Consider the following 270,618-nt stretch of genomic DNA (forward strand, 5'->3'; position numbering starts at 1 on the left):
TCAAGGAGGCAGAACCTGAGAATAATAGGAGTTAAAGAGGGTGCTGAACACGGCTTTCAAATGCGTGATTTTATCACTAATCTACTTAAAGATGTTTTCAAACTGCCAGAAAAACCATAGATAGATATGGCTCATCGAGTGGGTCGCTTCCAAAAACATGTTAGTACTTCGCCAAGGCAAATTATCGTAAAGTTCCTAGACATTTCAACTTTAGAAAATCTATTAAAGAAGATACCCTATGGAGAAAATCTTACATTCGCTGATAATATCGTAAGATTCTACAGGGATTATCCTCGGGAAATTCTGGCAAAAAGACGCGAGTTTAAAAGGGCAAGCAGTATTTTATATGGACATTCTGAAGTTCGTTATGGCGTGATCTATCCAGCGAAAATGCTAATTTCGTTTAACGGCAAGCAACACTCATTCACAGACCCGGACTCTGCTTGCAAATATGCCCAGGAGATTTTAAACAAAATTCAAGGAGGAACAGAATAATAGCCATTTTATCTGTGGAACTTGTTTTTTCTGTTTCAATTAAGACACTAGAACTGTTCAGACGGTTACCAGGCAGGCTTATCTGGCAAGAATGTGTTTTTCAATAACAGAGGCCGAATTAAATTTCTGAACTGAAAGCTGATGCGCACAGATGGAAGCTCAAGGTCGCAGGCTCGTTGCCATGTCCTGCAGCCCTGAGAACTATGAGACTGTCCCCTTTTGAAATGGCCATGATATGATGCATCTGTCCCACACTATATGACCTATTATTTACACATATAACATATAACTAACTAACTAATTAACTACTTACGCGCTAATAAACTCAACTAACGTTAAAGGCGTAATGTACTATACTAACATGACTAACTATATAGCAGGAAGGATGGGGGAGGTTAGACATATATTTTAAATACTATTTATGAATTAACTAACATACAGGTTAATGAAAAGTGTAATTATTGACGAGGTACTTTAACCCATAATTACTTTTATTTTAGTCCAAATCTTCTAGCTTCTCTTTTATTCTATTTTAAACTGTTTAGCTATTAATTGACCTGATATGATCATTTTGGTTACAACTAGAGGGAACCGACTAACGTTGGGTCACACTTTATTAGGGGGGTAAGGCCCAGTGCATAATCTCATCGACGGAGGTCAATTTAAAAACAATCCTAGCTACCATTGGTGGCTTTTTTGTAAGATATCGCTTTTTTGATAACTTACACTCACTTTTTTTGTTTATTCACAATTATGTGTTGTATAACTTAACAATGTTTATGTACACTTTATTTTATGTTTTTCTCTTTCCCTTAATTATGTTTAATAGTGTCAGGAGATGTAAAACTACTGCAGAAATTATGAAGGACAACTCTGGAATCGGGATTCCGAGGTACTTGGCTGCATCACATGAATCATACAGTCTGGTAATAATAGCCAATGCAAGATAATAGTCGAATAAATATCGGAGGTCTCACTTTCTGTAGTTGGAACATCAGAGGTGCGAACGAGCCAATTAAGAGGGGTAAAATTCTGGCACAATTAAAATCATTAAATATGGATATTGCTTTCCTACAAGAGACACATTTGAAACAACAAACTCAGATCAGATTAAGGGCAAATTGGATAGGTCAAACCTATTACTCCTCATTCACCTCTAAATCAAGAGGCACGGCCATTATAATTCGGAAGGGTATACCTTTTAAATTAAAGAAATCCATATCTGATAAAGAGGGAAGATACGTTATAATCACGGGAGAAATTTACAATACACCATTAACTATGATAAATATTTACGCGCCTAATTTTGATAACCCACAATTTTTTAAGAAAATAATAGATTTAATCGCAGAGCATAATTATCAAAATATAATAATGGGGGGAGATTTTAACTGTGTTATAGACTCATACTTAGATAAATCAATAAAGGTAGGGAAGCTTCTTGTTAAAACTAAGACCTGTGAATTTTTAGATACATATAAAAAATAACAACATAGCTGATGTTTGGAGAATAGCAAATCCAAGTGGTAGGGAATATTCATTTTACTCATCAGTTCATAAAACTTATTCATGAATTGACTATTTCTTATTGGACACAAAATTAATCCCGTATACGAATAAACCATCATATCATAATAGTATTATTTCTGATCATTCACCATTGACTTTTATACTTAAAATTGAGGGAATGCCGGGTATAAAACCTTTTTGGAGATTCAACGCACGCATATTAAATAACCCGCAGGGCTATGAGTATATAAAAGAACAAACAAAATTTGTTTTCAAAATAAATGACATGCCGGGTATTTCTGCACCGCTATTATGGGAAACCTTCAAGGCATATATTCGCGGCGTCATAATCTCTTACCAAAGTTTTCAAAATAAGGAAAATAAAAGAGAACTTCAGCAGATAGAACAGGAAATAAAATTACTAGAACTGGACAATGCAACTGACCCAACCATAGATAAACATAATAAGATAACTTTATTGAAATATAAAATCAATAGAATACTATCGGCAAGAGTAATAAGATTATTCCAAATTACAAAACAAGCCCACTTCGAATTTGGGGATAAGCCACATAAATTACTTGCGAGGCAACTGAAGCAACAAGAAAAGGAAAAAACTATCACTAAAATTAAATCGGATAAGGGTGAGTTTCTAACACTGCCAAAGGATATTAATAAGAGGTTTGCCCAATTTTATCATAATTTATATACATCTAATATAAATACAGATGTTAGTAAAATTACAAATTTTTTAGATAATTGCAATCTCCCAAAATTGGATAGTTTAGAACAAGAGCAATTAGGAGGACGGATTACTAGTGAAGAAATAAAACAAATAATAAACTCACTGAAAAATGGGAAGACCCCAGGACCAGATGGTTTTAATAATGAATTTTATAAAAGATTTCAGGAGTCAATTGTACCAAGATTATTCAATTTATACATGCAGGCTTATACCGAAAATAAACTACCAGAAACCCTAGCAGAAGCAACAATAACGTTTATACCAAAAAAAGATAAAGATTTAGATGAACCGGGTTCTTATAGAGCTATTAATAATAATAATAATGGATGGGATTTATATAGCGCCTTTCTAATACTCAAGGCACTTTACATCGCATTATTCATTCACTCCTCAGTCATACTCGGTGGTGGTGAGCTACTTCTGTAGCCACAGCTGCCCTGGGGCAAACTGACGGAAGCGTGGCTGCCAATCTGCGCCTACGGCCCCTCCGACCACCACCAATCACTCATACACATTCACACACATTCACACACAGGCAAAGGTGGGTGAAGTGTCTTGCCCAAGGACACAACGACAGTATGCACTCCAAGCGGGATTCGAACCGGCTACCTTCCGATCGCCAGCCGAACACTTAGCCCATTGTGCCATCTGTCGTCCTATTTCACTTCTAAATACGGATCAGAAAATTTTAGCAAAGATTCTAGCTAGAAGACTAAATAATTATATTAACAATTTAATAAATACGGATCAAACGGGATTTATACCCAAAAGACAATCATTTAATAATTTGAGAAGGCTTTTCAATATAATGTACTCTCACAATGAGGACAATGAAGATATTTCAGTTGTTACGCTGGATGCAGAGAAGGCATTTGATCAGGTAGACTAAGGACTCAAAGAATAAAATTTCATTATATGCTGATGATATCCTTTTATATATTATTAATACACAAACGAGTATACCCACCTTATTAACACTAATTGAGGAATTCGGCTCTTTTTCAGGATATAGAATAAATTGGAATAAAAGCGAAATGATGTCTTTAAAACCACAGGATTCGAGACACTTACTAAAATTACTAAAATTCCCCCTTCAAAATTGCAACAGAAAAATTCAAGTATCTGGGTATTCAAATTACGAGAAGACACAAATCATTATTTAGTGCCAATTTTATGCCACTATTAAATAAACTGAATGATATGATTAAATTTTGGAAAACCGCTCTCATTGATAGGTAGAATTAACGCTATAAAAATGACTTTCTTACCACAATTAATATATTTGTTTCAAGCGATCCCAATATATATTCCAAAATACTTTTTCAAAAAACTAGATTCTACTATCACTAATTTTATATGGGATTACAGAGCACACAGAATTCAACGAAAGCATTTGTGTAAACCTAAAGAAGTTGGGGGTTTATCATTACCTAACTTTATGTATTACTACTGGGCAGTGCATATTAAGAACATAATGTACTGGTTGGATAGTTCAGCAGTTGGAGTGGATAAGAATGGAGAAAGAGGAGTGCTATCCGCACGATATAGGAACGATCTTGCTCTCACCGATAAAATTGAATAGTATAATATATAAGAAGAACCCAATTATTCACAATACAATAAGAATTTGGAAACAAATAAAAGTATCCTTGAAATTAAATAATCTATCAGTACTAACCCCACTATTGAACAACCCCGCATTCAAACCATCTCTCATCGACAAAACATATCAACAATGGGATAGACTGGGGATTAGGAAAGTAGGGGATATGTATGAATTGGGCAAACTGTTATAATTTCAACATTTAAAATTAAAATTTAAACTGAAGGATAATCAATATTTTAAATATATACAGATATGTGACTTTATGAAGAAATATACACATAGATTTCAAACTATATTTTTAGACCCTTTAGAAGAAGCAATGAATATTAAGGCTGATTCACAAAAACTAATATCATACTTTTATAATAATATATTAAATAGAGAATTACCCTCAACAGAAGCACTAAGAGAAGATTGGGAACATGAGCTAATGATAAAGATCTCGAAGGATAGATGGGAAAAGTATCTGATGAACACACATAATTGTTCTATTAATGCAAGACATAATTTAATTCAATTCAAATTATTACATAGACTATATTATTCAAAAACGAGGTTGAATAAATTTTATCCAAACGTCTCTCCCAGATGCGATAAATGTTTGTTTCAAAACGCTAATATAACACATTCATTTGTAGGATGTACAAAGTTGAATAAATCTTGGAGCGATATATTTGATATATTTACAAAGCTTTTCAAGTCAAGAATAGAACCTAAAATGGAATGGATTATTTTTGGAATAATAGTAGAAGATATCAATTTAAATAATGACCAAAACTTTTTTTTAATTATGGGTTAATAATTGAAAGAAATTGATACTTAAATTTTGGAAAAATACAACCATACCAACTGTTAAAATGTGGATTAGGAATATGATGGACATAGCACGCCTTGAAGAAATGAGACTCCGACTAATAGATAAATATGACCAATTCTTAAGGAGTTGGTCTCCTTTCATCGACTTTTTGGAATCATGTGATGCAGCGGTACCGTAAAGATTGCTGATTTCAGTTCATGCCGCGGATAGATCTACATCTCCGAATAAAGATTTGAAAATTTCTCTTTTAAGGGGCCTTCTCTCCTATTTCTACTTTCCACTTTTTCTTTTTTTTATATACACACTTCACGTTTTTCTATTCTCTACCATCTATTTTTCCTCTTTTTCCCCTTTCTATTGTTTTCTTTTTCTTGTCTTGCTTACTTCCTTCTCAAAACATAAAACTAGAGGTTGTACATAGAATGGATTACGGTATGACATAGTTGGCACCTAAAATTAGGTTCCACTGTACTGTTTTGTACTGTATTAACTTCTAATAAAATAAAAAAATAAAAAAATAAAAAAACAAAGAAAATGGGTGCAGGAATAGGCCATTCGGCCCTTCGAGCCTGTACCGCCATTCAATGTGATCATGGCTGATCATCCAACTCAGTATCCTGTACCTGCCTTCTTTCCATACCCCCTGATCCCTTTAGCCACAAGGGCCACATCTAACTCCCTCTTAAATATAGCCAATGAACTGGCCTCAATTACATTCTGTGGCAGAGAATTCCAGAGATTCACCACTCTGTGTGAGAAATGTTTTTCTCATCTCAGTCCTAAAAGATTTCCCCCTTATCCTTAAACTGTGACCCCTTGTTCTGGACTTCCCCAACATCGGAAACAATCATCCTGCATCTAGCCTGTCCAACCCCTTAAGAATGTTGTAAGTTTCTATAAGATCCCCCCTCAATCTTCTATATTCTAGCGAGTACAAGCCGAGTCTATCCAGTCTTTCTTCATATGACTTCTTAACAATCCTTCTTACCAATTAACTGCTCAGTAACTGTGAGGGGGCATAGCCGCTTGTCCTGTCAAGGGGGGGTGTTGCGGTAATCAAGGATGGCATACATCTGGTCATGGCCGCTGCGTTTGGCTTCCCTCATGTTAGTTTTTATAGTTTGCACACAGAGCTCTATCTGCCCATTGCTCTGTGGATATATGGGACTTGAGGTGACATGGGCAAATTTCCAGTCATCCTGGAACCTGCGAAACTCAGCACAGTCAAATTGTCTCGCGTTGTCTGTCATCACCAAGTCAGGAATGCCATTCCGTGCAAACATGCCCGTTATCTCACGTATCACCGAATGTGACGTAATCTGTCAGTTGCGCTATTTCTGGGTACTTGGAGTAATAATCCACTACAAGCAAATGATCAACATCTTCCAGATGGAAGATGTCTGCGTCGACCTTTGACCAAGGTCGGCTGGGGATGAAGTGTGGTTGGAGCGGCTCGCTTGTTTGTGCATTCCTGGTCGCCTGGCATATCGAGCAAGTTCCCACTGTGTCCTCAATCTGTGCATTCATTCCAGGCCACACAAATAAATTGCGGGCTCCTTGTTTCAGTTTCACTACTCCCAGATGAGATTCATGTAGCGCGTTCAGCATCTGCCTTCGCATGCTTTGGGGGACTACGATTCGGTTTTCCCTCAAAACTAATCCATCGACTTCAACCAGCTCGTCATGGTATGTATGAAATGGAGTCAATTCCAAGGGCAGATCACGCCTGTTACTAGGCCAACCCTTTCTCATATGCTCGCACAACAATGTGATAGGGTTCGATCTTTTTTTTGTTTCAGCTTTGAACTGCGCAAGGCACTCGTCTGACATGTGTAGGATGGCTTCTACAGCATGTATCACGTTCGGCAGTGCGGTGTGCTCTTCCGCAGGCGTGTTTGCACTGGGCAACCGGCTGAGGGCGTCGGGGATAAACATTTCACGTCCCAGCTTCCACTGTATTTCCAGGTCGTACCGTAGCAGGTGCATTCGCATGCGCTGGAGTCTGGGGCTTAATTTGTGTAGTGGCTTGGGGAGCAAGCCTCCTAACGGCTTGTGGTGACCGACAATGAAGTCATGAAACTTTCTGCATGCGTACAATATAGAGCACCATCTCCCTCCCCTCGCTGGAGGACGCTCCCCGCCGGAAGCTGTCACCATCCCCTGATGCAGTACATTTGGCCCACAACACCCATAATAGACCAATAAAATATACTCGGCCCACAATGCCCTACTAGCCCTCTGGAAACAAGTCCCTCCGCCCACAACATCTGTACCAGCCCAAGAAAAGTCCTTAATACCAGTACTAGCCCTCTGAAAATCAATCCCCACCACCGCCTGAGGCCCTCCCCCTTCTCCAGCTGCAGGTCACTGCCCCCCCCCCCCCCCTCTGCTGTTGCCACTGTAGGCAGTGGCAGCGGCATGCCACGGCAGCGGCAGGCCACGGCAGCGGTCCCCCACCCCAATGGCCCCTGACAGGCCCCTTCTGAAGCTGGCCCCATCCCCAGCTGCAGTCCATTCGGCCCACAACACCTATACTAGCCTAATAAAATTTGTTCGGCCCACAATGCCCTACTAGCCCTCTGGAAGCAAGTCCCTCCGGCCCACAACACCTGTACTAGCCCATGAAAAGTCCTTCCGGCCCATAATATCCATATTAGCCTTCTGGAAACCAGTCCCTTTGGACCACAACACCCGTACTGGCCCTCCAGAAAGCCCCCCCCCCCCCCCACCAGCCACTGCCTGAAGCCCTCTCCTGGCTGCAGGATGTCCCCCCCCCCCACTAGCCCCCGGCAGCTCCCTGTTGAAGCCATCCACCTCCACCAGCTGCAGGACAGTCCCCCCCACTCCACGGGCACCTGACAGTCCCTGCCTGAAGCCGCCCCTCCCGCCCCGGCTGCAGGACACACTTCCCCCCCCCCCTCCCCCATCGGCCTCTGACAGACCCCGCACGAAGCCGTTCACCTCCCCCACTGTAGAACGCTTCCCCCCGCCCCGGACAGCCCCCTCCTGAAACCGCCCCCCTCCCCCACTGTAGAACGCTCACCCCCCCCCCCCACCGGCCCCTGCCTGAATCCATCCCATCCCCAGCTGCAGGATGTTCCCTACCGGTCCCCGCCTGAACCCTGGTGGGCAGCAGCAGTGGTAAGCCATGACAGCGGTAGCTAGCAGCAGTGGTAGGACATGGCAGCGGCAGTGGTAGGCCATGGCAGTGGTAAGCTACGGCAGTGATAGGCCACATCCTGCAGCTGGGAATGGGGGCGGTTAGGGGCTATAGGTGAGTGGTGGAATATTGCGTCAGGGGAATGGGTTGCGTTGGGGGACCGGGTGAGCGGTGGAATATTGCGTTGGGGAATGGATTGCATTGAGGGACCAGGCCTCCCATGTGACTGGAACCCAACAGGTCCCACTTAGTCTAGTTTGTAAATTAAAAGCCAAGCTTGTACAGAATGTGATCTACGGCTTGAATATTAAGTGATAAAAATGAAGGATGATAACATGAATAATTTTATCACCACCACCTCTAGTTTAGCTTACAAGCTAGTTTACACCTTAACCTCCTTGTTATTAATTGGATCATGTCTCTGTCTAGAAGTCATCAGACCTTTGATCCTGTTGACGATGAAAATAAAATGGGTTTCATGGGACAACTGAATTGATTCCTAAATATTGGGTGAATATAAAAGGACTAGCTTAATTTGTTAGATTTCACTCTGGAATCACAGTCTCCAAGAATTTATAGACTTAAAGAGGCATAGAGTCAAATAGAGTCAAATAGCATGGAAACAGGCCTTTCGACCCAACAGAATGCCCATTCTGATCAAGATCTATACTAGTCCCACCTGCTCGTGTTTGGCCCATATCCTTCTAAACATTCAAATTTATGTTGTGAAATTTCCCTGAGTTACCTGCACTCCACTGGCATTATTTCATTGGAAAGGCTGAGAAAATCCAACGTTAGTGGAGTTATCACATCTTTCTGGTAACATTTGCTGAATGGGGATAGCTCCAGGTAATTTCCCAGCTTTGAAAAGACCATTCTAGTTACTTATCTGGACATGGAAGTCAGAACTGGACTTGGTAACCTAAGATAGACAAAAATGCTGGAGAAACTCAGTGGGTGAGGCAGCATCTATGGAGCGAAGGAATAGGCGACGTTTTGTGTCTAGACCCTTCTTCAGACTGATGTGAGAGGGGGGTCGAGAAAAAGAAAAGAATGGGGAGGCAGAGACAGAGGCTGTGGGAGAGCTGGGAAGAGGAGGGCAAGGACTACCTGAAATTTGAGAAGTCAATGTTCATACCACTGGGGTGTAAACTTCCCAAGCAAAATATGATGTGCTGCTCCTCCAATTTGTGGTGGAACTCACTCTGGCCATGGAGGAGGCCGAGGACAGAAGGGTTGGATTCGGAATGGGAAGGGGAGCTGAAGTGCGGAGCCAGGGGGAGATCAGGTTGGTTATTGCAAACTGAGCGGAGGTGTTTTTGGCGAAGCCTGCGCTTGGTCTCACCTATGTAGAGCAGTTTACACCTGGATCAGCGGATGCAATAGATGAGGTTGGAGGAGGTGCAGGTAACAACTGCTTTTAGATTTCCAGCAGTATTTACATGAGGCGATTATATTTATGGTAGAATTTTTACTATCAAGTGTCATTTCAATCATTGATTGACTTAAATTCAACCTGACATTTAACATTTAAGTAGGTTTTAGATGGGCAGACACAAAATGCGGGAGTAACTCAGCGGGGCAGGCAGCGTCACTGGAGAGAAGGAATGGGTGACGTTTTGGGTCGAGATCCTTCTTCAGACTGGCACATGCATTTGAAGGGAATAGAGAGATATGGATTACTTGCAGGCAGATGAGATCAGTTCAGCCAGGCAGTGGTGGACCTACATTTTTGGGGCCCTGAAGCTTGAACTGTTATCGGGCCCCTTCACAATCAGCAATGAGGTCTGGGTAACCACTGTTATCTTCTTCAGTGGGGTTGTTCCACGACAGATCACCACAAATTTTAATTTCTGTCATAAATGTTAATAGTTTTAAATTATTTATAATTATTATATTAAATATATTTCAAATTAAATCCTTAATTTGAACGTTTTTTTGTTTATGGCTAACCTATATACTTTAATATCCTTTTAATTTTTATTTTAACTATTATTTTGTATTGAATAACACTATATTATTAATATTATTCTTTTTATACCCCTCTCATATTGTAGACCCAAATTGTTTTAGCAATGTGGACTAAACATGATATTCACTTCAAGAAAAAAAGTAGGAAGTATTGTCCGGATACCAGGAGGCTGGCTAGGCCCCCGGATGTCCAGGGGCAGTGCCCCAGTGGTGGTTCAGGGCTGTCTGAATGCCCCCTGAAGCTCCTACATTTTCAATAAATTGAAAGTGATTCTCAAGCTTTCTGCTGGTAGTTTACATAACAGAAGCTTAGAATTTTTCTAGCACATAAGCAGTAAAATAACCCCCAAAAGATATATATCTCATGAAATAGACAATAGGAGTAGGCCTTTCGGCCTTTCGAGCCAGCACCGCCATTCACTGTGATCATGGCTGATCATCCACAATCAGTACCCCATTCCTGCCTTCTCTCCACTATCCCTTGACTCTGCTATCTTTAAGAGCTCTCTCTCTCTTGAAAACCTCCAGAGAATTGGACTCCACTGCCTTCTGAGACAGAAAATTCCACAGATTCACTACTCCCTGTGTGAAAAAAATATTTCCTCATCTCCATTTCAAATGGCGCACTCCTTTTTCTTAAGTCCCTGGTTCTGGACTCTCCCAGCATTGGAAACTTGGTTCTTGCCTCTACCATGTCCAAACCCTTGATAATCAAGTTCAAGTTCAAGTGAATTTATTGTCATGTGTCCCTGATAGGACAATGAAATTCTTGCTTTGCTTCAGCACAACAGAACATAGTAGGCATTGACTACAAAACAGATCAGTGTCCATATACCATTATATAAATATATACACACATGAATAAATAAACTGATAAAGTGCAAATAACAGATAATGGGTTATTAATGTTCAGAGTTTTGTCCGAGCCAGGTTTAATAGCCTGATGGCTGTGGGGAAGTAGCTATTCCTGAACCTGGTCGTTACAGTCTTCAGGCTCATGTACTTTCTACCTGAAGGTAGCAGGGAGATGAATGTGTGGCCAGGATGGTGTGGGTCTTTGATGATACTGCCAGCCTTTTTGAGGCAGCTACTGCGATAAATCCCCTCGATTAAAGGAAGGTCAGAGCCGATGATGGGCTGGGCAGTGTTTACTACTTTGTGTAATCTTTTCCTCTCCAGGGCGCTCAAGTTGCCGAACTAAGCCATGATGCAACCGGTCAGCATGCTCTCTACTGTGCACCTGTAGAAGTTAGAGAGAGTCCTCCTTGACAAACCGACTCTCCGTAATCTTCTCATGAAGTAGAGGCGCTGATGTGCTTTCTTGATAATTGCATCAGTGTTCTCGGACCAGGAAAGATCTTCAGAGATGTGCACGCCCAGGAATTTGAAGCTCTTGACCCTTTCAACCATCGACCCGTTGATATAAACGGGACTGTGGATCCCCATTCTACTCCTTCCAAAGTCCACAATCATTTCCTTGGTTTTGCTGGTGTTGTGGGCCAGGTTATTGTGCTGGCACCATATGGACAGTTACTCGATCTCTCTTCTATACTCTGACTCATCCCCATCAGTGATACGTCCCACATCAGCGAACTTGATGATGGAGTTCGCACTATGACCAGCTACGCTGTCATGAGTATGGAGTGAGTACAGCAGGGGGCTGAGCACGCAGCCTTGAGGTGCTCCCGTGCTGATTGTTATCGAGTCTGACACATTTTATGTTTCAATAAATGACCTCATAGAGCTAAAATAAATCTTTACAAAAAATGTTACTTGAAATGTCTCTTTGCCTGGCACAGAAATGAGAAAAAAAATTTCATCCAGTGTGGAATTCTCTGCCACAGAAGGCAGTGGTCTCGTCTCCTTCAGCAGCTCCTCGGTCTCCCTTCCTGAGGTCAGTCACCCACCCACTCACTCACTTTATTCAGACAATAAATAAATAAATGAACTGTGCAAAATAAAATTCATCCGACATTTTCGGAGGCTATACAAACATTCAAGACTGTTTACATACATTGCTCAAATTTCACAAATGTATCCCCCCCCCCCCCCTCCCCCCCCCCCTTGCCTGGCGTGGACTCCCTTCCCTTATTTTGAGGGGCGTCTCCACCACACCCTGCCCCCCATGTCCAGCAACGATGGACCTTAGACTGTGGTTCTCCCCCACCAAGCCTTTGCGTTGGCTGCACCAAGCTTCACTGCGTCCCTCAGCACTTACTCCTGCAGTCTGCAGTGGGCCAGTCGGCAACATTTCCCAACGGACATCTCAGGGAAGTTCAACAAAGCTCGGGCAGACTAAAGAGCGTCTTTCACCGAGTTGATGATCTTCCAGCAGCACTCGATGTCAGTCTCTGAATGTATACAATGTGTACAAAATACGTTTAACACTCATATACTGAGTATAAACACAAAATCTTCTATCCAATCACAGGCTGGGGCTCAGCAGCTTTTTAGACTTGATCTCTTCAGAGAAGCCACAAACATAGAAACACCTGGTATTTATTGCACAAACCTAGTCTCAATGCAATCAAAGTGTCACAAAAAGCAGAGGTTACTTAGAGCTTCTCTAGAAATCCAGGATCGAAGGCACCAGCTAGGTCACTTGGGCCTCTTGCACCTGGTGTATTATCATATTATCACCTCAGCAAAGCAGCTTTACCTCCACACAGACAATGTCAGCTCTTTGTAAAGCACCATCAGCTTTTTCCCAAAGCTCTTAAAGAAGAATGTTAAAAAAAAAATTTTTTGTATGTAAAAAAGCAAGGAAAATGCCCAAAAGCCACTTGAATTTTCCAAATTGAAAAACAGCCAGATTTCTGGAATTTGGCGCAAAAAAGCCAATCGCGGGGAGCGGCGCAGCCAGGCGCACTGCCCGAGGGAGCTGGTGGGAGGGGAGGGGAGGGGAGGGGAGCTCGCACCCCACCTGTGGAGGCCGTAGCCCCTCCCTGCAGGAGCAGGAGAGAGGCGGTGAAACAAAAAAATTGGAGTTCCAATTTAAATCAGAAGAATATCTGGACTAAAGTCACTTCTAGGGCCCCTCGGGATTAGGAGCACCGAAACTTAAGCTTCATTAGTTTCACAGTAGATCCGCCTCTGGTACCGACCTAGACGGGTGCACTGACCCCGGACTCACCGGGAGCTCTGGGGAGGGGTCTGAATATGTTGTGTCGGGGGGGGGCGGGGTCCGGTCAGAGCCCTTGCTGGATCATGGTCTTAACTAGGCACCAGGACCTGATCGGGGGCATATGGGGGAGAGGGGGGACGTAAGTCTGTCAGTGGGGGAAGGTGGGGACCCTGATCCACTGCCTGTTTCCTGCTGTTGTTATCATACTAATTGTCCCCATCCTCCCCTTTTATCATTAGTGAATGGACTTTATTCGGGTCAACTTGCCAGTCCACGCACCTAGCTGTCTCTGCTTGCTGGAGTCTGGCCAACTCACAAACAGTGTCCTCCGCCCAGTTTTTCCATCCCCCTGCATATTTTTGATAGAGTCAGTGAGTGCTCCTTTAATTTATCATTTTCTTCTTTTAGGTTTGGCATTTCCTATCAGAGCAGACCTTGTCACTGCCCCCTCCCCAAGCCAAACATAAGCGCTCCCTTGTCTGCAATGTTTCTGTGCTACTAGCGTCAGGTGGTGCGGGTTTCGGCCCAAAATGTTACCTATTTCCTTCGCTCCATAGATGCTGCCTCACCCGCTGAATTTCTCCAGCATTTTTGTCTACCTTTGATTTCCCAGTAGCTGCAGCTTCTTCTTAAACAACTATTGCTGTGTTTTGTTTGCCAACACAGCCTTTCCCATAGAATGGCCTGGAAAAGGCTGTGTTCCCAGGTAATGAGCACAGATGCGAGGAGATAACGCGTCTGAAAACTTATTTTCGAGAGTGTATGTAAAGTAGGGCCGCTAACTTAGTTGATATCTCCATTTCACATTTTAGCTCAAATTATCAATTACACTACACTGGCTGTCAAGTGTTTAGAAACATTTTGAGGTCACAAATGTCACATTTGAAACAAAATTTACTTTCGAAAAGGTTCCATTGGGAAAATAAGCATACATTCTAAGTTACTCCAGCATTTTGAGCCTATCTTTGGTTTAAACCATCATCTGCAGTTCCTTCCTACTTATCACTTTTGGCAGTTGTTCACTTTGCATAAGTCATCTTATGTTTGGACTTATGGTGATGTTTACAGTATGTTCATCTTGTGCAACAAACAGAAAATTAATCTTTTATCTCCCCTCCATCGGAAATGAAATTAATGCCACGTGGTCATTTCATTAAGACTTGGAACAGAGGAGTAGTAGAAATATCCTACACGGCTGCCAATTTAATTAGTAATTAAGATTTGAGACGTGTGTGCAATGCTTTCAGAGCAGTGATTCTTCTTTCCAAATGTCTATTCAGAAACACAACAGCTGTCATCTCAGTATTCTTTGCAATCACATTAATTTGCTCTGAGATCAACTAAATTAAATTGAGTATTATTTTTATTCCTTGGGTGATTACACCTACAATATGGCATTTACTTCCGCACTATAACTAACAGTCTAGGAGCAAGCCTATTCTCTCATTGGAGGAAATAACTAATCTTTGTTATTGGAAGAGGCCATTATTTTTACCATTGTAAACTGGATTCTGCAACACACCTCTAATACAGTATGTAAATGTTCATACCGTTAACCAACCGAGAGGAATTTCCTAAATATATCTCCTAAATGAAAGAGTATTCAGGAGACATAAGCATCCAGAAATATTTGCTTCATGCTTTAACAAGAATGGAAGTTAAAACCATCATTTTATTTAGTCTAAACCACTGGAGATTACAGCATGGAATTTCTTTAGAGTTCCCAATTGCAGCAATTTCACCAAGGGTTACAGAAATTCATTAAATATATAAATCGAATGTCTGCATCCAACTCAACTCTCAGTTAACGGAATGAAGTAAAAGAATTGCTTCCTAACTTCCCTATTAAATGCCCTAGCTTCTGATTTTAATAATAATAATAATAATAATAATAATAATAATATATTTTATTGTCATTGCACATCAGTGCAACGAGATTTAGTATGCAGCTTCCAACCGATGTAAAAGAAAAGTAAAATTAATAAATAAGCTGTGTGACGTGACCATCCGAGGGAGACAGTCCAGGGGGATGGGGGGACACTCAGCAGGGCCGGTTCAGAGCCGCCATAGCTCTGGGAATAAAGCTGTTTCTGAGTCTGGAGGTTCGGGCGTAGAAGGCCTTGTAACGTCTGCCGGAGGGAAGTAGTTCGAACAGTCCGTTACAAGGGTGTGAGGAGTCTTTATGGATGCTGACGGCCTTCCTGGGCACCGTGTGTGGTAGATGCCCTCCAAGGCTGGTAGCTGTGTCCCAATAATCCTCTGCGCTCTGTGGACGACGCGCTGAAGAGCTCTCCTCTCCGCCACCGTGCAGCTGAGATACCACACAGAGATGCCATACTTTAATATGCTCTCTGTGGTGCAGCGGTAGAACGTTGTCAGCAGCTGTTGAGGCAGATCAGTCTTTTTTAATGTACTCAGGAAGAACAGTCGTTGCTGTGCCTTCTTGACCAGCGCAGCGGTGTTGGTGGACCATGTGAGGTCCTCTGAAATGTGAGTGCCCAGAAACTTAAAGCTGGACACTCTCTCCACACTTTCCCCGTAAATGGAGATTGCAGCTATGCTTAGACTCCATAATACGTTTAATACGTCTATGCCTAGACTCCATAATGAATATACCTTATATTTTATGGATATTAAAATATTCCTTTGGTGCAAACATCATTTATTTAAAACATTGTATCCTTAAAGCTATTGTGCACCATATCCATATTAGCTGCATCACACTCATGTTAATCCTCCCAGCCTATTGCATCACTTTTAATCTTTTCATCATATATACTATACATGTTGAGTTAGCTTCTTATGCAAACAACAGCTGCATTTATTCAGTATAGAAGATGTTTGTTGAGATAGCATCTCAGGAGAAAAGGAACTGGTGAAGTTTTGGGTCGAGACCCTTGTTCAGATTCCAGAGAGTCTGAAGAAGGGTCTCAACACGAAACATCACCTATTCCTTTTCTAAGGAAGATGCTGTCTGACCCACTTTACTCCAGCTTTTTGTGTCTATCTTTGGTTTAAACCATCATCTGCAGTTCCTTCCTGCACGTGTTTCTTTTATTTTTTCAAATAAAGGCTAAAATGTTGCTGAATTAAAGTTACATATTTCCCTTCATTAATTAGCTGCAGCCATTCCTAAATTAGAGCTTTTGTTTGCATTGAGCATTAGCTACCGTTTAAAATTAAGATTCCAACAGGCTACTTTGTTCAAAGAATGAGTGATTATGCAAAAATAATCATGTAAATGCCATCCCAGAGATGTATTTATTTCATTCAAATTAAATCAGCAATTCAAATCTGGTTTGACTTGTGCTTTCTTTGTTCTTTTGTCCTGTGTGCTGTTCTTTCCCCCTGACATTTCAGTATTGCATCTAAATCAAAATGTCAGGAATCATGTCAGATCCTTTGAGTTCTTTAAACCTCTGAGGTGCATTGGACATTAGAATATAGTCAAAGAGCAGGAGGTTTAAAGAGCAGAAACCTGGGATAAGGATGCTCTGATATGATTTCTGACATTTCCAATCTGATATATAGATTTTCAAATGTCATAGTCCCTGAAGGTATTCTCACTTTCAAAATAAAATACAATGTGAAACATTGGGTAATGACTACTTTTGAATTTGTCATTGTGTTGTAATACAAAGAAGTTTTTAAGTACTAGGTAAGCCCATTTGTTTCTTGCAACCTCCTGAAATCAATACATTCAACATCTCAAAGGCCTTAATAATTGTCTGATCCATTATGTGAAGAGCAAAAACTCATACTTATGAAAAATACCCTGATCTCATGAGTGTCTGCACACAGAGAAAAATACCTTTTATTCATCTTATATATTTTTTTTATTTTAATTGTCCAGTCTTGAAGAAACTATATTGAAATGAAAACAAAACAAATACTAAATTAAATTTAAAAACATCTTATTTTAAATCTATTGGCAGTGGAGGTTTTGTATCAAGCAGATAAACTTGTTCAAATGTAAAAACAAGGAACCACAGATGCTGGTTTACAAAAAAATAGACACAAAATGCTGGAGTAACTTAGCGGGTCAAGCACCATCATTGAAAAGCAAGGATGGGTGACGTTTCAGATAGGAACCCTTCTTCAGACTATTCCGTTACTCTGAAGATAGACTCAAAATGCTGGAGTAACTGAGCAGGACAGGCAGCATCTCTGGAGTGAAGGAATGGGTGATGTTTCGGGCCGAGACTTTCTTTAGACTCAGGTTCAGGAGATTTCGGGTCACGACCCTTCTTCAGACTGATTCTCTGGAGAGAAATAAGGGTACCGTTTCTGGTCGAGACCCTTCTGCAGACTTGGAGCCAGTCTGAAGAAGGGTCTTGGCACAAAATCCCCTGATTGTCAGTCTAAAAAGGGTCTAGGCCTGAAACATCACTCATTCCTACTCTCCAGAGATGCTGCCTGTCCCGCTGAGTTACTCCAGGGTTTTGTGTCTATATTTGCTGTAAACCAGCATCTGCAATTCCTTCCTACACAATTAGATAGCCATCATGGCTATCTGAATATTGAAACTTGAAAATTTAAAGGCAAATAGACTACAGGTTGTGACAAAGTCTTGGAGTGTAAAACCAAATAATTTAGGCCACTAAACTTCAACAAGCATTGGGTACCGAGCATTGTTTGCAGTCAGTAGGATGGAAACATGCCAGTTTGTAGCATAGCATAAAACAGCAGTGCTGTTTTGTTAGCATATCTGCTTAGATTACAAGACAGCGAGACAAACACTAAGCTTTACAAAGCTTTTAAAGGAGCGGCGCAGCGGTAAAATTGCTGCCTTACAGGACCAGAGACCCAGGTTCGATCCCGATCATGGGTGCTGTCTGTATAGAGAACATATGTTCTCCATGTGAGCACTTGAGGTTTCTACAGGTTTTTCGGTTTCCTCCCACATTCCAAAGATATGCAGGTTTGTAGGTTAATTGACTTCTGTAAATTGCCCCTGGTGTGAAGGACATAGAATGGTTATTGATGGTTGGCGTGGACTCAGTGGGCTGCAGGGCCTGTTTCCACACTGTATCTCTAAACTAAAATAAATTTGTGTTCACGCTAATGGGAGATTATTTTTCATGATTGCTAAAATATCAAATTTCTGGATGTATGATAGTATTGCAAATCAATGTTAGGCATCATTTCCTCTGGCATAAACACACAATATACTGCAGGTGAGCAGGAAGGCAGAGCTAGAGGATACATTAATTATTAGCAACCATCAACAAAACTAATAATTCAAGAATACCACACCCATAATGCTGCAAACACAAGGAAGTACACAAAATATACACAAAATCATTTATTTTTTGCCTTTGCAAATAGAAATCTGGTTTGAAACCAAAATGAAATTAATGCTTTATTGGCACAGTGAATGCTTCTTTGCATAGATCACACATGCATAAGATGCCATATTTTTGCGCCATTTGCAAAACATCCAAAGTCCGGTCCATGCACATGATGGACAGGAGTGGCTCCCGACCCAGGTTATCCCCATGCTGTCACTTAACATAGAAACATAGAAACATAGAAAATAGGTGCAGGATGAGGCCATTCGGCCCTTCGAGTCAGTACCACCTTTCATTGTGATCATGGCTGATCGTCCCCAATCAATAACCCATGCCTGCCTTCTCCACATATCCCTTGATTCCACTAGCCCCTAGAGCTCTATCTAACTCTCTCTTAAATCCATCCAGTGATTTGGCCTCCACTGCCCTCTGTGGCAGGGAATTCCACAAATTCACAACTCTCTAGGTTAAAACGTTTTTTCTCACCTCAGTCTTAAATGGCCTCCCCTTTATTCTAAGACTGTGACCCCTGGTTCTGGGCTCGCCCAACATTCATCCAGTGCTTCCAAGATGGTGTCCTTTACATAGGTGAGAGCAAGCTAGACCAGGAGAACATTTAGTTGAGCATGTGCTCGGTCTGTCAAGGCCTGCTGGATCTCCCAGTTGCGAACTTCCCCATTCCCAGACTGACCTTTCTGGCTTGGACCCCCGCCATTGTCAGAGTAAGGCCGCACACAAAATGGCTCTTCATATTCCTCATATTTTAATGTCCGCTTCCAAATGGCCTGTTTCCACAGTGTATCTCTAAACTTCAATGAAAACATCAGATCGGCACCAGTGAACCCTGCCCTTGTAGCGACACCTGTTGGCGCATGCAGGTATCGAACCCACCGTTCGGAAGCCGTGGTCACGTGACTCGGTAGGGGCTGCTGTTTTCGAGCTGTTTCGCTTTCACGCCACAGTTGTGTCTGACCACCGTTGTGGTCAGATGTGTTTGTGAGGACGTGTAAACCAAAGAGTTATTTCTGAAATATATATAAGTTCACAAAAACTTGGTTGCCGTTCTTACATCGTATATTTTTCTGAGACCTGGACTACATAAACAGGCACCTCAAGGTACTAGAGAAGTACAACCAAGGTCGGTCTCCACTCTCAGGTCAACTTACTCGCCGTTATTTATTTTTAGACAGTTCCATTGAACTACCATGCCATTCATATGTCAAATCAGACCCCTGAAACCGATTCTCACTTCACAGCATTGTTATGACTTCTCCAAGTATACGGACGTCATTTACTATGAAAGGTTCCCTGCTGTGAAGAAATAACACTACTTTGACAAGTTACCTTGGCTTTAAACTTGCAAGCTGAGAATGAATGCCCTTTTATTCTAACAGGAAAACATCTGTTGCATGCACACCAAGGATGATCATGTTTCACATTATCAGATCGTTTTCACATTCAACCTCTCAGAAGGGTTTCTGAATATCTTTGGTTTCCAGAAAAGAACTTATGTTGGTGACATTGTATGTCCTTCTTATGCTAGAGAAAGGACTAGTTTAGTTTAGTTTTGAGATGCAGGGCCGAAACAGGCACTTTGATCCACCGAGACTGCGTCAACCAATGATCTCAGCACACTAACGCTATCCTACACACACTCTGGGAACAATTTACAATTTTATCAAGCCAATTAGCCTACAAACCTGTATATCTTTGGAATGTAGGAGGAAACTAGAGTTCCCGGAGAAAACCCATGCAGTTCACAGGGAGAACGTACAAACTCTGTACCAATAGCACCTGTTGTCAGCATCGAACCCTGGTCTCTGCCGCTATAAGCCCTATAAGACAGGAACTCTGCCGCTAGGCCATCATGCCACCTCAACAAAGGTGTTGCATCTTGACCCAATTCAGTGGCATCTTGTGCTATTTCTTTCACAGATTAACTTCTGGAACACTCATTATCACCTAACATTTCAATGTTCTCTTGAACTGTATATCTCTCATAGAAAATAAGTGGTTTCTGGGTGCTAATTCTATCTCCTGTTTTAGTGAGCATTTCCTGCGTTGTTACAATATCCAATTTGTTAATGAGAGAAATAAATCATGTTGTTTCAAACATCTCTGTGAATTGAATTCTAATTTATTTTTGTTTCAACTGCTTCTCGTCTGCTGACCCCTCTAGATTTTGTTGAGCTATGTTCAATTATATTTTGAGTCTTCAGTTCAGTTTAGTTTATTCACTCATTTAGTTTGTTCCACTATACAGAGGTACCTTGAAAAACTTTTGTTGCGTGCTAAACAGTCAGCAGAAAGACAATACATGATTGCAATTGATCCATTTACAGTGTACAGACACATGATAAGGGAATAACGTTTAGAGTCTTGCATGCTCAGTTCTGTCTACATTTCTGCAGATTAGCATTGTTTGCTAATCATTGCCTCAATCTTTAATTTGAACACCCACATAACCCTTGATATTCGGGGAAAGATACTAGCATGGAGGTTGGCTGAATGTCAGAAGGCAACGATTGGGACTTTTTCTGTTTATACTATTCTTATAACAAATGTAAAGCACTTTGGCCAACGAGAGTTGTTTTTTTAAATGTGCTATATAAATAAATGTGACGACTTGACTTTTCTGGTTAGCTACCAATGACTAATGGTGTTCCACAGGGGTCGGTGCTGAGGCAGCTATTCTTCACATGGTATATCAATGTTTGGATGAGGGTAACAGAAGGCTTTGTGGCCAGGTTTGCAGATTATACAAAGGGGGCGGTAATGTGGAAAAAGCTGTGACTCTGCAGATGGACTTGGACGGGTTGGGAGAGTGGGGAAAAAAAATGTCAGATGGAATATTCCGCAGCAAAGTGAGCAGTCATGCACCTTGGTAGTAGGAATATAAGCATAGACTATTTTCTAAATGGGGAGAGGATTCAAAAACCGGAGGTGCAAAGGGACTTAGTACTGGTACAGGATTCCCAAGAGGTTAATTTGCAAGTTGAATTGGTGGTAAGGAAGGCAAATACAATGTTAGCATTTATTTTGAGAGGACCAGAGGAGGTTTACGAGAATGATTGGGTTAACGTATGATGAGCGTTTGCGACATTGGGCCTGTACTTGCTGGAGTTTAGAAGGATGAGGGGGTTCATCATTGAAGCTTACCTAACAACAATAGGCCTGGATAGAGTGGATATGAAGTGGATGATTCACTAAGGGGCAGAAAATGCTAGTGGGAATTGTGTACAGGCCACCTAACAGTAGTAGTGGAGTTGGGGATGGCATCAATCAGGAAATTAAAAATGCGTGCAACAAAGGTAAAACAGTTATAATGGGTGACTTCAATCTACATATAGATTGGGTGAATCAAATTGGCACGGGTGCTGAGGAAGAGGAATTCTTGGAATGTATGCGGGATAATTTTCTAAACTAACATGTAGAGGAACCAACGAGAGAGCAGGCTATTCTAGACTGGGTATTGAGTAATGAGGAAGGGTTAGTTAGCAGTCTTGTTGTGCGTGGCCCCTTGGGCAAGAGTGACCATAATATGGTTGAGTTCTTCATTAGGATGGAGAGTGACATCGTTAATTCAGAAACAAGGGTCCTGAACTTAAAGAAAGGTAACTTTGAGGGTATGGGACGTGAATTGGCCAAGATAGCCTGGCGATTGATTCTTAATGGGTTGACGGTGGATATGCAATGGAAGGCATTTAAAGACTGCATGGATGAACTACAACAATTGTTCATCCCAGTTTGGCAAAAAAATAAATCAGGGAAGGTAGTGCATCCGTGGATAACAAGGGAAATTAGGGATAGTATCAAAACAAAAGATGAAGCGTACAAATTAGCCGTAAAAAGCAGCCTACCAGAGGACTGGGAGAAATTCAGAGACCAGCAGAGGAGGACAAAGGGCTTAATTAGGAAAGGGATAATAGATTATGAAAGAAAACTGGCAGGGAACATAAAAACTGACTGCAAAAGCTTTTATAGATATGTGAAGAGAAAAAGATTAGTTAAAACAAATGTAGGTCCCTTGCAGTCAGAAACGGGTGAATTGATCATGGGGAACAAGGACATGGCAGACCAATTGAATAACTACTTTGGTTCTGTCTTCACTAAGGAAGACATAAATAATCTACTGGAAATAGCAGGGGACCGGGGGTCAAATGAGATGGAGGAACTGAGTGAAATCCAGGTTAGCCGGGAAATGGTGTTAGGTAAATTGAATGGATTAAAGGCCGATAAATCCCCAGGGCCAGATAGGCTGCATCCTAGAGTACTTAAGGAAGTAGCCCCAGAAATAGTGGATGCATTAGTGATAATATTTCAAAACTCTTTAGATTCTGGAGTAGTTCCTGAGGATTGGAGGGTAGCTAATGTAACACCACTTTTTAAAAAGGGAGGGAGAGAGAAAACGGGGAATTACAGACCAGTTAGTCTAACGTCGGTAGTGGGGAAACTGCTAGAATCAGTTATTAAAGATGGGATAGCAGCACATTTGGAAAGTGGTGAAATCATTGGACAAAGTCAGCATGGATTTATGAAGGGAAAATCATGTCTGACGAATCTTATAGAATTTTTCGAGGATGTAACTAGTAGAGTGGATAAGGGAGAACCAGTGGATGTGTTATATCTGGACTTTCAGAAGGCTTTCGACAAGGTCCCACATAAGAGATTAGTATACAAACTTAAAGCACACGGTATTGGGGGTTCAGTATTGATGTGGATAGAGAACTGGCTGGCAGACAGGAAGCAAAGAGTAGGAGTAAACGGGTCCTTTTCACAATGGCAGGCAGTGACTAGTGGGGTACCGCAAGGCTCAGTTCTGGGACCCCAGCTATTTACGATATATATTAATGATTTGGACGAGGGAATTGAATGCAACATCTCCAAGTTTGCGGATGACACGAAGCTGGGGGGCAGTGTTAGCTGTGAGGAGGATGCTAGGAGGCTGCAAGGTGACTTGGATATGCTGGGTGAGTGGGCAAATGCATGGCAGATGCAGTATAATGTGGATAAATGTGAGGTTATCCACTTTGGTGGCAAAAACAGGAAAGTAGATTATTATCTGAATGGTGGCCGATTAGGAAAGGGGGAGGTGCAACGAGACTTGGGTGTCATGGTACACCAGTCATTAAAAGTAGGCAAGGTACACAAAATTGCTGGGGAAACTCAGCGGGTGCAGCAGCATCTATGGAGCGAAGGAAATAGGCCACAAAATTGTTGGGGAAACTCAGCGGGTGCAGCAGCATCTATGGAGCGAAGGAAATAGGCTGTATAGGTTAAAAGTAGGCATGCAGGTGCAGCAGGCAGTGAAGAAGGCGAATGGTATGTTAGTATTCATAGCAAAAGGATTTGAGTATAGGAGCAGGGAGGTTCTACTGCAGTTGTACAGGGTCTTGGTGAGACCACACCTGGAGTATTGCGTACAGTTTTGGTCTCCTAATCTGAGGAAAGACATTCTTGCCATAGAGGGAGTACAGAGAAGGTTCACCAGACTGATTCCTGGGATGTCAGGACTTTCATATGAAGAAAGACTGGATAGACTCGGTTTGTACTCGCTAGAATTTAGAAGATTGAGGGGGGATCTTATAGAAACGTACAAAATTCTTAAGGGGTTGGACAGGCTAGATGCAGGAAGATTGCTCCCGATGTTGGGGAAGTCCAGAACAAGGGGTCACAGTTTAAGGATAAAGGGGAAATCTTTTAGGACCGAGATGAGGAAAACTTTTTTCACACAGAGAGTGGTGAATCTGTGGAATTCTCTCCCGCAGAAGGTAGTTGAGGCCAGTTCATTGGCTATATTTAAGAGGGAGTTAGATGTGGCCCTTGTGGCTAAAGGGATCAGGGGGTATGGAGAGAAGGCAGGTACAGGATACTGAGTTGGATGATCAGCCATGATCATATTGAATGGCGGTGCAGGCTCGAAGGGCCGAATGACCTACTCCTGCACCTATTTTCTATGTTTCTATGTTTCTATTCCATTAGTGGGAGGGTCTAGAACCAGGGCACAGCTTCAGAATAAGGTGATGTACTTTTATAATGGAGTTGAGGAACAATTTCTTTAACCAGAGGGTGGTGAATCTGTGGAATTCATTGCCACAGATGGTTGTCAAGGCCAAGCATTGGATACTTTTGAGGCAGGGGTTGATAGGTTATTGATTTTAAGGGTGTCAAAGGTTACGGGGAAAAGGCAAGAGAATGGGGTTGAGTGGGAAAAGTTATCTTCCTGCCCAAATGATCTCTTGATTGTTCAGAGCTGTGACCTGAAGGTTCTTTTTTCAGTACATTTAGCTATTGGTACATCATCTGGACAATAAAGACAAAAATCAAAGCCTTGCAAGATCTTGTCTATCACAATGAACGATTTTCAGTGATTATTTCACATCATTCACATGAATAAATCATTAATCATCCAAATTGCAGCTTTTTTTATCCACATTGAAATATGCATATGCAGGAGACATCAAGCTAGTTTGGTGAAAACATTGGCTCCTGCTAATTCTGCATATGTATCCTGTGAAGAAGCAAATGGATACTATTCATTGACAATTGCTTGATCCAACGTCACCTTGCAATCACGACGTATTAAAATACACTTGACTATTTGAGGTGCCGCAGGTAAAGCTGCTGATATTGACATTGAACAGTAATGGGCCTGTAGCACAGGCGATTTTTTCGGCGACTGTCATAGTCGTAGCAGGGCGCCGAAAACTGGCAACTATGGACACCCATGACAATGTCTACAACAGTCGACGTCAAGCTGCGGCAAGCTACCGACAACCGACGACCCATTAGGATGTCCACCTATGACCACACCTACGACAACCTATGTCCACCCGCGACAAGCTACGACAAGGTAAGACAATTCAGTCGCTAGTACCTGGTTGGTATAGGTTGACGTAGGTAGTCGCCAAAGAATACAGTGGTCAGCACTAGCTACAATCTACGTCATCCTGGCGACAACCTACGTCATCCTGGTGACAACCTACGACAGCACCTACGTCATGAGAAGTCAAGCTGAGCTCATTGGCATTAAGCCAACTGTCGCTGACTGTCACCGAAAAGTTTTGAACATTTCAAAATCCGGCGGCAACCAGAAAAACGCTACGATTCTTTGGGCGACTGAGGAGACTACTCACAACCATACAGGTTGGTGACCATGTGGCGACAGCCTAGTCGCCTGTAGGCGTCTAAAAAATTGCCTAAATGGGACAGGGGCATAAGAGTTCACTGCCTGCCTCTACTTCGGCTTTCTCCCCTGATAGGCATCCGGGTTAACACATTTTCCCCAGAGTTGCAGGCAGCAAGCATTGCTGAGAATGGTGTGCTGCAACTCGGAAGGGCATACCAGGAATACAGTAACCCACCGGGTGTGCAGACAGCAGACACCTAGGCATGGACGCTGCAACCGGTTAGTTACAGAACAACACAGGCACAGCAACACCATTTGCTTGTCAGGTCCGCAACTTAACCCATCAAATGATGAGAGTAAAATATGATATCATTATACCAATTGTCTCATGACAACAAAGAGCACAAATCCATTACAGTGGACATGAAACAATACAATTTCACCCTTTTGGTACAACTTAACATCCCAATAAGATCAAGACCACAGACACCTCCTTCCACTTGGTCGGACAATACAGAGGAACAATTCACATCCACCTGATAAGACAAAGACACAGTGACCTCCATGCCGAGCCCTAATACCGGCTAAATAGTGTAGGGGGATTAAAACTTGCGCACGAGGTGCTTAAAAACTCGGAAAGTGCACTCTCCTGATGTGATAAATTGCTCACACTCTGACATAATTCAGAAGATTTCCTTTTACTTCATTTTACTTTTTGAAACATAGAAAAATAGGTGCAGTAGTAGTCCATTCGGCCCTTCGAGCCAGCACCACCATTCAATATGATCATGGCTCAACATCTAAAATCAATACCTGTTCCTGCATTTTTCCCATATCTCCTGATTCCTTTAGCCCTAAGAGCTAAATCTAACTCTTTCTTGAAAACATCCAGCGAATTGGCATCCACTGCCTTCTGTGGCAGAGAATTCCACAAAAACTCTCTGGGTGAAAATGTTTTTCCTCATCTCAGTCCTAAATGGCCTACCCCTTATTCTTAAACTGTGACCCCTGATTCTGGTCTCCCCTACCATCGGGAACATTTTCCCTGCATCTAGTCTGTCCAATCCTGTAAGAATTTATATTTTTCTATAAGATCCCCTCTAATTCTTCTAAATTCCAGTGAATACAAGTCCAGTCGACCCATGCTTTCACCGTATGTCAGTCCCGCCATCCCGGGAATTAACCTGGTGAACCTACGCTGCACTCCCTCAGTAGCAAGAATGTCCTTCCTCAAATTAGGAGATCAAAATTGCACACAATACTCCAGGTGTGGTCTTACCAGGGCCCTGTACAACTGTAGTAGTACCTCCTTGCTCCTAAACTGAAATCCTCTCGCAATGAAGGTCAACATGCCATTTGCTTTCTTCACTGCCTGCTGTACCTGCATGCTTACTTTCAGTGACTGATGTACAAGGTGTACAAGCACACCTTTTCCTTTTCTCCACCTCATTGCACAGGTTAACGTTGACAGTGGACTGGTTTTAAACCTAGATTGATACAAGTATGGACATAATAACCTGTACTCGCTGGATGGAATATCCTGGCACATTGCTGCATATTTTCTTACAGGAATGCAAAGAGAAATGGGATCCGGGGAGTTTAAAGGCAGTGCCGGAAACAAAATCTAAACAATTTGAATACTGAATTATTGGAGTTTTACTATACTACATTAAATTAAACATGTTCCACTTTTTACTATTGTAAAAGATTTGCTGACAGACCCAGAGATTCTGAACTTCTGTAAGTGTATAAAAGAGCTGATCTGCACTCCCATTTATTTCGTGCAGCTGTTTTTTCATTATTACACGCAATTCCCAGTGTGTTACATTCTCCAGAAATCATTTCCCTCTTTTCTTCTCTCTGGAGATGCTGCCTGTCCCTCTGAGTTACTCCAGCATTTTGTGTTCCTCTTTTCTATGTATATTAAAAGGTTCAATGTAACAAGCTTCAGTCTGAGCGTCAAAACTATCTGATCCTGGCTCAGAGTGCCTGGACCTACCTGATCTCCCAGTTGCCAAACATTTTAATTCCCCTTCCGATTCCCAAACTGATCTTTCTGTCCTGGGCCTCCTCCATTGTCAGAGTGAGGCCAAATGCAAATTGGTGGAACAGCACCTCATATTTTGCTTGGCCAGCTTACAACCCGGCAGTAACAATATTAATTTGTGAAACTTCACGTAGCCCTGCAATCCCTCTCTCTCCGTCCCTCCCCCCAACAAAGTCGCACTAGTTTAAAAATTGTCTTGTTGAGTCTGCTGGTGGATGTCAAGCAGCAGTGGCTGGTGCACTCTATAACATTGGAGCCCGTTTCCTTCCACGTGGGCGATCCGGTCGTGCAGCCTGATGGGCCCCTGTCGTCCGTGGATGCTACATTCTCGCGGATACTGGCCGACTTCCCTGAAATCCTTGACCTGCAGTTCCACTCCTCTGCCCTGAAACATGGGGTGGAGCTTCACATTCCCACTACCGGCCCGCCCCTGCACGCCCGTCTTCCACCGGACAAACTCCGTCTAGGTCTGGAGGAGTTCTGCCTTATGGAGTCGCTGGGTATCGCCGCTCAGACAGCCCGTGGGCGTCCCCACTACATATGGTCCCCAAGGCGGACGGTGGCTGGTGCCCTTGCGAAGACTATCATCGGCTTAATTATGCCACCATCGCTGACAGGTACCCGGTCCCACACATTCAAGATTTCAGTGCGCACCTCGCCGGGGCTGCGGTGTTCTCCAAGGTCGACCTGGTGCGTGGATACAATCAAATTCCCATCCACCATGACGACGTGCCCAAGACAGCCATCATAACACCATTCAGCCTTTTTGAGTTCCTGCGCATGCCCTTCGGGCTTAAGAACGCTGCGCAGGCCTTTCAGTGGCTTATGGACTGCGTGTGCCTGGAATTTGAGTTTGTGTACCTCGATGACATTTGGGTAGGAAGCCGCTCGCGGCAGGAGCATTGTACCCATCTCCGCCAGCTATGCCAGTGTCTCAGCGATCATAGGCTGGCCATCAATGTAGCCAAATGCCATTTCGGGGTGACGTCAATTGATTTCCTGGGCCACCACGTAACTCCGCAGGGTGCAGTGCCACTCCCGGCCAAGGTAGACGCTGTGCACCACGTCCAGCCACCGTGAGGGGCCTCCAGGAATTTGTCGAGATGGTGGCCTTCTACTACCGTTTTGTACCGTCCGCGGCCAGGATCATGCGCCCGCTGTTTCACCTCCTGGCGGGCAAACGGAAGGAGGTCGAATGGACTGACGAAGCGGTGACGGCGTTCCACCAGGCCCAGGAGGCCCTGGCTAGGGCCACGATGCTCGTGCACCCACGGGCGAATGCACGAATTGGGCTGATGGTCGACGCATCCAAGGTAGCGGTTGGTGTGGTGCAAGAGCAGCTGATAGACGGGTTTGGCGGCCTCTGGCCTTCTTCAGCAGGCACCCCAGCGGCACAAAGCAGCACTACAGTGCCTTCGACCGCGAGCTCCTCGCCCTTTACCTCAGCGTGCGCCACTTCCATTATTTTTTGGAGGGGCTGACATTTACAACTTACATGGACCACAAGGACACATGGACCTTTGTGTTCGCCAAGGTTTCCAACCCGTGGTCCGCTTGTCAGCAGCGGCAGTTGCCGTTCGTCTCGCAATACACTACCTCCATTTATTTAATCGAGGGCAAAGACAACAGAGTATCTGACACCTTGTCTCAACCCGCTGTCAACGCCGTTTTGCAGGTGTGCGATGGCATTGACGACTCAGCCCTGGCTACTGCCCAGCTGACGGATGATGAGATGTTCGCCTATCGTACCGCAGTTTCAGGCCTGCGGTTGGAGGACGTTCCATGTGGCCCCATTGGTGCGAGGCTGCCCATCGTCCCCGTCGCCTGGTGGCACAGAGTGTCCGAGGTGCTCCATGGGCTAGCCCACCCTTCCATTCAGGCGACGACGGCCCTCGTGGCTTCCCGTTTCATATGGATTGGGTTGCGCAAACAGGTTGGACCCTTCCACCTCCATCTCGTGCCAAACTGCCAAGGTACAGCGGCATGTGCGGGCACCGGTCCAGGAGTTCCACGTCCCACGCCAGCGGTTTGACCGTATCCACGTGGACATCGTGGGGCCGCTGCCGCCTTCACGGGGCTTCACCCTCCTCCTGACCATGGTCAATCATTTCACGTGGTGGCCGGAAGCAGTTCCATTGTCGGACACCTCTGCGGCCACTTGTGCCTGTGCTTTGGCGGCACACTGGATTGCCCGATTCGGAGTGCTGCTGGACATTACGTCCAACCGGAGGCCTCAGTTCACATCTGAACTGTGGTTGGCCATGGCCCGCCTCGTCGTGGTTAACCTGCACCGCACCACGGCGTATCATCCGCAGGCGAATGGCCTGGTGGGGTGTTTCCACCGGCAACTCAAGGATGCCCTGAAGGCTCCTCTCAAGGACCCAGACTTGGTCGACACATTGCCGTGGGTTTTGATGGGTGTCCGCACCGTGCCCAAAGAGGACTTGACCGCCTCCTCAGCTGAGTTGGTGTATGGGGCCCCGCTAACAGTGCCCAGTGAGTTCATAGCATCAGCACAGGGCCAGGCGGAGCAGCCATCAGCCGCCCTGCAAAGGTGAGACACGGTGGGCAAGCTGGCACCTGTGCCGACGTCTCGCCATGGTTCATGTAGGCTGCACGTTCCTTCCGCTCTCCAGGACTGCCTGTTTGTTTTCCTGCATCAGGCCGCGCACCCGACGCCTCTTCAGCGGCCATACGAAGGACCATTCAAGGTCCTCGAGCGTGGCCCTTCCAGATTCGTTTTGGACATGGGGGGTCATCGTGAGACGGTCTCCGTTGCACATGTGGACATCAGCCAGCCGGTGCTACTTGCGCGGCCTCACCCTCGGGGTCGCCCTCCGTTCCGGCCTCTTCCACAAGCGCCCGCGCCGCCACCTTCACCTGGCAGTGTATCTCCAGTTCCTGTGCCTGCCGGGGTGCGCACACGGGCTGGTCGTATCGTACGTCCCCTGTCCGTTTCGTGCTTCCGGGTCTTGGGGGGGTGGGGGCCTGTGGCGGTTCCAGGGAAGTAGGCTACTCTCTGGTTCACCTTCCTCGGCACTTAATGGACTGGTCCGGGGGCGGGGCCCAGCTACGAGTATGAGAGGTGGCAGTTGGAGTGGCAGTTGGTCTTCAGTCTCCCACTGAAGCAGAGAATAGTGTGCTGTACTAATTAAAGCCTTTACAGAATTCACTTGGCTCCTCACCTTCATTCCGGGCTTTCCACGCACCCGCTACAATGGAAAGTATTGGAGGGTTGGAACCTAAGGAACACCCACATATATGGAGGTGTGCTGAGTGCAAATGAGTAAATAATGTTTCTTGGTTATTCAGAGCTAGGAAGCAATTCACTCCAATGTACAGGTTTTCTGCAGCTTGCAAGTGCCCAACATGTACAGCCCCTACACATGTGCAAGTGTTTGGGGGACCAGCAAGATGGATAATCCAACTGCTGTGGGACTGTGGACATCTTCTGCCATGTGTGAACATGGTTCCTGACTCAATTTCTGACTTGAGAACAGTTTGGTTTATGAACAATCCCCAGGTACAGGACACGGCCACAACCTGGAGGAGACGTGGTGACTTGCTTCATGAATACACGACTCTCTTAAAAAGATTAAAAATAATTCACACATAAATAGATTATTGCACGTATGTGTTGGATGGCAATATTTTTTCTAATGTTCGTATATATAACAGTGAGCCAAGCTGAATTTCGCAAAATCTTAAAACTGTGAGAAGTTGAACTGACTCTACATCGAACAGATGTAGATGTGGCCCTTGTGGCTAAAGGGGGTATGGAGAGAAGGCAGGTACAGGATACTGAGTTGGATGATCAGCCATGATCATATTGAATGGCGGTGCAGGCTCGAAGGGCCGAATGGCCTACTCCTGCACCTATTTGCTATGTTTCTATGAACATATTCTCAGGCTGTACAAATACATAGATCATTCTGTTTAATCCAAGATTTATTTAAACAATTAAACAACAGATACAAAACTCTTGGCTCATCTAAACATTATGATTGCTTTAACATCTACAGCTGGCTCACTGCAGCTAACCAAATGTATGGGAAAGAATTGTGTTGAAAATACATTAAAATCAATCGGAAGAAGGGCCTATTCCTTCGCTCCATAGATGCTGCCTCATCCGTTTCTCCAGCATTTTTGTCTACCTTCGATATTTCCATCACCTGCAGTTCTTTCTTAAAATAGTAAGAAGTATTCTGAAGCTCTTTTTATGACTTTGCTCTCATTTTATTCCCAAAGTGCTTTCAATGTGCTGCTTGGCCGGCTTGGTTTCTTCAAATTGAAACCTGAATCATGAGTTCAACTGGCTGTGCAACCTCTCTGGTTCAATGTTCACACATGCACACAAAGTTGGCAAAAACATTCTGGAATCTTGGCTAGATTTTCCTTCCCTTAATTTCGACTTTTAAACGTGAGACTAGACTAAGTGGGACCCGTTGGGTCCCATTGTCACATGGGAGGCCTGGTCCCCCAACGTAATATTCCACCACTCACCCATAGCCCCCAACTGCGCAGGTGCAGCTGACAGGTTCCAGTTGTGGTGCCCCTGATCCCCCCCTCCTCCCCGCAGCCGTGAGTAAGTGAACTGTGTGTCCAGCAGCTGTGAGTGAGTGAACTGTGAGTCCAGGAGCCATGAGTGAGTGAGTGGGCTGTGAGTCCATCAACCGTGAGTGAGTGAGTGGACTGTGAGTCCATCAGCCGTGAGTGAGTGAGTGGACTGTGAGTCCAGCAGCCTTGTGTGAGTGAACTGTGAGTCCATTAGCCATGAGTGAGTGAACTGTGAGTCCAGCAGCCATGAGTGAGTGAACTGTGAGTCCAGCAGCAGTGAGTATGTGGACTGAGTCCAGCAGCCGTGAGTGAGAGGTCTGTGAGTCCGGCAGCCATGAGTGTGTGAACTGTGAGTCAGGCAGCTGTCAGTGAAAGGACTGAGTCCGGCAGCCATGATTGAGTGAACTGTGAGTCCAGCAGCCGTGAGTGAGTGGACGGTGAGTCCAGCAGCTGTGAGTGAGTGATCTGTGAGTCCTCCAGCCGTGAGTGAGTGAACTGTGTCAAAGAATCCTTTCGGCCCATAATGTCCATACCAGCCCTCTGGAAACCAGTTCCTTCAGCCCACAACACCCATACTGGCCCTCCAGCAATCCCCCACCCCTCACTGGCCACTGTCTGAAGCCGTCCCCCTCCCCCGGCTGCAGCACGCTCCCCCTTCCCCCACCGCCTCCCGACAGCCTCGCTGGTAGCCATGCCCCTCCCCAGGCTGCAGGACGCTCCCCCCACCGGCCCCCGACAGCCGTTGCCTAAAGCTGACCCCCTCCCCAGGCTGCTGCACGCAACAAGAGACGCAACAAAAAAGAATGGACTGAATAAATCTCATCTTTAACGTTTAAATTATTGTTATATTTTAAAAGTTATTCATATTTTATGCTTTAATAAATCCCCTTTCCACTTGCTGTGCCCATCAGCTGCACCTGCGCAATAATACCTGCGTGTTCTACGTCACATTGGGAACCCAATGGGAGGGAATTGCTGCACCGCCAGATTGCCGCAAAGAGTGGACGGTGGGAGGGGTTTGAGGGGGCATGGAGTGAGTGTGTGAGGGGGAAGGGCAAAGGGTAGATCGGGGAGTGAGGGCAGGAGGGGGGATCAAGGGCGTCACAACGGGGCCTGCACCTGCGCCTGCGCAGTTGGGGACTATGCATGAGTGGTGGATTTTTGGAATTGGTGGAAAGGTGGAATATTGCGTTGGGGGACCAGACCTCCTGTGTGAGAATGGGACCCAATGAGTCCCACTTAGTCTAGTGTTTCTATAAGATCCTCTCTCATCCTTCTAAATTCTAGTGAATACAAGCCCAGTCGCTCCATTCTTTTATCATATGACAGTCCAGCCATCCTGCGAATTAACCTTGTGAACCTACGCTACACTCCCTCCACAGCAAGGATGTCCTTCCTTTAATTAGGAGACCAAAATTGCAGACAATACTACAGGTATGGTTTCACAAGGGCCCTGTACAACTGCAGAAGGACATCTTTGCTCCTATACTTAACTCCTCTTGTTATGATCGCCAACATGCCTTCCTCATATGCTTTCCTCACTGCCTACCAAAGTTGGTGCCATTTTCAAGTCCTAGTTGTAAGTGCAGATAATCTTAAACTGACCATGAAGGCCCAACGTCCCAGCACATTGTGTGGTCAGCTTGGCCAAGAGTTTTTATTTTTGGCCTTCACCGTTTCTCCACCATTCTGTGCAGCTGCAGGTTGCATCTGGTCCATGCATTCGGTCTCTTGCAGTGTTACTTCAGCCTACTGCAGGGCCTCCAACTGCCCACTGCCTCCCACAGCTGGTCCGCTGACCAGCCCTCTGTTCCGCCGTCGACTGCTTCCTCTCCGGTCCTCGAAACGAGTCGAGGCTGGGCTTGGCAGCTTCCCTCTCGTCCAGGTTCCCAGTTCTGTGGTCGGCGAGCCTGGCCTGATGTTGGGGTATGGCTACAACTCACCAGGATCCTTTCATTGTTGATTAGGAAGTTAGAGCATTTAAACCCAGCAGTGATGAAGGATCAGCAATATATTTTCAATCAGTATGGCTTGTAACTTGGAAAGAAAACTGCACGTGGTGGTGCCTGCTGCCTCTTTAATTCTTAGGGGTGGAAGTAATAGTTTTAGAAGATGTTAGAATAGCCTGGGTGAGTAACTGGAGTGTATCTTGTACTCTTGGGTTGTGTCTTGTGAACTGTAGTAAGGTCATGGAGAGTCAAAATGTGTGCTTTGTGCTGCACGATACCAGACTCTGACCTGCTCTTTTTACTGCAATAGTTATTTGGCTGGTAAAATTGAGCTTCAGGTCAATTGTGACCCTCAGCATGTTAAATGGTGAGGCACTCAGCGATGGTATTATCATTGAATGTTGAGATAAGATAGTTTATTCTCTTGTTGACTATTGTCAGGTATTTTAGTTGCATGGATGTCATTTGCCACTGATCAGCCCATGCCTGAATGCAGTCTGGGCCTTGCTGCATGTAGTCCATTCACTGAGGAGTTGCAGATGAAATCCAACATCGTGCAATAATGAATAAACAGAGAATAAACACTTATAATAGAGGAAGGTTATTAATAAAGCATACTTGGGCTGAGGATATTGCCCCAAGACATTTTGCAAAATGTCCTGCACTGGACAATACATCTCCAACCATTTCATCTGTCTCCATTTGTGCAAGCTATGACTTCATACAGTGGGGTGTTTCCCCTTTCATGTTGATAATCAGTTTCATCTGGGTCCTTGATAGCACAGTCAGGCAAAATATGTCAAAGACAGTCTCTTAGCTCTGGAATTCAGCTCTTTCAAACCTGATATATGGTGAGCTCTGGAACCAAACTGTCCTGATGAAGATTCATGCCTCCAGCATGTACTATTAAAGAATATTTGTGGAAAATATTTTGATTTGATATTTCTTCACATTCTTGGATTGTTTATTTTACATTTTAATTTTACTTTCTGCACAATCATTTATATATGATTTATGTTATGTTTTTTTTAATTTCTTGCACCATTAGTGAGGGTTTTTTATTCTACATGGCTAATTATACTGCCTGCTCTCTGGCCTATTGCTGGACTTTTCATTTGCTGATGGAAATTACTTATTGATATCAGAAAAGCCAAAGTACGTTTGCAAAGGCTTGTTAAATGTACATTAAAGTATCCTAAAAGGAGTGTAGATATGTAGCTATTAATTTATTTTGTTTTAAATATATTGATTATTTCCAATTCTGCTGACAAGTTAGGAATGTTACAATAGTTACTAAAGGTTGTAATTTATATATGTCGCTAATTATAGCAATAAACAAATTCTATTCAGTATTTTGCAATTTAATTTAAATTGCTCTTTAAATTCACAGCACTGAATTCTTAAAACTATTTATATTCCTCTTTATTAGTGAAAATGCACTAAGAACAGTCTTTACAGGTGAAAATACTGATGACGTTCTTTATGTCATACATTTTGAGTTACAACTTGGAAACTGGTGAAATTTTTGACCTGGGAACCTTTGATCGCTTTGCTGAGGGAGAATTCTGCGAAATCATAACATTGACACTTTACGAACATTTATCACTGAATCACTTCCAAGAAACACCTCTACCACTCGCCAAGTGGAATATTCAGTCCGATATGTTTTTCATTGTTTACTGCGGAGCTTTGACTGAAAATGGAGCTGATGTCTCATGTTAACAATGTAATATTCACTGGGTCCAAGGGTTACAATATTTTCATGAGTTTCTGTTTAGTATCAGTTACTCAGCCTATGTACTTTTCACTCATAATAAAACGTATAATAGGTCCTATTATTTTATTTTAACGTCTTTAAAACATTCCTTATTATTAATTCTTTATTAGTCTAATGTTTATATCAGTCATTTCATTTGCGGATTAAATAATCTGGATTTTGATTTTTACAAGCTAAATTCTTTTTCTGTTTTGTCTCCTAACTAAATCATCTTGGTCTGATTATAAACCAAGTTTTCAAGATTCCTTCATGTTTATATAAAACTTTAAAGCATTTTCTAAAGATACAATGAATTTTCCAGAAAAAGTTTTAGAGATATGCACATTGTTAACTTCCAAACTAATTTCCTTTTGAAAATGTAAAATATGAAAAAAGTTTCTCATCATAGAATTATTATACATTAGCATCACAGGTTTATTGAAAATTATAGTGTTGAACCAGAGGTTTATTGAGCTTTATAAGCTCTTTAGAGCTTTATAGTGTTGAACCAAGGAACTGCAGATACTGGTTTACAAAATAGGTCACAAAGTACTGGAGTAACTCAATGGGTCAAGCAAGGAGAACATGGATAGTTGACGGTTTGGGTCGGGACCCTTCTTCAGACTGATTGTAAGGGTGGTAGAGGGAAGAGATAGCTAGAAGAGAGGAGGGTGAGGACAAGCAAGTAACAGGGTTTAGTTTAGTTTAGTTTAGGGATACAGTACCGAAACAAGCCCTTCGACCCACCGTGTCCACAACGACTAGTGATCCCCATTCACTAACACTACCATACACACACTAGGGACAATTTATAATTTCACCAAACTAATTAACCTACAAACCTGTACATCTTTGGAGTGCAGGGGGAAACCGGAGCACCCAGAGAAATCCCACATAGGTCACGGGGAGAATGTACAAACTCCATACAGACAGCACCTATGGTCAGCATCGAACTAGGGTCAGAACCACTGCGCCACTGCACGCCCTCAGCTAGCATTTTATCTTTGCCTTATAGTTTTCCAAAATACTAGCTCATCAGAAGACTCTCATAATTTAATATCATGAGTGACTGGGAGAGGGTTCAACTGAGAAGGTGAAGATACCAGAGAGAAGAAAAATAATGCTATAATTATATGTGTTTTATTGGTCATCCGGTGAAAAAGAACAGATAAGCAAAGTTTATATTTTGGAACATTCTAAAAATAGGCATTGAGAGTTAGGTAAAAATGACAGTAATGTAGGGGGATTGGCTATTTTCCTTCATATAAACTGAGAATCAAGGGATTTGGAAATAGTTCAGAGAAATGTTGCAGAGGGAGATAGCCATGATCTAAATGAATGGCAGTGCAGGCTTGAAGGTCCAGCTGACTATTCCTGGGTGTTTTTTCTCCCCGTCCCTGTTTCTAAAGAAGAACCAAATTACTGCAGATGGACAAAATCTGAAAGACAGAAACTCAACAGGTCAGTCAACATATGTGAAGAGAAAATCAGCAACAATAGAATAGATTCAGATGAAAAAAATAGTTTGAAAAGTCACCATCGTATAACCATATAACCATGTAACAATTACAGCACGGAAACAGGCCATCTCGGCCCTACAAGTCCGTGCCGAACAACTTTTTTCCCTTAGTCCCACCTGCCTGCACTCATACCATAACCCTCCATTCCCTTCTCATCCATATGCCTATCCAATTTATTTTTAAATGATACCAACGAACCTGCCACCACCACTTCCACTGGAAGCTCATTCCACACCGCTACCACTCTCTGAGTAAAGAAGTTCCCCCTCATGTTACCCCTAAACTTCTGTCCCTTAATTCAGAAGTCATGTCCTCTTGTTTGAATCTTCCCTATTCTCAAAGGGAAAAGCTTGATCACATCAACTCTGTCTATCCCTCTCATCATTTTAAAGACCTCTGTCAAGTCCCCCCTTAACCTTCTGCGCTCCAGAGAATAAAGACCTAACTTATTCAACCTATCTCTGTAACTTAGTTGTTGAAACCCAGGCAACATTCTAGTAAATCTCCTCTGTACTCTCTCTTTATTTTGTTGACATCCTTCCTATAATTGGGCGACCAAAATTGTACACCATACTCCAGATTTGGTCTCACCAATGCCTTGTACAATTTTAACATTACATCCCAGCTTCTATACTCAATGCTCTGATTTATAAATGCTAGCATACCAAAAGCTTTCTTTACCACCCTATCTATATGAGATTCCACCTTCAAGGAACTATGCACGGTTATTCCCAGATCCCTCTGTTCAACTGTATTCTTCAATTCCCTACCATTTATCATGTACGTCCTATTTTGATTTCTTGATTCTTTGATTCTTGGATCATAAGGATCAAGATCCAAAATATATTTTTTTCATTAGGTTCTCCAGCCAGTATGTAAGGATTTAATGATTGCACAAAGATTCAATATTAAACCATGCAATTTAGCCATAATTATTTCTGTTTACATTTGTTAAAATAATTGAATTAAACAAATAAATCAATCAATGAGGATAGATAAATCATCCACTATGATAGTCCTCAACACTCGTGCCCATAAAGGTGTGTTCACAGCCTTTTATATACTTCATACACCCGTGACTGTGCCAACTTGCAACCTTGTAACCTGGTGCCAAGACAAATTCTCCCTCAATATCTGCAAGAAAGAGGAGATTATGACTGACTTCAGGAAGTGAAGCAATACTCCCATCCTCGTATATACACAGATACATTGTGCCGAAGTAGAGATGGTCGATCTTGATTTTAATCATGTATAGTCTTGTGGCGGCAGCATAAACAGGGCCACTCATGCTCGAACCCTCGTCAGGAGATACGAGGGCGGGCACGTGACGTCATGGGCTAGAGGGAGTGTCCTGATACAAAAGCTCTCTCACCACGAGACCTGATTATACAACTGTCAGCTGAGCATGAGGGAACAACCTCGCTCAGCTGCAACAACATTGTATTATAGTTAGTGCACCAACTACCACTGAATAAATGATTCTTTAAACCGGCCTGACGACTCATCTTTATTCGCCACGTATGGTGCCGCTACACTGGTGACCCCCGACTGTCCGAATTGAAATTTGGACTGCTGAAGCACGCAGCCTCGGGAGACATGATGTCTGCAGCCGGCTGCCCAGCCCTGCAGAACGATGCTGCAACCAACCCGGCCCTGCAGTAAGGTATGCCGCCTCTTCCCCACCAGCTGCTGCTCAACGGAGCTGAGAATCCGTCGCTGCTGCCGCTCTCCCGCTCCCCGCAACGGGGTAGGCCGCCTTGTGCGATGGCCGCCGTGCTCCCCCGCATGACCTGCCCGGAGCCGACCACTGGAGCGGAGAGGCCTTATCAGCCGCCGCTGCTCCACCAGCTGCTGCAGGAGCTGCGAGCTTAGCAGCCTCCTGCCCCACAGCAACACCGACGCACGCCCGACGGCCCGGGGAGCAGAGAGAGAGAGAGTACCTGCCGCTCTCCCGCTCCTGACAACAGGCTAGGCCCACACCCTGCACCGCACCGGGCCTCCCCGCAGACACGGCTGCAGACCCTGCCCCGACCTCACCTCACCTGCACCGCATCGGGCCTCACCGTGGACACGGCTGCAGACCCGGCACCGCAACAGGCCTCGTCGCGGCCACGGCTCCACGCCTTGCACCTCACCGGCAGACCCGGCACCGCAACAGGCCGGCCGCTGCCCAGGGCCTAGCCACTCGATAGCTCGGGCTTACCTGGGGCGCCTGCCGAAGACGCCCTTTCTTCACCTCACCGGCATGGACACTGAAGATCCCTGGGCGTTGGCTGCCTGTCCGGCCCAGGGATTCAATCGCTGGCGAAGTCCGTTTCAGCCGGCCGGCAAAATGGCCACCACGGCTGCCAGAAACAGGCGGCCGCACGACTACAAACATGGCCGCCGCGGCCGGCCGGAAAAGAAACACAAACTTACCGTCCACAGCGCCACTTTCCGGCCGGATGCCGTCACTGCAGCACGACCACCGGCAACAGCGCCACCGACAGGTCAGCCGCCGTCGCTGCAGCCTCACCGCCATCACAGCGCCACCTTCCAGCCGGATGCCGTCACTGCAGCCTGACTACCGGCAACAGCGCCACTGTCAGGACGACTGCCGTCACTGCAGCCTGACTACCGGCCACAGCGCCATCTTCCGGTTGGATGCCATCACTGCAACACTATTCTGCACTATGGACAATTTGAACTTTGGACGCTCATGGCACTGTAATTTTTCTTGTTGCTGTTCATTTTGTGTTAACTGTTTTTCCACGCCCGGTTCAGGAATTGTTTTGTTTATTTTATCTCCGGCGGCTTCTGCACGGGTCCCCCCGCACCCCTCGGTACCTCGGGATCACCCACGCAGAGCGTCACTGCGCCCGTGGAGCCTCCGTCCCGACTCTCGCCCGGGGTGTCCCCGACCCACGTGTAGGAGCCGCCCTCGACCATTATTTTCCTTCCTTGTTGCCGACGTCTCCCAGTCGTTGCTAGGGGACGTATTTCTCAGGACTCTCTCCCTTCGCTGGTCGAGGAGATACGGCTGTGTCTCTTCCGACCGGCGGCTTCTGCATCGGTCCTCTCGCACCACTTGGTACCTCGGGATCGCCCACGCAGAGCGTCGACTGCGCCCGTGGAACCTCCATCCCAACACTCGCCCGGGGTGTCCCCGACACACATGCAGGAGCCGCCCTCGACCATTTTATTCCTTCCTCCGGTTCTGGGAGGGGTCCTGTGGCGGCAGCCTAAACAGGGCCACTCATGCTCGAACCATCATCAGGAGATACGAGGGCGGGCACGTGACGTCATGGGCTAGAGGGAGTGTCCTGATACAAAAGCTCTCTCACCACGAGACCTGATTAGACAACTGGCAGCTGAGCACGAGGGAACAACCTCGCTCAGCTGCAACAACATTGTATTATAGTTAGCGCACCAACTACCACCGAATAAATGATTCTTTAAACCGGCCTGACGACTCATCTTTATTCGCCACGTATGGTGCCGCTACAGTCTTTTCTTTGACTATAATATTGTGATAACACACAATAAAAGGCTTGTCATTGTACCTTGTGACAATATTCGTCAACTAAACTAGACTTTGTTTTCTCCTTAAAGTACATGGTGCACCATTTTATATGATAATTAACAGCTTCATTAATTGGCATCCTTCATTAGATAGATTCCAGCTTTTTATTTTGTGCAATGAAGTCAAATTTACAAAGAGACAAGACTTAACTTGACACACTCGGGATTAAAAATTCAGTAACTGGCCCACGACAACAATTCATGGGCATTTTTGAAGAAAAACCAAACAGTCATAAATGGTGCTCAATGTGAAAAAGTGCAGAATCTTTAACAGAGTTGGAGTGTTTGACAGCTACTATGTGAGAAAAACAGGCTTCCAAGGCCAAATTATGTAAATGGCAATAAAGTCCATAGCATGGGAATCAAACCTATTAAAGAAAAATATATAAGCACCTAACTTTAAATACAGGTAGACGTTGCAGCTTTCAACAGGTCAGGCATACTGAAGGCAAGTTTACAACTTCATGTTATCATTTAAACATTTCTGAAATGCTTTTTAAAATTTTCTTCTGTAAAATAAAAGACTGGAAACAGCATAACCAGTTAAAATAAATGATTAGAAGTTTATGGAATTTCAGGCTTTATGATAGGATAGGATACCAATACCATAAACAAAGCATTAGATGTGTGGTTGGCAGTTCAACTGACCACATGTATTGTTCTTGTCACCACATTATGTTCATCCATGCCTGCACACTGCAATGCAGTAGGGCAGAACATGTGGGAGGTTAGATCCAGATACATCTGACTTCTTGCTCTATCTCTGGATTACCACTGAGTCCAGTGGATATACATGACATAATGAGCCATAGGATCAGATGTACTTTGCATTTGGCTCCTCAGTTTTAGGACAATGCTGATAAGTGCCAGGTTACTACAAGCAACCAAAGTGCTACACCATTCCAATACAATAGTAAGATTAAACGAGAACTTACCAGTTTGAAGTTTGATCTTTATTTGATGAGGAGTTACGATGAGGGATTTCGTGAAGACCCCACCAGCACGCATGCGCGACATACTTCAAAGCAGCAGTGTGGAATCACAGAAACAACACAATTATTGAAATAAACATAGTAAAGATAAGGAGAACTAAGTTACCAGTTGATCTCTATAATTGAGGGTGGGAGCGAAGAGCACATAATCCCTCATCGTAACTCCTCATAAAATAAAGATCAAACTTCAAACTGGTAAGTTCTCATTTAATCTTACTATTTTACTTCATAGTCACGTGAGTGACTACGTGAAGATTTTAAAGCTCTGTGATTTCAAACCGTGCAACAGTTCATACTTCACTTGCTGCCGAAGTCATCCAAGGGAGGAAGTATGTTATCGTAATCAAACATGAATCTGTTTATAAAACAATAATGGTATTTATTTGAAAACAATAACAAAGAAAATAATGCTCCCCCGGGCTTAAATTATATATTTGCAGAGTCTAAAATTCTCTCTGCAAATAAAACAGGTTTTGCTAATGGCTTGTTGTAGAACGTTTGAAAAGTTCTTTCCATGGACCACCCGCTGTTGCCAGGATGTGGTCTAATGGCACGTCCATTCTTTTAGCCACCGACGTGGATGCTGCCCTGGTGGAGTGAGATGTGTAAATATCAATATCCACTCCAGCAGCTCCCAGTACCTGTTTGAGCCATCTAGAGATGGTTTGACTCGACACCCGACCATGTGGCTTTTTGTGGCTGACCCATAGTGCTTTTTCTCTCCCTCGGGAATCTTTGGTTGTGTTGATGTATAGTAGAAGGTGAGCCATGACACATAAACGGGGGTCAGGTGGGTACGCCCGGAATTCCATAATGAGTCCTGAAGTTCCTGGTCTGCTCTGTTTTACCAGCTCCTGAATGGTGAATGTTATTTGGTCTGATGTTATGACCATATTGTCCAGTCTGAGTAGGTAAAGGGACTGGACCCTTTGTGCTGAGACTAAAGCCATCAGCATGGTCGTTTTCAGGGTTAGCTGTTCCAGAGTGAGGGATCTGGCTGGTGGCCATCCCCTTAGGTATGTCAGGACAAAGTTGACATCCCAGATCTTGGTGTACCTAGGTCTAGGGGGGTTTGAATTGAAGATCCCTCTCATTAATTTGGCCACCAGCAGATGAGAACCTATGGCCTGTTGTCCTGGTGCCTGTCTTAGGTAGGCTGACAGTGCACTTCTAGCACAATTGTGCTATAGCTCAGACCTTCATCATGGTGAAGGCTGGCCAGGAACTCCAGTACATTTGTTATGGTGGTTGATCTGTAGGTTGTCCCTGTTCTCGAGCAGTATGTTTCCCATTTTCTTATACTCGAGAGGTATTGTTTCTTGGTGGAAAGTCGGTGAGATGCTGTCATCGTGTCTATGGTCCTGTTTGACAATCCCAGGTCCAGCAAAGGTCTTTTTAGAATCTGCAACCCAGTAGGTTTATTCTGTCATGGCATGGATGACTTTCGCCTGATACAGGGGGGATCAGTGGATCTGGTCCGCTGGGAATGGTCATGGGTGTTTCAACGACCCTGTCAAGGATCACTGGGAACCATGGCTGTGTAGGCCAGTCGGTACTACCAAAATGCCTGAAGCAGAGTCCATCTGTATTTTGCGTAGTACCCGACTGATGAGGCAGAAGGGGGGAAAGGCATAGAAAAAATAGTTCCCCCAGTTCAGCGTGAATGCATCCATCGTCGCTGCCTCAGGGTCTGGTTCCCAAGCAACATACATCGGTACCTGGTGATTCAGTCGGGATGCAAAGAGATCGATATCTGGTGTTCCATATTGCTTTGTAATTTCAGCAAATACTTTCGGGTTTAACATCCATTCCGTGTTATCATTGAACTTGCGTGACCTGGTGTCTGCCACTGTATTTAGCTTACCTGGTAGGTAAGTTGCTGATAGCCAAATATGTTTGTCGACACACCATTGCCAGATTGTGTTGACCAAATTATCGATTTTATCCCGCCCATATGGTTAATATAGGCCACCACTGTGGTATTGTCAATCTGCAAACGAACATGCAAATGGTGCATAATTGAACAATATGCTTTTAAACCATAGAACCAAGAAACCAAGAACGCACCCAACATTTCCAAATAGTTTATGCCCAGTGTCTGTAGTAGTGATGATTCTAGATTAGTCCATCTACCACCTGTACTGGATATGGTATTAGTTGCTCCCCAGCCTTGAGCACTGGCATCTGTTTGTATTGTTAATGTTGGGTTATTGATAATGATGGGACTGGAACTATGCCAAATGTTCTCTTTCCACCATTGTAACTCTGATATTGCTTCAATGGGCAATTTCATGGTTCGGTCAAAGTGAACTGCATGTTGTTTTAACGCTTGCACCTTTGCTCTTTGTAAGTTTTGATAATGCAAAGGCCCAAGCTGGGTAGCTGGAAATGCTGCTACCAATTTCCCAATTACTCTTGCCACTTGTCGAATGGTTGGTCGATTGTTAACCATTAATTTGTTACAGGTTTGTGCCAATTCTGCTGATTTTTCTTTTGGCAACGTTACAGACATGTGGACTGAGTTGATTGTGAATCCCAGAGAGTCCATAGTCGTGGATGGCGTCAACTTAGATTTATCTGGATGTATGACAAAGCCCAAGGTTTCAAATAAATGTTTAGTAGCTAATACTGCTGAATTAGCTAATTCCATGGTTTTGCCTATTATCAAAATATCATCAAGATATTCCATGACAATATGTTTTTGTTTTCTTAATATTGCCAAGGCTGGTTTTAATATTTTGGTAAACAATCTTGAGGCTGATGTTAGTACATTAGGCAACGATTTGTACGGCCATAGTTGCCCCATCCAGGTAAAAATTTAGGTATCTACGATGATCCTTATGAATGGGTACTGAATAGTATGCATCTTTTAAGTCGATGCTCGCCATAAAGTATCCTTTGGAAATCAATTGTTTGGCAGTCACAAATGTTTCCATTTTAAAGTGTATATACCTAACGAAAGTATTCAATGTGGTTAAGTCAATGATGATGCGACATCCACCATCTTTTTTGGTTTTAGTAAATATATTTGATACAAATTCCAAAGGTTCATGTTTAGATTTCTCTATGATACCCTTTGTATGTAACCTCACCAGTTCTGCTTGTCCCTCCCGTTTTTCTTTTAGTGAGAGGGTAAAACCCCTTTGGGGTGCATGCTGAACTGGTGGCATGTTTTCTTGAATGAATTCAATTTTATATCCTTGAATACTATTAAGTATATAACTATCAAGTGTGATAGTCCTCCATGCTTCCATAAACAGGTGTAGTCTCCCCCCTGTTAGCACAATCCCCCCACCTCTTATGTACTGGTAGGCCCCAGACCCACCTACCTCCATTGTTATTGGTGGTGTATTCATTTCTTCGGTTTCTGGTTCCTTGTCTGTCGGGGTGGTGCTGTTGGGGGGTGGCGCATTTTCCATGGGGCCCGCTCTGGGCCCTGTCCTAAAAAAGACTTCCGGGGATGGTATGCGGGCCCCGAGCTTTCACCAGTACCATGAAGTAGATGCCTACGGGTGGATGCGAAGGGGTACTGCCGTCTGGGTTGCGTGGTTTTGCTCGTTCCGGGTCCTGCCCTCATGAGGCCAAATGCCTTGGATTCTTTGTCCAAATCTTTGACTTGCTTTGGCAAGTCCTTGCCAAATAGCAGGATCTGTGGTTCTGAGGTCGGCGTTCTACACAGTCCTGCGAATTTTGGATTGAGGGCAGGTCTTATGGCCTCCTTCTGGAGGCTGTTAATCTCATACTGTGTGTTGCACAGTAGAGCTAGGGTGTCTTGTTGGTTTGTTGTCATGTCTACCCCGTCCACGGAACGAGCATACGAGGTGATAGCCGATGTCAGGAGCTTCAATATCTTTTGCAGTTTTAATTCTTGGGTTCTGATACCCTGCCCAATGTACCCCCAGATTTGACTATTGACGGCAGGCACATTGAGCGAAATGCAATTTTCAGGAGGCGTGTAGAGGTCCAACGCCTCATTGACTACCTGTTCTTACAGTGGTTTAAATGACAGGTAGTCAATGCTGGCCGCCTATTTAGGCTGTAACGGCCGTCCCGCTCGCGGTGTTGCTGCGTAGCAGTTCACTACTCCCAGCAGCTCTTCCTGATCCTGTACCCCAAGCATACTCCCGGTTTCGTCAGCCAGTGACCCCTGTTCTTGACCAGCCCAGTCCTGGTCGCCAACGCTCCCCTCTGCTGAGGGAGATGCGATGGCCAGAGCTTGATAGTGCACTGGAGCGGGAGTGCTCCCTTGGCGAGCTTGCCCCATCTCCCGGAGCAAGTCTCGCTGGAGCATTTGCTCCATGAGCCTTTCCATCCGGCTCAAACGGCCACCTTTGCCGCTCTCGGGCGGTGACTCTTCCGCACCGGACTCGTCTGAGTAAACCGGACGGTCCGACTAACGTTTTCCCTTACCTCCAGCCCCCTGCTGTTGTTCGGGTTGTGCTAGCGGCGCTGGGCTCGGCTCGGAAATGCTGTCGGTGACTGTGCACCGCAGCGTGTGCGGGGTACGACCTTCCTTGGTTGTTTTCCCTTGTTCATGATCCTGTGTGAGTAAACCAGAACAAGGGTTCGAAAAAACACGACCTCAGAGTAAGTTTACTTACCTGGAGGTCCCGTTTTTAAACTTGTTGCAGGGAGAGCTCGTACTCCCGTTCGTCGGTGTTGCACTGCGTGAGACGCTATGTCGCGCATTCGTGCTGGCGGGGTCTTCACGTAGTCACTCACGTGACTCCGAAGTAAAATTTACATTCTCAACCATTTGAATGGGTTCACCAATCTATATAATTAAAAGCCTCATCTTGACCATTTCCTGTTTATGCTGTGCTATGATTTTAGAAAAAAACGCTACCACATACGGCTGTGATTTTTAGGCCATCCTACTCAGATTCTCCCTCCGCTCATCAGGCCCCGAGGATTTTTCCCATCAATAAAAAATAAAAGAGTTATTAATGTTTAAAAAATCTTGAGATTCTTTCTCCTGTCAATCACCGCGATGAAGGCCACGCCCCTTCTGGGGTTGGGGGGAGGAACTATAAAACACATAAGTCTGGACGTGGCTCAGTCTGTCTGCAAGATGGTGAGGCCACGAATCTCAGTCTGAGTTGGGAATCTATACAACACTGAGTATCTACTGATCTGTGAGTGCCCTTTATGTGGTTTTAAAAGTGGTTTTAAATGTGGTTTTAAGAGTGTTTTTAAGAGTGGTTTTAAGGGTGGTTTTAAGGAGGTGGTTTTAAGGAGGTTGTTTTAAAGAGGTGGTTTTAAGGGTGGTTTTAAGGATGTGGTTTTATGTAAGTAAGTGAGTAAATTTTATTTATATAGCACGTTTAAATCAACTCGCGTTGAAACCAAAGTGCTTTACATAGAAGAAATAATTAAGTTTCCATACATCCATAGAAAAAAAAAAAAAAAGTGGTTTTAAGGATGTGGTTTTAAGAATGTGGTTTTAAGGGTGTGGTTTTAAGGGTGTGGTTTTGAGGATGTGGTTTTAAAAGTGGTTTTAAGGATGTGGTTTTAGATGCGTTTTTAAAAGTGGTTCTAAGGGTGTGCTTTTAAAAGTGGTTCTAAGGGTGTGCTTTTAAAAGTAGTTCTAAGGGTGTGGTTTTAAAAGTGGTTTTAAGGATGTGGTTTTAAAAGTGGCTTAATAAATGCTTTATTAGACCAGAGTGTGCTTACTGCAAAAGTCCCGCTCTTTCCGTGACATAGTGGACAGGTTGCGCTGAACAACACGTAATTTCCGGTGAGTGCAGAGGTCGTGCTGAATGCTGAAGTGTTGCTGACTGCGGAAGGCCCAGAGTGGAAATGCCATGCTGAGCCGTTTGAGTATTCAAAAACGTTTTCTGCCATATATATGGTGTGGGTGCGTGTGTCTGTGTGGTGCTTGTGTCTGTGTCTGTGTCTGTGACTGTCTGTGTGTGACTGTCTGTGTGTGACTGTCTGTGTGTGACTGTGAGTGTGTGACTGTGAGTGTGTGACTGTGAGTGTGATGGTGAGTGAGTGTGTGTGTGAGTGTCTGTGTGTGAGTGTCTGTGTGTGAGTGAGGTGGGGGAGTGAGTGTGAGAGGTGGAGGGTGTGAGTATTCAACAAATAACAAATAGTACAAATAATATAGTCTTTTGTAGTTCAGAGGTTAATCGCTGTGTTTAATAGCCTGGTGGCTGTCAGCAAGAAGCTGTTCCTGAAAGAGTGCGTGTGCATGTGAGTGCGTGTGTGTGAGTGTGTGTGAGTGTATGTGTGTGTGTGAGTGTATGTGAGTGCACTCTACTTGAAATGCTGTGGAATTGGATTTGCTGGTCTGCACTCTGCTTGAAGTGATGTGAGATTGGACTTGCTGCCTGCCCTCTGTTTGGAGTGCTGTGAGGTTGGACTTGCTATCTGCACTCTGCTTGGAGTGATATGAGATTGAACTTGCTGCCTGCACTCTCCTTGGAGTGATATGAGGTTGGACTTGTTGCCTGCACTCTCCTTGGAGTGCTGTGAAGTTGGACTTGCTGCCGCACTCTGCTTGGAGTGCTGTGAAGTTGGACTTGCTGCTGCACCCGCTCGCTGCCATGGCTGTCCTTCACCGCACACGGTGTCTGAGATGGGCTGGCAAAATCATTAAGGACCCCTCACACCCCAACCATGGACTGTTTGCCCTCCTCCCATCAGGGAGGCGGTACAGGAGCCTCGGGTCTCGCACCAGCAGTCTAAGGAACAGCTTCTTCCCCAACACCATTACCCTGCTGAACTCACAGGCCTGGTGCTAGCCCCCCACCACTCCGCTTCAAGTGCTGTGAGATTGGATTTGCAGGCTTGCACTGAATTATGACTTTTGAGGTAAATTCTCAGATTTCCTTTGTCAAAATTTGACCGCTCAATCTCTCTATAATTTAAAAAAAAATTATCAACAGCAAAGAGCCATCAAGAGGCAGTGAGCAGCAGAACACAACAAGAGTCACAACAAGAAATAACAAGAAATATTATCTTAACATTTAAATTGTTGTTATATTTTAAGATTCATTCACATTTTAAACTTTAATAAATCCTTTTTCCACTTGCAATGCCTGTGTGTTCTTCATCACAATGGGAACCTAATATGCAGGAATGGTTGCGCTGTCAGTGAGCCACTAAGAGTGCATGGGGGGAGGTTGAGGGGAGATGGACTGAATTCGTGGGGGGGGAGGAGAATGGCAAGGAACAGAGTGGGGGGATGAAGGGAGGAGGGGTGACTGAGTGAACTGCAAACATACCAGCCTTGAGTGACTACACTGCCAGCCCACCAGCCATGAGTAAGTAAACTGCCAGTTCACCTGCTGTAAGTGTCTGAAGTGCCAGCCCACTAGCCATGATTTAGTGAACTGCCAGCCCACCAGCCATGATTCACTGAACTGGAAGACCAAGAATACATTCAGTCCCAATGTCCATACTAACCCTCTGTAAACCAGTCCCTACAGCGCACCACCCATACTAGTGCTCCACGATCCACGCAAGGATAGACTTTCCTCCTTCATTGCTGTGATCTGTAAAAAGAGATCAAAATGTCTAAAATTGATTGTCCACCATCTCCCCCTTCTCTCTCACAGAGTCTGCCACCTATTTTTGGCAGAATTTCTGACAGTTTCTCAGATGCCAGCCCACCAGGCCTGAGTTACTGAGCTGCCAGCCCGCCAGGCCTGAGTTACTGAGCTGCCAGGCCTGAGTGGCTGTGCGGCCTGGCCCCAGTGACTGTGCTGCCTGGCCCCAGTGACTGAGCTGCCAGCCCAAGAATCCATTCAGCCCACTATGTCCATACTAACCCTCTGGAAACCAGTCCCTTCAGCCCACAACACCCATGCTATTGCTCCAGAGATCCACGCAAAGACTTTCCTCCTTCATTGCTGTGATCTGCAAAAAAAGATGAAAATGTCATGAATTGATTGTCCACCCTCTCACCCTTCTCTCTCACAGAGTCTGTCACCTGTTTTCGGCAGAATTTCTGACAGTTTCTCAGCTGCCAGCCCACCAGGCCTGAGTTACTGAGCTGCCAGCCCACCAGGCTGAGTTACTAAACTGCCAGGCCTGAGTGACTGAGCTGCCAGTCCTGAGTGACTGAGCCCCCCCCCCCCCACCCCCATCCCACTGGCCAGCAATATTGGAATTGGTGGAGAGGTGGAATATTGCGTTGGGAGACCAGCCCCCCCCCCCCCTATGAAGCTGGTCTCACTCAGTCTAGTTTTAAGTAAAAAGGCAAACTAAAAAGGCAGCTACGCTCCGCACCAGCCCCATCTGAAACCGTCCCTGTCCCCCAGCTACAGAATGCTCCCGCCGTCCCCATCCACAGCTGCAGAACGCTCCACCCCCCCCCCCCCCCATCTGGCAGTGGCAGGCCACGGCAGCAGCAGAGGTAGGCAGCGGAAGGCCATGGCAGCGGTAGACCACGGTAGCGCTCCCCCGCTGCCCGCCAGCCCCTGACAGGCCCCGCCTGAAGCCGGCCCCCTCCCCGGCTACAGGACGGTATCCCCTCCCCCACAGCCCCCGCCTGGTCGTGCTACTCCCCTGGTTGCATGACGCCACCAGCCCCGACAGCCCCCACCTGAAGCCGCCCCCCCCCCCAGCTGCTGAACGCAACAACAGATGCAACAAGGGTGAATGGACTGAATAAATCTCATCTTTAACATTTAAATTGTTGTTATATTTTAAGAGTTATTCCCATTTTAAGCTTTAACAAATCTTTTTTCTACTTGCCACGTCAGTCAGCTGCGCCTACGCAGATTACTGTGCGTAAATGTGTGCGTGTTCTATGTCACAATGGGAACCCAATGGGCGGGAATGGCTCTGCCGCCGGAGAGCCGCTAAGAGTGGATGGGGGGGGAGTTGAGTGGGGATGAGTGAGTGCATGGGGGGCAAGGGGCGGAGTTGGAGGGGCGGTGAGGGAATGAGAGAACATGCAGACTCCACACAGACAGCACCATGTGGCAACATGAGAACAAGTAAGGATTAATGAGAACCAGCAGGTGAAAGATCTTTAGCCATCTGCTCTTCCCAAGCTGGAAAAGGGAAGGGGCAGGATAAAGCCTGGCAGTAACAGGTGGATACAAATCTAGGTGGGGCACAGGGAAGAGACAGAGAGATGGAGTGGGGGCTGGGGGAGGGGGAGGGAAAAAGGAGGGGCCCCACAGTGTACCAACATTTCAATATTGTGTAAAATAAATCATCAATCTATTTACATCATGCAACTAATCTCTACTTTGGTCAATGTGCAATTATTGAAAGTAATTATTCATAATAAGATTAGTTATTGTGCCTATATGGTTAGTTACAAACAGTAAAATAAAAAAAGAGTAAAAAACAATGATGATTTTGTTCCAATTGCTTTTTCTTTAATGCAGTATTACTTTTCAAATGAGTAATTTCAAAATTAACCATCTTGTAATAGATATGATAAATCACATTAGATAGATGCATCTTATAAATCAATAAAGCAAATCAATAAGTTCAAGCAAAGGGATTATGTTAAAAAGTGAAATGAGACCTCAATGGAAAATCGATCAATTTATTTTAAGACATAATAATGTCTTCTACCAAGACCGCTGCCTCTGCAACTCATAGTTCACTCAATCCTTCCTACCGAAACCACCTCCTCCCCAGGGTAAGTTCATAAGTTCATAGGTGATAGGAGCAGAATTAAGCCATTTGGCCCATCAAATCTACTCCACCGGTCAACCATGGCTGATCTATCCTTGCCTCTTAACCCCATTCTTCTGCCTTCTCCCCATAACCCCTGACACCCGTACTAATCAATAATCTATCTACCTCTGCCTTAAAAATATCCACTGACGACCCCCACAGCCTTCTGTGCCAATGAATTCCACAGAAATTCCTCCTTACCTCCTTCCCAAAGGAACGTCCTTTAATTCTGAGGCTAGGACCTCTGGTCCTGGACTCTCCCACTTGTGGAAACATCCTCTCCACATCCACTCTATCAGGCCTATCACTATTCGGTAAGTTTCAATGAGGTCCCCCCTCATTCTTCTAGACTCCAGTGAGTGGAGACTCAGTGTTGTCAAATGCTCATCATCATAACCCACTCATTCCTGAGATCATTCTCATAAACCTCCTCTAGACCATCTTCAGCTCCAGCACATCCTTCCTCATATATGGGGCCCAAATTTGTTCACAATACTCCACGTGCAGTCAGACCAGCACCTTATAGAGCCTCAGCATTACATTCCTGTTTTTTTTTAAATCTAGTCCTCTCAAAATAAATGCTAGCATTGGGTTGTTTTCCGTACTACTGATTGGACTTGCAAACTTCCCCAGCAACTGCAGGAGATATCATACCTATCCCTATACCACCGCCCTCACATCCATCCAGAGACCCCAGCTGAGTTAGCAGTTCACGTGCACCTCTTCTAACCTCATATACTGCATCTGGTGATCCAAAAGTGGCCTCTCGTGCATCATCAAGACCAAGCACAGACTCGGCATCCATTTCGCTGAACACTTGCACTCGGACCGTCAAAGCTTACCAGATCACCTGGTTGCTAACCATTTTATCTCGTCTTCCCATTCCCATATTGACCTTTCTGACCTGGCCTCCTCCATTGCCAGTGTGAGGCCACATGCAAACTGAAGGATCGGCACCATATATTCTGCTTGAGTAGCTTACAATTCAACAGTATGAACATTGAATTCTTCACTTTAGGTCAACTCTAACAACTTCCCTCCCCCCTCCCCTTTCTCCCCTACATTCTATTTTCTACCCCTCTCCTCCACTGTGCCCCAACTGGACGCACCAATTTAACCCCCTCCCTCTCCTCCTTCCTTTCTCTGGCTTTACACCTGTCTTTTTATCTCTGGCCTTTGTTCCAACCACAGATAGACACTAAATGCTGGTAGCTCAGCGGGTCAGGCAGCATTTCTGGAGAAAAGAAACGCTTCTGCAGACCCTCTATATGGCTATCAACACCCCCCCCCCACCCCCCCTTGCCAGTATTCACCTATTACCTGCTACACTTTAACCAGTCCTTCCTCTCTTTCAGCTTCTCCCCCCCCCCCACCATGTATATTCAGTCTGAAGAAAGGTCGCAACCAAAAAAACGTTATCCATCCATATTCTCCAGAGATACTGCCTGACCTGCTGAGTAACTTTGTGTCTTCTTTTGCTGACCAGCATCTGCAGTCCCTTGTTTCTTCAAGTTTGTGATGAGTCAGCCATTCTAAGGGTGAAATTGGTATTACTTTAGGGAAATAAATAGTGCAATCAGAAAGTGAAATGCTTTGCTAATAATCGTTCAACTTTTCTTGATGGACTCTGGAGCAACATCTGCAAATTCAGCTGACACGAAAGCTTGGATCTAGCTTATGTTGACTTAGTGATCACATGATCCCAACCAAAGGGTCTACAACAGAGCCAATGTCTATGAAGATTGCCTTGTTTGACAAACTAAACAAGGCAATGTCCCTTTTTCCAATCTTTCCCACTTCAATGCCTCATCTCATTTTCAACCAAAGTGAGAGTGGATCAAATTAAAACTAATGGGAACTCAGCCAGTAGAGACTGCACTCCAGAACTAAGGTCATCTCAACCTCAGCAGATGAGCTACAGTCCACTCAAATCCCTCATTGATTTGTTCAATGAAGCATACGTGAGAATGAGTCATACACTCAACATCCACAAGACAATTCCACTGTACAACGCTGCTGCCCAACAATAAAAGCTAACAGCAAGAGCATGGAAAAAGTTGAGCAATTCTTATGTCTTGAAAGTCATCTCGCAATGAAGCAGGCATCAACGGTAAAGTTCAACATCACCCTCAAAGCCCTTTGGTCAATCGAGTAAAATGGATTAAAAAAATGAAGACCTGAAAATTTGTACAAAACTCATGATCTACTGAGCACCAGAAATTCCTGCCCTGTAATATTCTTCTGAGACCTGGACTACCTACAGCAAATTCCTCAAGGCACCAGCACATTGATTCAGCCAACCTCTCCAAACCTACTATAAGGATAAGTGAACCAATGTGAATGTCCTGACCCAGGCCAACACAGTGCATTGATTTCCTATTGATGCTCACAGCTCTGGTTCAAATGGCTCACACCATACTCCTTCTGTTCAAAGCTCTGTCACATGAAGAGGTTACCAGGGGTGCATGAAGGAAAATAAATATCAAGGAGTGTTTAAAACCTCTTTGAAAACAGCAACATCCTCACCAATTCCAGGAATCCCTGGTCCCTTGTCACTCAAAGTGGCGAAGGAGCTGTCAAGATGGAATTGAATACCTTATGTCCTGGCATCATGAGCACACCAAAGCCTGTATGAACAACAAGCCTGATCTGTGCCAGTGCAGGATTGAGTTGTGCTGTTCGATAGGGTGCAGAGTGCTGGTTTAATATAATGGACAGGGAAAGATACTAAACCATATCACAATGGAGAGGCAATGAGTTGAGGGAGTTAAATACTTAAGAGGTCAAATTGGAAATGTTCCAACAATTGCAAGGACCATATTGTGGAAACTAGCAACAGCAACGGTGGAGATGCTGAATAAAATGTACAATAACATGTGAAAATTCAGAGCTTCATGAACCATTGAATTTATGATATCACTGCATAAGCAGAGAAATAGGCTAAGAGCAGATGAACATTTGTATTTTATATTCTCCTAAGCATTCTGAGATGGAAAGGGATAATTAAGAGCTTATTGATTACATTCTAAATGGAAAGGATATATTAGATGATTCCTGGTCAGGGAGCCTGACTTTAGGAACCATTAGGGATTGTTACATTGCTGGGCACCGTTTATTAAATTCCAAATTGCAATAAGGAGAAATTCTAGCTCTACTTTCCTCCAAAAACTGATGTAAAGGCATTGAAAGTGGAATAGGAGATTACAAAGATCTTGCTAGGGATCAGACACTTAAGTTAGAAGGGGAGTTTGGACCATTTTCTTATGTTGAATGCTAAGAGCTGACAAGAAGTTTTTAAAGAAGATGAGAGATTTTGCAGGAGTTGATGAGAATTTTTTTTTTTTTTGTGTATTCATCAATAACCAAAGTGTAGAAATTTAAAATAAAGGGTAAAAGTTCAGGAAAGAAGAAAAAAAAGTAGAAGAAAGCACCATAAAAGGGATGGGTTACTTCTTTCCTTCTCTCCAGAGATGCTGCCTGACCTGCTGAGTTACTCCAGCACTCTGTGTCTACCTTCGATTTAAACCAGCATCTGCAGTTCTTTCCCTCAGTAAAAGGGTTTACGTCCTCGTTATATTGGTGGAAGAGTTCGGAAGTAGAACTATTGGTCGGCATTGAAAAACATGGAAAGTGGTTCCAATAAAGAAAGAACAGTCTTTTGAGGAAAATTCCTTGCCTTTTTTATTCATGTATGAACTTGAAATTTGAAACGTATGATTGTGACCACCACCAGGATACTAGTCATTGACTTGCGTGACATGTTTCATATGGTGGACCTTTTGGCTGTGACTCTCCTCAGAGTTATTATACAATGGATTCACAAAATGCAATCAAAAACACCCTATACTTTAGATAATGCAAAATCTTTAAAACGTGTTCTCGTTCAACCCATGCTCAGGCAATAAAGAATAAAATATGGTCTTGCTCCCTTTCAATAGAGAGCATTAATAATGTTTCAATACCTGAGGGCCTTTAGCTATAGGGGGAGGTTGACAGGACTTGAGGTTCTGAGCTATAGGGAGCTGTTGAGTAGTCTTGGACTCTAATAGAAACATAGAAACATAGAAATTAGGTGCAGGAGTAGGCCATTCGGCCCTTCGAGCCTGCACCGCCATTCAATATGATCATGGCTGATCATCCAACTCAGTATCCCGTACCTGCCTTCTCTCCATACCCTCTGATCCCCTTAGCCACAAGGGCCACATCTAACTCCCTCTTAAATATAGCCAATGAACTGGCCTCGACTACCTTCTGTGGCAGGGAGTTCCAGAGATTCACCATAACAGGGCAATCCCAGAGAACATGATCTCATGAACAATGATCTGCCTTTAAATTTCCACATTTTCTCCAACAAACTGGAGAGTTCCCACCGTAATGGGATTTCTGAGTGGGCGTAATAAAATACTGTATCAGGCTTTTCCAACTAAACTCCCTCCAGTTTTGTGAGCTGGTACACTTCCATTGATACCTCCATATTGCTGTCCATTCTTCATCGGATACGATTATCACTCCTTCCTTCTCCCATTTCATTTTAATATATAAGGTTGAGTGTGATTTAAGATTCAGTAACCCTTTATACATGCATGAAATAATTTTACTACCAGTATTTGAGTTATACACTTTCCTAAATAATCCCATCAAACCTATACTCGACTACGTTTTATTTTTAATATTTTTATTAACATAGTTCTGCATCTGTAAGTATCGATAGAACTCTTGTTTTTCTAACAGGAATTTTTCTTTAAGCATTTCAAATCTTAACAGTGTTCCTTCTTTCATAGTGTTACAAAGAGCAGTTATGCCTTTAACTGTCCACTCTATAAACCTATCTAATTTATTAGGAGTAAAGTCTGTGTCATATGCGCACCATTTAAGAATTGTAATGTCTTCCTCTAAATTATACTCTGTTATAACTGTTTTCCATATTTTAAGAGTCAATTTTACCCTAGGATTTTCAATAGCATTTATATAGTCTTGCAGGTTGCTGTCAGCTATGATCGCTTGTACAAGAATGACGAGTGTTCTCTCTTCAATATTTTTCCATTGGGTATCATATGATGGGTTGCACCAGCATATCATAGGTCTTAACTGTACTGCCTGATAATGGTCTTTGAGAGAGGGTTGACCCCCCCCCCCCCCCTTTTCTTTTGTTAGCTGTAAAGTTTTGAGACGGATCCTAGGTATTTTACCATGCCATATATATCTTAACAATATTTTGTCCCATTCATTAAATTGTTTTTGATTAATCTCTATTTGTAGGGTCTGAAATAAATATAACAAACTTGGCAAAATGTTCATTTTAATAGATTAAATTCTCGAGCTGAGACTTAAGAAAGGAATTAGGTTCCATCGAGCTATATCCTCCTTAATTTTTTGGTGTATAGGTGAATAGCTGCATTCTGATAATTCTGTAAGATCCCTTGGTATAATGATGCCCAAATATTTGAGATGTTCTGCTTGCCATGCCAGAGGGTACCTACTTCTGACTTCTCCTGATGGGCTGTAGTTGTATGTAAGCAGTTGTGTTTTACCTATATTAATCTTGTATCCTGATAGTTGACCGTATTGTTCGAGTGATTGCATCAATTTATTTAGAGTGCTTGTTGGTTGCCCCAAATAAATCAAAATGTCATCCGCATAACAGGCCAATTTATGTTCAGTCCCTTGAATAGTAATACCTTTTATTTCTTCATTTTGTCTTATATATTGAGCTAGTGGTTCCAAATATAATGGAAAAATGGTGACCACGCACATCCCTGTCTTGAACCCCTTTTTAAAGAAAAACTCTTTGATAAATATCCGTTAACTTTAATTCTAGCTGTGGGCTTATTATATAGTACCTGTATGGTTTTAATAATAGTGTCATGCAGGCCAAATCTATATAGAACTCAATAAAGAAAGTTCCAGTTCACAGAGTCAAATGCCTTTTCACCGTCCACACTTATCACTATTGCTCCAATTTTTTTTTTAATGTAGTCCACAATATGTAGTGTCCGTCGTATATTATCCTGTGTTTGACATTGCTGAATAAACCCTGTCTGGTCATTTTGTATTAATTTGGGCAAGAACTGTTCTAACCGTTTGGCCATGATAGAAGTGAATAATTTATAATCTACATTAAGAACTGATATCGGTCTAAATGACCCACACTCTGTTTTATCTTTACCTTCTTTTGGTATAGCAGAGATAATTGCCTCCCTTCAGCTCGGCGGTGTTTGTGCCTTTTTTTAAACCAAGTTTAATGTACGGAGTATAATAGGTGTTAATTCCTCTTTAAATTCCTTGTACCATTCTGCCGTATAACCATCAGATCCTGGTGACTTGCTCAGCTTGAGCCTACTAATTGCAATTTTTAATTCACCCTCTGTTATGTCTCCAGTCATTATCTTGTTTTGTTCTTCATTTAAGATAGGCAAATCCAAGGAATTCAAAAATGTGTCTGCTTGAGTTTGGCTACCTCCTGGAACTTCAGAATTTAGTTCTGTAGAATACTTCAAAGCTTACCAGAATTTCGCTTAATTTACTTTTCAATATTTTTGTTCACAGGTCTCTGATTCTGTGAACTGGATTTTCAGCTATCTTTTTTTTCAGTTTCCACACCAATACTTTCGTAGATTTAGAATCACTTTCATAGTGCCTCTGTTTAAGGAACATTAACTTTTTCTTGATTTCTTGTGCAGCCAGATTGTTGATTTCATTTCTAGCATTTGTAATTTCCTCCAATGTAGTCCGCGCCGGCGTCAATTTGTGTTTCCTTTCTAGTTCCTTCAGCTTGTTTTGTAAATCCTCAAATGTTTTATTCCTTATTTTTTTCTTATATGAAGATATTGCTATAATTTTTCCTCTTAGAACAGCCTTCAAAGCATCCCACAAAATAAGGGGCGAGACCTCTCCGTTATCATTGAGTTCTAAATAGAGACTTATCTCCTTTTTAATTTGTTCCTTAAAATTAAGATCATTGTGTGGGCTCGAGTTCAGTTTCCATGTAGCATTTTTTGGATGTAAATCAACAGATAGGTAAATAGGTGCATGGTCACTTAAATCTATTGTTCCAATTCCACAGGTGTGTATTTTATCTTTATCCTTTCCAAATGTTATAAACTAGTCTATTCTTGTGTATAGAGAGTGTGGGGCCGAGTAATATGTGTAATCTCTACTATTAGGGAAAAGGTCCCACCATATATCAATTAACCAGACCTCTTTAAAAAGAGTTTTGACTTGCTTATGTAAAGACTTTGTATCAATAGTTTATCTACTGGACGAGTCCAGCTCTGGTTGTAAAGGTATATTTAGGTCTCCCCCACAAATAAGAAGGGCTTCCGTTTCCATTATCATGATATTAATAATTCTCTAGAAGAAATTAAAATCACTTCCAGGAGGTGCTATATGCATTCAGCAACGTAACTTGATTCCCATCTATATTCCCCCTTACTAAAATAAATCTACCCTCCTTATCACTCATTTCAAATAATTTCTCACAATTTAACTTGCTTGAGATGAGAGTAGCAACTCCTCTTCTACGTCCCGATATATATGAGGAGAAAAAGTGGTTAGTGAAACCCATTCTTTTAAGTTTTTTGTATTTTCTTTGTCATTTAGATAGGTTTCCTGTAAGTATACTATATGGGCTTCATTCTTTCCTCATTTTAGTTAGAATTTTGCTGCGTTTAATTGGGTTTAACAGTCCATTCACATTAAAAGAAATGAATTTTACCTTGCCATTAGCCATTTGTATTTAACTTTCTATGTAGCAGTAACATGGTGAAATTAGGAATAACAAATCTACTCCCTGAACAGACAAAAACAAAAGTGCATATGAAAAAACAAAGGCGTGATTCCAAGGTAGGGATCTCCTGTGGATGACCCTGGGCTAGGCTTGAGGAAAAGCCTAGTTGTGGGGGAGAGCCTCACTCATCTGTGAGCTGAGGGCCCCCACTGCAGCATCCAAAAAGAAAAAAAACTCCGTCCATAAGGCAGAACACACTACCCTTTGCATTCCTCCCCTGTATTTATCTTCATTTAAATAGGGGAAAACAGTTGAACGTAACAAATGAAATAAAGCACCGTCGACTTTTAAGTTCTATTCATCTCACCTACATTTTGAAAGTTATCCATAACTTAAAGCTCTTCTGAAGATGAGGGCTGTCTTCTGAAGACCCGTAGTCTCTCCACGATGTCCTTCTCCCGCTCCTCCGCCGTCCCCTGCGGTCTTGATCTTCCCACCATCTCCCACGCAGTGCAGGACAGTTGCTCAGCCAGGCTCTCTTTCGGTGTGGTCACTCTGACGGGCAGTCCTCTGTTTCTCATGTCAGTGGTCGCCTCATCCACCGTCTGGTACAGCCGTGTCTCATCATCATAAAATAGTCGTAACTTGGCGGGGAACGGAGTTTGGAAGCGGATCTTGTTCTGCTTTAACACCCGTTTCGCCACAGAATATTCTTTTCACTTCTGTAACACTGCTGGGGTGTAGTCTTGATCGAAGTATATTAGTCTCCCATTCAAAAACACTTGTTTCTAACCCCAGGCCTTGCGCAAAATCTCCTCTTTCATTTTGTAGTGGAGAAATCTGATTATTATGGATCGTGGTTTATCTCTTTGGTCTCCGGGGGGTTTCGGGGCGAGCGATCGGTGTGCTCTCCCGATGTGAAACTCCGTGGTGGGTGGATGGTCAAGTCTGTCCCGCAGTAGCTTATCCACAAAGTCCACCAAGGACGACCCCTCAGCTCCTTCGGGAACATTATATATCCGTATATTCTCCCGTCTGGATCGCCCTTCTAGGTCGTGTAGCTTGTTTTCTTGCTGGTTTATCACTTTTATCATGTTAGCTAGCACCTGCTCCACGTTTAGCACACGGTCTTCCACCCTTTCAAGCCGTGTCTCCGCCACCGCTATTTTTGATTAACATTGGTGAGTTCGCCCTTGATATCAATTAGCTGTTCTTTTGTGTCTTTGCGAAAGTTCCGTATCTGCTCCAAAACAGTGGCTAAAATTAGCTCTACGTCTTTCTGGTGCGGGTTGTTGCTAGCTTCGCCCTCTTGTATCTTTGTAGGTGAGGGTCCGTGTTTTCTTCGTTTTCAGGTTGTTCAGCGGCTCTTTTCTTGTTTGCATCTCATACTTGCCCCTTTCATCAGGTCAGTTATTCTCAATAAATGTTATATTTGACAAATTAACTGGGCTAAATAAGTATTTTTCAGACGAGCTGCTATCTTATGCTGCTATTCAGGATGGTGTTTAGTCTGGAATCATTTTTTTGTTTCTACATGCTGAAGAAGGCGTGCTTGCCTTCATCAGTCTGGGCATCGAATACAAGATTTGGACATGGCATTGCAGCTATAAAAGATGTTGGTGAAACGACACTTGGAGTGTTGTGTGCAGTTCTAGTTGCAAGAGGAAGGGTATTATTAAGTTGGAAAGGGTGCTGAGAAGATTCACCAGGATGTTACCTGGACTGGTAGGCTTGACTAGTAAGGGGACTCGAAATAAACTGAGGCTTTTTTTCCCCCTGGAGTATGGAAAGTTGAGAGTGGACCTTTTGGAGGTATATAAAATCATAGATTAGGTAAATGGTCGGTCTTTCTCCCAGGGTAGGGGATTCTAAAACTAGAGGGACTTGAAGGACAACTTTTTCAAGGGGATGGGTAAGTGAAATGAGGAGGCTGAAGAAGTGGTAGTCATGGGTAAAATTACATTTCTAATATATTTGGATAGATGGATGAATAGGGTTAGGTTAGAGGCATATGAACCAAATGCAGATAAAGAAGACAGCCCCAGGTAAGATTGGACGAGTTGGGCCAATAGACCAGTTTCCGTGCTGTCTAACTCTATGACTCTTTCATAATTTCCAGGGAACTTCTGTGAAAAATAATATACCTCCTCTAAAGATTCCCATTTTCATTATAGCCCTTACAAATGACTAGGAGAAACCCTTTCCCCTACCCAATTGTATTTTATCCAATGAAGGCATTATTCACTGTTATCTGTAGTTTCTCTCAGTGGTATCCTCTGCGGTGGCACTCTAGCTACTGCCAGAAGGAAAGTTGCAGGTGGATATTTTATCAAGGCTGTGAATAGAGTACAGGAAATCTAAAACATTCATAAAATAGGAACAAACTACTGGCTAACATTGTGTAGATTCACTGTCATGCTTTCAATCCTTTTGATGAAGAATAATTGCAAATCAGTGAAGACTTTCATAGTAACACCAGTGCTGACTGGCAATAAGGCAAGTCTTATGAACTTAGAATGTCACACTGGTGTCAAAAAACAGTCTTCAAACATAAAGCTCTTCTAAAACAACTTCAAAAAGCATGTTCTGCATGAACGCAAGTACAAAAAAGGGTTCAGATCCAAAATGTCACCCGTCCTTTACCTCCAGAGATGTTGCCTGACCCGCTGACCTACTCCAGCACTTTGTGTCGATATCTTTGGTATAATACAGCTTTTGCAGTTCCTTGTTTGTATATGTAATTGTGCTGATGAGTTTTCCCAGACAACTTTATTCAACTCATTTTTCCATATTGCTTTCCCTCTTCGTCTTCCACACTGGTGTGTGCCCAAAGGGAATCACATACATTCAGGAGTCAATTTGAATCTATATGGGAGCTGGATAACGTTAGCCCCCGCTCCGTCACACCACCCTGCATCCACCCAAGATTGATCACCTACTTAAACATATATATATATATATATAGGTGCAGGAGGAGGCCATTCGGCCCTTCGAGCCAGCACCATCATTCATTGTGATCATGGCTGATCGTCCCCAATCAATAACCCGCGCCTGCCTTCTCCCCATATCCCTTGACTCCACTAGCCCCTAGAGCTCTATCTAACTCTCTCTTAAATCCATCCAGTGATTTGGCCTCCACTGCCCTCTGTGGCAGGGAATTCCACAAATTCACAACTCTCTGGGTCAAAACGTTTTTTCTCACCTCAGTCTTAAATGGCTTACCCTTTATTCTCAGACTGTGGCCCCTGGTACTAGACTCGGCCAACATTAGGAACATTTTCCCTGCATCAAACCTGTCCAGTCCTTTCATCAATTTATATGTTTCTATAAGATCCCTCCTCATCCTTCTAAACTCCAGTGAATACAAGCCTTGTCTTTTCAATCTTTCCCCATATGACAGTCCCACCATCCCAGGGATCAATCTCGTGAACCTACGCTGCACTGCCTCAATCACAAGGATGCCCTTCCTCAAATTAGGAGACCAAAACTGTACACAATACTCCAGATGTGGTCTTACCAGAGCCCTATACAACTGCAGAAGAACCTCTTTATTCCTAAACTGAAATCCTCCTGTTATGAAGGCCAACATTCCATTAGCTTTCTTCACTGCCTGCTGTACCTGCACGCCAACTTTTAGTCACTGGTGTACAAGGACACCCAGATCTCGCAGCACCTCCCCCTTACCTAACCTAAAGGGCCTGCCCCACTTACGTGTCCGATTACACAACCTCGTCATCGCGTTGAGGTGTAGGGCATCGTGTGGTCTCGCGGGGCTGGTCCCACTGAGAAGCGCGGAGGGGTATGTAGTTGTGCGCGACATCACGCAGGGCTCCGAAATTTTTGTAGCAAACAAAATCTTCGCACACCAATGGCCTGTCGCGTAACTGACGGTCAAAGTGGGACAGTCAGCAGCAGAAGCAGGCAAACGATCGCCGAACTCGGCCTGGGACTCACAGCCGTTGCGGTCCGGATCCGCCCCCACTTCTACTCCCAGAGCGGGGCCAAGAAAATTTTAAGATAGACACAAAATGCTGGAGTAACTCAGCGGGACCAGCGGCATCTCTGGAGAGAAGCAATGGGTGACGTTTCGGGTCAAGACACTTCTTTCAGACTGAAGAAGGGTATTGACATGAAACATCATCCATTGCTTCTCTCCAGAGATGCGGTCAGTCCCGCTGAGTTACTTCAGCATTTTGTGTCCATCTTCAAATGACGTCACGCGCTCCAGACGGCTGTGCAGTTGAATGAAGTCGCACGCGACCTTCGCGGGACCGTCGCGGCTCAACGCGACCACGAGGTCGCGTAATTAGTGTGCCAAGGACACGTAAATGGGACAGGGGCTTAACCCCATTGAGATAATAATCTGCCCCCTTGTTTTTGCCACCAAAGTGGATAATCTCACATTTATCTATATTATACTGTCCCCCTTCTCTTGACCACAACTCTCCAGTCTTCCCCCCACCTGACCTAATTGACCCCTGGCTTTCTATTACCAATTATCAATCTCTCAAGTGTAGGCAGGATCTACACATGTTAGTTTACACTGAAGATAGACACAAAATGCTGGAGTAACTCAGCGGGACAGGCAACATCTCTGGAGAGAAGGAATGGGTGACATTTCTGAAGATGGGTCCCAACCCAAAACGTCATGCCTGCCTATGTTCTTATCCTCCCCATGAAGTTTACACTTACCACATCTGCCCCTGCTAGACTCCATCTCATTGCAGCCCCTGGGTCTCCCTCCACCACCTCATTGGCACTTTCCCTCGTCCTTCCTTGTGTCAGCCTGTAGTCTGTGACCAGGAAACCAATGTCAATAAAAATCTATCAGGTAATGTGGTGAAGCTTGTTGTCCTGAATATTAATTAACATGCCTCATCCTATTCCATCTCACACTTATTATCCAAGCGTTTAACCGATTAACCTTCACACTTACTCCTTTGATTGGTGGAGCGGATAGCTGCTCCTATTTTATGCTGATGCAACATGCTCAGAATAAGCTGGTACCTTAAAAGAGGACATTTCTGTGCAGAGCATCACCACGTGAGTAGCCTGTGCAAAACAAATGTATTTCACTTGTTATTGTCAAATTCAGGTAAACCTGATCTGATAAAAATAACTTGTTTCTTTAATAGTGGCAGTATCAATTTTGATGCTTATTATTTATCCATTATGAAGACTCCCTAAATGCCTTCAAATAGCAAAGTATGATGTTTTGTGTTACAACATAAAGGTTAGAAGTTATCCCTTTGAGTATCTGTCCTTCAGTTACTAATTTAATTTAATTCTCTTGATGATACTTGTGGTTATTAACTTTAGCTTAATGTGTCTGACCTACTTCTAGCTGCAGATGGCAAGATTTATCATTTAATATGTGTTTTATAAGTGCCTACAGTAATTTTTTATCACAGAAGTCTTAATGGGTAAAGTTTGAAATTTCAAAGTCTGAAAATGTTTGAATAAATATACTTCAAATATTACTGCAAATAAGCATTCAAAATTAGATTAATTCTCAAGCCAATTCTACTGATAGATCACATAACAGCCCTGAGCAGAATTTACACACTGGATGTTGTCTCAAGAGTGCTGCCATGACACAAATGTGGTGCTACATATTATAGGGCTAATTTCGACTATAGTTAGCGTTGCAACTTCACAGGCTGAAAGCTGCGAACAGATCCAAAACCTGTTATTATTGTTATGTTTATAGCCCCAATTTTATTCATAAAATAGAAAAGAAATTATAATCAGTGCTAACACAAAAAATCCCACTTAAATTTAGCCTGTTACAATGAAATATGATTAATGTTTATTGAAGACACAAGGAGGTGCTGGATTCATGAGCAAAACACAAAGTGGTGGAGCAACTCAGTGAGTCAGGCAACATCTGTGGAGGGAATGGAGTGCAACATTTCAGGTCAGGACCCTTTTTTAGACTGACTGTAGTGGGGGAGGGGGGGGGCAGTTGGAAAACGGTTTATTAAGTGTTAATGATTGCTTTGGTCTGCTTTAATTTTGATAATCTGAAAGTCTCTGGCCACATGAGATCCTGCAACATAAAAGCACCACCAGGCTGGCAAACTCATCAGGTGATGTTGCAAGATGGCTGGTAAAGGAGGTGAATACATTAATCCTGTAAACATGCGTAAAATAGCTCTGTTAATGTCTCTCTCCTTCATAAGCTCAGAAATAATGATGGCAGGCTGTTTCATAATTCCTTTGATAATAATTTAGTTTATGCCTGCATTCAATAATATTGGCCAATATCTGGAGATAATAGACAATAGACAATAGGTGCAGGAGTAGGCCATTCGGCCCTTCGAGCCAGCACTGCTATTCAATGTGATCATGGCTGATCATCCCCAATCAGTATCCCGTTCCTGCCTTCTCCCCATATCCCCTGACTCCGCTATTTTTAAGAGCCCTACCTAGCTCTCTCTTGAAAGCATCCAGAGAACCCGCCTCCATTGCCCTCTGAGGCAGAGAATTCCACAGACTCACCACTCTCTGTGAGAAAATGTGTTTCCTCGTCTCCGTTCTAAATGGCTTATTCCTTATTCTTGAACTGTGGCCCCTGGTTCTGGACTACCCCAACATCGGGAACAGGTTTTCTCCTGGACTTGTCTCATCGTACCTGCATTCGAATCCTCTCCATTCCTGAGTCATCTGACAGATTAGTTAGCCAGTATGGACTCGGCAGGCAACCCTGGTCAGGCCGACCAGAGATTGGGTGCCCCCAATCCCAAGATTGAGGATTTGTTGGCTCGTTTACGCAGGGCTGCTCAACACCAAGGCTCAATTCTCGGTGCCCATGAGGCTCGAATAGACCAACTTACTGGTCGAATAGACATAGACCAACTTACTAATACCGTCCAGCAGTTAACAACCGGTGTCTACCAGCTCCTGTTAAACATCGCACTGCCGCCAGATCCTCCCGACTCCGCTGCTGCCTCTCCACCTCCGTTCACTACAGCCTTATCCAGTCCGTTAAGGAACCAGTTCTTCCCACCCCGCAGGTGATCCAACTGCCTGCGGGTCCTTTTTGTCCCAGTGCTCCTTGGTTTTTGAGCTACAACCATCCTGCTTCAGGTCAAAACGCTCCAAGGTTGCCTATGCCATCGCCCTGCTGTCGAGATGTGCTTCAACCTGGGTACAGCTGCCTGGGAGAGACAGCTAGATTTCTGTCACAACTTTACCCATTTTTCAGCTGAGCTGGTAAGGATTTTCGACCACCCTTTATTTGGAAGAGAGGCAGCCCAGAGGATGCTGCATCTCCACCAGGGGGCACGCTCTGTTGCTGATTAAGCATTTGACTTTCGGACCACCGCTATAGAGTGGTTGGTGTGATACCGCTCTGCTAAATCTTCATTCATGGCCTGAATGATAACCTGAAGGATGAGATGGCCTCTTGGGACCTCCCCTCTGATCTGGACTCGCTGATTGATGTAACCATCCGGTTAGATAACCGGCTGCGAGAGCGAAAGCGAGCTAAGTTATCAACAGCTCTTTACCAGTCACCTCCTCTCATCGTAGTGAGATTATTGTTCCACTTCCCTCTGAAGCAAGACGCCACACACATCCTGGCCCTGATCCAGTGGAGGGGAACCTATGCAGATCGGCCGAGAATGAGTGAGGCCGAGCGCCTGAGATACATACGGGGGAGTTGTCTCTACTGTGGAGGTCCTGGACATTTCATCGCTGCTTCTCCAGTAAAAGCAACGCTCCCCAGCAAGAGAGGGATTATAGGTGAGCAAGGTTTATTTCCTTCCTCTTGCCACTAGACTCACTCCTGTCACTATACTCATTGGAAACAAGTTGTGGAAATCTCGATGATCTCATTGACTCAGGGGCAGATGATAGCTTCACTGAGATCACTCTAACTCTGAAATTCCAGATTCCCACTGTCCAGGTAGAAGAGCCCTTCGAAGCCAGTGCACTTGATGGTAGTATTGGTATGGCTTCATTTACTATTTCCCCCTAGAATTTTGTGTTAATAGTAACCACCGGGTGAGCATTCAGTTGCTGTTACTTAACTCACCTCATGTTCCAGTTGTTCTGGGTCGGCCTTGGCTGACAACTCACAACACCACTGTTAACTGTTTAAGAAGGAACTGCAGATGCTGGAAAATCGAAGGTACACAAAAATGCTGGAGAAACTCAGCGGGTGCAGCAGCATCTATGGAGCGAAGGAAATAGGCAACGTTTCGGGCCGACAGCACGGCGATGGCATAGGCAACCTTGGAGCGTTTTGACCTGAAGCAGGATGGTTGTAGCTCAAAAACCAAGGAGCACCTTTTGTGTACCCACTGATAACTGGTCCACTGGCAAGATCTCCACTTGGGGGAAACATTGTCACGTTAATTGTCTTCGCTCCGCTTGTCTTCCACTCACCTCTGTGTCTGTTACTCCTAGTAACTATCCTGACCTGTCCAAGGTAACATCCGAGTATCGTGACATAGAAACATAGAAAATAGGTGCAGGAGGAGGTAATTTGGCCCTTCGAGCCAGCACGGCCATTCATTGTGATCATGGCTGATCGTCCCCAATCAATAACCCGTGCCTGCCTTCTCCCCATATCCCTTGATTCCACTAGCCCCTAGAGCTCTATCTAACTCTCTCTTGGCCTCCACTGACCTCTGTGGCAGGGAATTCCACAAATTCACAACTCTTTGGGTAAAAATGTTTTTTCTCACCTCAGTCTTAAATGGCTTCCCCTTTATTCTAGGACTGTGGCCCCTGGTTCTGGACTCACCCAACATTGGGAACATTTTTCTTGCATCTAGCTTGTCCAGTCCTTTTATAATTTTATATGTTTCTATAGGATACCCTCTCATCCTTCTAAACTCCAGTGAATACAAGCCTAGTCTTTTCACTCTTTCCTCATATGATAGTCCCGCCATCACAGGAATCAATCTCGTGAACCTATGCTGCACTGCCTCAATCACAAGGATGTCTGTCCTCAAATAAGGAGATTAAAACTGTGCACAATACTCCAGATGAGGTCTTACCAAAGCCCTATACAACTGCAGAAGAACCTCTCCGATACTGAAATCCTCTTGTTATGAAGGCCAACATTCCATTAGCTCTCTTCACTGCCTGCTGTGCCTACACGCCAACTTTCAGTGACTGGTGTACAAGGACGCCCAGGTCTCGCTGCACCTAACCTAACCTAACTCCATTGAGATAATAATCTGCCCCCCTGTTTTTGCCGCCAAAGTAGATAACCACACATTTATCTATATACTGCATCTCCCACGCATCTGCCCACTCACTCAACCTATACCAGGTCACCTTGCAACCTCCTAACATCTTCTTCACAGTTCACACTGCCACCCAGCTTTGTGTCATCCGCAAACTTGCTTGCGTTGCTCCTAATTCCCTCTTCCAAATCATTAATAGATATGGTAAATAGTTGCGGCCCCAACACCGAGCATTGCGGCACTCCACTCGCACTGCCTGCCATTCAGAAAAGGACCCGTACACTCCTACTCTTTGCTTCCTGTCTACCAACCAATTTTCTATCCATGTCAACATCCTACCCCCAATACCATGTGCTCTAATTTTAGTCATCAGTCTCTCGTGCGGGACCTTATCAAAGGTTAGGTGAAAGTCTAGATGTGTGTGTGTGTGTGTGTGTGTGTGTGTGTGTGTGTGTGTGTGTGTGTGTGTGTGTGTGTGTGTGTGTGTGTGTGTGTGTGGGTGTGGGTGTGGGTGTGGGTGTGGGTGTGGGTGTGGGTGTGGGTGTGGGTGTGGGTGTGGGTGTGGGTGTGGGGGTGTTTGGACTTTCTGCCTGAACTCTGCTTGGTGTGCTGTGAGTTTGGATTTGCGGCCTGCACTCTGCTTCAAGTGCTGTGAGTGGATTTGCAGGCCTGCACTGAATGATGACTGAGGTTAATTCTCAGATTTCCTTTGTTAAAATGTGACCGCACAATCTCCATATATTAAAATTGTGGGTTTTTTTACAGCAAGAGGCAGTGAGCAGCAGAACACAACAAGAGACACATCAAGAAAGAACTGAATAAATCTCCTCTTGAACATTTAAATTTATATGTTAAGAGTCATTCACATTTTAAACTTTAATATACACCTTTTGCACTTGTTTGCCTGTGTGTTCTTCATCACAATGGGAACCTAATAGGCAGGAATGGCTGCGCTGTCGGAGAGCCACTAAGTGTGCATGGGGGGAGGTTGAGGGGAGATGGACTGAATGCGTGGGGGGAGGGGAATGGCAAGGAGCAGATTGGGGGTTGAAGGGAGGAGGGGTGACTGAGTGAACTGCCCCACCAGCCGTGAGTGACTGGACTGCCAGCCCACCAGCCATGAGTAAGTGAACTGCCAACCCTCCAGCTGTAAGTGACTGAAGTGCCAGCCCACCAGCCATGGATCATTGAACTGCAAGTCCAAGAATCCATTCAGTCCACAATGTCCATACTAGCCCTCTGGAAACCAGTCCCTTCAGTGTACAACACCCATACTAGCGCTCATGAGATCCATGCAAGGGTAGACTTTCCTCCTTCATTGCTGTGATCTGTAAAAAAAGATGAAAATGTCTAAAATTGATTGTCCACCCTCTCCCCCTTCTCTCTCAGTTTTTGGTAGAATTTCTGGCAGTTTCTCAGCTGCCAGCCCGCCAGGCCTGAGTTACTCAGCTATCAGCCTGCCATGCCTGAGTGGCTGAGCTTCCAGGCCTGAGTGACTGAGCTGCCTGGCCTCAGTGACTGAGCTGCCAAGTCTGAGGGACTGAGCTGCCAGCCCATGAATCCATTTTTGTAATTAGCTACAATTCGGTAATGAACTAATTATATGCTTTAATCTCAGGTCATCCAAGTAATATGTTTCATATTTGTGTCAGAATGCTTCAATCTATAACTGAAAATTGCATTCTGTTCTCTTAATTTTTAAGGAAGTTATGTGCTTTTGACTGTCCTTGATCACAGCTTTTGTGTTGTCAATGGAAAAGCAATAGGGAACAAGATGCTAATTTCCGAGTCTGAAAATGGCCATATATTTTTTAATACTGAGATATGAAAGTGAATTAGGAGTCAAATTAAACTAATTTTTATGCTTTACCTGATGAGATAAATTGCAGACATGATTTTTTAAATCTCAAAATTTTGTTACATTGCTAGATTGCAGGGTGAGCAGAGTGCGGGGTGAGCAGAACGCAGGATGAGCAGAGTGCGGGGTAACCACAATCCCTACCACAGCCACCACTCCTCCCCTCACCGCCCACACACCCCTCCCTCTTTCCCCCCCATCCACACACTCCTGTCCCTCCCCCACATACCACCCTCCTAACCCACACCTCCCCACACCCCCCCTCCCCATATGTAGCCGGGGGAGGGTGAGGGTTTCAGGTGGGGGCCAGTGGGCCTTCTGGAGGGTTAGAACGTGTGTTGTGGGCTGAAGGGACTGGTTTCCGTAGGGATAGCATGGACATTATGGGCAGAATGGACTTTTCTTGGGCTAATCCTGCAACTGGGGACAGGGACGACTTCAGGTTGTGGTTGGTGGGAGCATTCTGTATCCAGCGAGGGGGACGGCTTCAGGCAGGGGGCGGTGTGGGGGGGAACACTACCGTGGCCTACCGCTGCCATGGCCTGCTGCTGCCGTGGCCTACTGCTTGGGGGTGTGTGCAAGGGGATGGTCGTGTGGGATGGGGGTGTTGGCGGTGGGTGTGTGACCCGCCATAGCCCACCCCCGGCCCCACCAGAGCCCAGCCCCAGCACCGCCCGGCCCTGCCAGCATCCAGCCCCGGCCTCACCAGCGCCCGGCCGCACCAGCGCCCGGCCCCACCAGCGCCCGGCCCCATCAGCGCCCGGCCCCACCAGCGCCCGGCCCCACCAGCGCCCGGCCCCACCAGCGCCCGGCCCCACCAGCGCCCGGCCCCACCAGCGCCCGGCTCCACCAGCGCCCGGCTCCTTCAATCCCCCCAAACTCTCTCCTCACTTCCCCAGGATCTCGAGGTTGCAGCATTCACCCTCGCAGTCGGCCAGGCTCTGGACGCTCCGCACTCCGGCCACTCTGCACACCAGCCACTCCCCACCACGGCCTTTCCACACTCAGCACTCCGGCCTATCCGCACTATGTACTCCGGTCGCTCCGCACTCCAGCCGCTCCGCATTCCCTTCAGCCACGGTGATGCACAAACTCTGCTCTCTCCGCTCCTGCAGCTTTATTGTGACAGAGGAGCCGGCCAATCAGTGCTGCGATGGTGCGCCAGAAGAAGCGTCGCCGTCCTGGCCTGGGCGTCGCCGTCCCAGATGACTGATAGGAGAGGAGATCAATGTCCTGACAGGAGAGATCAATTTGCGCATGCGCGGTTTTTAAGATTTTTAAATCTCAATAACTTTTACAAGATCCCACTGATTGGAACAAAACTTTTTGCACTCGCAGCACAGAACGTTGAATAACCTGGTGAAAAATCGTAGTGCTATCGCGTACCGTTTTTGCGCAAATAGAAAAACCCCGCAAACCGGAAGAGCACAAGATCAGAGTTTTGGCTATGTATGTATGTATGTATGTATGTATGTATGTATGTATGTATGTATGTATGTATGTATGTATAGATAGATAGATGATCTGTTGCTTCATGATCATATTTGTTTGTGCTAGATTATTATTCCAGATTTATTAAATTAATAGAATTTATATTTTCACTTGCTTCACTGGGAATTGTTCATATCACCAGGATCAATAGCTTAGTCTGGTAAATTAACTGTTTTGCCATAACAGTTCGTGCAGACTTTTTAACATTTTTCTTTAGAAAAACTTGCATACAAATAATTTTGGGAAGACCATTGTTATATTGGCATTTACACATAACATAGAATCTAGTACAGCACAAGAAAAGACCCTTTGGTCTGCCATGTCTGTGCAAAGAATAAAGCCAATCTAACTAATTCCATCTGCCTGCACATTTTCAGTATTCCTCTAGCCCCTTTCAGTTCATGAATCTGTCTAAATTCCTCTTAAATATTTCCATCATATCTGCTTCTATCGCCTTCTCTGGCAAAATGGTATAAGCTATTTCCACTCTGCATAAAAACTTGCCTCACAGATCTGCTTTAAGCCTTCACCACTAACCTTAACCCTATCCGATCTTGCATTTCACACGCCCACAGGTGGAGGACTCCCACTATCTGCCCGATCTATGCCACTCACAATTTTATATATTCCTCTCAATCATGAGCTATTATTCTCTCTGTACATTTTGGGGAAATCATTTTTTAAATGATTGTTGCATTAAAGAGACACAAGGAACTGAAAATATTAGAATCTTGAGTAAAACACAAAGAGCACAAACAGGAAGAATTCCAGCGGATCAGTCAATGTCTGTGAAGGGAATGGACATACAACATTTTCGGTCGGGACACTTCAAAAGCATCTTGTTTGGAGAGTACAAACAGGCCCTTTGGTCTGGCCAGCATGAACTCGGTGGTGCAAAGGGCTCTTTTTATTTTTTTATTTTTTTTAAATTATTAGTTCTTTTCATAAACAAAACAAAAAAATAATGATAAACATAACAATGATATTGATACATAGGGATCAGGATTACATTAATAACAGGTATAACCTAAATATGAGTCCAGTGCCAAAATACACATTGAGTATAGACCTCCCGGTCTCTATGTAAATATAGTTAAGGGTTTAAAAGAGAACTTGTATATATATGTTTTTTAAAAGATTTTTAAAAAAAAAAAGAAGAAAAAAACAGAAGAAGGGAAAAACAGAATCTGGGCTGCAAAGAATTTCAACAATTTAAGTCCCTGTTTGTCAAGTCCGTTCCACCGTATAAAGGTAATATAATTATTATAACAGTTGGAGAGGGGACAATTTATGTTGTGTGAAAATGTTGAATAAAGCTTCCCCAAGTCCTATCAAATTTAACCAAGGGTTCAACAATGTCACTCCTATTTTTTTCTAAATTTAAACATGATATCGTTTCAGAGTAGGAAGCTGTTTAGCAGTCTGGTTGTCCGGGCTTTGATGCTACGGTATCTCTTTCCTGATGGCAGGAGATCCAGATGTGTGTGGATGTGTCCTTTGCTATGCTCAGTGCTTTTTTCAGGCAGCGGCTCTGGAACAGTTCTTGTACCGAGGGTAGCGAGACGCCAATGATCCTCTCTGCTCCCCTCACTACCCTCTGCAGAGACTTCCTGTCTGAGCTGTTACAGTTGGAGTACCACGTGTTCATGCGGTACGTGAGTACAGACTCCACCGTGCCCCTGTAAAAAGTCCTGAGGATGTTGGTGGGGAGTGAGACCTGTTTAAGTTTCCTCAGGTAGTGCAGTCGCTGATGGGCCCATTTGACAATCCCAGTGTTGTTCCTGGACCAGGAGAGACTGTCTGTGATTTGCATTCCGAGGAACTTTATGCTCTCCACTCTCTCCACCGTGGTGCCACTGATGTTGAGGGGTGTGTGTTTGGGCTGCGACCTCCTGAAGTCGACAATCATCTCCTTTGTTTTGTCTACGTTTAATTCTAAATTGTTGTTGCCACACCAGTCCACCAGTTGTTTCACTTCCTCCCTGTACATTTTCTCTATATGACCCTGAATCCCTTTGCTCTAACTGATGTATGAGCAGGGGAAAAGTAGAGAACCTTCCTTGTCGCTGTTAATCAGACAGCAAATTAAATCATTCCCATAAAAATAAATTTGCACAATTTGTCAATCATTCAGAAAACTATTTCTATACTTTTGTATCAAAACAAACTTGTTTGTGTTTTTTTTCTGAAGCTACTTTTTAACCCCAATATAGAAAGAAAGGTACCCAAACCTGAGAAATTTGGCAAGACTATGTTCTCATGGGCGCCTACTTTCCTGCATTGACTTTGGCTTGAATCTGAAATCTCACCTGATTAATTCAATTAAGAGAGAATTTGCAGGAGTTATCTGCCTGGATATCAACACAGTGAATATATGCAGGTAAGAGAGCAGAGTTTAAAGATTGGAATTTTGTATTTCATCGTGTACTTTGGTTTAATGGGTCAATATGGGATATTTGACCCATCTATAGGTCAGATGGCTTGGCAGGCTAGGTTTGCAGTCGTGTAGGGAACACTCTGGCCCAAAAAGCCAGCTAGATTCAATCCATAAATCAGGAAATCTAACACCAGTGAAATTGTTTATTTTATTCCAACAAAACATGTATTTATAAAAAATATATAGAATAGAAAACAAAAATTGCATGGCTTTCTTTACACCTATACTGGTTGTCAGTTGATACATTTAAAGTGTTATTGCATCTACACATTTGTAGTGTTAGCACGTACAAGGCACCACTGCTATACATGTGGTCTCTGTACACACTTCAAGCATTTAAGTGACACAATGTCTGATGGCGCCTCGACCTTAGACTACTGACCTACCCTAAAAAACCTTTGCAAAGGCTGCACTAAGCTTCAGTGCTTGTACTACATACTTCTACTGCATCACAGCTTGGTTTGGCAACAGCTTCATCCAAGACGACAAGAAATTGCAGCAAATCGTGGATGCAACTCAGATCATCACACAAACCGACCTCCCTCTCATTGACTTCATTTATACCTCACGCTGCCTCGGCAAGGCCAGCAGCATAATCAAGGACTAGTCACTCCCTGGGCACCCTCTTCTCAAGAGAGTTCAAGAGAGTTTTATTGTCATGTGTCCCTGATAGGACAATGAAATTCTTGTACACCAGAACATAGTATGCACGAATACAGAACAGATCAGTGTGTCCATATATCATTGTATAATTATATGCACACATGAATAAATAAACCGATAAAGTGCAAATAAACAGATAATGGGCTATTAATGTTCAGTGTTTTGTCCGAGCCGAGTTTAATAGGCTGATGGCTCCCTTCTCCCAACAGCCAAAGGTATAGAACATCTATAGATATCTGGAATTCTCTGCCACAGAAGGTAGTTGAGGCCAGTTCATTGGCTGTATTTAAGAGGGAGTTAGATGTGGCCCTTGTGGCTCAAATGATCAGGGGGTATGGAGAGAGGGCAGGTACAGAACTGGGATGAAACTGAGTTGGATGATCAGCCATGATCATATTGAATGGCGGTGTAGGCTCAAAGGGCCAAATGGCCTACTCCTGCACCTATTTTCTGTTTCTATTTTCTATGATTCAGGGACAGTTTCATCCCAGTTGTTATCAGGCAACTGAACTATCCTATCAGTAACTAGAGAGCAGTCCTGAACGACTATCTACCTCATTGGGCACCCTTGGACTATTTTTGATCTAATCATATATCATCTTTCTGCTGACTGATTAGCATGCAACAAAATATTTTCACTGCACTTTGGCACACGTGACAATAAATTAAACTCAGGAATGTTGCCAAGCAATATTGTTCCCTCACCAATACTTCATTGTACTGGAAAACCAAAGAGCATCTTTCACCACATTGAGGATCTGATTGATGTTTGTCTCAGTGGCAACCTCTGGGATCAACCCATAGATGGAGCCCTTCGGTGGAGCTCAGATGGAGCCCTAGAGCAGCTGTTTGGGATTAACTTTGACATTGATCCTTGCAACCTTATGCAAACCGTTGCAAATCTACAGTCCATTAAGAGGTGATCAATCATCTGATTCTCGTCGCAGCCATCCCGAGGGCAGAGTGTATTGCGGTGGAGACAGCAGCCTGTAGAAAGCATTTGCACCCTTTCACACCAGCCAAGGGATGTCTTGTTTCTTGTTATGGAGTTGTGGTGATGAGGCATTCTGCCAATTCGGACTAAATCAAAGATTACTAGTATCGTGAAAACATTTCAAATGCCAATAACCCTTCTAGCAGCAGGTTGGCTGCAGCCCTTACACTTTAAACTCTGAAGCTGGTGGGTGTGAAGAGGTTTGCGAGTTGTACAAACACTAATTTAATATTTAAACACAGTTTAATATTAGTACAAAAGCGATGGCTGTCAAGTGAAGTCTAGCTGTGTCGTCTGCTGGACCCCGTCACCTGACCACCCAGATTGGTGTTGATTGGTCGGCCCAGATCACGCCAGTTCCCACCAGATCTCCAGCTCAACAAACGAAGGTTCGAGACCAAAGTTGCTCGGCTACAAGATTGCGCCATTGGTGAGATCAAACTAGATTGTGCTTTTGGAATTATACCCAATTTAAACCTCCACTCACCATGAATCCACATGCTCAGCCATGCTAAAATTCTCCGGAGCCTGCACGACTTACATTTTGCTTGAATATGTTGGCCTTCATAACGAGAGGATTTGTACAGTTGTACAGGGCCCTGGTGAGACCACATCTGGAGTATTGTGTGCAGTTTTGATCTCCTAATTTGAGGAAGGACATCCTTGTTATTGAGGCAGTGCAGCATAGGTTCACAAGGTTAATCCCAGGGATGGCGGGACAGTCATGAGGAAAGATTGGAAAGACTGTGATTTAGAAGGATGAGAGGATATCTTATAGAAACGTATAAAATTATAAAAGGACTGGACAAGCTAAATGCAGGAAAAAAGTTCCCAATGGCAAAGAGAGTCCAGAACCAGGAGCCACAGTCTAAGAATAAAGGGTGGGCCATTTAAAACTGAGATGAGAAAAAAATTTTCACCCAGAGAGTTGTGAATTTATGGAATTCTCTGCCACAGAAGGCAGTCGAGACCAATAGATAGATAGATAAATACTTTATCATCAATACACTGAATGAATCTAAAAGAGAGTTAGATAGAGCTCTAGGGGCTAGCGGAATCAAGGGATATGGGAAGAAGGCAGGCACGGATTACTGATTGTGGAGGATCAGCCATGATGACAATGAATGGCAGTGCAGGCTCGAAGGACCAAATGGCCTCCTCCTGCACCTATTTTCTATGACTCGATGGCTCTATTTAGAGCCTATCATCTTTAGAATATGTCACGGCCACCCTTCAAAACAGTACAGTAACTGGCAGTGAGGTACAAGCAGCAGCAAATAACAAAAATAAATGTCTTATGAATTCCCCATTAGTTGAAGTTGTAAATTAAACATTTAGAGCTAACACATTTGTTTCTGATGAGGTTTCTTTTTGTTACTAAGGAAGACAGATGTTTATGCTCAGACTGGAAGGGGATGGTTACGAGTCTTGTGATATATTGCTTTAGCATATTCTCTGTACTATCTAAGGAAAGAACGTTTAGGTAACAGATGAGTCACAGTAAACATTAGGTTCCGGACTACATATGAGCAACAGCATGTACTATCAGATGCCATAATATTTTAAACCGCAGGTAACAAACTGCTCAGTGCCTTTTGATTACAATAATCACTTAATGTTACTATGGGTAGTTAAAAATAAGCGCATCCGGCATAGATCCACTCAAGTAACGCAGATTTGGAATTAATAACATATTTTGACTGCAGCAATAACAAAAGGAGAAAATGTGAATAATAAAGATGTCTATCACCTACTCCACCTACATCAACCGACTCCAACTGGTCCAGAACGCAGCCGCCCGACTCATCACCCACACCAAATCCTGGCATCACATCATTCCAGTCCTCAAAAAACTTCACTGGCTTCCCATCTCCCACCGGATCACCTACAAAATCCTGGTCCTCACCTACAAAGCCCTCCACCATCTGGCCCCCCCATATCTCACTGACCTCCTCTCCCTCTACCAACCCTCACGGTCCCTCAGATCCACATCAGCTGGTCTCCTCTCCATCCACAAGTCCATCCTCCGCAGTTTTGGGGACAGAGCCTTCTCCAGGGCAGCTCCCAGGCTCTGGAACTCCCTCCCCGAACTGATCCGCAATTCCGTGTCCCTCACCATCTTCCAGTCCCGCCTCAAGACCCATCTCTTCACCTCTGCCTATCCTTAGCCCGTCCCTGTCCCTTTTCATCTGTGCATTAATTGCCTCATACTGTGTTTTGTATTGAATTCTGTCTTTACTTTATGTACTAGTCATGTCTCTACTATTTATTTCATTCCCCTTACATGTTTTTCCTCTACATGCTCAATTTTTGTAAGGTGTCCTTGAGACTCTTGAAAGGCGCCCATAAATAAAATGTATTATTATTATTATTATCAAAAGTGAAATTCCACTACCACCCTAAATTTATTAGATGGACAATTAACAAGGCAAATGAGCCGATATGAAGCATTTCAATGGTTTTCCCTGGGACAGCAAAAATCAAGTTGAAAAAAGGTAATAAGGAATTTAATTAACCATTTACTGAAATTCCTAAATTTCACAAGGCTTTTTAGTCACAAAAAAATGATTTTGTAAACAAATAATGCAAAACTTTCAGTATTCACCATCATTCCACTTTGAAACTGACGATATAATTTTGAGATTTCCACGCATGTAGTTTTTCCACCCAAAAATCCCAAAGTTGTTGTCAATAGTACAATATCCATTACAAGATACTTTATTTTCTTGCCTTAGCCATTGTTTTTTTTTTAGTTTTTTTTTAAAAATATTTTATTTTATTAGAAGTAAGTACAGTCATATGACACCAAAGTGCCTAATATATATTTTCACAATACATTTTATGTACAACTTCTTTTTTTTTTTTTGTTACATTGAAAAAAGATTAGAATAAGAAAAAGAAGTTAGATAGTAAAGGATAGAAAGATGTGAAATATATAGTGTGTGAAAAAAGAAAACGAGTGAATGAAGAAAGTTGAGAGAGAAAATAGAGAAAATTAAATTAAATTAAAAAAAAGAAAAGGAGATCATTATTTATAATCTTGACCAACCCTCGTCCACAGTCCTGAAAGTTATTTTTACAATTGTGTTGCACCATATGATTCCAAAAAAACGACGAATGGAGACCAACTCATTATGAATTGGTCTGATTTATCCATTAGGAGGAATCGCATTTCCTCAAGATGAGCGGTGTCCAACATACTTGCAATCCACATTTTAAGCGTTGGTATTGATGTACACTTCCAAAATTTAAGTATTAATTTTTTTGCTATTATTAAACCATAGTTAAGGAATAGATTTTGAGATGTGTTCAATTTATTCCCATCTTCCATTACACCAAATATAATCGTTTCAGTATTAGGTTCCATTCTTGTCTTGAATAATTTTGTAAATATTTCAAAAATATCATTCCAAAATCTATAAAGTTTTATGCAGGAAACTAAAGAGTGTGTTATAGTTGCCTTTTGGGCTAGACATTTATCACAAGTGGCGGATATATATGTAAACAAGGACAATCATTAACTCACACTATAGGAGTACATGCTGAGGAACACACTGAAGCTTGTTGCAGCCAATGCAAAGCCTCTGCGGAGGAAGACCACAGTCTACGGTGGCTGGATATTCAGGGACTGAGCCAAGTGCAGTCACTCTTCGAACAAGGGAAGAGATATCACCTCATGGGGCACATGTGTGCTAGTTGTGTAGTTTGTAAAGAAAAAAAGGATGTGCTGTAGCGGCACCTGCTGGTGCTTGCAGGTAGTCGAACACTTCGATTGGGTTCCTCGGGCACGTGACTCTGTGTGGGGTTGCGTTTTCGCACTTTTTCTGGGCTCTGCCCCTTCAGTCAATCGAGACCACCGTTGTGGCTGGATCTGTGTTATTGGTGTTTGTGAGACTCATCGCATGTTCAATCGTTTTCGATTAAAACTCGATTTAAAACATCAACATTTAAAACGGTCTCCATCTGCCGAATTGATGACCCCGACGTGATCGTCAGCATTCTTCCCCCGATCGGCCGTGATACCCGTGCTGGTAAGAAGGGCCCTGTCCTCTCGGCCGTTAATGGGAGCGACATTCGAACGTACGGTATGCGGACCCTTGCCCTCACTTTCGACTCCCGCTCGTACAAGTGGAAGTTTAACGTCGTGAAGTTTAACGCAGGGCGGCTCCCCGACACGGGGTCGTACACCACATCCCCACCGAGGACGCCCCAGTGCATGCTTGGACGCACCGCCTGCCACCGGACAAGCTGCGCATCACCCAGGATGAATTCCAACTGATGGAAGACATGGTCATTGTCCGCCGCTCCATATGGTCCCGAAAGCATCTGGGGGGTGGAGACCGTGTGGTGATTACAGGCGCCTCGATGCTGTGACCATGGCGGACCGTTACCCGGTGTCTCATATACAGGATTTCTCCGTGCACCTCAAGGGCGCCACTTTCTTCTCAAATGTGGACCTGGTCCAGCGTCGTAACCAAATCCTCGTCCGCCCCGATGACATTCCCAAGACCACCACCATTACCCCGTTCGAATGACTTTGTGTGCCTTTCAGCCTGAAGAACGCCGCTCAGGAGTTCCAGCGGCTCATGGACCAAGTCGGACAGGGCCTGCCTTTTGTCTTCATTTATTTGGATGTCATTTTGGTTGCCAGCGCTTTGCAGGCGGAGCATGTCACCCACCTCCGTCTTTTGTTCTAGCGTCTCCGCGAAAACGGCCTGGTAATTAAACCCGCGAAGTGTCTGTTAGGCTTGGGCTCCAATTTCGTTTCTGGGACACTGGGTTACCCCACAGGGTGCTGTGTCGCTCCCTACGAAGGTCAAGGCCATGCGGCCGTTTCCACGGCCACTCACTTTCAAGGGGCTGCAGGAGTTTGTCGGTATGGTGAATTTTTATCAACGTTTTGTGCCGGCGGCTGCTGCCGTAATGCGCCCCGTTCCAGTGCCTGGCGGGTAAACTGCGGGACCTGGTGTGGTCCGCCGAGGCGAACGAATGTTCCAGGGTTCCATGCTGGTGCACCCGCGGATGTCCGCCCCCACAGCGCTCACCGTTGACGCATCGGATGCTGCTGTTGGTGCAGTTTGTGGACAACCGCTGGCAGCCTCTGGCGTTTTTCAGTCGGCAGCTCCAGAGTGCAAATACAGCGCTTTCGACTGAGATCTTGTGCTCTACCTGGCCGTCAGACACTTCAGGTATTTCCTCGAGGGCCGTGCTTTATGGTGGGATCTTGGTGAGGGGTCGCTGGTTGACAGCCATCTTGTTAGCGTCTTGCCCTTCAAAACGCCATCTTGAGAAGGTGGCCATGGCCCACTTTTGGCCCATTCTCCCCTCTAAACCTGCCATGTCCACGTACCTGTCCAAGCGTCTAAGGTTCCAACCCTTTGCCCACCAGTGGCCGATCAATGTGTGCAGGAAGGGACTGCGGATGCTGCTTTAAACTGTAGTTAGACACAATGTGCTGGAGTAACTCAGCGGGACGGGCAGCATCTCTGGCGAGAAGGAATAGGGACCTTTCGGGATCAGCAGAGGGGTCTAGAAGCACAGGGACACGGTCCCCTAAAAGCGGCGTTGCAGGTAGATGGGGTGAGTTGTGGAGGGAACTAGCAGCACAGGTACACAGTTAGAAACAATAGGTGTAGGAGTAGGCCATACGGCCCTTCGAGCCAACAGCGCCATTCAATATGATCATGGCTGATCATCCACAATCAGTACCCTGTTCCTGCTTTCTCCCCATATCCCTTGATTCCAGTAGTCCGAAGAGCTTAATCTAACTAAATCTAATTCCATCGAGTGGCGCCACTGTTGTGACTGCCTCGCCAGCAGTCTGTTCGTCCATTTCTCTGCTTTATTATTTTAAGTATGTCTTGTTTTAAGAATGTTTGTTTTAATGTTTTCTGGTACGCCTTATGTGGGGGTTGGGGGATCGGGAGAAGCTTTTTCCAGTCACTTTCCTCGACAGAGATATGATTTTTCTCTGGGTCACATTTCCCCCCCCACCCCTGCGGCCTAACAACGTGGAGTGGTGCAGCCTTTCCTGGAGACCGGCCCGGAGTTTCAAGCCACGTTGCAGACCTACCATCGCGGATCCTGGGATCCTTTGCCAAGGAACGCCAGTGAAGGATCTCAGACGGCAGGGCCTGTGGACTTTAACACCGTGAAGCCCGTGGTCTCGGTAAGAAGAGGTCGACCCGGGAGAATGGAAGAGTGTTCCGATCCGTCCCGACGCCGGAGATTCCATCATCCCGACGAGAGGGTTTGAACAGCAGACCGTTGGTAACAGCAAGTGCGGCGGGTTCAACAGCCCCAATCACGGGTGAACAAAGGAGGAAGATGACTTAACTTCCATCACAGTGAGGAACGTTGATTCCACTGTTGTGGTTGTTTATGATAAACTTTATTTTATGCGCTGTGTGTATTTTTGTTTTTTACTTAGTATGGCTGTATGGTAACTCAAATATCACTGTACCTTAATTGGAGCATGTGACAATAAATGTGAACTTAAACTTGAACTAACTCTCTGTTGAAAGCATCCAGTGAATTGGCCTCCACTACCTTCTGTGGCAGAGAATTCCAGGTTCACTGCGAGGGGTAGGCTATTCGGCCCTTCGAGCCAGCACCGCCATTCATTTTGATCATGACTGATCATCCACAATCAGCACCCCATTCCTGCCTTCTCACCATATCCCCTGACGCTGCTATCTTTAAGAGCTCTATCTAACTCTCCTTAAAATCATCGATAGAATTGGCCTCCACTGCCTTCTGCTCAGAGAATTCCACAGATTCACAAAGCTCTGGGTGAAAAAGTTTTTCCTCATCTCCGTTCTAAATGGCCTACCACTTATTCTTAAACTGGCCCATGGTTCTGGTCTCCCCCAACATTAGGAACATGTTTCCTGCCTCTACCGTGTCCAATCCCTTAATATTATTCTATGTTTCAATAAGATTCCCTCTCATCCTTCTAAATTCCAGAGTATACAAGCCCAGCCGTTCCATCCTATCAACATATGACAGTCTGCCAGCCTGTGAATTAACCTCGTGAACCTATGCTGCACTCCCTCAAAAGCAAGAATGTACTTCCTCAAATTTGGAGACCAAAACTGCACACAATACTCCAGGTGTGGTCTCACTAGGGTCCTATACAACTGCAGAAGGACCTCTGTGCTTCTATACTCAACGCCTCGTTTGAAAGGCCAACATGTCATTCGCTTTCTTCACTGCCTGCTGTACCTGCGATGTAAAGTGCCTTGAGTATTAGAAAGGCGCTATATAAATCCCATCCATTATTATTATTATTACTTTCATTGACTGATGAACAAGGACCCCCAGATACTATTATATTTCCCCTTTTCCCAACTTGACACCATTTAATTAGTAATCTGCCTTTCTGCTTTAGCCACCAAAGTAGATAACCTCACATTTATCCACATTAAACTGCATGTGCCATGCATCTGCCCCCTCACCCAACCTGTCCAAGACACCATGCATCCTCATAATATCCTCCTCACAGTTCTCACTGCCATCCAGCTTTGTGTCATCTACAAATTTGATAATGTTACTTTTAATCCCTTCATCTAAATGATCAATGTATGTTGTAAACAGCTGCGGTCCCAGCACCGAGCCTTGCGGTACCCCACCAGTTACTATTCTGAAAGGGACGCGTTAATCCCTGCTCTTTGTTTCCTGTAAGGCAACCAGTTTTCTATCCCTGTCAGTACCCTATCCCCAATACCATGTGCTCTAATTTTGTCCACTAATCTCCTATGAGGGACCTTATCAAATGTTTTCTGAAAGTCTGGGTACACTACATCCACTGGCTCTCTCTTGTCCACTTTCCAAATTACATCCCCCAAAAAATCCAGAATATTAGTCAAGCATGCTTTCCCCTTCGTAAATCCATGTTGACTCGGACCGATCCTGTTACTGCTATCCAAATGTGCCGCTATTTCATCTTTTATTATTGACACCAGCATCTTCCCACCACCGATGTCAGGCTAACTGGTCTAAAATTCCCTGTTTTCTCTCTCCCGCATTTCTTTAAAAAGTGGGATAACTTTAGCTACCCTCCAATCCACAGGAACTGATCCTGAATCTATAGAAAATTGGAAATTAATCACCAATGCGTCCACGATTTTTAGAGCCACTTCCTTAAATACCCTGGTATGCAGACCATCAGGCCCTGGGGATTTAATTAGCCTTCAGTCTACAAAACCCATTTCCTGCCTAATGTGAATTTTCTTCAGTTCCTCCGTCACCCTAGAACTAGTTAATCAGGTAGATTGTGTGTTCCTTAGTGAAGATGGTTTCAAAATACCTGTTCAACTCATCTGCCATTTCCTTGTTCCCTATAATAATTTTTTTCCTCTTCACATACCTAAATATGCTTTTACTATCGTCCTTCATATTCTTAGATAGCTTACCTTCGTACCTCATCTTTTCTCCTCGCACTGCCTTGTTAGTTATCTTCTGTTGCTCTGTAAAATTTGCCAAATCCTCTGGCTTCCCACTCATCTTTGCCATGTTATAATTCTTCTCTTTTGTTTTTATACTGTTCTTGACTTCCCTTGTCAGCCACGGTCGTCCCTTACTCCCCTTGGAATCTTTCTACCTCTTTGGAATGAGCTGATCCTGCACCTTTTGTATTATTCCCAGAAATACCTGCCATTGTTGCATTGAGTGAAAACATGACAAAGGGAATGGAGTTCAAGGAAAATGTAGAACAGATCATTGTTGGATAGATCAATGGGAGGCCACCATCGACTCGTCAAAAAGGCCCAACAGAGGATGTACTTCCTGTGGCAGCTGAGAAAGCACAATCTGCCATAGGCAATGATGGTCCATTTTTATATTGCCATCGTAGAGTCTGTCTTCACCTTCTCCATCGTGGCCTGTGCATCCGCTGGTGCTCCCGCAGCCCCCGTGCGCTCTTGAAACGCTTGCCGCTGTGGGTGCGGCCGCTCACCAGCATGGACCCGCTGGTGCTGCCGCAACCCCTGTAAGCTGTCAAACGCCTCACCGCAGTACGGGCAGTCATAGGGCTGGCCACTGGTGTGCACGCGCTGGTGAGACAGGGCATGGGAAGCTATGGCAAAGTGCTCTCCACACACTGGGCTGGGGAAGGGACGGTCGCCAGCGTGCATCTGCAAGTGGGACAGCAGCTTGGTCGACCGTGTGAAGCCCTTACCGCACTGGGCGCAGGTGTAGGGGCGCTCGCCGGTGTGGGTGCGTTGGTGCCCCAGCAGGCTGTTGGAGCGGGTGAAGCCCTTGCCGCAGTTGCTGCAGGTGTAGGGCCGCTCTCCAGTGTGTAGGCGCCTGTGCACTTTCAGATCCGTGGACGACTTGAAGCCTTTGCCGCAGTCGGAGCAGGTGAAGGGCCGCTCACTGTTGTGCACCTGCTGGTGCGCCCGCAGCCCCGAAAACCAGGCAAAGCACTTGCCACAGGTGGTGCAGCCATAGGGCTTCTCGCCGGTATGCACCCGTCGGTGGATCTTCAGCTCATTCGTCGTCTTGAAGCTCTTGCCACAGTCGGAGCAGGTGAAGGGCCTCTCGCCGGAGTGCACACGGTTGTGCCGCAGCAGGTTGTTGTAGCGGGTGAAGTTCTTGCCGCACTCTGAGCAGTCGAAGGGGCGTTCTCCCGTGTGCACTCGCCGGTGGACCTCCAGGTGGCTCGGGTATGGCCAGGCCATGCCACACACGTCGCACTCATAACTTTTCTCCATGTTGTGCCCCGTCATGTGGTCCTCTACCGAAGCTCAGCCCGCAACCGAGCAGATGGGAGAGGGGCTCACTGGCACCCTGGCTGCCTTCAATGGCCGCTCAAGATCCCGTCTCTCCGTCCACAGCAACAGCTCCTAAACCCTGCAGGAGGGGAACACAGAGTGTCAACAAGCTGGGAAACAGGACATTACTACCACGTGAACATTACTAGTGGTTGAAGGGGCGGATGGGAAGGAGAGTGAGAGGGGAGGGAGGGGGTGGAGGAGGCACTAGAGAATAGTTGCAGGTGTATGCCATTCAGCCCTTCAAGCTAGCACTGCCATTCAACGTGATAATGGCTGATCATCCCCAATCAGTATCCTTCCCCTCATATCCCTTGACCCCACTATCTTTAAGAACCCTATCTAGCTCTCTTTTGAAAGTATCCAGAGAACCGGCCTCCACCGCCCTCTGAGGCAGAGAATTCCATAGGCTCACAACTCTCTGTGAGAAAAAGTGTTTCCTTGTCTCCGTTCTAACTGGCTTACCCCTTATCCTTAAACTGTGGCCCCTCATTCTGGACTCCCCCAACATCGGGAACATGTTTATTGCCTCTCGCGTGTCCAAACCCTTAATAATCTTATATGTTTCAACATGATCCCCTCTCTTCCTTCTAAACTCCAGAGTATACATGCACAGCCACTCCATTCTCTCAGCATATCACTGTCCCACCATCCTGGGATTTAACCTTGTAAACCTACGCTGCACTCCCTCAATAGCAAGAATGTCCTTCCTCAAATTAGGGGACCAAAAGTGCACATAATACTCCAGCTATGGTCTCACTAGGGCCCTGTACAACTGCAGAAGGACCTCTTTGCTCCTATACTCCTCTTGTTATATTCAACTCCTCTGTTAATGGCACCCAACGTGCCATTCGCTTTCTTCACTGTCTGCTGTACCTGCATGCTTACTTTCATTGACTGATGAATAAGGACCCCCAGATCCCGTTGTACTTCCCCTTTTCCCAACTTGACACCATTTAGATAGTAATCTGCCTTCCTGTTTTTGCTGCCAACGTGGATAACCTCATAATTATCCACATTAAACTGCATCTGTCATGTATCTGCCCACTCAACCAACCAGTCCGTCACCCTGCATTCTCATAGCATCCTCCTCACTGTTCACATTGCCACCCAGCTTTGTGTCAACTGCAAATTTGCTAATGTTACTTTGAATCCCTTCATCTAAATCATTGATGTATATTGTAGATTAAAACTTACCATATTATGGTCACTGCCTCCTAATGGCTCCTTAACCTCGTTCCCTTATCAAATCAGGTTCTTTACACAACACTATATTTCACCACTAACTTCCATCCGGCACTAAAATACACCTGGACCATTTCCGACATTTCCCTACCATTTCTTGACCTCACTATCTCCATCGCAGGCAATAGACTACTGACCGGCATCCACTATAAACCGACTGACTCCCATGCCTATCTGCAGTACACTTCTTCCCACCCTGCTTACTGTAAGGACTCCATCCCCTACTCCCAATTCCTCCGTCTACGCTGCATCTGCACCGAGGATGAGGTGTTCCAGGGCATCGGAGATGTCCTCATTCTTCAGGGAACGAGGGTTCCCCTCTTCTACCATAGATGAGGCTCTCACCAAGATCTCTTCTATACCCCGTGACTCTGCTATCACTCCCCCATACCCCCATCGTAACAAGGGCAGAGTCCCCCTTGTCCTCACCTTCCACCCTACCAGCCATCACATACAACAAATAATCTTCCGACATTTTCGCCACCTCCAACGTGATCCCACCACTTGCCACATCTTCACATCTCCTCCCGTCTGCTTTCCACAGACAGCTCCTTCCGTAACTCCCTGGTCAATTTGTCCCTTCCCACCCGAATCACCCCCTCTCTGGGCACTTTCCCTGGCAACCGCAAGAAATGCTACACTTGTCGCTTCACCTCCCGCCTTGACTCCATTCAAGGACCCAAGTAGTCTTTCCAGGTGCGGCAGAGGTTCACCTGCACCTCCTCCAACCTCATCTATTGCATCCGCTGCTCTAGATGTCAGCTGCTCTACATCGGTGAGACCAAGTGTAGGCTTGGCAATCGCTTCGCCGAACACCTCCGCTCGGTTCGCAATAACCAACCTGATCTCCCGGTGGCTCAGCACTTCAACTCCCCCAACCATTCCGAATCCGACCTTTCTGTCCTGAGCCTCCTCCATGGCTAGAGTGAGGACCACCTTAAATTGGAGGAGCAGCACCTCATATTTCGCTTGGGCAGTCTGCACCCCAGCGGTATGAACATTGACCTCTAATTTCAGGTATTCCTTACTTTCTCCTCCCCTTCTCAGCTCTCCCTCAGCCCACTGTCTCCACCTCTTCCTTCCTTTCTCCCCCCCCCCCCACCCCCACCCTCATATCAGTCTGAAGAAGGGTTTCAACCCAAAACATTGCCATTTCCTTCACTTCATAGATGCTGCCTCACCCGCTGAGTTTCTCCAGCATTTTTGTCGACACTAAATTCAGAATTGCCTTCTCCCTGGTCGGCTCCAGTACAAGCTTCTCTAAGAAACCATCACGGAGGCACTCCACAAACTTCCTTTCTTGGGGTCCAGTACTAACCTGATTTTCCCAGTCTACCTGCATGTTGAAATCTCCAATAACAACCATAGCATTACCTTTACTCAGAGCTGCCAAGTTTTGTCAGAGCATTTGTTTTCTAGTACCTGAAAATCAGTATTTTGCTGAGGAAATCAGTATTTTTACGCTGTGCCATTTTTTTTTGTGCGGTCATACCCATGTAAGAGTACAAGAATGTAAAACTTTGCTACCAATTTACATGTCTTCCACACACCTTACTTGACAGTGCATTCATTGCCATCTCTTTGTATACTACTGTTGAACGTCTGCTTCCAGTTTTTAGCATTAGATGATGATGTAGAAGTCATTTTGGAAGCATCCCTCTCCCTCCCTCACTTTCTCTCTCCTTCCTCTCTCCTTCCTCTCTTTCCCTCCCTCTCGCCCTCCCTCCCTCTCTCTCTCCCTCCCTGCCTCTATCCCCCACCCTCTTTCTCTCCCTCCCTCCACTTTCCCTCCCACCCTCCCTCTCCTCCTTTCTTTCTCTACCTCTCTCCCTCCCTCCTTCTCCCTCTCTCCCTCCCCTCTCCATCCTCTCCCTCTCTCCATCCCTCCCTTTCTCCCCCTTGAGCCCACCCACCGTTCTGTAAAATCAAGGCCAATCCCAATGTAACTGTAATCCCACTGGTAACCTTTCACCACTAGGCTTATGCAGAATTCTACCACTGCCTGAAAAGTAACCAATGGCTCAACTTCCACTGAGAAAGAGAATTCCAAAGACTCATTGTTATATGAGAATTTTCCTGAACAGTCTGTGACCCATAGCGCAGTGGCCATAGTGCTATGTGTAAAGCCCATCGCGCTATGTTTAAAACCCATAGCACTCCAACCGGTAGTGCTATATTTAAAACCCACAGCACTTTGCTTAAATTCCTATACGTTAAACTGACAGCGCTCTGTTTAAACCTGGAGCGGGACAGGCAGCGACTCTGGAGAGAAGGAATGGATGATGTTCCTGGTCGAGACCCTTCTTCAGACTGATCTGAACTCCCTATTTAAATTCCATGTTTAACAATACAAAACCAGACATCCGTATTCAAATTGCATTTCCGTACAAGATATGGAAAATCTGTACTACTTGGCAGCTCTGTTTACTACATGCCAATTTTAACTCCTGATTCAACTTGCACCCAATATCCATGTTTACTGTTTGGGGGCGTGGAGATAAGTCCCATTAGGGTCTTTTTACCCTTACAATTCCTTAGTTCTATTCATACTGACTTCACATATCCTGTTTCAATGTCATCCCTTGCTGGATTTCATTCCTCACCAACAGAGCTACCCCACCCCCTCTGCCTACCTGTCTGTCTTTTCGATAGGTATATCCTTGAATATTCAGTTCCCTGGCTCTCTTGCAGCCATGTCTGTAATTCCCACATCATAATTGCCAATTTCTCAGAGCCTCAAGCTCGTCCAATTTATTTCTTATACTTCACGCATTCACATTCAACACTTTGACCTCAGAATTCACCTCCCCTCTTGCACCACTCGCAATTGGCCCTGACCTTACTCTCTTTTTATCCCTTCTCGAACTTTCCTTCCCATTAATTCGAAAGTATTTTGTAACTTTTCCTGTACTCACTTCAACCTTCAACTCCATCTTTATACTCCCAATTTGTCAATCGCTCCCCCCACTATTTAGTTTAAACCCACACGTGTAGCCCTAGCAAACCTGCCTGCCAGAAGGGAGGGAGGAAGGGAGGGAGGAAAGGAGGGGAGGAAAGGAGGGGAGAGATGGTGAGGAGGCAAGGGGGGTGGAGGGGAGAGGGGGATGAGGATGGCGGAAGTGAGGGGAGGGGAGTACTAGAGTAACTCAGCGGGTCGAGCAGCCTCTGCGGGGAACGGGGATAGGTGCCCGGTGGCCTCCCGCCACCAGGGGGCGCTACATGCGGAGGACCAGAGACGCTGCACCGCGGCCTCCCACAACCAGGAGTGCGGTGTATCTGGAGGACTAGAGACGCTGCACCCAGCCCTTCAACAGACAGGGGTTGCTGCAGACAGAGAAACAAAGACGGTGAGCCGCGCCCTCCCGCCGCTAGGTCGGCGCTGCAGGCGGAGGACCAGAGTGCGCCAAGACATGACCCCCTGCCGCACGCCTCAGGTTGCCGGCCGCAGGATCGCCCTCGGGAAGAGAGGAGGGAGTGGGGAAAGGACGCTGGGCCGAGCGGCGGCGGCTGTTCCCACCTGAGCTCCGGGCACTGAGAGGACGCTTCTTCCTATCGATCGCCACCAAACATCCTATCGGATCTTTGATCGCCACAGCTAACCGGCCCTCCTCACGTGACCGGCGACCTCCAGGTCCCGCGCCCAACCTCCCCCCACTGACGGGCAGCGTCAGCGGCCAATAGGAGCAGGTCTACTCACCCCGGGCTGACGTCACAAAGAACCTTCCTTGCGTCCCCGCCGCATGTGACCGCATCCTATAGGTTGATCCGCAACCCCGCCCCTCGGACAGACAGCGCCCTCCGCCAATCGGAGCCGCCCATCCCGCACGTAGCCAATTGGCTTAAGACCATCGCACACTATTTAAAATGGCAATGTAGACAAAAATGTTGGAGAAACTCAGCGGATGAAGCAGCATCTATCAAAGATCCTATAGCGGAGCTGTAAGATCTTTGGCATCTATGTCTGAGTTTGGCCCCGCTTCAAACTCAAGCATTTCTCCAGCATTTTTGTTTACCGCTCTATAGATGCTGCCTCACCCGCATTCACATTCCCGTACAGATGGTGTGATATAGCCATATAACCATATAACAATTACAGCACGGAAACAGGCCATCTCGACCCCTCTAGTCCGTGCCGAACACACAATCTCCCCCAGTCCCATATACCTGCGCTCAGACCATAACCCTCCATTCCTTTCCCATCCATATAACTATCCAATTTATTTTTAAATGATAAAAACGAACCTGCCTCCACCACCTTCACTGGAAGCTCATTCCACACATAGGTGAGACCAAAGATTATAGAGGAGCAACAGAGGTGAACAAGATACTTAGTTGAGGTGAATAATATTATGAGAATAGGACCTTGCTTAATAAAGAGTGTAAGAAGGAACTGCAAATGGTTTAAACTGAAGAAGGATACTAAAAGCTGGAATAACTCAACAGGCAGCATTTCTGGAGAGAAAGAATAGGTGATGTTTCGGGTCGAGACCTTCAGACTGAAGAGGTTGAAAACCAGCAACAAAACACAATGACGAGATGTGTGTTATCCAAATAAAGGCAGTAATCAGAATCATGTGTTCATCTTTATTGACGTATCACCATAATAAATATTACAGAAAAAAGAATTCATGTGGTGGCACGGTGGCACATCGGTGTCTTGCAGCACCCAGATTTGATCCTGACTACGGTTGCTGTCTGTACAGTATTTGTACATTCTCCTTATGACCACATGATTTTCTGTGGAAATTCCGGTTTCTCCCACATCTGAAAGAAGTGCAGGTTTGTAGGTTAATTGGCTTCTGTAAATTGTCCCTGGCATGTAGGATATGATAGATAGGTGTATGATAGATTGCGGTCGGTGTCGACTTTGTGGGCCGTAGGGTCTGTTTCCATATATATATCTTAATTTCATTGAACCATATACAGTTGAATTTGTGGCATTATTTTCTTCTTGTGTCTAAGGGTAAGGTTCATTGATTTATTTGTATAGATCAGTGATGAAAGTCTGACTCCTCTTGCCTTGTTTCTATGTTTTTGTTTCTCTATATATGCATAACAGCATGAATTATAATCTGATTTTCATACAGGAATATACTAAGGTCATTCATGTGCTGCACCTGTTGATCAGAGCCTGGCTCTACTGTGGAATGTAATTAGGAAAGTAATTTAGCCTAACATTCACACCAATTTGAAGCATAAATGTTGCATCAAGTGTAAGTAAAAAGTATGCACCAGATTCCACAATTTCAAACTGAAAAATGCAAAAGCTTCCTACCTACCTTGAATCTTGAAGAGCAAAGTATGGAGAAAAGAAGGAACTGCCCAAGATCCAAACTGCCCACCTCCTCATCTGTGAAGCACGGTGGTGGGGGTGTTATGACCTGGGATTGTATGGCTGCTGAAAGTACTGGCTCACTTGTATTCGTTGATGACAGTAGCATAATGAATTCTGAAGTGTATAGACACATCCTATCTTCGCAAGTTAAAACAATGCCTCAAAACTCTTTGACCGGCAGTTCATTCTACAGCAAGGAAGAAGGCAACAAAAAAGTTTTTCAAAGCTAAAAAATGGTCAATTCTTGAGTGGCCAAGTCAATCACCCGATCTGAACCCAATTGAGCATGCCTTTTATATGCTGAAGAGAAACCTAAAGGGGACTAGCCCCCAAAAGAAGCAGAAGCTAAAGATGGCTGCAATACAGGCCTGGCAGAGCATCATCAGAGAAGACACCCAGCAACTGGTGATGTCCATGAATCGCAGACTTCAAACAGTCATTGCATGCAAAGGATATGCAACAAAATACTAAACATGACTATTTTCATTTACATGACATTGCTGTGTCCCAAACATGTTGGTGCCCTGAAATGGGGGGACTATGTCTAAAGACAGCTATAATTTCTACATGATGAAACCAAAATGTATAAAACTGGCCTTTATTAAAATCTGACAATGTGCACTTTAACCACATGTGATTTTTTTTCTATTACAAATCTCAAATTGTGGAGTACAGAGGCAAATAAATAAATGATGGGTCTTTGGCCCAAACATTATGGAGGGCGTTGTACCTTTTACCTGAGGGGAGAGGGAGCGGCCAGTGTGCGACTTGTCCTTGATTAGGCCTTGCCGAGGCAGCGTGAGGTATAAATTGAGTCAAAGGAAGGGAGGTGGTTTGAGTGATGGTCTGGGCTGCTTCCACAATTTGCTGCAATTTCTTGCCATCTTGGATAGAGCTGTTCCCAAACCAAGCTGTGATGCATCCCAAACACAGATTTCATTAGTAAAATCTTCCCTGTAAGAAATGCACTATGGTAGGAAATTAATTAAATAATCCTAGGAGCATTGTTAGGCCATTCGCCCGTCGAGTCTACTCCGCCATTCAATAATGGCTGATCTATTTTTCCCTCTCAACACTATTCTGCCTTCTACCCATAATGCCCCTGTCCCACTTGGAAACCTGAACAGAAACCTCTGGAGACTTTGCGCCCCACCCAAGGTTTCCGTACGGTTCCCTGAGGTTGCAGGTGGTTGCCGGAGGTTGCAGGTAGTGGAAACAGGTAGGGAGATTGACAAAAACCTCCGGGAACTGCACGGAAACCTTGGGTGGGGCGCAAAGTCTCCAGAGGTATCCGTTCAGGTTTCCTAAGTGGGACAGGGGGATAACACTTGACACCCGTACTAAGCAAGAAACTGGCAATCTCGACTTTACAATACCCTTGGCCTCCGTGGCAATGAATTTCACAGATTCACCACCTTCTGACCAAAGAAATTCCTCCTCTACTCCTTTCTATAAGTACGTCCTTTAATTCTGAGGCTGTGCCCTCAGGTCCAAGACTCTCCCACTAGTGGAAACTAGTCCAAGATGGCTGTCGGATGGGAGAGTGTACGCTGGCGCGGTTTGGCTGCCGCTACTCTCTCTTCACATTGTGTTTTTGATTTTTTGTCTTTGGATCGAATTCTGTCTTTAATTTGTGTATTGGTGATGTCTTTATTATTTATTTTATTCCGATTATATGTTTTTTTACTCTTGTTAATTTCTGTAAGGTGTCCTTGAGACTTTTGAAAGGCGCCCACAAATAAAATGTATTATTATTAATATTATCCTCTCCACATCCACTCTATCCAATCCTTTCACTATTAGGTTGTTCAGTTTAGATTATTGTCGCGCGTACTGAGGTACACTGAAAAGGTTTTGTTGCCTGCTAACCAGTCAGCAGAAAGACAAAACATGCTTACAATTGTGCCATTTACAGTGTATAGATCCATGATTAGGTAATAAAGTTTAGTGCAAGATAAACCCAGCAAAGTCCGACCAAGGATAGTCCTAGGGATCACCAACGAGGTAGATAGTAGTTCAGCACTGCTCGCTGGTAAGATAATTCAGTTGGGAAGAAACTGTCCCTGAATCTATGCGTTTTCACTCTTCTATAGCTTTAGCCTAATGGAAGAGGGGAGAAGAGGGAGTGGCCAGGGATTTGTCCTTGATTATGCTGCTGGCCTTGTCGAGGCAGCGTGAGGTATAAATGGTAACTTTCAATGAGGTCCAATGAGTACAACCCTAGGCCCATCAAACGCTCATCATACATAAACCCAATGATTTCCGGTATTATTCTCGTGAACCTCCTCTGGACCCTCTCCAATGCCAGCAGCTCCCTATTCGGATATGGGTCCCAAAACTGCTCTCGATACTCCAAATGCGGTCTGTCTAGTCAGCATTACATCCCTGTTTTTATATTCTGGTCCTCTCTAAATAAATGCTAGCATTGCATTTGCCTTCGTTACTACTGATTCAACTTGCTAATTAAACTTTTGTGAATCTTGCACCAGCATTCCCAAGTCCCTTTGCACCTCTAGTTTCTGAATCCTCTCCCCATTTTGAAAATAGTTTATGCCTTTATTACTACTACTAAAATGTATGGCCGCACACTTTGCTATGCTGTATTCCATCTGCCACTTCTTTGCCCACTCTTCCTACATGTCCAAGTCCTTCTACAGTATCCCTGCTTTCTTTTCACGACTTACCCCTCCACATATCATCTGCAAATGTCCTTATATTATTTGTTTCCTTGTAATTTGTAACCCAAAAGCTAAAATGTAGCCAGAAAGGATAGTTAATACTTTGTCAATATGGAAGTTTGACAGAATGGGTACCATATTCTTTCGTACTCAATATTTTTACGTCTCTTCAGCGATCATTCAAGCTTGGAGTTCGGTATTTCGAAAAACGCAAGGAATCATGGGATTTGTCAAAGGTCATTCGAGAAACAAAAGCAAACGGGGGTGTAACGGCGAGATAGAGAGGGGGCAGATGCGAGTGGGAGACAGCAAGAGATTGGACCGGAGGAGAGATGGTGAAAGGTGGGGGTGAGAGACGGGGGGGTGAAAGACGTGTGTGTTTGTGTTTTGCTCACAGATATGTTTAGTTTAACACTCCGCGGGGAGTGCCGGGGTTTGCACGTTGGTTGCAGAGGTGGCAATGTCCCCTAGTCCCTCCCTCCAGTCCGGGGCGAGGGGATGGGGGGGGTCGGACACATTGCCCACCTCTGCAACCAACGTGCTACGGGAAATGGGGGGGTGGGGGGGTGGATGGATTGTCCTCACGCCGGGGAGTTCTTGTGGAGACGGGGTGTCCGGGACCAGCAGTGAAGCCACAATAGCGAGTTCCTCTCTCCCCATCCCTTTCCACGCCACCTCGTCTTTAGCCGCGGACAGGCGTCGCTCTGTAGGAAGGGACTGCAGATGCTGGTTTACACCTAAGATAGACACAACATGCCGGTGTAACTCAGCAGGCCAGGCAGCATCTTTGGAGAAAAGGAATAGGTCACATTTTGGGTCGAGATCCTTCTCCAGAGATATTGCCTGACCCGCTGAGTTACTGCAGCATTTTGTGTTTATCCCCGTTGATGACTGGTACTTGGCTTTCGCCGGCACCGAGGGGGTTAACCTTCAGCCACTGGATAAGATGAGAGGTGCAGTTGATGGTCCCTGGCTCGTCGGGGTTGGGTTCCTCAGGAGTTGGAGCAGAGTTGAGCTGGAGTCAGCGCTTCTTATCCGCGCTGGCTGTAAGCCTGGGGCCGCCACTGCTCCGAACCGGTGTGCCGTCAGTCCAACATCACCCCAGACATCTCCGGCCGGACAGGGAATGGACACTAGGTAGGGGACAGGGACGGTAGTGAGACTCCGCTCACAAATCTGCCTCCTGGGGTTATGCAGGAGAGGGTTGCATGGTTCGCCCCTGTATAATAACCCTGTATAACCCAGGAGGGCAGCCCGAGTGAGATTGGAACCCATACACGCAGGCTGAGGGGGACCAGACTGTGATTCATTAGACTGTCACTGCTGAGATTTCTGCATGGACCAGTGGAGAAGGGAGAACTAGTGTCGCTAACTCCAGTAGCAATTCAACAGCGCATGCAGCACCGGAGACTCGGTTCGATCCTGACCACGGATGTAACGTAGGTCTGTATACAAGCAGCAGCTCAGCTGCCGAGAATGTTTATCATCAGTGGCCTATGACCTGGGCATGCACAGTCAGAATACCGAACTTGCTTATTCTCTTATGGGGGCGAGGGGGGGGAGGCATTAATTGAAATCAAGTAGAAATGATTATGTTTCAAGTTTAAGACTAGCAGTCAGAATACTGAGGAAACTTGTAATCTGAATAAAATGTTAAGGGTGGATTGATGGCATTGCTGAGTCAGCAAAGCAGTTGGGCTGTCTACCCAAACCATCACCCAAACCATTGTAAGAAGAAAGGAACTGCACATGCTGGTTCACCCTGAAGATAGACACAAAACGCTGGAGTAACTCAGCGGGTCAGGCACCATTCCTGGAGAGAAGGAATAGGTGGCGTTTCGGGTCAAGAACCTTCATTAGACTGGTTTGAATTTGAGCTGGCCCTAAGGATGAACGGAAGAGCAAGACCCAAACCCAACAGTCAGAATATTGAAGCCAAATAATCTTGCAAATGCATGCATTTGTTTCCAATTTCAATGTCTATTCTTCCTGTTTTCTTTAAAGTATTTGAAGGGCTTTGATGAAGTCGCATTTGTAATATTGTGTGCAGTTCTGGTTGCCCCGTCACAGGAAGGATGTGGAGACCTTGGAGAGAGTGCAAAAGAGGTTTTCCAGAATGCTGCCTGGATTAAAGGGTATTAGATATAAGGAGAGGCTGGGCAAACTTAGATTGTGTTCTTTGGAGTGCCAGAGGCTGAGGGGAAGTATATAAAATTATGAAAGGCAAGGACAGAGTAGACAGTCAGAATTTTTTCCCAGGATGTAAATGTCAAAGGCTAACGGACATAGATTTTAGGTGATGAGATCAAAATGTAAAGGGGATGTGCAAGGCATTTTTTATCCACAGATAGTGGCGGGTACCCGTGATGCACTGTCGAGGGTGGTGGTAGAGATAGATACAATAGTGATGTTTACAGTAAGAGGCTTTTAGATAGGTGTATGTGCATGGAATGGAGTGATATGGATCATGAATGGAGGGATATGCAAGCGGAGGACATTAGTTTAACCTGACATCAAGTACAGGACAAGCATGTGGGCCAAAAGTCCTGTTCCTTTGCTGTACTATTCTATGAAGTGGTGAATACTTTAGTGAAACAAATCTAAAACATTTTTTAAAAATTAACTACGAAAGAGAACATTTATTATTTTGCTTTTTTTATGGCCAAAAATAACAAATTTTGTTATAATACAGCTATTCCTGCGTTTAAAAATTCCTGTTCACTTTAAATCTGTTTAGTAATGTAAATGGAACACACACTCTCTCCCAGCTAATCTCCAGAGTATATTTCTACAGAGTATATTTCTACAGTATATTTATCTTGTTTGTCGAAGAAGTCAGCGTTAATCTCTACCTTCCATCCCCTACTCGTGTTTGGAACCAGTTAAGATGTCTAATTCCTTGAAGTCATCTTTTGTCAGCTGCATGGGCTGGGCTCTTGTTAATCCATGCATTGTAACATACAATGTGTGGTTGTTTATAGCAATTATTGGATTTGTTAACAATCTCCCTATTGACACTTCCCAGGCTGGCTCATCTCCTTTCAAGATAATTCATCCATATACAGGTCAATTTGCATTGAAAATCAATCCTTATCATCCTGCTTCTGACTAGAATTCAGCTAGAATTCCCTTCCAGGCCAAGCAAGGTACAAATTCTAAATCATGACATATATAGGTCATAAAGAAACCTCACAATTAAGAAGCAAAATAAGTAGTACAGAGCTTTTTTTGTAACTCACTTAATCATTTGGAAGAGTGATATATTGGTTTTGTTTTAGCAACTGTCAGTTTGGCGTTTACCTATCTAATAACCTCTGACAATTCTGTGTCAACAAAGAATAACAAGGAGCAATCTAGCTCATCCAAAAGCTTCAAAGATTCTATGAAATATTTTGTATTTAATTTGTTTTAATTAACTTCAGTTTGACTCAGCTAGATATCCTCCTGCTACAGAGCACATCGAAAAGTACAGCACGGAAACAAGCCCTTCGGCCTAAATTTTCTGTGCCGGACATGGTGCCCAGCCAAAGTAATCTCTGTTTGTACATGATCCATGATCCATATATCTCCATTCCCTGCATATCCTTGTGCCCATTTAAAAGCCTCTTAAACACCACAATCGTACCTGCCTCCACCTTCACACTACGCAAAACTTTCCGCACACTCACCATCTTGCAAAACAACTTGCCCCGCACATCTTCTTTAAACTTTGCCCCTTTCATATTAAAACTATGCCTGATAGTCTTTGACATTTCCACCCTGGGAAAAAGGTTCTGACTGTCTACCCTATCTATGCCTCTCCTCATAATTTTATGTTTCTTTCAGGTCTCCCCTCAATCTCCAGCATCTCAGAAAATACAATCCACGTTGATCAGCCATGATCACAATGAATGGTGGTTCTGGCTCGAAGGGTCAAATGGCCTCCTCCCGTACCTATTTTCTATATTTCTATGTCTGTCCAACATTTCCTTAAAGCTAATACCCTCTAATCCAGGCAGCATTCTGCATCCTCTCCAAAGCCTTCACATCCTTCCTGTAATGGGGCTACCAGACAATATTCCAAATGCAACCAAGCAAAGTCCTATATAGCTACATCATGACTTTCTGACTCTTGTACTCAATGCCCCGAACAATGAAGGTAGGCAATGAGAACCCAATGGGCCGGAATGGCTGCGCCGCCGGAGAGCCGCTAAGAGTGGAAGGAGTGGGGTTGTGGGGCGATGGAGTGAGTGCATGGGGGGGTTGGGCAAGAGGCCGAGTGGGGGGGGGGCGGGTGAGGGGAGGAGGGGGGGAATCAGGGGTGTCTCAACCGGAACCCGTCAGCTGCGCCTGCGCAGTTAGGGGCTATGGGTGAGTGGTGGAATATTGCATTGGGGAAATGGGTTACTTTGGGGGACCAGGCCTCCCATATGACTGGGAACCAATGGGTCCCACTTAGTCTAGTATCTGTTAAAAGTCCTCATTAAACTCTTCTTAATGCATTTCCTTCCCTCTCAAGGTAAGCTGCATATCGACTCTCTTCTTGAAGAATGCTTGGTTGCTTTTGTTGGTAGGAGCAAAGATAAGGCCTTGTGTATTTGGGCACATATTTTCTCATATCTAATCTCATCCATCTGATCTCTCTAACAGTCCAAATGGGATGGCAAACTGCAAATTCTTTCATTATCTAACTATCATTCCCCTCACTCCCTCACACACACGCCCTGTTAGTCCTTTGCACCATATGTTTCTCATTCTCATTCTCTTCCATTTCCGTACAGTACGGCTATGCTTTTAATTCCTGGATGTAGACAGAACAACAATGAAGGAATTTGTATCTGGTACTGCTCTATGAGCCTGATGATCCTGCCCTTCTTGATGAAAGAGGTTGTGCATTTGAGAGATCCTGTCAGAAACTTTGGCAAGAAACAGCAATGCATTTTGTAAATGATACACAATGCAGCCTCAGTACGCTGGGAGTTAACGTTTAGGGACTGCATGGTTTACAAATTAATTGGCTATTTTCTGGCATCAAGCTTCCTGTCTTTTGTTCGAGCTTTATTCAAGTGGAGAGTATTTCATTATGCTCCCGACGTGCTTTGTATACAGTGGATCAATACTGGGACTACAACCATCTAAAATATAAATAAACATTTCGGTGGTAGGATGCAAATATACAGTAGATACATTTGCAAAGACAAAAAGGTGGGAAAGTAAGTTATGACAAAATTACAATCTGTTTTTTTTTTTTAAATGCTATGAATGGATAAAAAAATACCAATCAAGTATAATGCGGGGAAATGTGCTTAGTGACCTGCAAAACAACTACTATTGGCCTTTCCCACTACAATGCCTCTCAACAGCAATGGGTGCAGTTTCCATATAAATGCTGATAAACTGCCAAGTTTACCTCAACACTCGATCCATCCTCCAAGTCTGAACTACAGATTTCTTGACATCCAAGACCAGATAAACTATTAATACCATCAGCTCTGTTAAGAAGGTCAAATCCATCATTTTTGGTTGCTGTTCCCTAACCACTAACACGCATCTCTCTTCCTTGTAACTGCCTGAAACTGAATCAGACTGTCGGGTGTCATGTTCTCTTACAGCCCTATATATGGCAGATGTAACTTTGCTCCTCTATTACTGACCTTATGATCATCAATGAATTGCTGTACTGTTGCCAGCAAAATCTTCTTGTACCAAGTGCATTCCTAAGTTCTGGAATGTGTAAAACCTTTTAGTCTCTCCACTTCATTTTCTATTCTGAAGCTCTCCTGAAAACATTTGCTCTTATACATCATTATTCTACTTGGCATCAGTATTTTTAATACTCCTACAAAGCATTTTTCAAATTATAGGTTCATCGAAGTAGGTAGCACAGAAACAGGCTCTTCATGCCCATATTAATCTTTTTATCTATCTAAATTTGCCATTTGCCCATATTAGTCATACATTCTTATATTATTACCTGTGCATTCTTATATATTTTTTAAATAAACCAAGGGAAAAAGATTCTGACTATCTATAGTATCTATCACCCTCATACTTTTATATACCTCTATCAAATCACCCTTCAATCTCCTCTATTCCAAGGGAAATAAGTACAAATTCGCCCCACAACTGAAGTCCTCCATTCTAATCAGTTGAATCTGATCTTCATTTTCTCCAGCACAACGTTGTCCTTCCTGTAGTGTGGCAACCAGAACTGCACACAATGCTGGGATCACTCAACAAGTCAGGCAGCATTTCTGTTTTTATTCCTGATTTCTACTATCTACAGCTCTTTTAATTGTCAAGCTTTTTAAAATGACTTGCCACTGTAAGGATTCTCTATTGATTGTGGATGATCAGCCATGATCACATTGAATGGCGGTGCTGGCATGACGGGCCGTATGGCCTACTCCTGCACCTACTGTCTATTAAAAAGTTATTCCTGTGGGTGTTCTGCTCCTATTCATCCTTCATTGATCAGTGACAGCTTCCCATTTCTAATGTTTCCCATTTTGAAACATTCTGCTATGAAACACTTACTAGCTGTGGGGCTCCTGGGCCTGTCCCTTAGTGTCTCCATGCTCTTGTGCTTTGGGGCTGCTGCTGATTTGGCTGCATTAATAGTTATCTCTACCTCTTTCTCTGTAGCTAATGAGGTAACATGAACCGGTGGATGAAAACATACTCGTTAACACCTCTGCACTATTAAAAACAACCAAAGCTGCCATGGGAGGCTCTATAATTCCCCATTATGTAACAATAATTATTCAGTCTTATCTCAGGGAAGGTAGTCAAATTATATCCAGTAGTCTCTTGTCATTGCAGCGTGGCAGGAACACACTTTCTGCCCTCTATCATTGAATCCATCTGTACCAAATGAAAATAAACAGAAGGGATAGAAAAGCTTCCAAAATGTTTATATTTTCAATCAAACAATAGATTTTCAGGCCTTTTCAAATTTCAATTGTTTTTTCTGGTGGGTGCAGGTGAGAATTGGTGGGTGGAATTAAAAGGAATTCAGATAAAGAATTCTGTTGAAATTTTTTTAACCAAAATTACTATTCCTGTCATTGCTTTGGCTTCTCTCTTTCTCCTTATCTTTCCTTCTCAACTCAATGTGTTTCTATGTCCTCTTCATACAAATGGAGAGAAGGCAGGTACAGGATTCTGAGTTGGTTGATCAGCCATGATCATATTGAATGGCGGTTCAGGCCCGAAGGGCCGAATGGCCTACTCCTGCACCTAATTTCTATGTTTCTATATCTATGTTTCTAAATATTAAACTTCTTAATCTATGTTGTGTCTGCTTCTCCAGTCAGATTGTCTGATTGTGGAGACATTTATTGTGAGCACATTAATGTTACATCTATTATTTTACTTATAATATTTCCAGACTCCTTTTCAGGACGTTCTCCATGCTTAAAATATTCAATCGGGAAATCGGTCCTTTTCCATGAATAAAACATGATATCGTATTTATCTCATTAAAAGCAAGATATTACTTGTCTTCACTACCATACATTGCCACTGAAATAATATTTATCTGTTTTACAGTTGCAGTTTCATGGCATTATTTTCCCCCCAGAACATTTCCATATATCCTAGCTAAACGTCACCAAACATTGGACTGTGCTTGTAATGGATGGAGTGGGTAACTATTCACTTGCTTAATTGGCACCATATGCCATTACATATTTTAGGCCAAACCATCTGTAGAAGTAGAAGCTAAACTGGGGCTGGAACAATGCTTCCTGTTTCCAGCAATGCCTCCGTTGCAATATAATGTGTGACATGTAGTTGAACTTGTGCTGATTCAACTAAACAGAAGAAAAACTCCAGGGACAGATATAATAAAGAGCAGTCAGCAAATATTAGAAAAGCAACAGATATTATTAACTAATTTTACCACATTCTTTGAAAAAGTAATGGAAAACGTAGCGAGTTAATATGCTCCTGGACATTTAAGACCTCTGTAAGGTTTTGTCCAAAGGACTCACTAGTAAGATAAGCAAATGTGCAGAGAGGACAAAATGTGTAGGAAAGAGCTGCAGATGCTGGTTTAAATGGAAGGTAGACACAAAATGGTGGAGGAACTCAGCGGAACAGGCAGCATTTCTGGAGATAAGAAATGGGTGATCTTTCAGGACGAGACCCTTCTTCAGACTGATGTCAGGGGAGTGGGCGGGACAGATATAGAATGTAGTCAGAGACAGTAAGACTAGGAGAACTGGGAAAGGGAGGGGATGAGGAGAGAGGGAAAGCAAGGCTATTTGAAGCTAGAGAAGTCAATGTTCATACCGCTGGGATGTAAGCTGCCCAAACAAAATATGGGGTGCTGCTCCTCCAATTTGCACTGGGCCTCACTCTTGACAATGGAGGAGCCCCAGGCCAGAAAGGTCAGATTGGGAATGGGAGGGGGAGTTAAAGTGCTGAGCAACCGAGAGATCAGAGAGGTTAAGGCGGACTGAGTGGAGATGTTCAGTGAAACGATCGCTGAGCCTGCGCTTGATCTCGCCGATGTACAGGAGTTGACATCTGGAACAGCGGATGCAGTAGATGAGGTTGGAGGAGGTGCAAGTGAACCTCTACCTCACCTGAAAAGATTGTCGGGATCCGTAGATGGAGTCGACAGGGGAGGTAAAGGGGCAGTGTTGCATCTCTTGTGGTTGCAGGGTACCTGAGGAGGGGGTGGTTTGGGTGGGAAGAGAGGAGTTAACCATGGAGTTGCGGAGGGTACGATGTGGGGAAAGCGCAAAGAGGTGGAGATGCGAAGATGTGGCCAGTAGTGGGATCCTGTTGGAGGTGGTGAAAATGTTGGAGGATTATATGTTGTATGCGACGGCTGATGGGGTGGAAGGTGAGGACAAGGGGGACAATCGTCCTTGTTACGATTCATAGAAACATAGAAACATAGAAAGTAGGTGCGAGAGTAGACCACCAGGTCCGTCGAGCCCGCACCGCCATTCGCTCATGGCTGAACACTAAACAGACACACTTACCCACAAACAGTAGACACAAGACACAGAACACAAGACACTACCCTCCCCTTTATACCGCTATCACCCCTCTCCACCCCAAGAACCTCGTGATCTCCTGGGGGAGGCAAAAAACCGGATAAAAACCCAGGTCCAATTCGGGAAAAAAATCCGGGAAATTCCTCTCCGACCCCAATCCAGGCGATCGACACTTGTCCAGGAGATCACTCAGATCTTACTATACTAACCATACCTAGGTCCATATCCCTGCCCTCTCCCCGTAGCCCCTTATCCCCTTGGCAGCTAAAAAACCATCTATTTTAGTCTTAAATATATTTAAAGTTTCTGCTTCCACTGCTCCCTGGGGCAGTGAATTCCATAAATTAACCACCCTCTGGGTGAAGAAGTTCTTCCTCATCTCAGTTTTAAAAGAGCCCCCCCTTATTCTGCAACTATGTCCTCTAGTTCTAGTTTCCCCGATCATTGGGAACATGGAGGATTCGGGGGAGGGGAAGCAAGAGCAGAGCTGTGGGATATCGAGGAGACCCTAGTGAGAGCCTCATCAATAATGGAAGAGGGCAACTCCCATGTCCTAAAAAAATGAGGTCATCTCTGATGTCCTGGTATGGAAAACCTCATCCTGGGCGCAGATACAGCATAGACGGAGGAATTGGGAGTAGGGAATAGAGTCTTTATAGGAAGCAGGGTGGGAAGAAGTGTAGTCTAGATAGCTATGGGAGTCAGTGGGTTTGTAATAGATGTCGGTCAATAGTCTGTCTCCTGTGATGGAGATGGTGAGATCCAGAATGCGCTCAAATTCACTTGGACCATCTCCGACATCTTCTTTCCGTTTCTGGATCTCAACGTCTCCATCACAGGAGACAGACTTTTGACCAACATCTACTACAAACCCACTGACTCCCATAGCTATCGATACTACACTTCTCCCCCCTCCCCTGCTGTATCCGCTGTTCCAGATGTCAACTCCTGTACATCGGCGAGACCAAGCGCAGGCTCAGCAATAATTTCGCTGAACACCTCCACTCAGTCCGCTTTAACCTACCTGATCTCCTGGTTGCTCAGCACTTTGACTCCCGCTTCCATTCCCAATCTAATCTTTATGGCCTGGGCCTTCTCCATTGTCAGAGTGGGGCCCAGCACAAATTGGAGGAACAGCACCTCATGTTTTGCTTGGGTAGCTTACACCCCAGCAGTATGAACATTGACTTCTCTAACTTCAAATAGCCCTTGCTTTCCCTCTCTATCCCCTCCACTTCCCAGTTCTCTCATCAGTCTTACTGTCTCCGACTACATTCTATCTCTGTCCCGCCCACTCCCCTGACATGTCTGAAGAAGGGTCTCGACCCAAAACGTCACCCATTCCTTTTCTTCAGAAATGCTGCCTGCCCGCTGAGTTACTCCAGCATTTTGTGTGCAGAGGGGAGTCAGGTAGCATCAAAGACTACAATCTTGCGAGAAAGTAGAGATGATCATCAGAATTAAAGCAATTTCACAGACGTAGCTTTTCAGGTTTGGTGCAAAAATCACCAACATTACATGAATAATGTGTTGTTTTGAAAAGGTTCTTTGACCTGAAACATTAGCTTTGTTTCTTGATGCACAGATGCTGCCTTACAGTATGTGTTTCCAGCATTCTGTTTTTTTATGTCAATATCAGATCACTGTTGTCAGAGTCATATAACACAGAAATGGACCCTTTGACCCATGATGTCCATATTTTGCCCAACTACAGCAATACCATTTGCCTGCATTAGAATCATATCCTCATTGCCTTGCCTAATCATTCTGTCAGAGTGACAACCCTGTGCTACTATCCTGTGCCTCTTATTACCCAACCCACCTTTGGGTCCAATTAGCCAGCTTGCTTTCGATCTCATGTGTTTTAACTGTCAAGTCCAGCTTACCATGTGAGTTGGTGTCAGATGTTTGTCAGAGTCATAGAACCCTTTTTTACATATTCTGACACATTTTACCCCTCCACACAGTGATCAGGTTCACAAGATTTGATCCTATATTTCACGTTATTGGTGAATTAAAAAAAAAAAAAAGACAAAACGGCCTTTTTGACCGCCTTTCACACAGATTCTTCAACCAGCTTCGACTGATGTCACAATGAGGTGGATGGGCACTATGGACTGGGTCAGCGCCCGTTTCACACACGCCCGTCTAGAGGGATAAGGGCTAGTAGGCAGTAGCTTGGATGGCATTTCTTTGTCGGCATGGAGGAGTTGGACCAAGAGGCCTGTTTCAGTACTCTATGACTATCACAAACTGAAAGGAACATTATTCTTATCCAGCAGATGGCGATGTTGGCCTGTTTTCTAAATTGCACATGTTAGAAATTGGAACCACTACAACTGAGGTCGGGCCACCAATGATGGAGATAATTTCAGGGATGATCGAGATGTTAAGAGTAGCGAAAGCCATTTGAAAATGTTCTAAGTTGGGAGAAGTTACAAGGAAGAGATGAGGCCATGAAATAATTTGAAAGCAAGGATTACAATTTAATACCGAGGCATTATTTAACTAAGAACCAAGATTCAAAATTCAAGAGAGTTTATGTGTCCCTGATAGGGCAATGAAATTCTTGCTTTGCTTCAACACAACAGAACATAGTAGGCATGACTACAGAACAGATCAGAGTGTCCATATACCATTATATAAATATATACACACATGAATAAATAAACTGATAAAGTGCAAATAACAGATAATGGGCTATTAATGTTCAGAGTTTTGTCCGAGCCAAGTTCAATAGCCTGATGGCTGTGGGGAAGTAGCTATTCCTGAACCTGGTCGTTGCAGTCTTCAGGCTCCTGTACCTTCTACCTGAAGGTAGTGGGGAAAAGAGTGTGTGGCCAGGATGGTGTATGTCCTTGATGAAACTGCCAGCCTTTTTGAGGCAGCGACTGGGATAGATCCCCTCGATGGAAGGGAGGTCAGAGCCGATGATGGACTAGTGTTTAATACTTTTTGTAGTATTTTCCTCTCCAGGGCGCTCAAGTTGCCGAACCAAGCCACGATGCAACCGGTCAGCATGCTCTCGACTGTGCACCTGTAGAAGTTAGAGAGAGTCCTCCATGACAAACCGACTCTCCGTAATCTTCTCAGGAAGTAGAGGCGCTGATGTGCGTTCTTAATAATTGCATCAGTGTTCTCGGACCAGGAAAGATCTTCAGAGATGTGCACGCCCAGGAATTTGAAGCTCTTGACCCTTTCAACCATCGACCCGTTGATATAAACGGGACTGTGGGTCCCCATCCTACTCCTTCCAAAGTCCACAATCAGTTCCTTGGTTTTGCTGGTGTTGAGGGCCAGGTTATTGTGCTGCCACCATATGGACAGTCGCTCGATCTCTCTTCTATACTCTGACTCATCCCCATCAGTGATACGTCCCACAACAGTGGTGTCATCAGCGAACTTGATGATGGAGTTCGCACTATGACCGGCTACGCAGTCATGAGTATAGAGCGAGTACAGCAGGGGGCTGAGCACGCAACCAAAGGGGATCAAGTGCAAAGTGTAATACTAATAGAGAAAGGGAAACTGAATCCTGGTCATCTGATGCAACTGTTTTTATATTTTTCTCACAAAACATACTGCGTAACTCAATATATTCCAGTAACAAGGCAAAACATGCGATAAGGTATACAGCATAATCTCAAATTTACAGATGGTAGAATAAGGAATATAGGCCAGGAATGCCTCGAGGTAACAAGCACTTTGACAGCAGATACAATCTGGTAATATTAGGGAGATGGAATTTGTCAGTCTTGGTGATTGCACAAATGTACGTGAGAATATCAATACTGGGTCAAATATGACAGCAAGAATGTAAACAGTCTTGTTCTGTTCCATATAGATGCTAGGGGAAAAAATATAGTCAGTGTTGAGGAGGTGGACATTGTGACAGGTCCAATGATGTCTTAGATGATATCTAGTGGGGAAAAACAAATCAGCTCATCCAGTCGTAAATGTCAGATAAGAAATCTTAGTGGTTGTAGCATCGAAGTGTAAATGGTAAAATGGAGCTGGCTATCTTGATCATACATGGATGAGTAATTGATGAGCTGTTGAATGACGTTGCTGATGAGGAGATATAGTTGGGGGGGTGGGGAGGGTTATAGGTAGAACCAGAAAATATATATTTTGAAAAGACAAGAGAAGATAACCCATTGCAGGTGATTAGCTGATGAGAGGTTAGAATAGAAAATAAGAGAATATCAGGCTGCGACAGGCTCAGAACTTGAGGGAGACATTGTGCTAATGATGAAGAAGACTCTTGGAACAGAATGTTTACAGTAATCAAGACTATTTGATCATATGAATAGTAAGTGCTCTTAACTAGAATTAATTCCTTCACTGTATCTCCATCCTTGGACCCTGGATGGTACTGGGATGGTATGTACTGCTGTGATAGTAAGTGCAAGGTCCAGCATATCTAATATGCCCACCTGCCAGATACTGCTCTCATCCACACATATGCTCCAGTTTAGAGAACCCTGATGTCGAGCTTTTTGATGTTGATTTCATTGTGCTGCTATTCTCATAAGAAACAACATTCCATTTGTAATCCTAGTCTGTTGTTCGTGGATTTCTTTTAACATTGCAACCATGCACAATCAGACTGAGGTAGCCTTGAAACAGAACATCCTTCATTAAATATCATAACTCCCAAATATATTGTAGTGGCAATATATCATGGTTTTACTATAATACACTATTTCCCAAGATCTGATGAACACTGGAAAGGAAAGCATTGATTTTTGCTCATGTGGAGATTAATTGATTTTTAAATTCTCCTTTTCGAATTGCCTCATGGCCTTACCTCTCACCACATCACTAATCTATAGCAGCCCTGCAACTGTCTGAGATATAGGTGTTCCTTCAATTCTGAGTTCCAGAACACCTACTACTTCAATCACTCCATCTATTGCAGCTTTCAGCTACCAAGATAAGCTGTGGAATGTGAAAAAAATGCAAATGCAAATGAAACAATTAAAAAATATTCAAGAAGTAAAAGAATATACTGTAAATATTCAGCGGACCAGGCAGGATCTCAGGAGAACCCAAAAGAACATTTCAGTTTAACAACCTTTTATTGTGACAGGTCATCAATTTGAAATATTTTCTGTTTCTCTCTGCCTGTCCTTCAAAACAATTTAGCATTCACCATTTTTATTTCATAAGGTTTGGAATTTTCTTTGAAATCTCTATGCTTCACCATCTCTCCTTTTTCCCTGAAGATGCTCCAGAAAATCCAAGCTTGACTGTCAGCTCTGAAGTCTCATTTTACTACATCAAACCCAGCACACATGCAAGATCTGCTGTTCTAACGGAAGAGATTGTGTCCAGTTATGGTAAAATGGAGTATGTAGGCAGACAACATACATGTTTTGAAAGCAGGACTCTGAAGACAACAGAAAACAGCAGTGAGAAAATCGCCATTGAAATGACAAGATGGTAATTGTGATTGATAGTGGATCAAAGGAAGGTATCATTATTAATTCAAGTGGTAATGGATAGAAGATGAACTGAAAAGACAGCAGTGCATTGAAGAACACCAGCCGCTATATGGATGGCTAGGAGTATAGCGGCAGCTGGAATTGGATTAGAAACAATGAATTTATTGGCTTGACAGAAAAGTAGAGAAAAAATACAAAAGTATTACCCTAGAATAAGGAATAGTGCAGAAGAATGACGGATTGAATTTGGGGGAGTGATGGAGAAAGGAGATGTCACTATGAATGAGTCTTGCATTGTGTGTGACATTGGTTCTAAAGTAGAATTTGAAAGATCAGACATGAAAGTGTAACACTTTCAGGCAAACCTAATGGAAGTAAACTGAAGGAAGGAACTGCAAACACTGGTTTACCCCGAAGCGACACTAAATGCTGGAGTAACTGAACGGGACAAGCAGCATCTCTGGAGTGAAGTAATGGGTGACGTTTCAGGTCGAGACCCTTCTTCAGACTGCAAGTCAGGGGAGAGGGAGACAGAGATATGGAAGGGCAAGGTGTGAAAATGAGAGATCAAAGGGACAATGGTCAAGGAAAATGTAGAATGGATCATTGTTAGGTGACAACGAGGCATGCAATCAGTAAAATTTAATCAGGACCGTGAAAGTAGTCACAGAATTAGGATGGGGGAGGGATGAAGAGAGACGGAAAGCAAGGTTTACTTGAAGTTAGAGAAGTCAATATTCGTACCGCTGGGTTGTAAGCTGCCCAAGTGAAATATGAGGTGCTATTCGTCCAATTTGCATTGGACCTCACTCTGACAGTGGAGGAGGATCAGGCCAGAAATGTCAGTATGGGAATGTGAGGGAGTTACAGAGAATAGGGGAGCCAGTCTTGATGTAGATTGAAATATGAGCATGTGAGTTTTGGAATGGGTTGTAAGCTGCCAAGGCAGAACCTGAGAAAAGCGCTGAAGCCTGGGATGGGAGAAAGGAGAAATAATCTTTGGGATTTTTATGATCGGTTAGGTAGAACTGACTTGAGGATGAAAGTAAAGACATGGGGAGTGGAAGGTATGCTGAGGTGTTACAGAGTACAAACTACCACGAGTAAACAGCAATTCCAGGGGTTCCAGACCGCGCCGTCACCAAGAGTTTGCAAGTGTTTTTTTTTTACATTTTGAACTTGGTTAAATCGGTACTTATATGTTGATTTGTACTGTCTAATATTTGAAGGAAAGAGTTCTGAAAGTGTTTTTGTTCAGTAATATTGCCTCATGTGTTATATTCTACACTGGGATTTCTTAATATCAGTGATTTAAGATATATAGAAATGTGCAATACTATTGGGTAAAGCTTTGATATGGACCCCTGATTTAATTATTGACACAATTAATGCACTCAGATTTGCATACAGTTATGGCAGCAGTTGAAGAAGGGTCCCAACCCGAAACATCACCTATCCATGTTCTCTGGAAATGCTGCACGACTGGCTGAGTTACTCCAGCACTTTGTGCCAATTTCTGCTTTTACATTTATACTTACTTGGTGGCAAGATCTAAAATGTATTCAGAGGATAAATGAGCATTAGTAATGTCACTGTTTTGATATCAATCCAAGTAGTAGCTTACAGCCTACAGTATTTACTTATTTAGATGCTCATTCCAGGGACTCTATTTCTATTACATAATCCAGGTATTCATTTAATGTACTCTTTGCAGTTTGTGTGAAGATTTTTCTGAAAACCATCCCAAATTTGTTCCTTTTTATTAATTTGAACATTCTCTCCCCGTTTAATAATATTCCAGATAAACATTTTTTCAGGCTGGATTCCACATGAAGTTCAATAATTTCAGACAATCAATATTTTTAGCATTCGTTTTTTTACATAGAAACATAGAAAATAGGTGCAGGAGTAGGCCATTCAATATGATCATGGCTGATCATCCAACTCAGTATCCTTCTTTACTTAGTACTCAGTATTTACTTCTGATAATTTTTTTCCCTTCCTGTTCACATGTCCCAGGACTGACCTTTTGTTTCTTAATTTACACCGTTATCACTCCATCCGGCACTATTTTCCCTTTTTGGCACCAAATATTAGGATGCAAGCCATGGAATGTCTATACCTCTCTATTGCATTCCATCAACAATTTAATTTGACATTGAAGTTAATAGAATTTCACTAAAGACTGCTACAGTTTAATTATTAATTCATCTGGTGCATTATTTTGGTTGTGTAGTTTAATAATTACCTTTCTTGATTAGAACAAAGCTACAGTTGTTGGAAAGCCGAAACAAAAGTTGAAAATGCTGTTAGAAGTTTTCCCTTCTATATTAGTTCAGAAAATATAAATAGGGTAAGTCTGAAGTTCTCAAAAAGGAGGCAACAACTAAGCTGTAAAACATACTTTACCATGGTTATTCATTGGAAAAAATGTCTTTGGTTAAAAAAAAAAAAAAATCAAATTTGTGCAATACTTAGTTAATATCTCTCATTTTTAATTTAAACCTTAAAGAGAATTATGTCACTATATATATTTGTTATCCTTAGCCTTATTTCAAAGTTACTGTTGCACATACAAAACAATGCCATGAGTAAAGCTTAATACAACAATATTGTTCACTAAAGTAACTAAGTATTCCTACCTGGTTAAAATTTTTATTGCAGTCAATAGAAGTACATTAAGAGTAATGTGTAGGAAAGAACTGCAGATGCTGGTTTAAATCGAAGATAGGCACAAAATGCTGGAGTAACTAGGCGGGACAGGCAGCATCTATAGATAGAAGGAATGGGTGAGGTTTCGGGTCGAGACCCTTCTGCAGACTGATATCAGGGGAGTGGGTGGGGCAGAGATAGAACATCGGCGAGACCAAGCACAGGCTCGGCGATCATTTCGCTGAACACCTCGCACAGTCCGCCTTAACCTACCTGATCTCCCGGTTGCTCAGCATTTTAACTCAGTCTCCCATTCCCAATCTGACATTTCTGTCCTGGGCCTCCTCCATTGTCAGAGCGAGGCCCAGTGCAAATTGGAGGAACAGCACCTCATATTTTGCTTGGGTAGCTTGCACCCTAGCGGTATGAAAATTGACTTCTCTCACCAAATAGCCCTTGCTTTCCCTCTCTCTCCATCCTCTACCCGTTCCCAGTTCTCCCACCAGTCTTAGTCTCTGACTACATTCTATCTCTGTCCTGCCCACTCCCCTGACATCAGTCTGAAGAAGGGTCTCGACCCGAAATGTCACCCATTCCTTCTCTTCAGAGATGCTGCCTGTCCCGCTGAGTTACTCCAGCATTTTGTGTCCACATTAGGAGTAATATAGTGATATGTCAGTGTTCACAACTGGGTGTTCTGATAGCAGTTGCTAAGTTACAATGACGACAGTTTCTTCATTAATCCAAATTTTATTGAACTCAGCTCTGGAGGACATAGATTCTAAAATCATGACTCAGAAGTATGTTGAATGATGAACTGAGAGTTTCATAATACTAGACTGTTCTGTACATTGTAGGTGATCAATACATCTAATTAAACAAGTCAGTCGTCATTCAGCACTTTCCCAGGTTAGAATTGTCAGTGAACACGTTAGCAGGAATGTTCATTGTAACATAAATCAGCTTTTTTTGGATCCAGTTTCTTGTGCCCGAGGGTCCTTGGCCACACATATCTCATCGAAAAATGATAGCATCTCTTTGGTTGTCAAGTTTGCTGCCTTCATTATCAAGCTTTCTCCATCATCTGTTAAAAGATGAAAACATCACTTTTATAAATTAAATTAGTAGTAGTTACTGAACTCTAAAATAAACAAGCCAAACAATAAGAGGCCCTTGTTCTTTCTGGACATTGATAAAAGTAACATAAATTGTTCATAAGTGTGGAAACTAAATTTATATATCACCATATATTTTGGAATGAAACTGACTCTAAAATGGAAGATAAAATTCATGTAAAATATGCAATAACTTTGAATGTACCCTTAAGCTAGGAAAGATGGGTTTTAAGAAAATCCAATTTTCAGTTCCAATTATATCCTATGAAGTAGCTCCAACCAGAGATGGCTGCTGAAAATAACTATAGTGTCAGAAATAAATGGAATACAGGATGCACCCAGTGGTTCCGATAAAGTTGTTTTTAAATTTAGCAATACGAGCCACGGACACAAATATACTTGGAGCAGCTGATTTTCTTTCTATGGGAATAGTTCAACAGTTTCCAATGCCCAGAAGATTCAGTGAAAAAAGTGACATATTTATTTAAACAGTGTTAAATTGGGAAACGTTGATGTGCATTCCAATCACTGAAAACAAACATACAAGTACAACAAACAGTTGAGAAGACAAACTACTTCACAGCAAGAGCATATGGGTAAAGGACCAGGGATGTCTTGCCACCATTATTCAGGTCTTAATTACAATTACTATAGTAGGTACAGTTTTTGTTCCCCTCTTCCAAGAAAAAATATATTCTACTTCAGGGAATACAATATCCCCTCGTTATAACAGACCATGGGGGGGGGGGGGGGATGGTCCATTATTGCTAATTGCCCACTATAACCGAATAAGATGTTATCATTGTGTAAATGGTGGAAACAAACAACTGCAGTTGCTGATTAATACATAAAAGGACGTAAAATGCTGGAGTAAGTCTGGAAAACATGGAAGGGTGATGTTTTGAGTTGAGAACCTTCTTCAGACTCTCAGTCCGGAACTGGGCCTGGAATCCAGGTGAGTTGACAGACCCAGCCTGCTGGCGGACAGGGGAGAGGCGTGGATTAACGGAGTCACTGGTCCGTGGCACACGGGCGGCCAGAGTGTAGATAAGGGGCGATGGGAAGTGTGGTCTGGAAGCGGCTGAGGAAGCTGTGTGGGCCAGTGGTGGCGGCATGACCCGGGGACAGTGTGGGCAGCCATCAACAGGTCAGTTTGCGATAACCAAAATCTGTTATAAAGAGGTCCATTAAAATGAGGGTTTAGTGTCTACTACATTGACCGAATACCAAGAAGACTGCAGATGTCGCTTTTACATGTCCATTTGTTTGTCTTCTTTCTCTGCCCTCATGAATCTATCAACCATGTTCCTGGAATGATGAAACTGTCGAGGAGAAGTAAATTTGACTAGATTTGTATGCATTCGAAGAATGAGAGCCAATCTAATTGCAGCATTCAAAATTCTAAGAAGAAATTGACAAGTTGATGAAAAAAAACACTTAACTAAATGTCACACCAGTAGCACTTGGTTTTTCACTGTTTCTACAGAGAGTTTAAGAGGCCAAATCACTGAATATATGCAAGAAGATGTGTAAATTCTAGTTGCAAATTATATCGTGCTACGTTGAGAAAGTAAACGGTACTGAGGAAGATAATTGGCCACGATCATATTAAATAGACAATAGGCACAGGATTAGGCCCTTCGGCCCTTCAAGGCAGCACCACCATTCAATGTGATCATGGCTGATCATCCACAATCAGTACCCCGTTCCTGCCTTCTCCCCATATCCCCTGACCGCTATCTTCAAGAGCCCTATCTAGCTCTCTCTTGAAAGTATCCAGAGAACCGGCCTCCACCGCCCTCTGAGGCAGAGAATTCCACAGTCTCACAACACTGTGTGTGAAAAGAGACAAAATGCTGGAGAAACTCAGCGGGTGAGGCAGCATCTATGGAGCGAAGGAAATAGGCAATGTTGCGGGTCGAAACCCTTCTTCTGTGTCCAATTCTTTGGCCCAATTCATCCATGCCAACCAAGACAACCCATCTAAGCTAGTCACATTTGCCCATATTTGGCCCTTATCCATCTGTACCATTCCCATGTAAGTGTCTTTTAAATGCCGTTATCGTACCTTCCTCAGCTACCTCCTCCCACAGCTCATTCCACATACCCACCACCCTCTGAATGAAAAAGATGAAACACAGGTTCTACTGAAATCTTTCCTCTCTCACCTTGAGTAGAGACAAAACCTCAAAGTGAACACTGTGTATAGGGTTATAATCTTGCATAATTATTTTTGATGCATATGAACAGTAGAGAATTTAACTCACTGGAAAACAGTGTTCTGTTTGTATGTTTCTATTTCATGAAAAAAAGTTTTTAAAACATGTGTACATTGATACCAATGATATTGAAATATGCTTAGTTTTTTAATCTTAGTAACTCTTCCCATCAAAGAATCTCTTGAAGATTATTTCAGACTATAAAATGAAAAAAAGTGTATAAATGCATATTATAAGTACTGTCACGCTATGTAAAAACTTCCAGAGGTCAGCTGGAGTATTACATTATACTGATCAATGTAACTTAAAATCTCATTACACAATGATAACTAATCAAGAAAAGTAATTTATGATCAAGAGCTGAATTTATCCAGCAGCTTGATCAACAGTTATGGGAAAATTACACAAATAGTCACCTGACAATGAAGCTAACATTAGCAGAAAAATGTGGAAATGATGTGGGCTTTCTTTTATCAATTTTGAAAAAGCTACATTTTAATAAGCTAAAATGGGAAGCAGAACTTACTGAATTTTATAGATATTACAGGCTCTGTCTCATCATGCTTTACATCAGCTACAATCCGACAGTTGGAGTTTGTTTGACGAGCCTTTTTGGTTCCTATTGCCGCAAGAAATTCTCTACAAAACAAGTTAAAAAAATGTGAATGAATACAAGCCTTACCAAAATGTCGAACTCATATGAAGAAAGACTGGATAGACTCGGCTTGTACACGCTAGAATTTAGAAGATTGAGGGGGGATCTTATAGAAACTTACAAAATTCTTAAGGGGTTGGACAGGCTAGATGCAGGAAGATTATTCCCGATGTTGGGGAAGTCCAGAACTAGGGGTCACAGTTTAAGGATAAGAGGAAAGTCTTTTAGGACCGAGATGAGAAAATCATTTTTTACAGAGAGTGGTGAATCTCTGGAATGCTCTGCCACAGAAGGTAGTTGAGGCCAGTTCATTGATTGGCTATATTTAAGAGGGAGTTAGATGTGACCCTTGTGGCTAAAGGGATCAGGGGGTATGGAGAGAGGGACGGGATACTGAGTTGAATGATCAGCCATGATCATATCGAATGGCGGTGCAGGCTCGAAGGGCCGAATGGCCTACTCCTGCACCTATTTTCTATGTTTAAACTGCTAACAGATTTTTCATGCCTTTTTAAAAATAAAATGCACTAGTGTCATTTCTATTTCAAGCGAAATTTCAAATAAACTGTTTTGTTTGGTGATCTTATTCCAAGATCTCTACTCCTCGGCCTCATTTTGTATTTTTTTTAACCAAAATGAACAAACATTAATTTTGCCAAACTGAATTTAACTGTCTATCATCTGCTGATTCATTAAATCTGTTTTTATTTTCCTTGATACCATTTTTCACATTATCATTTGTGACTTCACCCTGCAAATGAGACACTGTTCATGTTCTTCTTTAGTAGCTAGTAAATCCCACAGTCTGACAATTCGTCTAAATACATAGAAACGTAGAAACATAGAAAATAGGTGCAGGACTGGGCCTTTTGAGCCGGTACCGCCATTCAATATGATCGTTGCTGATCATTCAAAATCAGTATCGTGTTCCTCCCTTTCCTCATGTCCCTTGATTCCTTTAGCCCCAAGAGCTAAATCTAACTCTCTTTAAAACATCCAGTGAATTCCAGATTCATAACTCTCTGGGTGAAAATGTTTTTTCTCATCTCAGTCCTAAATGGCCTACCATTTAATGACATACAATTAAATGCATGTATAAATAAAATAATAAACCAATTGCACCTTCTACAAAAATCTTAACCAATTAATGAATGTAAACTATCCACAAATTAAACTACAAAATTCTTCCCAAAATTAAATAGCATACTACAAAGAAACTACAATGTGATATTATATTATTATTCAAACCACAAAATTGTTAAATCTCCCAGAACAGGCGCAGGATGCATGGAGAGGTGTCATATCATAGGGTATCTTCAAGATGCTAAAGCATTATTTTATCTGTCCATTTGGATGAGATTTAAAGGTCCCATGATTACAATCTAGAACTAATTATCAAGGGGCCATTTGTCTCAACTGGTCTAAGCCAGCATTTATAATTCACACTAATTATCTCTTTCAAAATGTTATTGCATCTCTTAATTTTCTCCTTCATGCACTTGCATCTGGGTTATCAACCACTGCATGTTGCACCAAATTCCATAGATTGCACCCCTTCCAAATTAACTATTCAACGAGAGAGGACGCATTCAACTTAACGTAAAGAAGGGTCCCAACCCAAAATATTACGTATCCGTGTTCTCCAGATACTTTTATCCTGTATATACCGTTTATCCTGTATCTGTACACTGTGGACGGATTGATTAGAATCATGTGTAGTCTTTTCATTGACGGGATAGCACACGACAAAAAAGCTTTCATTACCTCTGTACATGTGACAATAATAAACTAAACTAAATTGCTGCCTGACTGAAGAAGGGCCTCGACCCGAAACGTCACCCATTCCTTCTCTCCAAAGATACTGCCTAGCCTGCTGAGTTACTCCAGTTTTTTGTGTCGATCTGCTGCCTGACCTGCTGAGTTACTTCAGCACATTGTGTCTTTCTTCATTCTATTTAATGATCATTTGTTCCAACTTCAAATGTAAGCAGAAATCATTATCCACTTCATTGACTTCTTCCATTATTAATAGCTAACACAACAAACAGACAAAAAAAGTTAAATAAATAAAAAACAATCTAGATCTGAGGATTATGTTTTTCACAGGGAGTGAAGGAATGAGCAAACAAAAGAGACAGTAGAGACAGATACAATTACAACCTTTAAAATGTATGAACAGGTGACTGGATAGGAAAGATGTAGAGAGATACAGGTCCAATGTACGCAAAGGGGATTAGTGTGGATAATATGCATTATAGTCGGAATGGATGAGGCCCTGATAGGGCCCGTTTCTGGCTGTAAGATTCTATGAAAGCATAACAATTTAGGAGTATGTCACCTGGACCCTAAAGCCTGCCCTGTCCCTATAACTGTAGATGATTTACCAAGGGTTTCATTTTCTCTTTTTTCCCAGCTTCCCATAGCCCTGAACTTCCCAATTAGTTTAGTGTTGTTTACAACTTAAAGTAAAAAAAGACATGTTTAATTTTATTATCTGTTTCTATTATCTATTAATACTCTGAATAACATTGTTAAAAGCGTGTTTAGTTTAGAGATACAGTGTGGAAACGGGCCCTTGGCCCACCAGGTCTACGCCGACCAGCGATCCTCTTATACTAACACTATCCTACATACACCAGGGACAATTTATAATTTTACCAAGCCTACAAACCTGTACGTTTTTGGAGTGTATGAGGAAACCGGAGATCTCGGAGAAAACCCATACAGATCACGGGGAGAATGTACAAACTCCGTACAGACAGCACCCGTAGTCAGGATCGAACCCAGGCCTCTGGCTCTGTAAGGCAGCAACTCTACCGCTGTGCTACTGTGCAACCCTGTTTAAAATTTATCTTCTCCCATCTTAAATTTCTCTAATGATGTAGCCTCCACAATGCTCTAGGTAGGGAATTCCAGATATACCACCCTCTGCGAGAATAAATTGTTATGCATTTCAGTTTTAAATAACCACCCCTCTAATCATGTAACTATATCATTTTACTTAAGGCTCCCCCCACCAATTACCTAGTCATATGTATACTTCGAATCGTGTAGGTTTTGAGAGCCGCTGGTGATATGACAGCCCTCTCATCCCAGCAAGTGAACTGTCTTTGCACCACCTCCAGTGTGAGTATTTCCTTTCTTAAATTAGGGCACCAAAACCGTGCAGTCCTCTGGGCGTGTCCTCCTAGGTAGCCTATGCAATTCTAACAGCACCTTTCCCTTTCTAAACACTGGACCCCTTTCAATAAAGTCCAATATGATATTTGCTTTCTTATTGCATCTGTCTGTTAACATTGTGATATATGCACTTCGACTGCTCTGTACTTCACTCATTTGCAATCTCTACCCATTTAGATAAGAGCCGCATTTTGGTTCCTCTCACTGTGATGCATGACCTTACACTTCCACTTATTAAAGTCCTTGTCAGGTTTTCGTCCATTCATTTAATCTGACCATATCCTGTTCAGGATCCAAATATATACTCATCATCACAATATGCCCTCCCACCAATTTTAGTGTTATCGATAAACTTGGATACCTTACACTGACCCCTCCACCAGCAGACAATAAATAATTGAGAGCCACAAATAAATGATCCTTGAGTAATTCCACATCTTACCAGTCTGAAAAAGATCCATTTATTCTATCTATCTTCCAGCCTTTTGTCCTTGCTAACATACCTTTCCCAATCCCATCAGCAGTGGAGGAACAAATGTCATCTGTCAGCAGCCTCCAGATTTGGACATTCAATATGTGTTCATATGTGAAGTTATCACTTAGCCCTGTAATAATGGGAGATATGATAGCCTTGAAACAAATTCAAGATCGATATCTCCCTTGACTTCTCATGTTGACATTTCCACTTATTTTCCACTATGAAACATAAATGAAGCAAAATATGCACCTCAGTGTTATCTCTTCTGAATAGTATCATGCGTAACTGGCCTAATATCTACATTAATTTCCATTTTATTACATGCTTTCATTATTCTATTTATTTTTAATTAAATTTGATATTCTTATATTATTCTTCCCCATTCCTTCCCAATTCTCCATTTAGTAATTTTCTAAATGTTATCTTATTCCTTTTTGAATGTTATCTTATTCCTTTTTTGTTCTCCTCTTCATTGTTTAAGCACTATGTATTCAGCTTTCTTTAGAATTATTTGCGTCCACCTAGTTTATCCAAGATATCACGTTTTACGATATCATCACACATTTAAAATATAATTTTAGGTGGTTGATGGACAAAGGCCAAAGATGAAAATACATGTTTATGCCGAAAAAAGTAGAATTGCAAACAGTGACGCTTGGGGATAGGAAAGTTCTGAATTGTGTAGCCAGTGGAAGGGATGCAGGGAGAGGGGGAGGGGAGAAACCAATGCCAGGTCAGCCAAGGTTCAGGGGAAAGGAGCGGGTAGGGTTCAGGGGGAGGATTCAGGGGAGAAAGGGGAGGGGGTTAAGGGAGCGGTTTGTGGGTTAGTTACCCAAAGTTGTAGAATTCAACGTTCCTACTTTTGGGTTGCAAGCTGCCCAAGTGGAATATGATTCCTCCAGTTTGTGTGTGACCTCACTCTCGCAGTTGCTTGTTATTACATTCCCTTAGTTATTTACTCCTTCATTTAAATCCTCCGCACAATAATAAAATATATTTGTGTTATGCTCTGCTTCTTTCCTTAATAGTCCTTATTGCATATCAGGTGAGAACAGTCTCTGTTTTTTCACTGTTATAATTTACATTACCTTTTTTCTTTTATTGTTCTATGCTATTGTATGTTATTTCGGATTCAGGCAGCGACTCCTCTTCCTTTCCTATCCTTTCTTCTCTGTTATTCTGTGACACATTATAGCCAACAATATTTTCTATTATCCTCTCATACCCATTTTAATATTTTGATGCTAATGTTAGAGTGACTTTAAAAGATTGTTAATGCTGGGCAGCTATAATACACAGAGAGCCTTTCGACAGGAATTAATACCCTGCAAAGCCATTCTGGGTGCAGGCTCAGCCATTTGCACTGACAGAAGACCCGTGAAAAACCTTGTCAATCTACTTCCCATCGACCTGCGAGAATCCGTGTGATGCAATGGGTCCAGCTCAATTAACTTTGTTAAATTCTCTCGTTAATACTATCTTACTACCTTAAATGTTTTCAGTATTTTCATCTTTTATGTCAAATTATTATTTTACAGACAAGAAACAGAATTCAGTAGATTCTACAAAAGTGCAAGATATCATCAAAAAATAAACATGGGTTTTCTTAAAGAGATATATTTCCTTGCAGACATTTATATACAAATAATATCAGAAATATAGAACTCTCCACCACAAATATCAATTGATTATGTACAGTTAATGCTTAAGCTGCGATTGACGGATTGCTCACCAAATGTGCCTGGGCATGTGGGATAAAATTGGGAATATGGATTAGTTAACAAATAAAAAATGTCAATTTAATAGGGAAATCGAATTCAGCAGCTAAATATAATGGATTATTCTTAACCTCGGTAATCTAATGGAAGATGAATTTTATTCTGAAGGGTTTCCCTACCTGGCGCTTCGGACATTGGATTGGAAAGGACAAAACTGTACGCTGATATCTTTCACCGTCTTCAACGCCACCCTGGTCCTGCCCGCCGCCATTTTATGTCACTCGGCCTTTGCCGCCGGTAACCATGTAGATCACGTGATCTGCGCCCGTCATGCACGCTGGGAAATGTAGTCCATGGTGGAGGCCTGGGGACATCACAGCTCTGAAATAAGACACAAAATGCTGGAGTAACTCAGCGGGACGGGCAGCATCTGTGGAGCGAAGGAAATAGGCGACGTTACCGGTCGAGACCCTTCTTCAGACTGATGGACAATGTATAGATCATTGTTAGCTCGGAGAAGCTGACAATGAAGCACACAGAGAGATACAATGTAAACAGGGACAGTCAGACTGGTCGGAGATCTGGGAAGGGGGAAAGCAAGGGTTACTTGAAATTAGAGAAGTCAATGTTCATACCGCCGGGGTGTAAGTTGCCCAAGCGAAATATGAGGTGCTGTTCCTCCAATTTGCTTTGGGCCTCACTCTGACAATGGACATTGTCATGGACCCAGGACATACAGGTCAGTGTTGGGATGAGAGTTAAAATGTTTAGCAACCGGGAGATCACTCAGGCCTGGGTGGACTGAGTGTTCAGCGAAACGATGGCCGAGCCTGCGCTTAGTCTCGCCGATGTATAGAAGTCCCGAGTGGTCGACCCTTTGCTGCTCGTGTTCAGCTCTTTTTTTAATTTTCCTCGGAGTCGCGCAGACGCATTCGCGCTCTGTCCAGCTGTTTGCAGTATGTTTTTGTGTCGAGACCAACGTGTGGGAGGAGCAGCACCAACGGGGAGGTAAGAAAGGAAACTGGAGGCAGGCAGACAGACTAGTAGCTTGCTGCTGAGCGAAGCTCTGAGAATTGCATAGGGAAGGAGAGATACCGCTGTTCTCTACGTGCAGCGTTGTAATTTACTGTTTCAAATAGTATTTGTGTAGTACTCAAGCTGCTTGTGTTTTTAATTTCAATCAACTCGGGCGAGGAACCGTTGCACGAATTAAAGGACTCGTTCGACGTCTTTTATGGCAAGTTTGTCTCTTTAAAAAATCCTTTGCAGCTAGACTCGCGAAATATAGATTAGTCTGGACATCACACCAAGGAATTTGTATCTAAAAAGACTCGTGGTTTTTCACGCCGAAGGCAGTTTGTAGATGTTGATGTACAGTGTAGGACTGTGTAATAATACTTCTGTTGCTTGGGAAAATACAACGAAAAATACTGATGTGGAATAACAATGGTTTTAAAAACACACAAAAAAAAATAGATTACATGTATGGCCTTGAACGTGTCTCAATTTAGTTTAAATCTTTTCCTGTAGTGTCTGATTTAGCGCAGTGAAGGGAATGCAAACAATTATCGAAATAAAGGTTCTTCATTAGAAACCGTCTCAGTTGCCTATGTGACTTGGATTTAAATCTGTAAATTGTGTGGAGTTGGGAGTTGTATGAGCATTGGCGTTTCGTTTATTTGTTCTCCCACAGAGTTTCGTGAATATGTTTCCAAATATTAGTAACAAGTCGTAATTAAACAATAACAATCTCAGAAGTGATTGTGACAAATGATTTAAGATACAAAGTGTTGGAGAAACTCCGCCAGCACTTTATTTTTTGCTCAAGATTCCAGAATCTGTAGTTGCTTGTGTCTCCGTGATTCAAGATTCATCTAACCGATTGGAAATTGCCTGTTTCTGTCGTGTATGCGACGCGCTAAATTTAAGGTTTTATTTTATGCTTCCGATTACGAAGCACTTCATGTGTAACACATTTTGAATCGGGGAACTGGTAATAAAAAGTAATAGCAAATATTGCCTAATTAGCCTATGAAATTTGATCGATTATATGTTGAAATAACAGTTGACCTATGTTGAATTTACAAATCAAACGTTTGGTTACCTGATGTTTAACTGATATTGCCAGTATGGGTTGATCTGTTATTCTGGGTGTGTTCTGTTGTACAGCATAGTTTAGGGAGTCTTTAACAAAACACACCAAGTAAATAGACTGGATGAATGGGTCTTGGATTTCAGTTATAACTACATTGATGCATAATGTACTTGGTGAATAGGAAAGCAGCATGCTTGTTCATGTTTGTGTGACAGAATGGACTATGGAATTGCACACTACAGAAGTATTTCAAGTCCAAAAAAGCAGTCGCATCAGTCCGATTGCTCCTTTAAAAAAAAAAAAAAAACCATTCAATATATTTTCCCTCATATTTCCATCTATTATTAGTTGTTTTTGGCCCTTTTTTGCTGCTTAACCTACATTACAGGCTATCTGATGGTCCAATGAACCTAATAGGACGTATTTGTGATGTGGAAGGATCCTGGAGCACCCAGGGGAAACCCATGCAGTGATAAAGGAAAAAGTCCACGTAACAGCGCATGGGGTCAAGAATGGACCATTGGTGTTGACTGCCATGCCATCATGCTGCCATGTCAAAATCTACATTCCATTTGAATGACACCACTCATTGCAGTGCTGAAATAGTGAATCATGAAAATCATTTACAGAACAATGGATTGGGAAAAGAGACAAAATTGGTTCTGAAGTTCTTGAATGATAAATTAACAGAATTTCTCATAATTGTTTCAATTTTGGTCTCTTGCCAGGTCTCTTCAGAGGTGTTTGTTGATCTAAAGAATGCAATGTTTATAGAATGACATGCTATTCCTCCTATTCAGTTTTTAAGAAGGAACTGCAAATGCTGGAAAATCGAAGGTAGACAAAGGTGCTGGAGAAACTCAGCGGGTGCAGCAGCATCTATGGAGCGAAGGAAATAGGCAACGTTTCGGGCTGAAACATTGCCCATTTCCTTCGCTCCATAGATGATGCTGCACCCGCTGAGTTTCTCCAGCACTTTTGTCTACCTCCTATTCAGTTTCTTGATTTTTAGTTTGCTTTTTATTAACTATCTCCTACAAATGTGGTTCAATACAATTTCTACATTGCCATTCCATTTTTGTTTCCTTTCTACTGTTAATATTTGTAATAAATCCAAAATAACAATACATGAAAATAGGTTATTGGAAATTAACATTTCAAATTATTCCACCTGTAGAATTTATTTTTCAACCTATTTTGGTCTTCAATCAATTCTGAATGTTTCTAATAAAATGCTGTGATACACTCAGTAATTTGCTATCCATGTCCTGTTTTTGCCTAAAGTTCTCATTTGTAGCACCAGTTGACTTAAAGGGCCTCAACTGTCAAGCCATGACTTGAAATGTAATTGAATAATATAAGAAATAACTCCTTTCAGAGACAATCCCTTCCGCCAGTTTAGCTGCATATTGTAAAATTCTTCTCTTGACGGAGAGAATCAACCTATTATTACCACCTAATAATGTAGAATTTATTTACCTAATTCCATTTTAAAATGCATTTTGTATTTTTGTTCAAAGCTCCATGTTTGAAATCCAGTTGATGTTAGAAGTAATTTAAAAAAATGTCACACTAAATCTCAGACTATTAATGTGGGTTTTGCACTTTGTTCTTTGGCCATGTGCATCTCATGTTTTCATAAGAGTTTCAACAACGCCACATCTAACAAACTCCTGGCTATACTGTGAGTGCAGGATAGGAATAGGAGTAGGCAATGCAATCCTTCAAACCTGCTGAACCATTCAGTATGATCATGGTTTAATTCAGGATTACACGCCTGCTCTTTATAGGCACCTCTCAATGGTGTTTGTATCCAAAACAAAATCAGTCTTGAATACATTCAGCAATCTGGTTGTCATAGTCATTATAGTAGCACCCTGATACGTTTAGTACCCTCTGAAAGTATTCCTCATCTCAGTTTTAAATCTTCCACCTTTTGACCCAAGAATGTGACCACTCATTCTCGACTTCCAATATGGGAAATCATCCTCACAAAATCCAGAATTTCTGGCCCTGTCAGAAGTTAGTATGAATAATTTTTAAGCTTGACTAAACTAGGCTATTGGGTGTACGCGCCCCAATCAAAGGGAGCCATGGTTTCACTGCAACTTATCAATGCTGCCGTGTTTTAGAATTTTCTCTGCAGGAAAATCAGTCCACTTCGACCCAGTCACGCAGGTAACCCAGGATATGTTGAACAATCACTGTTCCTGGTGTACACTGGTGTATCCCTGAACCATCACCATTACATTGATGACTGCATCGGTGCTACTTCCTGCACCCATGCAGAACTCATGGACTTCATTAACTTCAATAATTTCCAACCTGCACTCAAATTCACTTGGACCATCTTTGGCACCTCCCTCCGCTTTCTTGATCTCACAGCCTCCATCACAGAAGATAGACTATTAACTGACATCTATTACAAACCCACTGACTCCCACAACTATCTCAACTTTTCTCCACCCTGTTTCCTGCAAGGACTCTATCCCCTACTCCCAATTCCTCCATCTAATCTGCATGTGCGTCCAAGGTGAGGTGTTCCATACCAGGACATAATTCTTGTCCTCATTCTTTAGGGAATGGGTGTTCCCCTCTACCATCATAGAGGAGGCCCTCGGGCATGTATCCTCAGTTTCCCACAACTCCGCTCTTGCTCCCCCTCCCTCTAGTCGGAACAGAGACAGAGTCCCCCTTGTCCTTACCTTTTCACCTCCTCAGCCGTCGCATACAACACATAATCCTCCGACATTTTCACCACCTCCAACAGGAGACCAACACTTGTCACATCTTCCCATCTCCACCCCTTACTGTCTTCCTCAGAGACTGTTCCCTCCATAACTCCCTGGTTAACTCATTCCTTCCCAGCCAAACTACCCCTTCCTCAGATACCTTCCCCAACAACCATAGGAGATGCAATCCCTATATCTCCTCCCTCGACTATGTCCAGGGACCCCGACAGTCCTTTCAGAACATCTACTGTATCTACTGTCTGAAGAAGGGTTTTGGACCAAAACTTTGCCTATCTCCTTCACCCCATAGATGCTGCTGCACCTGCTGAGTTTCTCCAGCATTTTTGTGTACCTTTGATTTTCCAGCATCTGCAGTTCCTTCTTAAACACATCTGCTGTATTTGTTGTTCAAGGTGTGGACTCTACGAGACCAAACGTAGACTGGGCGATCATTTCGCTGAACACCTTCGCTCAATCTGCCTGGATCTACCTGAACTCATGGTTGCTAAACAGTTTAATTCTCCTTCCCATCCCCACGCTGACCTTTCTGTTCTAGGTCTCCTCCATTGTCAGAGTGAAGCTAAACACAAATTGGAGGAACAGCATCTCATATTTTACTTTGGCACCTTACAGCCCAGTGGGATGAATATTGATTTCTCTAACATCAAGTAACCCGGCATTCCCTCTCTCTCAATCCCTCCCCCACCCGTTGCACCAGTTTCTTGTTTTCACTGAACAAACAGCTAACAATGGCCTGTTTCCTTTATCATTCTTCAGTCTGAAGAAGGGTTTCGGCCCGAAATGTTGCCTATTTCCTTCGCTCCATAGATACTGCTGCACCCGCTGAGTTTCTCCAGCTTTTTTGTGTACCTTCCTTTATCATTGTTACTTTTTTGCATATCTTTCATTCATTGTTCTTTATCTATCTACATCATCATCTGTATCTTTCGTTTCCCTTTCACCTGACTAGTCTGAAGAAGGGTCTCGACCCAAAACGTCACTCATTCCTTCTCTCCAGAGATGCTGCCTTTCCTGCTGAGTTACTCCAGCTTTATGTGTCTATATCCAATCCACTAGTTCTGGATACAGGAAAGCACCTCTCCTGCCCCATTTGCTTTCGGATTATTGGGCAGCTTTCACAGATCTAAGGACCACCTGACACTTTACTCTCCGTTAACTGCTTATATTCTTTGCCAGGAAATCCAAATTCCAAAAAATGTATGCAATGCTTCCTTGTTTATTATCGTCACATGCTCTCGTAGGGTGGGGCTTATATACCAAATGGCTTAGTTGTACACAGGCTTAATCTATGATCTTAATTTTGTTTTAACTAGCAAGCTTTGTGACAATGCTTAACATCTGTTTCAGCATTTTAATGTCTAATATTGGGGAAAATCTTGTGGTTACCAATGATGCGTTTTCCCCACAATTCAACATCCCATCAGGGCTAACTGATTAAAGCAAAAATAAATTCATCAACAATATTTGACAACAAAAAAAACCAGTCAAAGATAATGCTACACGCTGGTGTTATATCTATGAAAGCAGTTCACAAAATAAGAGTATTTGTTGCATTATCATATCCTAAATTAAGATGCATGTGAACTAGGTTGTATCGATTCAGAACTGGCTTATTAATAGAAGAAAGAGGGTTGTGGTGGAAAGGCATTATTTGGGCTTTCTGTCTGACTAGTGGAGTTCTGCAGAATTTAATCAGAGCAGGTGTGTAGTTTTGCACTTTGGGAGGTCAAATGTAAGAGGAAAGAAGGCAGTTAATGGCAGGATCCTTCACAACATTAATGTACAGAGGGAGTTAAGTCCAGGTTCACATGTAGATAGTGGTAAAGGACGTGCATGGTATATTTGCTTTTATTTGTTATGGTATTGAGCATAAGGGGCAAGAAATCATGATGTCTATATTACTAAAGGTCTGAGCTTGACCGCTTTTGGCTCACTGTGCTGTGATTTCCGAGAGAACGCCACCACCTACGGCCGTCTTTTTTGGCCAACCTCGCTCAGAGCCCTCCCCCCCCCCCCCCCCCCCCCCCCCCTCCGCCTTCCTGGACCAGAGGATTTTTCCCATCGATGAAAAATAAGAGAGATATTAATGTTTTTTTTAATTTTACCATTCTCTCTGCTGCCCCTGCTGGTGGGAGGGGGAGGGACTATAAAACCCGGAAGTGGTGTGCCTCACTCAGTCTCTGCAAGATGGAGGAAGCCAGAGGGTCACGTGTCATCTGAGCTCTGAATAACACTGAACACATGTCTACTCAACTGCGAGTGCCCTTAATGTGGTTTGAAAATGAAAATATGGTTGGGTTGAAGTAAAAAGGCACTGCATGCAAATGGTTGTTTGGGGGGTTTGGGTTGAAGTGAAAAGGCACTGCATGCAAATTGTTGTTTGGGGGGTTTGGGTTGAAGTAAAAAGGCAATGCGGTTCACCTGTATCTCCTCCAACCTCATCTACTGCATCCGCTGCTCTACATGTCAGCTGATCTACATCGGTGAGACTAAGCGGAGGTTGGGCGATCGTTTCGCCGAACACCTCTGCTCGGTCCGCAAGAACCTACCTGATCTCCCGGTGGCTCAGCACTTCAACTCCCCCTCCCATTCCCCGTCCGACCTCTCTGTCCTGGGTCTCCTCCATGGCCAGAGTGAGCAACACCAGAAATTGGAGGAACAGCACCTCATATTCCGCTTGGGGAGTCTGCATCCTGCGGGCATGAACATTGAATTCTCCCAATTTTGTTAGCCCTTGCTGTCTCCTCCCTTTCCTCAGCCCTTGGGCTGTCTCCTCCCATCCCTCAGCCCTCGGGCTCCTCCTCCTTTTTCCTTCCTTCTCCCCGCCACCCCCTATCAGTCTGAAGAAGGGTTTCGGCCCGAAACGTTGCCTATTTCGTTCGCTCCATAGATGCTGCTGCACCCGCTGAGTTTCTCCAGCATTTTTGTGTGCCTGCATGCAAATGGTTGTTTGGGGGGTTTGGGTTGAAGTAAAAAGGCACTGCATGCAAATGGTTGTTTGGGGTGTTTGGGTTGAAGTGAAAAGGCACTGCATGCAAATGGTTGTTTGGGGGGTTTGGGTTGAAGTGAAAAGGCACTGCATGCAAATGGTTGTTTGTCTTAACTTGACAACTTCCTGTTTACACTGTATTGATTTTAGATAAAACGCTACCACTTACGGCTGTGATTTTTGGCCATCTTACTCAGTCCCCCTCTGCTCATCAGATGCAGAGGATTCTTCCCATCAATGAAAAACAAAAGTGTTATTAATGTTTAAAAAATGTTGGGCATCTCTCTCCTGTCAATCATGCCATGAAGGCCACACCTTTTCCGGTGGGAGGGGAAGGGATTATAAAACCCGGAAGTGTGGGTGCGGCTCAGTCTCTGCATGATGGGGGAGGGAGAGGTCACGACTCTGTCTGAGCTGTGAATCAACTGAACACACTGATTATCTACTGGACTGTGAATGTGGTGTTTTATGTGGTTTTTATGGTGGTTTCACCCTGCTTGAAATAGTATAAAACTGCATTTGAATGTGGTGGCCTTGCACAAAATGGTATGAAACTGCATTTGAATGTGGTGTCGTTGCACCCTGCATGAAATGGTATTAAACTGCATTTGAATTTGGTGGCCTTGTACCCTCCTTGAAATGGTATGAAACTGCACTTGAATTCGGTGGCGTTGCACCCTGCTTGAAGTGGTAGGAAACTGAACCTGAATTTGGTGGTCTTGCATCCCGCTTGAAGTGGTATGAAACTGCACTTGAATTTTGTGGTCTTGCACCCTGCTCGAAGAGGTAAGAAACTGCACTTGAATTTGGTGGCCTTGCACCCTGCTTGAAATGGTAGGAATATGGATTTGAATTTGGTGGTCTTGCACTCTGCTTGAAATGGAATTTCAAGGAATAGCCGTGAGTCAACTGCCAACCCACCAGCCGTGAGTGAGCTTCAGCACATCAGGCTTGAGGGACTGAGCTGCCACTCCAAGAATCCATTTGGCCCACAATGTCCATACTAGCCCTCTGGAGACCAGTAGTCCCTGCAGCCAACAACACCCATACCAGCGCTCCAGAAAGGCCACCCCCCCGGCCCACTGCACACCAATATTGGAATTGGTGGAGAGGTGGAATATTGCGTCGGGGAACCAGCCCTCTCGTGTGAACATGGGACCCAACAAGACTTGCTAGATCTCCCGGTTACTAATCATTTTAACTCTCCTTCTCATTCCTATACCAAATATTTTTGTCTTTAGTCTCCTATATTGCTCCAATGAGGCCACGCGCAAGTTGGAGGAATAGCGTAGACAATTTGAAGATGGACACAAAATGCTGGATTAACTCAGCTAGTCAGGCCGCATCTCTGGACAAAAGGAATAGGTGATGTTTTGTGTCGAGACCCTTCATCAGACAGTCATGGAGGGGGAAACTGGAAGTATGGGAAGGTACAGAACAAAGCAGAGCCTGCTTTGATGACTTGGGAAAGGTGAAGCCCACAATGGTCCAATGTTGGCTGGGGACGAAGTGATAACGCAGGAATAGAAACAGTGAAATTAGCAAGAGGACTAGCGAGGGACGGAGAGTGAGGGAATTCAAAGATTACTTGGTTAGATAAATCAATATTCATGCTGCTGGATTGTAAGTTGCCCAAATGAAATATGAGGTGATGTTCCTCCAATGTGCGGTGTGGCCTCACTCTGACAGTGGAGGAGGCCAAGGACAGAAAGGTCAGTATGGGAGTGGGAAGGGGAGTTAAAATGCCAACTGGGAGAGCAAGGCGGACTGAGCATAGGTGTTCAGCAGAACGGTAACCCAGTCTGCGCTTGGTTTTCAAAGGTCTTTTTTATTGTCACGTGTGCCAATTAAGGTACAGTGATATTCGTACTACCATACAGCTATACTAAAAAAAAGCAACAAAATGCACAACTACGTAAAAGTTAACATACATCCACCACATTGGATTCCAAATTCCACATTGTGATGGAAGGCAATAAAGTCTAATCTTCTTTCCTCATTTTTCTCCAACGGTCGAGGCAGTGGAAGCATCTGCAGTCTGGGTGATCGAAGCCCCTGCTTCGGGGCGATCAAAGCTCCCGCATCGGGGAGGTCAAAGCTCCTGCCACTTGGAATTCCAAAGTCAGTGTCTAACCAGAGACCACCTGCTCCGCGATGTTAAAGTCCGCGGGCTCCCGCGGTTGGAGTTCAGAGGTCGATCCCTGGCAAAGGGACCGTGAACTCCACAATGTTAAAGTCCGCAGGCTCCCGTGGTTAGAGCTCCCGAAGTCGGTCTTCAGCAAAGGCCGCCAACTCCTCGATGTTAGGTCACAGTGCAGACGGAGATACGTTACGGAAAAAAATTGCATCTCCGTCGAGGTAAGATTTTTTAAAAGTTGCCCACATCCCCCACATAAAGCAAGCTAAAGAACACGAAAAATACTAAAAAAAAAACAAGGAAGGAGGGGGCAGACAGACTGTTGGCAAGGCAGCCATTGCTGGCGTTATCTTGTCGATATATAGGAGATTTGAACTTTGGATTCTCCAATTTCAAGTAATACCTTCCTGCTCCCTCTCTTTCCCGTGCTCCCCCCACCATGGTGCACACCCATCCCTCTACTATCTCCCGCCCCTTGTCACGTTGCTCTTCCCGCCTTCATATACTCTCCCATCCTTGAATCTCTTTCTCCTTAACTGCCCTCTTTCCCCCTCTCATTCACTTCCATCTGTATCCCTTCCTCCAACTTTAGACCTGTAACCTTTGTCACATTCTCAACCCATCTGCTGATCAAATGCATCTTGCATAAACCCACCTATAACTTGCCAAGCTTTGTCCCACCACCACTTCCCTTTTCCAGCTTTCTCTTCTCTACTACAATCAGTCTGAAGAACAGTCTGTACCCAAAATGTCGGCAGTCTATTCCCTCCACAGATGCTGTCTGACTTGCTGAGTTCCTTCAGCACTTTGTGATGTGCTAATTTCACGTACGTTTTATGATAGCATCTGATACTTCCTTTGCCTCTGAAGTGCTTTTTATAGGCTACGCCCTTTCCTGGTGCTGGTTTGTGGTTTGCTTCTGACCTGGCCCAGGCACAGTTTGCCTGACATCAGTAAGAGTTAATTTACAGTCATGTGAATCAAGATTTTCCATTTCTCTCGTTCCTGTGGTTAGCTGTTTTTGTGTAAAGACAGCTCTTAATGTCTACGAAGCCTGGCACTGCTGGTGAAGATGTGGTTGACGCACCCATTACTGTAGCTTTGCCCAATAAACTCACATCTGCAACCTGAACTGACAGGAACAGCTTGACATTTTTCAATATCATCTCTTAACAAAACTGCAATTCTTGTTGGCTTCTCAAAATTAAAGTTTTGTGTTTGAAGGCAAAGGCATGAATTTACTCGATCAATTCTTACACTGTGCTATAGCAAAGCGTTTATTGTCTTGAGTCTTTCAGACTTGCAATGTGATCCCCAGATGCAACCTCTGGCATCTTGATATGAACATTGAAGTTGTAACTGGAATGGTTTTATAATGCTAATTTATGGTGTGCTTTTAACTTCAAAGATTTTATTAAATTGGACCACAATTGCTCTCTGCAGAAGCAACAGGTTTGTTGATGTCGTAGATTTTTTAGATCTCAATTCTAAACTACATTTTGCTCCTCTGGGTGCTACCTATTGCCTCTACAATGTATGAACCTTGTAGAGCGCATTCAAATGGCTACAAAACCATTTGTGTACTTCATTATATATCCTGAGCATTCTAATAAATCCTATTAGTGCAGTTTCTGGCACCTCCATCCTGAATTTCCTTTTGAGGAGTTCTAATCTTTTTATGAGGGGGAAACCGTTTCTCAGTCACTTCCTCGTCGAGGATGCATCTATTCTCCGAGTCGCGTCTTGGCCCCCCCCCGCGGCCTACCGTCTGGATTGGCGCGGCCTTTCCTGTCGGAGACTGACCAGAGCTTCAGCAGCTGCGCAGCACTGATTTACCATCGCGGAGCGGGCGATGCCTTACCGGGGATCGTCTTGTTGAAGCTCCGGAGTGTTGGGCCTGCTCCTTTAACATTGTGGAGCTGTGGTTGCGGAGCTTCGGTTGCGGAGCTTCTGGTCGCGGACGGCGCTAACTTTAACATCGCGGAATTCTTGGATCCCTTTGCCGAGGCCACCAGTGTTGAATCTCCGCCCAGCTTGGCCTGTAGACTTGGGGAGCTGCGGTCTCTGGTGAGTGGCCGATTCGGAGACTCCAAGTAGCCATGTTACAAAATTTTGAGATTTAAAAAATCAAGTCTGCAATTTATCCCATCAGATAAAGCATAAAAAGAAGTTTAATTTGACACCTAATTCACTTTCATATCTTGTCAAAAGCCCATAACTTTCTTAAAAATTAAGAGAACTGAATGAAATTTTCAGTTATTATAGGTTGAAGCATTCTGAAACAAATATAAAACATCTTACTTGGATGACCTGAAATTAAAGCATATAATTAGTTAATTACCTAATTGTAGTTAATTACAAAATTGACCGTTGTGGTGGAAATAGTAATAAAAACCCAGACTGCCTTGAAAATTCAAAAATGTGATATTCTCAAGATCCGAACTTTAATATTATTGTATTATATGCTATGTCCGTAACAGATAGGTAAATAAATTACAATTTCTAGCAATAGACCAGGTCTTTATGGACAAGATCAGTTGCTAGCTGGTACATTGGCATATCATAATCAGTAGCATCATACTCCTCAGATTGTAACCAATAAGCAACTCTGTACACCTTGTTTTTCCTCAACTTTTCAATTTTGGCATTGTAAACTACAAGTTTTTGCTCTTCAAATCATGCATGACATGCCTTTCTGCCCACTACTTTCCCGAATGTCCTGTAGATTCCATTTCTTAAGAAAATGATTTTTTATTTAATAGCTTAAGTACCCAAATAACAAACTAATCGCGTTCACACAATTCACAATATAACATGATTTTTAAATCTCACTGTCATGAATTTATATGCCATGTGGAAGGAATTTATTATTGTACTTGCTCTCAAGATTCAGTTTCCTCTTCATTTGAAAAATCGAGTAGTGATTGGTTGGCTGCTTATTGAAACCCTGATTACCCTGCAAGTGTAACCCCAAGCATTTAGTCACCAGTTTACTTTTTTGTCAGGCTACACCATTCTGATGTAAGTCAGAGGAATACTTCCACTTTGAATACATGCCAAATGTAACCAGAGATTTCAGATAATAAGAATTTCCATAATGAGATTTTCCATTTCATATTTCCAATAAATTGTTCTGCTTTTCCTATTAAACATCTGTTTGATAATTTTTAGTTTTTGCATATAAACCTGTTTGGCCCTAATTAGCTCTTGTTTTAATTTCTGCTGCATTCTACAATATTACAGACTTTCCATTTTCTCATTCCAATCCTCTCCCCTCCACGTCAAAATATTAGCATAGTTTGGTAGCTTGCCAAAACTTATTCTAGTGATGGGACAAAACTTGAGTTGAAGCCTTGAATTTTGGCTTATAGTTCTGGTGTACATTTGTGGTACAGGATGCAATATTATCATTAAACCTAATTTTATTCTAGTTAATATTAATTTTTTTTACCATAAATCTGTGCAGATTTATGTAGCTGAGATTGGAAGTGACTTTGGTGTACAAGTGACTCTAACTGTTTAGCTACAACAATTGTAACAACTGTTTGATAGAGTAAGTACTTAACAATTTTCAATTGGAATCAATGAAAGGAATATTGTGCTTCTGAGATAAAGACACCTATGGTTTTGGCCCGAAACGTTGCCTATTTCCTTCACTCCATAGATGCTGCCTCACCCGCTGAGTTTCTCCAGCACTTTTGTCTACCATGATTTGCACAGAATTGCTTGTAACAAGCAAATGGTTTAATTGTGCTTGAAGAATAGTCGAATAGTTTGTTACAGCTTCCTGACTCAATACTGTAACTACTAATTTCAAGAATCTGAATTGTAATTACCCTCAGTCAGACTTGTGTGACTTTAATATAAAAATAATTCCGATAATGTTTGCAGAAACTAGTTAGAATAGAAAAAAAAAAGTGTGTCCATTGAGAAAACAGAAATCATGTTGTTGATAATAACAGTAGTGGAAACCATGCAAGAGGTCAGAAAAAGAGTGGCAAGAGACATAGGTTTAAGTCAGGGGTTCCCAACCTTTCTCGTCCCATTTTCCCCAGGCAACTTTAATAGCACAAAACAATGATATTTCACTTATTTATGAACAACAAAACCAAACAGTCAGTCAATTAGAAAAAATATGTACAAATCCAGAATCAACAAATTTACATTTTTTCCAATTTCTTACCTTGCTGGAGATGCGATTAATTTTCGGATTGCATCTCCGGGCGCTCTGCGGCCTACCATCAGTGGAGCTGGAGGCCTCCTCGGACTGAATTTAGGCCTCACCGCGGGGCATGGACTTGCATCGGAGCCGATGCCTTGCCTGCGATCGCACCAACCACGGCCTGCGGACTTACCATCAAGAGCTCGCAGTCTCGGGAGAGGCCGAGTCCGGAAGCTCCAACGAAGCAGAGGCTTGACCAGCCCCGACGTGGGGTCCGATCGTCCGGCACGGGGGGGCTGACATCCCCCTGATGCAAGAGCTGATCCCTCGTGGCGGAGCGGCCAAATGCTTCTGGCTACGGGAGTCAAGATCCTCCTGTCAACGGAGGGCTCGAAGCCCCCGACCGCAGGAAAGCTAAGGGAAGAGAATTTAACTTTTTTCCGCCTTTGATCACAATGAGGAGGCACTGTGGCGGATGTTTGTGTTAAAATGTATTTTGTGTGTTCTGTTGCTTTTTATTTGTATGACTGACTTGACAAATGAAATTTCTCATATGCTGCAAAACATACTTGGCTAATAAAGTATTATTGTATTGTGATTGTAATGAGACCTGGCAGTTTTCTAAAATCTTTTTAAGTCAGTGATAATAATTAGCTTGAATATTCTATGTAGTAAAGGTCAAATTTGATTTGCAACTGGAAAAACAGTTAATAGATTGTAATCAATGAGATGTAACCACTGCAACAACTAACTTTAAACAGATGTTGCATTCGTAATACCATGGCTGGATTTTGGAGACTGACAAATGCAATACATTGTTAATCATCAATGATTCAGTTATTTTATTGTTAAATGTGTATTTACTTGTCAACACTGTTGGAGTTCTACACCATCAGTCTAAATGCTATTCTTTTTAATGTATTCCATGGTTGTTTTCATACTTGGGTGTAATAGATAGAAACAAATTATTCTTAGAGTAATTCACTCAAATCAAAATATCTCAGCCTAATTTTTTCCCCCCTGGGAATTTTAAGTGAGTTTGCCCTAGGGTTGTCAAACTAGATAAAAATTAGTTTAAATAATAAAATAAATCCAATATTTTTAGTCTGCGGATAGAATCAGCCATTTTAATCTTTCTGGAAGGCTTTTATGTTCTTTCATGTGCTTCCCCTCTGTAATCTTATCTAGTTCACCAGCACCAAATGTCTGCATTTGCTCCAATTCCATCCTTTATTACATCCAGATTTCCTTTGTCCCACCATTGTTGTTTGTATGGCTGATTATTTGATACCTTGGTTATGCTTGCTAAGTTTACACACAAATAGATTTTGATGAGGCATTGCAAGATCACTTGTATTACTGGAGCCATAGTTCCTGGGTATCGTGGAAGCAAAGCTACTGTGGAAGAATCGGCATGGTTTGGACCATGTCCCCTGAAGCTTTGTATGTTTGAACATTAATGCCACTTTGGGTGTGAGCATTTTGCTTAAGTTATGCATTTTTTAAGTTAATGTGCCAGTGGGGTGCTGCATTTCTTTAAAGAACCTTTAAGTGCATTTTTGAATGTTTTCTTCTATTGCCTGGTGATCTCTTCACATGGTAAAGCACAGAAAAGTGCCTTTATTGCAGGAGCTTGGTGTTGGGAGTTTTCCAGTCAACTGACTGTAATGAGAACCTCCATATGAAGGATGTTGGCCAGGGTTGAGGATGCTCTTATACTTGCTATGAACTTGGAGGATTTTGTGAGGAGCCGACAGCAGTGATATTTAAGTGCCTTGAGTTATCCATTGTAGGTAGTCTGGGTCTCAAATGTAGGTGTGTCGACTACAATTTTATGCTAGATTTGAGGTGTTGATATACACCCTATTATTTGATAGATTGTTAGAAAGATTTATTTGTAATCATCTGTAATTATTAAAGATGAGTGCATGTGTTATACCACATTCTTTGGTAACATAATTGAGTGAGAAGAGTAGCATTTTGCTACTTTCTGCTTCATTATGATGACTTTTTTTGCTTGCTAAAGGAACGCAGCAAATCATTAATTAGAGCATGTTTTGTCAGTTAATGCAACTAATATCATGTACCAGGTAAACTCACAGTATTTTTAGCAATGAAAATTAGCTGATAAACAGGGTCTTATTTCCTTTCAAAACTATTGAACGGAACGATGATGACCTTCTCCACAGAAATATATGAATGGAATCTTAAGGGGCTGTCCCACTTGGCCGACAGTAGCGCGCATCATCATGCGTCCGCACAGCCGTCTGGAGTGCGTGACATCATTTGAATACCCAGTTTATGATATTTACCCAGTTTATGATATTTATGGTGATTTTCTAAAATGTTCCAGTTTCTTGAGTGGTGCTAGCAATTGGAAAAACTGCAGATGTAATGCCCCTATTCAAAAAAATAGGTGAATGAAAAGTAGCAAGCTGCAGACCAAATTAATCTGTGGGAAGAAACTGCAGATGCTAGTTTAAATTGAAGATAGACACAAAATGCAGGAATAACTCAGCGGGACCGGCAGCATCTCTGGAGAGAAGGAATGGATGATGTTTCAGTCTGAAGAAGGGTCTCAACCCGAAACATCACCCATTCGACCCGAAACGTCACCCTGTCCCACTTGGCCGTCATTTACGTGACAGGCTGGTGGCGCGCGAAGATTTCGTACAGGATAAAATCCTGTCACGCTGCGCGATACCGCGTACAACTCCACGCCACTTAATGCGCCCGTCTCGCGCTACGCACATGCCACCAGGTCGCATAAATGGTGCGCAAATGATGGCCAAGTGGGACAGGCCCTAACAAACTTTGTACTACCAATTTATCTTTAGGCATTTTTGCGGTCTAGCTGGAACATGAGTATTAATCTGAAACACTTGAAGCTACTGTATACAATTCTCTCGTAATTTTCGATGGGTGTGCAGGTAGGTAGAATAAGGTTGACAGAATAGCTAACATCGATGTTTATATGCAATATTTCCTTTTGAAATGGAGGGCTTCCATGTCAAGTTCAGATCGGAGTTGTACTTAACCTATTAATTATTTTTATTTACTGAAGTGTTGCTGTATAGATATGCCAAGATCTGCCATTGTGTTAAGATTCATTTTACTAATAGAGTGTTGTGGCTGTTTGGAGAAATTGGGGAGAGGACCGGGAATTAATCATTTATTTGCCAGAGGTGTAATAGTTTAATCCTATTTTAATTAGCATAAGAGTTAAATCAAAATTTTGTTTGCTTATGTTGATTGGAAGTTTGGAATTAGCCTCCATCATATTCCAAATGAAGGTGGTAATATTTACTTCCAATCATGATGTATAACTGGAAGGAACTGAATTTGTTGTAATACTAAATATGTAGCATTCACTATGAAAAACAAAACAAAGTGCTGGAGGAACTCTGCTAGGCAGAATCTATGAGAAATGGTCAGATGTTGTTTGGGTTGGCCCCCTTCAGACTGGAGGTGAAGAAAGTTGGAAAAGAGAGATGGGAGTGGAGCAAAGCTTGGTAAGTGTTAGGTAAATACTGATGACGGGGTGATTGGCAGATGGGTGAAGATGTTGACACAGGCCAGGGTTGAAAAAGACAAAATTGTGTCAGTAAAGGAAAGGTGAGTGAAATGTAAAGACAGGGAAGATATGGGGGGAGGAGGAAGGGGGTGGGGGTGAAGGGGGCATGAAAGGGAAATGGGAACAGAAGAGGGATGGGAGTTGATTGTAAAGAAGAAAAGCAAGACGGTGAAAACAGTGGTTGGACCCAGGATAGGAAGGGCCAGCAAACATCTGGGGACAGGGAAAGTGTGCTTGCTGTGTTTTCCTTGAATTTGGATGATTCATTGTAGGTTCTGCTGGATTGTTGCCAACCCAAGCAGAATACAAGGTGTGAATCTGCCAGTATGGTGCAGGTCTCATTCTGACAGTGGAAGAGGCCGAGGACAGAAAGGTTGGTATGTGAAGGGGAGTTAAAATGGCTAGCACCCGGGAGCTGCAGCAGTGAGAGAAGTTTAAAACTCCATTCTGCTTTCTAGGTTTGAACTAACCTAGATTTTATTTTAAGTTTTAATTGTTTTGGATTTTATCTTCAATTTGTACATTCCATAGGTAGAAGAAAACCATTCTTTAAAATATTTTGTGCAAATATATTCATTTATCATTCTTAGTGCATATAGTTGTATTTGCAAACCCCACTCTTATAATATCAGTGTGCATTGATGCTTCCCAAGAGCTAGAGGTTTAATGTACTTATTGAGGTGCAGAGGAACTTTTACCTGTGTACCAGTGATGAGTGGCTGAGCCCATCTGATAGTTGTGAAGTACTAAATGAAGACCATCCTCCTATGGGGGAGCGCAGAGATTGACTGCCTGTATACTCTTCATGTTAAAGTCCGGACAGTCATTTCTGATCTGCCTTCAATGTTTGTTTTGTTATTCCTGCTCTTGCAGAAACCTAGCAGGAGCTTCACATGCAAAAAAAAGTGGCAATGTGATACTAGCTGAAGAAATGAATATAATTAATTCAATGAGGCAACTTCCAGTTTGGTGTTGTGACCAATGATGACCTCCAGACTGCAGATAGTAAGTGAAACACAGCTGCATAGTCTTTTTAAACATACTGCAGTTTTGACTACATGCTGTGAAAAGCTGGTTCCCAGTAAATCCTTTTCAACTCCCACAATGTTTCCATTGCTGAACAATATGACAGGGCTGCCAACATTGGGTGAGAGTTGGGAGTGAGAAATTTGCGAGAGACGAAGCCCGAGGGAGCATCGCGACCGGGGGGGGGGGGGGGGGGGTACGGAACATTTGCATTTTTCAGCTTGAAATTGTGCAATATGGTGCATACTGTAGCGAGTCTTATAACTTACACTTGAATGCAATATATATGCTTTAATTTGGATTGGAGCGTTTTTGAAAGGGGGGAGGCTGTGCGATCACTGATCACTGGGGTACCCAGTGAGGGAGTGGAGCAACCGAGTGGGGAGAGGCTGTGGAAGAAGGGTAGGAACTTTTTGAAATTTGATGTATTAAAATCATGTTTTAGTGCACTGTAGAAGTATGATTTCAATGTTTTTTGTATGAAGTATTTTTAAGAGGTAACTTTTTAAGGGGTAACTTTATCCACACAAAGGGTGATGGGTGTATGGAACAAGCTGCCAGAGGAGGTAGTTGAGGCAGGGACCATCCCAACATTTAAGAAAAAGTTAGACTGATACATGGATAGGACAGGTTTGGAGGTATGGACCAAAAGCAGGTGGCGTAGCTGGGACATGTTGGCGGGTGTGGGCAAGTTGCGCCGAAGGGCCTGTTTTCACACTGTATCACTCTATGACTACATTATACCTCCACCATACATGAATGCTTCAAAATCAAGTGATCAGGTTTTATTGCCATATACTCAAGCATAGAAACATAGAAAATAGGTGCAGGAATAGGCCATTCGGCCCTTCGAGCCAGCACTGCCATTCAATATGATCATGGTATTCATCTAAAATCAGTACCTCTTTCCTGTTTTTTCCCCATATCCCTTGATGTCGTTAGCCCCAAGAACTAAATGTAACTCTCTCTTGAAAACATCCAGTGAATTGGCCTGCACTGCCTTCTGTGGCAGGGAATTCCACAGATTCACAATTCTCTACGTGAAGAAAGTTTGTCCTCATCTCGGTCCTAACTGCCCCCCCCTTTATTCTTAAACTGTGACCCATGGTTCTGAACGCCCCCAACATCGGGAACATTTTTCCTGCAGTTACAGTAAGTGAAAATCTAGCAGGCAAGCAGGATGCTTTCTCCAACCACCCCCATTTGAAGTCCACTACCTTCCACCGTTTCTACCCAGTGCTTGGTACTTACTTCCAGCAGCCACTGGTTGTCCTCCAGGATGCACCGAGCCGCAGCCTGATCCATGCCGGTCACCTGGGCAAATTCGAAACCGAGGCTCTCTCTCTCTCACCCCTCTCTTCCGCTCTCTCTCCTCTCAACCCCCCTCTCTCTCTCCCCTTCCCTCTCTCTCCCCTTCCCCCTCTCTCCCTCCCCCACTTCCGCCCCTTCTCTCTCTATCCCTCCTTCCCTCTCTTCTCTCTCTCCCTTCCCTCTCTTCTCTCTCTCCCCTGCCCTCTCTCTCTCTCCCCTGCCCTCTCTCTCTCTCCCCTGCCCTCTCTCCCCTGCCCTCTCTCCCCTGCCCTCTCTCCCCTGCCCTCTCTCCCCTGCCCTCTCTCCCCTGCCCCCTCTCTTTTCCTCCCCACTCTCTTCCCCCCCCCTCTCTCTCCTCTCACCACCCCCCCCCCCCTCCATCTCTCTCCCCACTGTCTCCCTGGCTCCTTCCCCTCTCTCCACCTCCCTTTGAGAGTCTGTCCCTTTGGCACAGAGACTCCCGCGGCAGCGGCGCAACGCTTCCAACGCCTCTGATGACAGGGACTTGCACTGTCCGGAGTGCTCCATGGCCAGAGCTGCAGCGAGCGACACGCCGGCCCTGGCAAACACTCGTCCGTCCCGGCTCCCCGCATCTGTTCCGGCCGCTGGTTCTGCTCCCATCCCTCACGCAGCCCCGGCTCTCCAACACCCGCGGACCATGCAGTTTATCCGAGTTTTGAAATTTTCGTTGATCACAAAATTTCTCACCACTGAGCGTGAGAAATTTCTGATGAGCATGAGGGCGTGAGAGTTTGCTTGAGGGCGTGAGTCTCACGCTCAAAGCGTGAGAGTTGGCAGCCCTCAATATGATCTAATTTCAATTGCAAACGTCCATACAAGCAAATGTATTCTACTGAGTACAATTTAGCAAGAGGTACAATTTCAACCATGTTTCCATAATTTACACTTAGAAAGTTGATATTCACATGATTGAACGGAAACACCGCAAGACTATTTTTCACCCTTTTTCTTGCTTGCACCAAACACCTGTACAATGACTATAAGGCTTTATGTGTTAGGACCACAGTCTAGGGTTCTGCCCTACTCGCACGTGATGGCCTGGGCTTTGTCTAATAGCCTTTCCAAAGTTTCACAAGTGCTTTGTTTCGAGGTGGAAATATGCAACGTGCATGGAGCTGATGCATCATAAGAAAATATTTTGAATTGCTTTTTGCAACAAATGTAGAGAAAGATGTATGTTTTTTTTTTTTAAACGTTTAAAAAAATAAATAAATAAAGAAGTGAGAAGGCCTTGTTGAATTGGGAAGAGCATCTGTAAAGTGACAAGGTAAAATCGTCTGAAAGACTTGGTGTTTGCGAGTGTGGGATAAAGCTGTTTTAGTTCTGCAAATATGAAACTGACCAAGAAATCTTGCAATAATAAACATCATTTAGTTTTTTATTGTCATGTCGTACTGAGGTACAGTGAACAGCTATTTTGTTGCATGCTATATCCTGTCTGTGAAAAGTCTATACATAATTACAATCAAGCAGTCCATTGTGTACAAATACAGGATAAAAGGGAATAATGTTTATGCAAGATTAGGTCCAGTAAAGTCCGATTAAGGTTCGAAGGTCTCCAATGAAGTAGATGGTAGATTAGGATCACTCTCGAGTTGGTGTTGTTTGGCCTGCCCTGTGCTTGAAACTGCAATGGAAATGAAATGAAAATGCAATTAGCTGTTTGGCCTGCCCTGTGCTTGAAACTACAATGGAAATGGAAAATAAATGAAAATGCAAAGAGCTGTTTGGCCTGCCCTGTGCTTGAAACTGCAATGGAAATTGAAATGGAAATTAAATGAAATTAGTTGTTTGGCCTGCTGAAACCACTAATTTTGGCCCACAAGGCCCCTATTAGCCGAGAAACCAGTCCCTTTTGCCCAAAAAGCCCTTATTAGCTCAGGAAGAGCATTTTGGCCCAAAAGGCCTGAGTCAGGCCAGGTAAAGTCCAGAAAAAGTGACTCCCACTGAGATTTCACTTTTTTTTTTTTAAGAGCCCCTTTGGCCCATCAGGCCTGTACTAGCCCAAGAGGAGTCCCTTTGGACCATCAGTAAGTATTCTCCCTGCAAGTATTAAACCTCATCCCAGTATTTTTCTCCCTCCCTTCATTGGCTCTCTGTGAGATCCAGCCAGGACTTTCCTCCTTCATTGCTGTGGTCTGCAGAAAAAGATGAAAAATTTCTAAAATTGATTCTTCACCCTCTTTCCCCCCCCCCCCCCCCCTTCTTTCTCACAGTCTCCCACCTGCTTTGGGCAGAATTTCTGGCAGTTTCTGAGCTGCCCGCCCTGAGATATTGAGCTACCAGCCCTGAGCGACCAGCCCTGAGAGACTGAGCTACCAGCCCACCAGGCCTGAGTGAATGAGCTGCCAGCCCATCAGGCCTCAGTGACTGAGCTGTCAGGCCTGAGTGACTGAGATGCCAGCCCACCAGGCCTGAGCTACCAGGCCTGAGTGACTGAGGTACCAGCCCACCAGGCCTGAGTGACTGAGGTGCCAGCTCACCAGGCCTGAGTGACTGAGCTGCCAGCCCAATAATCCATTTGGCCCAAAATGTCCATAATAGCCCTCTGGAAACCAGTCCCTTCGGCCCACAACACCCATACTAACGTTCCAGAAAGTGCCCCCCCCACTGGCCACCAATATTGGAATTGGTGGAGAGGTGGAATATTGTGTTGGGGGACCAGCCCTCCCTTGTGAGCATCGGACCCAACGGGACCCACGTAGTCTAGTATCTAATAAAAGCAAGTCATGAAACTTGTTTGACTGTTTTTTACTGAATTTTATAATTATAAATATAAAAATAGTGTTTCATTTGCATGCTTAATGTTGAAACGAGTGTTTGTCAGTTTTGCATATGGGATATATTTTATTACTAGTCTAGTCACTGAGACTTGTTACAAAGCTGTCATTGTACTCATTCAACCGGGTTTGTTCACTTTGTATACCAGGCATTGCTTACAGCAATTTACTTTCTGCTTTGTGATGTTACACATCTTCTGAATGTTATGCTGTGATCCAGGACTAGCTGAAAGTTCAATCAGTGCCTCCTCTGTCACAAATAAGAAAAAACTAAGAATGATATCCATAATATTGTTCACACTGCATTGGCCTTCTATATTCCTTATACATTGAATGGCATAATTTATGATCGACTGGAGAATTGTGAGCATCTGAAAGTGTTTCTAATAGATCTAAAAGTCAGAATTCTGTGGGCAATTTCTCATTGAAATTACCTTTTGCTTCTTTTTTATATTTGAGCCCATTAGGGGCAAAGATTTTAAGTAAAATGGATAATTTGATTTGGTATGTTCCTAATACTGCTTTTTAGTTAAACATATGATGGATACTGTTGTCGGGAATTTTGAGAATTATAAGGAAGGAGTAGGTTATAGTTTGGTTAACTATGGAGCTCACATACCTGGGAGCATGATGGGAAAATGGCCAAGACAGAATGTAGTTAAAATAGCTAAAGCTGAAACATTCTGCTGAGAAGCAAGCTTTCTTATCAGTATGGGGGAGGATAGTCCTTTGTAGTTCTGTACAAACTTGACTTGAAAGAGCATTTGTCAAATAAACCAATTTATGAATAATAAGTCTGCAAGAGTTTGACACTTTCACCAGTAAACACCAATGCCCCAGCCAAAACAGATGAAGAGAAATAGGACTATGTATTTAAAGTATAGAACATAAAGATATTGAACTAACATTATTCATATGATTTTTATTATTTGATCAAAGATTAACCCAATCTCTCCGCATTCATAATTGTTTGAAACATAGAATAGTAAGGCTTGTGCTTGTACTAGCTATGAAAAATGTCAGCATTAGTATTACATAGTTCGGTTCTCTTGCAACTCAGCAGTGTGTGTAAAAGCAGATTTTCGTTTCGGGAATTAAATCTGCTGACGATGCCTCAAGAAGTGGAAACCCCATCTGCAAGCAGTACTGCAAGATTACAATTTGGAGCCTATTTAAAAGCCAGATGAGAACTTTTTTTTAAGTACAAACTCAACGGTCCCTTGATCTAATAGTCATTATGTGCTATGCATGTAACAATACAAGATGAGTTTAATTTTTTGCTGTTAGGAATAAAAAAGCCACCGAATTTGGAAATTGTGTCAAAAAACATACTGAAATGTTTTTAACTCAAATTTTTGTTGCAGTTTTGTTGATGAAGAATACTCTAGGTGTCCTTGCACCAAATGTTGCTTTAAGCAATGACATGCGTGTTTCCAACTATTTCAGTGCACTGACCACTAAGTTCCTGTGGTTAATATGCATTGGAGAATCAGCATAGCGCAGTTCATGGTAACTCTTAATCCAATTGGCAAAGCTATTCCATCTGGATGTATCAATGCATATAATTATCTAACCAGGAATGATTGTTATTTTTAAATCCAAGAGTGAAGGATATCAATTTTGCAAAATTAAAGTACAGCTCTTTTTATTGCATGTTTAGTCAAATTTCAAATAGTGGTAGAGTAACAACCAAAGTATTTAAAGAGGAAGTGTTCCCAACAATGTAAAATATTTTTAGTATGAGTGCCAGTGAGTTATGAAACTGGCTGGGAGGAGCTGTTTGAGCAATGCTGAGGACCTTAATCTGCATCAGCAAATTGCTGGATATGTAATTTTGGGACGCAAGCTTCTTTTTGGAAATGCCATCCCGGAAGCCACTTGGCCCATTGTGTCTATTACAACTCAAGTACTCGTTACGTGGATAGGATAGGTTTAGAGGGATATGGGCCCAATGCAGGCACCTGTGATTAGTGTAGATGGGGCAAATTGTTCAGTGTGGAAAAGTTGGGCCTATGGGCCTGTTTTCATGCTCTATGGCTCTCTACTTGTCTCGGGAACTGTTTTAAATTCTTGAAGTGTGTGCCTCTTGCACAGTTGCACAGTCCGTAGAGCTGCTGCTTAACAGTGCTAGAGACCCAGGTTCAATCCTGACCTCGGGTGCTGTTTGTGTAGAGTTTGGATGTTCTCCCTGTGACCATGTGAGTTTCCTCCGAATGCTCTGATTTCCTCCTATCTCCCAAAGATGTGTGGATAGTTAGCATTCTAAGTACTTGTATTCTAGATTTCCTGTTTTATTCACTATTTCCTTAATTTCAGAAAATTGTCCTGCATTTTTACCTCCTATGATTTAATGTTATACTATTCTTTCATCATCATTTAACCTTGCATGTCTTCCACCTTGTCATGTACATTTTCCACTCCTCTTTCATCCACCTCGCCTTAAACGCTGTAAATTTTCCGTTCTGGTGAAAGATCTTTGACCTAAAATCTTAAAGGGATCTAATTCCCTTGCCATTTTATGCCACCACCAATGCAGTTCTGTGTAAAGTGTTAACGTTTCATAAAGTCCAGTTCCAAGGTGTTATTGGATTTCCCCTCATAGAAAGATTGGTTTCAGCACACCTTGTATTGATCCACTGTACATATTTGCTGCTGTACATGTATTGACTTGCAGCTGTGACCTCTGAACTCACCAGGATAATTCTGCTACTTTGAGCATGAATGCTTTAATGATGGATGAGGAGTGGGAGAAGGCTCCTCCGGACTTGGAATTGCCTGCACATGAGACATATTCGTCGTCTGAGGACCATGGAGATCTTCCAGTGTTATAACGAGATTCTCCTGGCAGGTAGTTGTCCATTAGGCATTTCCAGGGACTAATAATTGCAACCGATGTCTATGAATGCCTGCTCTCTGCAATGGTAACAAACTTAAATGCCCACTCTGCCTGCATGATTGCTGGCAGGAGCAAAGGTCGGTGAAGTCATTCCTCCTTAGAATAGGGTGCTTACATGATATTCCAATACAGCAGCAAACTGTGAGATGTGGCATAGATCAGTAGCAGCAGTATGAGATAATCCTGAAACTAGGAGGCAAAGTGGCCATGCACCTGTTCTTTACAGGCAAAGTAGTCCAGGTGCTTGTGTAATGCTGTTTTAATGTCAAATCTGCCACGTCATCCCATGATGTTATGCTTCAATAAAATCACCCTTACTGTGATCTTACTGATCACTGTGATCTGTGTGAGGGGTGATCTTACTGAAGCGTAACATCATGAGATAGCATGGCAGATTTGACATTAACATATTTTATGACATTAGTGGAAATAAGGAGCAGCTATTTTAAAACGGAGATGTTTTGTTTATGGTGGTGAATCTGTGGAATACTCTACCTCAAATTTTTGAACATGTGACCAAAAAGGTTGAGGGCAGAGCTGTAGATGTTGTATATATGGACGTCAGCAAAGCATTTGACATGGTTCCACATGGTAGGCTGCTCTGGAAGGTTAGTTTGCATGGGATGCAAGGCGAGATAGCAGAATGATTAGAAAATTGGCTTCACGGAAGGAAGCAGAGGATGATGGTGGAAAGTTGTTCTCCACACTGGAGGCCTGTGATTAGTGGTGTGCCTCAGGATTCGGTACTGGGCCCATTACTATTTGTCATCTATATTAATGATTTAGATGAGAATGTACAAGACAAGATTAGCAAGTTTGAAGATGATACAAAAGTGGGTGGTATTGCAAATAGTGAAGATAGATGTAAAAAATTGCAGCAGAATCTTGATCGGTAGGGCACAAGGACTGAAAAATGGTTAATAGAATTTAAAACCGAGAAATGTGAGATGTTGCATTTTTTGAAGGTTAACATGGGCAGTACCTACGCAGTGAATTGTAGGGTTCTGGGGACTGTCGTAGAGCAGAGGGATCAAGGAGTGGAGGCACATAGTTCCTTGAAGATGGCATCACAGGTAGAAAGGGTGGTCAAAATGGTTTTAGGCACATTGACCTTCATCAGAATATTGAGTATTGAAGTTGAGAGGTCATGATGCATTTATTTAAGACATTGATGAGACCGCATTTAGAATATTATGTTCAGTTCTGGCACCATGTTTCAGGAAATAAGTTGTCAATTTGGAAAGGGTACAGATAAGTTTAACAAGGATTTAACCAGGACTTGAGGATCTGAGCTATAGGGAGGGCTTGAGCAGGCTGGGAGTCTATTCCTTGGAGTGCAGGAGGATGAGCTGTGATCTTCATAGAGCTACTTCCACACTGTATGACTTTATTGGATACGCTATTTGAGTGCAACTGCATACTCTCTTTGCCTTGGTTATGGCTTTACCCTGTAGTTGAGAACCTTCAGACAGTTATATTGCAGATAAATATGTTATTTTCTTATATTTCCATAAAACCGTTGTCAAACTCTTCTTCTCGCTCCAGCTTTTGAATCTTTTTGCGTCTCGCCTTGTCTTTTCATCTCTGCCTTTTCCCAACCATTCGACTATCAACCCCCCCCCCCCCCCCCACATGCATCTACCTATTACATGTCAGGCTTTTTTCCTGTCCCACCTCTCTTCCTGCTTTCTTCCCCTCCCTGCATGCACACATGCATGCCTCCAGAGATCCTGCCTGACTAGCTCAGTTAATCCAGCATTTTTAGTTTGTTTTCAAGCATCTGTAGTTCCTTGTGTCTACTGGGTTTTTTGGGGGGGTTTTCCTCAATGATTTCTATGGTGAAACCATTGTAGGAGTGGCTGAAAACAAGCATTTAGAAATTGGGTTAGAATTTAACAGAAAGATGGTTGCTCATTAAACGTTTCTTATTTTCAAGCAACAACAATTAGTTCTGTAAATCTGTGACAAATGTTTTGCTTTGCTTATCAGTTTGAATAATAACACAATTTTAAATTAAAATGCAGCATCACTCGTGTGGTTAAAAACAATTGTATCAAATGGGGACAATATTTTTTCTAATGCTTTCATGCCTCACTTATATTTGGTGTATGCTAATCCTTTGGCTCTGTTCCCTTTATTTTCCTTCCTCTGCTTCCATTACTTATTAGCTTCTCGTGTCCTTGGTGTAATCAGAAACAACTCTCTAAACTTCAAGTTTCTTTTAATGTCAATGTGAAATTAATGACCATTGACCCAGCCTCTATAATTAGACACTACATCAAAACTACGCCAACTTCCCTAACGTTTCTGCATCTCAGTGATGCAAGTCCTTGCAAATATCCAATGATGTCCATTTGTCTTGCACCACAGAATTTCCTATAATGGTGCACGTTGAAGAGTCATCACTATGACAATGTTGTTAACTCGGAATGAGGGAGCAAGTCGTTAAGCAGGGCTCTTACTCTGCTTCCTTGAAGACTTCATTCCTTTGCTGAGATTCTCCATCTCTATTATATTTGTTCTCGTAATATCGCATTTTCGCACCAGTGATATTTATGTCTCTTCTTCCTCATACACAAGTTACTTTCATTATTGTTGTTGTGGCTTTCATAGTATCTGTTCTACTTTGTCCTTGCCTCCACCTGTGCCAGAATAAAGATGGGCCTTCACTTGTCCTAGACTTTCACCTGAATTGTTGGTATTGGCCGAAATCATCCTGACTTTAACTTTTGATGTACCGTTAGAAATGAGACATACCATTAGAAAGGAGGAATTTCTTTAGTCAGAGGGTGGTGAATCTGTGGAATTCATTGCCACAGACGAATGTGGAGGACAAGTCATTGGGTATTTCTAAAGCAGAGATTAATAGATTCTTGATTAGTATGGATGTCAAAGGTTATGGGGGGGGGGGGGAGGAAGGAGAATGGGGTTGAGAGGGAAAGATAGATCAGCCATGATTGACTGGTGAAGTAGACATGGACCGATTGGCCTAATTCTATTCCTATTGACATGAGCTTACTTATGACTTGCTTGGATAAGTGGTTGAAATAGTCATGAAGTGCTGAAAAATGGGGGCCAGTGCATATGTATGTGTCTGTATGTCTGCGATTATGGCTGAGTCCACAGGAAAGAATGGTCTGCCTAAATAGTATTGCACTGATTTATCCAATCTGTGGTCACCCTTGTGTTCCTTTTCTGCTTGGAATAATTCATTTCTAAATAGGTAAAAAGAAAGTGCTGGAAGACAGCATCTGTGGAGAGAGGTGGAGGTACGGGGCTGAGACATCTCATGAGTAAATGTGCTAAGCAGCTTGTGCATAGTAAAATCTAATGACGCAAAACAGCTATGAAATTGTTAAATGAAAGAGATGCCTGTCAAGCATCAGAAAAGCAATTCCATGAATACTGCTATGGGATTGTGATTTCAAACATACCTTTTCATTTTATAAATTAACGAAATTATTTTAGTTTTAATCAGCAGTAAAAGTAGCATATAAATTTAATCCTTTGTACCATTTTTTATTTCTTGCTGCTTTTGCCTTTAAGATGTACCTTCAAATTTATGACATTTTATGCAAAACCTGTGGTAGAACAAGTGATAACTTTCCTAGTTATTCTCAATTCCTATCATTTTTCAAAAATAATTCAAATTGTTGTGCAGTTATATTTTCTTTAAAATTATTAATAGTCTTAAGGTGTTATGAGACAGTGTGGTGAGGTGAAGTTTTTTTGCATATTTTTAAAATCAGCGAGCACATGGATGAATTGCAAGGGTTTTTGCAACATGTCTGAAGAAGGGTCTCAGCCCGAAACGTTGCCTATTTCCTTCAGTCCATAGATGCTACCGCACCCGCTGAGTTTCCCCAGCACTTTTGTCTACTGATGAATTGCAAGTGCTTTTTTTACATGATTTTCTTTTTCATTGTTTAAAAATAAAATTTGTCATGAAGTAAGACCTCATGGCAGGATTTATCTTGCCTTGTTCATGGAATAGAAATGAGTTGTGCGAATTTGAAGCCGGCAACTGCATCTTTCAAGGGAACCTGCAAATAAATCACAGTGACAAGAAGCAATGTCTTTAATATAGGTCCTGTTTACAAGATTTATCTGTTGTGACTATTGGCTGGATTGAAAAGCATAAATATATTAACACTGGCCCAGTTCAAAAGAAATAAAGTACTTTGCTGCCACTCTATCAAGTTGGTGAAATATTTGTGGTGTTCTGCAGTGAAAATGTAATTTTGTTGAACAATCGATCAAAATATGAAGGATCAAACAATTGGTTCTGTGCCTCAAAGCAGTCTCAGATTATTTCCCACCTGCTATCAACTATGCTATATCTTAGCTATACATCCTGTCCTTTGGGGAATAAAAAGCAGATTTCTCATAGTGTGGGTGGTATCTAACACAGGTGCTCTGCAAGGATACGTTTTCAGCCCCCTTCTTTACTCCTTGTACACCCAAAACTGCGCAACCATGTACAAATCTAATTCAATTTTCAAATTCACAGACGACACCACCATTGTGGGACGGATATCAAATAATAACGAGACGGGGTGTAGGAAGGAGATCGAGAACCTGGTGTTGAGACAACAACCTTTCTCTCAATGTCAGCAAGATAAAGGAGATGGTGATCGACTTCAGGAAGTGAAGAGTTACATTGACGATGCCGAACGAGAGATAGTTGAAAACTTCAAATTCCTAAGAGTCAATATCACCAACTCCTGGACCATCCATATTGAAACAATGACTATGAAAGCACACCAATGTCGCTACTTCCATAGAAGGCTTAGGAAGTTTGGCATGTCCCCTACAACTCTCACCAACTTCTATAGATGCACCATAACCATATTACCATATAACCATATAACAATCATAGCACGGAAACAGGCCATCTCGGCCCTTCTAGTCCGAGCCGAACACTTACTCTCACCTAGTCCCATCTGCCTGCACTCAGACCATAACCCTCCATTCCTTTCCGTCCATATACCTATCCAATTTATTTTTAAATGATAAAATCGAACCTGCCTCCACCACTTCCACTGGAAGCTCATTCCACACAGCTACCACTCTCTGCATAGAAAGCATTTTATCAGGAAGCATCTGAGTTTGATTTGGGAACATCCAAGGCGGCAAGAAATTGCAGCGAATTGTGGACACAGCCGAGACCATCACACAATCAAACCTCCCTTCTATTGATTACATTTATACCTCACGCTGCCTTAGCAAGGCTAGCAGCATAATCAAGGACGTCGCACCCTGACCACTCCCTCTCCCATCAGGAAAAAGGTATAGAAGTGTGAAAATGCCCACCTTCAGATTCAGGAAAAGTTTCTTTCAAGCTGTTATCAGGCAACTGAATCATCCTACCACAACCAGAGAGCAGAGCTGAACTACCATCTACCTCTTTGGTGACCCGCGGACTATCCTTGATCGGACATTGCTGGCTTTACCTTGCAGTAAACATTATTCCCTTATCATGTTTATATACACTGTAAATGGCTCTATTGTAATCATGCATTGTGTCTTTCTGCTGACTGGGTAACACGCATCAATAGCTTTTCACTGTACCGTGGTACACGTGACAATAAACGAAACAGAACTGAAAAAAACTGAATGGATTTGGCCATTAAAAGGACCATTTTGCCATGATGCATCTTCACAGAAGAATTAATGAACTTAGATGTTGGAGCAAAAATAAACTGTTCAGCTATTCAAGCCTACTCTGCCATTAATTAAGATTGTGACTGACCTACTTCAACACCATTTTTCTGCATTATTTCATTTCATTAACATCTAGAAATCTATTGATATTTTTGAACATATTTGCTAACCGGGGTATCACCCTAGAACAAGTTATGGAGAATTCCAAACATTTAGCACCCTCTGGAAGAAATCTCTCCTTGGCTAAATGAGATTTATTGTGAGAATGACCTCCTAGTTCTGGACTCCTCAGCCAGGAGAAATTTCCTCACTGTTGATGTCCATAATCTTTTTCTAAGTTTCTTCCCACATTAGTCAATCAAAAGAATGTAAGCATAGCCAACTCGACCTTCTGGTATGCAATCCAGTCTAGTTACATGTGCAGTATGAAATCTCTGCCGAATACCTTGTATTGCATTACCTATTCTATTACCCTTCTGGTGCTGTTTCTTGAGAACCTAACCCAGTAAACCCAAGATGATATGTCTGAAGAAGGGTTTCGGCCCAAAAAATTGCCTATTTTCTTCGCTCCATATATGTTGCTGCACCCGCTAAGTTTCTCCAGCATTTTTGTGTACTCAAGATGATATATGCCTGCTATTGTTTGGGCTGAGCTAGCTTGAGCTAGAAACATGTCCGCCCACTTCAAGAAGGTGTTGGACATCACCAAGATGCACTTGAATTTCCCTTACAAAGGGAAGTGGTCCATTGTAATCACATTCTAAATTTGTCCATTGACCCTTGATTAGCATTAAGTTCCCTCAATACGCCCATTGAGCTGGTTATTTTGGACATATCAAGTTATTTTCTATATAGTGTGGAAAGTACAAAGATACATGGTTGTGGCTGCTATCCTGGGGTATCCAATCATGATATGAATGAATTTGTAGGTGGTCTGATTAGGAAGTGGGCAAATGGCATGGAAATTGGTGGAGTTGTGGATAAAGGAGATTATTAAAGGATAGATCAATTGGAAATTTTGGCGGAGCAATGGCAGATAAAGTTTAATTCAGACAAATGTCAGACATAGTTAAATGCAAAAGGAAAATATACTGTAAAGCTATAGGAGTATTGATGTACGGCCCGGGGAAGAAGCGACGCCCATGTCGGGGCGACCCGGCCCGGGGGAGGTTCGGCGCCCATGTCGGGGGCGGCCCAGCCCGAGGCTGAAGACGGCACAATACTCACGTGAGGGTGGCTGGGACGGTGTTCTGGCGGTGGTGGCCTGAGTCCGGGGTTCGGCCACGGGCCAGCGGCTGCGTCTGCAGGACTGGTGGGCGGCAGCTTCGACCACCCCGGGCCGCGGTGTTTGAGCCGCGGGACTGATTTATAACATCGCCCGGGGAGTATCGCCTCAGCGCAGAGGGAGAAGAGGAGGGAAGAGACTGCAGACCTAAGACTTTTGCCTCCATCACAGTGAGAAGATGCTGGGTGGACTCACTGTGGTGGATGTTAATATGTGTTTATTGTTGTTTTTTTATTGTATTATATGTATGACTGCTGCAATTTTGTTCAGACTTCGGTCTGAATGACAATAAAGGCATATCTATCTATCTATATTTAAGGGTACAGCTCCATAGGTCCATACCTTTCTATAAGAGGCAACATATGGATAGGATGGTAAAGAAAACATGGAATGGTTGCCTTTATTGATTGGGGCATTGAGTGTAAAAATTGGGAACATATGTTTGAAGTGGTATAAAACCCTGTTAGGCTACGTTTGCTGTATTGTGCGCAAGTCTTGTTACCATACTATAGGAAGGAAGTGGAAGTTTTGGAGAGAGCGCAGAAGAGATTCACCAGGATATTGCCTGGATTGGTGTGTATTATCTATAAGGAATCTAAGACAAACCTGGAATGTTTTCTCTGAACTGAGGCTGAGGGGTGAGTTGATAGAAGTTTAGTCTAGACTGAGAGAAGTGTTTAATTGTACTGGGCTCAGAACAAAGACATTTTCATATGCTCTTATTAAACAATAAATAATCCAATAAATCTTTACTACCAAGCAACCAGACCAATCTATCTATCTATGGCATTCACTCCAACTTGGGGTTAAGTGGTGACATCTGCTTCATGCTGTCCTGGTGCTGTGTTAGCCATTCGTCATGATGCAGTTTCATTCATAAGTAAGCTAGGCGGATGATCAGTCCTCTCCTAGCAAGAATGAAAGAACACAATACATGACAGAATTCAACATAAAACATAAACATCCACCACAATGGAACCAGCACATCCTGCTCTGGTGGAAGGCACAAAAGTTAAGTCGATCTTCCTCCTCTGTTCACCCATGGTCGAGGCCGTGAACCCTCCACAGTCGCCGCTACAGATGGCCCGATGTAGAGGCCCTCTCACAAAAAGTCCAAAGAAACACACGAGCTGCTGGCGAGGCTGCCGCGCGCAGCGCCATCTTGGGGGACCTAATCATAATGTAAAACCAAAGTATATGGTGCAATCAAACCAAAGTCCATAATACATTGTCACTGAGGTAGCATTGTGGTTAGGGCTGTGGTGTGTGGTTCAAGAGCCTCATGGTTGCTGGGATAAATTCGTTCTTGAACCTGGAGACCACAGTTTTCCGGTTCCTGTACCACATTCCGATTGGTAGTAGAGAGATGAGAGCATAACAATGATGTTGTGGGCCTTTGATATTAGCTGCATTTTTGAGGCTGTGCCTCTTGTAGATGACTTAAAAAAGACACAAGCTCTGGGTGACCATGAAGGACAGATGTGTTCTTGATGGCTTTTGTTGCCCTGGCTGGCTCCTTTCTAGGATTGAGTCATGTCCTAATGCACGCCCAAGATACAAGATACATTTATTTGTCACATGTGCCAGTTGGCACAGTGAAATGCAATCACCATACAGCCATGCACCAAAAATAAAGAACACAACAGACGATAGAGTTCAACATAAAACATCCCCTCACAGCAGAATCAAAGTTTCCCACTGTGAGGGAAGGCACCAAAGTCAGTCCTCTTCCTCCAATGTTCACCCGTGGTCGGGACCTCCCCGAGCCCTCCGCAGTCACCACTACATGCGGCCCGATGTTCAGACCCGCTCGCCGGGGCGATGGAAGTCCGACGTCGGGACTGGAGGACCTCCTCAGCAGCCTGGACATCCGAGTCGGCCACCTCCTACCGGAGTCCGCGGCTCCCAAAGTCCGCTGGGCAGAGATGCAACGCTGGCGGCCCTCGGCAAAGGGCCCCAGGATTCTGCGATGTCGGTCAGCGCCGCCCGCGTTGGAAGCTCTCCAAACCACAGCTCCGCGATGTTGGAGCAGCGGCCCAAAGCTCCGGAGCTCCAAACGGCGATCCAGGTAGGCATCGCCCGCTCCGTGGTGAATCCAGCGCCGCTGCTGCTGCAGCTCCGGTCCTTGTCCCCGGCAGGAAAGGCGGCTCCGATCCAGGTGGTAGGCCGTGAGGAGGGGGGCGAGGACGCGACTCGGAGAAATAGTCGCGTCCCCGCCAGGAAGCGACTGGGAAACAGTTTCACCCTTACCCTGCCCCCCCTCCCCCACATGGAAAAGTCAAAGATTCCCCCCAAAACAGACCCTAAACTGACCAAAAATTAAAAAAAAGATTGAAAAACAAACGGGCTGTAGGCAGAGGCTGCTTTCAATGCAGCGCCCATTCCCCACTCTTCACCCCCACCAATAATTTGCAGATAATTATTGGAATGGAGTACACAAGCTTAAATGAGTGAACAGACCAAAGGTTCTAGCTTGCATTATGAGATACAAAATATTATTGTATCTTAAGTAACGAGCATTGTAAGTAGAGATGCATTAAAATTGCAACATAGAAAACATTTTGCAGGCTAGTAAAGTAGTTTTTGAAATGTTACTATTAAACTTGATGTGCTACTTTGTAATGTAGTGAAGTATGGTGGCCAATTTGTGCATGAGATGCATGTTTTTGAGGCAACTGGGAAAACTCCCCAGCCTCAATGCTATGGGATTTTTTTTGTTTGACCTATTTATGGTAGACGAAACCTACTGTAATTACTATCAAAAAGCTGGTATGTTCATTTGATGTTCTTTTTGCAAATGGTGTGTTTTTATTTGAATCTATCCCTTCTGAAATTTGCAGAAAGCCTATGTTAAATTCTCATACTTGTCTCCAGTAACATAACCCAAACCACAATCAGTCTGAGGAAGGGTGTCGACCCGAAGTGTCCCCTTATCCCTATTCTCCAGCTATGCTGCCTGAGCGGCTGAGTTACTCCAGCACTGTTCTTTTTTGTAAACCAGCACCTGCAGTAGTTTGTCTCCATGTAAAAAGGAAAAGATATTATGATTATGTTCATGTCAAGCTCTAATGGCTGCTGATGTATACCATTCAGTCATTGATGTAAAATTATACATCATTATATTATATCTCACACCTTTCTGTGAAACAGATGGAAGCAGTGTGATATATGCACAAATGTTCATCATCAGCACCATCAACCATGACTTGCATTTCCTTTATCCCAACAATTTTTCAAATATTACATTGCTGTAAAGTCTCTTCATGAAGAGACACTTCATGAAGGGCAGAATACAAATGGAAGTTTTGCTTGTTATGCCTATGATCGTGGATTGATTTAGAACGTTTTGTTGGGAGACTAATTTGTGCACCATTAAAACAATAATTTGCCCAATATGAGAAAGTGAAAGCTGCAGTCAATCGTCACAATATTTGAAGACGTGATATACAGGCAAATTTGTTTACATTTATGGCACAAATCTAATAATTTCTAGCACTTACCATTTTCTGTTTAGTTGTGGCTAACAGTGGGGAGATGGAATTCATCTGTGGTTTGTGGTGATTTGCCGCTCATAGTACGACTCTTCCTCCCTACAAATCGCCAATAATGAAGGGTATTATAGCTTGCCATTATTCCAAAGAAATGTTAAAACTAGTCAGAATTTGAAATTGCAGCAATAATGTGCTATAATTAACACTTTTTTTGACTTCCCTAATAACGCAGTGGGAGGGACCCGAGAATCGCAACCCCAGCTTGACTCTGGTGGAAATGCGCTCTTAATTTGGGCATTACTCCCACATGGTAATGCGACAATATTTAGAGAAAGCAATTTTTGTTTAGAATTTATTCTGGAAATGTTCACTGGTTGTCTGCAAATTGGATAGATCTAACTGTTCCTTTGCATGACATCAATGCAGACTTGAAAGAAACAATTGAAATATTCTTATGATCCACCTGCGACATTTGAAAATACCATTAGAAAAAATTAAGTCAAGAGTGTTTTATCGCCAAATATGTCCCAGATAGAACAATGAGATTGTTACTTGCAGAAGCACAAGAATATGTAAATTAATCCTGACATTGCAAAAATGTGAAGCGAATTAGGATATTTTATACCTTTTTAATGAAAGGTTACGTGATAATTTTTTAAGTGCAATAATGATCATCCTCATATTTTAATGCTTGATTGGTGCCAGTGGTAAGTGTGAATTTGAGTTAATCTGTAGAGAATTATGGAATTCAATCATAGGTTATGCTTTATATGAAAATAAATCTCTGCTGATTGATAAGAGCTTGCCTGATCTTGGGCATAGTCTGCAATAAAATTTATGAATATATACTGGGTTAAGTTAATCAAATAGACAGCTAATGTAATACCCCGCTTTGGCTTTTTTTATTACTTGCTTTTGATGTGAACAATTTTGATCTGCCTGCTTCACCTAAAATCTTTTTTTTTCAGACATGGTCCAGTGCAATGTGCTATCTGCTATCTTCGTGTTTATACTTTTTTGTTCCATGCTTGCATCTTCCAGGCAGGGATTTGGGATCCCCTTGCTTTACCTGCCTTGGCTATGACCATTGTCCCTGTGTGTACCACCTGTAAATTCTACAACAAGTTGGTACTGTGATTCCGTAAATTAACTTTCACTTCTTTGTTTTCCACACTCTAAATCCTTTGTCTCACTGCCTTTATTTTGCTATTTGCTAATCACACCTATGCTGGATTCTTCTACTAATCATTTTTCTCTGAATTATGTGACAAAAAGCCTATTATTTTTAACGCAAGTTATCCAAATGCACAAGCAGCGTCTAGATCAATCTTATCTCTCTTGATTATCTCCCCCTTTACAGTCAAATCCTAATTTTATTCACAGCTAACCTTGGAAAGCATGAACAACCCTGAACCATTTAGTTCCGTGGAAAGCCTTTTCAGTTTTTGATCATAAAACTATAGCTGCTGTTTTTCATATGTTCAATCCTGCTTTTCAAATCTTACAGCCTCTAATATGAACATTTTACTTCTTACTTTCCTCAAACATCACCCCATCTCCTTGGTGTCAGTTGTTTCAAGCCGCAGCAATAATAGTGATATTCCTTTCTCAAAGCCATAAGCATCCTTCACTAAAGTAATTAAGAATCATCTGAATGAATCATTGATCTTTGCATTTTGTTTGTTTTGTGATCCATCGCTGCATATCTGTTTTATAATGGTTCAGTTTCTCTGACCAATGTCGTCTATATGCATTGTTAATTGTTTGTATGTTAGTACTATAAGTTAGTCTTCTCATCATTTAGCAAACAGCATTAACATGCATTCTAATAACATCAAGTTCAGGAACATTGCTGTAATTTACTTGATCAAGTAAAAATGACCATTTGGGTAATGCAAGTATATGGATATGTATATGTATAAGAAAGGTTTAGAGGGATATGGATGGGGCATCTTGGTCGGCATAGGTAAGTTGGACTGAAAGTCCTGTTTCCATGTCGTATGACTCTAAAAAATATGTTATAGTGATGCCTATCGAAGATATCACTTAATTCTAACCAACATGAATAAGATGTCAGTTAAATTGCAGTGATTCCTTTATAAAGTAGCAGTCTTTCGTATTTGAAGGTAAGTGGAAAAAGTGACGACGAGGTGGCAAGTAAAATTTACTCATGGTGAGAATTAGAACTCTGGTCAATGCACAATAGCAGTAGATATGTGCCAAGGGGTCCATGTGCAATGGCAGTAGATCTATAGGGGAGAATATGTGTTCGGCACGGACTAGAAGGGTCGAGATGGCCTGTTTCCGTGCTGTAAATTGTTATATGGTTATATACCAAGGTTATGGTATCCATGCAGGTTAACAGTAGATCTACACCAAGAGCCAAGCCAGCAATATCTTTGAACAACACTTCTGCCCTGCTGCTGTTTTCCTGTAATACTCAGCTGAATGGATATCAAGACATTTGGTGTTGTAGTATATCTCTACTCCTTCTAGCCATTGTAAAGGGACCATCCATGTCAACTACATTTTGGGTGCTGAACTGGAGCATGAGGTAGTGTCTAAGAATGTGACACGGCACAGACACAAGTGGTTGCAACAGATGATAGAATTGAAAGCGGCAACACAAATGAGCCACGTGCTTGGGATCCATGTCATTGCATGATTAATGAGCAGTACTTGTAACTACTATTATGTCTCCAGATTGACCAGATGTCTGATGGTCTTTGTTTTTATCTATCACTTCATCCTCTCTGCAGCAACCAATATCATAGCAATATTTGTCAGTGAGGCACGAATGAGCCCTGAACGATGGGCATTAAGCTTCAATCAGTTAACATAGAAAACATAGAAACATAGAAAATAGGTGCAGGAGGAGGCCATTCGGCCCTTCAAGCCAGCACCGCCATTCATCGTGATCATGGCTTATCATCCCCTATCAATAACCCGTGCCTACCTTCTCCCCATATCCCTTGACTCCACTGGCCCCTAGAGCTCTATCTAACTCTCTCTTAAATCCATCCAGTGACTTGGCCTCCACTGCCCTCTGTGACAGGGAATTCCATATAGTTTGCATGCCTTCAATGGTATGTATTGTATCCTGCACAGAGGAAGGTTTTAATGTCAAATATCCCAGTCCCAGAACATGCCTACAAGACTTCCTTAAACAAGTGTCATCTCTATCATCACTAGTGGTTTCATTAATTGCCCCCTTTCCATAATTCAGAAGTAGGGATTATGGCGCATACATTTTCTGAGCACCTTGACCAATATCCCTGTTAATGTTATATCCAAATACTTTATCATTTCAAGGCAAACAAAAGCATTCAATCAATCAATCAATCTGATTTATTCATCACATACACAATAAAGTGCAGTGAAATGAACTTGACAGCAGCGGTACAATAAAAAAAGAACACACAATACACAATAAAAATTTAACACAAACATCCACCACAGCATTCTTCACTGTAGTAGAAGGCACAAAGTACAGTCAGTCCTCCCCCATTTCCCCCCGTGGTCGGGGCTATAACCTCCGCAGTCGCCGCTGCGGGCGGCCAGATGACAGGCCCTCTCGTCTGGAAGGTAAGTCCCGAATTGGTGCTTCCCTACCGGAGACCGCGGCTTCAGGATGACGTAGGCCGCAGGGCGGCGGTCGGAGCTTTTCTCCAGGGACTCCTGGCGAGGGATCCCGCTCCGGATGGTAAGTAACTAAGTCCTGTAAGTCCCCGCTGCGCCTGCGGCTAGAAGTTCCGCAGACCGCGGCTTCAAGATGTTGAAGGCCACGGGCCGGCGGGTCGGAGCTCTTCTTCTCCAGGGGTCCCCAACAAGGGATCCCAGGCTCCGGACGCAGCGCCTGCAGCTAGTAGCTCCGCACACCGTGACTTCAGACTGAACAAATCAATGAGCCAGCGATCAGAGAAATTTCATGCTGCGCCCGCTGCTGAAGCTTCGGGCCCGACTCCGGGAAAGGCCGCACCAATTCTTGGTGTTAGGCTGCGAGGGAGGTGACATGGAAAAAGTCACCTCTCTGTGGAGGAGGTGAGCAAAAGCGGTTTCCTCCTTACCCCCCCTCACCATCCCCCACACAAGACACACTGAGAGACATTAAAACACATATTTGGACATACTAAAAAAAACAAAAATAGTAGAAATGACTAACACGCTGCTGGCAGGACAGCCGTCTCACAGCGCCCCCACCGACCATTCAAGTTGGATTCTATTTCAAACACATCTTTATAGATGCAGAAGATAGACACAAAAAGGTGGAGTAACTCCGCGAGACAGGCAGCATCTCTGGAGAGAAGGAATGTGTGATGTTTCGGGTCGAGATTCTTCTTCAGATATGTATATGCACACACTCCTTAACTTGGGCTCTAAGTATCTGTTCGAGTCCCAATCACTGCACATTATGTTTAGGACTGATCGCAGGCTTAATTGCTGGGCTTCTAGAGTCCAGGGGTTCTCTGCTCTTTGTGACGATCATCTCCTGCCTTGGGGATGTCAGTGCCACCTTTGCCCCTTGCTTTGAGCACCCAGAAGGACTTTGGAAGCAGTCAAGGTTCTTCACTACTAGGCGAGGTTGATTAGATTACTGATGGGGACTAATTATGCCCCTGCTGAGAGCTTCTCTTTGCTTGGCCATTTAGATAGAGAGATGAGAGGGCCATTAGCCACCAAAGGATAATAAGTTTGGAATAAGCAATGAATGCAACCTTTCACATGAGAGAGGAGTGGGGAAACCTTGGCTCTATTTGGTCTGCCTCTTTTTTTCCCCTCTCTCCCTGGGCCGATGCTTGAAAATATTTTTCCAAATTGGCGGACTTGCATTGTGCTCATTATCACTTCGTTATCACCTAGCCATAGTTTCATCAACCTCTGAGCTCAGACTGAATGTCTGGCCCAGCTTGTTTAGTGGATTGAATCTTGCACTACTCTAAAGTCAGGTTGGCTAATTATCACAGATGGTTGCACAATATTAACTTTTATTTGCAGCAAAAACATGGACCGATATATGGCAAATCCCCTAAATACTGCACAACTGTCAGGCAATTACCACTTCCAAAAGTCTATCCACTCACCCTTGCTCTTCCTCACTATTACTATCACTGCCATCAACATTCTGGGTCATTACTGACCAGAATGTCAAGTGATCCAACTACGTAAGTACTGTTGTGATCAGAGGGTGGTTATCCTTTCAGTAATGCCTGAAATCCCAAAGTCTTTCCACCTACTATAAGACACCACATCAGGTAAGTGAAGGAGCACCCTCCAAATGTCCAGATTAATGGTGCTGTAACAATTCTAACAGCTTGGAATCATTTAGGTTAAAAAAAAAAAAAAAATTTTTTTAAAGTAGCCCGTTTGATAAGTGCTTCATTCACCATTTTCCCTCCACCATTTGCATTTCCTTCAGGTAGATCTAGCTGTCATTAGCAATGCTCTCCAACTTAATGATCATTTGTCTCCATTCTCTCTTCTTCATTTGATCATTTGAAGTGTTTCTCTCTTTTGCTTGTTTTCTAAAGGCCATTGACCTGAAATATTAACTCTTCCTCTCCATAGATACTGCCCAACCTGTCTTTTTCTGGTTTGGCTTGCTTCTCCTCCAGAAATATCATTTGTATCACCAAACCTTGCCTTAGCTGGCAGCAACATTTGCATTTCTGACTCCATCTTTGGTCTCTGCTCTTTTGCAGAGATTCCTTTTTGTTCTTTCCATCCAACTTCTTTCTCTACAATTTGTTTTTGAAAGTTCCTAACTTTGAAACGTAATGAATCTAAAATGTTAACTGTTTTTCTCTCTCCGCGCTTACTGTCTGACTTACTGGATCTCTCATTTCATATTTCATTTCGGATTTCCACCATCTTCGGTTTTTGTTTTGCAAGATTCTGATCAATTTCATAATTTGTTATGAATGTAGGCTGTTTGTTAATATTAACATCAAAATGGGAAAAAGATCTATTTCAAATCATCAGACCAATGGATCACATTACTGATCCTAAATAAAACCTGCAGTGCAAACCTGTGCATTATTCATTTAAACAGAACAGGTCTTGGCATTTCCGTGAAAGGGTGGGGAATACATCTGCCTGCTGTATAACATATAGACCAAGTAATCTGTAAGTAATATTTGAGTGCAGCAAGCGATGGAATTAAACAAAATTATAAGGCTAAATAATTTGGGTTCCTGCTACAAGCAAAGTTAACACCAGATACATTTCTAAGTCTCACAAGTACATTAAAAACCATGTTCTGTTTATATCAGAGTTGTCAAGGTTTGAAGATGCATTTCATTTAATTAAAGTTAGAAAAAGCACATAATTCACAATAATTTCCACTAATTTGAACCAATCATCTACAAGATCTAATTATTGCGTATACATCCAGAGTATGTTTCATTTACTTAGTCTGGATGAGATTGTAACAGCTTGGTTAAAGCATCATGCCCAATTGACTTTCACTTTAAAGTTTTGAAAAGTGCACTAAATGACAAAATGCAACCATTTGCCTATGTTGGAGGAAGGAGTCATGAAGTGGTCAATGGTAATTATAATCTGATAATAAGCAGTTGAAATTTATTCCTTGAATCTTTATGAAAAAGCTTTAAAAAGTGTGTCAATATAATTGTGCATCTCGAAGATTATTTTTGCAGTTTGCAGTTCCACAGAAAGTAAAAGAAGAAAATAATCTTTCATTCATATACATTTTCTTGCACTCCCAAGTGAACGAGAATTAATGAAGTACTTTTGCAATGTTGCCACAGTTGTGACATGACTACTGCTATTTATCATGCTGTGATGACCACATGATAATGATCAGATCTGTTTTTAAATTGCTAATTGAGGGATAACAATTCAGCAGAAAATCGAGAGCATCTCCCATGATCTTCAAAGTAGAACCATGGAATATTTTCTATGTACCTTGGATCAGATAAGCCATTGATGAATATTTGATTGGATGGCAGCATGTCTGGTTTATTTTTATTTAGCGAATGCAAAGTCCTTTAGCCAAGCAGTTGCCTCTTGATCTGCTGTATGAAGGGTGACAAGTCCTCCTTTGAGTCTTTGTTGAGGGCATGCTTCAATGATGTGTTGCATTGTTTGCTGCTCTCCACAAGCACACCGTGGGGTTGGGCTGCTGCCCCATTTGTGAAGGCTGGCCAAGCAGGGGCCATGTCCAGTCCTGAATCTATTCAGCGTCGTCCACTGCTTCCTTGGGAGATTGGTGCCAGGGACCGGTAGGGTGGGGTCTAACACCAGATGTTTATTTGGGACGTCCTTGGACTCCCATTCCTTTTTCCAAGCTGATTGGATGGTGAAATCAGCTGGTGGTGGGTTCTTCCAAATTGGTCGTCTAGATGGAAGTCGAGCAGTGAGTGGGTTGAAGATGTCCATGTGAATTGGCAGGTGAGGGGAGTTTTTGGTCTTTTGGAGCATCCTTTGAGTGAGGACTACTCGCCGGATGTGTGGAGGGGCTATGTTGGATAGGACAGGGAGCCAGGGGAGTGGTGTTGAGCGGATTGTTCCTGTGATGATCCTCATTGTTGAGTTCAATTGGGTGTCCACATGGTGTGTTTGGGATGACCTGGACCAAACAGGGTACAATATTCGGCTGAAGAAAATGCAAGGGCTAGTGCTGAAATGCGCAGTGTGGGGGCTGCTGCCCCCCACTTTGAGCCAGCAAGCTTACTGAGGAGATTGTTTCTGGACTTCACCTTAGCTGCTGTTTTTTTTTAGATGTTCCTTGAAGGATAGGGTCCTGTCAAGGGTCACTCCGAGGTAGGTTGGAGTGGGGGCATACTTCAGTTTGGTCCTGCTCAGATAGATGTTTGGTTCTCTTGTGGCTTCTGCATTATGGAGGTGGAACACACTGGAGACCGTTTTTGCTGGGCTTGGTTTTAGGCGCCAGGTTTTGCAGTACTCGTCCAGTTTAGCAAGGTCTTCATTGAGCACCTGTTCCAATGTACCAAAATCTGGTGCTTGGAAGGCCAAACAGATGTCATCTGCATAGATGAATTTGCAGGATTTGGTGGTGGGTAGGTAATTTGTGTAAAGGTTGAACAAGGTTGGGGCTAAAACTGACCCTTGCGGGAGCCCATTCTTCTGCGTTCTCCATGCACTCTTGTTCTGTCCAAGGTGAACTCTGAACCTGCGGTTGGAGAGCAGAGATTTGATGGTTTCTGATGCCCAGGCAGGGAGTGCTTTGGTGAGTTTTAGGAAGAGGCCTTTGTGCCACACAGTGTCATAGGCTGCGGTGAGATCAAGGAACACTGCCCCGGTCTTCAGTTTGTTCTCAAAGCCGTTTTCAATGCAGGTGGTTAGGGCCAGAACTTGTTCTCCTGTGCTGCTGTCCTTGCGGAAACCTGCCTGATCCACACTGAGAATATCTTCTACTCCTGGAGATATACGTTGTAGTATAAGGCGTTCTAAGATTTTGAGTGGGACGCAGAGTAGAGAGATTGGGCGGTAGCTTGCTGGTAGTTTTTCGTCTTTGCCAGGTTTTGGTATAGCAATGACTTTTGCTGTCCGCCATATCTTTGGGATGGAGTTAGTCTGTATGGCCCTAGTGTAGAGTTGGGTCAGCCAGGTTAGAGCTCGGGGGCCCAGGTGTTTCATGAGCTCTGGAGAGATGTTATCATAACCTGCTGCCTTTCCACATTTCAGGCCCTGCAGGACCTTCTCCAGTTCAGCCACCTCGAAGGGCTCAGGGTTTCTTTCCTTTCCAGGTGTTCGTCGAAGTGTCCTTAGCTCTGTTGCGACAGCTCTTCTGGTGGACTTGTCTTGGGATGCTTTTGCAATATTCAGTAGGTGGGATGCAACCTGGTTGGGTGTGACAGAAGGTCGGCTTTGGGTAGGGGGTTTCTATGCAGCTCCTAGGCGGCGGATGAGGCTCCAGCATTTTCTGCTAGAGTGGGTGAAGTTTAGCTCTGTTACTGTCTCCTCCCATTTCCTTTGCCGAGCTGAAGATAGTGATTCAATGAGATGTTCTGCTATCTCTGCTATTTGATTGGATGGCAGCATGTCTGGTGATGCTGCACTTTCAGTACTTCAAAGGCTTGTCAGCCAAGGTTAAGCAATAATTTTATGTAATTCAAGATGGAGAAAATGTGGCAGAAGTTAATGTTCCAGTGTGATGGTGGGAAGCTCAATTGGTTGTTTGAACGATTCAGATAAACCTTTAGGGAAATTGATGTTTGCAATGACTCTAAATATCAAATTAGTTTCAATAATTACATTTTAAGTTTGCCTTAACATTAATTGATTATATTTGCTCAGGGCTAATCTTATAGATTCCATAATTCATGGTCATAAGGCAGACAAATGGAAAATTATTGTTGAGAATAGCTGGCTGAATAATGGATATCTAACTAAAATTTAAATTGTTCATATTAGAAAAAACCTTATTTGTCCTGTGAATTTTCTTTCCTCCTCCAACCCCCATCTGTGCGGCATTAAATGAATGTGAAATTGCCGTTTCTAATACTCAGCAGAACTACCTTTTAATTATGAAATGAACTATTGCAAACTTGTTTTAATCTTTGGAAGCTAATGTAATGACAAAGTTTGTATAGTTGGAAATACTCAGAATCAGTAAAACCAATGTATATAGCTTGTCTGAAGAAGGGTTTCGACCCAAAACATCACCCGTTCCTTCTATCCAGAGATGCTGCTTGTCCCGCTGAGTTACTCTAGCTTTTTGTGTCTATCTTGGGTTTAAACCAGCATCTGCAGTTCCTTCCTGTACATATATAGTTTTACAGATGGATCAATAGTTCTCAGCAGTAGTTAATTCATTTGCAGTTTTAATTTTCTTACTTTATGTGATGATGTGTTCAGTGTACCTTATGGGCCTGTCCCACTTACGTGACTTTTTCAGCAACTGCCAGCACCTGTCATAGGTTGTTACAGGTCGCCAAAAATTTGCAACATGTTGTAACAAGGTACGACTGTTTGGGCGATTACTCACGACCATACAGGCTTCACCCTGCGACATGTCGCCAGAGTGTCGCGTGCATGGTCGTGAGTAGTCTCCTCAGTCTCCCATAGAATCGTAGCGTCTTTCTGGTCGCCGCTGGATTTTCAGCATGTTGAAAATTTTCGCCGACTTGCAATGACCTACGACGGGTGCCGGCAGTCGCTGAAAAAGTTGCATAAGTGGGACAGGCCCATTAGTTTTTTTTCCACCCAACCTTTGCCCCATACATGCCCCACACATTAGATGGGTATTTGCTGTGTGGGTTACTGTTATTAAAAATATGCATGGAGCTAATATCTGTGACAGATCACTAAGAATGCAAAGCCGAAAACATAAATTTGTACAATTAATTTGAATATCAACTTGGAATCTGGAAACAGGTTGTTTTTTGATTGTAAAATACAGCATGGAAACAGGTCCTCCAGCTCATCGAGTCTACATCGTTCATTGATAGCCCTTTCACGCTAGTTCTATTCCATCCCAGTTTTGCATCCTCTCCCTCCACATTAGAGGTAATATACAGAGGCCTAGTAACCTACAAATCTGCTCGTCTTTGAGACGTGGGAGGAAACTGGAGCACCCAGAGGAAACCCACATGATCGCAGGGAGAACGTGCAAACTCCGCACAGCACCCAATGTGAATGTCAGGATTGAACCCCTGCCTCTGGCATTGAGGCAAAAGCTCTACCATCTGCACCACTGTTTTCTATGGTTATTAAATAAATATTGCATTCAGATTCAAAACTTCCTTAATCTGATTCCCTAGACTTCAAGGAATCAGACCTTATCAAATGCATTTTTATGTCTGCTGCCAAATATATGTTGATCTGCATAACGTTTTGTGAACATAATTTCTGCTGCTTTTGCAATATTCATTCTTTAGACAGTGAAGAGTGAGATCATGAGACAATGCCCTAAAATAATGATCACTAGTCTATTGAGGAGTTTGGATAGAGGAAGGGGGAGGGGAAAGAAGAAATACCTGTTAAACAGAGTAGAGAACGACTGAAGAAGAATCTCGACCTGAAACGTCACCAACTCCTCTCCAGAGATGCCGCTAGTTATTCCAGCTTTTTGTGTCTGTCTTTGGTTTAAACCTGCATCTGCAGTTCCTTCCTACACTAGAAGTGTGCCATGCGTTGAAGGGATGTTGTTTAATTGAAAGATGACACAAGAAGCTAACTTTGTCAGGCTTGTCAATACAATGAACATTGGACAGTCCAGCAATATTCTGTTTTTTTTTGTTTTTTTAAATTATCACTTTTGATTGAAAAAGTGTTGGACAGTGCCAGGAGGAATTTCATTTTACTGGTTCACATCTGGTGCCTTGACAAATAAACACTCTTTGCTATGTCGGTTGTTTTCCAGTCCCCGAGATAACTCCAGTCCTCTTAAATAATTAGCGATTTCTTCATCCATTCATCAAACAATGTAAAACAAATAATTTTCCATTTATCTTTGCTTGTGAGATCATGATGCATATAAACAGATTTTTATTTCCATAATAGTAATTATGCCATAAAATATTTAGTAAACGAGGCACTTGAGGTAGGCATTATCATTTTTTTTGGCCATTCCCCCCCCCCCCCGCCCCTCCCCCAGACTCTGTATTTGTGTAAAAGCTGTGCACCCCTAACATCCAATTCTGGAAGAGCATGGAGCTGATTTGACAATGCTGCCATGGACGCTGCTTATCTGGCTGAGAATTTGCAATTTTTTTGTGTTTGTGCCAGATGTTTACTTGTTCTAGTGCTTTAATAACGTGAAAAAGAGCAGGAATACTTGGTTCGGGTCGAGACCCTTCAGTCTCGATACGAAATGTCACGGATTCCGTCTCTCCATTTTCCTTGACCTCCATTGCCTTCACACTTCCTTATCTATGTATCTTCCTCCCCCCTGACGTCAGTCTGAAGTAGGGTCTCGACTCGAAATGTCACCCATTCCTCCTCTCCAGAGATGCTGCCTGTCCCGCTGTTCCTCCAGCATTTTGTCTATTTTCGATCTAAGCCAGCATCTGCAGTTCCTTTCTACGCAGGAAGGCTTGTTCTCCTGCTGTGTCGTCATCCCTATACTGATTATCTTGCTACATTTGAATGGAAAACAGCTTTTAAATTATTTTGATGAAAAGTAAGCTCTTGCAAAATTATTTACTGTGTAAGTGCATGAGGAATCTGACAAATGATCATAAATGCTAGGTTCAGTTTTTCAAGAAGAATAAATAGTTACCCTAAAGGTTGTTACCAGAATTTCTCCTTCAATGGAACGGCACAGATCTAAGCTAATTAGTCATTTTTCTCATCGTTTTATGCTTAACTTTGTTGTGGTTGTTGACTTAATAGAACTGTACTTTCTACTGCTTAGAATTCGGAATTCAAATATTTTAAAATGTTTTTGTGCTGTTTAATTAAATATGATTGTATATGAGGAATATTTCCAGCTTGGAATTGCCAGAATGAAATGAAATAATTAGGACAAAGGTCGACTGGCAAGTATTCTAGTTGACGGCAAGTTCATATATACACAATAGTATGAATAAATTTTATCAGGATGCATTCAAACAAAGACATCTTCATTTATGGATCATTTTAATGTTTGAACAAATTCACGCCTGATTCCTGTTAGGCATTTGGATTTCTTGATCATTTCATTTAAAATATATTTAGTTCTATTGACTCAGTGATTTTGAAATACTAGAAATTTAAATTGCATCGTAAATTTGTGTGAATGTTTGTCTTCACCAAGATTATTAAATTGCTTGTGGAATGCAGTGTCTAATGAACTGCTAAAACCTTGGAAATGTCAACACCAACAAAGGACCAGGCACCAAAAAATATAGGACTGAGTACAAAGATTAAGGTTATGAGAAAATTGCAAATTTTTTTTAAGAAGATGATGAGGACAATTGGTAAATTATAATTTTCATGGGCAAAGTAGTTTTGCTTTCTTCCTAGGTAAAGCTGAGCTCAAAAATGCTTCATGAAAATTTTACCTCGGGGAATGTATGAGCATAAGCACTCGGGTTGCTCAAGTCAATGTGGAATGTAAGAATGTTTCAGAAAGTGAGAAGAGGCCTCATGTCTGAGGTTGTTCTGTGTTCACTGTGATTGTGACTGATTCTCAACATCAGTTCCACGTCCCAGCCAGATCCCATAATCGTCTTTCTTTTGAAAATAAATCTCCACCAAATTTAGACGTTTAATTGAACGTCAACAGTTTCTGTGCCGTGGTATCATTACTCATGAATTTTTAGTTTTTAATCAAATACAAATTTAAAAGAAAAAGTTTCTTGTTGATTCACCCTCATTCTGATCTCCTTTATTCAAATAGGTAGAGCCATGCTTAGTGTACTATTGCACTGCCACCTATTTCTTACCAGGCCAGCGAATTCCAAAATAAATTATGTACATATCTTTTCAGTACATTAATATTTTGGCAGACTGCCACTAGTGGTGGGTTTCATGATGAGTTCTTTGGTTTCGGCTAAGGAAATTTCGCCTCATCTGTCCTAAATGGCTGACTCTTTATCCTATCACTGTGACCCACAGCTGTGTTCTCCAGTTAGGAAAATTTCCTTCCAGAATCTACCTCATTAAGCTCTTAATAATTTTATGCGGTTGAACATGCTGAACCACTGCCATTCATAACTGTAAACTGCCAAGAAGGTTAGGAATCCTGTGTGCATAGAAAAAAAAACTGAGCTCTGCCAGAGTTACCCAGGTGCATTCCAGTGTAGAACTTGTGGAGTCCAGGGATTGAGCATAATCTTGCTACAGTTCTTCAGCTGATGAACCACAGCCCATGGGCACATTATAGACAATAGGTGCAGGAGTAGGCCATTCGACCCTTCCAGCCAGCACTGCCATTCAATATGATCATGGCTGATCATCCACAATCAGTACCCCATTCCTGCCTTCTCCCAATATCCCCTGACTCCGCTATCTTTAAGAGCTGTATCTAACCCTCTCCAGTTCCACCGCAAGGCTCCTGAGGGAAGTAGGAGTCAAAGGGCAGGCACAAAGGAGGGCAATAAAAGAACTTGAAATGCCGCCGAAGGGAGTAGTCACTGGCTGTGGCTGAAGAGGAAAGATGCTGTCTGGGCTGCCACGTGACCATCTAGAGGCTAACAATAAGACACACACCCAGGTCTGATCAACCTGCAGTGGGCCTGCCTCGACTGAGGGTGTCTTGTGATAAAAGGCCGAAACACCCAGTGACGTTGAGGTACACAACTGAAGATGTGTCTCAATGTTAGCAAATTCACCTAGTGGTCATACCCAAGAATGTCAATTGTAGTGAAATCTTAGGGATTGGAACACCTAGTCCTACTAATCAATCTCTCAATTTATTCCAATGGAGCAGAACAGTTGTGAAGGAAAATGGAATTAACAAGGAAACCTTTTTGTTCCAATCAGTTTGGTTAAAGATGTTTGAAACATTGGTGTTATTAAGTAAGTAAGTAAGTTTATTGGCCAAGTATTCACATACAAGGAATTTGCCTTGGTGCTCCGCCCACAAGTAACAACATGACATACAGTGACAGTTACGAATGACTCAGAAAACACTAAACATTAATAATAATAAAACATTAATGATAAAACACCATTGATCAAGCATGTGAACCAACAAAATGCCAGATCAAAGGGAGGCTACAGATTTTTGGCTGTTGAGTAGAGCAACTACTCTTGGATAAAATCTGTTTTTATGTCTGGCTGTGGCAGCTTTGACAATCCAGAGTCGCCTTCCAGAGGGAAGTGATTCAAAGAGTTTGTGGCCAGGGTGAGAGGGGGCAGAGATGATCTTGCCCGCTCAGAGAAGGTTGCAGCCAATAATCTTCTCTGCTGATCGGACGATTCGCTGCAGCCTCCAGGTGTCGTGCTTGGCGGCTGAGCCAAACCAGACCATGATGGAGAAGGTGAGAACAGACTCTATGATGGTCGTGTAGAATTGGACCATCATTGCCTGTGGCAGATTGTGCTTCCTCAGCTGCCGCAGGAAGTATATCCTCTGTTGTGCCTTTTTGACTGTGGAGTCGATGGTAGCCCCCCGCTTAAGGTCCTTGGAGATGATGGTTCCCAGGAACTTAAAAGACTCCACAGATGTGGCTGTGGTGTTGTTGATGGTGAGTGGGGTGAGGGGAAGGGGAGCTCTCCTAAAGTCTACAATCAATTCCACTGTCTTAAGAGCATTGAGCTCTATGTTGTTGGTACGGCACCAGGATGCCAGCTGTGACACTTCCTGTCTGTAGGCAGATTCCTCCCCGTCCTGGATCAGTCCAATCAGGGTTGTGTCGTCCGCAAACTTGAGAATCTTGACAGAGGTGTTTGTGGAGGTGCAGTCGTTGGTGTAGAAAGAGGAGAGGAGAAAGTACGCAGCCTTGTGGTGCTCCTATGCTGAGCGTTTGCAGGTCCGAGATGTGCTTTCCCAGCCTCACGTGCTGCTTCCTGTCTGTCAGGAAGTTGGTGATCCACTGACAGAGGGGTTTAGGCACAGTCAACTCGGAAAGTTTGGAGTGTAGTAGCTCTGGCACATTGGTGTTGAATGCAGAGCTAAAATCAACAAACAGGATCCTCGCATAGTTCCCCTGGCGGTGTAGGTACTGTAGGATGAAGTGCAGGCCCAGGTTGACTGCATCATCCACAGATCTATTGGTCCGATATGCAAACTACAGAACGTCCAGCAGGGAGTTTGTAAAGCATTATATGTCTATAATTTTCAACTTTCTAATTTTTATCATTTCGTAATAGTCAAACCATTTTCTGAAGCTTTCAAAATTCTTGATCGTGCTTGGTTTTTCAGCCAATCTATACATTTGGTCACCTTACGCAATTCATTGTAACATCGGCTAGCCTGGATACGTTATTATTATCAAAATTCCATGTGAAACCAAACAGTGTTCGCAAAAGACAAACAGAAGTTGAATATGTGATAAAAATGAGACAGTCGGTCTCATTTTTTTTTGCAAGATTAGATTGCATTAGTATTCTGAAGGGCCCAAGTACACAGGCCTACCTGTACACAAATCACTGCATGTTGACAATCTTTCCATTTACTGTTTCTTTACAAATGCACTAAACTGTGTTAATGAATACTTCCAATTCCATGATCATCTATTTTATGACACAACCTCTTCTGATCAAATATTCTTCTGAAGTACCATAATTATTGGAGCCATTATTTTCTTCCCCTACATATCTATCCTAAAAGTTACTCCAATTCATCAAACACAAACGCCCAGGTTTTACAATGGTGTAGAATGAGACATTATCAGCATTCACAGTCATTCCTTGATGAAATAGGCATGGTAACTTCTGATTTCTATGTCGTGCAATGTGCCAGGCAGCTGGGCAGTGGTGCACTATCTGTCCTATGTGGACAAGTTCTTCCAGACCAACACTTTTGACCACGTCCAATGGGCAGTGATTCAATGTTCTACTACAAACCCACTGACTCCCATGGCTATCTGGACGTCACTTCTTCCCACCCTGCTTCCTGTAAGGACTCTATCCCCCTCCATCTACACCGCTTCTGCACCCAGGATGATGTGTTCCAAACCAGGGCATCGAAGATGTCCTCATTCTTTAGGGAATGGGGGTTCCCCTCTTCGACTATAGATGAGGCTCTCACCAGGGTCTCCTCCATATCCCGTAGCTCCGCTCTCACTCCCCAATCCCCACTCGTAACAAGGACAGAGTCCCCATTGTCCTCACCTACCAGCCGTCACACACAACAGATAATCCTCCGACATTTTCACCACCTCTAACGGAATCCTACCACTGGCCACATTTTCCCAGCTCCCCTTTCGGCTTTCAGCAGAGACCGCTCCCTCCATAACTCCCTGGTCTTCCCACCCAGACCACCCCCTCCCCTGGTACTTTACCTTGCAACTGGAGGAATTGCTACACTTGTCGCTTTACCTCCCCCCTCAACTGCATCCAAGGACCCAAGCAGCCTTTCCAGGTGAGGCAGAGGTTCACGTCCTCCAACCTCATCTATTGCATCCGGTGTTCTAGGTGTCAACTGCTCTACAACGGTGAAACCAAGCGCAAGCTTGGCGAACGCTCCGCCCAACACCTTCGCTCAGTTCGCATTAACCAACCTGATCTCACAGTGGCTCAGCACTTCAACTCCCCCTCCCATTCTGAATCCGATATTTCTGTCCTGGGCCTCCTCCATGGCCAGAGTGGGTCCCACCATAAATTGGAGGAGCAGCACCTCATATTTTGCTTGGGTAGTTTACACCCCAGTGGTATGAACATTGACTTCTCCAATTTTAGGTAGTCCTTGCTTTCTCCCTCTTTCACCTCCCCTTCCCAGCTCTCCCACACCATACTATCTACGCCTCTTCCTCTCTTCTTCCCGTCCTTCTCCCCCCCCCCCCCACATTAGTCTGAAGTAGGGTCTCGACCTAAAACGTCGCCTATTCCTTTGCTCCATAGATGCTGCCTCACCCGCTGAGTTTCTTCAGCATTTTTGACTACCTTCGATTTTTCCAGTATCTGCAGTTCTTTCTTAAACAATGATTCTTTATTGTCACATGTACCGAGGTACAGTGAAATTCTTTGCTTTTGCATACAATCCATTAAAATTAGAACTCACATTGGCAGTATACAGTACAGGCCACGTTTCTGGGTATGTTGCCAACTGGTTCATTCCAGACTGCTGGAGTATGTGCTGAGGGACTTGATGCAGCTGACGCCAAAGCTCTGTGAGGAAGAACCAATGTCTTGGGTGCTTCTGCTGCTGATCATTGAGGAGCAGAGTCTGGTGAGGACAGCCCTCAACCAAGGAAAGGGGTATCACATCGAGGCCAAATAAGTGACATGGGTTGCTTTGTTAAAGATACATGCAAACATTACGGAGTATGACACTATCGAATGTATAGCCACGGAGTGTAGGAAATAACTGCAGATGCTGGTTTAAATCGAAGGTAGACACAAAATGCTGGAGTAACTCTGCGGGACAGGCAGCATCTCTGGAGAGAAGGAATGGGCGACATTTCAGGTTGAGACCCTTCTTCAGACTGAAGCATTTTTACAGCAAAACTACAGCATTTTTGTGTGTAGTCACTGAGAATGTGTAGAATTTTTGCACCGTTTTTGTTTTGGGTATTTTAAATTCTGAATAAAGGTCATTTTTGGGGGGAAAAACTGCCTTTGGATGTGGAAATCATGTTTCTGCTGGATGTTGTGGCTCTCCATATTGTTCCACCATGAGTAGCCTTCACCACTATTGAGGAAAATCTGAAGAATGCCACAATTTAAACCATATCAGAGGTGCAGCGGTAGAGTTGCTGCCTTACAGCGCCAGAGATCAGCGTTTGATCCCGACTACGGGTGCTGTCTATATGGAGTTTGTATGTTCTCTGTATGGGTTTCCTTTGGGTGCTCTGGTTTCTTCCCACATTCCAAAGATGTGCAGGTTTGTAGGTTAATTGGTGCTTGTGAGTTGCCCCTTGTATGTAGGATGTGAAACTGGGATAACTGAGAACAAACATGTGGGTGATTGCTGGTTGCTGTAGACTCAGTGGGCTGAGCAGCCTGTTTCCACTCTGTGTCACAAAACTAAACTGATCATGTTCAAGTTCAAGTGAGTTTATTGTCATGTGTCCCTGTATAGGACAATGAAATTCTTGCTTTGCTTAAGCACACAGAAAATAGTAGGCATTTACTACAAAACAGATAAATGTGTCCATATACCATGATATAAATATATACACACATGAATAAATAAACTGGTAAAGTGCAAATAACAGAAAGTGGTTGTTAATAATCAGAGTTTTGTCCGAGCCAGGTTTCCCTGATGACTGAGGGGAAGTAGCTATTCCTGAACCTGGTTGTTGCTGTCTTCAGGCTCCTGTAATTTGGAAAATGTTAAATTTTAATGATCATGTTTTTAAATATATTGACAATCTTGTGCTAAATTATATAAGGACAATTTCAGTGCAATTCTAAGCCACATTATGCTTAAGAAATTCCCTGACCCTAAAATAAATTGCATTCTGTGCAGTATATCTATTATAATTCTTTTTTATTTCAATAGTTTAAATTGTGGGATTTTTAAATTATTTTGCAAATTCCAATTTCAGTTGGTTTTAACCAGAGGTTCCAATCTCAGTAATTTGGAAAATGTTAATTTTAATGACATTTTGCTCTTTGCTTTCTGCTATCAGACTGTGAGAATTCTTTATTACGCTTAGCCTGTTAGATAACATACCAGCAGCTGAATTCCAATGATCCCCTTTGAATTAACTTCTGATAAGAGTGTTTTGGCAATGGGGACAAATTATTGCCAAAGAAATCAGTTGATCTTTGACATGAACATTCTTCAGGGTCAAAGGTGATTGTTTTCCCATGTATCCCATTAACATGTTCCTGATAGGTTGTGGGTATTTCAAGAGGGGCAAGGTGTCACATGGACTAGGTATTATGGTGATGAACTATCTTACCTTTGCTAATGATGAAGTTAATCATTCTTAAATTAGTGCCACATAGCCCCATGTCAGATATTTTCACATCAGGCACATAATGGGCATAGAGGCTGTGCTTTGATTCAGACCAAGAAGTGCAAATCTTCACACTTTGCACGCCAGAGGCTTCTGTGGTCTGAGCAGCTGTTTGAATGAAATAAACACTGTACTGGTGTATGCTGAATTGTGAACAATTTTCATTTTCTATGCTCAAGGTCACAAAATTATACTTGCCCTGCCAAAAGAAATTCATGATAGTTACTGACAATGAAATGAGTAGATTTCAAACTTATTTCATATGCACTTATTGTCTTTGCACAAGAAGACTTTGTTTCCAACTAGCAAATATGTTCAGTGAAGCATCTTTTTTAATATAATTAAGATAGTGAAGATACCATCTATGTCTTTGAACTGTTTTAGAGTGATTAACTTTTCTGAAGAGTCTATTCAGCAGCTGCTTCTACATCGGGTCATGGATATTAACTGGAGTGTTTTCATCTAATGTGGAAATAATAGAGCTATTTTTGTATGAAAATCCATTTTGCGTCTTTTTTCTTGGAATGTGGCGTTCGTTGCACTGTGATGGCGTGAGAACAGTTTATTAGGGTGCATTATTCACAAAACTGTCAACGTTTCATCCCCAACATGCCAACATTAGATTTGATGGTTCTTTAGCTATTTCATGACTTCATTTTATGAAGATGAAATGCTGTATATTTACATGCACATGATGGATGTGTTACTTCTAAATTGTGTTTATTATCCTGACTTGCGACGGTGAAGGTCCTCTCTTGCTCTTGCCTGCTCATCATATCTTTAATTTCTCCATTGTGCAAGTCCATACCTTCCATAATAATTCTGGCCATCTAAGTGCCTTTTCTAAAGACATTAATTCCTTAAACAAGCCCAAGATTACATTGCATTCAACATATTTGGCTTGGACTTGTGGTTTTCTATCCCAACAGGAAGTAGGCGATGAGTGTTATTTGTAAGTTGTGTGAATGACAGCACAAAATTACAGAGATGCTGAGTGAAAGTTAATTTGCAAGTAAGAAAGGCAAATTCAATGCTGGCATTTATATCCAGAGGACTGCAATACAAAAACAAAGATGTAATGCTGAGGCTCTAAGGCGCTGGTCAGGCTGCATTTGGAGCACTGTGAGCAAATTTGGGCCCAATTACTGAGGAAGGATGTGCTGGCTCTGGAGAGGATCCAGGGGAGGGACGTGGAAAGGATGTTTCCACTGGCGGGAGAGTGTAGGACCAGAGGTCATAGCCTCAGAATTAAAGGGAATTCTTTTAGAAAGGGCAGAGGGAACTTTTTTTTAGTCAAAGGGTAGTTAATCTGTGGAACACATTGCCAGAGAGGCTGTGGAGGCCAATTCAGTGGATATTTTGAAGGCAGAGATAGGCAAATTCTTGATTAGAACATATGTCGAGTGCAGGCAGGAAAATGGGATTAGGAGGCAGAGATCAGCCATGATTGAAAGGCGGAGTAGACTCGATGGGCCGAATGGCCTAATTCTACTCCTATAACTTGTGAACTTGAATGGTGCATAATTTGGCAAATGGCTTTCAATGTGGGCAGCTGCTATATTTCACATGTGTCAGAGTTTTAAGGTGTAGGTAGAATTGGAGAGCAGGAAAACAAGTTTGTTCATCTAAAATGGTATCTCAACAAAAACCTGTTCATTCAGAAGCAAACAAAAAGAAAACTATGAACAAAGTAGACCAGTTGACAAAGAACCATCCTTTATACCTTGATGGTACCAAGGATTTTAATCCTAACTGCAATTGAAATGAATTTGAGAAATCTGGTATTAAATTTTGTCTTTCTGTAGTTTAGATTAATTTATTGCTACATGCCATGGTGCAATGGATTTCTTATTCACAAGAAGCTCACAGTGTAAACAGTGTACATTGAGTAAATATAAACACGACAAGAAATACAATGTGTGGATCATCAAAAACCCACACCACCCTGGCCATGCACTCATTTCACTGCTACCATTGGGAAGAAGGGTTAAGTCCGAGTTCAACAACAGCTGCTTCACATCAACCATCAGGCTTTCAAACCACTGTGAACAACCCTTTCCATTCTTTGCATTCTGAAGGGTCCAAATCTACTTTGGTTTGCACTATTGTAGTCTGGTTTACATAGAATTACTAAAGTCATTAGACATTTATTTGTGTTATTGGATTTAATATGCCTGTAAAACTTTAGCGTGTAAGAATTTAATTGGGACATATGACAGTTCAAGCTCTCTTGACTGACGCCCTTCCTGCCTTGATATGCAGTAGTGAAGTATTCTTTCATTGCATGTATACTATATATAAATTGTTATTTCTAGTCTGAAAGTTTACTTCCTTTGCAGACTTACAATTTCAAATGGTAACAGAAACTGCTGGTGTATATCTGTCATGATATAATTATAGTCTCCCAGTGGTGATGCATCAGTTTCACATCACATTTCACAGTTCCAATTAGTGCAACCTTTATGCTTCATGATTGCTTTAATTTTGATTTGTTAAAGCATCACAACAATGCATTATACAGATTGCGGCTGTTGATGCAATGTCGATGTTGACTTAAATCATTTACTATTTAAGGTATACTCTTATTTATTCTGTTTTGAATGTGGGTGGAGAGGTTTACTCTGGAGCGTGTTGCCAGTGCCAGGAAGTTAGCAGCATGGGTAGCTCTGCCATTCGGATGGAAGGACAAAAAATGCAGTTGTAATGATCACGTGATTGTATTGTGAAATGAGAAAGTGGGTGTTTCCACAATCACAGAATAATATTTCCAGAATAATGTGTTGCCTTCTGGTATCAGAGTGCAAGATATCTAGAAGTGGCTGGGAAATGTTCTGGGGAGGGAGGGTGAAAAGTAAGAAATTATTGTCCATAATGATGTATGGTAGAAGAGATGAGGTCCTGCAAAAAGGACGGTTCTAAGGAGTTGGTCTTGCTTCTTAAACTACCTTGTAGGGTGGTATTCTCCAGATTACTCCAAGATGAAACATAACACTGAAATCTGAGAAATTGGAGGATAGTGCAGACAAATGCTTGTCTGGAGAGTTGAGGGAGCTTTAGATTCAAGGTGCTGTCTCTGTGGAGTTTGCACATTCTTCCTGTGAGCTCATAGGTTTCCTCCGGATCATCTGGTTTCTGCCCACGAGACAAAGGTGTGTGGGTTAGTAGGTTAATTGCCTCTATATGTAAATGAGTGGTAGATTCTAGGGGAATTCATGAATATATGGGGAGAATAAAATTAAATTGGCATGAATGGGTGTTTGATGGTATGATTACCTTTAACACTGAATAGTGCTGGGCAGGTACCAATGGGAAAGTATTTTATGGAAATGGTCATTTAATTATGGAAGAAAAGATTAAACGGGAATGGAGTTCCTAATAAAAAAGAAACTGCAGATGCGAGTTTATACCTAAAATAGACACATAATGCGGGCATAACTCAGCGGGTCAGGAAGCATCTCTGGAGGAATTGGATGGTGATGTTTTGGGTCAGACCCCTTCTTCAGACAGATTGTAGCAGAGAGAGTGGGGGGGGGGGGGGAACTGGAAGTGAAGAAAATAACAGGACGAATTGGAGCTGGCAACAGTTGACCTCTGGCTAGGAGGTTCCCTGATAGGCTGATTGTTGGCTAGAGGCAGGTGTGAGTCCAAGAGGAATACCTTGTGAAATATGGAACAAGTTAACCTATTTTTAGTGGAGGAATAAATTTATAGTTTCTAAATTGGGGTAAGACCAATTTCATAAAACTGAAGTGATTTTTTTTTAGCATCAATTGACTGAAAATACCACCATGAAGGTCCATGGATCTCTGAGGATTGGGAGAAATTGTAGAAATAGATTCAGGATAAATGTGTTTTTGCAAAAATAAAAAGGGGAGCCACCAACCTTTGGATTGGATTGGATTGGATTCAATTTATTGTCATTGTCTCATAAGAGACAACGAAATGCAATTTTCCTTTAAGTCAAACAAAAATGTTAAAAAGCACAAAACACAGAAGTCCACAACACAAACAAACATCCCCACAGCGGCACCAAAGTTCCCCACTGTGAGGGAAGGAACCAAAGTCCAGTCCACCTCCTCACTGATCTCCCCAGTTGTTCACCCATGGTCGGGGGCTCCCGAGCACCCCATAGTCACCACTACGGGTGGCCCGATGTTCAGGCCCTCTTGCCGGGAATAATGGAACCCCGATGTCAAACGGGAGAACATCCTCAGCGTCCCGGCTCTCTAAATCGGCCACCTCCCACCGGAGTCCGCGGCTCCCAAAGTTCACAGGCCGAGCTGGGCGGAGATTCACGCTGGCAACCCCCGACAAAGAGTCCCAGGACTCCGCGATGTTGATCAGCGCCGCCTGCGTTGGGAGCTCTGCGAACCACAGCTCCGCGATGTCGATGCAGCAGGCCCAACACACCGGAGCTCCAAATGGCGATCCCAGCTGAGGCATCGCCCGCTCCGTGATGTATCCAGCACTGCGCCGCCGCTGCTGGAGCTCTGGTGGGTCCCGGCAGGAAAGGCCGCGCCAATCCAGTAGGTAGGCCGCGGGGGGGGAGGACGCGACTCGAATAATAGTCGCATCCTCTCCAGGAAGCGACTGAAGGACGGTTTCCCCCTTACCGTACCCTCTTCTCCCCACATAAAACAACAACAAAAAAACAAAAAACAAACTATAAACATTTTAAAAAATTAAAAAGATACCAGACTGAAGGCGGAGGCAGCCAGCTTACAGCGCCACCGGATAAAACCTTGGATAACGAAAGGCGGAGGCAGCCAGCCTACAGCGCCTCTGGATTTAAAACCTTGGAAAACGAGGTGCAGAAAGTAACATGAAGCCACCATGAAAGCATGTATTAAACATTGAGATTTATAAACAAGATAGCCTGGAAAAAGATATAAAATATTGGATATGAGAAATTGTTTAAGCATTTTGTCCCCCCACCCCCCCCCCCCCCCAAGAAGAAAGAGAAGAAATTCACCTTTCAACAACAAGGTAATTCAAAGTGCTTTACATAAAACATTAAAAGCATTGGAAAGAAACACATATAAAATGACATTTAGATGTAAAACGATTATTAGATTATTCAGATAAAATAATCAAAATTAAAAGCAATCAAATAAAATATTTAAAATAGAATAAAACCAGGAATATAAGTTACAGTGCACTCTCCACACATTTTTGATCTTCCTTGGTTGTATCTAAGGATTTCCAAATTTGTACTGGTGTTTAAAAATGTAATGATAAACCAAGTAATCATTTGCCAGTTTATTTAACTATGTTTGGAAAGGCACATTTTTGTCAAGGATATTCAGATTAATCAAGGATAGTTAGAATGGATTTAAGGCAAGGTTGTGACTGATTAACTTGCTAGAACTCTGAGAAAATAACTTGCTAGAACTCTGAGAAAATAACATGTTGAATGGATGGCTGTACGTTTGGCAGACAGTAAAAATGTAAAAGCCCACAGAGTCTAAGTGAGATTGATTCCTTCCTCTTTCCTTCATTTTGCAGATGTTTGCAATGGAATGTTGTGGGCAATAAGAATCCATATGGATTAAAACTTGAATTTTTGTGTTTTGTAGTATACCTAGGTCTATTTTTATATTATAATGTGCATAATAAACAATACAAAATGTCCAAAGTGATCTAGAGTTTGGATTAAAACCTACATTGAAAAACTGGTTGTTCCTCCAGAATGGAGGGATCTGTGCAGGTAGCTAACCATCACCTATCTGCCTATATATAAATACATCATGTGAAGCATGGACATTGTGGGTCAAATGGCCTGATCTTGCGCTATACTGTTCTATGTCATATAATAAACAAGATGTATTTGCACTAGAGAGGGATAGCAGAGGTTATGAACTTCTTGACAGGACTGGAAAGTTGTAGCCATTTGGATTGGATAAGTTAGGTTACTTTAAAATAAGACGCTGATGGGAGACTTCAAGTATTGAAATTTTTGAGTTGATACAGGAAATGTCCCACCTACTTTAATGGAGGGGTCAAAATCTAGGAGTGCAAATGTTCTGTTATTGGTAGCCTGAGATAAATGAGCACAAATTTCACCCAAACTACGGTATTCCAGAGCTCGCTGCGTGAAGGGATGTTATAGACAGAAACACTTAGATAATATGTGGATAGTGTATTTGAATAACCAGGATCTGCAGGTCTGTAAGCCAATTGCTAGAAGATGGGATTAGGCTGGTGAACTAATTAATTTTGACTGGCCAAATAGCTGCTTCCCGTGTATATGTTCTTATTTGTCTCCAATATTTCTGAATTCACATTTCTCTACATTGAAATGACTGTGTTGCCTCCCTAATTTCATAACGTCTGCAAATTTAACAATCGTTCTTGCATTCTTTGGCATTCCAAATTTGACAGCAGCAAACATTCTTAAATACGTACATCCTGATAATTTGAAGTTTAAAATGAGAGGTCTGCCCAGAGCTAATTCTGTGACATCTATCCAGTTGATGTGAAAAACATCCACACGACCCTAGCACACTGGATCCCAGCATCGGGGTAATCAGTATGAAGAAAACTCTGCCTCAGATCTGTGAAGAATGATTTTCTGTATAGCTGGATTTCAAATTTTTTTTCCTTTTCTCCTTGTTTATTTTACATTGTCAAATTTAACAAAGTTTTACTTTTAAGATAGATACAAAATGCTTGAGTAACTCAGCAGGGCAGGCATCATCTCTGGATAGAAGGAATGTTTCAGGTTGAGACCCTTCTTCAGACTGAGAAGGGTCTTGATCCGAAACGACACTCATTCTTTCTATCCAGTGATGCTGTCTGTCCCGCTGAGTTACTCCAGCATTTTGTGACAATCTTTGGTGTAAACCAGCATCTGCAGTTCCTTCCTATGCAACATTTTACTTTTGTTCTCCTGTGATTACTTTGTCATCATTGGTATTTTATACTCCTGTGATATTTAAAACCCAATGAATGTCCATGTAGGATAGAATTTCCTGTGTTTATAGCTGGTTTGTGAAGAATGGCAGTAGATCCAGCAACCAAATTTGATGGGTATTTACATACATTTGCCCAGATGGCTTCAGGTACTTGCATTGAGGCTTTTGAATTTGCTTTCATCTAGTAAATTAGGGGTAGGACCGGGTCATTAAATCTTTTAAACATTTATCATTGTTTAGCCAGTTACGGTCTTATGTGTAAGTAAGTGCATTTACTTTTTGGATCAAAATATAAGACTGTTAGTTAAGCTTCCCTTTTAAGCAACCAATATATTTAAATTAACCTAGTATCCACAATTGTTTGAGGACTGCAAAACTCTCTGCAGCTGGTGAAATATTTTATGAAGTTTAATCAATGTTTGCAGTTTCCTCAGTGGGAGGATATGTAGCATAAAAAAAGTATAATGGAAAACTCTATTTGCAATCAAAACTGGATTTGGAATCTATTTGTACAGGTCGAATGGAACCTTGAAATTACTTGTGTTAATGTCACTGAAATTTTAATCGACAAGATTTTAATTGAGCTGGTGGCAAACTAATGTGCGATATCGGAACATATCGAGAGTAAGGACAAGAAGAAAGTATTTTGGCCTGCTATTTTGTATCTTCAACTGGTACAAAATCCACACCTTAAGATTTTAGGTAATTGGTTCTGAAGCCACATGGTTTCCTGATGCATGTCATGTGACCTAGTCCTATTGATAAAATAATTTTCAGTTTTCTATCAGTTTAAAGTTACTGGAAGATTCATTTATTTTATATATTGCCACTGTATATCAATGCTTTCAGTCCTTTTAAATCCATAACTGTTCGAGCCATGGAGTGAACATTGATTTAGTATTGCTTCAAGCAAATCTATTTTAACAGTACAAATTAACAAATTTCAATGCCGTTCCAGATCACATTAGCACTAAAATAAACTATGAATTGGTGTTAATTGGGTAATCTCTTTTGGAGATCTCTGATGAAAACTAAAAGCAGCATGTTTACAGTAAAGGATGTTCCTTGGAGGCAAACATTCTATTGCACTGAATCATGTGCTGGACAGAATCTCTCAATACAACCCCAGTGGAGACAGAAGCCTGGGAATAATGTTCCATTCCCAACAACTGGCAATACTGAAGAGGCACATTTCATGACAAAACCATACTTTAAAAAAAAGAAAAGAAATTATGTTATAATAGCCCAAATTGGAAATGTGGTGATATGACAAACCGTAATGTGAGATTACCAAATGTTCCAATTTATTACCATATCTGAAGGTTTTGCTGTTCAAAATCCTTTGATAACTGAGCTGTCAGCATTACTTCAAATTTGAGCCATCTGTTCATCTCCTGCTTCCTTTCACAACACCTTCAGTCATTAGTTGTAGTTTCATATGATTGAGCCCAGGAATTCATTTGCAGAGTAAATTTGTCTGAATATCCCGTGGCTTCAGGACATTCTGGTTTTATGTGGTTTAAAATGCTGATGAGAGTTACTTTGCATTTTGGAGGACTAAGCAGTCAATCCAAAGTTAATTAAAAAAACAGAAACTTTTGGTATACTTAATTTAATGTTAAAGATTGCAAGTAAGGGTGGGCAGTACTGCAATTTTAGCAGATGCATTTGCAATCAAGATATATTCCTGCATTTCCCATTTTACCCATTCATTTGGTCTAATTTGCTTTGTTCTTCCTTGCTCACTTCCACACATCTTGATTCTGAACACGAACTGTGCAAAAAAGCCAACAATAGTCCATTGATTACCACTTTAATCACAGATCGGCATACCCTGTCTTCTGCGAGGATATAATAATAATAATAATAAATTTTATTTAATGGGCGCCTTCAAACATCTCAAGGACACCTTACATAGTATATCGGAATAACATATAATCGGAATAAAACAAGTAATAAAGACATCACAGAGACACAAATTAAAAACAGGATTCAATCCAAAAACAGAAAATCAAAACACAGTGTGAAGAGGGAGCAGCGGCAGCCAAAGCGCGCCAGCGTCCACTCTCTCTTCACGGCAGCCATCTTGGACACAGACCCACAAGACTACAATTAGACAAAAAAAATCATCCCCCCACAGTGGGTAGCACTGTGGAGGAAGGCACAATGTCCAGTCCCCACCCCATGTTCACCCCAAAGTCAGGCCTATTGAGGCCACCGCAATTGCCTCTACGGAGGCCCGATGTCCCTGGCCGTTCTCACCGGGTGGTCTTGCCCCGGCGTCGGGAGAGTCCTTTTGGCGGCTGGGCCACCTGGAACGGCCGCTTCCTGGTTGGAGCCCGCGGCTGCCGAAGCCGACAAGGCCGCGCCGGTTTGGAGCTCCCAGGCTCCCGATGACAAAGTCGGCGCCGCCCGCTCCGCTCCGCAGACCCGCAGCCCGGAGCTGTTGCTCTCGGCGGTCCAGCTCGCCAAGCTCCAGCGCGTCGCTCCAGCGCGGCGACCCAGGCAAGGGATCGCCCGCTCCGCTCCAGCGCTCCAATGCTGTGCCGCCACCGAGGCCGAGGTGCTGGGCGGTTCCCGCCACGAAACGGCGCTCCAAGCCCGCAGATAGGCCACGAGGACGAGTCGACGGGCAGCCCGGAGAAAAGGCTGCCACACCGACCAGGTAGGGACCTAGAAATTAAGTTTACACCTACCCCCCACATTAAAAAGACCATATCCCCTACAAACAAAAAACAGGACTCACTAAAAACTATAAAAAAAACGGATTTAAAACGGACGGCTGCTGGCTAGCAGCCGTTCACCAAGATGGCTCCTCCTCCCCCTGAGGAGGTCTTCTACATAGGCACCTCGCTTTGGGTGAAGGGAATTCTGAGCATCCTCTGCCCTTTTAGCTCCTGAAATTGTAGGTTCACCAGGGTCCTCGCTTTCCACCTTCACCAGTTTCTATTTGAGTGAACTCTCTGGTGCCATTTACACAACTAGTAGTACAATATAACCACAAAAAGCAGCATACATTTACTTGAGCAAAGGTGAGGCTTTCCACTATAGAACATCCAAGATGTCCCCTACCTGCAGTAAATGTGGTTTCCTCCCTGCAGTTGTGGATGGACCTGCCCTGTACCCCACATTTGCTCTGTTTCACAGACCTGCTCTTATTCCACCTTTCCCCAGACGCACAAGGATAGAGTTCCCCTGGACCTTTCCTTCCATCTCACCGACCTCTGCATCCATCATTCTCTGAACATTCCTACATCTTTCAACGTGATCCCACCGCAGGTCATATCTTCGTGTTCTCTCCCTTTCCATAGAGACCACTCTGCAGCTCCTTGATGTGCACATCACACTGCACTCAACTTGTCTACTTCCCAGGTACTTCCTCGTGCAATGGCAGGAGATGTTACCTCTGTCCCTACACACCCTCTCTCACTTCCATCGAAAGACACCGACACACTTGCAAGTGAGACAGGTTCATGTGCACCTCCTCCAACCTTGTTTATTGCATCCGATGCTCCCTGTGTGACCTCCAGGAGTTATGATATCTGTCTTTTCCCCTCTCTCTTCTAAATGTAAAGGACCCTGGTGAACTCTATTCTGGTAGAATCATTATAGTGCTTCATATTTGCTACTCACACCATAGTCTCCTTGGGAATCTAAACATCAATCATGTCTAAATGACTACTGTCCAGTGCCCTTGACATCCATCGTCATGAAATGTTTTGAGATGCTTGTTATGGAACGCATTAAATTCAGTCTACCAAGCAGACTTGACCCACTGCAGTTTGCCTACCGCCACAACAGATCCACGGACAATGCCATCACCCTGGCCCTACTCTCATCCCTGGAACACCTGGATAAGAGAGACACTTACATCCGACTCTTATTCATAGACTGCCTTTTACACCATTAAACCATCCAAGCTCATCACCAAACTCACGGTCAGCATTCATCTCTGCAACTGGATCCTCGACTTCCTGTCCAACAGAAACCAATCTGAGGATAGGGGACAAATCGTTCTCTACGATATCCCTCAACACTGGTACTCCACAAGGATGCATTCCCCCCCCCCCCTCCCCCCTTCTTTACTCCTTGTACACCCACGACTGTGCAGCCATATACAAATCTACTTCAGTCTGCAAATTCGCAGATGACCACATTATTGTGGGCCGAATTCTAAATAATGATGTGATGGAGTATAGGAAGATGATTGAGAACTGGTGTCGACACAACAACAAGACAATGGAGATGGTGATCAACTTCTGGAAGTGAAGTGGTACACATACAAGATGGTATGTTAGCATTCATAGCAAAAGGATTTGAGTATAGGAGCAGGGAGGTTCTACTGCAGTTGTACATGGTCTTGGTGAGACCACACCTGGAGTATTGCATACAGTTTTGGTCTCCTAATCTGAGGAAAGACATTCTTGCCATAGAGGGAGTACAGAGAAGGTTCACCAGACTGATTCCTGGGATGTCAGGACTTTCATATGAAGAAAGACTGGATAGACTCGGCTTGTACTCGCTAGAATTTAGAAGATTGAGGGGGGATCTTATAGAAACTTACAAAATTCTTAAGGGGTTGGACAGGCTAGATGCAGGAAGATTGTTCCCGCTGTTGGGGAAGTCCAGAACAAGGGGTCACAGTTTAAGGATAAGGGGAAAATCATTTAGGACCGAGATGAGGAAAACATTTTTCACACAGAGAGATGGTGAATCTCTGGAATTCTCTGCCACAGAAGGTAGTTGAGGCCAGTTTATTGGCTATATTTATGAGGGAGTTAGATGTGGCCCTTGTGGCTAAAGGGATCAGGGGGTATGGAGAGAAGGCAGGTACAGGATACTGAGTTGGATGATCAGCCATGATCATATTGAATAGCGGTGCAGGCTCGAAGGGCCGAATGGCCTACTCCTGCACCTATTTTCTATGTTTCTATACCTCAGTTTGGATTGACCGCATCGAAATAGAGATGGTTGAAAATCAAATTCCTTGGAGTAAATATCATCAACATCTCCTGGACCACCCATGTTAAAGCAACAACCAATAATGCACACCAACGCCTCTACTTCCTTAGAAGGCTTGGGAAGTTCAGCATGTCCCCAACAACTCTCACCAACTTCTGCAGATGCACTGTAAAAAGTGTTTTATTGGGGTGCATCACAGCTTGGTTTGGGAACAGCTCCATCCAAGACTGCAAGAAATTGCATAAAATATTGAATGCAGCATAGACTGTCATACAAACCAACCTTCCTTCCATTGACTCCATTTATAAATCCTGCTGCCACTGCAAGCCCAGCAGCATAATCAAGGACAAGTTGCACCCTGGCCACTCCCTCCTCTTCCTTCTCCCATCAGGCGAGAGGTATAGAAGTGTGCAAATGCACACCTCCAGATTCAGGCACAGTTTCTTCCCAGCTGTTGTCAGGCAACTGAACCATCCAACCACAACTAGAGAGCGGTGCTGAACTACTATCTACCTCATTGATGACCTTCGGACTATTTTTGATCAGACTTTACCTTGCACTAAACTTTATTCCCTTATGTACCTGTACACCGTGGATGGCTCAATTGTAACCATGTATTGTCTTTTTTCTGATTAGTTAGCATGCAAGAAAAGCTTTTCACTGTACCTCGGTACACATGACAATAAATTAAACTGAAACTGATTTAGGTGAATACTTGGCCAAACTACTCCATTGAGTTCACAAGCTGGATGCATAATCTATACATAACTAAAACTCTGATCTTGTTATTTTCCGGTTTGCGTGTTTCTTATTTGCGCAAAGACGGTATGCGATAGCGCTACGATTTTTCACCAGCTCATTCACCGTTCTCCTGTGCAGCGAGTGCAACAAGCTTTGTTCTGATCGGTAGCGTATTGTAAAAGGTAGCGAGTTTTAAAAACCGCACGTGCGCAGATCAATCTCCTCTCCTGCCAGTCAGTGCCGCGCAGATTGGTCTCTTCTCCTGTCACTCCCCGGGACAGTCCGCCCCTTCCTGTGCCATCGCGTCTTTACTGGAGCTGAGGGACGCTCTGGATGGCCAGCGGAGGTCTCCAAAAGGACAACATTTTCAGAGGGATTAGAAGCGGCCCGGCACAACGTGGAGTCGGAGATGTCGCCAAACGGAAAGCAGATCCCGGTGGAGTAGAACGACCAGCGTCCGCTGTGTGTCCCCATTGCACCGCCAGCTCCTGCCCCTTCCCTACCGGTCACCCTCGCTGGCTCCTGCCCCCCTTCCCCGTGATACCCCCCCTCTTCCCCGTCGTTTTTTCGAGCTCTCTCCCACCCCCTCCCCCCACCCACACACACCCCTCCACAACACCCCCGCGCGCACACCCCCCCCCCACCCCACACCCCCTCTGCCACCCGCCCCACACCATCCTCTCCCTCCCTGCCGACTCACACAAACCCCACCACCAGACATCCCACTTCCCTCCCATCCCACACATGAACAGGTTGTGTTGGGGGAACTGGTGAGTGGTGGAATATTGCGTTGGGGAATGGGTTGCTTTGGGGGACCAGGCCTCCCACGTGAATGGGACCCAACGGGTCCCACTCAGTCTAGTTTTCCTTTAAATTCTCCATCCTATTGAAGTTGAATATTTTATATACTGGTTTTTAGAACCTTTCAGTATCAATTTAACATTTATTTGCTCTATTTGCTTTGTGCCATCTCTCTACTTTTCCATTTTGAGTCCGCTCTCAGATATGCACATTATTCGTTTGTCCCGGTCCCTTCTTTCCATGCCTCTGTATTTTCTTGTGATCTGCTAAATCTACTGCCTTCTGATTCTGATGAGAGAATATCAACCCGAAACATTGATTCTTTCCTTTCCAACATATTATGCAGGGCATAGGAAACACTAGCAGCACCCCTTCAGTTTCTGATCTGTACCTACAGCAGTCTAATTCCATTTTGAAACCAAAATTTCAAAGTTGCCGTCCACCCCAGAAGGGCACCAGCTGTTGAAACACATTTTGTCAATTAACTGACTGTCAATTAATTGACCACAAATCTTGGTGCCAGAAGTTTAATCCACCTTTACTAGGGGAACCTCTTTGGGTACATGATAAATTGGACTGTAGTTTATTGTTGGCACATACCAATAGTGATATAGTGGGAAAACTTTGTTTTGAATGCTGTCCAGGTAGAAAATATCAATACATGGTTACAATCAAAACCATACATGAATATACCAGGTGGTGCAAAGACAAAGGAAATAGTTCAGAATATAATGTTATAGCAATAGAGAAAGTGCCCGTACAAAATAAAGTGCAAGGGCAGCAATTATGTACATTAGGGGGTTGCGGGTCTCCATCAATAGCTTGCGAATGGTCAGTTCAATGTGCTAAAAACAGTGGGGAAGAAGCCGTTCTCTCATCTGGTGGCATGTGCTTTCATGCATTTATATCTTCTACCTGATGGGAGGGAAGAACAGGGAATGACTGGGTGTGAGTCCTCCTCGATTATGTTGGCCGCTTTCCTGAGGCAGTGTAAAATGTAGGTAGTCGTGGGGGGTTGGACTGGTTTGCATGATGTACAGGGTTCTGCCCACAACTGTAATTACTTGGTAACATCCATGGACCTGTTGCAGCATTTGGTGAATTGAAGTGAATCAAGGTTAGCTGGGAGGCTGGAGTTGCTGTGCAATATGACCGGTCTCTTGAAGCATTTCATGATGATGAATGTCAGTCATTGGATGGTAGTCATTAAGGTACATTACCTTGCTTTTATTTGGAACCAGGATGAACGTGGTCTTGATGAAGCAGTTGTGAACCTCAGAATGGTGGAGGGAGAGGTTAGATGTCTAAGAATGCTCCTGCCAGCTGGTTCCTGCAGTTTGAGGACAGCCAGGGACTCAGTCTGGGCCTGTGGCTTTACATGTTTCGTACTTGGGATGGTCGATATGTCATCTGCCATGGTGATCATTGGCACAGGTGACCCTGAGGCTGTTGGGGTAGGTGACTATTGTAATAAATGACAGAAATGGCTTAGGATGAATTACAGTTCATTTAGTCTAACAAAGCTGTGAGGGAAGCTAATGTAGATCAAAATCAGAGACGTTATTTCAATCATGGCTGGGTATTAATCAAGAGAAATGCAGTGGAAATCTGTCGAGGACAAAGCAAGATTGACTAGTCTGTTATTAAATTCTTTGAGTTAATGCCTGGCATGTTTGAGGACATTCACAAGGCTTTTTGGAATGAGCTCTAGATTAGATTAGATTAGATATAATTTATTGCCACACAGCCAGGCTGGTGGAAATTTGGGTTGTCTGCAGCGATACAATAATAAAGAACACACAACCACAATAAAACTGTAACACAAACATCCACCACAGCATTCATCACTGTGGTGGAAGGCACAAAATTTGGCCAGTCCTCCTCCATTTCCCCCCCGTGGTCAGGACCAGAGTCCAGAGTCGGTTCAGGATCGGCTCTTCCTCACCGGAGACCGCGGCTTTAAGTTGTTGTAGGCCACAGGCCGGCGGTCAAGATTTAAAGTCCCCGCCGCAGCCAGAAGCACCGTAGACTGCAGGGCCGGCGGTCGAAGCTCCCCTCCAGGGGTGATGGTAAGTCCATGCCGGACCCGCGGTAGAAGTCGGCCGCGGGCCGGCAGTGATGGCTTCTTCTTCCCCCGGGTCCCCAACGTGAGATCCACGTTTGGTGGTTTATTCAATAAAATGGGACTCATGATGAAGTTAAAGAAAAGTGAGATTGTGGGTTCAAAGTTGGCCAAGTAACAAGAGTTTTGTGTATTGTCATGTGTACCGAGATGCAGTGAAAAGCTTTTGTTGGGTGCTAACCAGACAGTGGAAAGATAATACATGATTACAATTGAGCCGTTCACGGTGTACGGCCACACGAGAAGCTGTGCAAGAAACAAAGGATGATGCATAGATTTGCATTTAAACTTTACACAAATGCAAATCCAAAGCCGAATTTGGGCGTTGTTACGTCCATCTTTTACAAATGATGGACTTCTGTACAGGATGTGGCAGCATGAGTTTGAAGCTGATATGAAATTTAAAAAAATAATAAATTGTGACAAGATGACACAGGCAGAATATAAATAGGAAAGAAGCAGCAGATAAGAATTCCCAAGGAGCGAAGGACAAAGTGATACATTTTGGGTCAACAGATATGCATCCACAGATTATGGGTTGACCTGAAATCTGCCATAGTTTGCATAGTAAAGAGACTGATGAATGCAGGGGGCAACACCTGCTGCTTTACATGGCTTCCTCAAACCTCACTAAAGTATTTTGCTATGTGAAATGGGAGGAACTGTAGAACACTATTCTCAAATTCAACTTTCTAAAATTGGTACCATACTATTATGGTTTGCATTTGATGGTGAAAACACCAGGATATTAGCCAATTTAAGTACAAACCATGCCAAATAAGATTTGTCATTTCCCGAATACTTTACGCAGTTTTTCTCAATGCCAAATTGTACCACAACTCCTCCAACAAGCTTGCTGTGGGCATAGGGTTGGCTGTCAGAACTAATCTGAATTGAACATACATCAACTACACTCTAGAAACAAGGTCATCCAAACCTCTGTGGTTAGGCTGAAGTTTGTACGTACTCGGAGGCTAAACTTCATAATTTCGTAAGTGATAGTAGCAGAATTAAACCATTCAGCCCATCAAATCTACTTCACCATTCAATCATGGCTGATCTATCTTTCCCCCTCAACCCCATTTTCCTGCCTTCTCCCCATAACCCCTGACACTGTACTAATCAAGAATCTGTCAATTTGTGTCTTAAAAATACCCAAATACCCAAAAATACCCAGTCCACAAACTGCCGTTTGTGGCAATGAATTCCACAGATTCACCACCCTCTGACTAAAGAAATTCCTCCTCATCTCCTTTCTAAAGGTATGTCCTTTTATTCTGAGGCTAGGGCCTCTGTTCCAGGACTCTCCCACCAGTGGAAACTTCAAGACATCATTGACTCATTCTCCAAAACATACAAGTGTTTGGGTCTTGCATTCAACATGTGCAACACTAAGGATCTCACTGTCCTCTGACAATAAAGGAACATGGGTCCTTGAAAATATGAACACATTCCCCCGCCTTTGGAACCATCTCTCAATGAAGGCTATCATAGAACATGAAATATGCTGCTTTCAAAATATAAGCACAGTCTGGTCTAATGAGGAAACATGTGTAGATCCAACACCTCAAACCTCAGATCTGGCATAAAACCTGTGGTCGAGTGGGCAGTTGTGATTCCTGTTTATTTCTGAAATCTGAACTATCTGCAACAGGCACTAGAAAAACACCACCAATACTGTCTGGCAAAATCCTCAAATTGCTGGCAGGATGCAGGGACTAATGCAAGTGTCCTTTCCCAGGCTAATATCCCAAACAATGACTCCCTAGTTGGGCAGGACAAACCTGCATACTGTGCACCAGACCTATTTTATCGTGTGCTAAGTACACAGAAACCTCATACTTTATAATCTAACCAACCACTGAAGTCAGGCTAACCGGCCTATAGTTCTCCCTTTTCTGCCACTGCCTTCTTGAAGAACAGTGTAATATTTGCAATTTTCCAATTTTCTGGAAGCACCCCTGACTCTAGTAATTCTTGAAAGATCACAACGAAAGCCTTCATAATCTCCAAAGCCACCTCTTTCAGAACCCTGCGGTGCAGTCCATCTGGTCCAGGTGACATCCACCTTCAGACCATTCAGTTTCCCAAGTGTCTTCTCCTTAGTGATAGCCACTCCACTAACTTCCACCCCGACTCCCTTGAATTCTTGTTTGCCTACGTTATGCCTTTATCCCTCCATCCCTCCATGCCCATCCAGAGGCATTGCATTTGGATCAAATTGAAATTAGCCCTAGTGTGCAGGATTGTATTAGTGTACGGGGTGATCGCTGGTCGACGCGAACAGTGGGCTGAATGGCTGTTTTTACGCTGTATCACTAAAGTCTAAAGACTGCATCCATAACTCTGCTTTGTATAACTCAGGGCAAGGCCATTTACTCTTGGTGCCATGACATTTAGTTTACCATCCATGTGGCACATCACTAACATTGAATGTCTGCACCATAATTGTCTGATTACAATCTAACAGGCAAAGTTCAATTGAGACATCCTTTTCCAATAGCAAATTGCAACGATATCTTGGGATCAATGCTCAATGTTTTCATCCAAGATGCACTCTCCCTGTCTACTAGATTCATCTTCACCAGATCAGTATCCCTATTTTTTTGTCTCCCTAACTCTGGTATGAGAATGCTGTTACTATTGCTTCTTTCATATAGTCAGTTCAGTTTAGTTTATTGTCACGTGTACCGAGGTACAGTGGAAAGCTTTTGTTGTGTGGTAACCAGTCAGCACAAAGATAATACATGATTACAATCAATGCATTTACAGTGTATAGATACATGATATGAACATGAATACTTTAAAACATTCCCAAACTATTCTGTTACGAATCCCACTATTCTATCGAGTCAACTATTCTATCGAGAGTCCACTTAAAACGTGAGAATCAGTGTTGAGCTAAATTAAAAGTAAAATATCAGCAATGATCTGTAGGAATGACAATGAATCGAGAATCCAAATTTTTGGGATGATAATGCAAATGGTGCGATTCCATTTACAAACACTCGGTGGCAGCAGCGACACTTGATATGCAGAGAGCATGCAAAAGCAATGTACTAGGACGATTAGTGAAAAACAACAGCTTTTAAATGGAAAAGTGTATCATAATTTAAACTTGCCTCAAGTTTTATTATTAAACATTAATTGGCAGGTTTATCACCACTATACCTTTTCTTGCATGAATGTGTTATAGTTCATAGAAAAAGTAAATATGCATGGTGCATTTATATAAACTGATTATTATTTTCATGGGCAATGTATATTTGCTCCTTTGATAATTAGCTATAGCTGTTTTTTATATCTCTATAAATAGACCTTAAAAATATAGGTACACTGCATAGATTTTCGGTATTGTAAATAAAGTTTAGAATGTAATGTCAACTATAACCAAATGCAGTCTGAAGAAGGGTTTTGGCCCGAAACGTTGCCCATTTCCTTCGCTCCATAGATGCTGCTGCACCCGCTGAGTTTCTCCAGCATTTTTGTGTACCTGCAGTTATGTATAGATTAGATTATAGTCATATACCAAGGTGCAATGAAATACCTTGTTCACATAAAGCACAGGGTGAATGGTTAATAGAGTAATGATAAATGCAACCATAAAGACAAATATGAGTACGAAAATAAAGCAGAATAGTGTGAGATTGTCATGCTAAATCAGAGTGGTGTAAAATAATATTAAAGATACATTAGTGGGATTTAAGAGATTTTTAGAGAGGGACATGGTTATGCAGTGACTTGAGGGATATGGATATGTACAGGCAGATAAGATGTGTATTAGCATCTTGTTCAGCACAGACATTGTGGGCCAAAGGGCCTGTTCCTATGCTGTACTATCTGTGCTGTTTGCTGTTCAATGTTCTATAATGATAGAATAACTGACTGAGGTAGAGGTAAAGCAGCACCTCTGGGAATAATAATAATAATAATAAATTTTATTTAATGGGCGCCTTTCAAACATCTCAAGGACACCTTACATAGTATATCGGAATAACATATAATCGGAATAAAACAAGCAATAAAGACATCACAGAGACACAAATTAAAAACAGGATTCAATCCAAAAACAGAAAATCAAAAACACAGTGTGAAGAGGGAGCAGCGGCAGCCAAAGCGCGCCCGCGTTCACTCTCTCTTCACGGTAGCCATCTTGGACACAGACCTACAAGACTACAATTAGACAAAAAAATCATCCCCCCACAGTGGGTAGCACTGTGGAGGAAGGCACAATGTCCAGTCACCACCCCATGTTCACCCCAAAGTCAGGCCTATTGAGGCCACCGCAATTGCCTCTACGGAGGCCCGTTGTCCCTGGCCGTTCTCACCGGGTGGTCTTGCCCCGGCGTCGGGAGAGTCCTTTCGGCGGCTGGGCCACCTGGAACGGCCGCTTCCTGGTTGGAGCCCGCGGCTGCCGAAGCCGACAAGGCCGCGCCGGTTTGGAGCTCCCAGGCTCCCGATGACAAAGTCGGCGCCGCCTCTCCGCTCCGCAGACCCGCAGCCCGGAGTTGTTGCTCTCGGCGGTCCAGCTCACCAGAGCTCCAGCGCGTCGCTCCAGCGCGGCGACCCAGGCAATGGATCGCCCGCTCCGCTCCAGCGCTCCAATGCTGTGCCGCCGCCGAGGCCGAGGTGCTGGGCGGTTCCCGCCAGGAAACGGCGCTCCAAGCCCGCAGGTAGGCCACGAGGACGGGTCGACGGGCAGCCCGGAGAAAAGGCTGCCACACCGACCAGGTAGGGACCTAGAAATTAAGTTTACACCTACCCCCCACATTAAAAAGACCATATCCCCTACAAACAAAAAACAGGACTCACTAAAAACTATTAAAAAAAAACGGATTTAAAACGGACGGCTGCTGGCTAGCAGCCGTTCACCAAGATGGCTCCTCCTCCTCCAAGATGGGGTGTGAAAGAGTTGATTGGTTCAGGAGTCAGTGGGAAAGAAGCTGTACTTAAGTAACCACTCTCCGCAGATGGTCAAGAGTAAAACATTCGCCATAACAGGCTGAGCTGCAACCAATCAGAATACTTTCCATAGTGCATCTGTAGAAGTTCGAGGGAATCCCCCTGGACATGCCAAACCTCATTTGACACCTAAGAGAGTAAATATTTATTATTTAACACCACTATACTTTTTTGATCATGGTATCAATGTGAAGGGAGCAGGTTAGGTTGCTGGTAACTTGAAGTCGTCAACCATTATTATAGCAGCTATATTGATGAGTATAGGGTTGTGTTCCCCCCCCCCCCCCGACCTCCTCGGGTCAAGAACCAAAGCTTAAGTCTTGCTGGCATTAAGAATGAGCTTATTATCCTGTCAACATCACACCAGGTTCTCCACTAGGTTCTTCTTTGTATGTTGTCTCATCCTTGTTGTGGATCCAGCTGGCAATAGTGGTATATCAGCAAGCTTATCAATCGATAAGCTTAGCGATCGAGCTGGCATTGTTTGTATCCACAGAGTCATCGGCATACAAGAGGTAGAGCACACAACCATGTGGAGCACTAGTGTTGTCAGTTGGGATGGAGGAAATATTATGACCAATTCTAACTGGGTCTGCTGGTCAGGAAGTCCAGATGCCAGTTACAGATGGAGATCTCGAGTCCAAGGTCCAGAAGTTCAGGGATTAATTTATTTGGTAATATGGTGTTGAAGGCTAAGCTATAGTCAACGAATAGCATCTGATATAAGCGTTGTTATTGTCAAGGTGATCCAGGGCTGAATGTTGTACAAGAGAAATGCCATCCTCTACATTTATTTTTACTGCATGTGAATTGCATAGGGTCTAGATTGTTTGAAAGACTGGTGTGGATGTTTGCCAATAATATAAACTGTTGCAGCTAAAGTGAATATATCAGTAGCAGTGGGATTCAGTGTGTGCGTGTGGCAACTAGAAGATGATTGTTTCTCTGCATGGGTTGCTTTTAATTAAATCTTCAGCATGGGATAAATCATAGCTCAAAATATTGGATAAATAGAAATGCAATTTTCAATTATATGGAGACCTGATAAGAAATGTTATTGTGGACAGCTGAAGTACTTCTCGAGCTGTTTGAGTTTTTAATAGCAAGTCAAGAGTGTTTATTGTCATGTGTCCCAGATAGGACAATGAAATTCTTGCTTGCTGCAGCACAACAGAGTATTGTAAGCATAAATACAGAACAGTTCAGTGTGTATATATCATAGACCATATATATACACATAAATAAACAGATAAAGTGCAATATGCTATTATAGTTCAGAGTTTGTTTGAGGGCGAGTTTAAAAGCCTGATGGCTGTGGGGAAGTAGCTGTTCCTGAACCTGGATGTACCAGATTTCAGACTCCTGTACCTTCTACCTGATGGCAGCAGAGAGATGAGTGTGTGGCCAGGATGGTGTGGGTCCTTGATGATGATGGCAGCCTTTTTAAGGCAGCGACTGCGATGGTGGGGAGGTCAGAGCCGATGATGGACTGGGCGGTGGTCACAACTTTCTGCAGTCTTTTCCACTCCTGGACGCTCAAGTTGCCGAACCAAACCACGATGCGATCAGTCAGCATGCTCTCTACTGTGCACCTGTAGAGGTTCAGGAGAGTCCTCTTTGACATACCCACTCTCCATAATCTTCTCAGGAAGTAGAGGCGCTGATGTGCTTTCTTTACAATTGCATCAGTGTGCTGGGACCAGGAAAGATCTTCGGAAATATGCACGCCCAGGAATTTGAAGTTCTTGACCCTTTCCACCATCGTCCCATTGATATAAACTGGATTGTGGGTCCCTATCCTACCCCTTCCAAAGTCCACAATCTTTTCCTTGGTTTTGCTGGTGTTGAGAGCCAGGTTATTGTGCTGGCACCATTTGGTCAATCGGTCGATCTCACTTCTATACTCTGACTCATCACCATCAGTGATTCGTCCCACAACAGTGGTGTCGTCGGCGAACTTGATGATGGAGTTCGCACTATGTCCGACTACACAGTCATGAGTATAGAGTGAGTACAGCAAGGGGCTGAGCACGCAGCCTTGAGGTGCTCCCGTGCTGATTGTTATCGAGGATGACACATTTCCACCAATACGGACAGACTGTGGTCTGTAAACGAGTAAGTCGAGGATCCAATTGCAGATGGATGCGCAGAGACCCAGTTCTGAGAGTTTGGTAACCAGCTTGGAGGGGATGATTGTATTAAATGCCGAGCTGTAGTCAATGAATAACAACCTGACATATGGGTTTTTGTTGTCCATGTGGTCCGGAGCGGAGTGGAGAGCTAGTGAGATCGCATCCACCGTTGATCTATTGTGGCGGTAAGCAAACTGCAGTGGGTCGAGGTTCTTGTCGAGGGAGGAGTTGATATGCGCCATAATCAATCTCTCAAAGCACTTCATCGCCACAGACGTTAGTGCCACTGGTCGATAGTCATTGAGGCACGTCACCTTGCTCTTCTTGGGCACCGGTATTATTGATGCCCTTTTAAAGCATAAGTTTTAGTAGGTTTGGAACTCTAGTGCCAGGCAATTTTTTTGCAAATAATTTCCAGGCTGCAGGGAGATTGCTAAATCATAAGTTAAAGGGGAAGATTGTTGGGCCATTGCTATTAGTACAAAAAAGGAATTGGCTGATTGAAATTTTGGAATCTGGTCTCTTTATTTCACAGATGTCTCTACCTTCCAGTTATCCAACAATCCTCTGCCAGTTATTTGGATAAGAAATATGCACTCAATTTGCTCCCAAATTTCTAATTCTCTGTTCAGCCTTCCATTTATCACTTCAATGGTGCCACTCTTGGCCCTCTCACTGCTTATTATCAACGGTTCTCAACAAATCATTCACTCTAATTTGTCAAGTCTGTGACAAAACTAGCTCACCCAACAGTTATCCAGTCTGGTTCCTCAATGTCATATCTGGCTTAGATATTATTGTAATTATTGGCAGCCAAAACTGTGATGGCCTTTCTCCAGAACAAGCTAACTCCACAACCAAATTTCCCCCTGGCTTGGCCATCTGTAAGAAATAAGCACAGCTCAGGGTTTTTTTTTGGTTTCCATCAGTGCAGCTGCCTCGCCTACTCTTACACTCTGGCTAGTGCACTGTCAATGGTACAATTCCAGCAGTGGTTTCTTTCCTTAAACAACATCAAAACTCTCTGAAACAGCAGTTGCACTGTTAACCATTAACATTTGGAACATTAAGCATCACAACACACTCTGTGCTGCAGTTAGTCTTTTATTGGAACTCTGGCCACTGAACACAACAGCTCGGTTTACTTCTGTGATGGAATGAAAGGTACGCCAGGAATTATTCTTATTTGGCATTTAAAAAAATTAAGTAACCAGACTGAGAAGTGTCAGCAGTGCAAGGTTTACAGGGATACGATCCAAATGCAGGCAAATGAAAATAGGCACCCAGGTTGGCGTGGATGAGTTGGGCTGAAGGGCCTGTTTCAGGTTGTAAGACACTGACTCTAAGGCATCTTTTAAAAAGAGTAAGATTTGCAGGATAATTACAGAAAAGGTTGCTCACCTTTTCTATTTTTTTGTCTATCCAGTGTCCCCCAGTATGGCAATGAATTTCTACTTAAATTATTCTGAGATTGTTATGTGGTCTACCTCATATTTTGTTCTTCCTATGCAGAAACTGTCCTAATTTTAGCCTTGGATTTCCTTCCAGTAGTTTGAATTGGTGTTCATTAGTTCTACAACCAAAATGTAAAGTAATATTCTATGATTGCAATTTACACTCTTACATTAAGCAATCTTGGATATACTTTGAATTATTTCCGAGGATGAAAAGTTCAAGTTTTTCTATTCTTACCATAAACTCCTAATGTTGGTCATGTGTTGATGTAATTTTCCATGATAAATAGCACTAGGTAAGATTTATTATTTGAAACATTAGCAATTGCAGAGGAATGTCACTGGTCTTTAAAACAAACTCCAGGGATTAGATTACCAAGAGTAGTTTAAAAAAAGTAACTATCATGAGTGCATTGTATTCAAAGTGACCTATTTATCACAACCCCAGGTTGTGTCATAATCATGCTGGAACGGAATCAAAATAATTAAGAACGTGGATTCTGCAATGCTGGAAAGATAGTGCCATACCCTATCATTATCATTCATTTGGTACATTCAGACTTTTCTGCAACTTAAACCTCAACCCCCCAAGTGGATGGCTGCCTCCTAAAAGCAGTTTTGTACTTGGAACATAAAATTATAGAGAGCCATACAGAGTGGAAACAGGCCCTTAGACTCAACGTGTCCATGCCGGATCCAGAATGCTTAGGCAAGATAGTTACACTTGCCTGCCCCTTGCCCATATTCCTCTCAATCTTTTGTATCCTTGTACCTGTCTAACTGTCCTTTAAATGTAGTAATTCTATCCAACTCTGCCATTACCTCTGACTGCTTTTTACACGTATATGCCACTTTCCATGTGGGGGTAAAAGTTGCCCCCTGGGTTTATTTTAAATCATTCCCCTCTCACCTTAAACCTATGCTCTTTAACCTTACCTATGCCCTTCATGATTTTATAGGGGTCACCCCTCAGCCTGCAGCTCTGCAGGGAAAACGTATTAGCCTATCCAGACTCTACTTGTAGCTTAAACCCTCCAAACCTTGTAATATCCTTGTGATGGCAATTTCTTAACTTTCCAATGTCTAACTTTTGATCGCCATTACTACTCGAGGATGTAGAAGAGATATAGCTTACACACTAGTAGATAGTAAAAACGAATCTTCCAGTCATTATTTCTTGATTAATTGGTCCTTTATTAAAGTAGTACAAACAAAGAAGTAATTCATATCAGGTATTTCTTATTCCAATACAAATTGTAACTTTTCATTCTTCCTAATTGTTTCATCCGTGTCGTGCGGCGTTGCGTCGTGTGATTAAAAACTGCTGTTTCAACCATCCCATGAGGCTTAACTGACTCCCAATCTCTGTGGCTACGCTAGCCGCCTCAGATGTAGACACGCCCTTCTACGTATCAAATCCCACCCACAAGCAAACAAAAAAGATAAACCTAGAAATATCTAAACATGGCTAAAATATACTAACAGTAACTAACTTAAGCATAAATGGCTCCTACAATCCTTGTAAATCATTTTTGCATCCTTTACAGTTTAATAATATCCTCCTTGTAGTAGGATGTACAGTTTACAGTTTAATAACATCCATATGGAAAGGGATATCTCCATCTTCCTTTTTCTTATTTCTCTTCTTTCCTCTTGCACTTCTTTGGTAGTTTAGGGGTCTTTTCCTTTCTTTCTTTTATTTTACTTCCTTTTCTTCATTCTCCTCTTTTTTTCTTTTTTGTGATTTAGGTTTCAATGTTAAAAATGAAGCTGTACAATAATTGTATAACTGTCATGTCGATCGCCTATTCCTGTACAATTGCTTCTAATAAAATTAATTCAAAAAAGAAAGAAATAAATAAAATAATTACATTCTCCTTATAGTAGCCTCCTTATATTAGGCCTCCAAATGTGGCCTGGTCAAATGAGGTCTTTGACAGTGTAACTCTTGTATTCAATACCCTGACCGATGAAGGCAACTGTGTCAAATGATGTCTTCACTTGTGTTACCACTTTCTGTTCTACAAAACTCCTCGGGGTATACCATTGACTATGCAAGTCCAGTCCTGGTTTGCCCAACCAAATTGCGGTGTCTCGCTTTTATCTGACTTAAACTCCATCTTCCCTTCCTTGGCCCATTTTCCCAGTTGATCAAGATCCATCCGGTTGTAATCATAGATAAGCACCACATGCATCGGTCTGAAGACGAATCCCGACCCGAAATATCACCTATCCATGTTGTCCAGGGGTGCTGCCTGACCTGATGAGTTATTCCAGCATTTAGTGCCTTTCCTTGGTAAACCAGCATATGCAGTTCCATGTTTCTACATTCTAACCAACTCCACTGTCCATTGTGCCACCAATTTTAGTGTCACCCGCAAACTTGCTAACCATACATCCAAATCGTTAATATAAATATTAAAACGACAGTGGGCCCTGTGGTACACTTAATACAGGCCTTCAATCTGAAAAACTACACTCTACCTCCCTTTGTTTCCTATTTTTGGATCCAATTGTCTAGCTCACCTTAGATATCAGAGATCTAACCTTCTCAGACCAACCAACCATGCAGTACCTTGTCAAATTTATAAATATAGCAAAGTGCTCTGTAATTATGTATTGTCTTTCAAATATAATGCAGACTGGTCTATGAATATGGAAGCTACTTATCTCAAGCATGCTTGTAAAGCTTCAATGAAATGTTTTGGAGGCAAAAAGAGAGGGGAAAATAAATACCCTTTCTACAATCTATTTGTTCATAATTGTTTCCAGTATTTATTTCACACATTTACCTCACTGAAGATGCATATTCAGTTGACGTATTTACAACATGACTGCTTTCAAATGATTTTGGACATTGACCAGGAAACTTAATGGATACAAAAATATGCCTGAGTAAAATCAGATGAAACTTCTCAAATTTCTCAAGGTTGAGGACAAGGAAGCAGTGTTGCTGTTTCAAAGTAGCTGAACTTATTCATCAAGCAGGAAATGTAAAATTTGAATTGCAATCCTTTTGTTTCCTGAAGGAAGTTACACTTGATTTATCAAGTAGGATTAAAAAGTATATATATTTGAGCAAATTTATTTAATTGATTAAAATATGTATTGCATTATGAATCTATCGTAAATAATGCTGCAGAGTGCAGGTGATTATGTTTGTTCATAGTTAGAAGAGTTTCTTGTTTGACTTCTTTTGCAAAGTCTAATGCTGATTAACATCAAAGGCAAATCGGCACAACATTTACAATATATATTAATGATTTGGACGAGGGAATTGAATGCAACATCTCCAAGTTTGCGGATGAAACGAAGCAGGGGGGCACATTAGCTGTGAGGAGGATGCTAGGAGGCTGCAAGGTGACTTGGATAGGCTGGGTGAGTGGGCAAATGCATGACAGATGCAGTATAATGTGGATAAATGTGAGGTTATCCACTTTGGTGGCAAAAACAGGAAAGTAGACTATTATCTGAATGGTGGCCGATTAGGAAAAGGGGAGATGCAACGAGACCTGGGTGTCATGGTACACCAGTCATTGAAAGTAGGCATGCAGGTGCAGCAGGCAGTGAAGAAAGCGAATTGTATGTTAGCATGCATAGCAAAAGGATTTGAGTATAGGAGCAGGGAGGTTCTACTGCAGTTGTACAGGGTCTTGGTGAGACCACACCTGGAGTATTGCGTAGAATTTTGGTCTCCTAATCTGAGAAAAGACATTCTTGCCATAGAGGGAGTACAGAGAAGGTTCACCAGACTGATTCCTGGGATGTCAGGACTTTCATATGAAGAAAGACTGGATAGACTTGGCTTGTACTCGCTAGAATTTAGAAGACAGAGGGGGGATCTTATAGAAACTTACAAAATTCTTAAGGGGTTGGACAGGCTAGATGCAGGAAGATTGTTCCCGATGTTGGGGAAGTCCAGAACAAGGGGTCACAGTTTAAGGATAAGGGGGAAATCTTTTAGGACCGAGATGAGAAAAACATTTTTCACACAGAGAGTGGTGAATCTCTGGAATTCTCTGCCACAGAAGGTAGTTGAGGCCAGTTCATTGGCTATATTTAAGAGGGAGTTAGATGTGGCCCTTGTGGCTAAAGGGATCAGGGGGCATGGAGAGAAGGCAGGTACAGGATACTGAGTTGGATGATCAGCCACGATCATATTGAATGGCGGTGCAGACTCGAAGGGCCGAATGGCCTACTCCTGCACCTAATTTCTATGTTTCTATGTTTCTAAATGAAATGTAGTGTCATCTAGAAAGAACTTTGTTTTGAAAAAAAATGTGAGCACTTTGGTACTGGCCCTCAAATTAGATCTTGTTATCTATCATGTAATAATAAAACATACTTTATCCTGGAGTGCATGATGTGTACCTTGGACAATGAAATACATGCACTAGAATACATATAGTAAGATGGGTTATACACTAAACCGTATGCTTAAACAAATACTGGAAACAATTATGAGTCCATTGAACTCATAAGAATCTCCTGTATTTTGCTAATGCTGGACAAAAGTTTTCCCCTTTTTATAGGGCGGACTTGTAACCAGTAAAAGGGAAGTGACCGAGGAATTAAACAAATATTACATTACATTACATATTTCATGCCAAAACATCATCTTCTATGAAGACATGTGCACAAAAGACCTGCCAGAAACAGGTGAAAACCAAGAGACTCATGAGAATGAGACACCAAAGGAAATAATTAGAGGTTTAAAAAAAGCACCAGCAAAGTTGATGAGGCTAAAAGCTAATGACCCCAGGGGCCTGATGAGTTGCAATTATGAAATAAGTGGCTTGAGAGGAAATTGATATTTTCGTAATCTTCCTAGATGCTAGATTCCAGAATGGTTCTTGTAAATTTGTGGGTGATAAATGGCATTCCTATTTAAGTAAAAAAATGGGGAACTACTAAATTGTTAGCACGACATTGGTAATGGGGAAAATGCTTGCATTTATAATAAAAGATATGTTATGAAGATACCTGGAAATATATAATAGGATTGAGCATGGTCAACTTGGACTTATTGAAGGGAAATCACTTGGCTATTCTATTGGAGTTATTTGAGGATGTTTTTAGTTTTAAAGATACAGCACGGATGCAGGCCCTTCAGCCCACTGAGACTGCGCCGACCAGCGATCCCTGCACATTAACACTATCCTTCATTAGGGACAATTTACCAAACCAATTAACCTGCAAACCTGTACATCTTTGGAGTGTGGGGGGAAACCGAAGTTCTCGTAGAAAACCCACGCAGGTCACGGGGAGAATGGAATAGAATACTTTATTGTCACATGTGACAAGGCACAGTGAAATTCTTTGCCTGCATACCCAAGGTATGCAAAGGAACGTACAAACTCCATACAAACAGCACCATCAGGTCAGGATCGAACCCGGGTCTCTAGCGCTGTCAGGCAGCAACTCAACCGCTGCGCCACAGTGCTGACCAGGGATCTAGGGAGAAACCAGTTCAAGTGGTGCATTTGGATTTTCAGAAGACTTGATGTGGTTGCACACAGGAGGTTAATGAACAATGGTAGCATACATGGAGATCAGTGTATTATAACATATCCAGGTGTGGATTAAGAATTGATTAACAGAAAACAAAGGGTTCTTCTCAGGCTCGCAGATGGTGACTTGTGGGATTGGTGCGGGGATTTCCATTCACATTCTGTAACAATGATTTGGATTTGGACACAAAATGCAAGATTTCCATCTTATTGGTCTCATAAAATCAAGCAAGAGCATCAGTAATGAGATTCAAAAGAGACTTGAAGGGCATTTAAATTAGTTAATTAATGGCATGGTATATGGACCATAATATGGAAAGAAAACACATTTTCTTTTTTAATGATGTGATAGGGAAATGCTGATGTTCAAGACTGTATCTGAAAGTACTCAAGTCACTGCAAAAATGGGTAGGCATAGCAGACAAATTGAAGGACAAGTATGTTGGCCGTGATTGCTTAAGGATTAGAGTTCAAGAGAAAACATGTCTTACTATGTGCATGCAGGCCCTTGGTTGGACCATATTTTGAGTATTTTGCTCAGTTCAGGTCTTTCCGATTGCTTTAGAACATGTGCGACAAGGCTTTACCAGATAGATTCCCAGAATGGCACATCAGTTGTGAGGGGCAATTGAATAGACTCTATTACTTGGAGCTTAGAAGAATGAGAGGTGACATATTAAAGGGATCAACATTTTTGATCTGAGGTGAATATTTCCTCTGGACAATGAACCTAGAACCAAGATTCAGTTTCAATGATATAGGGTGTTTACGACTGAGATGAGAGATTTCTTCACTTGGAGGGTGATAACATTTTGGTATTCTCTATCTCATTGTCCTGTGGAGGCTTAATAAATGTTTTACTGGAATTGAGGGATATTGGGGTCAGGGCAGGAAAATTATACTTTGGAAACAGAATATCAGTCGTGATTTTGCCGAATGGCAGGACAGACTTGGGGAACTGAACGGCCTTGTTATTGCTCCTGTTATGCTGTCTTATTTAAATTGCACAAATTTATTAATCAGAATTTTTCTGTTTGTCACATATTGCAGGTAAGAAGAAGATTACTACACTGATGTCATTGGGTGGTCGGCATCACCTGCCTTTCTAATGGCTCCAAACTCTGTTATCGTCATTGGACCTATCCCAGGATTAATTAACAGTGGACAGGATATTTTCTGGGGTCTACTTGCCTTAGCTTGTGCCTTTTTGGTCCTGTCTGTTTTCATTTTTCTGTGCAGTATCTGTGACAGGTAAGAAAAACAAAACTTAACTTATAAAATAGTTTGCACCAGTTCAGAATCCAATCGGCAGCTTTTCTTTTTCTCAATATCACGTTTGTGCAACTGAGCAAAAACTTGGAGTGTTTAATGACTGCACTGTGGTAATTAAGAAACAGAACCGTTCCAAACTTGTTCCCTGCTCCAGAGAAAGGACACTGGGGTGAATTCATTTTAATTATCTCCTAAGAATGCTCATAGTAGCGAGGCCATCAGTGACCTAGATTTCATTGTTTATAGCAAGGTTTTTGGAACATTATGGGCAGAAGATTAAAGAGCTTATCATTTAAAAATAAATTGGATAGTTATATGGATGGGAAAGGAATGGAGGGTTATGGTCTGAGCGCAGGTATATGGGACTAGGGGAGATTATGTGTTCGGCACGGACTAGAGGGGTCGAGATGGCCTGTTTCCGTGCTGTAATTGTTATATGGTTATATGGTTATATGGTTATAGCTTATGTGGAGAAGCCGGTCTTCTAATAATTTGCTATTGATCTCTTGGTTTGTAAAATCTGCCCTGAACAGAATTCGCTGTGGATGCAGCAAGTGGATAAACCTTTTCCTTTTTGAGATTGTCAATACAGACATGCAGTAGATGGCAGTCTGGTTATAATTCTTCCAAGCAAACATAAAAATTTGACAACTCGCTCTTATTATTGAATGACTAGTGATGGTCTAGCCGAGGTTTGGAGCAAGCAGCCAACAATTAGGATGCATCACCCATGGTCAATCATGACCGAGAGGGGCCTACGTAGTGATGGTCTAAACATCCATCTGAACAATAAATATTCATGTTGACAGAAATCTTTTGAGCTTCTATTCAAGGTCCAGCGTTTGGCAAGACATTTCCATTGCTTAAATGTGCCGGCACCAGTATTTTTAAATATATTTGGTATTATATTACATAGAAGTAAAAATGAATAATCCAATTATATATACAGTAGCCAAAATCCACTCATTTGAATATTCATTTGGTAATCTTATATAAATCCTACTTTCTTTCGTGGAACAAATGCAATTTCCCTATCATAGCGCTTATATGCATGAAACAAACAGACAGTCTGGTATTGGTTTATTATTGTCACATGGACTGAGATACAGTGAAAAGCTTTTGTTTGCTTGTGATCCAGAAATCGAATTATGCTCTGCAAGAGTACAATCAAGCTGCACACAATTACAACAGGCTGTGCAAAGAGAAAAATGTAGAATGTAATATTAAAGCAATAGTTTTACAGTTGCAGAGAAAGATCTGCAATGAGGCAGGTTGAAAGTTCGGGACTGCAGCCTAGTTTATGGGAGGACCATTCAGTAATCTGATGACAGCAAGGAAGAAATAGTTCCGGTATTTGGTGATACGAACTTTTAAGCTTTTGTATCCTCTGCCTGACTGGAGAGGAGGGAATGTGTAGGAAGGAACTGCAGATGCTGATTTAAACTGACGATAGACACAAAATGCTGGAATAACTCAGTGGAACAGGCAGCATCTGTGAAGAGAAAGAATGGGTAACGTTTCGGGTTGAGACCCTTCTTCAGTCTGAAGAAAGGTCTCTACCGAAACGTCACCCATTCCTTCTCTACTGAGATGCTGCCTGTCCTGCTGAATTACTCTAGCATTCCCTGTCTATCTTCGGAGAGTTGGGAATGACTGATGTGAAAAAGGTCCTTCATTTGTTGGCTGCTTTCCCAAGGCCGCGAGAAATGTAGATGCGATCAATGGTGGGGAGGCTGGTCTGTGTGATGGACTGGGATACATCCATGAGTGTGATTTCTTGTGGGCTTGGGCAGAGATATTCCAAACCAAGCTGTGATGCTTTCTGATAGTATGATTTTTATGGTGCATCTGCAGAAATTGGTAGGTGTCATTGTAGACATGCTGAGATTCCTTTTGTTTTCTGAGGAAGTAGAGGTTCCGATGTGTCTTCTTCACCATAGCTTCAATGTGCTAGGTCCAGGACATGTTGCTGGTGATATTTATCCTTCGGAACTTGAAGCTACCCACCATCTCCACTTTAGTACCATTGACGATGAAGTCAATAATTAGCTCCTTCATCTTGCTGACATTGATGGGCAGGTTGTTATCTTGACACCATGTTACTAAACACACACTCTCTTTCCTGTAGTATGTCTCACCATTGTTTGCTATCTGGCCCACTATAATTATGTCACCTGCAAGCTTGAAATGAAATAGATCAGAATTTGGCTGCATAGTGCTGAGTGTATAAGGGGCTGAATGCATGTGTTGCGAATTATTGTGGAGGAAATTTTTTTTGGAAATTCATACTGGTTGTAGTTTTCTTTTGAACAGGAAGTCAAGGATCTAGTGGAAGAGGGAGGTACTGTCTACTATGTCTGAGAGGTTGGGGAGATGCATTTTCTTGGCAATATGGTGTTGACGGCATAGCTACAAGCAATATATAGTCTACTGCAGATGTCTGTCTATATGTTATCTATATGTTCCAGCAATGAGCGCAGGACCAGAGAGATGACGTCTGCCGTGGACCTGTTCCAACAGTAGGCAAAAGGCAGTGGAAGAAGCTTTCTGGAAGGCGGGAGTTTGTGTCACACCGGCCTCCCAAAGCATTTTATGATAGTGGACGTCAGAGCCTCTGACAGTGGTCATTAAGGCCACAACCTTGCTCTTCATTGGTGTCAGGTTGATAGTGGTGTTCTTAAAGCAGGTAGGAACTCAGAATAAATTAGGAAGAGGTTAACCATGTCTGTGAATATGGTCTGAGCAGGTCCTGGGACTTCATCCAGTCCAGTTGTTATCTTGGGTTCACTTTCAGGAAGGCTGGTCTGACACCAGTGACCATGGGTTTATGTGCACCACGGGCTCTCTGGGCAGGTTGTTTCATTGCAGCGACCTTCTGTTCAATGCGAGCATAGAATGCATTGAGTTGTCGGTGATACTGCTTCACTTTGTCACCGTTATGCTGTGAAAACCTTGCCACAATTAATGGTAGTCCATGTGGTTATCCTGGGAATCTAGCTTTGTCCAGAGCTCCCTCTCAGCAACCTTGACGGCTTTGCGAAGATCATAATTTGGGATCAATCGACTTGAACACTGCAGACATAGACCTCGGAGACACAAGAAATGTGGATGCAGGAATCTGGAGCAAAACACAAACTATTGGAGGAACCCAACAGGCCAGGCAGCATCTGTGGAGGGAAGGCACAGATGACATTTTGGGTGGGAACCCTTCTTCAGACTTGGACTTCACCTGGGAATGGACGTGGTTCGTCCATGGTTACTGTTTGGAGAAGAATCATATTGACTTTATTGGCATTCCTTTATGGACTTGCTGATGAGGTGTGTGATGCCAGTGGTGTTCTCATTTAGATTGGCCAGAGTTTTTGAAAAGGAACATGTCCACCAACTCAAAACCAATTGTGAAGGATTTCATGCTGGAAGTATCTTTGATGGTTGTATAGCTGTGGTTGAGGGTGTTTGGACCTTTGGTGGGACGGAAGATGAGCTGACAGTATTTTGGTACACACTCCTGAGGTTGGCCTGGTGGAAGGCTCCAGCTATTATGAAGGCAGCCCTGGGGTGCTTTGTTTCAAGGCTCTTGGTCGCAGCAGTTCATCCAGGGCAAGCTTAGTTTCTGGCAAACTTTACACCGTGGTTTCTGACCAGCCCAATGACTTGACTAGGAAACAGCCGCTAACCTTGCCCCATGATGATGTACAGTCCAACAGATGAAGTGAGAAGCCTTTGAGTTGCATGACACAGACCGGTGAAGCAGGTGTGAGCCATGTCTCTGTGAAGCAGAGCACACAACAGTCTCTCAGTTCCCTAAAGAAGGTGAGACTCATTTTAAGTTTATTCATCTTGTTTTCAATTATTTGGTTTTGCCAGGAGTACGTTGGGGAGAAGAGGGGGATGGGATGGGGTGAGGAGAAGTGGGAGACGAGGGCTTGAAATCACTGTTTTGGTCTTATCTGTGGACCAGTGCTTTTCCCAAACTATTTTAGGTAAGTAGCTGCTTTCAGTTGGGCCCCGAAGACAGTGTGCAGAGTTGCAGGTTCCATGACGTCGATGGGTGTGTTCAATGGGTCTTCTTCATTCGTGTCAATTTTCCATGTTTCAAATGTTGACATCGCTTTCATCGTCCGTCCTGAAAAGGATGCAAGCTTCCGGCGACAATCAGTGGGAGCCATCACTTGTTGCAATAGTTTCTGATGCTGTCTGCTCTCGATGAGATCCAAAGTTCCAGAAAAGGATGCAGATTTAACCAAACTTGGGAATGGATATTGTGGGGATGAGAAGAGTGTAGTTAAGAGGTCAGAAACATAGAAACATAGAAATTAGGTGCAGGAGTAGGCCATTCGGCCCTTCGAGCCTGCACCGCCATTCAATATGATCATGGCTGATCATCCAACTCAGTATCCCATACCTGCCTTCTCTCCATACCCTCTGATCCCCTTAGCCACAAAGGCCACATCTAACTCCCTCTTAAATATAGCCAATGAACTGGCCTCGACTACCCTCTGTGGCAGAGAGTTCCAGAGATTCACTACTCTCTGTGTGAAAAAAGTTCTTCTCATCTCGGTTTTAAAGGATTTCCCCCTTATCCTTAAGCTGTGACCCCTTGTCCTGGACTTCCCCAACATCGGGAGCAATCTTCCTGCATCTAGCCTGTCCAATCCCTTAAGAATTTTATAAGTTTCTATAAGATCCCCTCTCAATCTCCTAAATTCTAGAGAGTATAAACCAAGTCTATCCAGTCTTTCTTCATAAGACAGTCCTGACATCCCAGGAATCAGTCTGGTGAACCTTCTCTGCACTCCCTCTATGGCAATAATGTCCTTCCTCAGATTTGGAGACCAAAACTATACGCAATACTCCAGGTGTGGTCTCACCAAGACCCTGTACAACTGCAGTAGAACCTCCCTGCTCCTATACTCAAATCCTTTTGCTATGAAAGCTAACATACCATTCGCTTTCTTCACTGCCTGCTGCACCTGCATGCCTACTTTCAATGACTGGTGTACCATGACACCCAGGTCTCGCTGCATCTCCCCTTTTCCTAGTCGGCCACCATTTAGATAATAGTCTGCTTTCCTGTTTTTGCCACCAAAATGGATAACCTCACATTTATCCACATTATACTGCATCTGCCAAACATTTGCCCACTCACCCAGCCTATCCAATCTACCTTGCAGTCTCCTAGCATCCTCCTCACAGCTAACACTGCCCCCCAGCTTAGTGTCATCCGCAAACTTGGAGATATTGCCTTCAATTCCCTCATCCAGATCATTAATATATATTGTAAATAGCTGGGGTCCCAGCACTGAGCCTTGCGGTACCCCACTAGTCACTGCCTGCCATTGTGAAAAGGACCCGTTTACTCCTACTCTTTGCTTCCTGTTTGCCAGACAGTTCTCTATCCACATCAATACTGAACCCCCAATGCCATGTGCTTTAAGTTTGTATACTAATCTCTTATGTGGGACCTTGTAGAAAGCCTTCTGGAAGTCCAGATACACCACATCCACTGGTTCTCCCTTATCCACGCTACTAGTTACATCCTCGAAAAACTCTATAAGATTCGTCAGACATGATTTACCTTTTGTAAATCCATGCTGACTTTGTCCAATGATTAGAGGAATCATTACAAGAGGATTAGAGGATTACAAGAAGTACAGGAATAATACGATGGGGAAGGTGCTGCGTTGGAAATCATGGGAAGCCTATTGATCCCAGTGGATGCTGTTTTTGGGGGAATTATGTAGGTTAGAATGGAATGTGAGCAGCAGGAAAGTACAGCTATTCTCAATACCTCCAGCTGTGCTATAAAGGTCCTTGCATATTGAATCAGGCTACATTCATTTTACCCGATGAATTTCCCAAGAACCAAGAATGACCAGTTAAAATAGAAATCCTATAAAACCAGAGGTATAGTGTCCTTAAAAAGATTTAACAATGCACATGCCAATGAAGAGGGAATAGATTGCCCTTCTCTCCCTCCACCTTTCTTGTATGATTTATTGCCCTATTAAGATCTACACTTCCTTTGAGTAATGAACTGATGTGATGTTAGAAATAACACAGAATCAATATTTTCTCTCTACTCTAATGAACGGTTTGTTTGGAAAGTAATAGGAACTTCAGAGCTTTGTTTTCCTTCTCTCATCACCCAGGCGACAGAGGGGTGTGGGGGCTTATGTGCAATTGTGTTGTCCCAACACTTTGCCTGACCGAAGGTGAAATAAAGTCCAGCAGTTCAACAAATGTTTCTGGATTATAAGTGCTGTCCATCGTGACCGAACCTGAAGTTAGTAATCTTGTGATCCATTTAAATTGAGTCGACCTCATTGTAATCGTCTTGCAGAGAAGGAAAGATTATGGGCACAAAAAGCTGGAGTAACACAGCCGGTCAGACAGCATCTCAGGAGAAAAGAATAGGTGACGTTTCGGGTTGAGGCCCTTCTTCATACAGTCAGGGGAAAGGGACATGGGAGGTACAGAAGAAAGATAGGATGAATGAATGAAAATTATGCAAAAATTAACGATGATCGAGGAAAGGTGGAGCCCACAATGGTCTATTGTTGGCTGTGAGGTAGGTGATAAACTTCTAATGCATTCAGGGGTAAATTGAAAGGTTTGCAGTTAAAATGACATGATTTGATGTGGCTTTGTATATGAGGAAGAATTTTGGATGCATTGGAGATGCTTTGACCCTTTTCCAATTAACTCAATATTACCAAGTCTGCACCGGCATAAACTGTATGTCCTCCAGGTTCAAGAATAGCTTCTTGCGAACAACCATCGAGCTCTTGATCGCTACACAACACTAACCTCAACTACGAACTTCTATGGTTGCACTAAGGAAGTTGGGTATTGTTTGCACTCATGTTGTGGTTATTAAGTTATTGATATGTTTATTATATATTATTTATGTGTATTGTGTTTATCAGCCTGTTTTGCTGCTGGATGTAAGAATTTCATTCTGTTATTGGTGCAAGTGACAATTAATCTATTTGATCTATTTATTCATCTTTCTACTTATTTATTCATCGATATATGTAATTGTTTGTTTATTCATTTATTTATCCATGTATTTATTTGTCTATCTCTCTGTTTATCTACCTACCTGCCTATTTATTTAGTGGTGTGATACCACCTCTTGAGTACACCATTACATTTAAACCCTATTAAATATATATAATCTGGAATGAAGTCATGTTTTGTGTGATATTTACTGCTTGGGCAAATAATGCTGTGTAGATTTCATTTTGCAGCCAGGTTAATCCACGGAATAAAATTGTCATTTAACGGTCAGGAATAACCATAATAAATTAGAAGGAACTTAATAATTCAGTCTGAAGAAGGGTTTCGGCCAGAAACATTGCCTATTTCCTTCGCTCCATAGATGCTGCCTCACCCACTGAGTTTCTCCAGCATTTTTGTCTACCTTTTATAATAGCAACTGTAGTTTTAGGGTGAGAGAAAGGAGTTTGAAAGGAGTTCTGAGGGGTACGTTTTTACAAAGTGGTTGATATGTGGAATGCACTGTAAGGAGGAGCTGGTGGAATCAGATACAATTACTACATTTAAGAAGCATTTAGATATACAAATGCAGGTGTGGGTTAAGTGTAGATGGCAAAAAAAAGCTGCCTGTCTTTTGTACCTTTGCAGGTATGCGTGGTATCATGAAAAGTTTGTGGAGTCATGGTGGTCAAAGTGTTGTACGACCCTGACTTTGTTGATTTTTAAGCTTAACGCGGCACCACGCAAATCCAGCTGATAGCACTCGGAACAAAATGTCTTTGCACTTTTTCTTTCAAGCCATAATCCCTGTTTGTAAAGGGAATTTTGAGATAATGTTTTTAACTGAACCATTGAGGTCGTTTGTATTGATTATTGAGCTGGATCATGGAGCATTGAAACAAGTTTCATCACAATGCACTTATCACTTCTATAACTGGGCAAAGGAAACTCATCAAATGTGTTTAAAAAAAACATTTTTAAAGATGTAATGATGAATTTGCCTTTCTACTTACAGGCCCCCAGAGGATGATGTGCATTTAATGAGTGTGGTAAGTGTATCACAACCCTCAGTATTCTGTTGATGCATTCATGTCTCTCCCTTTTTATCCATGTCCCCAATATCTCAAATTTAATCTTTTTGTTCTCATGTTTGGAACGAAGCCCATTCAGTCCATTCACTCTGTTTGGTGTGCTATCTCTTTCAACCCTCCCTCCCCCATATTAACCTTGCTTCTCCATTTTATTGATTCTGCTCTGCCTGGTTATTGTTTATTGTGCCTCTTTTCATCAATTTAAATCTAAACCCACATGATTAAATGTTGACTTTTAATGATAAATTATATTCATTTTCTATTTTTAATTAATCTTGCTGGCACACATTGTCCTAATCTTTATGGCAATGTCCAATCTCTTGAGCCAATCGTTAAACATAAAAAAGTAAACAAAATCATTAATCATCCAATCCACATTTTTATGGCATTTCCAACTCTTGCCTTTACGTTGTAAATCTGTCATTTTTAAATTGTCAATGGAGTTCAGCAAAGTTCTATATCTTGGCATTTGGATCGGTATACTGCAAGTTTAATTTTATTTCCAAAATGATTAGTTACCTTCTGGACGAATCTGTGAATGAAACATTTTAGAAGGCTTTTTAGTCTGTCAGCATTACATATGTGAAAATGGGATTGTTGTTTTATTCGCTTTCACTGCTCCAACAGTCAATTCCAGGTTGACATATGACAATAAAACACTCTAGACTCTTGACTCTTGAATCGTACAATTCCTCAAATTCAGCCTTGCAGTTCGTGAATTGCATTTTGTGCAGATGCAGTTTGTGGCATCAGTTATGAACTCAACATAGAGTTCTTGTGTATTACTTGTACAGAGCATGCATGTAATTTGGCATTTTCAGTACAATCTTTCAACAGCACTCTGAAACTTAAAGGGAGGCAACCTGAGCCAGCCCACTGAGAATATAATTCGAACTAATCCCCATTATTTTTTTATAGGATTGCCCCCATTGTTTGCTATACAAGATATCTGGTTGCCACTCTCTACGATTCTTCCTGAACCTGATCCTCTGGCATGACATTCCCCTCACCACTCCTAAAAACCACACCCGCGTCTAACAATCTGAACCCTGAACACTTTTACAAACTCCCCTTGTGATCATTTAGTGGTATCCATCGCCTTGGAGCACTGGTGTAACACTGCTTTTAATGAAAGGCTTGTCTCCAAGCTAGTCGCTGATCTGTGCACATTGCCAGATTCACCTGACCTTCTGGCCTATGATGAATTTCCAGGGTTATGTCCTTTTGGTGCAATGCAAACTTGTAAAATTTGATTTGTTGACTGTGCCACAAAGCAGTATAATTTTATTTATATGACCCAAAATTGTTCAAGAATGCATCCCTTATCTGGAAGTTAGCCAGGTATATTTATGAAGTGCAAGATGCTTTTTCCTTAAGGCAGCCTGAAAACACTTGAATATTAAATCTTTTAAGGGAAAGTGGAATTTGTTTAATTTTGTTCATGTGAAGCAGTCGCATTTTAAAAGAGTATTAATGCATTTATCACCAACAATGAATGATTGGGCAAATATTTTTCAGCTTTCAGATAAGGAGACCAACAGTTTCCCATTGAGCTCCAGAAATGAGCTACCAGCAAATGGCCACACCGAGAGCCTTACAAATGGAGATGGTAAGGTTGCAATTAGCATGTACAATCTAAAGTAACATCAGTTAGAAGAAGAAATGATAAATACACAGGGGCATATTGGAATATTTTTACTGAAGTGGTTTGTAGTGAGGAGATTCTCAACAGTTTCTAAGTGGATAACTGCTCCATGTGTGGAAATCATCAACATCTCATCCTGTTTTAATCAACATTGATTCTTTTATCTTTGTCATTGTTTAATATTAAAGTTTTTTTTCGTGTAAGGATTATTTATTGTCCATTCCCATCAATCTGGCAGGTTTGTTGACTATCAGATTATTTTGCATTTGGAGAAGAAAAGTGTAACAATGGTTTTGCAATGAGACATGTTGCTCTATGATTTCACTTTCATAGTTCTTTCAGATCGGAGCACAATTATTAATTCCTCTGAAGATGCATCGCTTCCAGTTGAACCAGACCAACAAGATACACAGAGTAAATCATCAAAATGTCCACAGAGTAGAGAACTGCCTCAAATACCCGGCAATGATTCATTGCTGAGCACAGAACCTGCAGAGGTGAATGAAGTCAAGATCTTGCATGGAGTGTGTAACACCTATGAAGTGCTAAAGGACAGCTCATCTCAGGACATAATCATCGAAGACTCTCTCTATGAAACTGTGAAAGAGCTGAAAGAGGAATCCGGCAGTGTGGCCAATGAAATATATGGTCAGGCAGACAACACGGATTTGGATATCCCGGCACTCGATCACAATCACGAGCTTGCTGATGGGGCTGCAGCATATGCAACAGTAAGCAATGTGAAAATGAATCGCAGTATTTCCACAGAGCAGAGATTGATTATTGAAGATGATCCTCCACCACCACCGATAAAGCAGCTGGATGAAAACACAGAGGTGAGCCACCTTGCTTATTGTTTGTAATTCAATGAAACCTCTTATTTCAGAAACTCCCAATATTTTGGCACATGGGTCTAATAAACTGTCACTTAGAGTCATCGAGTCAAAGAGTGATACAGTGTGGAAACAGGCCCATCAGCCCAACTTGCCCACACAGGCTAACTACACTAGTTTCACCTGCCTGTGCTTGATCGATATCACTCCAAACTTGTCTTATCTGTGTATCTGTCTAACTGTTTCTCAAATGTTGGGATAGTCCCAGCCTCAACTACCTCCTCTGGCAGCTTGTTCCATACATCCACCACCCTTTGTGTGAAAAGGTTACCCCTCAGATTCCTATTAAATCTTTTCCCCTTCACCTTGAACCCATGTCCTCTGGTCCTCGATTCCCCTACAGGTAGTTGAGGCTGGGACTATCCCAACATTTGAGAAACAGTTAGACAGGTACACAGATAAGACAAGTTTGGAGTGATATCGATCAAGCACAGGCAGGTGAAACCAGTGCACTTTCGAGTTCATTTTAAAATTATTTTATTTGTTTTCAAATCGTTGAATGGGCTCGCCCCGCCTTACCTCCCTGAGCTGCTCCACCTATATGAATGAATGAATAAAATGAATGAATGAATGAATGAAAACGTTATTGTCATTCAGATATACACCTAGACACAGTGCACCTTGAATGAAATTTCGTTGCATTTGACTCTCCAATCAGGTAAATAGTAAAAGTAAAAGTGCTAGGTGCGTCCATAAAAATGCCTCATGTGCATGGTTCTGTAAAATAAATATATATAAAAAGTTTTTAAAAAGTGTCGATATTTAAAAAGTTCTAGCCTCGGTTTTGTTGATTGTTCAGTAATCTTATGGCCTGGGGGATGAAGCTTGCAGAACCTGGTTGTCCCGCTCTTCATGCTGCGGTACCTCCTCCCAGAGTTAAGCAGTATAAACAGTCCGAATTGTGGGTGTGTGGGGGCTCTGGTAATGCCCTTAGCTCTAATCAGACAGCGCTTGTACCCCATGTCCATGATTGAAGGAAGAGAAGTCCCAATGATTTTTTCCGCTGTCCTCACCACTCTCTGAAGGCACTTCCAGTCCGCAGCTGTACAGCTGCCGCACCACGTAGAGATGCAGCTAGTCATGACCGACTCAATTGTGCTTCTGTAGAAAGTGGCGAGGATGGGAGGGTGGAGGTGTAAACTTCTCAACCTGCGGAGGAAGTACAACCGCTGCTGTGCCCGTTTTGCCAGAGATGTAATGTTTGTGGACCAGTTTAAGGTGTCCGTTATATGCACCCCCAGGAACTTGATCTTTTTCACCTGCTCCACTGCTGAGTTGTTGATGCAAAGTGGAGTGTGACTGGGCTGAATTTTCCTTCTGAAATCGACGACAATCTCCTTGGTTTTGTTCACATTTAGGAGAAGGTTGTTCCTGCTGCACCAGCTCACGAGCTGTTCCACCTCCTCTCTATATGCCTGGTCGTCGTTATTGCGGATGAGGCCCACTACTGTTGTGTCATCCGCGTATTTGATGATATGGTTAGTAGTGGACCTGGCGACACAGTCATGTGTCATCAATGTGAAGAGCAGCGGACTCAGGACACAGCCCTGAGGGGATCTGGTGCTCAGTGTGATGACCGAGGAGGTGTTCTTCCCCACCCGCACAGACTGGGGTCTTTCAGAAAGGAAATCCAGGATCCAGTTGCATAGTATGGTATTGAAACCTAGGGGTGCCAGTTTGCTCACCAGATGCTGGGGGATTATCGTGTTAAATGCTGAGCTGAAATCAACAAACAGCATCCGCACGTGGGTGTTCCTCTCCTCCAGGTGTTGTAGGCTCAGGTGGACTACAGAGGAAATAGCATCCTCTGTGGAGCGGTTCGGGCGATAAGCAAACTGGAACGGGTCAAAACTGGAGGGGAGTTTAGAGACCATGTGCTGCTTAATAAGCCTCTCAAAGCACTTCATTATTATTGTTGTGAGTGCTACGGGGCGGTAATCATTCAGGCAGGTTATTGTAGACTTTATGCTCCTGCCCGGTGCCTCAGGTCAGCTGATCAGCTGCTCCTTGAGGTACTGAGGTCTAAGCGGAAGCTCAGAGGGGATAGAGCCTTTTCTGTTGCTGCTCCAGCAATTTGGAACACCTTGCCGTTGCACATCAGACAGGCCCCCTCACTGTCCATCTTCAAATCCTCCCTAAAAACTCATTTTTATTCTCTGGCTTTCGACACTGGCTGAGACATTGCTCCTGTTCTTAGTGCTTTTAATGTCTTTTAATTTTTACTGTTTTTAGTCCTTCGTTTTACGGTTTTTAATGGTTTGTAATAACTTTTTGTCCATGAGTTCTCATGTACAGCACTTTGTGGCAACTGCGGTTGTTTAAAGCGCTTTATACATAAAGTTTATTATTATTATATTACACTGGGCAAGAGATTCAGTGCATCTACCCGATCTATTCCTCTCATGATTTTATACACCTCTATAAGATCACCCCTCATCCACCTGCACTCCAAGGAATAAAGTCCCAGCTTACTCAACCTCTCCCTATAGCTCAGACCCTCTAGTCCTGGCAACATCCTCGTAAATCTTCTCTGAACTCTTTCAAGCTTGATAATATCTTTCCTATAACATGGTGTCCAGAACCGCACACAATACTCTAAATGTGGTCTCACTAATGTCTTGTATAACTGCAACATGACATCCCAACTTCTATACTCAATACTCTGACTGATGAAGGCCAATGTGCCAAAAGCCTTTTTGACCATCTTATCACTTGTCCTTAGTATGATTTGGAACTGCAGTATGTACTCAAACTGGATGTATACAAATTGGTAATAAATTCATGTGAGAGGAGCAGAATTAGGCCATCCGGCCCATCAAGTCTACAATTGCGTTATCACTTCCAGGGATTCAAAGATCATGTTAGACTCAAATCTGTTTCGAAGGAGACTGCAACGATTTATAATTCTAACCACTTATTTATCTTTGGTTGCAAAGTGAGTAATGTCTCAAATAAAATTTGAATTAAATTTGATCAGTGTGGAATGATTTTAGCTTAAAAAAAAGATAACAAGAATCACTGCAATCAGCAGGAAAAAATTATTAATGTCAAAAGGAGTTTTCTTTAAAATTGTGCTAATTAATATTTGATAGCAAGAATAAAATGGAAAAATAGCCTCTAAATATTTTTCATTTGACCCTGTTCTCACAGGCCAATATTATTGCCTTAATTAATTTAAGCTCGAAACAATAGTTTAATTTGTTATCTGTGAAGTTACACAGAAGAAAACATTACAAACAATATTTTGTATTTATCTAGTTTTCCTTTTCCTCCAGCCATCTATCCACTCTTCCATTGGATTTTCTCCCTGATACCTATCCAATTCTCTTTTAAACTTGGCAATTGAATCTGGTTTCATCACACATTCACTGAATTCTAGAACATGACTGCTCACAACTTTTTCTACATCACTCTGGCCCTCAATCAAGTGTTGATCCCTTTCGCCTTTTGAGGGCAGTTTCTGCTCTCCCACACTGCCCCGAGTCTTATGTAGGACAAAGGTCTCTCTTTGATTCTCGTTTTCAATACCTTACCCTTCCATATCTTTATGTCTCCCTCTCCCCTGACTCTCAGTCTGAAGAAGGGTCTCGACCTGAAACGTCATCCATTCCTTCTATCCAGAGATGCTGCCTGTCCTGCTTACTCCAGCATTATGTGTCTACCTTGAATCTTTGTGATTTTGAACAGTTCCGTTAATGTCTCTCTCAACCACCTTGTCTAGAAAGAGAAAAGCATTATGTTTCTATCAGATTCTCCATTGAATGGCCACCAATCGATGACCTGTCATTGAATCCACAAATTATTGGGACCCTTAGTATTTTTCATATAGTTTCTGAACTGAGCAACAGTTAAAGTAGTGTGTCTTTCCTGATTTAAATTGCTTTCTCAACCACTCATGGCACCTTCAAAAGTTTCATGTGCATGCTCACACCTCCACCCCTGCCTGGTAAATTCTCAATGGACTGCACAAATGGGAAGTCTGTTTATAAGGTGACCACTGAAGTGAGATCCAATGCCACTGCACACTGAACCAGAGTTACAATGTGAGATCCAAAGAATCTAACTCCATAACTACACGGAAATTATCTTTCCAAACTTGTACAGGTGTTTCAATGCACTCACTCGCACACACTAATTTCAGTGAAAATGTTACCTTTCATTTATCATGCCTCTTTCTTTGCAGGGCTTTTGAATGTGGCGGCGCCTAACGGCAGCGGCTCGACTACAGTCTGTATTTTTTTATTTTTGTCTTGTTAAATGTATGTCTTGAGTTAGTTTTTATTTATTTTTTTAGCTGTGTATATGTGGGGGGTGGTGGGCGGGCTGTGGGGGAAACCGTTTTAAATCTCTTCCCTGTGCGGGGACCCGACTATTCCCTGTCGGGTCTCGGATGTCGTTGGGCCTAACATCGTGGAGCCGGCGGTGGCCTCTGGCCGGGACTAACCTGAGGGCTCCAGTTGCAGAGCCTGCGGAACTGACATCGCGGAACTGGCCAACTTCGGAGCGGGAAGAGCTCTGGTGGCGCGTGGCTGCGACCCGACTTTGGAGTTCGGAGGCACCGGCCGCAGACCCGGTGGACGGGAACATCGGGAGCTCGCAGGTCCCTGGTGGCAGACCGCTTTTCCGAGCTTCGCAACGGCGACTTCTCCCGCTGGAATCGCGGGTTTAAGGACATGGAGCCGAGGCCTAACATCGCCCGGCGTGGCTTAAACGGCCTCAGGACTTACCATCGCCCGCTGGGGGCTTTAACATCGGAGCCCCAGTTCGCCTCGACACTGCAGTTGGACTGCTGAACCACGGGAGAAGGAACAAAGGGAAGAGATAAAGACTTTGCCTTCCATCACAGCGAGGAGATGTTGGAGACTCACTGTGATGGATGTTTATGTAAACTGTGTTAAGTGTGGGTCTTGGATTGTTTTGTAATGTAAAAAAAAAAACTGTAGAAATGATATTTCGTTCAAACCTAGGTTTGAATGACAATAAATTGCATTCTATTCTATTCTATTCTATTCTATTCTATTCTAATGTATTTTCTATGGAGAATAGCATTCAGTTTCATGAGCATGCCAGTTTTTTTTTTTTTAAATACTATAAACCAAAGTAAAAAACAAAATTCAGCCCTGTGTTCAAAATCACGAGACCGAGTCATTCCATCAATTTTATCACAGAAATAACTACTCAACTCCAGTAATGGACTTGAAGTGTTTTCAAACAATAATGGAAAGCGTCTTCTCAGCCTCTAATGGGTCCATTCTATTTCTCCTGAGATGTGTATCTTGCTATAATGTGCCTTTTGGCTGGATCCCAAATAACATTGTAGAGTTGGCTGTTGGTTTTCTAAATGTGTTTACCAGCTACTTTGTCCAATCCCCTCATCTGTCCATCCAAGCCTGCAATCCACTTGCCTCTCCCAACTGGAGAAAAATGGATTGATAGGATTTACTTGTATCCAGTGGCGGACTGGCCAGGGTGTCAGCTTGCCCGATGGCAAGTGGGCCCCTGATGAAGTGATAGCAAGTCATGGCAAGTGGGCCCCTGTTAAATGATAGCATTGTAGTTGTGGGTGGGCCCCCTTTGTCTCCTGGCAACCAATATTTTTAGACCCAGTCCGCCACTGCTTGTATCTGTAGCAAGAACTTGGTCCAGTAATCTTGGCCATTGATAACTGGTTGGCAAACCTGGGCGAGTAGCTGTCCACCATTAGAGTGATTAAGGGTCCAGTCCCACTTAGGCGATTTCTTTTCGGCGACTGCCGGCAAGTGTCAAAGTCGTAGCAGGTCGCCAAAAAAGTGGCAACTGGACCACCCTCTACGACAATGTCTATGACAAGTTACGACCACCTACCACCTGGTCAACGTCAAGCTACCGACAACCGGCGACCCATTAGGACGTCCACCTACGACCACACCTACGACAACCTACAATCACACAGGCGACAACCAAAGTCAACCTAGGTCCACCCGCGACAAGCTATGACAAGCAATGACCCTGTCGGCGACAACTGAAGACAATTCAGTTGCCAGTACCTGTCGCCGGTTGATGTAGGTAGTCGTCAATGAAATTCACCGGTCAGCACCCGGCGACAGCACCTACGTGACAACCTGCGCCATCCTGGCGACAACCGGCGACAGCACCTACAACAGGAGAAGACAAGCTACGTCAACCTCACAGTCGCCGAAAAGTTTTGAACATTTCAAAGTCCAGCGGCGACCAGAAAAACGTTATGACTCTTTAGGCGACTTGAGGAGACAACTCACGACCATACAGGTGTCACCCCGCGACCATGTGACGACAGCCTAGTCGCCTGTAGTCCCCGAAAAAATTGCCTAAGTGGGACAGGAAATCCCTATAAATTTCCTTTATTAGCATTTACTATAGTTACATGCACCTTGCTTTCATGTATACATCTTGCAACTTTGTTTCCACCATGATAGTAATAGTATTGTGTTGAATCTTACAAGTGAAACATTGTAAATAAAGAACTTGAGCTGTGAAGTTATCATGTATAAACCTACTAAATGTGAAGCCAAGTTAAGAGGGGTGTTGGCTAAGATTATTTATAGGTTTCCATTGCGGAGCTCAAATTTCCTCTGGGTTTGCAGAAATGCTTTTAAAAAGAGATCTCCTTGTTTGCCTGCCAATTTTTTTGTGGTGTGATCATGTTCAATATTAAGTAATAATGACAACTTATTGTATGATCAATTGTTTTGAACATGTGGCTCTTAAAACTGACATCCTAAATTAAAATATTTAGAGATGCAGTTTAGTTCCGTTTAGTGTTGCATGTCTTTCATCAGGTAAGCTTTCATAAATAAAAACAAAACACTGAAAATACTCAGCATGTCAAGCAGGACCTGTGGAGAGAGAATCCCTGCCATTGTTTCGGGCCATTGTCCCTGCATCAGGTCTAAGAAAACCAAGACTTTGTTGTTAAGCTGCGGGAGAGTGATGGGGAAAACTAAAGAAGTGCCTTTGAAGGAGGTATATGGAGAACAGGAGAGAATGGATGACACAGGTGATGATGGTGCCAGTTGACAGTCAATGGATGTAAGCGTGTTAATCACAGATGGTCTGGCTGAAAATATTTAAGTGGAAGGTAAAGAACGAATGCAGAGTAAAGGAAAGAGGTGCTAGAGCTGGGAAGATTCAAAACATTGCAGATGCTTGACATTTGACATCAAAGAATGTTGGAAATTGTCAGGAAGCCAGGTACCATCTGTGGAGAGCAAAACAGTTAATGTTTCCAGTTGGAGATGCAAGTAACTGCAGATGCTGAAATCGTGCATAGAATACAAAATAAAGATAAAGATAAAGATAGCCTTTATTGTCATTCAGACCGAAGTCTGAACGAAATTGCAGCAGTCATACATACAATACAATACAATAAAAACAACAATAAACACATATTAACATCCACCACAAATGCTGGAGTAAATCAAGGCCTGAAGCTGGGACCAAACCTGAAACGTTGCCTATCCAAGTCCTCCAGAAATGCTGCCAACCTGCTAAGTTAAGGGTCTGTCCCACTTGGCTGTCATTTGCGCCTCATTTACGTGTCATATGTAAAATAGGTCGACGCATCGTTACGCGCGACGTCGCTCGCAAATCGTGCAACATCATGCCATCTGGTGCGCGTGACGTCATTAGAATACCCTGCGGCACGCGGCGACGCATGGTTACACACGGTGACGTAACCATGCGTCACCACGCAATACACGTGAGACGTTGGGATGTAGCGTGCGACGCCAATGCATCAGCGTGCGTAGCCAATGCATCAGCGTGCGTACGCGATACGTCATGCAGGTGGCGCATGAGGATTTCATACAGGACGAAATCCTGGAGCACCACGCGATACCGCACGCAACTCCTCACTCCTCCACGCCTCTCCATGCGCCCGTCCCGCGCTACCCACACACTACCCGTGCGTCACAACGCGCTGACCTATTTTACATATGAAGCGTAAATGAGGCGCAAATGACGGCCAAGTGGGACAGGCCCTTTACTCCAGCACTTTGTGTTCTAATGTTTCAGGCTGCTAACATGTGTTTTGATTCAGAGGCAGTTTATCTGGAAATTGTTTAATTTGTCGTTAGGTCCTGAGGGAAGTCATAGGCAGTTGATAGATAAAATGCTATTCTTCAAGCTTGTTTTGGCCACAGTGAAGAGTGGGTCAAAGATTAAAGTGATTGACATCTGCAGGTGCCCCCTTGTGAAGTGTATAGAGAGAAAAGGTGTCTATGCATTCCACAAATGGTCACCTATTCTGCATTTGTTTTCTCCAATGAATGGGAGACAATGCAACCAGCACTGAATGCGGGAAGTATGAATGAATTACATCCTCCCTGGGAGGAGAGCTTTGTGGAAACAAGGGACAAGACAGACTAACGAGGAAATGCAACTGTGTGATGGCTTGGGAAAGTGCCTTGAGAGTGGGCATGAATGAAGTGTGAACCAGATAGTAACAGCTCCTTTGAAATGCTAAAGGAGTAGGAGGTAGCCCTGTGGCATCAACATGACAGTAGTGGAAATTATGGCACCTGAGGACAAGGGGACCCCTATCCTTGGTCTGAGTAGGAGGATGGGGGATGGAAATGGAGCAGAAATTTGGGAAGTGAAACAAGTCAACACAAGAGTTGACATGGCTTTTGATGATGGTGGAGAGGGAAACAATGGTTGCTTTTCAATGACTGATAAATGTTCATACCATTCCTGGAACAAATACCTGTTTGTTGAGAGCACAGTTGAGAATGCTTCACATGCTTCCTAGTTATACCCATTTGTTTTCACCCCATGTACATTTTGAGGTGTTTATACGTCATCTTTATCCTAATCTAAATAGGACACCCTAGTTTTCATTGCTGGAAGGGTTGTCATTGAAAACATTGACTGACTTGTTATGTTGATAAATAAAGTGGTTTAACCTGATCGAATGAGCTATCTTTCAATGTCTTTGTAGAAGTATTTCAGCTCCGTCCAGACGAACATTACAACAGCTCTTGATTGATGCCATCGGTTTCAATCGGTCCTAGCCTCAGAAGCATTAGTCCATATAATTTGGTTCTGTTGTTCTATACAGTAAAGGGCCTGTCCCACTTACACGACCTTGGCTCGCAAATTACGCAACCTCATGGTCGCTTGAGGCGCACGGGCACCGTATAGCCGCACGGGGCCGGTCCCACTTAGAAGCGCGGAGGGGTATGGAGTTGTGTGGGGCTGGTCCCGACATCGCGCGGGGCTCCGAAATTCTTGCAGTGACCAAAATCTTTGGGCGCCAACGACCTGTCAGCCCGCGTACGCACGCAGGCACATTGTAGTCATACGCAGCGTCTTGGCGTCGTACGCAGTGTCTTGAAGTTGTACGCAGCGTCTTGATGGCATACGCAGCGTCTTGACGGCGTATGCCTAGCACGTGGCGTTGTGTGATGACGTCACCGCCCGGCGTGGCATTGCGTGATGACGTCACCACCCAACGCCGTGCGATGCCCAAATTCAGTCGGCCCACCTCCTGCCCAGCTGATTTGTAAGCATGATGTAAATGACGTCACTCGCCAGACGCACGCAATCGCACGCAAGTGGGTCAAGCCATACTATCTTCAGGCCAAGATACAAAATGTATGGTGTTGTTTGTCTCCAGAATGCATCGAGAGGATAATATCAGCTTTCTCCATGATTAATTTGTTGTTCGTACACCATCGTGAGTGAGTTAGCAAATTCTGCAATGGCGTTAATACCCGTTTGTGCTGTGCTCTTTAAGTTGGAGGTTCACCGATTCAACCTAAAATTTATTATTAATTGCCTTTTCTCAAGGATATTTGTTGCCAAATAAAATAAACTCCAGACGAATCTTATAACCTTAATAATTTCGTAAATGAGCCAAATAATATATAGTCATTAAATTTGTCATTCCAAAGAAGATTCAGGATCCAGGCATTGATCTGACTCTAAACCACTGAAGAAGGGTCAGGGTCTCGACCTGAAACGCACCCATTCCTTCTAGCCAGACATGCTGCCTGTTCCGCTGAGTTATTACAATATTTTGTGTCCATATTAAAGTGAGACAGCATGGGCAGCACGTGATTTTGTATTAATCACCATGTAACTTTAGCCTGGCATGAAACTGCATGTTAAAACTGCCATTATTTTCGACAAGTTATACGCTAACAACGTTGATATTCCTAAGTGTACATTTCTGATAGAGAATCATTCCTGGCCGAACAAGTGTGAGGTGTTACAATTTGCATTGTAGGAAGTCATAAGCCCCTGTCCCACTGTCCGAGGTAATTCAAGAGTTCTCCCGAGCTTTCCCCTGATCTGAACTCAGAGAATGTCCGTAACGGGTTCGTAGGAGTTCGTGGATGTCTCGTAGCGGCTCGTAATGCTAACGGTAGGTACTCGGGACATCCGGTAAACTCGTGACGTTTTTTCATCCCTGCAAAAAATACTTGTGATGAAAAAGATTGTTACTTTTTACTCGTACGAGCCACCACGAGACATCCACAAACTCCTACAGACCCGCTACGGACATTCTCCGAGTTCGAATCTGGGGAATGCTCAGGAGAACTCTTGAATTACCTCGTACAGTGGGACAGGGGCTATACCAGGGCAGGGCCTTCACTGTGAACAGCGGGACCTTAAGGAGTATTGTACAGCAGAGGAATCTAGGAGTAAAGGTACATAGTCCCTGAAAGTCGTGCCATAGGTGGATAGTGGTGAAGAAAGCTTCTGGAACATTGACCTTCATCACGAGGAGGAGGAGCCATTTTGGTGAACGGCTGCTAGCCAGCAGCCGTCCGTCTTAAATTCGTTTTTTTTAATAGTTTTTAGTGAGTCCTGTTTTTTTGTTTGTAGGGGATATGGTCTTTTAATGTGGGGGGGTAGGTGTTACTTTATTTATAGGTCCCTACCTGGTCGGTGTGGCAGCCTTTTTTCCGGGCTGCCCGTCGACCCGTCCTCGTGGCCTACCAGCGGGCTTGGAGCGCCGTTTCTTGGCGGGAACCACCCAGCACCTCGGCCTGGGTGGCGGCACAGCATTGGAGCGCTGGAGCGGGCGATGCCTTGCCTGGGTCGCCGCGCTGGAGCTCTGGCGGAGCTGGACCGCCGTGAGCAACATCTCCGGGCTGCGGGTTTGCGGAGCAGAGAGGCGGCGAGCGGAGAGACGGCGTGCGTAGAGGCGGCAAGGCGGCAGTGCGGTGAGCGGGCGCCGACTTTTTCATCTGGAGCCTGGGAGCGCCAAACCGGCGCGGCCTTGTCGGCTTCGGCAGCCGCGGGCTCCAACCAAGAAGCGGCCGTTCCAAGTGGCCCAGCCGCCGAAAGGACTCTCCCGACACCGGGGCAAGACCACCCGGTGAGAACGGCCAGGGACATCGGGCCTCCGTACAGGCAATTGCGGTGGCCTCAATAGGCCTGACTTTGGGGTGAACATGAGGTGGGGACTGGACATTGTGCCTTCCCCCACAGTGCTATCCACTGTGGGGGGATGATTTTTTTTTGTCAAATTGTAGTCCTGTAGGTCTGTGTCCAAGATGGCTGCCGTGAAGAGAGAGTGGACGCTGGCACGCTTTGGCTGCCGCTGCTCTCTTTTCACACTGTGTTTTTGATTTTCTGTTTTTGGATTGAATTCTGTTTTTAATTTGTGTCACTGTGATGTCTTTAATTACTTGTTTTATTCCGATTATATGTTTTTATTCCGATTACTATGTAAGGTGTCCTTGAGATGTATGAAAGGCGCCCATTAAATAAAATTTATTATTATTATTATTATTATTTAGTATAGAAGTTTGGATTTAATGTTACTGTTGTAGAATTGGTGATGCTGCAATTGGAGTATTGTGTTTGAATTCATGAAGATGTTGCCAGGACTCAAGGGCCTGAGCTACAGAGAAGTTGAGCAGGCCAGGGCTTTTCCTTGGAATGCACAGGCAGAAGACTGATCTGAGTGGTGCATGAGGGGAATAGATACCATGACTCGAGGGACAAATCAGAAGCTCTGAAATCCTGATTCTAAACAGGCCACATATTTTTTTTGAAATAAAGTCAAGAGTGTTTTATTCTCGTATGTTCTGAAACAATAGACAATCGGTGCAGGAGTAGGCCATTCGGCCCATCGAGCCAGCACCATCATTCACTGTGATCATGGCTGATCATTAAACAATCAGTACCCCGTTCCTGCCTTCAACCCATATCCCTTGACTCCGCTATCTTTAAGAGCTCTATCGCTCTCTTGAACACATCCAGAGAATTGGCCTCCACTGCCTGAGGCACAGAATTTTACAGATTCACAAGTCTCTGGGAGTGAAAACGTTTTTCCTCATCTCCATTCTAAATGGCCTATCCCTTATTCTTAAACTGTGGCCCCTGGTTCTGGACTCCCCCAACACCGGGAACATGATTCCTGCCTCTAGTGTTTCCAATCCCTTAATCTTATATGTTTCAATAAGATGCCCTCTCATCCTTCTAAATTCCAGTGTATACGAGCCAACTCGCTCCATTCTTTCAACATATGACAGTCCCGCCATCCCGTGAATTAACCTCGTGAACCTACGCTGCACTCCCTCAATAACAAGAATGTCCTTCCTCAAATTTGGAGAACAAAACTGCACACAATACTCCAGGTGTAGTCTCACTAGGGCCCTGTGCAACTGCAGAAAGACCTCTTTGCTCCTATACTCTACTCCTCTTGTTATGAAGGCCAACATGCCATTAGCTTTCTTAGCTGCCTACTATACATGCATGCTTACTTTCTATACTGGACTTGCTGAATGTCTCTATCCAGCTATCTAGCAAGTTAAACAATTAATCCAATAAAGGCCCGTAGACACAAGATGTCGTTGATTCTTTACTGTATTCAACTGTGAAACTGTAACATACAAGCAGAAAGGGAAACCGCATATTTAGTGACGTTATACACTTGGTATAGAAACATAAACTATGATGCCACCACTAAATACAGTGCTGTTATGTAAGAAACCAGCCAGTGTCCATGAAACATTCTTAACTGCGTTAATAATAGCCTGCACAATAACGTATAAAGATGCAGTTACACAAACATAATTACTCACAGACAATGCGTCTAACAAACTGGTGCGGTAGGATGGCAGTAGATTACACACTGGAATTACAGTCTACACCATGCGGTATTCTCCCTGAGCTGGGCTTCCTGGTTTATGACAACTTCCTGCCTAACAGGAAAGGTAACTCAAAGCTGTAGGAACCTGAACATCCAGCAGGTGGCATTAATACCTGTAAATAGAAAGTGGTCCAGCACACTTTCAGTGGCTGATGAACAAGGACACACATATCTTGTTGTACTTCCCCTTTTCCTAACTTGACACCATTCAGATAATAATCTGCCTTCCTGTTCACCTATGTGTCCATGATTTCTAGAGCCACTTCCTTAAGTACCCTGGGATGCAGACCATCAGGCCCTAGGGATTTATCAGCCTTCAGTCCCATCAGTCTACCCAACACCATTTCCTGCCTAATGTGAATTTTCTTCTGTTCCTCCGTCACCCTAGGTCCTCTGGCCACTAGTATATCTGGGAGATTGTTTGTGTTTTCCTTAGTGAAGACGGATCCAAAGTACCCGTTCAACTTGTCTGCCATTTCCTTGTTCCCCATAATAAATTCACCTGTTTCTGTCTTCAAGGGACCCGCATTTGTCTTAAATATTTTTTTCTTGGCTAGCTTTCTTGGCTTCGTACCTCATCTTTTCTCCCCGTCTTGCCTTTTTAGTTATCTTCTGTTGCTCTTTAAATGTTTCCCAATCCTCTGGCTTCCTGCTGAAGGAAACTGAACAACAAAATTCTTACTTGTGGCATCACAAAAGATATATAAACATAGTGCTTGGTAAACATCATAATAAACAACGAAAAGTTTGATGTGTATGTGTATTCATTATTTAGGGGTAATCAGGTGAATACACACCATTCCATGTGGGGTTTCACAAGGTCCTGTATAATTGCAGTGAGATGCATTTACTCTTGTATTTAAATCTCCCTGCAGTAAAAAACAAATACTGTTCACCTTGCTAGTTGCATGCCGCACCAACATTTCCGTGAAATGAGAATAGGTTCCTCTGAAGACTAGCAACTTCAATATCTAACAATAAAAAAAACACTGCTTTTTTTCACAATTTTCCTAAGTGGACACAAAATGCTGGAGTAACTCAGCGGGACAGGCAGCATCTCCGGAGAAAAGGTGAACACAAAATGCTGGAATAACTCAGCGGGACAGGCAGCATCTCTGGAGAGAAGGGATGGGTGATGTTTCGGGTCAAGAACCTTCTTCCGAATGGGTTCCTGAACAAGTTGTTGAATCAGTGAGGGTGACCTAAAGTACAGGCGAAATAACTCAAAGAAGATATTGTATTATGAGAAGCCATGAGACTGAAAGAAAAAAGTTTTCAATTTGACACTTTTAAATTCTCCTGTGGCTGTTCACTTTTTAAACTAATGAGATCCTCACTTATTGTTTACCTTCCAGCCATGAGGGTGTGATTGAAAGTGATTGAGATATCCCTTTATACAAAGACAAGTTAAACTGTTAATTGTGCGATTGCATTTCTTTTGTATTTATTGGGCAAATCAAACCCAAATTGATCATTATAGTCTGTGCTTGTTTAATTCTCAAGTACCAGGTTAACAATATATTGTGTATTCGCTTCCTGAAGAGGTTGAATTTTCTTGTGTATGTTCTATCTATTATATTGTTCACTAATGCATTGGCAAAGGTCACCAAGATGCCAAAACCGAACTTCAACACTTGTCAGTTTCTGCCATCCATTTATTGTAAATTGAACAGAATATAACATTTCATTATCATCTTTCTTTATATAATAATCGGTATCTTGTGTTTCTCAGGCACAAAACTGCAAGTTTCAAGATGAGGATTCATCACTGACACAAGCTGAAGTGGGTGATGTTTCATTGATTTTGTGTAATCTACATCTTAAACTTAGACAAAGTCATCATTAAACATAGACGAGGGGGATTGCAAATGTGCCTCTATTTAAGAAGGGCTGCAAAGAAAACCCTGTCAACTGTAGGCCAGTGGGTCTGACATCTGTGGTCGGAAAGTTACGAGAGAGTATTCTTAAGGATAAGATATTCATGCATTTATATATGCAAGAGCTGGTTAGGGATAGTTAGTACGGTTTTGTATGGGAGATTGTGTCTCACAAATCTGTTTTTTGAAGATGTACCTAAAAAGGTTGATGAAGGCAGAGCTGTAAACATGTAGTGTGGATTTTCTCAAGGCATTTGACAGGGTTCCACAGGGTAAGCTGTTCTGGAAGGTTAGATTGTGTGGGATCAAAGGAGAGCTAGCCGACTGGATAGAAAATTGGCTTCATCAAAGCGGAGGCTGATGTTGGATGGTTGTTTTTTGCATTGGAGGCTGTGATTAGTGGGGTGCCTCAGAATTCTGTGCTAGGCCCATTCCTGTTGGTTATCTTTATCAATGATTTGTAAAAGAACATACAAGGCATAATTAGTATATTTGCAGATGACACTAGAGTGGACAGCAAAGATGGTTGTCAAAAATTGCAGCAGGAACTTGATCGGTTGGGCAGTTGAGCTGAGGAATGGATTGGTTTGGTTTAGAGATGCAGGGTGGAAACAGGCCATTCGGCCCATCGAGTCTGCGCCAACCAGCGATCCCCGCACATTAACACTATCCTACACACACTAGGGATAATTTACACATACACCAAGCCAATTACCTGTATGTCTTTGGAATGTGGGAGGAAATCAAAGATCTTGGAGAAAACCCATGCGGTCACTGGGAGAATGTACAAACTCCGTACAGACAGCACCCGTAGTCAGGATCGAACCCGGGTCTTCCGCGCTGCAAGCGCTGTAAGGCAGCAACTCTACCGCTGTGCCATCATGCCCCCAAGGTTAATGATTAAGGGAGCTTAAAACGGATAAGTGTAAGGTGTTGCATTTTGGGAAGTCTAACCAGGGCAGGACCTTCACAGTGAATGGCAGCGCTTCAGAGAGTGGTGTAGAGCAGAGAGATCTAGGCTTGCAGGTATATAGTTTCTTGAAAATGGCGTCACAGGAAGATAGTGTGGTCAAACAGGGTTTTGGCACATTGGCCTTCATCAGACAGAGTATTAAAGGGCCTGTCCCACTTACGTATCCTTGGCACGCAAATTACGCGACGTCATGGTCGCGTTGAGGCGCACGGGTATCGTATGGCCGCACGGGGCTGGTCCCACTGAGAAACGCGGAGGGGTATGTAGTTGTGCGCGATATCGCGCGGGGCTCCGAAATTTTTGTAGCGAACGAAATCTTCGCGTGCCAACGGCCTGTCGTGTAACTGATGGCCAAAGTGGGACAGGCCCAAGACCCTGGCGCGATGCAACATCTCACCTCTAACAGCAGCAGAAGCAGGCAAACGATCGCCGAACTCCGCCTGGGACTCAAGGCCGTTGCAGTCCGGATCCGCCCCCACTTCTACTCCCAGAGCGGGGCCAAGAGTATTGAAGATAGACACAAAATGCAAGAATAACTCAGTGGGACCGGCAGCATCGCTGGAGAAAGGAATGGGTGATGTTTCGGGTCAAGACCCTTTTCAGACTGAAGAAGAGTCTCTACACGAAACGTCACCCATTGCTTATCTCCAGAGATGCTGCCGGACCCGCTGAGTTACTCCAGCTTTGTGTCCATCTTCAAATTACGTCACGCGCTCCAGACGGCTGTGTGTACGCATGAAATCGCGCGCGACCTTCGTGGGACCGTCGCGTCTCAACGCGACCACGAGGTTGTGCAATTTGCGTACCAAGGATACGTAAGTGGGACAGGCCCTTAGTATAGAAATTGGGGTTTTATGTCACAGTTGTACAAGACATTGGTGAGACCACATTTGGAGTATTGTGTTCAGTTTTGGTCACCCTATTATAGGAAAGATGTTGTTAAGCTGAAAAGGGCACAGTATCTAAGGGCACAGAGAAGATTTGTGAGGATGTTCTTGGTTCTTGGTTTCTTGGTCCTCCAAGATATTCCAAATGGAATTTAAACTGGAGGTGGTGGAGGGAGGACTTAAGCCAGAAAGGGTTGCCAGGACTTTAGAGCCTGAGCTATAGGAAGAGGTGGAGCAGGCTAGGACTATTCCTTGGAGACTGGGGGAATGAGTAGGGGAATCAAGAACCAGAGGACATAGGTTTAACGTGAGGGGGGGAGATTTGATTGGAACCTGAGGGGCAACCTTTTTTACACAAAGGGTGGTGGATATATAGAATGAGCTGCCAAAAGAGGTAGTTGAGGCAGGTACTGTTTAAAAACATTTGGACAGGTAATTGGATAAGATAAGTTTAGAAGGACATGGCCTAGCACAGACAGGTGGAACGTGTAGATGGGGCATGTTGGTCGATGTGGGCAAGTTGGCCGAAGGGAGCGTTTCCATGCTGCATGACTCTAAAATAACGTGGTATCATTTGGATGAGCTGTGAGATCAAAGTTAATGTGGACAAGACTTTGTATATGAATACTTTGGCGCTAACTGTGATTCTAAGTTTCCATTTCAATGTAACAACTTAAGATGACTATGTCCTTCCTACCACTGCAGCCACATTTTGTTTATTCTACATGAATACCGACAGGAATACACACATTGCACTTAACTATATAATTTCCCAAATTATAATTTGCTTTATTCCAAAATATAACATAGTATCTGATTTATATTTGTATTTACCAATACTACTTATCCCTCGTCTCATCTGGGAATCTATTCTATGGAATTAGAACTTGCTCAGAGAAATACTTTTGATAGCAGCAATTTGCTTGACAAGACAGCACTTTCCTGTGAAATGCAAATGATCCTCTATTACCTTTTCATCTTTCTCATAACCTATTTCACAATTTTAATAACTGTGCTGTCCATCCTCGGGCTTTATAAGTATCTGTTTTAATTGTATGTTGAAGCTCACACTGCCACATCATCTATACCCTACTAAAAGCAATATTCATAACTTGAAATTTATAGTAAAATGTTTTGAATAACTTGTATCAATATTCTTCCTACATACTGCTAAGTTAAGTCATTTGAATCTTGTCAAACAACGTTATTTATACTCCAAACACAAGCCAATTTCTTTCCCCCATTGCCATAAGGTAGTAGAGCTGGCAGCCACAATAGATGTGTAGTAGTGAACTGCAGATGCTGGTTTACACTGAAGATAGACACAAAATGCTGGAGAAACTCTGCGGGACAGGCAGCATCTCTGGATAGAAGGAATGAGTGACGTTTCGGGTTGAGACCCTCCTTCCACAATAGATGATGCTTAACTGTTTAGCTATCAGAAAAATGAGGTTATGAATATGATATTGGCACAAACGATGTGGAGGAATGCTGTGTATTATACTTTGAAATATGCCATTAATCAATCAACGTCAGTGGAGAGTGTATTCTTCAACTAGTTGGGGGAAATCTTTTGATGGGTCTTCCTTTTGTCCATCTGGAATTTTAATATGGATTATTATTTTGCCCCAGATTGCAGCCATGTACTCCACTGTGAGTAAATCAGCACCGCCATGGTTTCAAACAGACACAGAGCAGGAAGCTGGTTACGCCTGCATTGATGAAGTAACCCCTGGAAGATATCCATGTACACCTAACCATCTTTATGCATCTGTTACTGGCTTTGAAGAAGTACCTGGAGTCCCACACCAGAATGAATCTGCAGTGGTGGGAGGAGATGATGTTGATCCCGGATATGAAGCCATCAGAGCTCTGAAAGAGGTTCCACCAGAACAGAATGCTGAATCTACTGGAAAGCAGTCCACCGGCCTAGGAGAGAATGATTATGAAAGCATTCATGACATGGATCAGAAATAGTACATGCTGATCCTGGTGTTTGACTGCTATATCTCCTAAATATCTGCTGAGACACAACTTAGGCTTCTACTTTAAAATCATTTGTTGCTTGACGTTTCTTCAAATATAAATAGAATGCAAGGAGGAAATATTCTGTGACATTTACTCCTGAGAATTAATGAAAAGGGCTTTTAAGACTGCAAAATCATTTTTGAACTTATGAGTAGAAAATTAGCAAGATTTATTTTGCTAATGATAGCCCATTTTCAAGCAAAAATTATGGTTTAAACTTGAAAGCTGCAAACAGTACACATATCATTTACATCATGGGAGAGTAAAGACAGCATCTTAATTTCTTAAAGATGGAGGGCTAGAAATTACTTTACTACAAATTAGCATATTACTTATAAATTAGCACCATGGATCAAAAATTGTGTTTGTAAAAGTAAAGGATATGATCGTTAATTGCAATGGTGTAATGCACGTTGCATTGTTTGGAGGGACAGTGGCAGACAATTACAGAAATCTGAAAGGTCAAAGAAAACTGGTGAAGAATATTTCTTGTTGGAGATGCTTTCTTTATGCAAGAGGCATGTGGAGACAACCACAGGTAAGAGTTTGCTAGAAGGTCTTTTAAAAATAAAACTACACGAAAGCTGTCTAAGAACGGCTTGATTTTGCAAGTGTGCAATGCAGGCAAACATTTGCTCCCATCTGCCAATCTCTGGCATGAACACAAATTTTTCCCCCCCCTTTAATGCAGAAGCAAGCACAACACTGAGATTTGGCAGAGATTAGCAGCAGCTGCCTGGTTTTATCCCAATGCAAAGGAGATTAGATTGTCTGCAGACACCTCATAGCCATTGTATTCCTCTTGAGTTTTTTTTCCTTTTTAAGCTTCAGCCTACTGAAGCGTTTTACAAACTATAATTTCATTACCTTCCTCCTACTGTACCTATATCTTGCTGTTACTCTAACAGGCAAACAACCTGTTTTCCTTTAAGCATAAAACTTGTTTTCAAAAGATGGCTGTAAAAATGTGTGAAGAATTGGGATGTTAACCTCTGATCGAGAGTCTAATTTAACACAACGCACCAGAAATTAATCTTAACTGCACTTCTTAAGTTAAAGAAAAGCACAAATTCACTGGTTTAGGTTTATTAAGCACTGAACATTTGTAATGACTGGGAAGTACATTACTCTCCTATATCACTGTGGTCTTCCTATAGTTATGCACCAAAAATCAAACTCTCTAATAATTTAAAGCTTTGATTAAGGCTTTGAATTGCTAATCCATAGACAAGTTGTTCCCGTGATATTTTAGTGGAGACATTTAAGTAACTGCTCTCCCACATATCAGCTTCAGAAACTGGTCACTCCTGCAAGTGTTCAAAACACAGATTGGTCAGTTATGACTGCAATGCTTCGAGTGGTGAATGTACAATCAAGCCTGATCCACTGACAAGCACTTTTAATCAGATCATGGTCCTCTCAAGTTAGATAGAACACAGTTCCTTGTGGGGTTTTCTATTAAATAGCCTGTTGAATAAGGGATTTGTTTTCCTAGACATGGATACAAGTTAAACATATTCAATGCCCCCTCTCAACACCGAAGAGATAATGCTGTCTGTTTGACTGTGAACTCTTCTGTAGTTTAGGGTACTAGATCACAATGGATTTGTTGCAACTCCTGCCCTCTTCACATTATTGATAAACATTTAATGTGGTATGGTAGAAAAGTCATGACATCATAAGAAAATTATCCGTTGTTCATAGTGTCAAAGTAGCAAAGGGTAAAGCTGAAAAATACCCAAGTATGTTGTAGACTTCACACATGTCCAATCAAGGCCAGGTAATAAATAGCAATTATTACCAATGACAAGGGCAATTATGTTTCTTTGGCTAAAATATAGAAAATCATTATTACAAAGTATTTTAAACTACAGCAATGAAACCATGAAAAATCAAAAGCAAAGAAAACAATGATATCTGCAATGCATGACTATCGGGATCAGTCTGGGTTCATTAATTAAAACGGTCTCGTTCAACCATATTTATGATTGTAACAATAAGTGGAATAATTAAGTTTAGTCACTTGCCTGTTCTAATACTTTAAATGTCTTCAGTAAATTGATTATGTGGAAATTCAGGCATCCAAAAGCTGCTCAATTCCAAGTTACCATATTGTATTTTTAGGGAGGGGGAGGGTAACAGATATGAATCTGGTGCTGAGACAATGTTGAGTAATTCATATTCTCAAAAAGTTAATGTATGCACACCAAAGTTGGTATGCTTCGTGTTCCTTTGTGGAATTAGCATAACAGCACAATTAGCATGATATTTTCTTGCAATAGTTCATTTTCATTTGGTGGCTTCCAGAGCAAATGGATCCACAGAAAAGCACAGGACACAATGTTATACCATATATACCCGATTTCAATCCTTGTTTAAATATGCCTTGTTTTAAAAAAAACATTTACCAAATTGGCATTGGTAATACTTTTTGATGAAATGCTATTATAAGATGTATCTTAAATGTGGGTACCACTTGGAGACTTGATCTGTTAGTTTTAGCAGAATCCTTTATGACTGATATTGACATTTACATTATTCATCTGCATATTTCTATAGCACCCTATCCAGTTGCTTTTAATTAAATGATTTGACATATTGGAAAAAGGATTCAAATGTAATGCGGTGATAAAATGAAATGAAACTTAAATAAATGCTGCACTTCCAACTCCAAAGGAATTTTATAACGTATCCACATTACTTGAGTTTATTTACCAATTATACTTTGTTTTAGCTGTAGCATCTATGATCCTCTGTTACAAAATATGGTACATATTACATAAAGTTCAGTAACTTTTGTATTCACTTTTAGATAAATCTTTTGTACTTAAATTACAATATATATATACATCAAATTTTACTTAAGACTAATGAATACATTTCTATTATTTTTTATGAAATCTGTATATTACTTTAGAAGTTTAACAAATTTTGTGTATTTGATAAGATGTTACTTTGATGAAAAGGCATTTTATAGTTTTGTTTTTGAGCCAGAGAAGAGTTTTGTTGTTTTCATTGCAATGATGTCCGATGAAATTGATTTCAGAGTGGTTTACATCTAAGTGTCAAAAAATAAAGAAGGTACATCTGTAATGACAAAGTTGAGTATTTTGGGCACTACTCTAAATCACACAGCTCTTCACATTTCCAGTTTAGGGTAGTTTGACCCATTTTACCATCTGATTTTGGGATTAATCAGATTGATTCTTTAAATCTGAAGAAGAAATTGCTGCCAAAAAGTGATGGTATTTCCACATCACTTCTCCTAGGTTTGGACTTATTGCTGTCGGTCTAATTGTCTTATTTTTATTCTTGTCACATGACCTGTGCTAGGACCAAGTTTTGTTCAGTGTATGAAGTCCACAATTAATTAAAGCCTATTATTTGGATCTATTTTCTTATTTACCTCGCACTTGTTATTTATAACCTTAGATTGTCTTGTGCTTGGTGCATTACCATATTGACAAATTAAAACATCTGTATGAATTGAAATTTTGTGCAAATTTATGGATAACTGCTATTATAAAATAAATATTCCATGTGTTCATATTAGATTTTGTATTGCACATTAATCATTTTGATTGTTAACTGTTGGTGATATTTTTATTGAAATAACTTCAAAACATTTCATTACTATCTTGTAAATAAAGTAAACGGCCACAAACTAGAGTTATCCTGAAAAAGTATTAATTTTAAGTCAAACAGTGAACTCTAAATATTTGGAAGATTCAAGATACAAGATACATTTATTTGTCACATGTACCAATTGGTACAATGAAATGTGTGGTTGCCAGCCATACGAATGATAAAGAGCACAGAACACGATAGTCTTTAACACAGACATCCCCACACAGCGGGATCAAAGTTTCGCACTGTGAGGGAAGGCTCCAAAATTCAGTCATCCTCTTCTGTTGTCCTCCCGTGGTCGGGGGGCTCCCGAACCCCCGCTGTTGCCGCTACGGGCGGCCCGATGCTCAGGCCCGCTCGCCGGGGTGATGGAAGTCCGACGTCGGGACTGGAGGACTTCAAGACTCTAGATGCTGTAATCTGGAGCAAAAAATACCCGAATGGTTGGAATATCTCAGTGGGTTGAGCAGCTTCTGTGAAGGTAAAGGAATTGCTGATGTTTCGGGTCGAGACCCTGCATCAGGACTGAGAGTGGAAAGGAAAGATTGCTGGTGTAAAAAAGGAGGGAGAGGAGTGAGAGCGGCCGGTCGGTGAAGGAGGCCCATGGAAGAGTGACAAATGCTGGGCAGGAGGAACCAAGTGAGGGGGAGGGAAAGATGTGGAGTTGGGAGACAGGCACATGGAAACAAGCCGAAAAGGGAGGGGAGAAAGAATGTGGGGAGGTGAGTGCCAGGGGTGGGGGTTGGTGGCATCAAGTGGTGGAGGGGAGGGGGAGGGAGGGGAGACAAGAAAGTGATCAGCAGGATGCCAAGGGTACTTGCCAGATTCCAGTACGTAGCCTTTGTGTTTCTGGTCATCCACCTCTGTCTCCACCATCGTTCACTCCTCACCACCTGGTTCAGTCCAATGCTAGGTCTTGACCCAAAACATAATTTCCCTCCATAGATACAATTTAATCTGCTCAGTTCCACCAGCAGTTTATTTTTTTTGTTCTCAAGAGATTGGCCAAGTCTAAAATCTCATGCCTAAAGTATAATAGCATATCATTAAGAGATTTTTCTGTGAAAGCAGTGTCAATTGACAATAAACAACAGGAGTAGGCCATTCAGGAGTAGGTGCAGGAGTAGGCCATTCAGCCCTTCGAGCCAGCACCGTCATTCAATGTGATCATGGCTGATCATCCACAATCAGTACCCCGTTCCTGCCTTCTCTCCATATCCCTTAACTCCACTATCCATGAGCACTATCAAACTCTCTCTTGAAAGCATCCAGAGAACCAGCCTCCACTGCCCTCTGAGACGGAGAATTCCACACACTCGCAATTCTCTGTGTTAAAAAGTTTTTCCTCATCTCCGTTCTAAATGGCTTACCACTTATTCTTAAACTATGGCCCCTGGTTCTGGACTCCCCCAACATCGGGAACATGTTTCCTGCCTCTAGCGTGTCCAAACCCCTAATAATCTTATATGTTTCAATAAGATTCCCTCTCATCCATCTAAATTCCAGAGTATACAAGCCCAGCCGCTCCAATCTATCAACATATGACAGTCCCGCCATCCCAGGAATTAACCTTGTGAACCTACGCTGCATTCCCTCAATAGCAAGAATGCTCTTCCTCAAGTTTGGAGACCAAAACTGCACACAATATTCCAGGTGTGGTCTCACTATGGCCCTGTACAACTGCAGGAGGACCTCTTTGCTCCTATACTCAACTCCTCTTGTTATGAAGGCCAACATGCCATTAGCTATCTTCACAGGTACAGCAGGTACCTGTATGCTTACTTTCAGTGACTGATGAACAAGGACAACCAGATCTCATTGTACTTCCCCTTTTCCTAACTTAACACCATTCAATAATAATCTGCCTTCCTGCTTTTGCCACCAAAGTGGATAACCTCACATTTATCCACATTAAACTTCATCTGCCATGCATCTGCCCACTCACCCAACCCGTCCAAGTCATCCTGCATCCTTATAGCATCCTCCTCACAGTTCACAATGCCACCCAGCTTTGTGTCATCTGTAAATTTGCTAATGTTACATTTAATCCGTCATCCAAATCATTCATATATATTGTAAATAGCTGCGGTCCCAATACCAAGCCTTGCGGTACCCCACTAGTCACTGCCTGCCATTCTGAAAGGGACCCGTTAATCCCTACTCTTTGTTTCCTGTCTACCAACCAATTTTCTATCCATGTCAGCACCCCACCCCCAATACCATATGCTCTAATTTTGCCCACTAATCTCCTATGTGGGACCTTATCAAATGATTTCCGAAAGTCCAGGTACACTACATCCACTGGCTCTCCCTTGTCCATTATCCTGGTTACATCCTCAAAAAATTCCAGAAGATTCGTCAAGCATGATTTCCCCTTCGTAAATCCATGCTGACTCAGACCGATCTTGCTACTGCTATCCAAATGCGCTGCTATTTCATCTTTTATTATTGACTCCAGCATCTTCCCCACCACCGATGTCAGGCTAACTGGTCTATAATTCCCTGTTTTCTCACTGCCGCCCTTCTTAAAAAGTGGGATAACATTAGCTACCCTCCAATCCACAGGAACTGATCCTGAATCTATAGAACATTGGAAAATGATCACCAATGCGTCCACGATTTCTAAAGCCACTTCCTTAAGTACCCTGGGATGCAGACCATCAGGCCCTGGGGATTTATCAGTCTTCAGTCCCATCAGTCGACCCAACATAATTTCCTGCCTAATGTGAAACTCCTTCAGTTCCTCTGTCACCCTAGATCCTCTGGCCACTAGTACATCAGGAAGATTGTGTCCTCCTTAGTGAAGAAGGATCCAAAGTACCTGTTCATTCTTGCCATTTCCTTGTTCCCCATAATAAATTCACCTTTTTAAGTCTTCAAAGGTCCAACTTTGGTCTTAACTAATGTTTTACTCTTCACATACCTAACGAAGCTTTTACTATCCTCCTTTATATTCTTGGCTAGCTTGTACCTCATCATTTCTCCCCGTGTTGCCTTTTTAGTTATCTTCTGTTGCTCTTTAAAAGTTACCCAATCCTCTGGCTTCCCGCTCATCTTTGCTATGTTATATTTCTTCTCTTTTATTTTTATACTCTCCCTTGTCAGCCATGGTCGCTCCTCACTCCCCTTTGAATCTTTCTTCCTCTTTGGAATGAACCGATCCTGCCCCTTCTGTATTATTCCCAGAAATATCTGCCATTGTTATTCCATTGTCATCCCTGCTGGGGAATCTTTCCAGTCAACTTTAGCCAACTCCTCCCTCATGGCTCCATAGTCCCCTTTGCTCAACTGTAACACTGAGACCTCCAATTTACCCTTCTCCCTCCCAAATTATAGATTAAAACATTATATTATGGTCACTACCTCCTAATGGCTCCTTTTACCTTGCGTTCCCTTATCAACGGTTCATTCCAGAATTGCCTTCTTCTTGGTGGGCTCCAGTACAAGCTGCTCTAAGAATCCATCACGGAGGCACTTCACAAACTCCCTTTCTTGGGGTCCAGTTTCAACCTGATTGAGCATGTTGAAATCTCCCATAACAACTGCAACATTACCTTTGCTACATGCCAATTTTAACTCCTGATTCAACTTGCACCCTATATCCAGGCTGCTGTTTGGGGGCCTGTAGATAACTCCCATTAGGGTCTTCTTACCCTTTCAATTCCTCAGTTCTATCCATACTGACTCTACATCTCCTGATTCTGTCACGCCTCGCAAGGGACTAAATTTCATTCCTCACCAACAGAGCTACCCCACCCCCTCTGCCCACCTGTCTGTCTTTTCGATAGGAGGTATACACTTGAATATTTAGTTCCCAGCCCTGGCCCTCTTGCAGCCATGTCTCTGTAATTCCCACAACATCATACTTGCCAATTTCTAACTGAGCCTCAAGCTCATCCACTTATTTCTTATACTTCGCGCATTCATATACAACACTTTGACTTCGGTATTCACCTCCCCTCTCAAAACGGTCACTATTGGCTCTGACCTTACTCTCTGATCCCTTCTCGAACTTTCCTTCAGATTAATTTGGGAGTCTTTTGTAATTTTTCCTGTAGCCACTTCCCCTTCAACTCCATCTTTATACTCCCAATATGTCAATCTCTTCCCCCCACTATTTAGTTTAAACCCACACGTGTAGCCCTAACAAACCTGCCTGCCAGAACGTCGGTTCCACTCCAGTTAAGGTGTAACCTGTCCTTTTTGTACAGGTCACCCCTATCCCAGAAGAGATCCCAGTGGTCTATAAATCTAAATCCTTGCTCCCTGCACCAGCCCCCAGCCACACATTCAGATCCCCTATCTCCCTGCCCTCACTAGCACGAAGTACGGGAAGCAATCCAGAGATAACCACCTTAGAAGTCCTGATTTTCAGTCTTCTTCCTAACTCTCCAAACTTGCGTTACAGAACCTCCTTCTTCTTCTTCCAGACATTGTTTGTGCCCACGTGCACAACTCTGCCAGCTGTTCACCTTCCCTCTCGAGGATGTTCTGAATTTGGTTCGTGATATCTTAAACCCTGGCACCAGGGAGGCAACAGACCATCCGGGAGTTTTGTCTGCTGCCACAGAATCTCCTGTCCGCACCTCAGACAATGGAGTCATCCACCACTATAGCTCTGCCCGACGTCGGTCTCGCTAGTCAAGTCTCATCGCTAGGATTGGAGCCACCAACGTGTCCCCCACTCGGACTGTAAGCGTCGTCTGCCCAGACAGCACCCAAATGGTCTGAAGAAGGGTTTCGGCCCGAAACGTCGCCTATTTCCTTCGCTCCATAGATGATACTGCACCCGCTGAGTTTCTCCAGCATTTTTGTGTACCTTCGATCTTCCAGCATCTGCAGTTCCTTCTTGAACACCCAAATGGGTGTACCTGTTTTCATTTGGCACAGCCAGTGGATCTCCTGCACTCTACAGTTACTCCCCTTTCTCACAGTCACCAACGTTCAGTCTTCCTGTATCCTTGGCTTGACAACCTCACTGGAGGTCCTGTCCAGGAAACTCTTGTTTTCCCGGATGGCCCCGAGGTCATCAAGTTGCATCTCCAGTGCCCCAACACGGTCCTTCAGGAGCTGAACCTGGACACACTTACCACAGTTGGAGCAGCCAGAGGCACCATCAGTGTCCCTGACCTCCCACATCCTGCAAGCTTCATACTGTATCAGCTTACCCATCATGTGTTCACCGCGTCCCGTCCTCTCCAACTTGTGGTGTAGTCTCCTCTCCTCAACCTCCTCGCCGAAGACTCTCGAGCTAAAGTCTCGCACTTTTCTCTGAGCCAAAGACTCGAACTTTTGTGACAAGGCACTTTCCCTGACTGGTCGCTCCCAGACAGCAATCCTGATAAATTGCCCAATTTGCCACTTAACCAATTTGAGAATTGAATTCCTCAGTCAATCACCGAACTCACTCCTGCCGCTCCCGAACTTGAAGGTGTCACAGGTAGAAAGGGTGGTGCTGGTTTACAAAAAAAGACACAAAGTGCTGGAATAACTCGATGGGTCAGGCAACATCTCTGGGAGAACATGGATAGGTGTAATTTCGGGTTGGGACACTTCTAGGTGAAAATCCAGGTGGGGCATAGTGGAGAGAGGGAGGATGGGGGAGGTGATTACTATTTACTTAAAACTGGAGTAACTCCTCCATTGCTAGAGTGAGGCCGCACACAAACTGGAGGAACAGCACCTCATATTTTGCTTGGGTAACTTACAATCTAATGGAATGAACATTGATTTTCCAACTTTTAGTAACTACTATCACCCCCTCCCCTTTACAATCCCCTCCCCCTATGTCCCACCTTGACTTGCATCTATCTCTCACCTCTCCTTCTGACATAGTTCCATCCTCCAGCTTCACAATTTGCAGTGCACAATTTGGAACCAGAGGACATGGGTTCAAGATGGGATGGGAGGGAAATTTTTTAATAGGAACCTGAAGGGCAACCTATTCACACACAGGGTGGTGCGTTTTTTGAATGATCTGCCAGAGCAGGTAGTTGAGCCGGGTATAATAACATTTAAAAGACACTTGGACAGGTACATGGATGGGAAGTATTTAATGAGATATGGGCAAATGTGGAGAAATGGGATTAGTTTAGATGGAGTATCTTGGTCTGCATGGACAAGTTGGACTGAACGGCCTATTTCCATGCTGTATGAATGTATGACTCTAAAAGGAACATACAATGAAGTGATATCCATGTGACAAATATATTACATTTGAATGTGAATTGGATTTGGTTATGCCCATTTCTCTACAAGGAATAGAAAAATACATTCTCTCAACTGATGGAAGAGGTCCACTTGTGCAGTTCTGTGACCAGGAGCACAACATATTGTCTGTTGTCATTTCCTTCCCTTGGATATCAAGGCCTGCCCTTGTTTAAAAAGCTGCTCATTTGGTAAATTCTCTCTGCTCCTCAATCACGTACAGCAAGCAGTCACCGACGGCTTGAATTATCTGGCACCCAGTACCTGCACATTTCTTGCTGGTAAAGCTGACTGACTTAAGGGCCTGTCCCACTTGGCGATTTTTTTCGGCGACTGCCGGCGTCATATCAGTGTTGCCAAAAGATTTTGAACATTTGTTAAGACAAAATGTTGCGACATTGAAAAAACACTGTCAAGTCTTCTAATGTTTTTGAGCAGATTCCCCGCTTGAAAGGGATCTTATTCATCCACCCCGAAATGATGAACTGGATTTCACTCAATGACCAAACCACTTATTTTCCATTTTTTTTTCTCCTTTTATTTTGGCAGATTCAGCAATTAATTGACAGTTTGACTTGATTTATTGCTTCAGCCATTACTTTGAAGGCATTTAGATGTTGTAGGTCTTAAGGTATTTAACAGTTTAGTCTTTTAGCAGGTGAAAAACTGGCTGCCAATCGGGTGCTGTAGATAATCAGTCCTGCATGCCTTCGCTTGCGATCGCGGCAGTTTTTAGGACAGTCTCTTAGATTATACTGTTCAAGTTTTTAGCTGCAAGTCAACTTCCGTCTTTTTCCTCGCTTCAGGTGCTGTGTGCCTTTTTTAAACCCCCGGGCGGAACTCGGCTTATCTCCGCTTCTCTGTTCACGGTCGGGCTGACTCTGCTCCCGACCGGGCTTTCTCTGCTTTCTCCCCCCTGTTCCCAGTTGGGCTGAAGACTCAGCCTCTGTCAGTGGCTCTCTGGACCTGTCCGTGGCCTACACGGTACTAGGCCCTCATCTGACGTCTGTGGCTGCTACTGGGGCTGGCCGTGGGCTACACGGCCCTCTTGTCGGTTGGCTTTTCTGGACCTGTCCGTGGCCTTCACGGTACTAGGCCTCCACCCGACGTCTGTGGCTGCTGCTTGGGCTTGGCTGTGGGCTTCACAGCCCTGGATACATTCCAGTTAAGCTGACATCGTGCTTGGTGACCCTTACTGCCCCTGCTTATTTTCCTAGCTCTACCCTGAGCTATTGCTTCCCGTTCCTACCTTTTTTCTTTTTGGCGCCAATTCAAAACCATTTGGCTTGGTGCTGTTCCACTTGTTTCCAAATACTACTTCTATTTTTAACTTTTGTTTTCGATTCTTCTTGCTGGCCTTGTTCTTATCTTCGTTCTTTTATCCTCGTCGCCAATTGTTGTGTATTCGGATGCTTTGAACAGTCTTGAATAAAGGCTCGGACGCGGGAGGAATCATACAAGCTTCTTTACTGCAGGACGCCACCTTGTCTTTTTTGCTTCTGCGTACTTGCCCCAGACATCACAAGACACCAATTACTTATCCTAATTATCCCATACCTAACACTCCTCCCCCTTTAACTTGGAGGCCGGTAACACCAATTATATTACATACATAATACTCCTCCCCCTTTAACTTGGAGGCAGGTAATTCCTTTCATTACAGTTTGACTTGACACCTCCCACTCGATCTTCCAATGGAACCACTTGGGAGATCGACGCTTTAAAGTCAAACTTTGAAGTCTAGGTTTGAACTTGGTCTCCTGATGCATTGTTGTCTTGTTCTTCTACTGGAAGCAAGACAACCAGCCGCCTAACATCCCTGTGAACAATCGTGGCTTGGATCCTCTCCTTCCCCTGAGTGGAATGCCTTGCCCTTCCATTCAAAGCAGAAGAGTATTTGGTGTGATGTACTGAACGCAGTCTTCCCGGCTTTGTATCCTGGCATCGATTGGACGTTCATTTGACAGGTTGGCTGCCATGTAAAGAGCTGTCTGAAACTCACTATAACTGAGTGACGATTCTTTTCCAAAACTTTGGAGCGCTCTCTTCACAACACGCACAGCAGCTTCCACAGCACCATTTCTGTGTGGAGAATCAGCAGGATGGATTTTCCACATCCACTCTGTTCCATTTTTAGCTGCGTTCTCCTTCAAAGCTGCTCTGTCCAGGTTGTCCAAAAATCTATATAGTTCCTCTAAGACTGGTTTTGCGCCAATAAAATTGGTGCCTGGATCTGACCAGATCTTCTTGGGGTGCCCTCGGATTGCTGTGAATCTTTGATAAGCCAACAGAAACCCTTCACTTGATAAGGTGTTGACTAACTCTGTGTGGATGGCTCTGCTGGCCATACAGCAGAAGACAACTCCCCAGACTTTGAGTTTTACCCTCTTCTTGACGTCATCGTGTACGTGGTAGGGTCCAAAGAGGTCTACTGTTGTAAACTCAAAAGGAGCAGCAGGTTCAGTTCTTTCAGGCGGCAGATCACTCATTACTTGTTGACATCTCTTTGCCTTTGCTTTCTTGCAGATTATGCAGTGATCTACGACTTTTTGAGCAATTCTCCTTCCTTTTATGACCCAAGCCTTTCTTCTCATTTTAAGCAAGGTCCCAGCCACTCCGTCATGACTCTCCCTGTGAGCCTCCCGAGCTAGCAGCATGGACACCCAGGCCTCAACGGGCAGGATGGGAACAGCAACTTTATCCTCTTCAAAGCTCTGCACTCTGCCACCACAAACCATCAGCCCAGAATCTTGGTCTTTATAGGCTACCAGTCGATCTGTTGTGGTGCTTGGGAAAGTTGTGCTCAATTGCGCAGCACAAAAAATGTCTTTTAGAGCATTTTCTCGTTCTCTTACTGTAATGACTCCTGTCAAAGAGATGGCCTCCCACTGGATTGTTTAGGGCTTTTTTCTTGCCAAGAAACCTCTTCGCTGCTCTCCAAATCCATGCAACTGTCTTGATCAGTCGAGTTAGAATGCTGAACCGCTTGACATGAACAAGGTTCTGAATAGTTGACCCTGCAGGTGGTCTCTTTGGGTTTGTTGGTTCGGGTTCTTGTTTCTCTACTTTGGCTCTTGATAGTGCTGCAACAAAAGCTTTCTTCTGTAACTTTTTGATGTTCTCTCTGGCAGTGGAAGACAGTTCTTTAGCTGATCTTATTGGCCACTCACTCACAGGCAACACCAGGAACTTCGGTCCATTTTGCCAGTCCGAATACTGATCAAGGTCTTGAGGGCTGGCACCTCTGGTGATTACATCAGCGATGTTTTGTGGGCCAGGAATCCACCGCCAGTCCTGAATGTTGGTGCTTGTTTGAATCTCTCCAATCCGATTGGCGAAGAATGTCTGAAATCCGTAGCTTTCTCGCTGTATTGCACCAAGGATTGTTTGGCTATCCACAAGATGATACCCCTTCTCCACTTGAATTCGACTGTGTAGCTCGAAATACTTCCTCAAGCGTGAGGCGAACACTGCTCCGCACATCTCTGCTTTAACAGCGTCTCCTCTGTGGTCCAAGGGAGTTAACTTAGCCTTGGATTCCACAAGTCTGACAATTGGGCCATGGTCTGAATCCCATCTCAGGTACATCACCGCCCCGTAGGTGTGCTCACTTCCGTCAGAAAAGGTGATTCCCAAGGGTTCAGTTGCGGAGCAAGAGGGAGTCAGTGCCCTGACGAACTTGACTTTTCCAAGTTGTACATACTCTTCAAAGAGCTTAATTGCATCCTCCCTGAGTCCATCTGAGAGTGCCATGTCCCATGTGTCTCTGACCGAACAGCTTCCCTCTTTTGCTTCTTGGAAAGCTCTGCGTACTAGAATCGCTCCCTTTTGCTTAACAGGAGCCACTATGCCGATGGGGTCATATAGCCCTGCTACCTGGCTGAGAAGCTCTCTTCTTGTTAGGGGATTTGGCGTCTGAGTTTTGATTTGCTCTTGTAGAAGGCCTTGACCAAGCCGCATCTTTTTCTTTCTCTTGGAGAAATTGATTCGCACCATAACGTGGAGCATGTCCACTTCAACAATGTAGCCCAGACCAAGTGCCTTGTTATCATCATCATGCATTTGGTTTGGTAGGATCATGGTTTTTGTTTTGCTTTTCTTTAAAGTATCACTGTCCTCCTTCCTCCCACTTTGGCCAGACAGAACCCAAGGCTTGAGCTCAAACCCACCAGCTTTCAGGATTCTTTCCACATTTGCTGTGATGATTCTTAACTGGTCGAGGCTGTTGTGAGATGTGAGGATGTCGTCAACATAGCTGTCTTTCTGGAGGTACACAAAATTGCTGGGGAAACTCAGCGGGTGCAGCAGCATCTATGGAGCGAAGGAAATAGGCGACGTTTCGGGCCGAAACCCTTCTTCAGACTGATGGGGGGTGGGGGGGGAAAGAAAGAAGGAAAGGGGGAGGAGGAGGAGGAGCCCGAGGGCGGGCGGATGGGAGGGTGGGAGGAGACAGCTAGAGGGTTAAGGAAGGGGAGGAGACAGCAAGGGCTAGCCAAATTGGGAGAATTCAATGTTAGCTTTAGCTGTCAGCTTTAGCCCTCGAAACTGCTTGCAGATTTGATTTTTACACAGATATGCAGGTTTGCAGTATGAACCATCATCATGAACTTCAAGACACTTTTTGCATGCTCCCAACTTCTTTACTGCAGCTCTTTTCTCTGTCAGCTTTAGCCCTCGAAACTGCTTGCAGAAGTACAACTTCCTTTTATGCTTTACGTCACCACAGACTGCACAACTTGTGTGGTCATTTCCTGACTTGGTAGACTTGGTTCTGGCATGTCTTGGTTCAGTCCGAGTTTCCTTTCTACTCGGCTCCTCGTCCCTCAGTTGCTCGAGTACTTTCTGGAGTACTTGCTGCTCATCCTTGAGGTGGGTAAAAGAAGGAAGATTAGCAGTCTCACGCATTGCCAACTGTGCAATGCACCCCGCAGGTTTGTCTCCGATGTTCACTCTTGTGATAGCATACTCTCCCAGCTCCTCGTCCTCGGAATCTCGCCAGAGGAATCTGTGTAAGTGTACTTCACGGTCCTCCAACCAGACTGAGTTATACATCTCCTTTATGTCTCCCAGAGCAGCATAGATTCCGCATCTGAATCTGAGGAGGACGGCGCGAATTTGGTTGAGGACGTCTGGACCTTTCATCAGCAAATCATTTAAGCTGACACCATTGCACTTTTGGCTGCTGTTCCACACTAGTCTCACTGGGGTTGTGACAGAGTGGGGGTTTGGAGCAATAAGGTGACTCACATACCACACTGGTCCCTTCCAGTTTGCACTCATGTCTTCGGACAATTTGATTGCAGCCTTTCGGTCCACCATGTCATGCACCTGAGCTGTGTAGGCAATTTTCCATTCAGGTTCTCTGGATAGCTGCCTCTCCTTCCTGAGAAATGTGGCTTCCACTATCCTTTTATTATTTGGTAGAGAAGCTGGGTCTTCCAACCAAGGATAGCTAGCATGCCAATGTGGGTCTTTACTGTGACGGTCTCCTGTTACATAGGTGAGGCCTTCCCTTACCACTTCGAGGTCTCTTCAGCAAGAGTCATTTCTTTTCCGCCTGGCTGGCAGTTTCCACAGCGGCAACCCCCGCTCTTTGGCTCGCATGCTGCTCCAATGCTACCCCACTTCCACCAATCCAAGAAATCCCGATTGGCGGTTGATGTACGTGACTTCTGGACTTTGACGGCGACCTGTTCGTTTGGTGAAAGTTCCTCAGGGACTGCGTCAGTGAGCTCCTCATACTTTAAAGCAGCTGCTCTCATTGATCTTGCGAAGTGTGTTTTGGACATGTGGGCTGACATGGTAAGCTTCTCAAACAGCTCAGCTCAACAGTCTTTCCCAGTGGTCCATCCCACAGAATGAGATCTCCAACAGTTCTAATCCTCTGAGGCGCTAGCTGACCTTCTCTATGGCTTATGAGCAAATGTATCTCTTTTGGTCTCACAAGTTCCTCAAGTGGGACGTCTGGAAATAACTTTTGCAGCTGCTGTGGTGTCACATGTTTGTGAACATCTGCAATGCTGTCCAATCCATAACAAACTAACTGGTGCGACTTAAGTGTGCCCTTGGGAGTCTTCACTCGGATTTTTAGAAGGTTGCGCCTCGTCTCTACGTGGACCTTCATCCCCCCAACTCCATGGACGATAAGCGTGATGTCTTCACTCCTAAGGTTCAGTCTACTCGCAGCCTTGTGAGTTATGTAGTTGGTATCTGAAGCCAAGTTAATTAATGTCCCAACCTTTTGTCCAGCATTTGCTACAACCTCCAGAAGCATCATAATCACTGGGTGCTCTTGCAGTCCACCTTCTTTTAGGAGGCTTGGCTGATGCTTTGCAGTGTTGAAGGCTCTTGATGCAGTGTTGGAGAACACATCTCGGCATTGTTTTGCCAACTCTGGTGGAAGTTTGCTGAAAAACTCCTCTTAGTCCACTGTATATTTCTTTTTGCCTTTACCTTCCTCTGGACCAAATTTACTCCTTCTCTGATCCACACTGCTTTTCTTCATCTCATAATTGGGGCACAGATAATAATGATGCTCAGGAGTCTGTTCATCCATGCAGATTTGATTTTTACACAGATATGCAGGTTTGCAGTATGAACCATCATCATGAACTTCAAGACACTTTTTGCATGCTCAAGTTCAAGTTCAAGTGAGTTTATTGTCATGTGTCCCTGTATAGGACAATGAAATTCTTGCTTTGCTTAAGCACACAGAAAATAGTAGGCATTTACTACAAAACAGATAAATGTGTCCATATACCATGATATAAATATATACACACATGAATAAATAAACTGATAGTGCAAATAACAGAAAGTGGTTGGTAATAATCAGAGTTTTGTCCGAGCCAGGTTTAATAGCCTGATGGCTGAGGGGAAGTAACTATTCCTGAACCTGGTTGTTGCAGTCTTCAGGCTCCTGTACCTTCTACCTGAAGGTAGCAGGGAGATGAGTGTGTGGCCAGGATGGTGTGGGTCTTTGATGATACTGCCAGCCTTTTTGAGGCAGTGACTGCGATAAATCCCCTCGATGGAAGGAAGGTCAGAGCCGATGATGGACTGGGCAGTGTTTACTACTTTTTGTAGTCTTTTCCTTTCCAGGGCGCTCAAATTGCCGAACCAAGCCACGATGCAACCGGTCAGCATGCTCTCGACTGTGCACCTGTAGAAGTTAGAGAGAGTCTACCTTGACAATCCGACTCTCCGTAACTTCTCAGGGAGTAGAGGCGCTGATGAGCTTTTTTGATAATTGCGTTAGTGTTCTCGGACCAGGAAAGATCTTCAGAGATGTGCACGCCCAGGAATTTGAAGTTCTTGACCCTTTCAACCATCGACCCATTGATATAAATGGGGCTGTGGGTCCCCTTCCTACTCCTTCCAAAGTCCACAATCAGTTCCTTGGTTTTGCTGGTGTTGAGGGCCAGGTTATTGCGCTGGCACCATATGGACAGTTGCTCGATCTCTCTTCTGTACTCTGACTCATCCCCATCAGTGATACGCCCCACAATAGTGGTGTCGTCAGCGAACTTGATGATGGAGTTCGCACTGTGGTTCGCTACGCAGTCATGGGTATAGAGTGAGTACAGCAGGGGGCTGAGCACGCAGCCTTGAGGTGCTCCCGTGCTGATTGTTATTGAGGCTGACACATTTCCACCAATACGAACAGACTGTGGTCTGTGGACGAGGAAGTCAAGGATCCAGTTGCAGAGGGATGCGCAGAGACCCAGTTCTGCGAGTTTGGTAACCAGTTTGGAGGGGATGATTGTGTTAAATGCCGAGCTGTAATCAATGAATAACAGCCTGACATATGAGTTTTTGTTGTCCAAGTGGTCCAGTGCAGGAGTGGAGGGCCAGCGAGATCGCATCCACCGTTGATCTGTTGTGGCGGTACGCGAACTGCAGTGGATCCAGGTTTTTGTCGATGTAGGAGTTGATTTGCTCCATGATCAACCTCTCAAAGCACTTCATCACCACCGGCGTTAGTGCCACTGGTCGATAGTCATTGAGGCATGTCACCTTACTCTTCTTGGGCACCGGTATAATTGATGCCCTTTTAAAGCAGGTGGGGACCTCAGACCTCAGAAGTGAGAGGTTGAAAATGTCCGTAAAAACTCCCGCCAGTTGGTCCGCACAGGTTTTTAGAACACGACCGGGTTACCATCAGGTCCAGGTGCTTTTCGGGGGTTCACCCCTCTGAAGGATTTCCTGACATCGGCCTCTGTGACTGAGACTGAAATGCCATCGCAGCGAATGGGGGATCGGGAAGGCACATCAGTATTTTCCCTGTCAAAGCGTGCGTAAAACGCATTGAGCTCGTCAGGGAGTGATGTTACACCGGCATTCGAGCTGCCTCCTGGTTTTGCCTTGTAGGAGGTGATTGCATTCAGACCCTGCCACAGCTGCCGAACATCTGTCTCATCCTCCAGTTTGGAGCAGAAGTCCCTTTTGGCCTTTTTGATGGCCTTACCAAGTTCGTATCTGGTCTTCATGTAGGCCACTGTATCATCGGAGGTGAATGCCCTGTGTCTGGACTTCAGGAGAGTGCGGATCTCAAAGTTCATCCAAGGTTTCTGATTGGGAAACACTCGGAAGGTTTTTGTAGGGATGCAGTCCTCCACACATTTCTTTATGAAGTCTGTAACGACTGTGGCATATTCGTTCAAGTCCGTTGCCGAGTCCTTGAACATTGCCCAGTCTACAGACTCCAAACAGTCCTGGAGTTGTTCTTCTGCCCCCCCCCGACCAGCTCTGTGCTGTCCTCACATCTGGGGGTGCGCTCTTTAATTGCTGCTTGTAGGCAGGAAGAAGCAGCACCGCGGTATGGTCGGATTTACCGAAGTGAGGGCGAGGGATAGAACGATAGGCATTCTTGATGGTGGTGTAGCAGTGGTCGAGGGTGTTAGGTCCTCTGGTGCAGCAGGAGACATGTTGGTGGAAGTTGGGGAGTGATTTCTTGAGGTTCGCCTTATTGAAGTCCCCAGCAATGGTGGTAAATGCCTCGGGGTAAGACGTCTGGTATTTGTTGACCACGGCCTGCAGCTCCTCCAGTGCCAGATGGACGTCTGCCTGGGGTGGGATGTAGACCGCGGTCAGGATAACGGAGGTGAATTCTCTCGGGAGGTAGAAGGGACGGCACTTCACCGCCAGATGTTCAAGGTGTGTAGAGCAGGAGTTGGACAGGACTGCCACGTCGGAACACCACGCAGAGTTGACCATGTGACCTCTCCCTTTCCCAGATGCCAGGGTACGGTCCATGCGGTGGATGGAGAACCCTTCAGGCTGGACCGCTGAGTCTGGGGAGCTGGGGGTGAGCCATGTCTCTGTGAAACAGAACACAGAGCATTCCCTCAGCTCCCTTTGATAAAGCAGTCTTGCCCTTAAGTCCTCCACTTTGTTTTCAAGGGACTGTACATTAGCCAGTAGGATAGTTGGGAGAGGGGGCCGGTGGCCCCTGCGCTTCATTCTGACCTGAAGTCCTGCCCGTCGGCCACGTTTCCGGACACAATGGAGGCTTCCCCTTTGTTTCCAGGTACTGTAATTGCTGTACCTGCTGTTTCTGCGGACCTGCGCTGGAACGGGGATTCCCTCACAGACGGCAGCTCCAGCTCCGTAACGAACGGGGATTCCCTCAAAGTCGGCAACTGCAGCTCCGTTGTTGCTGGGAGATCCAGCCCGTCGGCTCTGGGGGTCATCCCGGGGTTTCAAGGTACAGTACCTGTGATCCGCAGTCGGGTCGGGAGTTCCACAGCCAGTGTGGGAAAGTTTAAAGTCCTGGGTTCCCGCAGCTGCGGGAGCTCGCGAAATTGCGAGAGCCTTGAGGATCTCAAGCAGCTTGTCCGAAACGGCACCGATTTCTGCCGTTTTTTTGATCCAGGTAAGTTGTTGGAAGTTGTAGTTGAGCCTTTTATTTTCCGGAGCTCCGCAAAAGTCGCCGCAGGCAGGCGCCATCCCAACTTCTTTACTGCAGCTCTTTTCTCTGTCAGCTTTAGCCCTCGAAACTGCTTGCAGAAGTACAGCTTCCTTTTATGCTTTACGTCACCACAGACTACACAACTTGTGTGGTCATTTCCTGACTTGGTTCTGGCATGTCTTGGTTCAGTCCGAGTTTCCTTTCTACTCGGCTCCTCGTCCCTCAGTTGCTCGAGCTGTTCGTATATGCTCTCCTGCTCTTTGAGAAATGATAAGAGACTGTCAAACCGTTTCTCTGGTGCCACAGCATTCTTCTTGTCAGCTACATAAACCAGCCATTCCTTTTTGAGGGTTTCTGGAAGCTTGGTTTCAATTGATTTTGTCATCAGTGGATTTTTAATAGCGCCTGTGTCTCCGAGATCGCTCAAGTCCTTAAGCGCCTTTTCCACAGCTTGAATTAATTCCACTATTTTACGTGGCTGATGTCCTCTGACAGGTGGGATTCTCTGAAGCTCCTCCACTATCTCAATAGCAATAGCTGTTTGATTTCCAAACCGGTTCTCTAGGACACGAAATATATCATCTGCAGTGTTATAATTTGTGAGGCGGAGGTCTCTTGTAATTTTGTCCTCCAGACTGTCCAGCAATTGAACCTTCTTCACCTCATTTGATCCAGTGGGTTCACCTTGCTTTTGCAGTGCTTCCCAATCCTTCCTCCGTCTATAAAAGTCACGCTTGTTTCCAGTAAATTTAGGATGGGCCGTGGGTCTTAGTCTGATGGCTGGTGAAGGATAATTGAAAGCATTTGCCGCTTGTGCTAATCCTTCAGCGTCCTTCTTTATTCTTGCCTGTATGAAGTCAGCCTTCCTGGAAACCAGCTTGGGGACGAGAAGCTCGAGTGTTCTTAGGTGTTTCTGGAAGCTCTCTTGCTCATCCAGAGGGACCCAACGTTTCCACCGACTGTACGTCTCCTTTGCAGTCTCTACCAGTTTCTGCAGGTGATTAAGCATGAATTCATATGCTTCTTGGTTGCTATTTGATGGTGCGGTGGCAGCAGCAAGTTCACATGCACCATCTGCTGTCTGTAGTGAGGTGGATAATTCAACATTTCCAAAGTTTGCCCATTGAGTGTCCTGGATGAGCCCTTTGACCTCTTTTAGTTTCGACTCACACTCCTTTGCAGTCTTTGCCAGGTCGGCTCTTTGCTGTTCAGTTAACACAGCTTCCTCATCTGCGTCCAGCTCCGTCTCCAGCTCTGCAATGAGTCCAGCCTCCACATCGTCATTGGCTTCCATGACTTTTTCGGCCTCTTGCATGAGTTTGTTGAAATTGTTCCTGAGCTCCTCTTCAGACATTTCTTTATGGTTCCTAATGATGCTGTTAACAAGACGAGAGAATGCCCGTTTTGCTGTTGTCCTCTCCACCAGTAACTTCATCAGCCATGATTTATCTTGACTTAACTGTCTCTTTTCCAGGTTTCCAGATCTCCTGGTCACAGCAGTTTTTCACTGTCAAGTCTTCTAATGTTTTTGTGCAGATTCCCTGCTTGAAAGGGATCTGATTCATCCACCCCGAAATGATGAACTGGATTTCACTCAATGACCAAACCACTTCTTTTCCATTTTTTTTTCTCCTTTTATTTTGGCAGATTCAGCAATTAATTGACAGTTTCGCTTGATTTATTGCTTCAGCCATTACTTTGAAGGCATTTGGATGTTGTAGGTCTTAAGGTATTTAACAGTTTAGTCTTTTAGCAGGTGAAAAACTGGCTGCCAATCGGGTGCTGTAGATAATCAGTCCTGCATGCCTTCGCTAGCGATCGCGGCAGTTTTTAGGACAGTCTCTTAGATTATACTGTTCAAGTTTTTAGCCGCAAGTCAACTTCCGTCTTTTTCCTCGCTTCCGGTGCTGTGTGCCCTTTTTTAAACCCCCGGGCGGAACTCGGCTTATCTCCTCTTCTCTGTTCACGGTCGGGCTGACTCTGCTCCCGACCGGGCTTTCTCTGCTTTCTCCCCCCTGTTCCCAGTAGGGCTGAAGACTCAGCCTCTGTCAGTGGCTCTCTGGACCTGTCCGTGGCCTACACGGTACTAGGCCCTCATCTGACGTCTGTGGCTGCTACTGGGGCTGGCCGTGGGCTACACGGCCCTTTTGTTGGTGGCTTTTCTGGACCTGTCCGTGGCCTTCACGGTACTAGGCCTCCACCCGACGTCTGTGGCTGCTGCTTGGGCTTGGCTGTGGGCTTCACAGCCCTGGATACATTCCAGTTAAGCTGACATCGTGCTTGGTGACCCTTACTGCCCCTGCTTGTTTTCCTAGCTCTACCCTGAGCTATTGCTTCCCGTTCCTACCTTTTTTCTTTTTGGCGCCAATTCAAAACCATTTGGCTTGGTGCTGTTCCACTTGTTTCCAAATACTACTTCTATTTTTAACTTTTGTTTTCGATTCTTCTTGCTGGCCTTGTTCTTATCTTCGTTCTTTTATCCTCATCGCCAATTGTTGTGTATTCGGATGCTTTGAACAGTCTTGATAAAAGGCTCGGACACGGGAGGAATCATACAAGCTTCTTTACTGCAGGACGCCACCTTGTCTTTTTTGCTCCTGCGTACTTGCCCCAGACATCACAAGACACCAATTACTTATCCTAATTATCCCATACCTAACACTCCTCCCCCTTTAACTTGGAGGCAGGTAATACCTTTCATTACAGTTTGACTTGACAAACACTGTGCGTCAATACGTAATCGCATCACGCCGCATCATGCCGTGCCATGCTGTATCACGCCGCAAATTTTTCGGTGACCTGATACGTCAGTCAATGATGCCGGCAGCCGCAGAAAAAATCGGCAAGTGCGAGAGGCCCTTTAATTAACGTGTTACTGCTGGATCTAGCTGTCTTGCCACCCATTGTTGGGTTTCTGGAGGTTCAACTCATTAAAGTCTTTGAAGTTGAGGTGCATAGCCTCATTAGCTTATTTGTTTGACAGACTTGCCTGTCATGAACAGCTAACGTGCCTTTCCCTCCCCTTTTAAACCTGGCCCAGTTAAAGGCTTGAAGTCAGTGCGTTCAAGCAAGCTGGAGTCAGAGTTCAGATTCTTAAACTTCTAATGCATTCAGGGGTAAATTGAAAGGTTTGCAGTTAAAATGACATGATTTGATGTGGCTTTGTATATGAAGAAGAATTTTGGATGCATTGGAGATGCTTTGACCCTTTTCCAATTAACTCAATATTATCAAGTCTGCACCGGCATAAACTGTATGTCCTCCAGGTTCAAGAATAGCTTCTTGCGAACAACCATCGAGCTCTTGATCGCTACACAACACCAACCTCAACTACGAACTTCTATGGTTGCACTAAGGACTTTGGGTATTGTTTGCACTCATGTTGTGGTTATTAAGTTATTGATATGTTTATTATATATTATTTATGTGTATTGTGTTTATCAGCCTGTTTTGCTGCTGGATGTAAGAATTTCATTCTGTTATTGGTGCAAGTGACAATTAATCTATTTGATCTATTTATTCATCTTTCTACTTATTTATTCATCGATATATGTAATTGTTTGTTTATTCATTTATTTATCCATGTATTTATTTGTCTATCTCTCTGTTTATCTACCTACCTGCCTATTTATTTAGTGGTGTGATACCACCTCTTGAGTACACCATTACATTTAAACCCTATTAAATATATATAATCTGGAATGAAGTCATGTTTTGTGTGATATTTACTGCTTGGGCAAATAATGCTGTGTAGATTTCATTTTGCAGCCAGGTTAATCCACGGAATAAAATTGTCATTTAACGGTCAGGAATAACCATAATAAATTAGAAGGAACTTAATAATTCAGTCTGAAGAAGGGTTTCGGCCAGAAACATTGCCTATTTCCTTCGCTCCATAGATGCTGCCTCACCCACTGAGTTTCTCCAGCATTTTTGTCTACCTTTTATAATAGCAACTGTAGTTTTAGGGTGAGAGAAAGGAGTTTGAAAGGAGTTCTGAGTGGTACGTTTTTACAAAGTGGTTGATATGTGGAATGCACTGTAAGGAGGAGCTGGTGGAATCAGATACAATTACTACATTTAAGAAGCATTTAGATATACAAATGCAGGCGTGGGTTAAGTGTAGATGGCAAAAAAAAGCTGCCTGTCTTTTGTACCTTTGCAGGTATGCGTGGTATCATGAAAAGTTTGTGGAGTCATGGTGGTCAAAGTGTTGTACGACCCTGACTTTGTTGATTTTTAAGCTTAACGCGGCACCACGCAAATCCAGCTGATAGCACTCGGAACAAAATGAAAGGTCCATCTGCTGGACTGGCAGCTGCTGTAGTCAAGTCCGTAGCATTTTGGGGGAAAAAATAATTTATTTTGAGACCACTGATCAATATGGAGTCTTAATTACTAATCATAGTACTCTAATCAATTACTGATTTGGTTGTAATGATGGACCTTCTTTTTGAAAAGTGATTATACTTAGACAAAAAATTGTACTTTGTGCCACTAACTATATTTTTGTTACCTTTACCTGCACCTTTCCTTGATTATCACTTTTTTGCATATCCCATTCATTTGTCCTAAGTACCAACAAAATCTCTCGTTTCCGTTTCTCATGACCCTTGGTCTGAAGAAGGGTCTCGACCCGAATCTTCACCTATTCCTTTTCTCCAGAGATGCTGCCTGACCCACTGGGTTACTCCAGTTTTTTGTGTCTGTCTTTCATCTATCTATACTATTACTAAAACTCTCATCTTGCCACTTCCCTTTTTTTTTTAATTTGCGCAAAAACACTACCCTATATTTCGCCACCTTACTCACCGTTCTCCTACGCTCCAAACGCACTAAGTTGTGTTCCGATCGGTGGAAGATTACAAAAGTTATGAAGGTTTAAAAAATCAGCAGATTGGTCCTCTCGCCTATCAGTCACCATGAACGCCCCTTCCGGCACCTGCTGGAGAATAAAATCCCGGAGGCAGGGCTGAGTCCACAAGCCGTGCTGGTTGAGTCCGCTAGAGTGGAGTCGGGGAAACCGCTGTGTGGAGTCGGGAGGTGCTGTGTGGTGCTGCGGCCGATGACCGCTGAGTGGAGTCCCTCCCCTATTCCCCCCATCCCCCTCCTCCCCATACACTTCCCCCCCTCCCCCCCTTCCCCCCTTCCCAAATCCCCTCTCCACCCTTTCCCCCTCCCCCTTCCCCCCTCGCCCTCCTCCCCACATACACCCCCTCCCCCCCACGCACCCACACCACCCCCCCACACCACCTCACCCACCTACACCACCCCACCACCCCCACACCACCCTTCGCCCCCTATACCACCCCTCCCCCCAACACCACCCTCCCCCACACCCCCACTCCCCCACACTCCCCCTCCCCCACACCTCGCCTCCCCACAACACCCCCCCTCCCCCACATCCCCTCCCTCCCCCACACCCTCGCAACCCCCCACCCCATCCCCCCACGCCCCGTCCCTCCCGTCCCCCCACACCCCCACCTTCCCCCACACTCCCCCTCCCCCACAACCTCTCCTCCCCCCAACACCCCCCTCCCCTACATCCCCCTCCCCCACACCCGCCACCACACCCCTCCCCCCCACCCCCTCCCCTTCCCAACATCCCCTCCCCTCCCCCACACCCCCCTCCACCACACCCCCCTACCATAGCCCCCTCCCACATCCCCTCCCGCACATCCCCCGTCCCCTCCCCCACACCCACCGCCCCTTCTCACCACCCCCGCCCCCTCCACACACCTCCCCTCTCCCACATCACCCCCTCTCCCACACCATGGTGGAATATTGCGTTGGGGAATGGGTTGCGTTGGGGGGAACAGGCCTCCCGTGTGACTGGGACCTAAAGGGTCCCACTTAGTCTAGTTTAAAATAAGGCTGGAATAGGTCCAATAATGTAGATGGGTTGTCACCTCAGTTAATTTTGCAATAAATAAATACTTTTTTAAAGTGCCACAAAGGAAATGATCAATAGACGGAAGCAATTTTTCAGGAGGAACAATAAAGTGCACTGCTCTTTCTGTGTTTTTCTTCACAGGAGGGAGAAAAACCCATACCGAGTCATTTACAACTTGCACTGTTGGACAGAACATAGTTGAAGAGACCGTGGGACAGTTGCCTTTGTTGCAACTTTCGCTATGTGACCAAGGATAACTGAAGAGGGGAAGGAAATAAACGAAGCAAGCTTTTTCCGAAAATAGCTTTGGCTGTCTGAACACCACTGTTCTATTTAAGAGTGCCAGCCCGATAATACTGCAGTGGAGATCCTGATGTATTTGTACATGGAACAAAACTTAAAATTGTACATGAGTTTAAATATTTAGGAATCGTGATCGATTCACAGCTCTGCTTCAAACAACAGGTGAAAAGAACAGTAAATTTAATAAAATTTAATTTGTCCAACTTTAGATATATTAGAAATAATGTAACTATTGATTCAGCCAAACTATACTTTAATGCAATGATTGTGCCATACATGACCTACTGTATAACAACTTGGTCACTGGCATGTAAGTCCACACTAAAGCCTGTTGAAATTGCTTATAAACAAGCCCTAAAAACTCTTGACAAAAAGCCCAGAATGTACCATCACTGTAGCATCCTGAAGAAATTTGATCTGCTGAGCTGGGAAAACGTAATAAAATATTCGGACTCGATTTTGGTTTACAAAATCTTCCGTGGACTAGCCCCACCTCCGTTAAAGGACTTCATAAAGAAAAACACAAATAGGTCGACAAGAGCAGCCTCCAGGGGTGATTGTATAGTCCCGTTTAGGAAAAGTGTCTTTGGGCAGTCAGTATTTTCATATCGAGCGTCGCAGACCTGGAACGCGATACCATGCGTCATACGGGATCTGCCAACCCTTACCTCATTTACCAAACATCTAAAAACATGGTTACTGCAAAATCAAAATTGTAATCATAATCTACCTTAAAATTATCCTATGGTACTCTTTTATTGCTACTTTTTTACTTTATTGTTTGTTTTGTTTTTGTTTTTGTCTTTTGTTTTTACCTTGTTTGGGATGTGTTTACCTTGTGTTGGGACTAAAGATGGAAATTAGCTACTGGCTACAATCTTGCATATTACATGAAAATGTTTATTAATATGCACTGTCCCTAATAAAATAAATACAATTCAAAATTCATGAAAATGAAATGAAAAAACTTTAAGGAACTGAAATTTCTTTTTTTGTTTGAGTGTCACTGTGGTAACTAACACGCCACTTTTCAAACATCATTTTTGGCATAACTTTAGACAGGCACAGTTCCAACAGTGTCATGTCAAAGCTGCCCTATATCTTCAACGCCCAACTATCAGATTTAAACATGCTCAATCACTTAATGATTCTGTAATTTCTTCATTACATGCAAAAGGCAAAATTAGCTTAAAGCTGAACTGAAGCGTGAACTCTCAGATTGGCCTTGCAGGTCTGCTGCAACTCTCAGCTCTTTTCTGTTTGCCGCTGCCTTTCAGTAAACAATACAATTTATTAATTACCTATACTGCACTGTAACTTCTATTCCTGGTTTAATTCTATTTTAAATATTTTATTTGATTGCTTTTAATTTTGTAATTATTTTATCTGAATAATCTAATAATCGTTTTACATCTAAATGTCATTTTATATGTGTTTCTTTCCAATGCTTTTAATGTTTTATGTAAAGCACTTTGAATTACCTTGTTGTTGAAAGGTGCTATACAAATAAACTTGCCTTGCCTTGCCTTGCCTTGCCTTGCCTTCAAGATGATGGTGGACGGTGGAGGTGGTGCAGGTGAGCGAGCTGAAGGCTTGCCACCCTCTCCCTTGGAAACACTCTGGATGTTCAGAGATCACTTTCGTGAGGCACCAGGGCGCATAGGCTGAGTGGCGGTGAGGGACTGCACCGTTGCGGATCGATGTGTCTGAATCACTGGAAGCCCTGCAGCAGCCTGGGGTTTGATTTTAGTTTAGTTTAGAGATACAGCGCGGAAACAGGCTTTTCGGCCCACCGAGTTCGGGCCGACCAGTGATCCCCACGCACTAACACTATTCTACACACATTAGGGATAATTTACAATTTTGCGCCAAGCCAATTAACTTATAAACCTGCACATCTTTGGAGTGTGGGAAGAAACCGGAACTCCCTGAGAAAACCCACACGGAAACCCAGCGCAAACTCCATGCAGACAGCACCCATAGTCAGGATGTAAACCCGGGTCTCTGGCTCTGTAAAGCAGCAACCGAGCACATAGTAGAGACACGGCCTGCAGTGGCATGGGGCAGCGGAAGAGGACATCAACAATATTGCCGGGCCAGGCCGACTCTGCAACTATAACCCAGTGCCATCACCAGGAAAACAGGCCTTTATGGTCAAGTTATGACTCCAACATTTTTAACAACTCTGAACTCGAAGGGTACCAGATGGTGCAGGAAAAGTGTTGACTCTTGTGTACTGCCTCGGTGTAATCAACTCTTCTTAAGCTCTTGTCCTTCAGTATGATTGTGCCTATGTATAGGAAGATTTTAAATAAACTGCATTCACAAAAGGAATGTCACTGCATGTAGTACATGTGACAATAAAGTGCCATTGAATTGGTCTGAGGGTTTCTGCTGGATTACCCATACGTGCAAGATCCAGACAAGACTGTCGGTGTTCCAACAACTGTGCACTAATTAAACAATATGAGGACTAACTGAAGGGGCTTCACTAAATTTTAAAAGCTATTTTTTCACACTGATGGAAGTGTTTTGACCAAGTTTAACCAATAAGATTTTACAAGTACTTTTAGGGAAAGAGTGTGACGAGAGAGAGAGAGAGAATAGGGCTCCTTAGAAACCAAAGTGGTAATTTCTGTGTGGAGCCGATGGGGATGGGCAAAGTCCTTAATGGATATTTCTCCTCTGTGTTTACGGTGGAGAAAGATGTGAAGACTGGAGAACTTGCGACAATTAATGGAAGTGTCTCGAGGACAGTCAGTATTATGGACGAGGAGGTGCTAAACGTCCTAAGGCATATGAAGGTGGATAAATCTACCGGGCCTGACCAGATATATCCAAGGACACTGTGGGAAGCTAGAGAAGAAATTGTGGATGCCCTGGCGGAAATATGCGGATCATCATTAGATTCAGGTGAGGTGTCGGAAGACTGGAGGGTGGCTAATATTCTGTCTCTATTTAGGAAGGGCTGCAAGTAAAAGCCTGCGAACTATAGACCAATGAGCCCAACATATCTGGTAGGCAAGTTACTGGAGACCATTCTGAGATAAATGCATTTGGATAGATATGAGCAGATTTGGGATATACAGTGTGGTTTTGTATATAGGAGATTGTCCCTCATGAATCTGACTGAGTTTTTTTTAAGGAGTAACTAAAAAGGTTGAAGAGGGCAAAGATGTTGTCTATCTGAACTTCAGCAAGGCGTTTGGTTAGGTTCCACATGGTAGGATGCTCTGGAAGGTTAGATCGCATGGGATCAGAGAGAACTAGCCAACTGAATAGAGAATTGACTTTGTGGAAGGCAGCAGAGGGTGAAGGTGGAAGGTTGTTTTCCGGACTGGAGGTCTGTGACTAGTGGTGTGCCTCATGGGTCAATGCTGGGCCCTTTGCTGTTTACAGATGACACTAGAGTGGGTGGCATCGTGGACAGCAAAGATGGTTATCAAAAATTGTAGGAGGATCTTGATCAGTTCAGCAGGTGGTCTGAGGAATGGCTAATGGAGTTCAATGCAGACAAGTGAGAGTTGTTATATTTTGGGAGTTAAACCAGGGCAGGACCTTAACAGTGAATGGCAGGGCTTTGGGGAATACTGGAGAGCAGAGGGATGCATGGGCGGAAATCCGGGGGGGGGGGGGGGGGGACGACGACACACGGGGGGGGGGGGCCGCGAATGGGCTCATTCAAGCCCCACGATTTGGGGCGGACGAAGCTGCAGTTGCTAGAGTTCAGTGTGTGTGTGTGTGTGTGTGTGTGTGTGTGTGTGTGTGTGTGTGTGTGTGTGTGTGTGTGTGTGTGTGTGTGTGTGTGTGTGTGTGTGTGTGTGTGTGTGTGTGTGTGTGTGTGTGTGTGTGTGTGTGTAGAAATTGTGCCCCCCCCCCCATGTTTTGATAGCGTTTTCCGTGCCTGGAGGGATGTAATAGTGCAGGTACATAGATCTTTGAAAGTGGCATCGTGGGTCAATAGGGTGGTCAAGAAGGCTTTCTTGACCACCCTGTTGGCATTCATCAGTCAGAGTATATTTTTTACGCAATAGAGCCATCCTATCACCAACTTGAAAATGGTCCTGACCTACCATCTACCTCATACGAAACCGTCAGACTATCTTTAATCGGACTTTATCTTGCACTAAACGTTATTCCCTTTATCCTGTGCCTGTACACTGTGGACGGTTTGATTGCAATCATGTATAATCTTTCCACTGACTGGATAGCACACAACAAGCTATTGTTATGAGATACTGTTTGTTGGTTATTGAGACAGGTTACATTTCTTGGTGACTAGAATGAAGGTGGTTCCTTTGAAGCAGATTGAAACAGAAGACTATTGATTGAGAGATTAAAGTTGTCAGCCAGTTGATTGGAGCTGATTTCAGAATCTGTCCAGGGACTCTATCTGGTCCGGTCACTTTCCGAGGGTTTAACCTTGTGAAAGCAGATCTGACTTCTGCCAACGGGATGTATGAGACAGAGCCAGAGGGTTATGGGGGAACGCAGCTTGGTAGAACTTTGCTTGCTTGTTCGAAGAGGGCATAAAAGGAATATCTGGTAGAGAGGCAGCATTGCCAGAGATCACCTCTAAATTTGGTTTGTGACCCATGATGGTATTCAGGCCATGCCACAGTCATCTGGGCATTCTCTCTTGGCATCTCTGGTAGCCTTATGGAATCATTCTTCACCTTGTACAGCACAGGGTCATCCTTCCTAAAGGCCTTAGATATTCTCTTAGCAGAGAGTGAATCCCTCTGTTAATCCAAGGTTTCTGGTTATGATAGATCCTAATTGTCTTTGCCAGAATTTCGTCGTCAATGCATTTCTCGATAAAACCAGTGACAAATGAGGTATTCTTCTTCAGGTTGGAAGAAGTGGTTTTGAATATATTCCAACCCACTGACTCAAAGCAGCCCTGACGTAAACCCTCAGTCTTCTCAGACCACTGCTGCATTATTCTTTTCATTGGTGTTTCATGTTTCAATCTCTGTCTTTCAGCTTGCTAGAGTAGCACCAACAGATGATCAAACTACCTGAAATAAGGTTGAGGGATTGAACGATAGGTGTAGTTGATAGTGGTGCAAATGTGTTTGAGGGCATTAACGCCCCACGTGGGAGACAGGTTAATGTTATTTGTGGAGGATTTTCCTAAAGTTTGCTTGTTTGACGTCGCCAGCGATGATGAATAAAGCATCAGGGTTTGTTGTCTCAAGAGAGTTGACAACTGAGTATACAGTAATTTCTCCAGTGCCAACTTGGCATTGGCTTGAGGTGGTATGTGGATTGCCGACGAGATGGTAAGAGTGACTTCCTGCAGTGGATAAAAGGGACAGCATTTTATGATCAGGTATTACAGGTATTTAGAATTCAGCTAATATCAGTGCATTTTAAAATATTGATCAAAAGCAGACATGGTCGTCTTTCCTCTTCCCTGGGGATTCAATATCTATCTGTATTACTAAAAGTCTGATCTTGACCGCTTTTGGCCCACTGTGCTGCAATTTCCGAGAGAACGCCGCCACCTACGGCCGTCATTTTTGGCCACCTCGCTCAGAGCCCCCCTCCGCCTTCCGGGACCAGAGGATTTTTCCCATCGATGAAAAATCAGAGAGATATTAATGTTTAAAGAAATTAGCCATTCTCTCTGCTGCCCCTGCTAGAGGGAGGGGGAGGGACTATAAAACCAGGAAGTGGTGTGCCTCACTCAGTCTCTGCAAGATGGAGGAAGCCAGAGGATCACGTCTCTCTGAGCTCTGAATAACACTGAACACATGTCTACTCAACTGTGAGTGCCCTTAATGTGGTTTGAAAATGAAAATATGGTTGCTTTGAAGTAAAAATGCACTGCTAATGTTTGTTTGGGTTGAAGTAAAATGCACTGCTAATGGTTGTTTGGGTTGAAGTAAAAATGCACTGCTAATGGTTTTTTGGGTTGAAGTAAAAATGCACTGCTAATGGTTGTTTGGGTTGAAGTAAAAATGCACTGCTAATGGTTGTTTGGGTTGAAGTAAAAATGCACTGCTAATGGTTGTTTGGGTTGAAGTAAAAATGCACTGCTAGTGGTTGTTTGGGTTGAAGTAAAAATGCACTGCTAATGGTTGTTTGGGTTGAAGTAAAAATGCACTGCTAATGGTTGTTTGGGTTGAAGTAAAAATGCACTGCAAACGGTTGTTTGGGCGGGGTTTGGGTTGAAGTGAAAAGGCACTGCAAAGGGTTGTTTGTCTAAACTTGACAACTTCCTGTTTGCACTATATTGATTTTAGCTAATACGCTACCACTTACGGCTGTGATTTTTGCCCATCTCACTCAGTCCCCCTCCGCTGATCAGGTGCAGAGGATTCTTCCCATCAATGAAAAACAAAAGTGTTATTAGTGTTTAAAAAATGTTGACAATCCCTCTCCTGTCAATCACGCCATGAAGGCCACACCTTTTCCAGTGGAAGGGGGAGGGATTATAAAACCCGGAAGTGTGGGTGTGGCTCAGTCTCTGCATGATGGGGGAGGGAGAGGTCACAACTCTGTCTGAGCTGTGAATCAACTGAACACACTGAATGTCTATTGAACTGTGAGTGTGGTGTTTTGTGTGGTTTTATGGTGGTTTCATGGTGGTTTCACCTTGCTTGAAATGGTATGAAACTGCATTTGAATGTGGTGGCCTTTCATCCTGCATGAAATGGTATGAAACTGCACTTGAATTTGGTTGCCTTGCACCTTGCTTGAAATGGTAGGAAAATGGATTTGAATTTGGTGGCCTTGCACTCTGCTTGAAATGGAATTTCAAGGAATAGTTGTGAGTCAACTGCCAGCCCACCAGCTGTGAGTGAGCTGCCAGCACATCAGGCTCGAGGGACTGAGCTGCCACCCCAATAATTCATTTGGCCCACAATGCCCATACTAGCCCTCTG

The 270,618-nt window shown here is 43.4% G+C and overlaps 3 protein-coding genes across 6 annotated transcripts; 1 reads left to right on the forward strand and 2 right to left on the reverse strand.

Annotated features, from left to right (window-relative positions):
- Positions 1-85,067: 85,067 nt before the first annotated feature.
- On the reverse strand, positions 85,068-90,970 carry LOC116971995 (gastrula zinc finger protein XlCGF7.1-like). Its single transcript, XM_033019224.1, has 2 exons — positions 90,779-90,970; positions 85,068-86,095 (listed from the first exon to the last, which is right to left on the reverse strand). Exon 2 carries the CDS (start codon positions 85,969-85,971, stop codon positions 85,081-85,083), a length of 891 nt encoding a protein of 296 aa, XP_032875115.1. The 5' UTR covers positions 85,972-86,095; positions 90,779-90,970; the 3' UTR covers positions 85,068-85,080.
- A 22,123-nt stretch (positions 90,971-113,093) lies between these two features.
- Positions 113,094-122,057, reverse strand: mrpl53 (mitochondrial ribosomal protein L53). The gene is made up of 3 exons (XM_033019225.1): positions 121,908-122,057; positions 116,224-116,336; positions 113,094-113,447 (listed from the first exon to the last, which is right to left on the reverse strand). The coding sequence occupies exons 1-3, from the start codon at positions 121,997-121,999 to the stop codon at positions 113,323-113,325; spliced, it is 330 nt and encodes a 109-aa protein (XP_032875116.1). The 5' UTR covers positions 122,000-122,057; the 3' UTR covers positions 113,094-113,322.
- Positions 122,058-122,658: 601 nt separating this feature from the next.
- On the forward strand, positions 122,659-241,445 carry pag1 (phosphoprotein membrane anchor with glycosphingolipid microdomains 1). 4 transcript variants are annotated; one of them, XM_033019228.1, is made up of 7 exons: positions 122,659-122,736; positions 208,042-208,242; positions 216,281-216,314; positions 217,875-217,965; positions 218,335-218,837; positions 233,753-233,803; positions 237,390-241,445. In XM_033019228.1, the coding sequence occupies exons 2-7, from the start codon at positions 208,100-208,102 to the stop codon at positions 237,732-237,734; spliced, it is 1,167 nt and encodes a 388-aa protein (XP_032875119.1). In that variant the 5' UTR covers positions 122,659-122,736; positions 208,042-208,099; the 3' UTR covers positions 237,735-241,445. The 4 variants fall into 4 exon arrangements, with proteins under 4 accessions (XP_032875119.1, XP_032875117.1, XP_032875118.1 ...); XM_033019226.1 differs by lacking the exon at positions 122,659-122,736 and adding an exon at positions 122,745-122,965; XM_033019227.1 differs by lacking the exon at positions 122,659-122,736 and adding an exon at positions 140,311-140,443.
- Positions 241,446-270,618: the final 29,173 nt, after the last annotated feature.

Source organism: Amblyraja radiata, chromosome 4 (genome assembly GCF_010909765.2).
Source record: "Amblyraja radiata isolate CabotCenter1 chromosome 4, sAmbRad1.1.pri, whole genome shotgun sequence".
NCBI lineage: Eukaryota > Metazoa > Chordata > Chondrichthyes > Rajiformes > Rajidae > Amblyraja > Amblyraja radiata.

What these genes read in the sequence shown, in the direction of transcription:
- mrpl53 (XM_033019225.1), bottom strand. Translation starts at nt 121,999, where the DNA reads ATGGCGGCGGGCAGGACCAGGGTGGCGTTGAAGACGGTGAAAGATATC. An exon ending in TCCAATGTCCGAAGCGCCAG is followed by an intron (nt 116,337 to 121,907) that starts GTAGGGAAACCC and finishes CTTGTTTTGTAG; the next exon opens with AGAATTTCTTGCGGCAATAG. An exon ending in TGTAATATCTATAAAATTCA is followed by an intron (nt 113,448 to 116,223) that starts GTAAGTTCTGCT and finishes ATCTTTTAACAG; the next exon opens with ATGATGGAGAAAGCTTGATA.
- LOC116971995 (XM_033019224.1), bottom strand. Translation starts at nt 85,971, where the DNA reads ATGACGGGGCACAACATGGAGAAAAGTTATGAGTGCGACGTGTGTGGC.
- pag1 (XM_033019228.1), top strand. Translation starts at nt 208,100, where the DNA reads ATGGCTCCAAACTCTGTTATCGTCATTGGACCTATCCCAGGATTAATT. An exon ending in CTGTGCAGTATCTGTGACAG is followed by an intron (nt 208,243 to 216,280) that starts GTAAGAAAAACA and finishes TTCTACTTACAG; the next exon opens with GCCCCCAGAGGATGATGTGC. An exon ending in GAGCCTTACAAATGGAGATG is followed by an intron (nt 217,966 to 218,334) that starts GTAAGGTTGCAA and finishes TCACTTTCATAG; the next exon opens with TTCTTTCAGATCGGAGCACA.